Genomic DNA, 241421 nt, shown 5'->3' on the forward strand with positions numbered 1-241421 from the left:
GCACCAACTTGCATTCCCACCAACAGTGTAAGAGGGTTCCCCTCTTACACTGTTGGTGGGAATGCAAGTTGGTGCAGCCACTTTGGAAAACAGTGTGGAGATTCCTCAAGAAATTAAAAATAGAGCTTCCCTATGACCCTGCAATTGCACTACTGGGTATTTACCCCCAAGATACAGATGTAGTGAAAAGAAGGGCCATCTGCACCCCAATGTTTATAGCAGCAATAGCCACGGTCGCCAAACTGTGGAAAGAACCAAGATGCCCTTCAACGGACGAATGGATAAGGAAGATGTGGTCCATATACACTATGGAGTATTATGCTTCCATCAGAAAGGATGAATACCCAACTTTCGTAGCAACATGGACGGGACTGGAAGAGATTATGCTGAGTGAAATAAGTCAAGCAGAGAGAGTCAAAGTCCCCTTTTAAAGCTCATAGTACAAAAAGCTAAATACATAGAATCGAAAATCCTCTCTTCCAATTTCTTCCCTGCTCAGTCACAGCTGGATGATACTTGGGTTCCTTCAGCACCTCCTGCATTATTCTCCCCAAGAATTGATAAAAGCTCCTCTATCTCCAAAGGTATAACTTTTAAGTGTTTCCACCATCACCCCAAATAAAGCCTCCATGAGCAAATCTGAACACTACCATTCTGATTGCATAGCACAGTCGTCTCCTCAGTACCCATCATGTAGATAATTTGGAACTACATTGCTGTTGTTCACCACAAACCACCACAGAGACATGGCATTATCTAGGATCCCAGGGTTGAGAGAAAAAAAATAAATGGGCCAAGGCAGGAAATTGAAAGGTAGTTTTAATCCAACTTAAGGAGAGATGAAAGGAATTATAACTATCACAGAAGTCTTGTCTTAGTTTGTGACTCCCTAGTTCAAATGTCCAGGTAGGATAATTCTACTCATTTCCTGTCCTTGGAGGTCCATAAAATTTCTCCTTATATTTGAACTAGTTTGAATTATATTTGAACTGTGAATTTCTGTTCCCTGGAGCCAGAGAACCTTGACTGAAATACTATTTTTAAGAAATGACTTATTAGGAAAGGTATTTTTCCCTACATCAAAAATCCCATTCATTTTGTTCCCTGAATTATCGTCTTACACAGATCAAAGAAGCTATCAATAAAGCACACATTAAATACAATGTGAAAATTAGTTCTGAGAACATAACTGAGTAGATAAGAAGCATGAGCAGAATATGTTAAATTTTAATGACTAAATTGTACTTTTACTCATTTATCAACTTTTAAAAATATTAATGCTGTAAGATCTATAACAGCATTTCTATTTTAGGGGGAAGCTTTCACAGACATGTATCATAGCATGATTTAGGACTTATAGAATTCCAGAATTCTAAGAAATATTACTGCACAGAAATAGCCCTTATTATGGTTCCCAAACTGCAAACATGTGAAGTAGACACATACACAATACAATAGAGGGATCAAAAGATATTCAGTGTCTTTTTAAATAAAATAGAACTGTATGTAGATGCTTCAAAGATTCCAGGAAAGAGAAAATCTTCACTTTTGAGTGGGGATAAGGAAGTTGTATCATATAACCACCACACTTGTCCCCGGACTTCACCATCACCATCACCATCTCTCCCTAGGAACAATTGCCAATACTGTGCTAGCCTTCTGAGGTGGAGGTGGTGCTTTTCCCCTGTTTCACTTTCTGGTCCAAGGGTGGACACATGAGCCTTCCCTTCCTCATCTGTACTATAGCTTGAGACCAAGCTGGAATGTTTAAACAAGGCTTTTCTAAAGGCTCGGGAATAACACAAGGAAAGAAAATACAGATATAAGCTGAAGTCCTCCTTATCCCTTTGTTCTAGAAGAAATTCTTTTAAACCAACTGCTTCCATTGTTAATTACCATGGTCTGGGAATGTCCAGAAGCTTGTTAGAACCCTACACAGCCTCTGGCCCCTTCTGTCCTGTTCACAGGTGCTGCTTCTGCCTTTACACTGAATCAAGGAACACACAGAAATCAACATCTATTCATATTCCCAAGAAAGCATTGTACAAACAGGCGTACGCACATGAACACTAAACAAAGCACCATACAATCCAGACTCCTAAAGATTCTACCTAGGAGCCCAGGGGAAGTGAGGACTTAAGATCAAATATACCAAACAGGGGGAAATTTTCTTCTCGGACATTTGTTATCCCAAAGTCCCCTACATGTGTTGGGGCCAGCAGCCATCTCTCTCTCTTTCTCTTCTCCTTAGCAATGCCCAGCCTCTGCTCCTCTCTCATCTCTCCCTCCTTCTTGTGGTCTCTCAATCCTTCACCCCCTCAGGAGCCACATAAGATTCTTTCTTCCTCTTAGCAGTTAGAAACCATCCTCCGCTATTTAAATATACCCTTGGAATCTCACGCTCCGGCCCGAGAAATTTATCAAAGAACTCCCTCCACATAGATACAGTGCACTTCAAGAATAAATCTGCTGAATCCTTCTTTCTCTGTTTTTTGTAATAAACCTGGAGAGTAATATAAAATTAGAGAATCTACTTTACAAATATTACCTGCCTTCAATGGTCATAGACCTGATTTTATCCAAGCTTCAGGCCTGCCTTGATTTGGAGAGCATCACGTGGAAACCACCACCATCCAACAGCACAAGTTCCTTGACATTTAGACCCAAGGGACCTCAACCAAAACAAACACACATAAGAACGTTTTGTTGTTTTTTTTTTTTTTAGTTTCCGGTTTTCTATCTGACAATCTATTATTCATTTGACTGACTCAGGAAATCTTCCCTTTCTGAGAAAATCATGACTTCTCAAGCAGGTATGACTTTACCCAGTAGATTATTCATGGTCACATGGTAGTGGCAGAATCCAGGACAGCTTGGTGGGCAGGTGACTGGACAGTCATACAAGGTCTCACCCTCAGAAGGACCCCATACTTGTTTTAATGTTCTACAGTCATTGCCTTAAAATTCTTAATTGTCATTGAATAAGGGGTCCTGTCCCACATTTTCATTTTGGGCCCCACAAATTATGTAGCTATCTCTGACAAATATTTATAGACGAGGTACACACACAGAACAGTGGGTGGGCCTTTTCTTTAGAGTGGTCTTAGAAACAGTGGCAGCAATGGTTTTAGTATCATTATGTACAAAGCTTTTTCATCAGGTGAGAAAAATGGAACTCCAGAGATGTGAAGTAATTGGCCCCAAGTCTCACAGCTCATTGGTGGGAGGGCCATTGCTCAGCACAACTCCAGGTGCCATCAGCCTCATTATCTTAGAGCTGCAGAAGTCACCATCTGCCAGATTCTCTAAGTGAATAGTGATCCCTAGAGATGTGTCACACTGACACAGAACCAAGCCTCCGAAGCAGCATACTCCCCACCTAGCACCACCCTAGCTCCTGAGTGCATCCCACCTTCCAAAGCTTTTGTTCTCTTTCCCATGTCCACTAGGAACGGGCACTTGGGCAGAGAAAAAGCAAAATTTTAAAAGGACATCTCTCGAAACAGGTGCGCAGAGAAATGGGGAGGATCCTAAACGGTGAAGGAAACCAGAAATTCACCAAGAAAAGGAGGCTCGGGGAACATTTTGTTGTTGTTGTTGTTGTGTTCTTGTTGTTATAAATTCAATCTCATAATGCTGGCAGGAGGATGAAAACACTAGAAAGGCAAAGCTGGAGTGAAGAGAAAGAATAGGGAGACCATTAGTGTAGCAGTGGGAAAAGGACCTGGAAATAATGAATGTAAAACCCTACTGAGGAGCGAGGTGACACAATTAGAGACACATGATGGGCCAGTAACACAGTGATTTAGTGCCTTTATTCTCTGCTAAAGGAGTTTTAATTTGCTACTAAGAATTTTGATGTGCTAACATGTACTTCCCAAGGAAAGGAACACACTGTTCAGATCTCAAGGTCATTTGAGCCTGGTTTTGAGGCTTCTCCAAATAGGGCATATCTGAGTGTGCCTCTGGCAGGAGGTTTGATTGAGGCAAGGCTTGCCTTAGAGAATAATCCTCTTGTGTTCATGTGCAGTCATTGTCTGGCCCCTGTGGATGCCTCTGGTGTTTGGGAATTCTCTCTCTGTTGGGAGATTAAAAGAAAATTCTAAAAACTTACAAACTACAACCCAGATTAAAGCTCAGCCCCAGGGGGTAGCATCAGATGGGAAATATGAATGTAGTATAAAAGCATCTGAACATTTGGAGTAAATTTGAAAACAGAACCATCTGTTAAATAATCAGATCCAGTAGACTCCGCACTTTGTACCACCAGCTGCTGTCAAAGAGGAGATTATGAAACATTGTAATAAATGCTCCACTAAGCCTGTTTTCTTGTTTCAGGGTTAACTTGGGGCAGAGCTGCAAGGCTGTAGGGATAAAACTCTGCAGTGCAGGTGTATGTCTTCTTTCAATTCAGTCATCCATGGTGGATGTAGAAAGGACCTCAAGCCCAGTATGTGAGGTTGGAAGAGGAGCAGAAGAAGCAAATTCCACAGCAAACCCACTTCTTTAGTGTAAATTCTGACTCCTCTCCCATATTCCCTAGTATGTGTCTACCCATCTCCCATTCTCTGCCCCTCCGTGGCTTCATGGGATAATCTCTGAAATGACATGGGAAGAGAAATAATAGCCAGCATTGAAATGAATGTAAGGATGAACATATTAGGGATTTTTCCCTGTACTTCTGGCTTTGTTCACAGATATAAAGGGGAATTATCAGGGCAGAGGAGCAGTCAATAATGATCTCAGTGAAAAGACAAGAAGGAAAGAAGCTGCGATATTCTGCCTACTTCTACACCTCAAGTTTTCTTACTGTTTTGGTCCAGTTTTAGTTCCCAAACTCTTATTCTGAGTAGGCCTTCCTCACTTTGATCACTGAACAATTCTGGGTGTGGACGAATGAAAGCTCCTTTGTTGATGGCAGTCTTACAGAAGAACCTATACTCAATGAAAATCTGGAGCAAAGAGTTTGATACAAGAGCTTCCTTGTATCTATAAAAACCTGGGCATCTTTCTCAGCTTTGTTCTCTCATACTGACATCTAATCTTTCAGCAAGTCCTTTTACCTCTATACTCAAAACGTGCCCCAACTTCTCTCCACTTCCTTATCACCTCTGACCTAGACAACTGTCTCCTGACTGATCTTGTCCTGCCACACTTGCCCCGTATCAGTCCTATCCCCAGTGAGTAGCAAGAGAGATCTTTAAGAAGCTTAACTCAGATGATGTCATCCTCCTGCTTCAAATCCTCCAATGGCTTCTTACTATCCTTGGGATAAAGCCAAATTCTACCATGCCCTATGTGACCTCTCCTGCATGATGTGATCACTTCAGCCTCATTTTTCAACACTCACAACACTGCAGAGACACTGACTTTCTTGTTTATTGGTTCCTACTTAAGGGTCTTTGCACTCTAGAATCTCTATGCCCAGAAATTTCTCTTCCTGGATATTCCCATAGTTTCCTCCTTCTTGCTCTGGCTGCCCATTTAAAGTAGCTGCCACCTCCTGCTCCCCAAGTCAGTCTCTACCCAACACATTGATTGTGTCCTTCTCAGTACCTAACACAGTCTGAAATTAGACAGCTTGTTTATCTGGTTATCTGATTATTACCTGGATTCACTAGAATGCAAAATCACTGAAGCCTGGGAATGTTTCTGAATTATTCGCACTTGTACCTTGGCCAGTTGCTTTAACAATGCTTGTGAAATGAATGAATTCCTGGCTGGAGATGCCACAAAGAGATTTAGGACTAAGATCATTCAACATTTCCTATCTTTTTAAGGCTTAAAGTTCAGTGATTTCAGAGAGTCATTTGAAAATTTCAGTCAAAATATTGCTTCTGTTCAACAATTATAATTGTTTTTTAATGGAAATTATTTACCTGGACAATATGCACTGTGTAGAATTCATTGTCCCACTGGTATATAGTTATGATCATGGCAACAACTCCTACATTTGTGAAGAGCTCAACCATTTTCAAAGTATGTTCTTCCAATAACTTCCAGGGAAGAATGACTCCCATTCCCCAGTGGGGAAACTGAGGCTTGCTGGCATTAGCTGATTTCCCACAAGGATTCATAGACAGGGAGAGCAATTTGGTCCCAGACTCTGGCTTCCAACTCTGCTGAGCTGCCCCTCATTATCTCATTCGATGGTCACAGTATTCCTGGGAGGTCAGAAATGCAGGGTCATAATCCCTGTGGCATTCAAGTGAAGTCTTCACATTATACACATGTGTGCCAGCCCTAGCTGGGGAACCTCAGTCTGAGCAGATCAAGTTGAGAGACAGGACTCTTTTAATGCCATTCAGATGGCAAGGCAGACTCTTCTACGTTGTCCCATGTGCAGCACAGATAAAAGATAGACCTTTGCTTTCTCCAGCACCACTTATACCAGTATCCAAGTCACAAACTTCAGGATCTCTGATCCTTCTCTCTCCTTACCATTTCCACCCTCCTACCACTAAGTCACAATGTAGAGTCAGTTCTTCATCCAACCAGTCACCCTCTGCTCTCTCACATCACTGTTCACTCCTTGGTTGTGAGCCAGACTGCCTAGATTCAAATCCCTGCTGTACGCTAAGTGGTATGTGGCCTTGGCAAGTTACTTAACTTTTTTATGAACTAATCTCCTCATCTGTAAGGTAGAAGTAATAAGTAGAACTGATTGCACAGGAGTCTTACAAGAATTAAATATGCCATAAAGCACTAAGAACAGGGCACAGAGGAAGTGCCATGGAGCTGTGACTTATAATTATTATCATTAGTCTTTCTATGACTTTGGTAATACTCTTTTGGATTCTCATTTTGTCTCCTGACACGACCTGTAAATGCTGTCTTGCCCATCTCATCCACTCTCCTTATGTAGAATCGACCACATTCTTCATAGAATCCTTGGCTTGGATCCTTTAGTGGTGTTCCACTGAACTCTGGATGAAATTCAGTTGTTTCACCCAAGCACATAAGATCTGGCCGCTATACCCTTCCCCCATCTCACTTTATGCCGCCTCTGCTGTTCTCATTTGTTTACAACCTTATTGGCATTCTGCCAAGTTCTAGAACATACTATAGAGATTTATACCTCTTGCCCTTTGCACATGCAGTTCCTGCTATCTTAAACTCTCTTCCCCTTGTTTTTCACATCCTTTTGGTCTCAGCTCAGAGCAGTCTTCTCCTATCTCATTTGAGAGATGTTACCCACATCCATTTCTGCCTGTCTTGCTCCTCAAGTTATTTCTTAAGAGTACTTATCACACCTCCTAATTCTTTTATATCTGTTTATTTTAGTCTGTAGACATGACCTCTAGGAATTAGTGGATGTGCCTATGGCTAACAGTATTTCTAATCCCATGGATTATACTTCTTTTATACTTTTTGGCCACAGCTTCTATTTTAGGAAAATAAGTAATGAGGGAAAAGTTTCAAGATGCTTGATGCTTTAACAAACAAACCTGTTTTAAAAATTCATTACTGCTCGATGTTATACACACATACATTTTTATGAATAAAAAAATAAAGCTTCCCAGAGGAAGAAACAAATAGAGAAGAGTGATAGTCATAGATATATAAATGGATCTGAATAATTCAAATGTCATCCATGAGTTTTGTTAAAGAGTAATTAAAGGAGATTTCATGAAATTTCTCTAAGTTTGAAGGGAAGGGAAATGAGGACTATTAAAATTAATTATGTTGCTCAAAGGTGAAGTTGTGGCTGTGTGCGTATTATGATGTGCAAAACATCATCAGATAGTGGTACAGCCCTGCTCAACGGCACATGCCCCTTGAAGATTTCCTTAAACATGTAACTATAGAAGAGCCAACTAATTTGGATGTATTTCCCTCCCTCCCTCCCTCCCTCCCTCCCACAAATATGGATTGAGTTTCTGCTTTACACCATGTGCCATACTAAGTAAATGAAGGTGATAAGACCTAGTCCTGCACTCAAGAGATCCACATACCTATAGAGAAGACCTGTATTACAAGATATAACTGTAGAGAAGACCTGTAGACATACCTGCACTCAGGAGATCCACATACTTGTAGAGAAGACACATTGTCTGTAATTAAGCAATGAGCCCAAGATATCACAGCTACAAAAGCAGGTACAAACTACAGTAGCAAGGGAATGAATTTTATTTAGAGGTAGCTAGAACACAAGATTATAGTAAGGAAGGCTTCTCTGTGGTGGTGACAACTGCACTGGGATTTGAAGTTTCCATGGGAGCGTATGCATGGTCAGATGAGGACAGAGATCCTGTACTGTCATCCCATACTACCCTATACTATATCTTTTAGTATCATGTTTATTCATCCTGTCATCAGGGCAGCCCTGCCCAAGCCTGGTGCTGGAAGGGAGAAAAATGCACTTTGAGAGTTAAAATCTCCTAAAGAAACAAAACAGAAATGGCTTTACATTGGAGACAAAGTAAGCAAGCAAAAATAAATATATGAGTAAATATAAATAAATAAGAAGAGTAAAGAGTATTAAAAGTAAATTTAAGGGGCGCCTGGGTTGGTCAGTCATTAAGCGTCTGCCTTCAGCTCGGGTCATGATCCCAGGGTCCTGGGATCCAGCCCTGCATCAGGCTTTCTGCTGGGCGTGAGGCCTGCTTCTCCCCCTCTCTCTGCTTGTGTTCCCTCTCTCGATGTGTCTCTCTCTGTCAAATAAATAAATAAAATCTTTAAAAAATAAAAAAAAAGTAAACTTAAGATCCCCCAAGCTCCTCTTTTCCAGATAAGAAAGGGGATTGACTAAGAGAGGGCATTAGAAGCAGTTCAAGTCTCTTTCCCTGCCACTCCCCTACCACCCTTCTCTCTAGCTCTGCAAAATCAACCCATACCCTGCAGTAGGAGAAAAGTACACAGTCTCAGCCACCAGGGAGTTCATGTGCAAGGTTTTATTGCTTCCTTGCTGGATGGCTTTACCCAAGCTACCTGCTTCTGTGAGTCTGTTTCCTCATTGGTAAAAGAGAGTGAAGGTATTCTAGACCCATTTGTAAGATCATTTCAACATACTAGTAGCAGATAGCAGAATGTGTAAGGTTGCACTTGCACTTGATAGATCTTATCGAGGAATTATATATTCACAACTGCAAAACAGCAACCAAAAGTGAAGGCCAATGCTGTCACAGGTAGCTGACACAGCTAGGTCATTCCTGCCTCCAACATTAGAAGGTCGAACACTAGAGTGCCCTTGAAAGGTGCCTGCTGTGCCCCCCAGACCACGCATGTGCTTTACTCTGACACAGACTTTTTGTGGACCAGTGGTCATGCTGCCCTGCCCTGGAAACGCATCTGCCCAGGATCACAGAGATGTCAGGGGAAGCTGCTCTGACTTGATCTCAGGCACAACCTGACACTGGAGTTTTCTTTCACCAGCCAGCAAGGAAACATGTGGGATGAATTAACAAAGCCAGCCAGAGAAAACAGCAGAGACAGGCTTCAGACAGCTCCCTGATGATGGGACAGGGTGGGCACTCTTCTGTCCAGCACTTTGAGGGCCTCAGGATGCACCCAATGTCCTCCCACCCCCAACATTGCCCTTTGGCCAACTCTCAGGCCTAAGGATGTTGGATTTGAACCCAGGCAGTCTGGTTCATGACTAAGGAATTGATGGTGGCAAGAGAGAGGGACAATAGTAAGATGGACATAATTGCAACCTCCTGGGCAGAGTAGGCTCAGATCTCAGCTTCATGTTTACAGGCCAGGAATGCTAGGGAGCCAGGCTGGGGAGAAATCAAAGGCCTTACGGCGCATCCTTACAGTCCAGGCAAAGTTGAGGCTGGGAGACCGTCAAAGTCCAAACAGTTGTAGCTATAAATGTTTCATTACACTCTATTATACTCAGAGGCACTTCTTTTTCCACCTGCCCTTGCTCACAGTTAAGGCTTTGTCCCTATAAGTTAAGCAGTAGCCTCTTTCCAGCCACATAGTCCCCAGGGGTAGAATTGAGTTATGGGTTTGCTACTACTCCCTCCTCCCCTCAGCAATGTGTCCTGGATCTTCAGCACCAACTCTTCCCCTCCACTGGCTGCTGTCACTGAGGGCCAGTTCTTCATGGAGGTATTTTATGCCTTGGCAGGTTATCCCTGGTTAGAAGAGTAAGGTTGGTCTGTGCTGCCAGGAGTCTGCTAGGTGGTCATGTAAGCCTTATGAAGAACATCATTTCCTTTTAAGGGACATGATGCAAGGTGCTGGTTAAGGAGAAAGGAGAATGAAAAACAGGATGCTTCGTACACAAGGTCCTCTCGGTGGAAGTGAGGAGAGTCCCTGTAGGTGCTTCTCCTAATGGGAGACTTCTCCTAATGGAAGACTTCAATCTTCAATCCTGATGGCAGATAACCACGGCTAAGGATTTTCTGACATCCTGCTGCTTTCAGCCAAGTAAAATGGATTTCTCTCCTCCTTGGGGAAAAGTGTTTATCTAAAGCAGGCTTAATGGGGGAAGGAAAGAAGTGAAAAGGAGGTTCAATACAACAGGCACTGAAGTGGAGTCTTGGGTAACACTTGGAAATTGCAGTGTGATTGTTAGCTCTACTCTCATCTGAGCTCCATACCCCTCTGTGCTGCCAGAGCCTGTTTCTAGCATTTTCCCAGCTCCATCGGGTTCCCTCTGAAGGCGATACTTCACAGGAAGGCCGTTTTCATGGTCTTGTCTCTGTGATGGATGGCCACTGCCATCTGTCCTCCCCTAGGAACCTCAACATCTGGGCGCACGCAATCAGGCTGTGGAAGAGAACAGGGCAAGGAACACCAGGGTTACTGCCAGCTAATTGATGCCATGAAAGGTGGAGCACAAAAGAACTGACCCCATTTTATAAAGGGTTCTAAGAGGGGACAGCCATAGGCTCGGGCAAGTTCTTCTTGGTGTGATCTTCATAGGACCCCAGCCGCTTCGAATGGTGGATTTTCAGTCAGACAAGTCTTCTTTTCCTTCTTTTTTTTTTCTTTTAATTATTAAAAAATACACACAACATGAAATTCACCTTTTCAGGCATTTTCAAGTGTACAGTTCAATAATATTTGGTACATTCACAGTTGGTGGTATATCGACCGCTATGATCCACCTAAAAAACTTTTTTGTCACCCTAAACCAAAACTCTATACTCATCAAAGGCTATCTCTTCATTTCCTCTGCCCCTCATTCCCTGGCAACCACCATTCTACCTTCTGTTCCTATGAATTTGACTACTGTAGGAACCTCACACACATGGAATCATACAATATTTGTTCTTTTGTGTGTTTAGATTATTTCACCTAGCATAATGTCTTCATGGTTCATCCATGCTGTAACATGTATCAGGACTTCCTTCCTTTATAAGGCTGAATAATATTCCATTGTATGTATAGACCCCATTGTGTTTATCCATTTATCTGATGATAGACATTTGGCTATTATGAATAATGCTGCTATGAAATGGGTATACAAATATCTCTTCAGGACCCTGCTTTTAATTCTTTTGTTATATACCCAGAAGTGGTGTTGCTGGATCATATGGCAATTCTATGTTAAGTTTTTTGAGGAGCTGCCATACTGTTTTCCACAGAGGCGGCACCATTTTACATCCCCACCAGCTATGCACAAGGGTTCCTTTCCTACACAGTCTCACCAGCAATTGTGTCATTTTCTGTTCTGTTTTATTTTGTTTTTGTAATAGGGCCTTCTTTCTTTTGATTTCTCTTCCAAATGGGCAATTTATCTTTTCAATGTGAAGAGACTCCAGTTCACCTTCTTTTGTTCACCATAGAGGACGGCAATGATCTCACCAATGTATTCTTCTACATGGTGCAGACACTCTTTTCATGAACGCCACAGTCCCTGCCAGTCTGAATTTGGGTCTCAAGTGCTTTTCCAGAGTTTAAAAGTCTCAGGAAATCTGTTTTCTCATCACAGAAAATCCTGCAGGTGATTTCTCTTTCTATTTTTGTTAAGAAAGTTGTTCCCCTTTAGGAGGAGGGAAAAATAGGCACAGGAATGAATAATGTGGGAATGAAGAAAAAATGCAGCCTGTAGAATCAGAATTCTTAACCCTTCCTCTGCAGTTGCTACATGGCTGTGTGGTCCTGGGCAGCCATGGAACTCACCAAGCCTCAGCATGAATAGTCATGCTTGTGTCATAGGATTGATGCTATATTTATATTAAAATTTCTTCATATATGTTTGTAACATATATATAACATATAAACTATATATCTATAAATTCATATGTATGTACACACACACACACACACACAGAGTTTTTCCCATAAATATTTAAATGTGATCAATTCTGATATAATGGATTTTTTAAGAGCAATCACTTTTTTAACTTGGTGTCTCCCTTCCTCTCTCTCCAACCCTTGCAAATTTATCCTCTCGTAATTAATTTATCTGTGAACTATCTAGTTTGTGGGTTCCTATAATTTTCTCCATGTCTATATAATCACATCAATAAATACTTGTTTGTATTGCAGATGGAAAGTTGTGAAAGCCCTTATTTTTAAAAAATGGGATGTTCATGCTTTTCTTTTTTTTTTAATTTAAATTCAATTAGCCAAGGTATAGTACATTATTAGTTTTTGATATAATGTTCAATGCTTTTCTGTATTTTGGCTTTCTCACTCAACATTTCCTCATGGAATTCCTGTAAATCAAGAGACAATAAGTCAGTCTTCATTATGGCTTAATCTGTGGTTTAACTGTGCTATCATTTATTAACCATTGTCTCTTGGTGAGCATTTGGTTTTCCTATGCTCCACAGCCTAAATGCCACTCATGGATTGTGACTTTTCTGATCAATGCCCTCCACAGGTGCCCTTTCACACCCAAAATGAGATCCAGAGGCATCACAATGGCCTGCAAGGTCCTGAATGATTTTTTCACCTTCACTTTCCCTCCACCATTTCTGGGTATTCTTGGCCTCACTCACTCTGTTCCAGCCATACTGGCCTCCTCGTCACTCTTCAAACCCATTACACACTCCTTCTGTCTCTGGATTTTTTACTTGCTGTTCTCTTGGGTCTACATTTTTTCACCAATATCTACATAGCTTACTTCCTCACCTTCTCCAGGACTCTCAGTTAAGACCATCTCTAGCTTCCCAGCCTAAATAAGCAACACCCCTTCCCCTTGGAATTCCATCTCTTTCTTCCCAGTTTTCCTTTTCTCCCTAGGACTTACCACTTTTTTATTTATTATCTGACTCTTCCCATTAGAATGTAGACTCTACAGGGCAGGCATCTAACTATTTTTACTCAATTCTGTAAATTCAGTGTCAACAACAATGCCTGGGCCTTAGTAGGGTTCAATAAATATTTATTGAATGGATCAATGAATGCATGAATAAATGAACAAACAAAACTACACAGATCAATGTGGGATGTGGGTCTTCACGGGACACAGAATAGCATCTAATCAGAACCATAACAGAGATGATTTTCATGGGCCTATTAAATTAAAGTTTAACCAAATTCCTAGCGAAGAGGAATTGACATAATGCTGGAATTGTACCACATTAAGGCTTATGTATCAATTACAGATACACACATACCTAGCTACTCATTGAACTATAGAGAGCTCATTTCATGGGATCCATCAGTCAGTGTTGCCTTTGTTAAATCTAGACTCAGAACCATCTGGTCTCAATATAGAGAACTCTGTGTCCAGTAGGTTATAAATGAGTGAACACTGGAGTAGTGTGGCACAGGAGCTGAGAGCACTGACTCTCGAGTCTGATTCCTTGGGTTTAAACCCCAGCTCTGCTAATTACCTCTGTAAAAGCTTGGACAAATTATTTAACCTGTCCGTGCCTCAACATCTTATGTGTCAAACAAAAACAGTACAGAGTACACACATCAAAAACTTCTTGTTGCATGGGACAAATGGATTAATATATATAAAACACTTAAAACTTGGCCCATAGAAAGCATTCATGTTATAATTACAGAGGTTAAGAACACAAACCCTTGAGACAGACTGCCTGGGATTAAACCCAGTCTCTGCTACTTAGTAGCTGTGTGACCTTGGGAAGGTCATGTAACTGCTCTGATTCAGTTTCATCATCTGTAAAATGAAGATAATCATATTCTCTTCTCTCAAGAGTACTGTTAAGAATTAAATTTGTTGATATGTAGAGAATTTAACAAAAGCAGTATTATTGAGCCATGTATCATACAATATGATGTTTGCTATCACCACCACCACCACCACCACCACCATCATCATCATCATCATCATATGTGTAGCTCAGATTCTGAACTACATAGGTAAGAGAGCAGTTAAAAAACATCTGTCTAATAAGAGCACATAAGAAACACCTGTCCTTTCCAGGCCTGCCATACATCACATAGGCAGTTCTATATTTTGCCCAGCAAACTGGTACTTGACATGTTTCCCAAGTCACTGCCCTTAGTTTTTCTCTTCATTAATAGAGTTAGTCAACACTTCTGTGTTCTCAAGGCACCTTGTCTCTGTCCCTAATTCCCCATCCTTGGCTGGAGGTATTCTAGGTGGCCCCTCCTCTGAGGTTCCCAAAACTGTAACCATCTCTCACTAGAACCTGCAGAGGAGACAAAGATAAGAAAGGCCATTGGAAGCAAAAATCAGAATGGGTCACCATAGTGCCAGAAATGCAGGCAGAGGTGGGGAGTGAAGTTAGCTGTTAACCTCTCCACCTCAATGTCTTCTTTTGTAAAGGTAGGTTAATAATAGCACTGACTCTGTGGAGTCTCTGAAGATTGAATGACAGAAAGGGTGAGGAAGTCTTGGCTGGCATATAGTGAGCAATGATGGGGAAGAGCACAGGTGTGGTAAAGGAGCACAGAACATGGGCTGCACAGGGGCAGAGATAGCAAAGTAAGTTGTGGGGACTGCAGTAAACTGTGTTACCTGCTTCTCATCCCTAGAGAGGATTGTATTTGGCACTCCATGGAGGCATTCTTGGCTGTGTGAATTTCTGGCCAGCAAAATGTGAATGAGGGATGTGTTACCTCTGGGCAGCAGCTTTAAGACTCAGTGCATGGTTTACTGTACTCTTTTCCCTGACTCTGCCAACCGGGAGCATGTTTTGGGATGGAGACTCCATCAGTCTGGAGGGCTGAACTTTCGCTCACTTGCAATGACATGCGACATGCTGGAGAAATAAGTTTTGCTTTAATCCACTAAAATATGGAATTGTCAGATACTGCAACCTGAAAGCACCATAGTATTTCTGGAGCCTGAAATCAAGGAGGAGAATGTTAAGAGATGTGTCTCATGGGCATGCTGAAGTTATTGAGCTTTGTCTTGCAAATCATTGGGGAGATGCTTTAGTCAAGCCCTCAGGCCTTTTAGGGGCTCACATTCCCATGACATATTCTCTGCATGGTGCCTGGACAAGGGTCACATAACAATAAATAAACCAGCTCCAAAATCCTTGTAATTCCTTCTTTGCCAAAAGATAAACTCACAAAACTTCCATCTGGCATTTAAAAACCCATATAAACAGCCCTGTTTGTCCCATCTCTTAGCACCATGAATCACCTTACTGTAACCACTTTACTCTCTGTGGAACATATATTGGCAATTCTATTTTTCAGTCTTTGCTCATATCTTTCTCTTCTATCTGTACTGATCCTCCTTTCCGCCCTATTTGTTGAAGTCCCAGTGGAAAGGCACCGACCTTTGAGGGATTAAATCTGGTTCTGGTTTGTTTAATGACACCCATAGGAAGCCTGTAAATAATTTTTGAAAAATTCTCTTAGCCACTCTGATTCACATCAGTAAAATGAAGGTTATTGTGCCAGATGATCTCAAAGGTGTTTTCAGTTTCTTAAATAACTATTATTTAAGATTAAGTTTGGTAGCAAATAACAGAAAACCCTAAATGACTAGAGTTTAAGTCAAATAAAAGTTTTTCCTTTACCTTTTGTAAATGAAATTCAGAGGTAAGCATTCAGGACCAGCATGGCACTTTATTACTATCTTAGCTTAAGCTGCTATAACATAATACCACAGGCTGGTGGCTTAAATGACAGAAATTTCTTTCTTACAGGTCTAGAGGCTAGAAGTCAAAGACCAAAGGGCCAACCAATTCAATTTCAAGTGAAGGCCCTCTTACTGGTTTGCAGACTGCTGCCTTTTCACTGTGTGCTCACATGACAGATCATCTCTGTCTTATCTTTTTCATAAGGGCACTAATCCCATTCATGAGGGCCTTCCCTTCATGACCTAATTACCTTCCAAAGTTTCCACGTCTAAATTCCATCTGTTTGGAGATTAGGGCTTCAACATGTAAATTTGGGGAGACACATTTGTTCCATAGACCTCTGCTCCCAGTGTCCCAAAATCCATGTCCTTCTCACATGCAAATACATTAATTCCACGTTCATTACCCCAAAGTCTTAACTCATCCTAGCATCAACTCTAAAGCCCAAAATCCAAAGTCTTATCAAAATATCATCTAAATCAGACATGGGTGAAACTAAAGATATGATTCATCCTAGGGCAAAATGCCTCTCCAGTTGTGAACACGTGAAACCAAACAAACTAGGTGCTTCAAATACATGAATACCTACAATGATAAAACAGGTATAGGATAGACATTCCCATTCTCTTCAATAAATGGTGCTGGGAAAACTGGACAGCTATATGTAGAAGAATGAAACTCGACCATTCTCTTACACCGTACACAAAAATAACTCAAAATGGATAAAAGACCTCAACGTGAGACAGGAATCCATCAGAATCCTAGAGGAGAACATAGGCAGTAACCTCTTCGATATCAGCCACAGCAACTTCTTTCAAGATATGTCTCCAAAGGCAAAGGAAACAAAAGCGAAAATAAACTTGTGGGACTTCATCAAAATCAAAAGCTTCTGCACAGCAAAGGAAACAGTCAACAAAACAAAGAGGCAACCCACGGAATGGGAGAAGATGTTTGCAAATGACAGTACAGACAAAAGGTTGATATCCAGGATCTATAAAGAACTCCTCAAACTCAACACACACAAAACAGACAATCATATCAAAAAATGGGCAGAAGATATGAACAGACACTTCTCCAATGAAGACATACAAATGGCTATCAGACTCATGAAAAAATGTTCATCATCACTAGCCATCAGGGAGATTCAAATTAAAACCACATTGAGATACCACCTTACACCACTTAGAATGGCCAAAATTAGCAAGACAGGAAACAACATGTGTTGGAGGGGATGTGGAGAAAGGGGAACCCTCTTACACTGTTGGTGGGAATGCAAGTTGGTGCAGCCACTTTGGAGAACAGTGTGGAGATTCCTCAAGAAATTAAAAATAGAGCTTCCCTATGACCCTGAATTGCACTACTGGGTATTTACCCCAAAGACATTCCCACTCCAAAAGTGAAATAGAAAATAAAGAAGGGATGATGGGTCCCAGGCTAATCTAAAACTTAGCAAGGCAAACTCCATGAGATGTTAACTCTCATGATTAATCCTCTTTAGCTCAATGCTCTGTCTTTCAGACCCAATGGGGCAATAGGCTCACCCTCTGGACTATTCTCAGAACCAAAATCTGTTCTAGTCAGGGTTCTCCAGAGAGATCAGAAAAAGAGAGATACAGAGATGAAGACAGAGAAAGAGATATAGAGAGAATTGGCTGAGAAGTCCCATGATCTGTCACCTGCAAGTTGGAGATATAAGGAAGACAGTGGTATAGTCTGAGTCTGAGATCAAAGGCCTGAGAACTAGAGGAGCCAATCATATAGTCCTAATTGGAGTCTGAGTACAGGAGAAGACTGATGTTCCAGCTGTGCGGGTCAGGCAGAGAGATCAGATTCTCCCTTCCTCTGCCTTTTTATTTTATTCAGGCCCTCAACAGATTGGATGATATCCACCTATAACTGGGAGGGGCAAGTTGCTTTATTGAGTCCACAAATTCAAATGCTAATCTCATTTGGAAACACCCTCACAGACAGACCCAGAAATTATGTTTAGCCAAAAATTTGGGTAGTCCATGGTCTGGTCAAATTGAAACATAAAATTAACCATCACGGTGGCCATCAGAAAACCAACTTTTTTTGCCCTATTGTTCCATCATTGTCAACATGTAGTTAGAACCTAATGGTGCAAGATGGCTTATTGCGTTCTAGTCATCACATCTACCTTCCACTCAGCAGGAAGAAAGGAAGTGATAAAAAAAAAAAAGAGAGAGAGAGACTTCCCTTGAAGGGCTATCTAGCAGTTACACACAGTGTTAAGTTGCATTGGACAGGACTTAATCAATCATACAGCAATACTTAGCTGCAAAGGAAGCTAAGAAATACGGTCTTTATTCTGGTTGTCTATGTGTCCCACTAAAACCTGGGAATTTTATTACTAAGGAAAAAGAGGAATTGGATATTAGGCCTAGCAGTCTTGGTTACTTAATTCATAACAGAAATCTTAGCAAACCCATCTCTCCATTGTTTAGACCTACATTTTCAGTTTATTAGTCATGAAGGAAAAATGTGGATCTCCTTTGGCTTGCCTTTTATGTGAATCTCTCAATTGTTTCAAACTCAGAAGTGGAAGAGGGGTTTTATTTACTGAAACCTAATACTATCAATGTATCACAACAAATCAGTATAGATGGTAAACTGAATATCTACCTCAATTTTCTTCTGGTAACAAGATACTGATATACCAAAGAAACACCTTCCTTACCCCCTTCAATAAAAACACTAGAAAAAATTACAGATAGTGTAAGTATGAAAATATGTACATTTTAATACATGAGACAAGCAGCTTATGAGAATAGCATATAGCAATAATTAGAGCTTGCTCTGGAGGAAGATAAGTGAGAAAATATGATCTTCTAATTTATATCCAGGATCCAATTGCAAAGTCAAAGAATAATGTTATCCATACATTCCCAAAGAGCAAGGAACTGGAACATGAAAACTTACTTAAGTGTCTTCATTAAGGTGAGGCCAGAGACAACTTAACACTGGCCTACCATGATTTTTTTACAAGAAGAATTTTACCTATTTTATGTTGATACATATTATGTACATAAGCATTAGATTTAAAATTTGTTAGATAGCAACGAAGATATCCATCACTTTTGTTTAAGGGCACGCATTATTCAAGAGAAAGCACTGCCGCTGACAAAACACATTTGGATAAATAAGATTCCTTCTCTTATTCACACAATGATTCATTTCATGTCACACACACTTCATTTTTGACTCATAAAGTGTGTCGCAACAGGCTTTGTAAGACTTATAATTATTGAGGCTATTTTTGCGCTGCTATTCACTGCCTTTTCTTAGCCTCTTTGCATTAATAACCAGTTTTTCCCTCCTCATTATTTTGTATCCGACCAAAGAGAACTGGTGTCAGCCAATCAGCATTTTGGACGATGACTCATTTGCATTCAAAAGCTTAAAAATATTAGGTCCTTATCAACAAAAATTAAGCCTGCTGCTACACACTACACACTGAGCTAGGATGGGGATACAGTGGAAAATAAGCTGTGGTTCTTGCTCCAACCCTCTCTTGCAAAAAATTTAAAGGCTGGATTACATACCAACTAAGAGCCTCTCCAGAAGAGATTCATATTTTAATACAAAATAACTACTACCACTGACTTTACAGCTAATAAACTGCCTTCGCTTGCACTGAGTTCATTTGAGCTATGCAGCAACCTCTGGAGAGAGGTGTCTTCATTATCAACCCCATTTAATAAATGAGAAAACTGAGGCTTGAGATTAAAAAAAAAAAAACTAGCCCCCACATAACTTTGACTTTCAACATCAAAATTGTATTTAAAAACCCCATGTCTTATGTTCCTCAATTTTGGAATCTTTACAGAACATCTGGCTAAAAAAATACGGACTTTTTTTCAAAGAGTGGTCCTCAAATTTCCAACTTCAGTATCATTTGATGCCTATCTAAAAGGAGTCTGATTCTCCAGCCCACTACAGTTTGAGTTCCACCAATGGAGGCCCTCTGCAGGGAAAAAAGAAAGGGCAGAACATTTCAGGCAGGGAGAAGTGTGCAAGCTGACGTCTGGAGTTATGGACATTTATGGAAAACTCAGAATCTGCAAAAATAATCCACTGCATCCATTTATAGATGATGTCATAGACTAACTGCTGAGCTGAAAATCTTAAAGGACTGAAATGCTTTTGGAATCCTCAGTCCCTGAGTCTCTGTAATACCTGTAGCTATTTCAGTCAGGTGTGGGCTGCAGCAGCTGGAAGGTCAAAAGTCTGCCTCTCTTGAAACCAGGGACACTTAATTTAATCTCTGACACAATCTGCCCCTGGCTGTAAAATTCTGCTTTCTTCCTCTGGGAGAAGATTTTTCTCACTAAGTCACAACCAGATCCTAAATAAACTGTGTATAGTAATCACCAGAGTACTGGAAGCCAGGGGACTTGGGTTCAAATCCTGACTCAGCCACTGTACTCATTATATTTCTTTGTTTGCAAGTCACCAGGATAGCTTGAACTAACAGGGAGATTTATCATAAAGACATGGGGTATTTCATAGATCCCAAAGGCAAATCCAGGCCTCTGGAAAGAATATGCTTTCTCTATTATGCTTCTCTACTTTGTTCAACACATCTGTTCATTTTTCTTTTCTTTGCCAGAGTAGATTTTTCTGCTGCCCTGTTTATGGAATGGAACACAGCTGTCCCTCTGCTCCCAGTAATAGCTAACAGTTACTATTCACATGGGTCAGATACAATTCTAAGCTCTTTATAAGTATTGTTATAATTAATCATCACATGGTAAGAATGCCATGAATGCCATTTTTGTACAGATAAAGAAACTGAGTCACAGTTTCTTTAAGTAATTAAGTAATTGGCTCAAGGACACACAGCTAGTTCTATTATGGACCCCAGGTACCCTGAAATCAGAGGCAATAGATTTGTGTCCTGCCTCATACTCTTTCATGTTACATAGAAAGGTTTAATGGCTATCTCTGTCTAATTTTCATATGCCCAAGTAAAACCAGATTGCTGAGTATGGCCAGGGTCTGGGGTCACACAACACTGTCAAGAATGAGAGGACTAAGCTCACCGAAAGAAAGGAAGGTTTGAGGAAGTTCCCGTTCTCCTTAAAGAAAGGCCCTCCACACCTGCTAATCCAACCAAGTGATTTTCTTCAAGCTCTTTCCTGGCTTTGGATTGCAGTTTCCTCTGACGATGGGAGCTCCATCCCCTTCTTGGACACTCACAATGGATTCCTGTGCAGTAAAGGCTCTGAAAACACCATCAGTGGAGATCATTGCTTGACCTTAACACAGTGTTTCCCAAATTTATTTGACGACAGAAACTTCCCCCTCCTCCATACAGATGCTGAGCCCTCTGTTTTACAGAAACCGTAGAAAACGGGCACCTGGGTGACTCAGTCATTAAGCACCTGCCTTCGGCTCAGGTCATGATCCCAGCATCCTGGGATCAAACCCCACATCGGGCTCCCTGCTCAGTGGGAAACCTGCTTCTCCCTCTCCCGCTTCCCCTCCTTATATTCCCTCTTTCACTGTCTCTCTCTCTCTCTCTCTCTCTCTCTCTCTCTGTCAAATAAATAAATAAAATCTTGAAAGAAAGAATGAAAGAAAGAAAGGAAGAAAGAAACCATAGAAGAGTTCAAATAAGAATGCTATCAACTTCCTGCCACAAACACTTCAAGTCCACCTACAGCTTTGTCCCTACTCTCCTCCTCCTCTCTAGTTATAATCGAGATGTGCCCCTTCTCCTTTCTAAGACTCATGGGTCTGGATGATTCCATCCCTTCCTCCCTTTTCAGGAAACTTATATTATCCATTTCCAATCTCTCTCGCTCTCATCTCTATTTCTCCTATATTTTCAAACCTCTGTTCCCTGGGACCCATAAGCCATTTAAACATGGTAAGAAGGTCTCTTGTCTTAAATAAAAAACTCTCCCTGGTTCTCACTTTCCCCTTTAGCTAATGTCTTCTCCCTTCTTCCACAGCCAAACTTCTCCAAGAAGAATCTACTCCTCATCATCTCTCAGGCATTGCTTGGGCCTCTCCAACCTATCTCCTGACCCCAATACCCTCCATTTCCCAAATGGCTCTTGCTGAGCTCACCAATGGCCTCCATGTCACTAAATCCAGAGGACAATATTTTGGTCCTTATCTCCCACTTTTCCCAATAGCATATACCACTGCTGATCTAGCCCTCCCTCTCAGAATGTTTTTCTCCTATAAGTTAAGGAATAAAGCCGTCTCAGGGAATCCCTTCTATTCTTCTGACTGCTCCTCCCCAAGACTCATGGTTCTCTACCTCACAGAGTACCCAAGGTGAGTTCTTATCACACACATGGTTCCAGTTATTATCTCCAGTTCTATATTCTCCCCTTAGCACCACATTTGTATCTCTTTCTGCTCACTTGACATTTCTACTTGGGCAACTTATACAGGCCTCAAATTCAACACAACCAGAACATAATCTCTCCACAGTCTAGTGGAGAGATACTACTCTAGTGTTCCTTATTTCATGAGAAATAATATAGTCCACTGCAGTTAGAAAACAAGAAACCTATGAGACATCCTTACTATCTTCTTTTCCTCACTCCTGATATCTATTCAGCAGAAGGTCCTACCTAGTTTAGCTCCTAAATAACACTCAAATATGTCCATCTCTCTCTGTTACTATAGCCACCATCCTAACTGAAACTGCCCTCATTCATTATCTGCTCTCATGCAATAACTGGTCCCACTGTTTTCCCTCCAACTCTTCTGTTCTTTCTGCAGATCCCAGCTAAAATCATTTAGTAGCTTACTGGTACTTTCTGGATAAACACCAAAGTCCCTCATCTAGTCCCTGCCCTCTGCCCACACTCACCTGCCCCTTGCTCTTTGTATTATGTGGGTAGACAAGAGGAATGCTGATAAGCAGTCTACAATGCACAAGAGACCCCCACATAAAGAATTATCCCTAAATGTCAATAGAACCAAAGTTGAAGACCCCAGTCCAAGCTAATCATTTTATACTCCTTACTCATGCTTGGCTTAAAATTCCTGCACCACACAGCATGCACCTGACCACTAGTACAGGTCTAGGAGTAAGCACTATCCTAAATTAGCTTGATTTGACTGCAAAGAAAGACTTTTTCCCCATGGTTGGAAGAGAGTCTCTCTTTCTCTTCCTCTGTCTCATTCTCTCTCCTTCACCTCCACCCTCTCCATTGGTTAGAAACAAGAAAGCATGTTGTCCCACCTGTCACTGACAAACATCTTATGACCATAGGAATAAAGCAGTCCAAGAACACAACTTATACACCAAGGATTACAGAGAAGAGAGAGAAAAAGAACCTGAACTTTAAGGCATCATCGAGCTATTGGATCAATGAAACCTGAAGTCCACCTTACTGCTAAACGTATTATATGAGATAAATAAATGTCCTAGTTGTATGAGTTAGGTTGAATCATATCTCCTGTTACTTGAGATACTGAAAAATTGATTTGTATGGTTCCTTTCAGTCCTTTATGATTCTAGATGTGACTAAGATCTAGCTGTAGCTTCTAGCCCTGTAAATATTCAATAAAAAGGCAAATAATTCAAAGAGGTTCTGGTAGAAGATGACAGCGAAGACTACATTTTTCACCAAATTAAAGAATACTTCTTTTCTTATTTACCACTTGGGTCATTACACATTATCTATTCCTCTCAGATCTATCTCAGACATATTCAGGACATGACAAAAGGCAGACAATTTATTCTACTAAGATGATGACAGGTGTGTTTGTGACCCCATCAACCTTGCCTTCTGCCTATTTCTCTGGCTTCAGTCCCAAACATCTGCTTCTTTCCCCACTTCCAATGTGCCGAATGTTAAGGAACTATCTATACCACAACCACCACCACCGCCGCCACCACCACCACCACCACCATCCATCACACCCCCCAGATGCTGTGGTCATTTTCCATGACAATTAGGTATTGACTTTAGGATGAACAAGTCTGAAATGCTGAGTTCTGGGTTGGGACAAAATTTGGACAATACCAGTGATAGCTAGGACGATTGAGTGCTTGTGATAACTGGTGTTTAGTGCTTTACACACCTTCTCTCACTGAATCCCTACAGCCATTCCATGATGCAGGCACCATCACTAACCCTATTTTCCAGATGAGATCATGGGACACAGAAAACTTACATAATTTGCCAAAGTCCACACAAGTAAATGAAGCCCTTTTTCTTGGATCATAGAAAATGAAGATAGAGTGGGTAAAGTTCTTATGATTTAATTTGTTTTCATTAAATTTGTCTTTTCTAAAAATTTCCATTAAAAAACTATATGTACACAAGATAACGTAACTGAACATTGTGTAGAGTGAGTAATAAAGTGAAAAGCAGAAATCTCTCTTCAAGGCCATCCCTTTCTAGCTTTCCAGTCCACCTCTGTGAGGGTAACAACTAAAGCTTCTGGAACATGTTCTGCAGAAATCCCCTTTGCATATGCAAAAAAGCAGTTCTTTCTTTTAGGTCACCTTTTCTTACCCTCCCCACCCCCCCCAACCGAACTTTCAGGGCAGTACTATCTGGACACAAACCATCCTTTGCCTTTTTCCTGTGTCTTTCCCACCTTCCTGCCCCACCTCTGTCCCTAGGCCTTTTTGCCCTCCCCTGGAGGGCAGGAGCTACCTTTGCCAACTTTTGCACAGTCAAGTCATTTTGAGCACAACCATGGAATGAAAGGATGAGAGCTCGTTTGCCAGACTCTTGCAATGAGAGAAAGAAAAAAAAAAAGATCAAAAAATTAAAATCCTGAAAAGCAGAAGGTTCTTGAATAGTCTTCCTGCAGCCCTGTGGGACAACTCTCCCTTTCTTATGTCACCCTAATTGGGCAGACTCTGCCTAGTTACTGAAATGTCAGAGTGAGCCCTCAGCTGGACAGTTAGATAAACACATGAGATCACTGGCAAAGATAGACATTCCCAAGGATCTGTGCTATCCTGGAGATCCCCAAGTTAAGACATTCCCAACTGTTAATCTAGGATTCTCCCCTTTGTTCTGCTTTCACCACAAGCTGCTTATATGTATATATATATTTTTTTTTACTGTTTTTTAAGTTAAAGTGCAGCTCTCTCAGAAAGACCATAAGATATAACCTTTCAAATAGGACCTTCCAAATGTATTCTATTCCAAATGCTTGCTCCGTCGAGAAGTGGCACACGTTCCCACCCACTACTAATCCCAGCTCACTCTCCATCTTTCCACTGCATTCCTCTAAAGTATCAACTTAAGTATTAGTGAGTGACAAATATTTCTTCCTTAGAAAACCAAATGGAAATTGGGCAGTGGGCACTGGAACTCTCTAGTGTAGGTCTCAGTGAGAAAGTGACAAAACAGGTGGCCCAGAGTCCTTAAGACAAGGTAATCCTTAAATGCTCATATGTGAGCAAGGTGCCCAGTACAGCTGAAGTAGAATGGAAAGGAAAGAGTGGTAGAAGATGAAGGAAGGAGTTACGGAGGGAAGACACTGTAGTATCTTTTACTTTAAGGAAAATGGGGAACCATTGAATGGAGACATCTGTTGCTTTGTTGCCTACCCAGCACCCGTTTCCCATCTGTTACCATACTTCCATTTTCTCTCTCCCGTTCTCAGTCCACGTGGTTTAGGTGGAGCTGACCAAACCTCATGATCCTGGTTTGGACATCCAGGTCTTGCAAATCCTGATCACTGGGGTTGGTTCAGAGGTAGACATTTGACCTGATTAAGCCTAAAATTCAATTCTAGGATTTTCACTGAACTAAAGAAAGAGACGTGCTTTTTCTGCCTGAGTTGCCAAGTTGATAAAGTAAATCTGGAGTTTTCGGAAACCACTGTGGCATCATGAAGCAATAGCTTGCCTCAGAATGATGCCAGTGCACACCCTAGGAATGGAGAAACACAGAATCCTATTGACATCATTTGAGCACATGGGTCCAGCCCTACCTGAAACTGGTGTCCCTGGTCTTTTTAGTTATGCTAATAATTTCCCTTCTCAGCTTCAGCTAGTTTAAGTTGGATTTCTCTTACTTGAATGGGAAAAGTACTGACTACAACACTGATGGATACAAATTAGTTGTCATTTTATAATGGCCTTAGGGCCTTACCTCTTCAACCAAAGGAGAAATTAATGGCTGACAAGGTGGCAAGGAGTTCATGTGAGTTGTGCATAACATTTAAGAGAACTTCAAACCATATGTCTGGCCTCTAATTTTCACAGCTGAGACCATTAAAGACCTACATGTGCACTCACTTTTACCTCAGTTCATGAGACCTTTTCTAGACAAACATGGAGGTATTGGAATCAAATAGGCCTCATATCTGGGTCCTTCCAATGCTTGAAGCCTAGCTCCCCAGGAACTGGCCTCCTGCTTCCCTTCCCCCTGTGTCTCAGTCCTTTTTGGCTTTGAAGCTGCAAGACACTTCATTTCCTTCTCCTGTGTCTCACTTTCCCCATGTCTGCCTATAGTAGATAAAATCATCAGACCCTGTTCTTCACTCCTCCTGCATTCACAACCTTGCCATGGCCTCTTCATGGGAACAATGTACTTCCCTACTTCTTGACTTTGAGTTTAGCAAGTTTATGACTTGCTTTGGCCCATGGCATGTGGGCAGAAATAACAATTTGCTAGCTCCAAGCTAGGCCTTAATAGGACTCATATATCTCTATTTACACTTTGCTATCACTGGTTCCAAGAAGAAGATGGGAGATTTATGACACCCTTTCCATCTGCAAGGGTATTCAAATTGGCAAAGAAGAAGTCAAACTCTCTCTCTCTGCAGATAACATGATACTTTATTTTATATGGAAAAACCCAAAGATTCCACCCCCAAACTACTGGAACTTATACAGCAATTCAGTAAATGTGACAGGATACAAAATCAATGTACAGAAATCAGTTGCTTTCTTATACACTAAAAATGAAAATACAGAAAGGGAAAGTAGATAATTGATTCCATTTTTTATAGCACCAAGAACCATAAGATACCTGGGAATAAACCTAACCAAAGAGGTAAAGGACCCGTACTCAAGGAACTACAGAACACTCATGAAAGAAACTGAAGAAGACACACACACAAAAAAAATGGAAGAGCTATCCATGCTCATGGATCAGAAGAACAAACATTGTTAAAATGTCTATACTGCCTAGAGCAATGTATACTTTCGATGCCATCCCAATCAAAATTCCACCAGTATTTTTCAAAGTGCTGGAACAAACAATCCTAAAATTTGTATGGAACCAGAAGAGACCCCGAATTGCTAAGGAAATGTTGAAAAAGAAAAACAAAACTGGGGGCATCACGTTGCCTGATTTTAAGCTTTACTACAAAGCTGTGATCACCAAGACAGCATGGTACTGGCACCAAAACAGACACATAGTCCAGTGGAACAGAGTTGAGAGCCCAGATATGGACCCTCAACTCCATGGTCAAATAATCCTCGACAAAGCAGGAAAAAATATACAGTGGAAAAAAGACAGTCTCTTCAATAAATGGTGCTGGGGAAATTGGACAGCTATGTATAGAAGAATGAAACTCGACCATTCTCTTACACCATACACAAAGATAAACTCTAATGGATGAAAGACCTCAACATGAGGCAGGAATCTATCAAAATCATAGAGGAGAACATAGGCAGCAACCTCTTCGACATGGGCCACAGCAACTTCTTTCAAGACATGTCCCCAAAGGCAAAGGAAACAAAAGTGAAAATGAACTTTTAGGACTTCATCAAGATCAAAAGTTTCTGTAAAGCAAAGGAAACAGTCAACAAAACAAAGAGGTATCCCATGGACTGGGAGAAGATATTCACAACGACACTACAGACAAAGGGCTGATATCCAAGATCTATAAAGAGCTCCTCAAACTCAACACACACAAAACAGATAACCGCATCAAAAAATGGGCAGAAGACATGAACATACACTTCTCCAAAGAAGACATACAAATGGCTAACAGACACATGAAAAAATGTTCATCATCACTGGCCATCGGGAGATTCAAGTCAAAACCACACTGAGATACCACCTTCACCAGTTAGAATGGCCAAAATCAACAAGACAGTAAACAAATGTTGGAGAAGATGTGGAGAAAGGGGAACACTCTTACACTGTTGGTGGGAATGCAAGTTGGTGCAGCCACTTTGGAAAACAGTGTGGAGATTCCTTAAGAAATTAAAAATAGAGCTTCCCTATGACCCTGCAATTGCACTACTAGGTACTTACCCCAAAGATATAGATGTAGTGAAAAGAAGGGCCATCTGTACCCCAATGTTCATAGCAGCAATGGCCACAGTCACCAAACTGTGGAAAGAACCAAATGCCCTTCAACAGATGAATGGATAAAGAAGGTATGGTCCATATATACAATAGAGTATTATGCTTCCATCAGAATGATGAATACCCAACTTTTGTATTAACATGGACGGGACTGGAGATTATACTAAGTGAAATAAGTCAAACTGAGAGAGTCAATTATCATATGGTTTCACTTACTCATGGAGCATAAGGAATAACATGGAGGACATTGGGAGATGGAGAGGAGAAGTAAGTTGGGGGAAATCAGAGTTGGAGATAAACCATGAAAGACTGTGGACTCTGAGAAACAAACTGAGGGTTTTGGAAGGGGGTTGGGGGATGAGGTGAGCCTGATGGTGCGTATTATGGAGGGCACATATTGCATGGAGCACTGGGTGTGGTGCATAAACAATGAATTTTGGAACAAACACACACACAAATTAAATTAAATTATATTTTAAAAATAAAGAAATAAAATAGAAAATGAAATTATAAAAAAAAATCTGAATATTATTTAGTGTTACTATATTGTGAGCAATATTTGTAAATATTTATCTAAAATTCAAATTTAAATGGGCATTCTATACTTTTTATTTATGAAATCTAACAACCCCTCTCTTCTACTACTTACTTCTGGCTGGAGCTAAAAAGAGATGTTCCTCCTGCACAACACACATAAACACACACACACACACACACACACACACACACACTTCAGACTTAGGATCACCTACTCTATCACTTCATAGAAGAATTATTTGCAGTGAAAGTTCAGAGCATTTTTTTTTTTTTTTTTTTTTTTTTGGTTTGAGGTGACTGCCCTGTGAATATTCACTCCAAATCCCAAGGTGCCAAGGTGAGGGAAAGAAGACATTTGGAGTTGTTTGTACTCTATGTTCATGCAGCTAACTGAATCAGTGTAAGGACTATGTTTCTCCTCTATTTTGAAAATCTGTCCATTCTTTACACATCAGAGGCGAAACATAGAGTTAAATTCCAGCAGCCACATATTGAGATTGCAAATGGTTGCTTATCATTCCTCAATTCATAGAAGGACCATATCTTTTATTGTCAATTTGATTAAAGGCTTCAGCTTCAAAATAAAATTCATGTCCAAGGGTCTTTCATTTTCCCTTTGATAAACGGGCATAATTCACTTTTCTTTAATGTTATTCCAAAGAGCATTGTGTTACAATGGGGTTTTTGTGATGCCCCAAAAACATTTTTGAAACTGTTCTTATCTTTCCAGGCTCTTGCTAACAGCCACCACAATACTCTCTTGGGCATAAGTGTGCCCAACAAAGGCTCAAGGAATAAGTTTATAGACTCTGGAAGTTGGATCTCCTGGGTGGGAGGGAGAAAAGGTTGCATATAAATTCTTTTCCATAAAAGGCTTTATCAAATGACTGAAACAGAACATACCAAGTAACTAGTTCCAGATTAATTTTCAATCAGCATTTTGTGAGCACTTCTAGGTACCCGGTGGTTCATAGTGGTTCTTAACCTTGACTGCACATTAGAATCACAGAGGGAGCTTTTTAAAAAATATTGCTCCCTGGGGACCACCTTGGAGATTCTAGCTCAGTTGGTGTGGGGTGGGGGCTGAGCATTAGTATTGTTAAAAGCTCCCTAGTGATTCTAAGGTGGAGGCAGCAGTAAGCAACGCTGATATATACAATTTCGTTTATTCTCCCCTGCAATCCGGCAAGGTTGGCAGAAGTATCAGGTATAACACATGAGGGGATCGATCATACAAAACAGCTTCAGTGACCTCCTCCTCAAGCTTGGGCCTATTTCATGCTCAATTTCATACTATGACAGCTCAGGATACCAAGAGGCTGCAAGGGATTTTTTTTTTTTTTAATTGAGTCCTCTAAAAGATATAAATGCTCAGAGCACCTCAGAAAATTAAACTCAACATACCCAAACACGATAGATGTATTTTCAACTTTGTATTATCAAGTGTTTAAAATACATAAAAGTGAGGGAGCAGCGTGATTGAGCCCCCATTACTGATCTCTAGACTTCAACAATTTGGAAGATTTTACCAGTTCTGCTTCCTCTCTGTCCTCCAGGGTTTTGGTTTGTTTTGCTTTGTTAGATTATTTTAAATTAAATCCCAGTGGTAGTACTGTTCAGCTGTACCTACTCCAGAATTTATCTCTAATACTGAGGACTTCCTTGTTGTGGTGGTAAAATAAAAATGACATAAAATTTACTATTTTAACCATTTTTCAAGTATATAGTTCAGTGGTATTAAGAACATTCCCATTGTTAGGCAATCATCACCACCATCCATTCCTAGAACTTTTTCCATCTTCCCAAACTGAAAGTCTATCTCCATGAAACACTAACTCCCCATACCTCAATGTGGTGGCAACCACCACTCTACTTTCTGTGTCTATGAGTTTGAGGCCTCTAGATCCTAGTTACAGTGGAATCATATATATTTTCCTCTCATGTCTGGCTTATTTTACTTAGCATAATTTCTTCAAAGTTCATTCATGTTGCAGCATGAAACCCCTGAGGATTTTTCTCTGTAGCAAAATTCAGTGCCATTTTCATCCTTAAAAAATTAATATGATATTATTAAGATAAATTTCCTTTAATCCTCTCCCCAAAATTTGGCACAATTTTGTGACATTTATTTGTTAGAGAAACCAGGTTATTTGTCCTATAGAATTGCCCATGTGAGATATGGCACATGCTTTCTGGAAAGGATATGTCAGCCTCCTCAATCCCAATATTGCTGAAAGCTGGTAGTAGGACCAGAAACTTGACCAGACTTGAACTAACATACAGTTTTTTGGCAAGAATTCACAGAGGGTGGGACATACATTGTATTGTGCCTTTTAAGAGACCAGTAACATCTGATTGTCCTGCTTTTAGTGATATTATGGTTGCTCAGGCGATGTCACTATAATCCTTCTATCTGACTTCTTTGTGATAGAATTTCAACACTGGAAGAAGGCACTCTGAGGGGCACCTGGGTGGCTCAGTCAATTAAACGTTTGCATTCAGCTCAGGTCACAATCTCAGGGTCCTGCTCAGCGGGGAGTCTTCTTTTCCCTTTGCTCTGCCACTGCCTCCTGCTCGTGCTCCCCCCCAAACTCAAATAAATACATAAAGTCTTAAAAAAGGAAAAAGAAAGAAATCACTCTGAGTTTATGACCCCCTAACCAGCTTTTTTCATCTGTACATAGGAAGAACCAGGACCAAAGAAGTTTAATGATTTGTTCAGCATCATATATCAAGTAATATTTATCGAGTTCCCTCTCCTGAGAGAACCCAACCCTTTTTCCATGTAGAGATCCATTGTTCTTCCCCATGCTTCCATGTGGCTCAGTTCTTAAAGAACTTAGTATGCTATGAAAACTACCTAGAGGGGCTCCTGAGTGGCTCAGTTGGTTAAGCATCTGCCTTGGTCTCAGGTCATAATCCCAGGGTCTTGGGATCAAGCCCCCCTGTCAGGTTCCCTGCTCAGTGAGGAACCTGCTTCTCCCTTTCCCTCTGCCACACCCCCTACTTGTGCTCTCTCTCTGTCTCTCTCTCTCTCACCCTCTCTCAAATAAATAAAATAAAATCTTAAGAAAATAAAACTTCCTAGACTAGACCACAAGCCATAGGAAGGAAGAGAGCTTATGTATTTATTCACAATTTAACTCCTTGGATAGATGGCACAGAACAAGGGACTAATACATATTTGTTATATAAAAGAAATACAAAAGTGAATGATTAGTTGATTTAATTAAAAGATGCAAGAACTTTGGGATCACTTTTCTAAACATATGTTTCTATAGATGTCTTCATAAAAGAATGTCCCAATAGATTTTAACAGATCTGGCCATGATTCCATCTCAATATAAATTTTAGATACTTGTAAAAAGCAGTGTAATCCTTTGCCAAGTGCCTTTTCTGAGAGATCTCACAAGGGGTAAAGGAATGGCTTTGATTTCCCCATAGGGCTTTGAAGTCTCTTACCTGGGTGCTCTGTTGTGCCTCTACAACTTCCAGACAGCAACCAGGGTGAAATTTTTCAAATGCAATTCTGATCATGTCATTCCACCAATGAAAACTCTCTCATGTTCTTCCATTGTACTTAGAATAAAGCCTAAACTCCCACAAGGACCCACAAGTTCCCACCCATACTACCTCATATATATTTCTCCAGCCTCATATCAGCATCTCTTCTCTTGAGCTGGCCTCTTTTCATTTCCCTGCACCTAGAACCTGCAGCCTGTTCCCACCTAAGATTTTGTACCTGTTTTCCCCTCTGCCTGGCCTGTTCCCCTGCAGGTCTTCCTAAGGGTGGTTTATTTTCATCCTTTGGGTCTCTAATCAACTGTCCTGGAAAAACCTTATTTAAAATGAGCCTCCTCCATGGTGTTTCTATTCCATCACCCTGGGTATTTACTTCATAACACTGCATATAATTATTTAATTAATTACTATATTAATTATTTTATTTATTTGTTCCCTTGTTGACTATCTCTCTGCTCTGTTAAAATAGAAGTTCCATGAAGACAGATAATTTGTATTTTTACCACTCTATTCTCAACAACTAACACAGAGCTTGGAACAGAATATAAGCTCAATAACTATGAGGTGAAAGAAGTAAGGAAAACCTTTAAAAGCTTGTGAATGAAGAATGCTTGGATTCTTGCATCAGCCTGCCTGCTCCTCTACCCTCAACCCAATTCACAGCCTGGTCTTTTGAGATACTATGGCTCAAATTGGCCCCAGACTCTAGGAAATGTTGAAGGAGCCCTGGTTTGCTTGGATCTCGCATATAATCCCCATCATGTTGGGCCTGACTCTACCTTGGGCCTGAGATCTAACTCCTAAGGCTGTGGCTTATTCCTTGACCTAAATATCCACATTATTTCTCAGGCCATATATAAACTCTGCCTTGTTCTCCCTCCTTCACGCCTTCCCCTTTCCTCTTTCTTATTCACTCACCCTCTATCTTAGGCATTAGATCCTGGTCCATATCTCATCCCTGTGCTGGGACCACACTGCTGTTGACATGGTGGGTCTCCTCTGGATCTATCTCCATATCCCCCATCAAAACCTTTCACTTTCTCCTTCCACCAACTTCCACCAACTTTTGACCAAAGCAGCCAACACCCAAATGGTGGGTGATGTTCAGTGCTGGTACATTAAGATCAGGCAAACTTGGCTTGCTTTTCCTCTATGGAAGATGGAAAGGGTGTCCCCAAGATCTTGAGAAGGAAGAGGAAATAAGTCCGTTATTCTCATAAACACTTAGAATAAAAAAAACATCAATAGTGCACACTTGAACTATTAAGGCAAACCACATGAAATTGCCAGTATGCTACCTACCAAAAAAGAAGACTAATTCATTCAGCCTAACACATTTCCTGCCTGCCTCTCCCACCCATTCATGGCACCCAAAGCTATTGTCAGTTGTTTTAGAGTAATCTGGAGTGAAGAAAATATGGACCATAATTAAAGGGTGAAGTCTGGGACCAAACAATTCTATGGAAGGGATAACCTCCTAACCCCTTTGCCATTGCTTAAGATACTTAAAGCCAAGGATAAGAAAGAAATATTAGTCATTCATTCAATTCCTCAGCACAAATGCATTCAAGTCCTATGTGCACTAGGCACTATGCCTTTTACTTCACATTATCTTTATATTTTATGTTTAATCCCAGCCTTATTCTCGTTTTCAAGGAAGATCTTTATGTTACAACAAAACAACTCTTTTTAGGGTCAGAAAAATCAAGCTTTGGCTCCCAGATCTGTCCTTAATTACCTGCATGACCATGGGACAAATCTCAGACTCTGAGTTCTGAGTTTTCTCTTTGATAAAATGGGTATAAAAAATACCTACACTATACTCTGAAAATAAAATAAGTTGATCCATATGACAAGTACACTCACTATGAGAAAAGTCCCTCTTTTTTTTTCCCATAAATGCTTTTTTTATCCTCAAATTTTCTTGTGGCAGCCATACCCTCTGGTTCCAATAAGCTTGTACAGGTTGAAGCAAACACTTATATTAAGTGGGATAAAAGTCTGGGGTAAGGTTCATAGACAGCAGGTTAAGAATCCCTGATGTATGTTTAGGTGCTCTAATACTCAGTGTCTGACTCTGACCCCAAATGATCAATGTTGCTGTTTGCTTTCCTGTTCTATTTTTGGATGTTTGATAAACACACTAATATCAAAGAGTAATATCAGAGTTTGGCTATCACACTGGACTTTGTCACTGCCCAAAGCCCTTGGCCAATGTGATCATTGGTCATGACTAATTGTTGGCAAAGCTGCAAGGAAGAGTCACTCTTCTATCCTGCTATGGGAAGTATAAATTGAGGATGCTTTTTGGAAGACAATTTGACAGTCCATGTTAAAAACCCAGAAATGTATATAATTCACATTCTAGAAATTCACCACTAAGAACATCTGGCAGGAAAACAATATATTAGATGTTTGTTTATAAAACCTTGGAGGGGAACTCCTCAATATCCAACCAGAAACCTAATTAAATCAAGTATAGCTTCCCATAAAATGGAATAAAATGAGCCACTAGAATTTTCATGATGAAATGAGAAATTCTAATCTATTGATAAGTGAATAAACCTGATTATAAAACAGTACAGTATATTGAACACTACATCAAAAACTAATGATGTACTATATGTTGGCTAATCAGACTTAATAAAAAAATAAATAAATAAAATAAAACAGTACAGTACAATGGGTTTTTGTTGTTGTTGTTGTTTTGTGTCTTATTTGTTGTTTTTACCAAATACAGCAAAAGTTTAACAATGGTTACATTGGCATGAAGGGATTATTAGTGGATTTTGTCATCCTCTGTGTTTTTCTATATTTTCTAAATTTTCTGCAATCTATATAAAGTACTTACATTGTTTTCAAAATTAGGAGGTGGGGTGAAGGATGTGTCTTTTTGTTTTTAAGTAGTAGATTTAAAAACAACTCTAAATAGCACTCCACCATAGGAGAATGGAGTAGAGAGCAGTGACTTCTGAGAATGAGGACAAAAATAGCCATTTATGGTCATGAAAGATTTAAGGATCAGCCTTGTTGACACTTCCCTGTTCTGTATTGTTACATGTTTAAAGGATGTTATAACTTTTCCAGGCTACATGTAGAAGATTGTCTTGACCAGTTGCATTTGACTCAGTGAATAATACAATGGAATTTCAGGGCAGAAAGGAATCTTCAAAATCAATTTGTTTTGCTCCTTTTCTTAGATGAGACATCTAAGCTCAAAGGAGCCCAGTGACTTGTCTTAGGCTGCAGAATTAGTCATGTCCTTATATGACACAATGTAGAAAGTACATTGAGGTCCATATGATGAATGGGGAAAGATTATCAAAGATTAGAAAAACCCATCACAAAACTATCCATTTGCCACAAGGTGGGTACACAAACAGTAATAAGACAAGAGGAATACTGTGTTTGCCAACATTCCATTGAAGGAGAGCACAGTGTTTGTTTCAAGGAATGTTGTGATAAGCTTACTTGGACTGGAAGTTGAAGCCTTGGGGCCATGAAATGGTTTTGTGCCAAGGCTTCAGGAAGACGCATCAGAATCCCTCTCCATAAGAGGAGAAGATTGTATGTGTTCCTTTAAAAGGGAAAGATGAAGAAAGAGGAGAGAGCGAAATGTTGGTCATGAAATGTTGGTGAGTAGTTGGTTTTTTGGAAGGTCCATGAAAGAACTGTGTTCTGCACCCAAGTTGGGGCAACCAGTAGGTTGACGTGCCCCAAATCATCCCAGTTTACCTAAGACTTTCCCAGTTTAGTGGTCATAGTCCCATGTCCCGGGAGACCCCCAGTCTTGGACAAACTAGGGTAGCTAATCACTCCAGGGCAACAACTCATTGTCCTCACAATGTTTTAATTAAATGAGTTGAAGACCTCATTTAACATCTAGTTTACAAAATAGCTCCCTAAAAATCCAAAGGACTGTCAAATTTTGCAAAACACTGTCAAGTTTTGCAACAGGTTAAATGACCAAAAGGGGAAAGAAAATGTATCTTCTCACATACAAAGAATGTATAGTTTTTCAAGCTGCTTCCCAGGATAATAGTAATGCTTTAAAGTATTTATGAATGTGAGAATCTTAATTAGAAAGCTTCTCTCTTGCCAGTCTTGTGCCTGATGAACAGGGATTAAATTCCTACCCTCCCAATGGTGCAGCACACCAAAGTTCTGTGATACATGTAGAAATCACATCTCCTATAAATAAAACCAAACTTCCATATGTAAAAATGGAGATGCAATTGTTGTACTATTTCAATGTTTCAAGGTTTCAATGAGCTCTTGAGTGTAGTGATGACTTAAAAAGTTGTTAGTGTCTTTGACTTTGACTGGTTAGAACTGTTATTGGCATTTCCATTCCATTTTTAGATCCTCTGCCAATACACTTAAGATTAAAAGCAGAAGAAAGCTGAATGTAAAAAGCTCCTCATCATAGTTCTAGGTCGGAAGTTGCTCTCCGGCCTGTAGAAGCTACCACATTGCCCTCTCCTAGTTTTTCCCATTTTTTCCTTTCCTACTGTAATTCTCCACAGTGACAGAGTGAGGATTTGGTTGGCCATTACCCATGCTCTTCCTGCTTCAAAGGAGAACTTGTCTTAGGAAAAAGAGTCAGGCCAGTGGGAGAAAGATAATGCCTTCTTCTGGTCATGGCATTAAAATCCTCCAGTGTTGGGCACAGCAGTCATAACTGTCTTTCTCATGGTCTCTTTGTGGCCATAATGGTAAAATGGAGTAAGGAGGAGGTAATGGAAAGATGTGAATTGAACAAAAATACTATCCATTGAAATCCTAAATAAGAGTTAGGAGGACCTTGTTCTAGTGAGTAGGGAATAATGGTTCTCAATCTTGACTGAGCATCAGAATCACTGAAGATATTTGTTAAAAACAGAGATGACTTAGGTTCCATCATCGATTTCCTCAGTCTGTAGGTTGGCCATGGCCTGAATGTTTGTGTCTCAGAATTCATACCCTGAAATCCTAACACCACAGGTGATAGTATTAGGAAGTGTGGCCTTTAGGAGGTGGTTAGGTCATGAGGGCAGTGCCCTTGTGAATGGGATTAGTGCCTTTATAAAAAATGTCCCAGAGAGATCTCTTTCCCTTTTCACCATGTGAGGATACAATAAAAAGTCTGCAACCTGGAAGAGGTCCCTCACCCAACCATCCTGGGACCCTGATGTTGAACTTGCAGCCTCCAGAGCTGTGAAGAATAAATTTCCATTGATTATAGGCCACCTAGTTTGTTGTTATACCAACCCAAATGGAGTAAGACAAGGTTTATATTTTTAGTGGGCACATATATATTTAACTACTTCTGAGAACTTTGAGTATGGCATATGTGTGGTGCAGTGGATCTCAGACTGAGGGTTCTGAGACAAGTAGAAAGAAAATTTCACTTTGAGAAAGGCAACTTCAGTGGTTAAGAGCACAGGTTCTGAAGTCAGGAAGACCTGGGTTGGAATTCCAATTCTGTCTCTATGTAATCGGACAAATTACTTAAGTTCTCACTTTTCTTGGGTATAAATTGGGAATGAATATAAGACCTTCCTGTATAGATGAAAGGAGACAATGTTTGTAAAAAAATTTAGAAAAAGATTAACAAGGTATACAGTAGATAGGAAAAAATGGTCATTACTTCTCACTAGTCACTTGGTCCTCTGTGAGTCTCAGCAAACTCATCCATAGAATGGAGCATGCTCAAGGCTATCTCTATAGTGACTCTCAGTTCCCATTCTCTCTGATTAAATAGGATGTAAAGTAGTCATTGGCAAACTTGTTCTCTAAAGGAAAAATTGTGAATATTTTAGTCTTTGCAGACCATATGGTCTCTGTTGCAATAGCTGGCCTCTGCCATTATAATGTAAAAGGAGCCATAGTTAATACATAAGTGAACAAGTGTGGCTGTGTCACAATAAAAGTTCATCAACAAAAACAGGCAGTGAGCCAGATTTAATCCTGGGCTATAGACTGCAGAACCCTGATATAAAGAACTAAAGGATAAGGCGAGTTCTCTCCACTCCCCAGCAGTGTGTCTTCTCCCAGTAGTACACTTTTGAAATATATTGAGGCACAGAGAGGTAACATAATATGCCTGTAGCTGTTTATATTTTTCAAATATAGTCATAACATCTCCCATTACATATGCTATCCATACAATAAGACTTTGACCACCTCTCATCAAGAGGTAGAGTTAACACTTCCTACCTTTAACACTGGGCAAAATTATGACTATGGTATGATGGCATATATGTCTTTTGAGACAAGTTCATAAAAAGCGATATAGCTTCCACCTGGTTTCCTGGTTCCCTGGTTGGGACATTTGCCTTTGTAACCTAAACACTATGCTCTGAGGAAGATAAGGTCTCCCTGTGATAAAACCCACATGGAGAGAAATTGTCAGTCAGCACAAATTGTCAGTCCTGTGAATACGCCATCTTGGAATAATGAATAAGTCATCTAATAATAGATGGGCCACCCCAACTGGGAGAAGCAGAGATGAAATGTTCCTGCTGAGTACTGTGCAGGTTGAAGGTTCATGAACCAAATAAAATTTCAAAAGAACAGTATTCAAGTGACTGTACCTGGTGCCATATGAGATAAGATTTGGGGATCTAGAGAGGGGTATAAGTATATTTTGCATAAAAAACAAATGTTAATTATTGTGACCAGAAAATAAATTACAGAAGATTGTATTTTCTTTAAAAAAAAAAAAAAAGGTGGTATAACAGTAGCTCTACTCTTACATGTTCTTCTTACAATGTAGCCTTGGCACTCCTCTATCAAAATATGATGCTCTGTGACTTCTGAGGAGGTCATAAAAGGTGATACAGCTTTTGCCTAGTTATCTTAAAATGCTAATCCTTGGTGTTCAGCCACCAGGCTGTAAGGAAGCCCAAGTTCTCCTATGGAGAGGTCCCTGTTGAAACTGCCAGCCATGTAAGTGAGCCATCTTGGAAGTAGATCTTCCAACCTTAAATGTGCCACCCCAGGTGACACCATGTAAAGCAGAAATAAGCTTCCCCACTGAACCTACCATATTGAAGATTTATGCTATAAATAAATGATTGTAGTTTTAAAGCTATTAAGTTTGGGAGTAGTTTGTGACATAGCAATAGATAATTGGAACACTAGCAAATGGTGGAGCTCACAAATGAATACAGGTATTCTAATTCTAGAGTCCACATTTGCAGTTTATACAGAGTACTGCACTGCCCAGATACCCCTGCAGGGAAGAAGGTTATATTCAGGTGCTGGGTGTGCTGCTTACCAATAGCTCTCAGTCCTCAGGCTTCCAGAGTAATTGCCCTTGGCTGAAAAGAGACACCTTGCCCTAAAGTCATGACTCCCTCCAGGGACAGTTTGCATCCAACATCTGTTTCATGTAGAGATATGAAAGCTCAGCCTCCTTCCCCAGTCTGGGCCAATTCTGAAGGGCTTCCCCAGCTTCAGAACTCTCTAGGGTCAGCTAAGGCCTTGCTGCTGCCATGCGACAATACATCCTCTCTCCCAATCTGCTTCTTTCACTTCCTCCACAGGTGCAGATCCTGAGAAACATCCACCAAAACTTCCTGCACACAAATCTCCACTTCAGAATCTTTTTCTTGGGGAATGCAGCTTGCAACACTATTCTTATCCATCATTAAAGTAGAATGAGATGTCCATAAAGGATAAGCTGAAGGCATTCAAGCACAGACACTTGATGGGAATAGTTAGTCTATGTAAATAACTTGAATTGATTGCCTACTGAACATCTAGTCCAGCTTGTGCCAGAACTTTCTTTACCTAGAAAATCTTACTGTCTAATAAAGGATATACACAAACAAACATGAAATTGTAATACAGTGTAATAAGTACTATGAAAGAAAAGGATTCTAACACATCCATGGGAACCCAGAGGACCAGGAAATGTGTCTCTGTATTTTGAAATAGAGGAGAATGTAAGCAGAATATAGGGATCTGTAGGCACTGCTAAAAATACAAAAGGATGGCACTGGTGGAAGGATGGTAAGTGGTGTAGTTAGAAAAATGTTCACAGGCTGGACCATGAAAGATTTCAGTACCAGGGTTATGGGATGTATTTTACTTTATAGAAAAATAGGGTTCCACTGAAGACTTTCAAGAAATGGATCATCAGAGTTATATCATATATTCTGGAAAGATCACTGTGGCCACATCTTGGAAGATGATTTTTAAAATGGCAAGACTGGAAATAGGAAGAGCATTTAAGGTTTGCTGTAGCAATGATCTGGACGTGACTCTGATCTTTTTTATTCTTCACTGGTATCAACTAAGAAAAATGGGAATTCTGTACCTCTCCCCTAACTCCCTGCCAAAGATGAAACCACCTAATCTGGGCAGTCTATGCTAAATGTGGATGCCTGTACTGATTCAGCTGAGCAACTAGCTAACTAATCCTCTTTTCCATATAGAAGCTGAGGAGGCAGAAGAAACTATAACAGTTCACCAGTTTCATTAGGGAAAAATAGTTCCTCTAGCCCTCAGTACTCCAGAGAAAACACCAGTTACTCAAAACGAAGATCTGTATTATACACTTCTGTGACATGCCACTGCCTAGCCAAATGTTGAGACATTCTGGGCACCCCTAAGGAGTCACTTCCCTGCCCCAGAGTGTCATGACCACTCAAGGGACTTCCCTCAAGGATGAGAACATTTCTGCTGGAAATGTATTATCAAGAACATCTAGTCCAGCTTGTGCCAGAACTTACTTGTTTGTGTTTGTCTTAAAACAGTTTTCAGCTACCATTTCATTGGTTCACAGGAAAGCAGAGACCTGTGAAACATGCAACAGCAAAAGAAGTCTGGAGGAGGTTGTTTTCATGATTGGCTGGGAATGGAGTAATCTCAGCATTAGGACATCTAAGACTTCCAGAAATTTTCTGGAATCCTTTGAGATTCGATTCCCTTGTGACTAGAAGGTGGGAATAGAAGTAGGGAGAAAAGTGTCTGTTTTGTTTAATTAACTACAATATACACATACATACACACACAACTCCAATTCACTTAGCATTTTAATTTCTTAAAATAGGTCTTACTTGAGCATATTAAAAAATTACACAGTACAACATATTATAGTAAGAAAATAAGTTTTTTCTCTTTCACCTTGTCTTTCTCTCATTCTCAATTTCCGTGTCAGAGGGATTATCACGTCCAATTTCTTCAATATCCCTCTAGCAATATTCTATGCATATATAAATATATATACATATATACACATACATGTATATGCACACATTTTTGCACATATGGTAACATACTATTCAAACCATTATTAATCTTGCTTTTCTATATTAATAATACATGTCAATGATTCTAGAGATAGAGCCTTCTTATTTATTTAGCAGCCACATAGAATTCCAATATATGGTGGTGCAATAATTTGTCTAATCAGCCTCTTACACTTATAGACACTGAGACCGTGTCCAAAAGTTTGCTACTATAAATAATCTTGCAACAAATATCCTTGTATGTATACATGCATGTATTTGTGCAGATGTGAGCATTTTACAAGTGCATAAACTTATAGAATTGGAATTACTGCGTAGAAGAGTATAGGTTTAAAATTTTGAAAGATTATGCCAGATAGGCTCTGTAACTTTGCTCTTGATGCTCCCACCATACCCCTTCCTCAGTCACTAATGACTTCCTATTGCAAGCCTGCACCTCGTTTTCTGAGGTTTTTTCCTGGCTATAAAAGTGTGCTTTGTGCACTCACAAGGAAGGCCAGAAAAATTGGGGACTGAACATACCCAAAAAAAGTCTTCAGTCAATGACAAATAAATGCCCCCACTTTCTTCACCTTTGGCAGGGAACAACTTTATACAGAGGTCCCTAGTGGAACTGAGCTGAGCCTCAGCTATCCACAGTGATAACTCTCTCATTAACATACCCTTTTGTTGACTTCTTTCCCTTTCCGCTCCCTTACCAGTGCTATATGGGATCATCTTCTAAGAAAACTACTTGCGCTCAAATCTTTGTCTCAGGGTTCTTCCTTTTTTTTTTTTTAATTAAACTTTTTACATTTTTAAAAAATTTTTATTTTATTTTATTTGTGTGTGTGTGTTCCAAAATTCATTGTTTATGCACCACACCCAGTGCTCCATGCAATATATGCCTCCTTAATACCCACCACCAGGCTCACTCAACACCCCACCCTCTCCCCTCCAAAACCCTCAGCTTATTTCTCAGAGTCCACTGCCTCTCATGGTTTGTGTCCCTCTCTGATTTCCCCCAACTCACTTCTCTCTGTCTCCCAATGTCTTCTGTGTTATTCCTTATACTCCACAAGTAAGTGAAACCATATGATAATTGACTCTCTCTGCTTGACTTATTTCACTCAGCATAATCTCTTCCCGTCCTGTCCATGTTGATACAAAAGTTGGGCATTCATCCTTTCTGATGGAGGCATAATACTCCACTGTATATATGGACCATATCTTCTTTATCCATTCATCTGTTGAAGGGCATCTTGGTTCTTTCCACAGTTTGGTGACTGTGGCCATTGCTGCTATGAACATTGGGGTACAGATGGTCCTTCTTTTCACTACATCTGTTCCCTTGGGGTAAATACCCAGTAGTGCAATTGCAGGGTCATAGGGTAGTTCTATTTTTAATTTCTTAAGGAATCTCCACACTGTTTTCCAAAGTGGCTGCACCAACTTGCATTCCCACCGACAGTGTAAGAGGGTTCCCCTTTCTCCACATCCTCTCCAACACTTGTTGTTTACTGTCTTGTTGATTTTGGCCAGGAAACACAATTTAAAATTACCCTCCATAAAGGCTGTTGTAACTTGCACTTCCACCAAGACTGTCTGTTCCCCATCGCCACCACAATTCCATCCCCACCCCAACTCACAATCAGTTTTATTGTTAATTTATTCATTTTTTCATTTTTTCATTCATTCAAAAGATAATTTTTGAGCATTTTCCTTGTTTCAGGCACTTAGCTGGCTCCTGGATACAATACAAGGCACTAGAGATCAGACATACTTCCATTACCTGTATTTCTCCTCCTTTAAGTTGAAACCTAAATTTCTTTTAATAAAGGTAAGTCCAATATTACCTCACAATCAGAGCAAAAGCATGGAAAATGCCTAATCTTGTTTAAAGAATGAGGCATTCCAAAAATCTGTAATCAGCAACAGCAAGACAGATTATCAAATCCTCCCCAGGTTTGTAGATGTTTAGGGTTGAAGAGAACAGGAGATGTCAGACCCTTGAAGTAGGTCAAGGGGACCTGGGACAGAAGATATTCTTCAGTGATTTCACATGGTGATCTAGACTAGGGCCTGGTCCAGGACAAAAAGAAACTGTGTAGTGAGCAGTTCTGTCATACAGCTACAAATGTTCTGCTTTCATGATTTATGGACATGTTTTTGTTTTTCAGACTGCCTGTTTTCATAGTAAAGAGCTTTATTCCCGGGGCGCTAATTAATGGAGGTATTACTGTTCTTAACAGAACAAGAAGGAAAGTCACCCCTATCCTGGATAAATGCCACAATCTGCCTTCTCTGCTCCTAAACCAGGCTGCCAAGCTTTGCTGGGAAGTCCCTCCATTCCATAATCATGGACTCCAACCACAGCTGGGCCCTGGATAATTTGAGTAAAACTTGTACTTGTCTGTGATTAACTTTCCCCCATTTTTTTCAGCAGTTATTTCCAACTTTCTCCTTTCTCTTTAAACCCTTGATCTTCTACCTGTGGCCTTAACCTAAGTACATGAACCTTTTCCCTATTTTAAGGGGAAAAAATAGATAATCCAAACATGGGCTTCTCTATCCACAAATCTCTCCACATCTGCACCAACTCCTGCTCACTATTACTGAGAGGACTCAAGAACCTCACCTATTTCCCTGGTCCTCTCCAACCTGTTACTCTAGGGCTCACCTCCTATACCTCTTGTATCAACACCTTCTCAAGGCCTTACAATAGCCCTTTATTTTAAACAAATAAACATGTCCAGATCTTTCCCATTTTTAAATAAAAGGTGCTTTTTCTGTCATTCTTTCTAACTGGTTCCCTCTCATTTCTTTGATAATTTGATGCCTTCAAATAATTGCCTATCCTCATTGCCTTTACTTCTTCTCCTCCCAATCATTCCTAACTCCCTACATCTTTATCCACCCACCATAAACACATGTACTGTTCTCCTTTTCCACATTTTCAATTCCAATAAACTTTTTCCAAATCTCACCTTCTTCAAAATCTCTATAACAATGAGTCTCAAAAGTGGTCTCCAGACCAGCAAAAAAAGCATCACCTAGGAACTCCTGAGAGACTTAAATTCTTGGGCTACACTCAAGACTTACTGAATTAGAACTGCTTGGGCTGGGCCCAACAATCTGTGTTTTAGTAAGCCCTCTAGGTGACTTTGAGTTTAAGTTTACTACTTCCTCTTCTCTTCCTTTGCAGAATTCTTTCTTCACTTAGTTTCTGTAAGCTAGATAGTGCTGGCTCTTTTTTACATTTTAAGCTATTCTTCTTAGTCTCCTTCTTCCATTCATCCATAAATATGGTTTATCCTCATGCTCTATTATCTCATAATCTGTCCTGCCGGTGTGATGTCATCTATTTATAACACTTTAGTTACAACCTGTGTTAATCAAAACTCTTGGTTATAAATGGCAGAAAATGCAATTCAACTTAAGTGATGTTGAGCAATGTTAAACAAAAGATGGAATTTATTGGTTCATGTAACATTTTTGTCTTGCCCCAGGATCTTAGATAATCTTATCAAGATTTGGCCTCATTCTCTTTATCTCTTAGTTTTGCATACATCTGACTTAGTTTGGTTTCCAGTCCGGGCCTCCTCAGTGGGGTCTCTTGAAGCTCCAAAAGTACAAATTCTCAGTTTCAGGGCCATATTAGTTTTATGTTCCCATCCTAAACCAGCCATTGTCTCCAACAAAGTAGAATATAATTACTTCCTTAAGCCTGAGTCATATCACCATCTCTGGTGGTAGGAGTGAGGTCAACTTTAAACAAACTGACCTTTATTTAACATGCATTGAACACTTACTATGTGCCCAGTACTTTTCTTGGCTCTAGGAATGCAACAGTTACTAACGGAGTCAGTCCCTAGGCTCATGGAGCTTATATTACAGAGGGATATATAGTCAGTAAACAAAACAAACAAGCAGATAAATATAAGCATAGGAAGATAAAGGGGTGGAGAGTGATGAGACTGCTGAGGGGGGAGTAACTTCCCACAAACTATCGGGATATTAATAGGAATAATGAATCCTAGGTGGGTAAAAACAATAGATACAATTAATTACCAGGTCTACATCTTTAACAATTATAACCAAACTGCCTATTGACCCTGTCACTTAATAGTAAAATTAAAATGTCCCAAACTAAAATTAGCACATTCCCTACTTTTAACTTTCTGCTTGGTTTTCTTTGAATAGATTTTTCTTTTTAAATGAATGACTTTTTAAGCTAATAAGAATCAATTATTCTCTTTATCCCCTCAAATTGGAGGTTGTAAATGACAAAGGATAATAGATTGGAAACCTCCCCAACAGGAATGGATAGAAGCTACAAAGACTATTTTTTTATTTTAATTTTATTTTTTATAAACATATAATATATTTTTATCCCCAGGGGTACAGGTCTGTGAATCGCCAGGTTTACACACTTCACAGCACTCACCATAGCACATACCCTCCCCAATGTCCATAACCCCTCCAACCCCCCTCCCCCCATCAACCCTCAGTTTGTTTTGTGAGATTGAGAGTCACTTATGGTACAAAGACTATTTTTGAGAAGTCTTAGGTAGGAAGCTTGTGGAAGGATGGTCAGAGTGCAAAGAAATGAAAAACCCATGAACAACAGAAATGAACAACTTCCTATGAATAACCTTCCTATTAAGTCCCTTCCAATCATCTAATGAAGTACTCTGGGTAAAATCTTAAATCTATAATTATTTCATTTGCCTGTTGTCTTCAGCTTCTACCCAATAGTTCCTGATATGAGCAAAGCTGATTATTTAATTTCCCAAGTCATGTTTCACTCATCAAATAATGCCAATTCTGTCTCCTAAATGTTGCTGGAAAATATTCCCTGACCCACATTCCTGTGACCTCTTCTCTAGTCCATGGCTCATCATCTCTTTTCTCACTCTCTCATCTGAATCATACCCAGTCTTCTTCTTGTAGTCTTATCCCCTCCCCCAACATTCTTCACATTATTTCCGAAAGTCATGGATTTCCAAGCAGTACTGTACAGTAGGTTGACTTGATGTTTCTGGTAAAATCAATCAATCAATCTAATATGAGGCTGCTTAGCCTGATTAAATGTTTTCTTCAGCCACATTCACCTGCACCAGGTACTTGAAAGAGATTCAGAATTGAGGTTTTGCTTGACAGGTATGATGGAAGAGTACTAAAAGAAATGAGCTGGTAAGATAGAAAATGGTATGCAGGGAGTAGTATACTTAAAAGGAGGATTTGGGAGATTATTCTTTTTTTTTTTTTTTCCTTTCCTGAAAACACGTTTATCTAGCATATTCTGAAAATAATGGAAAAGAAATGGATCAAATTCACTTTAAAGTGGAAGCATGGTTCAGCAATGGAATTTTAAGTGATAATATTTGGTAACCTAAGTAAGTGGCAAATGCCACAAATCCCCAAAGAGAAACTTGAACCCAGAACTCTCAGATTAAAAGTCTGATACCCTACCAATTGAGAGATCCAAGATAGTGGTAATTGAAATAGTAATGTCTGGGGTATAGTGTGTGTGTGTGGAGAGGGCGTGATAGCTAAGATAAAGTGGAGGAACAGAAGATTGGACACAAGGAGGTCAACGTGTTCAAAGGTCACATTGTCAGATGTACTGTTCATATGGATGTTGAAGTCCTCAAGAAAGGTGACAAGAGCAATGGTGGAAGGAAAAACAATGATCCAGACAACAAATCTTCAATGCATAAAGGGGAATGACCAAAAAGACAATCAGTAATAGCAATAAGGTGGCAGAGAAGGTGTCATATTCTGAGAGTCTGTGCTCTCAATGAGGTGGAAGTGAAGTAGCTTTGGGAAGAGAAAGCAAAAGTCAGAAAGTAATCATAGGGAATAAGGAGGATACCTATCCATCATTCCAGACCCTTTTGTTTATGAAATATAACATGAAAAAAATAAAAGAATCTCAAGAGAAGACTGGGAAAAATTTACATCCTCCAGAAAGACAGATGGGTTTCAGTTAGAGCAAAAAGGGGAAGCAAAAGAAGATGAAGTAATGGGGGATTTTGCTGATGACATGTCATGAGTTCTAGAGAGCACAGCAGAAGAGTTCAGGGAAGGAATACAGAAAACTAAGTCAGATTAAGGAATGTGTAGAGAAGGATAAAGAATACTCACAATGAGATATGACCTGGAATGTAAACAGGGATCAAAAACATGATGGGTTAGTCCATGTGGTCTTTTAGAGAGAAGTTAGTAACCAGCTCTGACTGTAGTCCTTTTTCTGAGACTAGTACCTGAAACAGTTTTCAGTAGTGAATGGGAAGTATGGAAAGCAACATGGTCTTGCTAAAAAGCATGAGAGAATTCTTTCATGTGTTTGTTAGCCATTCATATGTCTTCTTTGGAGAAGTGTCTGTTCATGTCTTCTGCCCATTGTTGACTTGTTTTTTTGGGTGTTGAGTTTGAGAAGTTTTTTATACATCTTGGATATCAACCCTTTATCTGTACACTTTATTATTTACAAATATCTTTTCCCATTCCATGGGTTGCCTCTTTGTTTTGTTGACTGTTTCCTTTGCTGTGCAGAAGCTTTTTATCTTGATGAAGTCCCAAAAGTTCATTTTCGCTTTTGTTTCCTTTGCCTTTAAAGATGTGTCTTAAAAGAACTTGCTGTGGCCAGTGTCAAAAAGGTTACTGCCTATGTTCTCCTCTAGGATTTTGATGGATTCCTGTCTCACATTGAGGTCTTTCATCCATTTAGAGTTTATCTTTGTGTACGGTGTAAGAGAATGGTCAAGTTTCATTCTTCAGTATACAGTTGTCTAATTTTCCCAGCACCATTTATTGAAAAGACTGTCTTTTTACCCTTGGATATTTTTCCTGCTTTGTGGAAGATTAGTTGACCATAGAGCTAAGGGTCCATATCTGGGGCCTCTATTCTGTTCCATTGATCTATGTGTCTGTTTTTGTGCTGGTACCATGCTGTCTTGATGATCACAGCTTTGTAATAGAGCTTGAAATCAGAGAACATGATGCCCCTAGCTTCAAATCAAACCCACAGTGAGATACCACCTTATAGCAGTTAGAATGGCAAAAATTGACAAGGCAAGAAACAACAAATATTGATGAGGTTGTGGAGAAAGGGGAACCCTCACACACTGTTGGTAGAAATGCAAGTTGGTACAGCCACTTTGGAAAACAGTGTGGAACTTCCTCAAAAAGTTAAATATAGAGCTACCCTATGACCCAGCAATTGCACTACAGAGTATTTACCCCAAAGATACAGAGGTAATGAAAAGAAGGGTCACATGAACCCCAATGTTCATAGCAACAAGAGCCAAACTGTGGAAGAAGCCGAGATGCCCTTCAACAGACAAATGGGTAAAGGAGATGTAGTCCAATTGGGGAAGGTATGTGCTATGGTGAATGCTGTGAAGTGTGTAAACCTGGCGATTCACAGACCTGTACCCCTGGGGCTAATAATACATTATATGTTAATAAAAAAATAAAAAATTATAAAATAAAAAAAAGAAGATGTGGTCCATATATACAATGGAATATTACTCAGTCATCAGAAAGGATGAATACCTACCATTTGCATCAACATGGATGGGACTGGAGGAGATTATGTGAAGTGAAATAAGTCAAGCAGAGAAAGACCATTATCATATGGTTTCACTTATTTGTGGAACATAAGGAATAGCATGGGTGACATGAGGAGAAGGAAAGGAAAATTGAAAGGGGGGAATCAGAGGGGGAGATGAACCATGAGAGACTGTGGACTCTGACAAACTGAGGGTTTTAGGGGGAGGGAGTGGGGTTTGGGTTAGCTGGTGATGGGTATTAAGGAGGGCACAGAGTGCATGGAGCACTGGGTATTATACACAAACAATGAATCATGCAACGCTACATCAAAAACTAATGATGTACTGTATGGTGACTAACATAATGTAACAAAAGAAAGAGAGAGAGGAAGGAAGGAAGGAAGGAAGGAAGGAAGGGAGGGAGGAAAAAAGGAAAGAAAGAAGACAATTGACACAGGAAGGGAATGACTGATTTTCTTTACTAAATATCTGGATGGGCAGAGAAAATTTTGACAGTCCTTGACAGGTGATGACATCTAAAATGATATGTCAAAGTGTTAAAACAAATGAGAAATGAACATGTGATTCAAATTTATTATAAATATGTACAATAAAAATGTTTCATTTTAATGCAAAAACAAACAAACAAACAAACCATGAGAGGCCCTGTTAGCCTTATAAGGAACCCCAAAGAAATTCCTATTAAGCTCTGCATAAACTGTAACCTTTTCAGGGAATGTTTGTATTTTTAAGTGAGGCTGTTTCCTTAACTGAATGGAGGAAGAGATTTGAGCCTCTGCATCTTGCTTCCTGTGACCTATTTTTATGTATGTTCCCCAATTCACCTCAGCTAATTGTCTAGAGAGTTAATAATGCAGAACAAAGATTACAGCTGCTATTTTCCTATCATCAAATCATCAAAATAAAGTAAATACTAATACTTACTGTAGTATTTTTCTAAATTAAAGCTAACAAATATGACAGAGAGATCAATGTGACTATTTGTGGTTTGAAGAAATTTCAGAATCTGAAATTTTTTGGATAGCTCTTAGGTTGGATATTTAGATTTGGTTTCCACTGTGGATTAATAACAGGGATGGTACATTTTATAGTAGGTTTATAGTAGTATTTCCTAAGAGGTTTGCAATCATTCATGTTAGCTAGCTTATTTATCAAGACTTACATAAATTTGGGAATACCCAAATCAGTTTGAAACGGGTCACCTTGAACTTGACCCAACTTTTCTGCTAGAGAGAGGCCATCAGAAAACTCTGTATACAGATAACACAAAGTAAATTCCAAATTGGAGAACTTTATGTTAGTGGTTGGTACTTTTTGTACTAAATATATACAAGCATTCTCATACCAACAACATCTATTCTATTAGCACTTTTTGTGTGCTCAATCTGTGAGGTAGATATCCATATCCTCATTTTATAGATACCTAGCCCACAATCACACCAACAGTTAATGATGCTGCTGGGATTTAAGTCTCAGTCTGTTTCAACGTGGGATTGTAGATAGGAAAGCTCAGAATGAATAACTTGTCCAAGGCCATAGAACTAGTTGGCAATACTTCTGGGATTTTAAACCCAGGTCTTGTCTCAACTTCTGTGACTTATTTTGGAGGGCTATCATTTACTATTTCCAACATGATACTTCTATGCCCCAACCCGGACCATCTTGAAGCTTGGCTTATCCACTGAAAAATCTAAGTCTAAACTTCCTTTCTTTTTGTGTTACCTCTCTTTCCTGAGACACACAAGTCTAGAAGAAATATTTTTCCCAGGCAAGTGCCTACCAGTGTGTCAAAGAGGTCATCCTTACCATTTGCTTCTTCTACAAAGTGCCACACGAGTGAATATATGCAGCAAAAATACACATTTCTTCCTTCTTGTTCTCTTGCCCAGTTGAGATCACTGTACCTCATTATTCTGTACATATCCTTCATCAGATCTCCCTTTCTCCATTTCAGTAAGATATCGAATGAATAGGCAGTTGGACTTGAGGTGGTTTTCAAGGTCCCTTCCAATTCTAAAATGCCATGAGTCCCCCAATCTGTACTTCTGATTCTTGTCTTGAAATATAGTACATTAAGCACTGATAGTAGATATGTGCTTTTGCTGCCACCACCCTTCCTCCCCGACTCCAGCAAAAATATGCATAGTAATTATTTTAAGTGTTGGATTTGCATTTCTGTAGTTTCTTCTATGATGTCAAGTAATAAAGTTTCGTCATAAAGATGAAAGGTGGTCATGATTTTCTGTACTTGCCATCCACGTTTTCAAATACTCAGCAGTAAGATGAAAAGATGGCATTGATTAGCCTGTCTTTGAGGCTGAGAATAAGTATATATTTATCAAGTTTTTTATGTTCTTCATGTAGATGTCTACAGATTGGCTGTTTTAGAAATTGTCTTGGCAATTTACCAGTTGAGCTTTGTCTTTTGCAGCTTTTGGTTTTTCATGAGTCTTCACAAATAGCTATCCACCTACACCTAACACAATTTTGGTACAGTTCTATGAGATAGATTGAATTATTTGCTGCCTATAAACTAAAATTATCATAGTTATAATTCAGTTATATAAGGAGCAATATCTAATTCAGAAATGTGTTCAAGATGTTTTATGTTCTAAATGTTTATGAACTCCAAGAAATCATAGCTGCATGAAGAAACTGAGGCATGTAGACATTAACTCACTTGCTAGAATACTGGCTATGAAGTCACATTATAACACATAAACCTTTACTTTTATCCCAATTTTCTTTTTATTGTACCCACTTTTGAGAAGTGCTTTTTTCCTAAAGAAAATACTTCATTTGTATCCAATTGGAACCAGACCTTTAGAAATTCTTACCACTGATAAACTGTGATTTCCCCTGCTCCTGGGAAGGTAGAATCAAGATGGGAGAAAAACCAGCATATTTATGTGCTGGTGAGAATGATGCAGGATGAAGGGCTAATTGAGAATACAGGAAAGGGGAAGAATTTCTGGAGTGAGGTCCTTGAAAAGGCAAGAGGGTATACAAATGGTGGTTAGTGTCAACTAGGAGCAAAGATATTTACACCTACTAATGGAAAAGAAAGCAATACATGTAGCAACAAAAGTGAGTGGATAGAAAAGTACTGTCGGAAGAGCATGGAGGAAGTCTCTGGTAAAGCATCTATCGTTTTGATGAAACAGGAAGTAAGGTTTTCAACTAAGAGTAAGGATGGTAGAGAATTTGGGAGAGAAATGTAAACAGCCATCTACAAGAGGAGGTGAGTGAACAAACAAGGAAAATAAAGTATGATTGCCAAGATCAAAGGCCCATTCTCCCCTTTCTGCTCACATAGCAATAAATACATATCAATAATCAGATAATCTAGAAATTGATCACATGTTCAGTTTAATATTTCATGATTATATTATCTCTAATCTTTTTTGTATGTGTTTAGTGTCTCTTAAGCAAGATAACAAGCTCCTCAAGCCCATCAGAGATCATGTTTCTTCTTTCTTTGTGACCCTATAGTGCCTACCAAAGGTGCTGGGCATGTAGCAGAGTTTCCATGAATGCTCACTGCATTCAGTTAGAACCATAACCACTACCTCTCTAGAATCAGAACTGACCTGTTGTGCCAGAGTTCACAAGTCTGATCGCAACACAGGAAAAGATGTGGTTCATAATGGTTGATTTTGAGCTCCTTGGCCTTTGGGGCTTGGGGATTTGAGCTGGGCATAATGGTTAGGAGGGCACCAACTGAGACACAAATACTGGAGAATGGTCTGCTATGTGGAGACTTCAGACCACAGAGATGGCTTTGGAAGACTTACTGTGTTTAAGTAATGTCATGAGGAATGCATGACAGAAGTTTATGTAGCCCATGGCAAATATAGTAAAATCTTTTTTATATCTGTAACATTTAGGTGAGTTTACTAATATTTATTCTCAATCTACTTGCTTGCTCATTTTTTAAAAACATTTGAATATTTGTTTCTTAACTCTGTGCCTTCAATTTATAGAAACTACAATTTCAAATAAGGAGGACATTTGATTCAACTTATAGTACTAAGCTTATTCTGCCAGCTAAAAGGTTTAAGCAACTTGAGATTTTAGTTTTTGTTATTGCTTCTTGACACCATGATCACTATAACAGGTGATTTCTATATATTCAGGATTTTTTTTTTTAAGAACTACCTCTTGATTCTATTTCTAATCTTATTGCAACTTTAAATTGTCTACCAACTCTTGAGTCCAACTTATTTCTACCTGCATTTAAAAAAAAGTTACTTTGGGTTCATGTTGTTTAGTTAAAGCCCACAGTTAGTGCCCACAGCACACTATCCCTTTGTGCTTCTAGGAGGCCTTTTTTCAAAGTGGGTCACTGACACAATCAATTAATCTACATACTGGATATTGGACTACAGCTAGAAGAATACTGGTTGTATTTCCATTTCTTAGCATGTTGTCTATTATGCTCAATGACTGCTTTATGAATGAAGGAAAATATATACAAATAAGTGTCTACATGCCTACATAATGCATACAAGAGACGGACACGAAAAAGTGAAATGGGAGCTTACAGGGATGAGTCATCTCTTCTAGCTAGCGCAGGGGTGAGGAGGGCATGAAAGAAATGCCAGGAGGATTAGGAAGGTGGAAAATGTACCAGAATTTTCAAGCTAAATGTGCTGGGATTGAGACAGAGGTGAAGATACTTTAGTAGGAGCTACAGGTACAAATGGAGCAAAGCATGTTTAGAGTACAGCAAGTAGTCTAACTTGGCCCAAGGGACAGATGAAGTTATGTAACAAGAGGTACATTTGTTTGCAAAGATCAGTTCAGGCTGAACTGCAAAGGGCTTGGAAGTAGAATTAATTTCATAATAACTTAAAAATATTGGTGTGATTCAAAACATTACCCTCCAGGATAGAGAACTTTGTGAAGCAGATATCTATAATCTAAAATTCTAAATACTTTTTAAGATGACCCTTTAGAGGTTGCTTAAAACTCCTCCTTTCAGAGACTTTGATATTTAAGCAAAACAACTAATAGAAGACTCTTGCTCTGATCATGCAGGATATTGAAAGATCTGATTTAACAAAGGTTGGTTACTGAGTGATAGTCAAGCTGATCTATACCTGCATTTGTATTTCATGCCCCTAGACCTTTCCAGCAAAGGTTCTGTTTGACCGTGGAAATGAGCATGGCACCATGAGGCTAAACTGGGAAAGATCTCAGAATAGAAAGGTCCTTCAGTATCTCCTTTGCTTGCTCTTTCTTTTCTTTTTCTCTTTATTCCCACTGTTTTTTATGTGTTTGTTTTGTTTTGCACACATACACTTACTTAACTGGAACTATGGGATTTAGCATTATAATTCCACACATATCATATTTCAAGTGTGTCTCCGTCTCAGTTACTAAAATCAGACTTCCCGGGCAAGGAGAAAGCCTCCACTTTGCTCCCAGCAGATGATTGGGACATAATGAACATCTGGAACATATACTCGGCTTCTTTACATGATTACTGATAGACCCAATCCTGTTGTGTTCTTCCAAGACTATAAAAACGTGTTAACATGGTTACATCACACACTTCAGCTGGTTTGTATAAGGCATGATTTTGCCACATGATATTTACTTTAAAAAGTAAATAATAGTCTCGTTCAAAGTGATGCTGTAACTTGGGGCACCCATGTCAGCCCTGCCCTGGCATTTCTTGCCCACTTTCTGGACTGAATGAACTTACTTGACAATAAGCTATGTAAGCATATTTTAGTGTTAACTACTAACTAAAGCAGCATAGTTTAGTAGTTATTGGAGGATGTTTTCTCCAGTTTGGGGTAACTCCAGCTTCAGTGTGGGTGGCTGGAATACCCCCATCTGATGAGTTGTATCTTCTAGTCCTATGTTTCAGAAATAGCTCTCCTTTCACAAAGAAAATCCCTTCTGTGTAGGATAACACAGCTCTAGGTTTGGCATGTTTGGGACATGGTTGTCACTAAAATTTTTCAAAAGGGCTCAGTGAGAATCCTGTGGAATTGTTATTTATAAACTGCAAAAAAAGAAAATTTATCACCACTGGTGCTAGATGCTGACAATTGCTATTGTCTGGTTTTCCTGACTGCACTTAGCATCTGTTCTTGGTTCTTCTCTCCCACTGAAAAGATTCCCTTCATTCCCCATCCCATGAACATTGGGTTTATGCTTTGTCTCTTTTGTATTTGGGTCCTAAGAGTTGGCCAGGTTTGGATCACAAGAGTCCTTTGCCCCACTGAGACTGTCCTTGGGGGTAACACCTGGCAAATTGTCTTTGATTTGGCAACACTTGATTCATCTTAAAAATTCACAAAAGTGAGTGGATAGAAAAAGTTTAGATGTTGGAAAACTTGACCTAGATAGCCTCTTAGGGGAAACAGATGCCTTCACTTAGCAGCCCCAGCCTCTCTCCAAACCCTGCAAATGCTACAAATGCCTCTGGATGTCTCTTGCTTTCCAAAGTAGTGGAGTGAGTTTAACAACCTTGGCACCTTGCAGAGAAGTTAGCCATTCCAGGATATGGGATTGCTACCTTGATGGGAACTCAAGCCGGGAAGGAGCCTGCCAGTTGGATTGGCAGTGATCTAGCCCCAGCAAGATCCAAATCTGAAGTCACCATCTTCCTTGTGGAGAATCAAGGATGGAAAGCCAGAGAGCAGTTGATTAAAGGGAACTAGTTCAGTTAGCATTCATTAGCCAGCAAAAGAGTGGAAAGAAAGGGGGATATAAACAAACACAAAGCATAACTGGGAGCAAAAGGCCAAAATACAAATTAGTAAGCATACAATCTGGTCAAACCATCCTACCTTGAATTGAGTAAAGTCCGTAAGACTTTAGGAACTGTTCCTAATCCACCCTGAGCTCCACTTGGGAATTGCTAGACAGGTAAAGTCATAGCTTTCTGAGAACTGTCAAGCGGCACTGGTTCTAAGGCAGGTTGAAAGGGATTTGCTATGTTTCTTATCCCAGGACAACCATAGATGTTTCCCTAAACTTAAGAAGTACAGAAACAAAAAGACTGAGTTTGCCTAAAGATTGAGTTTGCCCTAATCTCTAAGTGTCTAAGAAGTTGAGCATAAATAACCCTTAAATAGGAAATGTTAAGGTGTTTGTGTCTCATTGAAACAAAATTAATATAAATCAGAGTAGGATGCAGTAGATAGATGCTTGACAGCGTGAGTTGCTTTACTACAGCTGCCCTCATCTACATCCTAGAAAATCTATACTCTGTTCTTATGGCAATTGTAAGAGTTAAAGTGGTTTTCTGTCTGAGGCAAGTTCTGCCTGATTTTCTGCCTTGGACTCTTGCACCTTTTGCATCTTGAGAGTAATTGTCCATTTAAGCAAATTTGGTTACTTGTTTTGCTTTATTAGAAGGACCATAGTATAGTGAAAAATCTGAAGGGACTTTTTTCTCTATGTTTCTGAAGCAGCAGCTCAGGCTGGAAGTAAACATAATCTTTCTTTGTTGGTTTCTCCTAAAATGCTCCAAACATGGCTATACCCAGACTCCACCCTAAGGGCTCATCTCTGAACTTTTCAGACTAGCTATTTCGGAAATTAGTATTACTGTTATTCTAAATTCATGTTTAGAATTAATCATCTCTTTATTGAGCAGCAATGTGAGTACAACATTTTACAATGGGGGATGTAGGGGTCATATAACAAAATACTGAAAAAGATCATTCAGCTACCAAAGTTGTGCAAATCATGTAATGTTGTATATTAGACCAGCCTGAATTTGAATCCTGGCTCTGTAGTTTACCAGCTATGGGGCATTAGGCAAACCATTAAATTCTCCTAGCTCAAGTTTCTCTTCATTCATCCAACAAATATTTTTGAGAATCTGATTATGTTCCAAGAACTGCACCAGGCACTTTGAAATGAAAGTGGAAATAGAGTATTTCGTTGAGGTAAGTGAGAATTAAGTGAGACAATTAAGGTAATAATGGAATAAAAAATTGAATATAACATATACTCAATAATGTTAATGATTATCATCATCATTAACTAGCAAATATATATTGAGAAACTATTAAAAAGCAAGCACTATGCTGGGGCTAGTGTTATACTGATGGACAACAGGTTGTGAAGAAGCCATGATAGGCATTAGAAAGAGAAGAGGTTGCTGAAGAAGGGGGTGTTTTGGATGGGAGGAGAGAGACTTAGATGTGGCCAAGGGACTTGGAGGAGGTGTGAAATACATGAACATGGCCTTTGAGGATGGAAACCAGAATTGGCTAGACTGACATGAGGGAAGACTGTTTAGAAGCTCATTCAATAAACCAGGAATTCATTAATTCAATCTAGAACAGTGCTGGGCAAGTTGAGAGAAAGAGGCTGAACCTTTTTTAGACATTATAAGGGAGAGTGTCAGAATGAGGGTGATGTTTGATGAGTGCGTACATATACATGTCACATAAGTAAGCCAAGATAAGACAGTAATCGTAGAAGTTCAAAAGATTTGCAGAGGTAAACTGAGTTACTAAATATACATCCACTCCAAAAACACACATATATGCTACATATTAAGTCAATACTAGGAACAGATAACACCTATCAATGATGTCTTCAATAATTGTTTGGACTTTTCCTGATTATAAAAGTAATACCTGCTGAATATAGAAAATAATAATAATTGGAAAATGCAGAAAAGTATTAAGAAGAAGGTTAAAATTACTTGTTGTCCTGCTACTAAAAGGACCATCACCCCCATAAAGCCAGGCATGGAGTCAGTCTCTGGAGGCACAAGCATGAGGAAATTTCTCTCTCCATTTTGCCAAAAGGCAAGATATCACCATAGGCCTGAAACTTCTCTCCAGTGATATAAACAGCTATTTTTAAAATAAGGGAATGAATACATTACCTACTATCTAGAGAAACTAAGCGCAAATATTTATGTGTGCATGTGTTTGAGGTATATGAGTGCATTGTGTGTGTTATATGCACACTTGTCCCCCTTAGTGGTAGGGGAAAAAACAGGGTTATTTTGGGCACTAATGACTAGCATCTTCATAAAATATAATGACATAGTCAAGGCAAGTGCCTTGTGACTTCCTTTTATAAATAATCAGGGAATAGTAAGTACAGGAGCCAAAGGTTTAAGGAAAATGTATGGGAGGAAAACTCAGAATTGGGAAATATAATCCATTAACTTGAGTTTTCCTTTCTGAAACTGGGAAAAGACTCTTATTATTGTTCAATTTAAGTGAGGGAGGACTATTGAGTATACCTTTACAGACCCAGGGGTGTGATGGTTAATATATACGTCTTGGCTAATTTTGGTCAAATTCTAGATGTTTCTGTGAAGACAATTTTTAGATAAGATTACCAATTAAATCAGTAGGCTTTGAGTAAAAGCAGATTATCCTCCATAAAGTGGGTGAGCCTCATCCAATTAGTTGAACACCTCCCGGGAAGGAGAGGGAATTCTACCAGCAGACCACCTTTGGATTCAAACTGCAACTCTTCCCTGAGTCTTCAGCCTGCAGGCCTATCTGCAGATTTTGGACTTGCTAAGCCTCCATATTCACATGTGTCAATTCCTTAAAATAAATTTAGATAGTGATAGATAGGTATCGATAGATGCTATCAGCTCTGTTTCTCTGGAGAACTCTGGTCAGTACAACTGTGTTTAAATATTTATTTTGAGCTCTGAAAGAAGCTGAGGACTACACCATGTGTTGTGAAAAGGAACAAAGTATGTTCTAGACACATCTGAATGCCTGCAAGGTGTCCGCAGCTGACCTTCACTCCGGGATCAGGGGTCTGTGCTTGGCAGAGGATAAGGTACAGTTTCCAAGGGTACATGCTTACCAAATGGATCAGTACCAAGAGTTTCCCTAGAATCTGTATCTCTTCTTCAATTGATTACTCAAACTGCTATTTATGCAGGGAACCTTGGCAGGAAGCAGTCTGAAATATTCCCTAGCAGCCATCTTTAAATAAAGAATTAAGGCTGGAGGCTGTGTTCCCTGCTCTCAAAGAACACAACAACAATTTTCTAACCGACCCACATGAAGAGTGGGAAGCTCTGATGAATAAGTTTTTCTAGCAAGTTCAGGGCTCATCAGAAACAAGACCTTTTTGCATCAACCTTTATTCTGCAAAATCTTTATCAAGTATAATTATTTCATTTTTCTACTAAAATGTACTTACCAAAGTAGAAACAGTTCAATCTTTCAAAATGGAAGCTCTGGAAAGACCATTAAGTGAGTGATAGACACTTCAGTTCTTCTTACCTAGCACTGCTCTCAAATTGACCTATGTTGTAATGTAACCCAGGTCTGTTGTTTCACATGTACCTCAAGGCATGATGCCATTCCCAGAATTAATCACAGATTTGTCTACATACAAATCTTTTTATACTAGGGGGTCATGAGAGAATTAAGATTGTTTTCTAGTCTTTTAGCTAAGCAAGGGCTAACTGATGGGGCAAGGAGAAAACCAAAGGGCCTCCACAGTGCAGGAATCTGAGATCATGGCTACAACCTCATCCCCCACAGCCCGAACCCTGGGAACTTCCTCATTCTTATACAACTTTGTCCATGCTGTTCCTTCTGCCCAGAACAGCCTTTACTGTTTTCCTGTCATCTTGAAGGTAAACTCATACCTCAAGACCTAACTCAAATGCTATTCACTCCTCCAAACTTTTTTCAACATCTTTAAACTCTATGAAAGACTAGAATAAAAATGAGTGTGAGCTTAGAAGGTATTTAAATTACCAAGATACATAATTAATACATATAAGTGTGGTATTTTTCTTTGTTCCCTTCTTTTTCCTTGTGGCTATGTACTTTTTTCCCCAGCGCACAGCATGTCTGAAACACCAGACATTCAAATACCAATTATACTTTTTTTTTTTTTAGTCATAACTCTTGGCCACTTGTAATAGTATTTACTTACTTAAAACAATTTTTCTTAAATTGGTTTTTTAAGAGTTATATATCTGCTTCAAAAACAGCATCACTTGCCTTAAATAGAAGTTATCGTTAAAAATAAATATCATGACAATAAAACTGTATTGTTAAATTCTGGATAAAACCTCTGCATTTTGTTTCATTAAACAAGTCACTTTTCTATCCATCAATGCCCCACCCTTCATTTTTCTTTTTCACTCTCAAGAGAGCTTATGATAGTTTTCACGTGAAATAGTTTTATTTTTAACATCACTTATTTTCCAGACTTTCATTAAGTCAATAAAATGTTTTGAACTCATACCAGAAGCTCAGCTTTGGGACTGCAACCACGGGGAAGACATTTGCACCCTCGCTGAGTTATCATCTTTCTTTCTCCCCTTAGCTCTCTTCCCCTTTTAAAAATTACAGCAAATAAAATACCCAGTTTATTTATTTCAAACAGATGAAAAGATTAAACATCAGTGAATCTTAAAGTACATTTGAATCCAAAGTTTTTCAAACTTGAATCCAGTTTTTCCTCCCATACACACATTAACTATGAAGATTGCCGTGGCAGTTTCCCCGCAGGCCACTAGGCGGCGCGCACATTTTTTCGATTTCCAAAGAAAGTGCGTATCTATCTAGGTCCTACCCCTGAACTTTGGAATTGGTGTCTCCTTTCCCCACTTTCTGTTCAACTTGGGGTATTTGTGGCGAGCCCTCAGGTTCTCTCACTCCACTAAACCATCCTCGACCCATGCAGTGACTCCTTCCTTGTCTGCCATTACGAAGAATTCTTTCACTCCCCAAACCACAACAGTTTTGCTTCTGACTGTTTTCAGCATTTGCCCTTTTGACATTTTAGAAGAAATAAGATCCAAGTTTAATGTTGAAAAGAAAGCACTGATTTATTTAGTGAGAAGATTTCTTCTCCCTATTACCGTTTTCCCTAGCTGTGGGGAAAATGCTCATCTAAGGATTTAAAGCAGCTCCTTTGAGCTAAAGATCTTTCTGAGGAATAACAGAGCTCTTTATGAGATCTTTCGGAGCTGACATTGGTGCCCTTGTCAGCAGCACGTTGTATTTTTGAGGTCCGGCCTTTTTCTCTGAATTTTACATTCTGACTTAACAAGGCCTTGATTTCGAACGCTGCAGAATACACTCCCAGACCAACTGTCCTTACAAATCATAATCCAAGACATACATCCAGGAGTTCCCTACATTCTTTGCCTTGTGGATGGCCCTAGAACCTTAGACCTCACCCTTTATCCCAAAGTCCCCTTCCCTCTAAATATCCACCCTGAGCTTTTCTTGGGAGTCAGCAAAGACATTAATGAAATAAATTGTTAGTATATACACCCTGGTGCCCATAGATATGAAGTTGCCTTTTGGATGAGCTCCTCTGAAGTTGACATGGGGACCTCTGGGAACAGGGCTTCAGCAAAAAGAGTGAAGGCTGGGCCTTGCCCACCCCTTTCTGTGAATCTCAATCAGCCTGTTCTTTCAAGAGATGAACAACTTTCTTCCCCCTTTCTTTCTTTCTTTCTTTCTCTTTCTTTCTTTCTTTTTTTCTTTAACAGAGGTGTCAGAAGTCTTCTGAGGCTGCAGTTTCTGCAAATACGCTACTCAAGAAGCCGGCTTTAGGGGAGAGTTATTTATATCCCACAGGCATTACACATGCAAAAGGTGAAACTGTGAATCTCTGAATTTCCAGGAGTGGATATTTTCATGATGAACGCATCCTTGCAGTTAGCTATTTTGGTGGTACACAATTCCCATACCTAACTGTCAGATTGTTCTGGGCAGGAGACTACATAATGATCCAGTAATTTTAGAATGACCCTGTATGTTTCTCTCCCAGTGGGACCGCATGACCTGAACATTTTCTGGGATTAGATTTATTACCACCTTGGTCTGTCTAGTAATAGATACATTTCATTTCTTTTTCTCCTAAACAGCTACAGCTCTCAGTTATTAAAAGGTAATCATGTGGCACATTTATTGCCCCTTTCCCTTTCAGACTGACTCCTGGAATTAGCAAAGAAAATGGTTATGTCTCTAGGAATTATTGCCCTGCTCTGTCGCCGGCTCACCCTACCCAGAAATACAGACCATTCTCCACATCGAAGTCTACAATAATCACTTCAGGAAATTGCTTTCCCTATTGGAAACTGAGAGCTCACTTCGGAATGTTTCCACAGCACAGCTGATGATAATTACGACTCACTGAAATTTCAGTTTTCTTTGATTGTGACATAAAAACTGGGACATAAATTAAAACCCAATTATCCTTTAAGGGTAATTGGGGTTATAAAACCAAGAGACTGTGAGTCAGTGTGTCGATATCGCAGGAGCACAATGTCTGATGGAACAATATGTGTTCTGTATCCCAAACAGCCTTTCACATGAAACGGTTGGGGATAAGGTGATCTGTGCACAGTGTATACCAAGAGAGTACATCAGACTGGGTGACAGCCTTGGAGAAATGCAGTGAGCTTCTAGGACATCTTGGAGAGATTAAAATATGTGAACACTGCAACAGGATCCTCCTGGCCTTCACCTGTGAAGGTGCACAGCAGTGAAGCAAGGCTCCCAGCACCAAGACTCCAGCCAACACCTGAGTGCGCGCTTGGAAAGTGCGTTTCCTTCTACTGGGACAATAGGTACAGTTCTTTGGTTTAACACAATCTATGTCATTATAGTCCACGAAAGGATGGACTTTGTTTTTCACAAAGGGCATGATCCACAAAGGCTGCAGAAAAGATTTTTGGTAAATCAAGTCATAAATTAACTGCATGAAGAGGAGCTCATTAAAGGAAGATTTGGATTATTATGTAAGGACAGGAAGTGCCCACATACCTGTGGCTCCCTACCAAGCCACCTCTTGAAGATGCATATGTGTATATGCTTCGGATCAAATCATATCCACCAAAACTTCCCAACCATGTACCCCAAACCCTCTCATGACACATCCGTCATTCTGGATTGCCCAAAGAGTTTCACTTCCCTGTCTTTCTAGAGAATTTCTTATTCCCTTTCATGTGCAGTGTTCACATTTTTAAAAGAGTACATACCCACCACATGACAGTGACATTTTCCTTTCTGGCTCTGCCCCTCAGCTGAAAGCCCTTGCAGGGCTTTGACTGTGATGCAAGTGTTGGGCACATAGCAGACACCCACTAAATGATGTTGAATTTAATGCACCATCAAACAGCATAACTCCAGATTTTTAATTCTTCTTTTTGGAAGGTAAACATTGCCGTAAGTTATTAACTACACAGAAGACTTGACCAGCCCCAGCTCCCTTTCAAAACCAACCAGGTTTTACTTTGAGGGCACTCACCTCTGCAAACAATTTTCCGGCCACAGGACAACATAAAGGTCCAGACTAGGGTATCCAGCAGACCTCTGTTTTCAGTTGTTGCGTCAGTCTCATCAAGTCCCCTGAGAATCACGAGAGAGAAATGCAAGGTCCAGGTTATTTCCACCAACCCTGGGAAACCAAGCTTGGATAGACATCTAGGGAAAGTGTTATGTCTGATCTGGGCTTTTGCAACCTTATTTCATAATCCACTTTCTTATCTACTATCTCACAAAACCAAAGAGCAATTGGTACAAACTGTATTGATAAAAGATCAGAACTTGATTCTCAATGGCAAAGGCAAGTATACATTATAAATAGCAAAACAGCTGGTTTGGACCATGTTGCCGGCCACTCATCCAGTTGAGGGATTTGAATGACATCATAACCCTTGAGAGGGTATTGCTAGCCAGCTGGTGTTACTTAGAATACACAAAAATTGGAGAAAGAAAACACACACATACACAACACACACATACAGGTTCGAGTTATGCAGAAAAATATGAGCAATGGAAAAGTAGTTTGCCCCTCAGGTGCCCTCCCCCTTGGTGGGGCGGTGGCAGGGTGGGGGGCACGGCACTGGTGATAGGAAGGCTAGTAGAGAAAGGAAGAAAAAGATTTTACTTTTTTCAATTGGCTTTACAGCTTAGCAAAGTCTTTGCCCTGTCACGGGCAAAAAGCATGAGACAGTGTCCTAAAGGGAGCCAACTTCAATGCTGCCTGCCCCTTTTCTAGGTTCTAGGAAATGAGATCATTCCCCTTGCTTGGCAACTAGGACAAGGGGTCACCCCAGTGCTGTCTTCCAACCTACTTTATCCCAGTCGTTTCAGGGTTAAAATTGTGAGGTTTGCTCGAGATGGTTTTTTCTTCATTTCTGTTTTTTAATTTTGCATTTGCCCTGGAATATTAAAATGCTTGCCCATCCTCCATTGTATGTTCCTTTAATACCGGTAAGGTGTATTAGCAGATGTGTTGTCTCTATGCCCAGTAGAAAGTTAATCAGAGAACAGATCCTTATTTTCTATGGCAGCATCAGTATATTAATGTCTGCTAACCCTGTCACTAACACACATTCTTTTAAGGGAAAAAAATGCTTCTGTGCTCTAGTTTTAAAATGCAAAGGTATGATGTTATTTGTCACCATGCCCAAAAAAGTCCTTACTCGATAACTTTGCCAGAAGAGGGAGAGAGAGAGAAGGCAAATGTTCCCCCAGCTGTTTCCTGTCTACAGTGTCTGTGTTTTGTAGATAAATGTGAGGATTTTCTCTAAATCCCTCTTCTGTTTGCTAAATCTCACTGTCACTGCTAAATTCAGAGCAGATAGAGCCTGCGCAATGGAATAAAGTCCTCAAAATTGAAATGTGACATTGCTCTCAACATCTCCCATCTCTCTGGATTTCTTTTTGCCTCATTATTCCTGCTAACCAATTCATTTCCAGACTTTGCACTTCAGAAGCAATGGGAAAAATCAGCAGTCTTCCAAACCAATTATTTAAGTGCTGCTTTTGTGATTTCTTGAAGGTAAATATTTCTTACTCTTTGAAGTCATTGGGGAATTTTCTTTAAATTGTGTACTGTTTGCTTCTGCCTAGAAATGTTATTCACTTTAGAATTTTCATTGTTTCGGAACTGGGAGTTATTTATAAATTGCTGAATATGCAATTCTGTGGGATCTGAAAAACTAGCTCCGGGAGATGGATGCTTTTACACAGATATCTGTATGAGTAGAAACTATTGCAAGGTACTTATGCTAAATCCTCCACTTCTGCAGGGCTTCCGTGGTATCATTATAGACGATTCCTTTAAATCCTATCTATGGTTAAAGGCTATAGAGCATGGATATGAACTTTTAGATTTTTTTTTTGCAGGTGCAGATGTTTTATTTTTAAGACCGTGTTCATGTGTATGCATGTGTGTGTGTGTATGTGTGTGTGTGTGCTTTAAGTTGTCAGGACTTTTTATTACAAGCATGCTACATACGAAGAGTTACCTTTTAGGTGATGTTAAAGCTTTTAAATATGATCTTTGGAGCTAAGGTCCCAGAACTCTCTGCACTTCTGCCCAGAGAGTCAAAGTTACAGAGAAGTTTAATATGCTCTTCTGAAACAGAACTTGACAACTCCTGCTGACCCTGCATATTTGTATGATTTAAACAAATGCATGCTGTATATATGGAAAGCGGAAACTTTCTAGCAACTGCATGTCCAAGTTTTCTCTTTGGAAGGGGACTTTCATAGGTGAAGTTTGGACTTGGGATTTTGTGTTGTAAAACTCTGATTTTTATACTCGGTGTTGTAAAGTCTCTTTAGGTAAATTTGGCTGTCGCTGTTAATGCCAACTTCTCGTTTCCAATCACTGGCCCTAGTTCAAGTTTCCATTCTCAGCAAAATTATATCCTTCAAGACTTGTGTTTTTCCAGTTTGCAAGCATTTTTAAGCCGCTGTCACTGGCTCCTCAGTGCAATTGCCTAAGAGCTCAATTCATAAAACGTCCCTGCCACTTAGTACAGCATTCATTCGCTGCTTTCAAATACTCCACCACTAGGATTTTTCTTAGTCAAGTAAGTGGCTTAGGAGTTAAGAATACATCTTTGTCGGGCACCTGATTCTGCTACCTTCCAGTTACCAAGACACATGCTGACTATCTTGCTTTTTAAAAGAAATGAATTCTCTCTATATACTATATACTATACTATATATATAATATATATATGTAGTCTGACAGCTCAGGTTTTTGTCTCACTACTTAGGTGATCATAAAAGGTGTTGTTGAGTGTTATCTCTGCATTGATTACAAGTTCGGAAAACTGTCTCCAAATGAATGTTTCAGAAATAGTACTAGCAATGTTGTTGCTTTTCCCCTTTACCTGGAACAAGAAGTGGCTTGAGGGAGCTGCATGGTCCTTCAAATGTAATTCAATTAAGTAAAGGTGTCTTGCCTAGAGGCAGAACTCACAAGCTGATTGTACTGTGAGTCTTAAGATATTTCTAAGTGTTTGGTTCAGAGGGAAGGGGGTAAGGCAGAAGACTAGAGCTTGGGATCCCTGTTCCAAGCAGCTACAATAGGCACACAATGTAAATTGGTGCCTTGAGCTGGCAGGGGGTGGGGGGGGGGGGAGGGGGGGGGGGGGGGGGGGGGGGGGAAAAATGGACTCAAATCCCAGCTGTGCAATTTGTTCATTGTTTGAATAGACAAAAGGCAGTTTACCCAGGCTAATGGCATACCTGCCTGGGTCTCCAAATGTAACTAGATGCTTTCACAAACCCCACCCACAAAGCAGCACATGTTTTTAAGTCCTCAGTTTTCTATTCACATCAGCTTCATAATACCCACCCTGACCTGCTGTAAAAGATCTGGAACACACAAAAAATGGTTACACCTACAGTGAGTATTTTCTTATGACTATTGCCCTTCAATTTTGCTGGGCATTTTCATTGTAAGCCAGACATCTGGAATCAATTGATATTCCATTTACTTAAGATAAAAAAGAAAGGTCTCTTAAATTTTGAATTTGTGAATGATTTTTGAGAAACAGTGCTCTGAATTCTTTCTTTTTTTTTTCTCTTCTCCTTCTGGTTCTTCCTTCCTTTCTCTCTCTATCTTTCCTTTCTCTCTCTTTGTTTCTTTTGTGCCTGGCAAAATAGACGAACAAGAAAAGAACGGACATATGGGGCCACTTGTTTCAAACTTTTAACCCCTAAGCAAGTTTGTTATTGCTTTCTTTGGGGGGAACATAATGTGATAAAATTCTCTGGTTCTCTGTGGGTATGCTGGACTGTTCCCTGAACTAAAGGAAAATGCAGTGGAGGTTTTCTCTTATTCTAGAACTGTAAGTGCTGATATTTATCTACCAACATAACTCAGCAAAATAGAAAGAAAAAGAAAAAGAAAAAAGAAAAAATTATAAAAAATAAATCTATATTTTGAAGTGCCAGTGGTCTATATGTGAGAACTTATATGTGTTATGCCAGAAATAACTATGTAAAATATAGTTCTGACATCTCACAGAGTTCTTAATTCACTAAGGCTACCTCTTTCCACGGATTTCATGAGAACTGAAGAACTTCAAGCCATCTACAGTTACAGGTGCTTGGCCTTCAGCATTACTATAAACTCAACAAACAAGGGAGGGATGGAGAAATAAGATTGGCAGAATAGCATGCATTCTAGAACTGGCCCATTGCCAGAGTGTGGGATATGTTCTATAAGATCAATTCGGAGTTTGTTCTTTTGAAAAAGGCAATGAAATCCAGACAGGTTGGAACTGTTTCGATTTCCACTGAAAATACTGAAGGGGAAAACCCCCATCAATTATTTTATAACTAAAAAAAAGTGCAGATTGGATGAGAATCTGTTTCTATCAGTCTTGGTGGCTTTGGCTCTGTGGGGGTGGAGGGTTTCCATGCAGAGGTCCTATTTGAGAAAATGGAGGAAGTGTTCATTTGAGCTTTTACCTCCTCTTCTATTTTATGTCCATTATTTATGATGGTTTGCAAATGGAGGGCACTTTTCATCTTAAACTGTTTTACAAGCATTAACTAAGTATTTATGTTGTGTTAACGAGAGTCAGGGATTTAAGGGTTTTTTTGTTTTGTTTTTTGGTTTTTTTTCCCAGTTGCTGAGCTGGCCACAAAAATGGAAATCTTAATTAAAATGATGGAGCAGGGGCACCTGGGTGGCTCAGTGGATTAAGCCTCTGCCTTCGGCTCAGGTCATGATCTCAGGGTTCTGGGATCGAGCCCCGCATCGGGCTCTCTGCTCAGCAGGGAGCCTGCTTCCTCCTCTCTCTCTGCCTGCCTGTCTGCCTACTTATGATCTCTATCTGTCAAATAAATGAATAAAATCTTTAAAAAAAAAAAAAAAAAAAATGATGGAGCAAACTCTGCCACTGATGTAGAGAGCCATTAGGTTCTGAGTTCATGGAGGGCCAGGAAGGCGAATGACTGAGTCTGTTTCACCAAAAGGGTTGGAGTTGAATGGGCCTGCCACTACTGTGAGGTTCAGAAAAGCCTCTTTTTATAATGATCACTTCCAGCGTAACTCCATGACCCTTTAGATAAGGTCCCTTGCTTTCATCTGGCCAATGATTCTTCCAAGACCACTGAAAGTAAATGTATCTGAGGGAAGTGGCTACTCGCCTTGGGAGGCTTCCTGGAAGAAGCCACATCCTTGTGCCACAAGGAGGGATATGGAAAAGTTAGTGATCACCTTAGCGACCTTAACGTTGTTTCTACTACTTTGAGAGAGGATGAAGCCCTGAGCCACAGAAATTCTGCCTTCAGCCAGGCTGCTATTTGGCTATTATGGGGGTCCCTCAGTATATTCTGCTATAAAATGGTTACAGAGACACATAAGTCCCTCCAAAACATAAAGTCAGAATTTCTGTGACAAAAAAAAAAAATCTTTTGCAGGTTTTGAGCCCAATGCCCTGTTCATGGAAGGCAATCTCTCCACGTATGTTGATTTGATATTTTACTTGACACAGAAGGCTTTAGAATACAGAAGATGTAGGGTCTACTTAGCATGAGCCAATTTGATTCCTAAATCCTATTTTTCCTGTTTCTGGTTTTTTGTTTTGTTTTGTTTTGTTTTGTTTTCACTTCCACTTGTGGTTTTATTAACTGCTGATATTCCCCAGGTAAGAAGTTGTTCTGCCTCTCTGTCTTCCTCTCTGTCTCTGTTTCTCTCTTTCTCTCTCTCATTAAATGAAAAAAACAAAAACAAAAACAAAAACAAAACCCTGTAGGGATGCCTGGGTGGCTCAGTTGGTTAAGCCGCTGCCTTCAGTTGAGGTCATGATCCCAGGGTCCCGGGATCGAGTTCCGCATCGGGCTCCTTGTCCAAGACGGAGCCTGCTTCTCTCTCTGCCTCTGCCTGTCACTCTGCCCCTGCCTGTCACTCTGCCCGCTTGTGCTCTCTCTCTGACAAATAAATAAATAAAATCTAAAAAAAAAAAAAAACCAAAAAAAAAACCCTATAATGACATATAACATTTTCGCAAAGACTTTTTTATCCACAGTGAATTATCTTTAATCAGTAGCTGGAAAACGATGTTCTAGTTAACTTAATATTCTGGTCCATAATGAATGCCTATGCCATCTGTGGATGACAATCTTTAGAGAATTTAAATTAATAAAATATATTTGGCCCCAAATCTGGAATGAGTGTAGTTTAACCTTTGATAATTCAGAAGGTTTATCAGGATCTCTGAGTGCTATAGGATTCTACTGTGATAATAGCATTTTCCACTTATATAGTGAATGTTTCTAGATATTTTATCTCATTGAGTTGCAATGGAACTTGTAAAGAAGAGGTTCAGTGAAGTCCAGAGTGGCAAGGGGGTTAAAAAGGTGGTTTGATGCCAAGCCATGCTCAATCCACACCACCCTGTGGTCTGTCATGCACTCCGTTGCAATTCTGTGCAGGGTAGTTCTAACTAATGGCAATAATGGAATGCTAGGGCTGATGCACCTTTGCCTCACCCCCACTGCCCTTGCAGGGACCAAGGAGCAAACATGACCATCCTTCTATTTTTTGGCAGGTAAAGTTGCACATCATGTCCTCCTCTCATCTCTTCTACCTGGCCCTGTGCTTGCTCACCTTCACCAGCTCCGCGACAGCTGGACCAGAGACACTCTGTGGGGCTGAACTGGTGGATGCTCTTCAGTTCGTGTGTGGAGACAGGGGTTTTTATTTCAGTAAGTAGCCCCCCACCCCCGCTCTGTGGATTTACAACCGCAGGGAGTGTGTGAATAACTGAGTGACTGCCCATGGCTGGCCTCCTTCCTCCGCTTCTGAGATTCCTCACCTTAAACTAAGCCTAGTGTGTCAGCGGGGCTGTGACAGGTTTTGCAGATTTGGGATGGAATTTTCCTCCTTAGCAGTTTGTCTTTTAACTACTTCCTGCCGAGCTTTCTCAAAATTATTGTACTCTACCCTCACTTTCAGTAAAAGGAAGGGGACAGAATGACCCTGGGGAATTGAAGTTTTTGTTTTTGTGATCTGTGGGTGCCCATATAAACATATGGAAACATCGAGGCCTGTTTTAAGTGCTAGGTAATTCAGAGTAAAATAGTAAGGTGGACTGGGAAAAAGAATTAAGGGGCAAATCCCAGATGTCACCATGCAATACGAAAGCATCAGGGACAGAAGGTGAACTTTGCTCAAAGGCACATTTGCAAAAACATAGCCACTCTCTAAATGCAAAGTGAAATGCCATATTAATTTGTCCTCTATGCAAATTGACCTTGATGTTTTGTTATTGCCTTCCTTTTCTCTGGGACTCTCCTGTGATATCTCCATCTGGAAACGGGTTTCTGACAAGTGTGGGGTTACTTATCCCATAAGTAGATCTCAAGTGATTAAAAAGCTGACAGTCAATAAAAAATAGACAGCCCAGTCAATGTTTGCAAGTAATAAACACAAACATAAGTCAATGTTGCCTGGGGGAAATGAGCACTTACAGAATCTACCTCAGAGGCATCTATCTTATTGTATAATATATCTTATTGTCCTTATTGTATAGGACTGTGAAAGATTTAAAGCCAATTGCTCATTCTATATAATTATTTAGAATTTTAGAGAGTTCCAGGAAACTGATGTTCAGGTCCTCAGTGATCATGAATCATTCTTAGAGGTTCATTATCACTCGAGTGTAGACAGCTTACCTCAGTTGCCCACTAAGTTTTGAATAGCTCCTCTGATGACTCACATACTTCAAGTCTTTCTCATCTTCTTCCCAGGGAAGGTGGTGTGTGCCTGTGTGTTATGTGCAGTGTATGCACAAGTGTGAGCATGTGTCGGGGAGGTGCTGTATAGAGCAGACTGGGATGAGTAGGGGAGATGGGAAGGGAGAAGCCAATGGGGGACTGATGATTTGCACTCACCATAGATTTGGCAACAAATAGTTTTTAAACAACTGGTGACAGAGAATGAGAAGTGCTACCTGAATGGGCAAACACCCTTCTCTGTTTCCAGCTAATGCTTTAATAGAGTGAATTCATTTATTTTTCTGGCAATAAAGAAATTCTATCCAGTTCTGTATTGTAGAGTAGATGAATAAGTTCACTGGGTGAGTACTTTTCAAATAGCAGACTTCTTTTACCTTTGAAATATACAATGAAAGGCAAATGTATTACATCAACATCACCCAATGATGAGATGTCATTATTCTTTACTTTGCTGCTACTGATCCACATATAAAAAATGACTAAGTTATTCTCACATATTATGTCCAAGAGGATTTTTTTTTTGCCTTGATAATCTGTTTTTGCAATTTCCTTTGATCCAAGGATCAAGGTAACTGCCAAGCCCACAATTGTCTTCTGTTATGTGCCAGGATGAATTGTCTTGTTCAACTTGATGTGTTCCAGGATTTCCATGTAGAGTGCAAGAAAACTGGACATTCTGTGCCTGTGATGTTTGCATTAGATAATGAAAAATGGGAATGTAAATAATGATTTGGTCTCAAGTAACCATATAATACTGATATATGTGCACACAGATGGTTAAGAGTATTTGACAACTAGGATGAAAACCAATTTCAAGGCACCAAAAAGGTTCTTTCATTGTTACTACAATGATCAAATTTTAGCAAATATTTTTCGATTCCATTCGAATAACTTGAAAGGGAAAGGTTATATACAGCAGCTTTTGATGTTCAGAGTATGACATTGGATCGAAAATGGTTTCATAGATTGTTGATTGTTGTCAGTATTGTCACTGAGACCATGTTTCATAAATTCTGCCTTATAGAATTCCATGACTATTGTCTGACATAGACCAAAAGTATTCTTTTTAACTTTCTAGTGAATTGGACAATCCTTTCTGCCCAAAAGAAGTTAACCCCTTTAAATTTTTTAATTCAAAACATCAGTGTAGCATCTGCTACATGTCAGACATTGTACTAGGCATGAATGAGATGCCTAGAAATGAATGAGAAATTGACTTTGCTTTCAAAGAACTCATAGTCTAGTTAGGAGATTAAAAAAATACACATAAGTATTTTCAAGTGTCATAAGAGAAAAATAATCATAGGAGAATAGATTATAGTTCTTTGCCCTTTTCCTGAATATTTTGTCCCATTTGAAATCACCTAACCAGGATCTACCCTCTCAATGGGCTTCTTGATGCCATAGACTATTTACCATGGAATCCCAGTATCTAGCTCAATGCCTGGCTGAGATAGTAGAGTCTCATATCTGATCACTGGACTGACAAGCTTGAATTAAACTGTATCCAACTGAATCCAGTTGAATGGAATGGAATTACTTATTTGGGATCTTAGTCTTCAGAACCATAAAGATTTAGGTTTGTCAAGTACTTTGGATAATTCCTGCCTCCTACTTACCCAGCTGTTGGATAAAATTGTTTTTCTTTTATTCAACTGAATATGGTGGATACTAACAATGACTTAGAGTCTGCATTTTGGTCATAATCCTTAAGCCTACATTGATGGTCTGTTTTGTGTCTGAGCCAATTATCCTAACAAGCATTAACTGTTGTCAACAAATTTTATTGAGTTTCCTTTTTGTCCCCTGAGATTTAGTGTTTGTGGAGAAGTCAACTCTAAGCATTTATGGGTCTTTGAGATACTTTTTAGAGGAAAGCAGTGTTCTTCACCTCTATTCCCTGTCAGTTGACTCTTTTCATTGTTTTTACCCTTACCTTCCAAGTTGTATTGTGGTTGTGCCTTTTATTTTAAGCTGCTTCAAATACATTTTGAAAATATAGTTTCGTTGTTGTTTTCTTTTTTTAAGAGTGGAAAGCAGTTTCTGATCTTCGTTTAAAATTCAAATATCTAAAAGAAAATTGCCTCAATATTTATTTTTTTTTGTCAGGTCAGAGTGTTTAACAAGGGGAGTTTTTTTTAACCTATTAGAAACAGAACAGTTCTGAATTTTAAAAAATTAATGTTTACTTTGTATAGACTGACCCAGTGTGTGAATGAGCTCATATTTCTCTATAAGCACAAGTTCCACTACAACATAGTGGAGGCAACCTTCTAGATTATCTGTTTTGTGAACAATTTTTCTAGCATAAGTAGAACAGTTCCTCTATAATTAATGCAGCTTCCCCAGACATTTTACGAAATGAAAGTTCCAATGAAGAGCTAATTACTAATTCTTCCCTTTGCATCATAGTAAGAGAAGGTATCAGCCAGTCTTGTGCTCTCACAGTCCTGTGAGAAAAATGGTGGCGTAATGAAGTGGCACATTGGGAAAGAGCTAGCTATTATCTCGCCAGATTGATGGAGCCCTCATAGAGGAGGGCTTGTTATAACCTCATTTTGCATGAAACATAGCAAGAGGAACAGAGCTTCAAGTGAAAAAGAAGAAGTTAAGCTTGCCATAGATATAATTTTTTGACAGTCATGGTGATTAAACATTTTAACATGTACTTTAGGGGCTTGTGGAATTTCTCTCTTTGGAGATACTTAAAAATTTGACAGACAACCAACCATCTTGGATGGTTTCAATTAAGAGCAACCAAAAGAAAGGAAGTTTCTGGGGTCCTTTTTAGTTTTAAGAGTCTATAAACAGTCCCTTAAATAAACTGTATATGCTTTACCTCAGTGGTCTGGGAAAAAGGAGAAGTAAATCAATTAGAAAAGAAAGTTGGATATCCTTTCAGCTATTCCAGATTTATAGGTTTTGTAAAACATGCTTCCAATGCATAGTTATTAAGAACAGGTCTGAATAAAATAAGGCCATTCTTCACGTGTTAAAACATACTGCTTTTATAGAGTTGAAGTGAAACTTTGCAATGAAATTCATGGTTATTGATTGTAATAACCTTCCTAGATCTAGGTATTATTATTAACTCAGGCTTCTTTCATTTGAAATATAGTGCTCAGAAAACTGCTCCCAGACCTGTCACTCATTAGCTGTATGACTTTGGCAGGCATTTAAACTTCCTGGGTCAAAATGTCCTTGTCCATAAAACAAGGGGATTTTGTTAAAGCAAATGACTTCTTCTAATTTTAACAGACTCATAGTCCAGGTTATAATGAGCAAGGATTTGGTGCTATTCAGGAAAGTCGAACCTTAAATTTAAGTAGTGACCAAAGAACATTTAGTGTTCTTTATCTTCCCTAAAGAGTTTTTGTTTGCCCCCAAAGATAGAAGATTCCAGTACTTAAAGAAAGAATAGCCAGCTTCTTTGTTTTGCTTTATTTTGTTTTAAGCTGGATTTCAACCCCTCAGGAATGGAACGGAAGTTCAGACATGACCAAATACACAAAGGTCATCTAACCAAAGGAGCACATGCCTCATGCAAGCAGATTGCTGGGTTTCTTTGTGAGGAACGACCAGATGACAGTTCTCATCTTTACATTTTCTCACTCTCTTGGATGTGAGAACAAGGGAGTAGGTCAATTTTTAGTTGCCCTTTATTAAACCAGAAGGAGCAAATAAGAATCTATAGGCTTCTAAATCTTGACCAACCTCCTTTTGCCAGGCCTGTTGAAACAGCCTTTCCAATTAAAGAAGGGAGTATATAGTTCAGGGCATTCAAAGATATACACCATTAGCATTGCTTTGAGTGGGGCTGGGGTTGAGCCACACCATTTGTATTCCATGGCTTGGTACCCATGCATTTGTATGACAGCTGGTCAAAATTAAGGGTACAGTCTCTGGCTGTGGAAAAGCTTTTCTCTTTGAAATTATTTGGCACTTGTGCGGTTTGACCTTATGGCCCTGCCCTCATTAGCACCACTAAGTTACTAGGCCACAGATATTCTTAAAGAAAAGTAAGGAGTTTTTTGTATTGATGTTAAATGCTTGCTATTACTCTTTAAATATGCCCAAGAGGACCAGTCTATGCAAACAAAGGACCACTTAAAAGGTGATAGTTTCTGTGAGAAATTAGAAGATAATTTGCGTTTTTCTGAGATTTTAATATTCTTTAAGACTATCTCCCTGATGGAGAATTATAAGAAGCAGAAGAGTGAAGGGTTCAGGACCAAGAACATGGTCTCTACTGCCAAGAATTCAGAGTCTGAATTCTAGTTTACTTGGTGGGTGGCCTTGAGCAAATTACTTAACCTCTTTGTTCCTCAATTCCTCATCTGTAAAATGGGGCCTACCTCATAGAACTGGTGTTAGGATTAAAGGAATTAATGTATTAGGACATATTAACTTAGAATACTGCCTGGCACACAGTAAGCACCGTACACGTTAGCCGTACTTATGTACTTTCTTGTGGGGTCAGTTGCAGAGTCTATTGCAAAGGTTGAGGCATCTGAACAGCCCAATTAGTTAGACACTCATTTACTCTCCTTAGGGGTAGCTGATAAAACCTATTATTAGTAGTAATAGCAATATCAATAGAAAGAAGAATGTCTTGTGTTTGACTAGTATATTTACTTTTTCAAAATTCACTTGTATCAGCTCTCTCACTTTGGTTTTATCCCTGGAAGGGAAGAATTATTTCTTCACTGGACAAATTAGAATTATGAGAAACTGAGATTTTGTGATTTACCTCACTGGACAGATCTAGAACAAAAGTCAAGGTCTCTTGTCTCCAAGAAGCATGTTCATTTGGCCATTTACATTGTTCAGAGGCCCAAAATGTTATGGCATAGGGAGATGCTTCCAAAAATCCTATCCTCTTCTGAGAGAGAGTAACACAGTTGATTCTGAACACTTCTTTGAAAAGAGGCATGAGGGAGATATTCATGTGATGACCCTACATTTTATCTTCCAGAAAATTTAGGAAATACTAATTGAATATCTTCAGGGTGCCCAAGAAAATCTTTGATTAGGGGCTGTTGCTGTTCAAGAGACTGGACCCTACTCAGGGTAAATACTGCAGCTCACCTGTGAGCACCAGGATATGCAGTACAATCCGGGGGAACTCTTCTTCTGGACAACTTCACATTTTCTTCCTTCTCTGCTTGCAAATGTCAAGTGCCTCATTTCTTGCAGCTCTTAGTTCTGTTGTTTTTTCTCAAAGACCAACTGAAAAAGGGCTGTTTGTTTGGACTGGGAATCTTTCTCTGGGTGTTATGGAAGACAGGTGTAAAGGAGAGGTGAGCACAAGGTGCCATAATCCAGATAGTGTGCCAAGCAGAAAGAGACTTCTCCAGCTTGACTATGGAAGGAGTTATGAGACAGCCTGGGGTTTGGATGTAAGGCTTTCACCTGTGCAGATACCATTCAACCAGCTGTTTGACACTGTTGGTTTTGGATGTATTGTTTCTTAAGTGGCTAGTGAGTTAGGAACTTTGGATCCAGAAGACAGTTAAGACTGTCTTCTCTATTTTTCAAATTCCCTGGGCTACCATATGCATTTTCCAGACATCATGTACCATGCCAGCCTTCCTCAGGGCCTCTGTAAAGAGCCAACCTCACCCCTCTAGCAGCCTTCCTTCCCATTTCACAGTCTATAACAAAAAAATCAGACACTGAAAACAAGTACAAGATTTCTCTCAAGTAGACTTCTCATTGTTTTCAATAATGGGCTACAAAGCCTTTGCTCTTTCATGAAGCCAGATGTCTTTGACAACCATGGTGGCAAAAAAATTGTTCTTGCCCGGAGCTGCTGCCCAGCCAGAGTTCCATCCTACACCTCTCTCTGAAACATCAGTAAGCTCTTACATCACAAATAATTACTTTTGGTTGCCTGGAAAGTTCAAATCTTCAGGCCTTATTAGCTGTTAGACTAAGAAGATGACAACACAGCATTTTGTTTGTCTTTATCTATATGTGATATCATGTTTAAAACAGCAAAGAGCTGTTATTTGACGTGTGATTCCTTAACTGCAGTAAGTTGTCGGCCATTTAATGCATTGTTTAGTCTCACATTGGCTAAAGCCACTTAAAGAAGCACTTGGCAAGCTCTGGCTTTTCATTCTTGGCATAGCTGCCCCTCTTACTTTTTCACTGAACCTTAAATACCGAGAAAAACCCTTCACTTACTTTATATCTGGCATATTGCTTTATACAATTGGCCAGAACTTTTGCATGTGGCCCTCTGCATTTGTCCTAGGGTAATTAATGGCTTTGCAATATTTGATCAGCAGCAGCATGGACACAAAGAAAAATTGTGCAACCCGTAGAGACCACACACTCTTTTAAATTAAAACCTTTTGCATTAAATGCTCAGGCATACTACAGGATAGGGTCTCCATGCCAAAAAAAAAAAAAAAAAAAAGAAAGAAATGCCGTGCTGAAGCATCTGGAAAGACACCCAAGGACCTGATTATTGATTAAGTATATATCTCTCTAGTACCTGCTTCTTAAAAATACCTGATTATTCAAAGGAAGTAAAATTAAAGACTGCTACAAGGTTGGAACCCCTTGAAAAATAGTCATACATCAAGAATGAAACTCATAGAGAGGTGACATGTCCAAGGTCACACTGTTACTTAGTGGCAGAAATAGAAAAAGGTACTATTGATTCTCTTTTCTGATTCCAATGTGGTGTTTGTCTTTTGGCAGCAATGAACCGTGCCCATGTCAAGTTACCCAGTATATTAAAATGGGCTGGGACAGGCCTCCAATCAGGCTCACCGAAATGAATATAGATCTTGGTGGCTCTCTCATTCCAGTAAACTCACCTGAAACTTAAGTTTAACACTTTCCCTTGGTGTAGAAATTTGCACAAACTAAAGTAATTCCTTGCCTGTTTCTTATACATTACACAAAATCTTCAGATGTGCTTTAGGCATTCCAAGTCCACTTAAGGTCATAATTTAGACTATTATTGTATATTATATTATTCTGACTCTTTGGTCACTCTCTCCAATGTCAACTTGGGTAGAGCTGCTTTGGAATGACTTAGCAAAGCTGTGCTTCTGGAAAATCTGAAACAGACTGACGAGTTGTTGGATCAGCTTTTTTTCTGGAGATTTCTCTGACAGCCCCAGGCCAAAAGAAATTTACACCTGATTTTTTGCAGACTTCCAGGCAAATGCTCTATGAATCTCTTCAGACTTTCTTTTTAATCTGTGGTCTTTATGAGATATTAAAAGATTATTGGAGTGGTCTTTTTAAACTTTGAAATTGGGTTAGTCATAGAGTCAATTCTGTGAATATTGCTGGGAAGATGGTACTGCCTCTTTGCCATTTACCCTGATGAAATGGCTCTTTCATCAGAGGCAAGTGATTAAGAAAGTCTGCATTGAGCCAACGCACATACAGCCAACAACTCCTGATTATCTACGAAACTGGGGAAAGGAGCACCAAGAGTTAGAATTCTAGATTATACTGCTTTGAGGACACTATAGATTTTGGCCTCCTCACTTCTCCTTCTTCACTGCCCCCAGCTCCAGCCCCTTTGTGAGACAAAGGGACATGTTTTTAAATCCTATTTTATTCTTATACTCCCCACTCACCTCCCTCAGCAGTGTCATTGGCAACAGTTTCTCAACCTCAACACTACTGACATTTTGGGCCAGGTAACTTTTTACTGGGGGAGGGGAGTTCTGTGCCTTGTGAATGTTTAGCACCAGACTTGGCTACTACCCTCTGGATGCTAGTATCCCTCCTCTGAGTCATGACAATCAAAAGCATCTCAACATTGCCTGATCCCCTCAGGGTAGGGGTGTGGAATCACCCCTAGTTGAGAACTACTGGACTAGAAGTCTCCAGAAGAGAAGCAACTAGAGGGATGGGAAAGCCACAAGTGAAAGAAACAGAAAAGCTCATTATCAGTCACTGGTTAATCAGGAGTTTATGTTCCATCGCCCAGAGTAAACAGTGAGAACATTCACTGTGGCTTTGAAAAATTTTTTCTGAAATTAAAAAATTGTTCCTATCGGCTATCTAGAAGGTATTTGTAGGCACTCCTTTTTGTGTTATAGCTACAGAACTCATTTATTTTAGTAACATCAGTAAAGGAAGGTAGAAATGGTATAAAGCAAAACTTTGTGCTTAGAATTATAATGAAAAAAAAAAAAAAAAGAAATATGATAATGACCACTGGAGCAAATGAAAAAGAAGACCATTATCTATGACCTCAATATTTATGGCATTTTCCCTCTTAGTCATATAATAAATAGCTGTCAGTGTCCCATAAGTGAAAAAGCCTGGCTCAAATATGGTGGCCACAATTTTTCTCTTTCTTTCTGTGTCTTTCCAATCTAAATATCACCAGAGGCATTTTATTGCCCAGAAACAGCCCCAGCAGAAAACAGAAAGATCAATGAAGTATTGCATAGGAAACTGAAGTTCCACATTTAAGTCTCACCCAGTTCCCCTACTTAATAGCATTTCTTCCCCTTGGCGCAGTTACTTAATATCCTTGGGTCTTACATTCTCCTCATTAATAAAGTGGGAATTAAAATATTACACCTTGTTTTGAGGTTCAACTATAGAAGGGCTTTGAAAACCTAAGAGGCCATCCAAATATGTTACCGTTAATTGAATGAGTTGAGTGCTTTGCCTTGTCCCTCTAATCATCACCACGAATTATTTCAGTGGTTCAACTTCAGTTATTAATGATATTGACCCATCAGTTCAAGTGTTCTGCAATAATTATAATTTAGAAAAGTTAATTTGGCAGTTAATTAACCTTATTAATCAGAAAGAAAAGTATATTGGTATCTTCTTTTAAGATATCACTTTGCATTTAGATGGCCCAAGAGTTAACTAACGGATTTTCAGAATGTTCACCCAGTATTACTATTCATGTCCTCAATGCAGGAAGCAGGAAAAAAAAGACAGAGCTTATCACTTTACCACACTAAACTTGCTTAAAGATTCTGTCTCCTCAAGGTGGTTAGGTAGTCACTGAGGTTTCACATGTAGGCAAAAGATTTCCATTCTCCCAAGCTATTGGTGATTTCTGCTCAGCCTCAAACGCAGTGTTCAGCAGAGGGAATGTACTCACTAATCAGAAAAGTATCTCTGCACTCTCAGGTTGCTGACTGTAACTCCTTCCTTATCTCAGGCTGACTTAGGACAATTTAATTTTTTTGTTTGGGCATGTCTTTGATGAGATAAAAATTGTGAGTGTTATCACCATATGGCCCAGTGACCGCGTGGCAGGTGGTTCTTCTGTTTCAGAGGCTTCACATCCAACGGCTCTCAGAAACATAATATTTGACTTAGCAAAGACACTTTTGAACCTCACAATCAAATACTGGTCACTGCTACCATGAATTTTTATTCTCTCTATTTTGAACTCTTTCAGAAAAATGAAGTTTTAAGTTTGTTTGTTTTTTTTCTGTCCTCCACAGCATCTGGGGTTGGACACTTAATAAAACTGTTTGATTTGATGTTGACAAAATCATTCCACTATTTCCTTCTACCAGTCCCCAGAATATATCCCAAGGACTTTCCATTTGTTACTGCAACCATTAAGGATCTGAGATTTAAGGTATAGGATAAAAAAGCTTATCTGTGGGGCACCTGGGTGGCTCAGTGGGTTAAGCCGCTGCCTTCGGCTCAGGTCGTGGTCTCAGGGTCCTGGGATCGAGCCCCGCATCAGGCTCTCTGCTCAGCAGGGAGCCTGCTTCCTCCTCTCTCTCTGCCTGCCTCTCTGCCTGCTTGTGATCTCTCTCTGTCAAATAAATAAATAAAAATCTAAAAAAAAAAAAAAAAAAAAAGCTTATCTGAGATATCATTTCTTGGGACCCCTTCACTACTGCCCTGGTAAAAATTTCTGCTAGCTCAACAGTAAGCTAATTCTAGTCAACAGAGAATTTTCAAGGTCTACCAGAAGAGCCTTCACAAAGAAGTTCCATCTGTGGAAGTGGCTTTGAAAACAGAACCTCCAGTCAGTTCCTCTCTGTTTCATCTGAGATATTCATACTAAAAGGAGTGACGGTAGTCAAGGGAAGGCACATAACAAATGGTCCATCTCTGGCAAATAAACCCCCAATACAAGTATAACAGCTAGAGCCCAAGCCCTCGGAGAATAAGTAATTTTTTATTTGCCACTGCATAATTGAAGAATTGGAGGTCTAGAAAGAACCATATAGAGCAATCTGGTTCAGTGCTCTCACTTCCCAGAAGAAGGAAGCAAGATCCAGAAAATAAAATAATAGGCATGAGGTCACAAAGCACACTGGTGGGAAAGCCAGAACTGCAATTCAGTCACCTCACTTAATCTAGGGTTTTTGCACAGGACTACACTGTAAACTTAACCTTGATAAACTCACATAAAGGTAGCACTAGCAACTCAGGATTACTGTCAGTCAGTCACTTCTGTTATAGTGCATTAGAACAGTGTTTGAAAATCTGAGCCCTTAACCAATCAGAAAACTTTTTCTTTTCGAACTTCTGTCACCCATTGGATAACATCATCAAGTCTCTTTATTCCAAATCTTATCAACCTTACTGTAGGACTAATGGATTTTCATAGATTCTAGTAGTTTGATGGATTAGAAATTTTAAGGAAAATAGTAAAGAGTTAATTTCTTTTTAGAGATACCTTTAATTTCAAGTCATGTCAGTTGGTTGCCTAGTTTATGCATTTTGTATTGCTTATTAACTCAAAAGCCACCCAAAACAAAAGGTATTGTCGATGCATTATTTCTGTCTCCACACATTCCTGACTTGCTAGCCTTCCATGAAGGTCTTCCATGAAGAAGCTTAAATTTTCCTACGTATTTTGAGTTTTATGTTTCTTTCCATTAAAGTTTCCAGCCGTTCATAGACATATTTAGTTTGGCAGAAGGTAGTGGTGACTCATGGAATGAAGAAATTTGAAAGCAAAGCTACTGAAAATCGATCTAATGTCTTTTTGGGGTAATTTGGGAGTGAGCAATTGATAATTTGTCTAATTTTTCCTAGTTTCATCAGCTGCCATACTGCCAATATTTGTTCCATATGGGTGCTTTGTTATGACTGAAACATATAACAAATTTCAGCTGCAACTATATCTAATATGGTCAAAGGCTAAGACTATTGTTGGCTCATTTTCTCATTGTTTTTGGCTGGACACCCTCAATCAATGGTTATTGAGTGAAAAAACAGGATCATATTGAAACCATTTTCAGCATGTTCCTTCCTATGGATCCAGCCATTTCACTGTGAGTTTGTCAAGCACAGCAAATGTTCCTTATTAAAGGGATGATTATGTTTTCGACATAGATGTGACTGCCAGTTAACTGCATTCACCTTATAATTCCACTTTCGCAATTTGGTGTAGAGATGTTTTTGGCTTTCCAAAGATTCCTTCTTTTCAGCTGATTCTTGCCTCCCACTATGGAACAGATATTTGGGGATAGATTCTGAGAAGATCAATGACATACAATAAGCATCATTTCAGGCTTACCTTAAGATAGACAGTCTGTGGGCCCTGAGTTATTAGAATCACAAGACTTGTAAAAGGTATTAGTGCCACAAATCTGGCTGGCATTTCTGTAGATTACTAGTGCTTTGCATGCAATTATGGAAAACTCCCTTACCAGAGAAACCAGACCAGGGTTTAGTAACATTGCATGAAAACACTATGCTGTGTAAGCTAAAGACACAGAAGAACTTACTTCTGGCTGGTTCTAAAGTAGGCACTGATCACTGACATCCATCAAGTAATTTATTTCAGTCAATATAAATGATTTCAATATCCTCCTCCAACAACAACAACAACATAATGGCAATAATAAAGAACAGAGAATTCTCTTAGAAGAAACCAGACGTTTATTGAAGACCATCGAAAGTGGCAAAAAGTAGTCTCTTGTTTATGATAGAAAAGTTTGGTTTGATTAACAAATGTTCTAAGATCACACATATCACATAGTAAAAATACAGTTTAGTGTATGAAGACTACAGCCTTGCTACTCGAAGCAACCTGATAACTTGTTGGAAACACAAAATCAGGGGCTCTATTCCAGACTAATTAAAACAAAATCTGCATTTTAAACCAGATGCCCAGAGGATTCATATGCACATCAGGATTTGAGGAGCCCTGGTCTAGGGAATCACAGAAAATAACAGGTACATGTTGGTAGGTGACTCATCTGTTAAAAAAGAGAACACAAGCTAGTCAGGGCTGAACTTCCACTGAAGATTTGAAAAGTGTTGGAGCCAAACATGCTTGTGATCATTAACAATATATATGCTGATTCAACCATATCAAGTCCCCAATTCCTTCACGTTGGTAGAGACTTTCCTGGGAGGAAGTATAGAACTGCTCCAAGGATAACCCCAAGGGCTGACCTTCTGTGAACTGGAAATTGGAACTCCTAATTGCTGTGGCTGCAATTTCCAAACCCATCACTGGGGCCAGGAACTGAGATCCAGTCCTTTAGATCTTGCCAGCTTCTTTTTCAATAGTTACATTTTATAAGAACAGCCAAGCGAGAGTCCTTAAAAAAAAATATTTCTAATTGCATTGAGTGGACAAATGTGTGTTTTACTCATATCAAATTGCTTCCTTTGTCATGTTTAGCCAGGTTCTAATATTATTTCTTATGACTCTGAGTTGATTAGTTCCATTAGGTTTGCTATTGGAATTTAAAAGAAATTGTTTTGAGCTAAGAAAACTGGGTTTCTGTCTCCTATTGGAACATAAAGGGTAAACTTTAAAACTGCAGCTGGCTCCCAGTTGAAAGCCTTCACTAGACCCTTTCTGGAACTAGACAAGTTCCCCAGACTGAACCAATTAATGAAAGTCCAGATATCTAAAGGACGTGCTTGTTCAGAAAGACCTCATCCTACAGTAAGGCAGGTAAAAGTGAGAGAGGTCCAGTTTATAACTTCTTTTCCTTGAATGACACGAGAAAAAAAGAGGGAGGGCTTTGAATGAGGGACTTTGGGTATTTTGGGTTTACCCAGAGGTTTACCACTAAATAACTTGGTAAATTTGGTGAATAGTCCCATGAGTCTCAAAACCTGTTTCCGTTGGAACAATAATATTAAGTTGAACCATGACATTCCACTTCTGAAATGGGGTCACTGTGATCTCTTTTCACAATTCTCCAGAAGGAAAAAGTAAGTCATAGATATAGTTTTCAGAATTTTTTCATATACATTTTCCTTAAATTTTAAGTATCTGTCACCTCCTGATTGTAGTCAATTCAATTGGTAGTACTGGACTTAGCTCACAATTATATATTTAATTTATTTAGACTTAGTCCTCAGCATTTTAATGCAACATCCCTTACTCCTCAGCACTCTACCCACTGAAAGAATGTTGACCAGGCACTCTCTAGAACCTTTTCCAAAACTAACTTTTACTGTTGTTTCATGAAAATCTCTAAAATCGTTTAAGAAATCCAACTGGATATAGAGCTATTATTGTTTCTTTACTAGAATTCTTCGTTCATTATTTTTATTCAGAGCTTTAGTAAAATGTATGGAAGTAAAATTATGGCATTAATTTATTTAATTATAGCATTTACTGGGCACCTGTTCTGTGCTAATAAAGAGGATAAAGCCATGCCTTCAAAGAGATTTCTCACTTGTATGTGAGAACCCATTAAATATCAATCATGAACCCCAAGCTTGGATCAGATAGAAATGTTCCTCCCCTATATTATTCCAACCTACACCATCCATTGAGTTCCCTCTTGTTAGCAAAACATTAATGATGAAAGGCATGAGTAAAGATACCTACTACCCTCACAGAGTTACTTTAAAGCAGATATCACAAAATTGTGCCCTATTCCCACCCTACCTGAATCTAGGCCACAAACATGTTTTGTTTGCACCAACAAATATACTTTTTAAATTTTGGAATTATAAAAACCGAGAGATTTTTGGGAAGTTAGTTGATCTAGTGGTACTAGTCAGCATTCCTGAGTAGCTGCTATTAGCTAGAGGTTTTTAGGTGGGCTATATGCCCCTTTAGCCCACCACAGTGCCTTACAGGCTTGCTTTATTCATCTACATACCCATGGGGCCTCAGCATACATGGACCTGTGCCACCCCTTCCCCAGATATACAAGATATCTTTGGATATTAACCATACACCTTTCTTCTTTATTCAACACAACATTCATTTATTGCCTTTGCACTATCACCCACACATTAGACTAGCCACTGCTGATTCCATAAACTTTTCTTTAAAGTGTTTCATTTTTCTCCTCAAACATAGCAAGGGTATAGCTCAGATAAAATTTAAGAGATGATCAAGTCTTCCTAGTGAAGGAAGAGCCCAAGTATGAAAAACTGAACATTCAATAATTTAGAGGCTATCAGAGGGATATTTCTTCAAGAGTAAGTGAGCTTTTGGACAGTGACCTTGTAAGGAAGGAAAGACCAGTTTCCCAGCCAACTCAATGGACAAGTTACGCAATCACTCCAAGTGTTTAGGACAATGGAGACCATCAAACTTAACTCTTCAGACAAAGTAAGTTGTAGCATTGTAGTTTGTTTTGCACCAAGATCCAGAACAGCTGTTACCAATTCACTGGAAGATTACACATGTGTCCTTCCTTCCATTCCCATCACTATTTAGGTCCTCCTCATCACTCACCAAAACTATTGCAACAGCCTCCTCAATGATCGCTCTGTGTCCAATATTGCTTGACACCAGCCATCCCACCCATGAAATTAATCTTTCTAAAGCACAGTTCTAATCACTTTATTCCTTTTCTAAACAACTTCAGTGACCATCCATGGCTAAGTAAATTGAATCCAAATTCCACAATTTGATAGTAAGGCATTTTATATAAGACCTCTATCTAACTTTTCAACTCTATTTTCTAACATTTCCCTACAGCAAAGCTCAAAAACTGGCAGTCTGTAAATTGCATCCAATCTTCAGAAGTATTTAGTTTGGCAAATGCAGTGTTTTTACAAAACTTTGAATTATCTGTCTCTTACATCTACATTAGTACCAAAATCTTCACCACTCTCTATTGCATTAGTGTGGCCCACTGACTCCTTTACAGGATTTGCTTGGCTGTTATAGGCATTTGAGTTTACAAGTGATCCCTACATATTCCAACATCTAACCTAGATGATTTCCTACCATATATATTATTTTCCTGGGTTTTCTTCCTGTTTTCCTTTCAAATGTCACCTCTTCTGAAAAATCTTCTACCAGATGTCAACTCTCTTTCCTCTGAATAACAATACTATTACTCTTACAACACTTAAAATCTATTCTATATTGTGTTTTTTTGGTGAGTGTTCATGCTTTATACCATCTGGTTGGCTATAAGCTCCTCAAAGGTGACGACTGTTTTATTAATCTTCTGTAAAATCCCACATACTCCCTTGTACACAACACAGTCAATTTCTGCATGGAATTAATTAAGCTATCCATTTTTCTTTAGCCTCCCAGGCCTAGATTGGTAGTGCATGCCCATAATAAGGTAGTAACTCATTTGAAATGCAGACATGGCTGAGTTGGAAGGTCCCCATGGACTCTGAAGCATTTTCAAATAGAGAGTGAGAAATGCTGTATCTAAAGGAAACTACTGAGGGAATTTAGGTAAACAGAACATGATCCTTTCTGTTGGAAGCTGGCTGTGATCTTCTGATTAAATCCCTATTGCATGTCTCACAAGGAGCATCAGCAAACCCTTTAGTATGCTTAACTTTGTTAGAATTACAGAAGTCAGTCTTTTGGTGGGGGGGCGTGCTGAAATAGTGAGTTTAGCCAGTGTCAGGTAGAGCACAAATACCCTTGAAAAAAATGAAAGAGAAAGAACTTTGCACACTGCATTCAAAGATATCCATTTCCAGAGTTACTGAACACCCAGAAAGGCACTCTCATTCCTGTTTGCCCTGGCAGAAGGAAGAGCCCATCAACAAGTTTCAAGGTTATAGAGTCAGAACTTAGTGGCTCCAGGGGTCCCTGGGTGGCTCAGAGGGTTAAGCTTCTGCCTTCGGCTCAGGTCATGATCTCAGGGTTCTGGGATAGAGCTCTGCATCAGGCTCTCTGCTCTGCAGGGAGCCTGCTTCTCCCTGCCTGCTCTCTAGTTCTCTGCCTGCCTGCTTGCGATCTCTCTCTCTGTCAAATAGATAAACAAAATCTAAAAAAAAAAAAAAAAGAACTTAGTGGCTCCAGAAATGGATCCAACTTAACGAATTTTGATCAGAATGACCAGTTGTAAAATATGAACTAAAAGGCAGAAAGCCACTCTTCTAAAATAGAATTCAATTAGGCAGTGTTTTATGGACTAATATGTACCCCGGATGGTGCTAGAAATCAAGAAAAAGCTAAAACAAGAATGAAAGTGGGGACAACTAATATATTAACAAGCACACACCATGTTCTCCAGATATAACATAAAAGCCTGCCTTAAGTTACTTCAGTCTGGTTAAGAATGTAACATTTACCCATGTGTAGAAATTATCATCAAGGTAAACTGAAAGCATTAAAAGAAATAATAAAATATAAAAATGACATTCTTTTTTTTTTTCTATTCCTCCTGGACATGGCAGATGTCAAAACATGCTTACTAAATTTCCAAATGAATATTGAGAGTTTTCATTCTTCTCTCTATATGCATAGTCCTGTGAAGTTTTCCATTGATGTTTAAAAGGAAGTGGAATTTGTCACCTTCATATACCTTCTGTCTGCCTGGGTCCTTAACTAGGTAGAGGTATGGATGTGTTCTGTTCCTTGAGAGAGGCAAGAAATACTGGGCAAACAAGCTGCTTTGACTTTGAGTTGATGAGAAGTACGTGAAAAAAACCCTCCCTTTGTGAATTTGCCAGGCCAGTCTTTCCAACTCAATCTCAGTGATGTATCCAAATTCAACCTGGAGTCATGAGGTTCCCTTTCCATTTGATTCTCTGTATTTCCCTGTCGAGACATGGTCTGACACAGAGAACATGCGCAGCATTGATTCCTTTTCTTTCAGCACAAGGAGTCCTCAAAACAGATATTTTTCCAGATTAAACAGAAATCTAACTGTGCATATCTGGGTATATTTGAAATATCTTTATATTTTTATATAAAAATATATATTTATATGCTATATTTTTTAACCAAAGGGACAATGTTAGGTATCAAAAGGGGTTCTGATTATGAGGTGAGGAGACCTGAACACCCTGAGAAGACTTTGATACTTATAAGCTGAGTGCCTTTAGGTAATTCTCTTCCTTGTAAACAGGGTACTATCAAAACTGTTCTGCCTCCAAAAGGGGGGGTTTGTGAGTATCAGGCAAAATAATACCTCTGGAGTCATCCCATAGTTTCTAGGTAATTAAGGCCTAGGTTTCTAGAGATAACTTGAATGAGGTGTTGTTTGAATTGATGGAGTGCCAGGCTAAAGTACATTCTAAAGTTGCAATTGGGTTAGCCAAAATGACATTCAGGCACCTTTCTCTAGAGGTTGGGACAGCCAATCCTTTTTGGGTCATGTATCCCTTTTTGCTGGAAATACAAGGGGAAAAGTATGAATACCTGTATTATTGGACAGTGGTTCCCATATTCCACCATCCCATGAGTAGGGATAAGAGGTTAATTAAATATATCTCTCGGGCAACAGAAATGATCAAGGCTGTCTCTGGAACACAGTTGCTTCAAAAAGTAGGCTTTTGTTTCAGGGAAAATCTCCCACAGAGAAACATGGAACACCAAAGAGAACTATAAATAGGACTATCATTTATGTCAATTATAAATAGATTTGTTCCCTTTTGATTAGAAGATTAGTTCTAGCTGAAAGTCTGTAGTTGAACTGAAATGAGGGAAAAAACTCCTGACAAAATATTATTACATGCTAACTGTTAGATTTGATACCTTTTCCTCCCTGGGGTATTTTCTCTAATTTTCCCTAAATGAAGACATTTGTGTTTAGAATCCACTTTTAGTCTTTGAAGTACACTTATTCATACTTCATCACTTCCTCAGGATCTCTCTTTATCTTCTAGATTAGAATACACACACACAGAGCACTTTTTAAATGGAAAAATTGAATAAATTGAATATCAGTGTTAGGAATTCAAAAGAGGTAAAACTCTTCTTGGAGGCTCCCAAGATGGTCACCATACCCTATTACAAAAGTTTGCCTTTTCATGAAGGAGACTCTTTACCAAATTGTAGGTCCTTAGCAAACAAATATTAGAATAATGACTGAAGGGCCAAAGTAAAAGATCTGTAGAGGAAAGGCCATATCCCATAGGCTGCTGCTACTGAGCACTTGACAGATATGCAGCTATTTTCCTTTCATTCTATATGGAGCAATATCTAGAAGGATCCCAACTCTTTAGGTCTGGTTAGCCAACTCCTTGTCCTCTGCTCATGTCCATGACTCATCTCTTCCCAGAGCCAGAAAGAGAAGTGGCAGCTTCCCATCCAAGCCGTCTTCTAGGTTCATCCTGGGACGACAGTTTGTGGATGGAGCAGCAGGGTGCTGCTATACCAGGCATGATAGAATGCAATGGCATGCATGTCTCTTGCCTGCTAGGATGAGGGAATGGTAAACCTTACCTGAGTCTAAACTACCTTGCCTCTTGGAGACTCTTGATCTCAACTATCCAAGACTCAGCATTAAGAAAGAGACTGTAGGTGAGAGTAATTGGGAGAAGGCAGGTGCAATGAGCAGGGATCTTTCTGGGAAATTCCTCCCCCACTTTAAATGCCTTATCCTGTGTGTAAACAGGCGATTCACAGACCTGTACCCCTGGGGCTAATAATACATTATATGTTTATTAAAAAAAATTAAAATGTTTTTTAAAATTTTTAAAAAAATAAAAAATAAATAAATGCCCTATGCTGATTTCACTGCAGGATATTTTAAAATGAGCCTAACTTGTCAACTGGAAACTCACTTCCTGACCCAAGATTCAGGGGAGATTTCTGGAAAAACACTAATCAAGGATTTGGAAAGCCTGGGCCCCAACACATAGAGAAATATATTGAATATTTTTAAAGATATAAAATTCTTAGAACTGTTGGACAGGTTTCTGTGTGTGACCTCTCTCTTCCAAGTGGCATTGCTCAACAGCCCAGCTCTCATCAGAAGGCTGACATCATGCTGTTGTGCAACTCAGAGCCATTGCAATGTCACTTTGCTAACTGCCCTTGCTGTGCATTCAACTACTAAGAAGCCGAGCAGCTTTAGGTTTTGAGTCAGAAGTTCTGAGCAGGATCATTCCCGCGAAACCTGAACCCTTGTTTCTTCTAAAAAGTCAAAATACATTTGGATCTTGCAAATCGAGAATGTCAGAGCCAATATTTTCTTCTTTAATCAAAACCCAGGAATGCCACAGTGGGTGGCTGGGGCCATGTCCTCTCTTTTTCTCATTCCCTTCCCCCACACTGAGCCAAAATTCTCCAGGCTTGAGAGAGCTGAATGTGAACAAACCTCCAGGCCTTGCATGTTTAGGCCTGAACTTCTCTATTGAGCACTGCCTTATGGTGGACTCTGACACAGTTGGATGTGAAAACATGAGACTGAGATCATGCATTTGTTCCCAGACAGATAGGTAAACAGAAAATAGGAAAGGCTTCTTCTCACTCAGTCTTGCATTCCCAGTCAAGTATTTAGGATTCTCTCCAACAGCCAAACTCTCCCTCCAATGTTGGCCATTAAACCTGCTAACTCTTTGATAGGGAATCTTCCATCCTCCTCCCCTTGGATCACTCCTCTAGCTCAATCTATGAAACACTTTTCAAAATTGAGGAGATGAGACCCTTCTCCATTCTAAAATAGGCTGATTCAGAATGTTCTTGGGAACTTCACGAAGAGCTCTCTCCGAGTCCTGTCTTATTCACAAATGTGGAAATGGCCTCCAGGTTGGGTTAGGTAAAACATTAGCACATTCAAGAGACCAGGTTTACCTTGTTCCTTTTGTGTTGCTGTCATCTTTCAGGGAAATCTAGAAATAGCAGAGAGATGAATCTGCCCTTCCCTCCCCCTAGGGAAAAGGAAGGGAAAACCCTCACATTCCTCAGACCTCGTGAATCACTCCAGAAGGTCAGTAGTAACTTTGGTAAATGGGAAGTTTCAGAAGGAAGCTTCCGAAAATTTACCATGATGCCTATGAAGTGACATAAGGATACCAACATTTGTCTAGAAGTTACATTTGGTGTTTAAGAGAGGCTTTGAATAGATAGGATTTTGATAGATGGAGAAACTCTAGGTAGAGAAAATAACTTAGTGGAAAAGCCATGAACAGCAAAATATAGGACATCTTTGCACATGCATAAACCATCCAGCCAGTTGTTGGGGCAGCATGCTTGTGGAGAATAGTGTAAAATAAGCCCAAAAAGATAGGTTAGAGAAACATTCGTATTGAAGAATAATAATAACTAAAACTTTCTAAGCATTTATTATATGCTTGGTACTATTCTAAGCACTAATATGTATTTGTTCTTTAAATCCTCACAACAAAACTGTGAAGTGTATACTACCAAAATCTTCACTTTAAAGTGAGACTACCAAGGCACAGAGAAGGGTATAATGTGTATAAAGACACATAGCTTCTAAGTGGAACAAAACCATGGTTTTAATTCAGGCAGCTGACCCCAGCATCCATTGTACCTGATAGCCTTTTAGCATACTGCCCATAGCATGCCTTTATTCTTTGCTTTTTCTTCCATCCCCTCTTCCCTAGCTGTGGAAATATTAGGTAATCTCTAAGGGCAAGCTCATATATTCCTTCTTTAGTGAGATCTCTTCCAACTCCACTGAGTTGGAAGAATTTATCTTTCCCTACTCCAAGTTCCTCTTTGTATTTACAGTAATTTTTCCAATCTTACTTATATTAGAGTTAAGTATGTGCTCATTTACAAACTTCTATAGGTCAGACTTGTCTTCATATCCCCATTTTTACACTCAGACCCTGGGATAGTGCTTTCATGTAGAAAGTGCTCAATTGGAGCGCCTGGGTGGCTCAGTGGGTTAAAGCCTCTGCCTTCGGCTTCATGATCTCAGCATCCTGGGATCGGGCGCCACATTGGGCTCTCTGCTCAGTGGGGAGCCTGCTTCCCTCTCTCTCTGCCTGCCTCTCCACCTACTTGTGATCTCTCTGTCAAATAAATAAATAAAATCTTTAAAAAAGAAAAAAGAAAGAAAGTGCTCAATTAACATAGCTGAATTGAATATCAGAGTCTACTGGTTGAAGTTTGGAGAAATGTTCCCTAATCCCACCATAGCCGATTTGTATAATCTTTCCAAATTCAAGACAACATCAACAACAAAAGACTAAGAAATCTTGAGTCCTACAGGGAACACTTCCACTCCTGAAATCCTACAGCTCATCAAAAACCATTTGGAAAAGCACAATGTGGACAACACTAGACCACAGACCAAGAACACCATTCCAGGGTTACCCTGCTTGGCTGCAAAAGAATGCTAACTCTAACAGTGCTTTTACAGGCTAAAACATGGCCACATGTGGATAAAGTATCTCACCAAGGGTGTGGGGTTCCAGGATTTCTGAGAAGGCTCCCTTTATTCTAATAAAGTTCTCGGTTTATCAACCCCTAAATCCCAACTCCCTGTGGGAGACTCAAAAACACCCAATTTAATTAAAACCTCTGTTTTTTCACATTGAAGTCACAAGCTTTCACAGGGTGCAACGTGTTGCTAACCCAGCAATTTCCAGACTAGACTGCTCAGCAAGGCAGGTGCTGTTTTCTTTTTATGGTCACGTCCTTAAATTGCTTTGCTGCTTAGATACATCTGAGGGCCAGGTTGCTCAGACAGATTCCAGCCCCAATCTCTCCCTCTTTCACCCAGCTCTTTTCTGTCCTGGAAGATTTCTTTCTCCCATAGGTGGGGTTACCCAATAGGAAGAGAATGTCTTATCTTTTTAAAAAAGTATCCTTTTAATGTTTGTCATGAGTTACCTCTAAGTTCAAAGAGTCAATAACAACAAGTAAGCACAGTGTGATGCCTTTGGAAGGATGTCAGACAAGCATGTGGAATGGCCTACAATTATCTAATTGTCAAGGCCAACACTAACAAATTGAGATGTGCAAAGTTGAGTGCTGAAATGTGATGGATGAGTGTACAGTTATTTACTGAGCATCTATTATATGCCAGGCTCTGAAGCAGGTATTGGGAATTTAGAGCTGAACCAAACTGACACTTTTCCTGCCTGAGGCACTTAGAGTTGAGCCAGAAAGCTCCTAAGGTCCAGGGTTAAGGGTGAACAAAGAATGGTGAGACTCTTATGCCCTGCATTTGTCTGGGGGGAGAACTATACAGTACAGTCCCCAAGATTTCTTTTCTTCCTAATCATTGGAATATTTTTTCTAATCATTCTCCCATCTTCTTCTCCTTACCCTCTCTTATTATTGTTGCACTCTATAGCAGGCATTGTTGCACACCCACTGTTACAGGCATTGGTTTAGATGCCTTGTGGCAAAGAAGCCTCGATGTTAGGGTTAGTTCGGGTTCCTGCTCTTTCCTCTCCTTATCCCAGACAATCAAAGGAGGCAGCTTAAATTTCATGACCAGTTTGCTTCTATCAGGAGTCAGACTCATTGTTCTCCTCTGTTTTACTATACATACTAGGATATTCCATGTACACTGGAGTCTCTTGTCCTGGGAGAGCCCACAGTTCCTGAGGTGTTAAGTAAAGGAAACCATAAAATGTCCATGGACCTATGTCTTGGCACCTTGATCTCAAGCTTCTGGAAGTACCAGCTTCCTGGAAATTTATTACCTATTCTGTGTAAACAAACAAAATAGAGAATGGTAGGAAACACTGGGTAAGTCTCACATTACTTGTTTGATAAATATCTAAGTGCCTTGTGCAAGGGAGAGCAATGGTCTCTGGTCCTTGATTGAATCTGTAAGGAAGTCACAGGTTTTGATTCAACTTCATTGCTGAACTCAATCCCATTCTAGGAGCCAAACAATTTACCTAGAATAGTTCTGGGAATAGACAAGCTAGATTTAATATAGAGAATCATCGATCAAATCATATCAAATTAGATATAAAACTGACTCACTTGATATGATATTAGAATATGCATTTTGACATTGCTTATTTTTCTTACCAGTAGACATTCTGGTTTTCCAAAATCCTTTTCTTTGTTCTCTGACACTGTCACAGACTAACCTGCTATACAAGATCATCTGAAGCTTCACTCAAGGCTAAACCTTTGTGATTCTGTATCCCTAGACCCCAAATCCTGTAATTAACAGAATTTTAGGAGAAATGACCAAAGACTTCTCTTCTAAAAATCTACACAAGGTATTACTGGAGTCTTATTAGAACGGAAAGAATGAATCAAAATTAGTTGCATAGATAGTAGGATAGGATACTGATAAACAGCATGTAGAACTGGAGAAAACAAAATCAAGAATAGGAGAGAACTTGTTTAAGTACACCAAATAAACCTGAAAGAAGAGCCGATGTGTCCTTTATCTGTATTCGCCAACATAGAGTAAAAATCATAATCTCTAAATGAGATGGTTCAAAACTCTGGGTTGAAAACCCTGGCCTTCAAATGGGAGGTGAAAAGAGATTAAGAAGTCCAGAAAAGCAGTGTTTTATCAGGTCTAATTTAGTCCCAGAGCTATTGGGTGTCCATTTGTCTCCAAGTGGAGCATTGCCTGGTGTCTGTGTTTCTGTTCATGCAGAAAGCTGCTGGGGCCATCAGAGCAAGAGAGACTTCACAAAGAAAGTCAGAAAGCAGTGCCAAAAGGCAAATACGGTTCCTATCACAGCCAAAATAGTTCACTTAGCTCTTTGTGTTGCTCTTTTACTCTGTAATGGAGCAATTTCTATGAGAGTTGTGTAAAAGTAAGGAGATTTTTAGCTTTAAGCAGCAAATGAGTGAATTGGGCAAGAAAAGCATGAAATTCAGTGAGGGAAAGAGTGATAGGGAAATAATATAAAAGCCCTGGAAAAGAGTGCTTCCTCTTTAGAGAATCTACTATGTGAAAATCCACACTTGTAAAACAGATACACTCTGGATGGATTTTCTCAGCTCAGAAAAAGTTATCACTTTACTAAATGTTTTTGTGAGTTCTCATTTAATGTGGTTGAATATTTCCTTTTGCTCACTCTCTCTCCCTCTCCCTTCTCTCTACCTTACATTTACTGGAAATGAAAAGGAAAACCCATGAGGTGTAGTCCCTCAGAGGTCCTTGTGCCTACCCATGTTTGTGCTTCATTTCTACCATAGTGACAAGACTTAGAAATATGACAGGACTTAGAAACTCTTGGTAGACCATAAGGTAAGAGTTTCTGTCAAGAATGGAGATAGAGGGACGCCTGGGTGGCTTAGTTGGTTGGACGACTGCCTTCAGCTCAGGTCATGATCCCAGAGTCCTGGGATCGAGTCCCGCATCAGGCTCCCAGCTCCATGGGGAGTCTGCTTCTCCCTCTGACCTTCTCCTTGCTCATGCTCTCTCTCACTGTCTCTCTCTCAAATAAATAAATAAAATATTTAAAAAAAAAAAAAAAGAATGGAGATAGAGGGGTACCTGGGTGGCTCAGTCAGTTAAGCACCTCACTTTGTCTCAGGTCATGATCTTGGGGTCCTGGGATTGAGCCCCACATCAGGCTCTCTGCTCAGGAGTCTGCTTCTCCCTCTCCCTCTGCCCCTCCTCCTCTGCTTGTGCTCTCTCTCTCTCTCAAATAAATAAATAAAATCTTTTTTTAAAGTGGAGATAGAAGGACTATAGAATTATAAATTTGCAAAAGACCTTCAAACTCATAAAATCCCTCTGCTCTTCAACATCTTGACAGAAGGACTCTGCTGAAAGCCCCCAACTTTACTGCCCCACCCTGGTTTACAAACAGAAAAGCATAGCAATGGGGTGTTATACCAACCCATGATATGGTCATCTCTTATGAATAGTGGTCACGCCTCAGTTATTCAGCAGGGTTCTTTCTCTGAACCCCTATGGTACCTTGTACCTGTTCAGACACTTAAGACTTATTCTACTTTTTATTATGGTTATTTGTGGGTTATCCCATCCCCGCTGGGTCATAAACTCCTTGAAAGCAAGGATTTTGCAATACCCAACGATTTTCACATACCCTACAACACTTAAGATGGTGCATCTTAAAAATGGCAGGTAACAAAAGTTGTGTTTGATTTTTAAAGTGACTTGTTTTAAAACTGAATTCCATCTTAGTTCTACAGGAAGACTATCCTGATTAGAAATTATTTTGTCAGATATTAGGGAGGGTTTTTGCTATGGTGAATGCTACAAATTGTGTAAGACTGATGATTCACAGACCTGTACCCCTGAAACAAATAATACATTATATGTTAATTAAAAAATAAGGCCAATACTAATACAAATAATACACATATTTCCTGCTGATAAAAAAACTAAAAAAAAAGAACTTATTTTGTCACCATAGATTTAAATTTCCTTAATACTCTCTTAATAGTTAATCCATAATTTGTTGAATGAATTTATGAGTGAATGAGTCCACGAACAAGGCTCATGGAAGGGGCTACTCTGTTTCCCTGTGAAGTTAGGGCAGCATTGGGAGAATGCTTTATTATGTGACCCTCACTCTCCTGTTTCAGCCTAGTATTGCTGATACAAAGGTGTCATCATCACCGTTAGTCCAATACTGATGTAACCTGAACTTTTGCTCTGTGTAATCACAGATCTGGGTGAATTTCTTAGAAAAGAACAGTCCCTGAACTAAACTGTCAAGTAGACAAAGTATAAATTGGGCCTCTTCCATATTGTCAAGAGCAAGGGAGGCCCTAACTCTCTTCTGCCTCTTTTATCCTGACCCCCTCCCCCACTGCACCCTCTGTAGCAGCACCTGGTAAACCCTGCCACAGAATTATAGGACCTTCAGGCTTGCCTATGTTATACTTCTTCCTACTCCATTCATGCACCCTGAATGATCTGTTACCTTCCTTCCCAGAAGCTCTGTATAAATATATCCTAATCCAATGGGACAAAGCCATAAAGGGGTCATTTGAGGCTCTAATAATAAGCCAGTGACCTTCAATAAACTTTGCTCTTTAAAGAAGTAGTTATCATTAAGATTCTGTGCAAGTAACAGTTCCATGGTTACATTGACTTAACCAACGTGGAAGTTCATTTCTCTCTCACATACAAGTCCCAAGATACATAGTTCAGAGCTGCTGAACTATTAGCTGACCAGAGCAGCTCAGGTATCAAGGCTCCTTCTAATTTTCTGTTTCACCATGCTTACAAGTGTGGCCCTCATCTACATGGCCCAAGATAGCTGCTGGAGTATCTTAGAACAGCACTCCTGCCAGCTGGAAGATTTTTAAGAAGAAAAGGATCCATGCTGGTTGTCTTTTTAGGAAGGATCCCAGAAGCTGTATTGTGAAACTTTTACTTACAGTCCACTGTCTAGAATTTGAGCAAATGATCACACATAGCTTCAAGGGAGGCCGGGAAATATAATCAGATGAAAATAAATGTTTCCATTATCATGGAAGGAGGGAGAATGGATATTGGGCAATGAAAAGGAACCCCTGCCAGAAGGACCATCCCAGAAATCTTTAAGTCATATCACGTAGATGCTCACATATGCCCTGCAAAAAGCAAAGGTGGTTCTTCTGTCAGCCAGAGAAAGATGCCAACTCTGGCAGCATCACTTAATCAGCTCTGTGATCTCTGAACCTTTTCCCATGCTAGCAAACGTGGGAATAATACCTCCCACTTAGGTTCTTATAGGATGATGTAAGATGACTGGTGATGCATAGCACAGTGTCTGACACAGAGTAGATGCTCAGTCAACATTTATCATTATTATTAATATTATTATTATCATTCTGCTCACATATGAGATCCCGATCTGCTAAGTTCCAAGCTTTAGACCAAGTTGGGCATGACAACATTAATAAATCTCCTGGTGGTCATGTTTCTTGAATAATTTCACATCCTATCCATTAGCCAGATGTGTTAGAGCAAATGAATGACTGCTCAAGAGAGTGTCTTTATCCTGAGTTGTCCTTTTCTTTCTGTCTTTGTTGGATGGTGTCAAACAAGACAAAAGCAATAAATAAACTTCTAAGCACTGCAAGAGATAATAATTAGAATCAGCAGTACTCAAAAAGGAGCCTAAAATGATGGAGGGGATAGTGGGCTTTTTAGAATACAAAGAGTATTCATTGCCATTTCACTCTGTTTATCAGGTCAAGCAAACTACTGTGGAAAGTCACTCTGGAAAAGGGTAAAGAAATATATACACTGCTTTGGCACTGCCCACTATGCCAAGTAAATGGGTTAAGAGGTATATCAAGTAAATGGGTTAAGAGGTATACTGGGCTTTATTTTCCTCTCTTCCCTACTAAGTTCCTCTTAGAAGATGCTCTAAGATGCACTAGTTCCTCCCATTGTGTTCTATCTAGTCAGGAAGTTGATATTCTGATTGAAAAGTACTGTAATTGAATGATTTGGTACTTGCGCAGACATGAGTTTAAATCCTGCCTTGGCCACTTAATAACTGGGTTATCTTGAGAAATATTATTAGACTTTTCTAAGCCTTGGTGTTTTCAACTCTGAGATGAGGATAATAATGGTGTTCATCTCATAGGATTGTTGTAATAATTAAATGAGATAGTACATGTATAAACCAGATGTCCCCAGGTTTTCTGGTCTTCTTGGGTCATACATTTATCCACTATCTACATAAAATGGCTTGTGACCCCTTTCCACATTCCATGCCCAATAGCTCTGAATATTTGGGGCACCAGACTTTTCCTTAGTTGACTCCACAGTTTGCTTCCCCACTATTTCCTACTCCTATTTGTCACTCTTGACTACTGAAACTGCCTTTTTCTATCACCTGCTCCCTTTGCTCTAGCCCTTCAAAAGATGAATCAAGGGTAGGAAAATACTAGAGCCAGAAGAGTCATGAGTGCCTGGAATTTTGCAGAAGCCCTGAGAGATATGATAAATAAGACTGGATACAATATATTGCATACCTGGATAAAGGGGGAAAAGAAGAGCAAGTAAACAAAGGTAATTGTAAAATTTTGAGTCTGGATAAGCAGTAGGATGGTGGTGCAGACATGGACAAGTCCAAAGGAAGATTTGACTTCAGTTGACTTTAGTCAATGGCAAAGATGTTGACTTTGGTTTTAGAGATACTGAATCATAATGGTGCATTCAGGAGACAATTCCCGTGGCTCATTACTAGTGCTGGTCCAAAGCTCAGAGAGGCAGCAGCCCAAGGAAATAGGTTTGGAAGTTTCCTTGTACACATGATAGCCAAAGCATGACCCCCCTCACCTGAATATTTAAATTTTAAGGTTTTTTTTTTTAATAAGAAGGAAGAAATAAAATTGTCATTTTGGAGTCTCAAAAGAACTGAGCATCATCCAGTTACATTACAAATGATCTCCCAAAAAATGCATTCCTTTAGACCAGCAACTGAGTTTTTAGTCATTATTATTTTTCTAACCAAAATTTAGAATTATAGAACTCAAAACATTTTTGATTTGGAATAAACTACATTTGGAATAAGCCCTAAAATGTTCCTGGTCCAAATGCCTCACTTACATATGGGGAAATTGCCCTTCTAGAGACCCTATGTGACCTATTCTTGTTCATTCATGCCGGACAGTGATGCCAGGTAACTATAACCTACTAGTAGAATTTCTGTTCTTCCTTGCTCATTTTTTTCAGCTACTGTTCAGCTACCAAAGGTATGTTTTTAGAGATTTTACCTGATGAAAAATTTTCTTTCCAACTGAAGTACAAACACAGATAGTGAGGAGACAGTGTAGAAAAAGGAGTCGGAGGGCCTGGATTTTAGTCCCATACAGAAAGAATTAGCTATGTAACATGGAGACAGTCATTTAATTTTTCAAGATATCAGTTTCTCAGTTGAGTAGCAAGGAGATTGGTCTGAATTAGCTCTGAAATGACTTGCAGCTCTGATGTTCCTTGATTCTTGGAGGTATCAACTGTCTTCAACTGGATCCACATTTTCTAATCCCACACAAGATGGAGAGCGGGCCCATTCCAGTATTTGGGGAGGCCCATCAGGACAAGAACTGGCCTCTGTCTGTGGGGGCTGGAGAGGGGAAGCAGCTGAAGCAACACTATCAGTTTCCTTCCCATTCAGAAGAGAACAATCGAGCTCCTCCCAGGGGAAACCATTCGGATTTTGACAGTGTGGGGTCTGTCTTATGACGGGAATGAAGGATTACTGTAGAATGGGGGTGCTTAGCGGCTGTGATTCTGAACACAAAATCAAAGATGGAAGGAAGTCCAAGAGGTCCTTAGGTCCAGTCCCCTGTTTCTGTCTAAGCCTTCCAAGGCAGATGGTTGTCATCCTACATTCAAAGATCTCCAGGGCAGCTTCCCACAGCGCCCTGGGTCAGAATGTTTCCCCTTTACAATCAAGAAATTCTTCCTGGTATTTAAGTAGAAACACTTTCAGTATAGCACTAGTCTGTTTACCCTTGTCTAGTCCTCAGTGGAGATGAGGAACAATATCCCATGTGAAAATAACACTTCTTATACCTGACAGTGGTAAATAAGTCAACTATTAGCTTTTGGTGGGTGGGGGGGGCGGTGTGTGTCATTTTCCATCCCGTTAATCTTTTTTGTTCTTTTTGTTCTTTTTTTTCTTTTCCTTTCCTTTTTTTCTTCTTTTTTTTTTTTCTTTTTACTCCTAGCTGGATTCTTTCCAGCTTCTCCAAATGAGTCTTAAAATAGGAGGATGAAATCTGAGTTCCCACTCTAATTAAAACCTCAGCAATGCCAAGTTTTGTAGAAGGATTACTCTCTAGGCTTTCATTTCATAATTCTCAACATATGCCTGCCTCATATTACAATTTTGTTGTAGTACTTTGCCACTGACTTGGGGCCCATAGCTATTTACCTTTAGTACTTGTTTCTGCCAGTTGGAGCGCATTTTTATCCATTTTAAACATCTTCCTGCTTTTAATGACCTCCCCCTTTCTACGTTGTTAAAGGTCACTTTAAATTCTAATCCTTCCTTCTAATATTTGAAGATCTTTTCCAGGCTTAGTTCAATCTGAAAACATTCTAATCTATTATTTCATTGAGAAAGGAGTCTCAATTTTCTCCCAATACTCACAAGCATGGTTTGAGCATGAAAAGCATTGCAGACCACCCTTCTCCAGTCTTCTATTCAACAAACATCTTTTCAAGCACCAATGGTAGGCACTGAGAATACAGTGATGGATAAATCATAACTTCTTTATCCACCCAGTAACATATACATACAATGTATACAAAATGTACTCATGAAGTACTCACTCTTTGCAAACCTGTGGTGGGTATAGGGACTATGACAGTGAACAGGACATATAAGGCTCTTACCTTTGTGGATCTCACATTCTAAGGGAACTAGAGGAAGAGGGAGACAAAGTACAAGTCGAAAAATATGTCAAATCTTGATAAATGTTCTAAAAGAAACAATGGGATGATAGACATCATAGTGGTGGCTGTCTTAGAGGGGGTAGACAGGAGAGACCTCCCCAAGAAGGGAACTCTGAAGACCTTGCAACTTAGCAGAGTTCTGCTATTCTGAACCAATCCTCTTTAGCAAACCAAACCCTCCTCATGGCCTCTTCTCTTAGACACAGAAATAACTTTTGGGGGATGTTAATGGTGGATAATGCACTGTTCCTTAGTAGTTATTTACATTTCCAATTATTTACATTTCTATCATTCATGTTCTTTAATCAAAAGGAACGGTAAATGAATTTCAGGATATAGGTACCTTAGTTACATAGGAAGTTAATAGACATTCCTGGAAAACAAGGATCCAGTGGTCCCTTAGGTATGGAGAGAATGGAATTCAATACCATCCCATAAATTTCTTCACTGCAGGGTTTCTCATAGCCTTGAATAGGTTGATGAACTTTAGGACTCTCTCAAATGGGATGTTTACAGCTGTTCCCTAAGCTTTGGCATGAAATCTGTGATAGAATATTTTGTGATGAATGCTGGGCTTAGGAGATGTCTTGGATCCTTTGGTGACTTTTGACACTGGGTTTGGCATTAAGGATATGATTCTAAATCATAAGCACCCAGTATGCAGGCTAGCCTCGGATGTTTCTGAATGGTATGACAGGGGTAAAAATGAGCTTCTCCATGACCCTGGGCCTGTACTTCTCTTGTTCCTACAGACCATGGGGCATTTTGAGAGTCTTTTGAGTGTCCTGAATTTCCTCTTTCCAGGAAAATATGCAAACATACATAATCACACTCATGCGGAGGGTTCACAGGTCTACAAAAATGCATGCATGGACTAGAAGATTTCTAAGGATCTGTTCAACGTTAAAGTTCTAAGTTTCTGCTTTCAGATCATACTGACCTCTCTGTTCATGTTTTTTATTAGCCTGTGGATTTCTTGAAACTGGTTGTTTTACCTCTTCCCAGACTCGTTCGGCCTTGGTGGAGTGCTCAGTACGCAAAGGATGCTAATTATCTGTGTGCCTGTGGTCGCCTCCCCAGAGGGTCCTGCGGTGGCTGCTGCCTGAGAAACAGCCAGGGAGAGTGGGGAGACACCCCCCCAACAAAGAAGTACCAACCAACCCTGGGGATACCCAGTTGGCTTCCCAATTAGTGAATGAGATCATTTTCCTTCTGATCTTTTCCAGAAATAGATCCGTGAAGAAGGCGTACACTGAAATGACCTAGCAAGGCAATGAGAAGGAAGTGACTAGAAAGGGAATTATTAAAAACCCAACTTCTTCTTTAAAAGGGAAATGGAAACAGGGACCTGGAAGAGGGTTATAACTGCCAAGCCAGCAGTGGCTCCTGCTTTCCTCCCCATGCTCCCAATATGGATTTCCTGCCTGCAGGGTACCATTTGATTTAGAGCTATGGGAGCCTCACACACACTCTCATGAGAAGGGCTTGGAAAAGAAATAGAGCAGCATTTGCCCTCTCCCTGCCACTTCTGTATGAAGGCAGTTAGATTGATTAACCCTGTTTCCTCAGCAGGATTGATCCTGATACTTGCTTGAGAAATTGTGATGATTATGTGTAGCCTGACTGACAAATAACAAATTATGATTTCTTTTTTACAAAACTGAATGTCCTCTGGTTTATATAACCACCTTGATTCTATAGGCAATCATCAGTGGCATACTTCCCTTTCACTCTCCTTTGCCATGAGTTTTGAATGATCTATGAAAGGATGTTTTGATGATGTGGTCCTGAAGGTGTGCCAAAACCCCACCCCATCTTTTTGGCTTCTCTGCTTTACCCAGGGTGGTTGTGAAGGGTGAAGTCATAGAAAAGGTAGATTTGGGTCCTTAGGAAGTCTGTCTTCTGAAGTAAGTTTTACAATTGAGCAGATTGCCTTGAATACCCACCTGATAATTTTGAAAGCCTAAAAATAAATTGAACCTGGTACTTAGAAAAGGTGGCTTTCAATATTAGAGGACGTCCCTGTGTTTCTAGCTTTCCATGTGATCGGGGAATTTGTTAAGGCTCTAATTTCCTTCCTTGCGACCTGGCTTGTCTTCAGGTGCTAGCTGGAAGTCAGAATGACACAGACTGTGCAAATAAAAAATGCAGGGAAGGGGAAAAGGTCAACATGTGTTTTTCGTTTCAGTTTAGTTTCTTATTTTGGAGGGTTATTTTTTTTCCTTCTTGCAATAAAACTGGTCCTGCTACCAGACTAACATATGGATATTTTTATTAGGCAATTATCAAAAGAGATATCAAACATTTCTGGAGTTTTTAATGTGTAAGAGGTCTTTCCCAGAACTCCTGTCCTCATTGGCCCTTTCCTTCTTGCTAGTGTTCTACTAAATCATATATTACATACATATATTGGAAGTCTACATCACACAGAGGCATTGGCCTTGGCATCATCTGAAAACTAGTTGGAAATGCACATTCTCAGGCATCACCTCAGACCTACTGTAACAGAAACTCTGAGGAGGGTGGGGGCCAGTGATTTTTTTGTTTGTTTGTTTTGTTTTTGTTTTTTTTTTTAAGATTTTATTTATTTATTTGACAGACAGAGATCCCAACAGGCAGAGAGGCAGGTAGAGAGAGAGAGAGAGAGGAGGAAGCAGGCTCCCCGCTGAGCAGAGAGCCCAATGCGGGACTCGATCCCAGAACCCTGAGATCATGACCTGAGCTGAAGGCAGAGGCTTTAACCCACTGAGCCACCCAGGCGCCCCGGGCCAGTGATGTTTTAACCAGCCCTCCAGAAGATACTCATGTAGGCTCAAGTTGGAGAAGCCTTGATGTACATTATTGTGCAACTGCCCACCTCCTGGGTGCACACCGGATGCTTCAGGAACCCAGGCAGTTTTATACTGAAATCCATCCTTGCATGGAGATTAGTAGAGACAAATTGTGGGGCGAGGTGGTGGGTGGGAGGGGGAATTTTACTATCTGAAATCAAAGGAACTAACAGATTCGTAAGTCACTTGAATTCTCAGTTTTCTCATCTACAAAATGGGAATGGGAGTTATTCCCATTTTGTAGCTCCCAACTCTGTCTTGTAGGGTTGTTGAAATGACTAAAGGACAGAATGTATGTGAATGTGATTCCTGAACTGCAAGGCACTCTATGCAGTTAGCTCTAGAGTTAACTATACAAATCAATAATGCTGAAGTGTATTATGAACTGCAGGCTCCTGGGGAGTAGGAGAAAGGGGCAGGGTTGCAGGCAGGGACTGCGTCTCCTTTGTCCTCATCAGTATTCTGAACCCTGAGTCCAGACAGCATAATGGCCATTCATTGACTTTTTGCTGAATAATTATAACTCATATTTGGTAAATGTTTACTCATGCAATCATCAAATAACCTTTGAGGTGGGTACTATTTGTATCCCCTTTTGTGGATGAGGATTGAGATGTTAAGTACCTTACCCATGCCCACATAGTTAGAAATGGTGGAGCCAGCATCTGAATTCAGGCAAACAGGTTCTACAACTCTAACTTCCCTGCACAACCTCACAACTAATCCATGAGTAGTGATGCTAAGGATGGTGATGAGAGGAGACATTTCATGTTTGCTCTGTGCTGCTCACTGTTCCAAGTTCTCTTTGTGCCTTACCTCATAACAACTTGAGAGAGGTACATACTATTATCATTGCCCTTACTAATACAATTTATTTTTGTAAATGATCTGAGGAAGTAGAAAGCTATTTCAATGAAGGCATTTACTGCTACATTAGTTAAAATAAACAGAGACACAGAGACTAGTCTTGATGTTGGATTTCTTCTGACCAAGATAAAAATGCCTTCATATTGCACCTCTATGCATACTGTTTGTTCACTTGACTTACCAATCCACTAATCAATAAGCTTTTATGAAGTGCCTCAATAGTGCCCAGTGCTGTCCTTCTAGACACAGAAATATGAGACACAGTTTCTGCTCTTAATATGCTTCAAATCAAGTTGGGAAAATGTGTCAACCTTCATAAAACAGAAAATAAAGGCTAAATAGGTAGTTAAATGCTGGTTATGATGTATAAAGTAATCATTTTACACCTTCAGAGAGGTTGGTGGAAATGAAGTCCTCTGACAGGAATTTTCACAAGGGTCTGAAGGAAACTCCTATTGTTAGACTCAGACTTCAGTTGATCTGGGCAACTGTCATTGAACTGTTTATTTCAGCATCCCTGCACACATTCTCCTTCCAGGCTATCGCAGTAATCAGGATTACTAAGGGAATAGTGACCTGTTACCCCATTTTTATCTGTTTTGTTGACTTATCCTCAGTACTGAGAGCCATATCTGGAACATATTTGGTGCTCCATAAACATCTGTGATTAAATGATAATAAGCAGGAGAAGAATAATGTGGGAGAAGGAGGATAGATATAGTTTGCCAAATTTGGGGCTGGATGGGGAGGCCAACGGTCAGGGATACTACTCCCCAAACGTGGGTGAGGCAAGAGCCTGGCATTCCATGTAGAACTTGGGTTCAGAAGGAGAACAGGAACAGAGACTTTTGTTATTTACAATACAAATTCCCCTGCTCCATACACTGGGGCGTGATGTTGTCTGGCCTCCTTGAAGTCCCTCTCTCCTCACCTTAGAGAAGAAACCTCATATGTACTTGGTAATTTTGAAAGTTGAGAACCAGGGTCTCTTGTCATCAATTTCATTTTCCCTGGTTTTATTTCTACTTAGCAAACTTTTGGATGCCAAGCCCAAGTCTTGGTTACACCCCATGTTTCCTTCAGAGGAAACTGTACTAGTAATTGAAAACAGAAATTGGTTCTTTTATTCTAATTCGTGGGATGCAGGTAAGATTCCTGTTTGTGCTCCACCTTGGCTGTGTCTTTTCTAATCCTGGGAAAATATCTGGATATAATTCTCTGTTTTAGTCCTTTGGTCTTTCCTTTACATCTTTATGCAAAAATCAAGGTCTTTCATCAAGATTGGGTTGTCTGACCATATCTTTTGAGACTTAATAATTCCACTCCTGGGAATTTATTCTTTATTTTAAAAAGATTTTATTTATTTATTTGTCAGAGAGAGAGTGCCCATGCACAAACAGGGGGAGCTGCAGACAGAGGGAAAAGCAGGCTCCCCACTGAGCAAGAAAGGAGACTGAGGAGGGACTTGATCCCTGAACCCTGGGACCATGAACTGAGCCACTTAAGGCAGCCACTTACCTGACTGAGCCCCCCAGGCATCCCAACTGAGAATCTGATCTTACAAATGATCTCAAAGAGTAGAAGATGTGTACACAAAAATAATGCTAGATTAGTTAAAATAATGATAAAACCAGAAATAGCCTAAATGTCTAGTAACAGGAAAATGGTTAAAGAGCTAAATGATGAAAAATCCACTCAAAATATTCTGCTGCTTTAAAATTATAATTATGAAGATTATGTAGCAATGTGGAAAATGCTTGCAATATAATGTTAAGCAAAGAAAACAATATTGCATTAAATTTAGGCTGTGACTATAGCTATGTCAAAATGATGTGCGCACCTGGATGAGAACTAGAAATAAATGTTTAAGTGAAGATATTACTTGTTTCTCAACAAATAATCAAGATTATGGGTAAAATTTCTTTATTTCAATTTCTTCCGAAGTTGTTATAACTTTGGTAATTCAAAAGAATTGGAAACAAGATGGTCCGGCTGCTGCCCCATCTGGAACTGGAAAGAATCACAGTGTATGGGGTGAGATGTGAGCATCCCATACCCAGCTATACCCCAAACTGCGGGATTGCATAGACCTCTCTCAAGGGCAAAGGCCATGCATGGCATTCCTTCTGACAACTGTCTAGAATACCTAGTGTAAAACTGTCCACAGCACATGCTCAAACCATGGGGTTGGCTGACATAGATGGCCCCACCCACATCCTTCATGGATATTAGCATAACATGTCTTTGAGAATCTCAGTAACAGTTACAACTTCAGAGTTTTTCCTTACCAGGGATTTCTCCCATTTTCACGGTGTCCTCAGTTGAAGGGAACTGGCTCTGCAACTTTCTAACTGTATGATTTGGGTCAAGTTACTTAACCTTACCAAGCATCAGTTTCCTCATACGTAAAATGGATATAGTAATAATGCCTACTCCATGTAGTACTGTAGGATATAAATGAAAAAAAAATAGGAAAATACTATTTGCTATAGTAGTTTAATAGAAAGCACTCAACGAAAGGAAGCTATGGGTAATGTTTTTATTGCAAAGGCCCCCATTGTTCTAAATGTCAAAGAAATAAGTTTAAATATAAAATCAACAAAAGAATGAAATGCTGCCTTTCACTCTCAAGAGAAACTTATGTTTATTGGAAAAGTTTGCAACTTCATTTGATTGTATCTTTGGGTCTTATTATAGTTCTTTCTCTTCCATTGGCTAACCAGTATCCTCTGGGTTTGAGTCTTGTCAAGTGTTCTTGCTGCAGGGAGGTACTGTCTGCACTAGAGTATTTAAATCATGTTAGGGAGTTTAACTAAGCATCCAACCAGGTAGCATGGTTGAGCATAGTAACTCTGACATTTGCAGAAACGCATAATTTCAGGCCAGATAGAAGGCTAAGAGAAAGAGGCACTGCTGGTGATGCCACAGATGACTAACCCAGATGAGGGAGATGGGAAGTATGGGAAGCCAAGAGCAACAGCCAAGGACAAGAGAGGAATTTGGTTTGAAAGGAGAGTGTTAAGACATCAACAGCCTGAAAAGAGAAGTCCAGGGTAATTTGTGGCCTGTTGAGTACCAGGAAAAAAGATGTGGCAAAAGAAGGCACAGATGTTGTGAAGAATGCAAGGAATTTATGACGATTCATAGTCTAACTCCGGGAAATGTCTGCCAAGGGCAGATCTCAGTGGACCGTGGGAGCATTGGTTCAGTGAGAAGATATGTAAAGACTAGGACTTCACAAGTGACCTTTACCAGAGTATCATCTTGAACCACAGCAAAGGAGGAGGAGGAGAGGAGGAAAACAAGAAGTTGTTTGAAAAGAAAAATAAATGTCAGCAAGTCTTTAGAAGTAATTAAAGTGTTTCTAGGCCAACAGCCCCCTTTTTCCTATCATTCTTTTCTTTAAGAAGTCCTCATCAATGACATGAACTCTGAGTTTAGAAATGAGGATGTATGCAGCTCTCTCCACATTCTCTTATCAGAATCCATACAACTCAGTCAAAGAGCTTTACTTCTCTCCTCTCACCCCAAGTACATAGAAGTTGCTACAAGACCTTGAGGATCTTGAGGAACTGAAGGTTTCTATATGCAGTTTTTATACAAATACACATCTAATTGACATATTGGAGATTACGGAGACCATAGCTATCAAGAAGTCAATGGACTTGATATTCTCCTTTCTCATAGGTGTGAGAGGCTTGGTGTGGGGTTACAGGGAAGAATATACTTTCTGGAAAGCTGGGAAGAGAAAATGGAGACTGCCCTGCTAAAAGACTATGCATCAAGAGAGATCTGTTAGCCCTCACTTGGGCCTTCACTTCCTGCCGGAGTTAAGACAAAGTTAATTTGCTTAAATATTAGTATAATCAGTGCCTCCATGCAACCTTCCCAAACCCAGATCTGAGCCACAGAGAGCAGACAGAAGGCAAGTGTTAAAGGAAATAAAATGTCCCACAAGCAATATCCTGTCCCAATATGACACATTAGTCCTCAGGTTACTTGTTCCCAATGAGGCTAATGAATTCCCCAATCATGGATAAACTGAAAAACAACTTCTGGGGCAACTGTCTCTAGTTCTCAGAAAGTAAATTCATGGAGATGAACGACTGGATAGAAGGCCAAGAGGCCACTGCCTCAGAGTGGAATCCCAGAGCAGAGCAGTGTGGTCATTCACAGCATGTTTGACTATGTGAGGAAAAAAATAAAAAGAAAGGAGTTTGGTTTCTCTTTTGTGATTTTGAATATCAAAGATGAAAGTATTTTTCTTTGCTGAATTTAGTAAAATAAGAAAATCAGAGATTTTTATTAGTTGAGAATAATATTTGCTAAATAACATTTGTAAGTTTTAAAGAGGTAGGCATGCTATCGGTCTTAGATGAAATTAAATTAAGAACAATATTTATCGTGGACACAAGCCACAACTTAACCACATGTCTCCCTCTCCTTATTCATAATTTACTTCTTCAATTCAGAAAAATAATATTTGGGGGAAGAAGATTAGGATGAGTGGGTGGTTAAAAGCTTACAGGCTTAGTGATTGCCAGATTGCTAAGAAATCTCTTTAGTTGACCTTAAGTTTGCTATGATGTCCAAAGATGTATGAAATTCTAAAATACAATAATTTGAGGAAAGCCCTTCAAGTCTATTGGTCATGTTTAAATAATCAAATATTAAGAGAAAAGGGAGAAAAATTATAGCAGCAAAATTCCATTGAAAGAAAAGAAATAAAAGATGGTCTCATGAGTCCAGAATTTAGCTGAAAGTTCCTGAAATAATATAATAACTCTAAATGAACTCTTCAGTCTAATCTGCATACCTGCTTGGTATTTTGATAAATAATACTACAACCTGAGAACTCCTTGTACAGATTTTAAAATTTTAGTAACCTTAGTATTAGTTTATTTTACCAAAAAAGGAGGTGATGTTTGAAAAACCATGTTTATAGTGGTCATCTTCTAATTTTATCCACTGGGCAGATGCTGGGTACCAATTGCAGAGATGATGACCTGCCTGGAAGCCCATTCACTTTATCAGAGATGAGACAGCATATGGTTGTAGCTGGAATTTTCCAGGGAAACTATGCGTGTGTTCCCCTGGAAGGAACTGAATTATCTCACAGAGGATTCATATACACAGACACCAAGGAAACCAGTGAAATAAAAAGTTGGCCATTCTGAGGGCTACAAGTTTAGCATTCTGGCCGACAGTATGAGCAACCCTCCCAGGGCTTGTCTGCTTATTCATTTTTTGAAGATGCAGCTTTGTAAAAAGTAATGGTAAAAGACTGTGCCCATGATTTCACACTAATTTTCATTTCCAAGTGCCCACACAAGTGAAGGCCATCCCTCACCTATTTCTCTAAGCCTTCAGGACCCTGGTTTCCACAATGTAGTTTGATTCTCTACTGTTTCAACAGCCCCAATAAATGACTCCCCCTATTACCCTCTTTCTAATTCACACCTGTATCCTCCTTAAACTGGCTTCTTCAATCCCTATACATGGTCTTGTGCCCTCCTCTTACTCAAGCCTGCCTCCCTATTAGACATTCCCTATTTTCCTCCATCAAATCCAACACTGATCCTTGCTTTCCTTAAACTCTTTCCTTCCTAAAATTTATTTCATCTAAATTTAAACCTGACAGAAAGGAAACTCCCGGTCTCAATATACCACATGGACTTCTTCTTCCCTCTCTGCATATGACACTCTTGTAGGTGCTACAGAAACACTTCCCAGGACCTTTCAATTCAGGAACAGCACTGGTGACACACCGGCATGAAAGGGACATCACACACACCCAACTGGCACTAAACTGCACGCCATGTGGTTATTTATATCATGTAACACCCTGGCCACCTTCTCCTTCCCTCCCTCCTCCTCCTTCTCTCTCCGTGTTCAATCTGTCGCTGACTCTGGCTGTTCCTTCTCTACAATAATGCCGAGAGCTATGTCTGCTGCTGTGGAGGCGGCCTTCCAACAGCTCACTCCCTAAGGCAGGCCCAGTGCCTCTCCTTACGGGGCCTCCCCCTCCCAACACTCTCCCTTCAGACACGCCAGACTGCCCTGGCAGCTGTCACCCCTTCACCTGCCATCCTGACTGTGTCAGACCCACCCCTGGGAAAATCTCCAGATGTGCCCTGAGCAAAACACAGAGGCCTGAGTGGGGAGACTGACAGGGAACAGGGCCCCTGAGAACGCAGAGCAGGTGCCAAGTTGCAAAGAAAAGAGAAATGATAGACTTTAGAGTGAAACTAAAAATAAAGAGAATGTGTTTCAATACTCTTTTGGCTGATTCATCTTTCTGTGGCACCAGAGAGAAGGGTGTTACCCTCTATTCACCAGTGCCTTATGTTTTGCCTACAAGGCCTCTCTTACCACATCTGAAAGAGTAAATGAGCAATAACAATGCAAGTAGAAGAGATAAAGTTGGTAGCATGGCTACAATCTCCAGATTGGAGCCAGACTCATCTTACAATTTCCGTCATAGTCTTTCTCAAAAAAATGAGATAAGTGAAGTCCATATACATAATTCCTCAACATCCCTTCATATTCTTTCTCTTGTTGTCTATTTTCATCTCATTCAGGCCTGGGTCCAAGATGGAGTAGTGACTAAGTGGGCCTGGCGACACTGTATACTTGGTGACTGCTTATTCCCAAAGTGAGGTTGGCAGGGGAGGGAGCCCTAGTTTTCAGTCATTCCAGGGAGGGAACTAAACTCTAATTCCTAGGCTACTATGAAGTCTGCATAGAAATTGTCTTAAAATTCATCAGTAAGCAAAAACATCAGCGGTTGTCAGTAGGAAAAGAGGAGAAGATACAGAAAAGAAGAGAAAAGAAAGAGCTGAGGCATGAAGTGAAGAGAGAGGAGAAAAATACGTATGCTGGTTGAAAGTGATTGGGAAACCACTTCTGACCACCTATTTTGCCCGCACACACCTCATGCCTTGCAACACTGTTTTCAAAGAAGTGGATGGATGGGCATGGTAACACTGAATTGCTACTGGGGAGAAATCAAAGGTAACGAGAGTTCAAGATAAGCCCATATGACTTTGCCTTGTTTGACTTGATAGATGCATCCATTTTCAAAGGGTCTATTCTAGATTAAAACTATTTAGAACAATCTATACAACCTATAGTTTGGATATCCTTTCAAAGGGCATGGTTATTCATTTACTTTAATGGCAAATAGTCCTCCTCTATCTAAAAAGGATCTTTTCAACAAAACATTGGAAAGGATACATTTTTAAGATTAAGAGAAGAGGACAATACCTGCTCAGCAAGCTATGTTATCCAACTCAACTCTGTAATTATACTGCTTAAAATAGCTAACATTTATCCAGACCTTACTGCATACCAGACATTGTACAAGATACTTTGCACACATTATCACTTAATCTTGGAGGTACTCTTTTACATATGTCCATTTTCTATAACGTCTGAGTCTTAGAATATTCAGTGCCTTGCCCAAGGTGAACAGTGAATAAGTGGCAGAATCCAGATCTGTCTGATTCCAAAACCTGTGCTTTTAGCCATTCCACATATTGCCTCCTTCATTGGTATGACTGATGTCACAGGCAGATCATGCTCAAATCCTGCAATATGTTCTAAATAACTGAAACTATGTAACTAGAAAATGGTAGCTAACTTATATAGCAGGCCCAACTGAAGTCATTCAAACATAAAAATGACCTCTTGGCATTTGATTATCTTTTACCTTAGACGTTGATAAACCAAACCATTCCCTTAGGGCAACATTTCTGTCCAGCAAAGCATTTCTCTTGCCAAAATATAATTTTGTTGGCTACATCTATCTCCTCCAAGCCCTGGAATCAGACCTAAGCTAGTAAATTGTGCTGTCCTGGCAAGACGGTTGTCCTCCAGGGCATTGTATCAGACTAAAGTAATACATCATGTTGCTTCCCACTCTGTTGGCCCATTTCTCCAGAGTCCTAAAACGGTAATATTTCTGCTCTGAATCGCCAGTTTTCTTGTCCCTAGGCCTTGTGCTTTAGTTTCCTGGTCTTAGAGATAGAGGTGAACTAAATAACACTATTTTTACACCTGCCCTTGAGTTGAGGCTTCCAAAAGAAAGGAGGCTTTAAAGAAAATGGAAGCCCCATGTATCTCTGCTTCATTCCTTTCAGACCCACAGATATACAAACATTGACTTGATTGGGTAACGAGAAGATTTTGGTCTTTTGGGGTTGTGGGGATTTAGTAGCTGAGAAAGAGTTGCTGAGTGGTGGGGGTGGGGGTGGGGTCAAATAGAGCCAAGATTCCTAGAAAAGATGACCTCGTCCAACTGAGAAGTAGTGGGACCAGCAAACACCAACAGTTAAAAATTAACATAGGCCAAAATGAAATCAATGCCTAAGTGTGATAGGTTTTCCAGAAAAGTTCATGACAGGTAGTTCATAGAAAAGTGAACATTTTCTCAGTGTTCACTTTTGCAGATGCCAAAGGTCAATCCTACTTGGAAAGCTCCTTGCATAGAAAAGCAGAAATGTGTAGAGTGGACATATGTTGGACAACATATATAGCAACATATAAGGCAGAAAAACTTCTTCAAAAACAATCTTAATTTCAAAGAGTATGACAGTAGCCTTGATACTGATGGTAAGTCACTTGACTCCCTGTTACATGTGTAAGTATGTGCATGTATGTTATTCTAAGTGCATAAAAATTACCTAGTTTACAGAAGTGAAAGCCTCTTTCTGTATCTTTACTAATCATATGACAACATATATCTCAATAATTGTTTTCATTCAAGTGTGATTTCCATAAAAATTTTTTAAAGGTAAAATACTGACTCATCATAAGGCTTTAAGCTAAATGCCAATCCTATGAATTCAGAAAATATCAACCATCAATGTATCACATTTTGTGTTTGGATAAATAGTCTTATCGCAATTTTCCTTATGTTAGAAATTCATGAAAGGAGTCTAGTTTTCCATATAAAGCCATAAAATGTGTAGGAAGGATTGAGAAGTAATTCTGATTTTTCCACCAATGAAAATAACAATTAAAATGCTAAAATAGAGGCAAGTTCAAGATTACTCATATTTTACCCAACTTTCCTAGAGTATACCATGCAAAATTATGTCAACTGAATGATTTTTTATTAGACAAGGTGGCCCATGGGAAATCATTGCCCTAAGAAATTAATCATTCTGAGTTACTCTGAATTGTCAACATGTCTGGAGGTTTTGGATAAATAGTTGGTGTAAGAAACCCAATTTTCTGGCTTCTGTGGATTCTTACTGTAGTAGTTAATTTTGAGATCAATCTTCAGTTAATCAAAGTTAAATGAAAGTAGTTTCTTATTACTTAATAACTCCATTTGTGTTTTCCATCAAACATAATTGTGGATTTTTTTAGAAACAGCCAACTTGAATTGTCTTATTTCTTTTTTTCTGCCTTCAAAATATGATTGACTTTAGAACCTATTCCTGTTAGCAATTTCTAGAAAATAGTTTTATTCCTCAGAACCCAAATAGTAGCAAGTTGTGTCTTCAGAACTGAATATTTCCCTGTTTGCAAAATATTTGCATTTTTCATTGTTTAAATATTGATACTTCAAATCAATGTCTCCTCTTTCCATTGACAGGGTTTAAATAATTAAAGTAAAGCTTTCTCAATAAAAGGGGAAGTTTCAAAGGAAATTAAAATTCAGATCAGCATCCCAACTGCCTTCCGAGAAACCTATAAGAAGCACAAGCATACACAGCACCAGAAGAATTAGTATCATTTCTACCAGTAATGCACAACTAGAGCTCTTTGTTCTGGAAATTATTATCCCAGTTTAATCTCAGCATTACACCTTCTCCTTCAGAGATGAAGGGAAGCAAGTTGCTTGCCTCCATGACAAAATGTGAGACTCAGCTAATTGGTGTGGTTTTGATGATGCCACAATTCTGCCCAAAACCCTTGTAACTAGCAAGTTTGCCCTGAAGATTATTGAATTACTCCACTGACCATGCATTATTTAAAGGGAAGTGCTATTATTATAGAAGCCAGCTGCTTAACCATTGGAATTCTGTCTGTTTGCCTACTTTCAAGACACAGCAGTGCACTGTGACTACATGTTATGTCTACGCATAATGGAGTCAAAGCCTAGGTTAGGTGGTGGCCAGTTTGTCTGCTAAGCAACATTTGGTGTGCATGCTTTGGAGCAAAACTACTGACTAAATAAATAAATAAATAAATTTTCAATGTCAAGAGTCTGTCAGCAAGAAAAAAATCTGTGAAATTTTGTACATGTTATCCGTTCATGCTAATGGTGGAGTTAGTATATAGTCACTTCATAATGCCAGTACCACAGAACTCTGGGAATTTACCTACTTGTAGAAAGGACTCTCGTTTTTCTATTCTATTTCTTTTTTGGTAGTCCCAAGTGAGGAAAAAATATTTTAAGCCTCTTGGGGGAACTCAAGTAATAAATAAAAAAAAAATGTCACTTTCAAAGTTAAAAAAATATTTGAACCTCTTTCTTGAAGGCAATGTAAGTAACTTCCAACCATACTGAATATTTGGCCTAGATGGGTTTTCTCCTCCATTTCTTTACTTGTTACAGAATCTGAAATAGCTGGGACCATGGCAGTCATACACTGTGTACAATACAGGAATATGTTTCTAAGATCTCTGGCAGGTGCTCATACAGTCTTTACTTAACTGTTTCTAACAATGGGTAGCTCATTATCTTTAAAAGAAGTTTATCTCCTCTTTAACACTTTTGAGTACAAATTGTTAGAAGTTTCTTCTTATACTAAGGCAATATTTGTTTCCCATTCACATACCAGTTCTGACACTGCCCACTGGAGGAGAATTACATAGTTCCTAATGAGGAGTTTATAAAGGCAAGGATAGAACAATTCATTCTATCTCATTTAAAAATTAATCACAATGACAACAGCTATAATTTACATGTCATAATAAGTCCCTATTTTTCTCAAAATTAATATTGGAGCAAATGATTTTACAGCCTTTCCAGTGAACCATATTGTTTCAGACTTCTAGTTTAAGCCCATAGCAACAAATATCTTTATTTTGGTTCTCTAAAAAAAGTAATAGGAGTGTACTGGGGGTGGGCATACAAAATGGTCCTGCCACAGTATGGAAAACAGTATGGAGGTTCCTCAAAAAATTAAAAATAGAACCTATAATCCAGGAATTCTACTTCTGGGTATTTATCTGAAGAAAATGTAACACAGGTTTGAAAAGATATGTGTACCTCTATGTTCACTGCAACATTATTTATAATAGCCAAGATAGGGAAGCAATTAAGTGTCCATCAATAGATGAATGAATAAAAAAGATGTGGTATATAGTATATACAATGGAGTATTAGTCAACCATTAAAAAAATGAAATTTTGCCATTTGTAGTAAGATGGACAGACCTAGAGGTATCATACTAAGTGAAAAAAGTCAGATGGATAAAGACAGATATCATACAATTTCACTTATATAGGGAATCTAAAAAACAACACAAAGGAACAAACAAAACAAAACAGAAACAGCCTAACAGCTATAGAAAACAAGTCAGAGGGGAAGGGGTGGAGATGGGCAAAACAAGGAAAGGGGATTAAAAGATATAAACTTCCAGATATAAAATAAACGAAAAACAAGAATGCAATGTGCAACACAGAAAATAGGTAATAACATTGTAATAACTTTGTATGGTGACAGATAGTAGCTAGATTTATCATGGTGATCATTTCATAATGTATATAAATACTGAATCACTATGTTGTGCACCTAAAACTAATATAATAGAGTATGTCAGCTGTACTTCAATTTAAAGAAACAAAAGAAGTAATATTAGGCATTTGAAGATAAAGGACAAAACATTGACCCTCAACTGTGGCCTCTCAGTTAGTGAGAAACTATTTCTTTGGTTACATATCTTGATGTAGAACCAGAAATCAAGCTTATAGGACACTTCAAAGGATGAAATAATCTTTAAAAGGCAATAGGCTAACATTTGCTGTATTCATGTATTCCCAATGAAGTGCCATTAGTCCATTGTAGATATGATGAATATATGAACAAAGAAAATCATCTTTCTAGAACTGTGGTAACTAAAGTTAACCAGCAGTTACATTTATGGTAAAATCCAAGACTATATACCACCATTTCAACAATATTTTTTTAAGAAGATATGGATATAAGGTAAACTTTTTTTATGGGGCATTACAAAAAAAGTTCTAAATTTCTGTTCCTAAATTCATTCATCTATGGAATGAAAAAGCATAGCTATTTTATAGACTGAGCCATGTTAAATTCTGAGCTCATCTAAGAAAGATGACAAAGCAGATACCCAAGTATTTTTTTTTTTTTTTTTTTTTTGCTGTGCTGATGATTACTTTCTATTTCATAAGAGGAAATAGACCTGTGGTGAGGTTCATGTCTACTGATAATCTCCAAGAAGGGAATATGCAGTACATCGTGTTTTCTGCCTTCCCAAGATTTAGGGTGGTGTCTTCCTCCAGAAGGAAGATTACATTAGAGATGCATGAAATGGAAATACTAAAGGGGTCCTGGATTTGCAGACCCTACCCCTCTCCATCTTCAACCCATAAGCATGAATTTTGCAATTAGTTGTTTCTGAGTTAGCCAAGTTTGAAGGTTTTTGGAACCACCTTTACTGCCCCACCTTTAAGCTTCAAATTACTATTCTATACTATACAGCAAAAAAATCCCAATTATGTCCCATTAAGAAATGTATCGTTTTGACAAAGAGCAACCATTACCTATGGTGAACAGTAGGGATACCTCAAAGTAGTCCAAGTCACCTTCTTCCCACCCTAAGAGAAAAACCAGTGTATCAGCTACACTTAACTGGCTGACCCCTTCAACCTCTTGAAATAACCACTTAGCAAAAAGTTTGTAGAACTCCTTTGTGGATTACAATGAACCATGTAAGCCCATTTGTGTCCTTCCTCTAATTTATAGTCCCAGGAAAAGATTATAAAAACAAAAAACAAAAAACATTGTTTACATTGCCCAGGGGACTGGCTGAGTCTCAGCTTGCCAGAGCCCGGCTGGCGAGCAGAACCAGAGAGTCTTCTGTACTAGTGGATTCTCCAATGGCAAGTGAAAACACTACTGAGGCTTCAATTGGGGCCAGCTGCCTGTCCCTCCCAAACCCCTCAACCATGAGGCACCCACAGGGCTTGCCCCTAAGTGAGAAAGCAGACCCCACCCAAAGAGACCACAAATGAACCCTCCCTGAGTTACTACCCTCAGCTGTGCTAAGAATGACAATAAACCTGCCTTACGGGGAGGAAGCATCCCCAGACTGCTGTGCGAAACATCAGGAAAACATTTGGGTTTGTAGAGGATGCCATGAACGGTTGGCCCTTCAAGCAGCAAGGCAGCCAAACTAGTTTGGTAGCAGGCCATTACCAAGGGTCTGATCTTCCCTAACTAGGGAGTTCAAAATATACATGGGGATTTTGACCTTCAAAACACCATTCTGCAGAATGGTGTCATTATTGCACAAACATAAAATTTTTGTTTAAACTATAACATTGTCTTCTGTGTCGGGAATAAAGATTGAATATATGCCAGATTGACTAATTGGATTCTTCAGGATCAGTGGTTCACAAATTTTCCTCCATGAAGGCTGGATATCAATGCAGAAGACCAGGCCCACTGCCTCCCAAGTGAGGTAAGGGAGATGAGAGAAAGCCAAGTTCCAGTCCCCTCACCTTTGCCTGAGCCACAGCAGTTTCACTTTTGTCTGCTTTATCTATTGGTATATAAGCATGATTTGGTTTAACAGAAGTTCTACTTTAACAAAAAGATTACAAAGAACTTAGGTACACTTTCAGTTCCCATGGCAAATTCATGTAAGCTTGTTTTGCCCTCTCTTTTAATTCTAGAGCCAGGAAAAATGTGTCCAAATCAAAACAATGCAAAATAAAACTAAACCCAAACCTACTTGCCAAGTAAAGAGGTCTAACTAATTTGTGAACATCAAAAGAAATTTGATTCATGATGTGCCCTCTGGGCAATTAGAAATCACATGAAAGATGGACATTTAGTTCATTCTGTCTCAGTGTAGTAGTTATTCTATAAGAAACAGAATTGATTGTTCTGGTCTCTCCAGGGTGATAGTAGAGGAAGCACCATCACACTAGTACTGTTATCAATTCCGAATTCCAAGGCTTCTGGATGCACTTAACACTGAAGATGTTTTGTCACAGACTATGTAAGATCCTGGAAAAGGGTACTCAGAGAACGTAACAAACGTTTCTTTAGGATCTGCTTTATGTCAGGTGATGTTCTAAGCACGTTTCATACATTATCTCATGTAATCCTCAAAGAATTCTTATAATGAAGATATTATTAATATACTTTACAAATGGATAAACTGGGCCCAAGAGGCTTAAGTGACTTGTCCATAGTTACATGACAGGTTTCCTGGGCTCTCTGAAGCACTTGAACTCTGCAGGGAATAGATCTGAGTTTGAATCCTGATTCAACCCCTTATTGCATGAATTACTTAAAGCAAGTCATTGCCCACCCTGAGTCTCAGTTTCCACATCAGTAAAATGAGGAGCCCTTTCCAGACTTAAAACTCCTTTGATACTGGACCTGACATCACAATGGTAGCAGTTAAGCAAAAGAGCAAACACTTGAGCCATCCTGCACATAAAAACTATGCAGGTTTGCTAAAAAGATAAAGAAAACTTAAAGTATTATCTTCTTTTAATTAATATTCGTAGCAGCCTCCAACCTAAGCGAATATTTAAGGAAAGACTAGGTTTGGGCATAGACAAGATCCTTGACTACAGGTTTCTGAGAACTCTAGAATTAACACAAATAAAGTACATGCTGCATGAGTTGATGCTAAGGAGTGTGGGGCAGAGTCCAGAGACACATCAGAATCCAGAAGGATCTGTGGGGTCAGGAATTGTTGGGGAAACTTTAGGAAGAGGTTGAGATGTGTAGGTGGACCAGGTATGAAAAGAGGAGAGGCTTCAGGGGCTGGGTGGAACTGTGAAGAAAGCAGTTTCCCCTCTAAAGCCAGGCCACTGTGTGTTTGATTTGCACAGACAAGCCCACGGGGTATGGTTCAAGCAGTCGGAGGGCACCTCAGACAGGCATTGTGGACGAATGCTGCTTCCGGAGCTGTGATCTGAGGAGGCTAGAGATGTACTGCGCACCCCTCAAGCCTGCCAAGTCCGCCCGCTCTGTCCGTGCCCAGCGCCACACCGATATGCCCAAGGCTCAGAAGGTAAGCCAGCTGGTGGGGAGGGATCCACCATCCTCAAGATATTGAGGATACTTGTGGGTAGGCCAGACAGAAATTATGCCCCACAATCTCCTGGCTTACAGGTCAGAAAAGCACCATTCTCACCTCAGATATCCATCCCTTTGGTCACTCCACATTGCAAATTCTCCTTTCCACTGCTCTGGACAATCTGATACCAGAAGACAATGGAGAACAGTCACTAAACATGAGCCTTGGTATCAGACAAAACTGAAGTCCTAGCTTCACCAGTCACCAGCTGAGAGCCCTTGGCCAAATAACATAGCCTATCCAAACCTTAGTTTCATCAGTAAAATTGGAATAATATCTACTGCATCAAGTTGTTTTAAGAATTAATAAATAGACATGCACTTCTTTTCACATCCTGCACAAATTAACTGTTGGACAAGTGTTACCATCTTTCATAATTGTAATTAATAACAAAGCATGTAACTTTTCAAGTCCTAGTATTCTGCAAAGGTGTGAAAAAATATATGTTAAAATGGAAACTACTTGAAATTCACATTCAGTAACAAATTCACTTAAAGAAAAACCCCACTAAACATAGAAATTTCTGTTTGGCTCTAGGAATACCTAGAAATTTCTAATGATTAAAATCTGTAGGTGTCTTTATCTATGACCTATAGTTCAAAGAAACCTTACAACTACTATCTATGCCATCAAAAGTACATAAATCATCTCATGCATATTAGTCACTTTATAAATTTTGTTGAATGAGTGAATAAATGAGTGAAAAAATGAGAAGTGCTTAAATTTTAGTCCTGAAGTAGAAAGAATAAGAACTGAAGAGTAAGGGGTAGGTGAAGGAGAAAAAAGAAAGTGAGGAAGGGTGGGTAAGAAGAGTAAAGTCCAAGTAGGTCTCCTTGGGAACACTGTTTGAAAAACCAAAACCAGAAAACAAAAACAAAAAACTGTGGTTTTACTCTTTGGAGCCAAAACTAGCATTTTGCAGAAAGCATAAGAAGAGAAACCAAGAAGTTCACAGTGACACATGTGCTGATTCCTGGTCGGCAGCTGAGCCTGGAGGATGACCAGGGAGCTTAGGGGAGAAGTGACCCCAGGGAGCCACCATGAATGATGGAAAGGGCTTGGGCACAATCTGGTGCACAGAGAACACAGTAACCAGTGGGTAAGTCAGGGAGCAAGCATCACAGAAGTAACTTAAGTGAATGTGTTTGAGAAGTGTGCTTGAGGGGACAAAGGCAGGTTAATTCTTTCTCTTCCCAGGTGACCCAGTACCTCAAAATTTCGAGCTGGGGATAGGGTGGGGGTCAGAGATAAGTCCCAGAGTTCTAGAAGTTTGGGTCTTTTGGCTGTGGCCTAGACATCCCTCCAGCACCAATGTTGTCTCCTGTACCACATGGAGCCCAGGCATTCTGGGCTGACTCAAAGGCTCTGTCACACCAAGGGAACCACCTGTTCTCAATACAATTATTTTTGTGATGTTTACAGTATCATCCCCCATCTACCACCAAGAAAACGAAGTCTCAGAGGAGAAGGAAAGGTGGGCCAAAGAAACGCCCAGGAGGGGAACAGAAGGTGGGGACGGAAGCAAGTCAGCAGATGAAAGAAGAAAGAGCAGAGAAGGGAGACTGGAGCTAGAAACTGAACACAGAGGCAAAAAAAGGAAACTGGAGGAGAGAAGGACTAAGCAGACAGAGGCAAGGACGATGAGAGAGAAGCAGACAGCGATAAAGAAAAGTGGGAAGTGCTATAGAGGAATGAAGAACAGTAGGCCTGGTGGAGTAGATAATGCATGTGATGGAAGGAGAAGGAACCTGTTGTAGAATGTGGATAACAAACATGGAGATAATGGAAAAGAAAAATGTAATGCCCAAGGAAGTCCAAAGGAAAACAGAGGCAAGAATGAAAAAAAGAACACAAATAATGAAAGAGGCAAATAAGATACTACATTCCCCTCAAAAAAAAAAAAAAAAACAATTAAATAAGAGTAAAAGAATTAAGATAGAAATCAAGTCTTTTATATGCATTTTAAAACTTTGTGTGAAGCTATTATAGAAGAATTGCCCAGGTCCATATATGTCCAGAGTTAAATATTAGCCCAAAATTCTCAGCAAGACTGAATTGTGTCATAGAAGTTCCCAGATTTTCTTTCCTGCAGTGTCATTGGAGGCTGGGAGTCTTAGTCAAGTCCAGGTTCAGGCCAAAGGGCACAAAGTATTTGCCTAAAAGCTTGTGAGGCCAGTGAGGTAACCTACAAGAGAAGGTCACTGAACCTTTTGGTTTTTTTGCACTTTGGAATCAGATATAAAAATGTGTTAGTTGTATCAGTCTCTTGGGCTGCCATAACAATGTACCACAGACTGGGTGGCTTAAGCAACAGATATTTTCATACCTTTCTGGAAGCTAGAAGTTCCTATATCCAAAGAGGACATGTTTTAGATAATGAGAGTCAGGACTTTAACAAATGAGTGGCCAAGGAGAGACACAATTCAGGCCATAACAGAAGACTTCTGATGTCTGATTACTGCCTTCTAATCCTATCTTCTATAAAACTCTGTGTGTATGTCTATCTCTCTCTGTGTGTATGTCTATCTCTGTCTCATATGCGCGCGCGCGCACACACACACACACACACACACAAATTTAGGTTTTCAGATATGAAATCTTGTAAGTTTCTGTTCCATGGAAACACTAGGACAAAAAGCTTCTGAAGTTGATGGGTTCAATCCCTTCACTTTAAAGATAAGAATACTGAGATCCATACAAGAGTAAAGGCATGCTTGAGTTCTAAGCTGCCCTCCTTCTGGCCAGCAGAGAAGAGCACATAATCAACATGGACTAAGAAATAATTCCAAAAGGAGAAGACAGGGCAGAAATAGATGGCACATGAAATCTTCTTAATAGTTTTCCCTGAAGGTAAAAAAAAGCCAAGTAGAACCACAGAATTCAGGTCTTGTAAATCTTCTCCTTCAGCTTCTTTGATTTAATTAGTAGGCTTAGAGTCTTCACAGATATAAAACAAAAAGTCTCAAGATCACCCAAATTGTGAATTATAAGACCTGAGAGAGGGTGTAGGAAAGAAGTGGTCACCAAGCAAATGATGACACTTGGTGTAAGAAGATGACTAAACCAAGAAGTGAAACATTTCATCCAAGTAACCTACTTTGAAGATGTCATGGTGTAGAGGAACCTCTTTTCCGCCTGATCCCTCATGCCCCTGATGTTTCTACTTCAGGATCATCCTTGCTCTATGGTGCAGTGAAAACACAGGATATATAATAAATAATATAACAAAACATATAAGGCCATGCCCAAGGCTCAACCCGGGAGGAAAAGTCCAGTCAGAAACATGTCAAGCCTAAGATGGGAGCTAAGCCACTTCTGCTGTGGTTACAAAAGCTTGACCTATATGAATAGACAAGGGTAGGCTGGTGCCTTAGCCCATCTAGCCAGCCACCTTATTCAGGAGATGCAGAGTTCTTCACTAAGACATCCATGCTTTGAGACCAGCCTCATGCGTAAGCCGATGTTTATTGTGACCACCACCTGAGAGTAGCCTGCAAACACAGATGGTTCTTCAAGTTCCACAGAAGAATTAACAATTCATGTCCTATGGAAAGGTTCCTTAGAGGATTATCTTGTCCCTATTTCATTGTTGACTGAGTAAATGTCAATTATGACTCAGGGTTTTGGATAAACTCTAATTATACTCTATGATAAACTTCATTCAAAAGAAGTGAGGCAGAGACTCTAAAAGAAAAAAAAAGGAATGGAACTTTCTAGTTAAAAAATGCTTAACTCTCACACTGTGGATTAAAATACTTCTTTTTGGAATGGGTTTTATCAACTCTAAAGCAGTCATCTTGAATGCCTACATATGATTTCTGAATAATATGAAGAAAGTAAACAGGAAGGACCTATTTTTGTCTTTCTATCTCCTCCTTTCTAGAGTCAAAACCAAGCACCTAGTGATAGATGGCATATAATGCAAGATGGATGGGTGGCGGGTGGGTGGATGGATGGATAGATGGATGAAATAGATGGACAAATTTAAGTGAGACAGGCAGTTGAATAATGGTAGAGAAAGACCATAAAAATAAGCATCATTGCTGAGATGAAATGATTCCTCTCATCCTTGCATAGGGCAATGAGGCATGGACTGAGTTAAAAAAAAAAAAAAAAAAAAAAAGGAGGGCAAAGGAGTTGCACTGACACAAGCCTAGCATTGCATTTCTAGAGATTAAACTGAAATCATTCAAGGACCCACTGCTAAAGGTGACAACTGGCTGAGTAGTACTTTATAGTGAACGTTATGTACCTGTTGCTTTCCTATATGTTTTCTTGGAAGTGGGCTGAGTACTGATCATCATTTAAAATTCTGTTTCTACCATTTCTTGGTGCAAATTGATGATTGTGTGTAAAACTAATGGGAAGATGGAAGGAATCATGATCCTGAAATAAAATTGTCAAAAAATACTTTTATTGAGCACCTACAATGTGCTCATCTCTGTACTAAGATGAAGGAGAATTATAAAGATTGAAGATGCAGTAAAACATATCAGTTAAGAATACAGACTCTAGAGTCATGCTGCCCAGGTTGAATTCCCGACTCTTACTTACTGATTGTGTGGCCTTGGGCAAATCATGTCATTTACCTGTGCCTTGGTTTTCTCATCTGTCAAACAATGGTGCTATTTGAATCTACCTCCTATGGTTGTGAGGATTTATTGAGATAATATCTATATACATGTGTATGTGAGCACTTGTGTACAAATACATATTATATTGCTTAAAATGATTCCTGGCACATAGTAATCACTATTAGAGTTTTAGTTAACATTATTTTATCTAGTTCTGAAAATTAGAGCCATCCGAAAAAGAAATAGATCCCTTTAAGTAGAAGTGAGTCTTGTATCACTAAAACCTTCAAGGCCAAGCTTGCTAGCACTTTTTGGTGAGGTAGTATCGGGGCTTCAAGCAGATGATAGAAGGGAACTCAGTGACCTAAGAGCCCTTCCAACCCAGAGAACCCCAGTTCTATGAATAATTCCAACTTAAGTGAAAGCTCAGCTCTCCCATGTGAGGAGCCGTTAACTTGTATTTCAAGGTCACAAAATGAACTTTCAGAAACCACCATTTTTCTCAACCAGTTAAAATCAAATGTAATATGTGTTTTCATTTCATGGTGCCTGAGGAAAATTTAATTGTAGCATGAACTCCAGCTCTTACTAGTTTTAAGTAAAATTGCCAAAATAAATAGAAATGTGGGATATTTCCGGGCTCACACAGCTTCCGGGACATTTCAGTTTCTAGGGCTGCCGATCCAGTGCCTTTCACAAGCATTTGATCTTCTTTCAAACATCTCTTGAAAACAAACAAAACCTCATACAGCTTCAAATGTGCGTGCTGTTAGGATGTAAGGGTGGAAAAAGAAGCAAAAAAAAGGAGTCCTTCAAGAGCCCCTATCCCCTCCCTTCACCCCTTGACCACCCTCCCACCAACCACCAACAGGAAATAATGTTTTCTTAAGTAATAACATTTTGCAATTTCTCAAGTCCATTAACATCCATGGAGAAAGATGAGGTCTATTCTCTTACTTGTCTGTGTGAAGGGAATAAGTCTTTTTCATTATTTAATAGGTAACAGGGAGCTGACTTTTAATCCAAGGGCAAATTTGATAGTTTGAAGTTAAAGTGGTGGACACCTTTGGTAGCAATAAGAAGATAAATTGTTTTAGACAAAGCAGGATGCCCTTTTATGAGGATAGGGATTTGGGGTGAATCGTTTCCCAAAATTTTTGGTAAATACAATTTCTTGGCTTTTCTTTCAGTGAAGAATTCCTCAGGTTATATGCTCATCAAAATGATTAAAAGCCCAGCTACTAACTGATATGAAAATCAGTGACAGTATTTATTGACCTAAGCAAGATAAATCCACTTGTAAAGAAGGAGCAGGTGAAGTTAACAAATCTTCAGTGGCCACTAAACTTCCAGGTCAAAAACAGTTTCTCCATCCTTAGGGTGCTAACTGAAATTTGAGCACCTTTCCCTGATGTCCACATGTTTGGGGTTCATCTTTGATGGGACTCTTTAATGCCCTTAGAGCTACCTCACTTTTATCCAGCAACCAAAAGAGATTATTTAGAAATACTGACTTATGTTTAAACTCAAAAAGAGAGAAATAGAAATTGACAATAACAGGGAAATTATGCAAGATGTAGGACAATGGACCTGTAAATCCATACCTGGTACTTCTAGTGAACGGCCAGGAAAGTTCTCACCATATACTAGAAGCTCAATTACAGATCTGATGGGATATTGCTAGATAAGTAACAAGAGCTAGAAAACATTTGGAAAATTCTTATCTTTATCTTGTTAGCTAATATGGTTATAGTCTTAAGACCCATTGGTCAGGAAACTAACTCTTTTGAAAAGTGGAAGTTTGATAGAAAAAAGAATGCATCCAACTAATTTTAATTCTAAATGTCCTTGCTGGTAATTTACAATCTATAATTAACTATAGAAAATAGTTTTGAGGAGAAAGGGATTCTTTTCTCTACTTTCTTCATGTGTATGTGTGTGTTTATGTGTGTTTATATAGTTTTGTGTTATAGCATTGTTGCAACCACTAGGGATTTGGAGTGAATCACTTTCCAAAATTATAGGTAAATTCAGAATCTTGGCTTTTCTTTCAGAGAAGGCAAATTCTTATGTGAAAACTAATCATCGTTCAGGAGAAATCACATTATTCCTTTATCTTCTCAAAGGCCCAGGTTTAATCCTAAATTAAATATTATTCAGGAAATAATGGGAACATTGTTGAAGGGGCAGAAAGGAGTCACTTTTCTTTCTATTGTATATTCTAAAGGTCCATGTTTTTCAGCTACTTCCAATCTGATCTACAGAGAGAGAGAATGGCTCTATAGATCAGAAAACAGAAACTTTCACATAGAACTAATTTGCAACTTTAGAAATTTTGAGGTCTCATTCTTGACCCAGCATAATCATAGCTCAGTGCATCCAGCCTGCCTTCATTCCAGCATCCCCTGCCACCACTTCTATTAGAGATTGCGGTTATTGGTAAAAACAATCCAGTGCCTTTGTACCACTTTCCCCTTCCATAACCATAAACTTCTAACTTCCTCAATTCACTCTGGCATACATATACTTCTGTTCCCATTGGATCATATGAAGTTACACACATTTATTTGAGTAGACATGTATCACTATCTCTCTGGAAAGAAAGTGGCAATGATTTATACCATCCTACATGGTTTTTCTAACTAGTAAGGTCAGAATTTCTATAGGAAGGTGGGATGTTAAAAGCAAGAACTATGAAAGACTAAGCATGATGGCAGTTCTGTCTGGTAAAATAACCCCGAAGTTCCCACTGAGAGACCAAGAGATTTTACGTCAAACCCAAACTGACCAAGTGGCCCATTCTTCTAAGATGAGATTCTTATGCCAAAAATTTTTATAAAATTCTGTGTAAAATATATAAATGTTTATATGGGGCTTTCTGTCTGGCCAGATCCAGGAAGTCAAGTAATCAAAGACCAACTCAAAGATCCCTGCCAACTGCGAAAATACGATGTGCTCTTTTCACAGCTATAAATAACAATTATGACAAGACAAAAATTTCAAATGATTAGGTGCAAGATTAGATGCAGGTTGAGGGTTGGGTAAGGATTTCTGTTGACTGTTGTAGACTTGGGACTATGCAATATTTATGTCATGGTGTGAGTGTGGCATGCTTGAATAGTTCCAGGAGGCATTGTAGGACTAGAAAATAAGGAAAACATAAATGAATCAATAAATATATAGCATTATTACTGTCACTTTGTCAATATCGGTTGACTTGGGCTGATAGGTTGGATGTTCTGGTTGGTCTTTCTGCAAATAATGACATTTATTTCCTTCTTCAAATGAATATTAGGATAGAGACAGAAGTGATTTTGGCACAATGAAGCAATTCTGATTTCTAAAAACTATATACATGCATGAATTGTTCTTGCGCCATTTTCTGTCTTGGAAAAGCTCCCCTGGCACCATGCATGTTTACTTTTATATGCTGAAAGGCTCCCATCAACCTCAAACAGATGCAAATCACTTTAACTTGTCATAGTGTTATTTTGTTCATCCTAAAAGTTCAGACAAGTCTTCCAAACTTCCAAAATTTCTCTCAATTCAGCGAGGAGGAAAATTTAGAGCACAGAATTTGAGTGTTCTGCCCAGATGTGTCACACACACAAAGAATGAGTGGAGGAAGGCAACACCCTTTCCTACCGATCCTGTGAACTCATCACTATGCCGTTGAAATGACACCAAAAGATACAACCCTGGGCCTCACGTCTCCTCAGAACATAGCAATATAAATCACTTCATACACTACTTTAAATATTCCAGCTTAAGTTGTATGTCAGATGTATGGCATTTTGGAGGCTTGAGAAAAAAAATAGTCAAATCTAGTTTTTAGGTAAAAATGTGCTGAAACTTTAGCACATATCAGTGAAATTGCTAGAATGTGGTGTTTCACTTTGAAAATACCACAACATTTGAACCTTTCAGCAATTCCAAAATCAACTCCCTCTGGGGAAGATAGTGTGCTTAAACTTTTTTTTTTTTTAATTTAAAAATGTAACACAAACACAAACAGCTAACTAAACAAGCTGCCCATAAAATCAACAGTCTAAGCAGTCTGAACCCTGAAGTGTTTTACAACATCCTTCAAGACTATTAAAGGCAATGTAAATACCTCTTGCCCACAAGGGAAAATACCCTTCAGCACTTTTTTTTTCCTTTCTTTTTTTTCCAGGCTTTTAAACAATTTTGGTAGTGATTTCTTACATCACAGACAGAAATTTCTGAAGTAGAGTCAGGTGGTATCCTTTGAAGAGTAAGAAAGTTGCTAAATCTGGATAATCCATGAATAATTATGGGACAAATATAAATTCCCTAAATCCTAGGGATTCCTAGGGATGCACCACTCTCTAGAAAAAAGTATACATCTGGTATCCCAGCATTCAAGGGAGCCCTGAGCACTCAGTAAGTAGGTTCCCTTTCTTCAGCCAGGGAAAGGCAACACTCTCCTATGGGATGTGCTTTGATACCAGTAACTATAAAAGGTTAGTGGGCAGTAAGAATAGCTGGTATTTATTAAGCACATGCCTGTGGTAAGGATTATATTAATTATTTCAGTTAATCTTCATCATTAGTATATAGGGTAAATATTAAAATCATCCCCATTGTAGAGATTTAAAAACTTGGGCTAAGTAAGGCTAAATATCTTACCAAGGTCTTGCTCTAACAAATGGCCAGACCAGAATCTAAACTCAAGATGGACTCCAGCGTGTTAACCATGCACTGCACTCTCTTTTCTGCATTTTTTCACTGATACTTCTTGTACCATAACCCAGCAACTGTAAGTCCCAAAATAGGAGGGGGCTCTGTGCTATTTGTCTCCATAAAGAGCACAGCAAGAAGTAGGAAGCCATGCAAGGGTTGCTATTTAAACTCTATTCTACTACTTCTATAGAAAAATTAAAACAATTTAGCCAGCTTTTCCTGGTTTGCTATGTTTGTTCAAAGCACCGTGCCTCTGGGGAGAATATAGAGGTGAAGGAAACATGTTACCTGCCCTCAAGGTGCTTACTTTTCAGTGGGGAAACAAACATACAATTTACAACACATCAATGCTTTAACAAAGATAGAGGCAGAGTGGACTCTGATAGCACCGAAGCCTGAGCAAACTGATGTTGCTAATAAATAACTTCACAGAATGGATCAAAATCAAGGGCTCTTGAAAGAGTAGGCTCTCTCACATGCAATTATGTCAGGTAAATGTGTAAGGGTGATCACCCGCACTCATAACAACATTATGAGGTGGGTGCTCTTATCCAGCCCTTTCATTTTACAGAAGAGGAAACAGAGGAGAGAACAATGTAATGGTTCTTAAGGTCCTTAATTCCTGTGTGGGGAGGTAGGATCCAAACTAGGTATGTAAGCCCAGGTCTTTGGGGAAACAGATGAGATAGGGTTAAATGAGCAGGATATTATTAGGGGAAATACCCATGTGAAAGAGGGGAGGAACTGGGAAGTCTGGGCAAGCCATCAGAACACAACGTAAGTCTGACCTCAAGTGAAGGAGAAGGGCAGGCAGAGATAATGTTGGGTGAAGTGTCTTGGACTGCTGTACAGTCTAAGGAAACACTCAGAAAAGCCACTGGGTAGACCTTGAATCAAAAGTTTGGCAATAGAAGAAATCTTATGTTTCCCAGGAATGGGTCTACCTTATATCCCCACCATACTCAGTCTTGGCATTAGAGAAGATGCCAGCTCTGGGCCATTCACCATTGCCAGAGAAAAGGGTCTTATTGGAAAAAAATGGCCATTCCCACCATAACCAGAGAAAAGGTAGGATGAGGTAATTTCCAGAAAAAAAAAAAAAAAAAGAGTCTAAGCAGAATGACATTACATTCAGTCTATATAACTTTTACTTTGTTGAAGAGGCAACTATCCCACCAGGGATATCCCACAAGTCTCTTGAAATGTGCACATTTGTCCTTTGGTTTTAAAAGTCACATCCCAAAGCACCAAGTAGTTCTCATGACACTTACTCTCTTGGCTCCCAGAGATGAAAGTCTGAGCCAACTCTCCTGGAATTGGAACTTGTGATTCCCTGAAGTAAAGAGATAATCAAAGTTGATACTGAAACATCTAAATTGTCCTCCACAATTTCATGTGTCTCCAGACCAAACCAGCAAAATAGCTAAAGTACATCCACTGTATTATATATGTTAATTGCTCTTCCCCCCCCCCCCCCCATTTTGCCCTTTTTAGGAGAAGGTCAATGCTGAGTTAGGACTTTATGCTACACAATAGGCTGCTAATATTCCATGCTGGACAGTATTTTCCTAGCATTTCTTACAGGGTGCCAGGCTTTTATTAGACTTTATGTCATATAATACTTACTTGTTTGGAGTAGTTGAGATGGAAACATAGTCTATTGAAAATGTCACTGCTTCCTCTCTGAAATTTAAAGAGACTATTATCATCCTTCTTTTAGATACTGTTTCTCAGGCAAAATCTCATAAAGATAGGTGGGGCAAAAAGAAGGGCTTATAATATCCACAGGGTTAGCTTTTGCTAAATGAATACTGTGCTACTAGATTCCTATCAATAATAATATAAATGGGTCCTAGCTCACTCTTGTGGTAAGGAACGGTACCCCTCCATAATTTAGAGTCTTGCCTTACCCTCTAAACAAGAATATAACACCATCTGGGATCATGGGCAGCTTATAACACTGTTAATTATTATTATTGTTGGAAAGATATTTGGACCTTGAAGCACCCGATAATGTTTTATCTTTCGGGGAAACAATATGGTAGAATGGCTAACTGGTAAGTTCCAGAATCAGAAAAAAACTGGCTGTTTAGTTTTTCTAAGCTTCAGATTCCTTAAAGGTAAAATAAGCAAGACATAGTATCCATCTGCAAGAGAACTAGGAGAATTAAATAAGAAAAATATGTGCAATTAGCATATATAATATAGTGCCCAGCCCTGAGAGATAGAACTATCTTATTAAAATAATAAGTTGTCTAATTATTAGTTCTAGGTCTCTCAGTTTGTTATTATGTGACCTCAAGCAAGTCACCAAATCTTAGCATGCCTTAGGTTATAAATAAGACTGATCCCAATATCGTGTTACTGGTGATTACCGTATAAACTACACAGTGTCTGCAAATGTTAATCAAGGTTATTGTGTTACTGCCATTGTTATTAGCTCTCAGTGATCTTTTTAATCAAAAAGTTTGTGGATTGCTTTCCTTTGTAAAGCCAGGAGCTAGGATAAGAGCGAAGAGACAATAAGAGAATGTGAATGTCATGTAATACCTCAGGACATTTTCCAGCTTCCTAAATATCTGAGTATGGTACACAATGTATTATAATGTATATCACAAATTAAGATGTTCCAAAACTTTTTCCCTGATGAGTTGGTTAATGTTTCCTTCAGAATGATAAATTTTCTCAATCAACCTGAGTGAGCTAGAGGACCAACATTTTTTTGAAATAATCTTACCTTCCCTGGTGTCAATAGGAAACAGTATTTACTCACTACTGTTTTCCTTTCAAAAATCTGCCTAGTTGCATACTAGAAACAGTTTCAGCTGGTTTGTTTGTCTTGGACAAGCTGTTGAAGTGAAAAGTTTTTGCTTGGCTGAATGTGGGACAGTTTCATAACCCTCAAGAAGTGCACTGAAGGTGGGTGCCAGCTCAGGCTACTTCTAACATGCCTCCACTTGCTGCCCATTGTCAAGGGTGGCCAGCGTAATTAAATTAAAACAATGAGCAAAGCAACAGATGCGACTGGGACCACATCTCTGAGTGCTTTTGTTTTGTCACTGTCATTGTCTGCAACAAAGAAGTCACATGTGAGAGCCTGGGAAGGGAGCCAAATGCAAACCAGACAACATCCCAGCTGGGTTTGAACGGCCTCCACCTTACGCGTGTATGCATGGGAACCATGCTACTTGGAGCAGTGTCTGCTCCACCCAAGTGAGTTTCTGCCCATGGCTTTGCTGCAAGCCCGAAACAGACTCAGAAGAAATACACCAGAGGATCCCTGTGCTCAGACTGACACTTCACCTCTGCTTTGAGAGAAAAGAAGAATCTGTTGGGGGAAAGGATAAGATCCGTATGGTTGACCAATCTAACATCAATTCTTTTTGCTACAGCCCTCATGAACTTGAGGAGGGACAGACATAAAGAAGATACCTGAACTTTTTCTTCTGTAAATCTGGGGTTTAAACATCTCTGGATGTTTAAACTGGAGACTAAACAGTTTAGTTTCGATGTTTATATGTTTAGACTGGAGATTAAAGATTAATCATCTTTTAATTTGTTACTCTTTCATTCTTGAGCATTTCTCTTAGTGTGCTCCTTATCCAGATACTTAAAAACTTCTTTTTCTAAGCTGGTATGGATGTTAAAGAGAAAACAGAGCAAAATCAAATTAGCATATTTTTAGATCTGTTATTTAATTTGATTAGTAGTTTTGTAGAGAGGTGGTATCCATAATAATGACCATTTGGGGGTTTTGATGAGCCAAATACCATCTGCAGGGTCCATTGCATACTAAACAGAAAAGTTTCAAGGAGTTTGAGACAATAGTGATCCAAATCTGTAGCTCCATTTTTTTCTTTCATTTTTCAGGAGAACTCCTTTAAGAATGCAGAATAACATGTTAAGATTAGGTTAAGATTAGGAATATAAATTTACCGGTAGCTTAACAGGGATGCTTTATATAGTTACAAATGCATGTTAAGTGGACTTGGTAAAATTGTATGACATCTGGGGGGAAAGTGCCAGTATTTTAAACAGATGCATTTCAAGCTATCCTATACAAATGCCAAACTTCTTCCCACAAGTTTTCAATGGCCACTGAGTTAGTTACTTTAATAAACATATTTACACAGCAACACTATCTTCTTTCTATTTAGTCAGTACAGGATATTGACCATCAACTTATAAAGTGCTAACTAGCTTTTTTGAAGAACTTGATGATAACACCAACATTCCACGCAGAGCTGAAAAATACGTGTAGGAAATATTACCAAATCCCAATGGGCCTCTGCCAGTAGGTATTATTTCCAGGGACCATAGTTGATTCTGTCCCAGCTTCTCACACCCTGCAGGCTCAGGTCTAAACATTTTCCAAAGTTCCTTACAATGACCTATAAGTTCCTAAGAATGATTGGGTTGAGAGGTCATTACCTCAGCCAGAGGAAAAATTTGGAGATTCCAGACACCATAGTGAAAACTCTTGTTTTTGGTCATGATGAAAACATGTTCTGAGAGAAAGCGATATTGGGGATTCTTGAACTTCATTCTGTACCAATAATGATTCATTATGTCCTCCACTAAGGGCCTCCTGGCTAGAGGTAAAACCAAGAGAAAAAGCACCTTATATTCATGCATACAGATGCCATTTCCTCCTGTATTTAATCCACATCTTCTTATTTGTATAAATACACTTTTCTATTTAAATATATTCAAGTATAAAATAATAACTATAGGAAAAGTATAATGACTTGAAATACACTTTTCAATTTAAATATATTCAAGTATAAAATAATAACTATAGGAAAAGTATAATCAGCAGGGAGCCTGCTTCCTCCTCTCTCTCTGCCTGCCTCTCTGCCTGCTTGTGATCTCTCTCTGTCAAATAAATAAATAAAAATCTAAAAAAAAAAAAAAAAAAAAAGCTTATCTGAGATATCATTTCTTGGGACCCCTTCACTACTGCCCTGGTAAAAATTTCTGCTAGCTCAACAGTAAGCTAATTCTAGTCAACAGAGAATTTTCAAGGTCTACCAGAAGAGCCTTCACAAAGAAGTTCCATCTGTGGAAGTGGCTTTGAAAACAGAACCTCCAGTCAGTTCCTCTCTGTTTCATCTGAGATATTCATACTAAAAGGAGTGACGGTAGTCAAGGGAAGGCACATAACAAATGGTCCATCTCTGGCAAATAAACCCCCAATACAAGTATAACAGCTAGAGCCCAAGCCCTCGGAGAATAAGTAATTTTTTATTTGCCACTGCATAATTGAAGAATTGGAGGTCTAGAAAGAACCATATAGAGCAATCTGGTTCAGTGCTCTCACTTCCCAGAAGAAGGAAGCAAGATCCAGAAAATAAAATAATAGGCATGAGGTCACAAAGCACACTGGTGGGAAAGCCAGAACTGCAATTCAGTCACCTCACTTAATCTAGGGTTTTTGCACAGGACTACACTGTAAACTTAACCTTGATAAACTCACATAAAGGTAGCACTAGCAACTCAGGATTACTGTCAGTCAGTCACTTCTGTTATAGTGCATTAGAACAGTGTTTGAAAATCTGAGCCCTTAACCAATCAGAAAACTTTTTCTTTTCGAACTTCTGTCACCCATTGGATAACATCATCAAGTCTCTTTATTCCAAATCTTATCAACCTTACTGTAGGACTAATGGATTTTCATAGATTCTAGTAGTTTGATGGATTAGAAATTTTAAGGAAAATAGTAAAGAGTTAATTTCTTTTTAGAGATACCTTTAATTTCAAGTCATGTCAGTTGGTTGCCTAGTTTATGCATTTTGTATTGCTTATTAACTCAAAAGCCACCCAAAACAAAAGGTATTGTCGATGCATTATTTCTGTCTCCACACATTCCTGACTTGCTAGCCTTCCATGAAGGTCTTCCATGAAGAAGCTTAAATTTTCCTACGTATTTTGAGTTTTATGTTTCTTTCCATTAAAGTTTCCAGCCGTTCATAGACATATTTAGTTTGGCAGAAGGTAGTGGTGACTCATGGAATGAAGAAATTTGAAAGCAAAGCTACTGAAAATCGATCTAATGTCTTTTTGGGGTAATTTGGGAGTGAGCAATTGATAATTTGTCTAATTTTTCCTAGTTTCATCAGCTGCCATACTGCCAATATTTGTTCCATATGGGTGCTTTGTTATGACTGAAACATATAACAAATTTCAGCTGCAACTATATCTAATATGGTCAAAGGCTAAGACTATTGTTGGCTCATTTTCTCATTGTTTTTGGCTGGACACCCTCAATCAATGGTTATTGAGTGAAAAAACAGGATCATATTGAAACCATTTTCAGCATGTTCCTTCCTATGGATCCAGCCATTTCACTGTGAGTTTGTCAAGCACAGCAAATGTTCCTTATTAAAGGGATGATTATGTTTTCGACATAGATGTGACTGCCAGTTAACTGCATTCACCTTATAATTCCACTTTCGCAATTTGGTGTAGAGATGTTTTTGGCTTTCCAAAGATTCCTTCTTTTCAGCTGATTCTTGCCTCCCACTATGGAACAGATATTTGGGGATAGATTCTGAGAAGATCAATGACATACAATAAGCATCATTTCAGGCTTACCTTAAGATAGACAGTCTGTGGGCCCTGAGTTATTAGAATCACAAGACTTGTAAAAGGTATTAGTGCCACAAATCTGGCTGGCATTTCTGTAGATTACTAGTGCTTTGCATGCAATTATGGAAAACTCCCTTACCAGAGAAACCAGACCAGGGTTTAGTAACATTGCATGAAAACACTATGCTGTGTAAGCTAAAGACACAGAAGAACTTACTTCTGGCTGGTTCTAAAGTAGGCACTGATCACTGACATCCATCAAGTAATTTATTTCAGTCAATATAAATGATTTCAATATCCTCCTCCAACAACAACAACAACATAATGGCAATAATAAAGAACAGAGAATTCTCTTAGAAGAAACCAGACGTTTATTGAAGACCATCGAAAGTGGCAAAAAGTAGTCTCTTGTTTATGATAGAAAAGTTTGGTTTGATTAACAAATGTTCTAAGATCACACATATCACATAGTAAAAATACAGTTTAGTGTATGAAGACTACAGCCTTGCTACTCGAAGCAACCTGATAACTTGTTGGAAACACAAAATCAGGGGCTCTATTCCAGACTAATTAAAACAAAATCTGCATTTTAAACCAGATGCCCAGAGGATTCATATGCACATCAGGATTTGAGGAGCCCTGGTCTAGGGAATCACAGAAAATAACAGGTACATGTTGGTAGGTGACTCATCTGTTAAAAAAGAGAACACAAGCTAGTCAGGGCTGAACTTCCACTGAAGATTTGAAAAGTGTTGGAGCCAAACATGCTTGTGATCATTAACAATATATATGCTGATTCAACCATATCAAGTCCCCAATTCCTTCACGTTGGTAGAGACTTTCCTGGGAGGAAGTATAGAACTGCTCCAAGGATAACCCCAAGGGCTGACCTTCTGTGAACTGGAAATTGGAACTCCTAATTGCTGTGGCTGCAATTTCCAAACCCATCACTGGGGCCAGGAACTGAGATCCAGTCCTTTAGATCTTGCCAGCTTCTTTTTCAATAGTTACATTTTATAAGAACAGCCAAGCGAGAGTCCTTAAAAAAAAATATTTCTAATTGCATTGAGTGGACAAATGTGTGTTTTACTCATATCAAATTGCTTCCTTTGTCATGTTTAGCCAGGTTCTAATATTATTTCTTATGACTCTGAGTTGATTAGTTCCATTAGGTTTGCTATTGGAATTTAAAAGAAATTGTTTTGAGCTAAGAAAACTGGGTTTCTGTCTCCTATTGGAACATAAAGGGTAAACTTTAAAACTGCAGCTGGCTCCCAGTTGAAAGCCTTCACTAGACCCTTTCTGGAACTAGACAAGTTCCCCAGACTGAACCAATTAATGAAAGTCCAGATATCTAAAGGACGTGCTTGTTCAGAAAGACCTCATCCTACAGTAAGGCAGGTAAAAGTGAGAGAGGTCCAGTTTATAACTTCTTTTCCTTGAATGACACGAGAAAAAAAGAGGGAGGGCTTTGAATGAGGGACTTTGGGTATTTTGGGTTTACCCAGAGGTTTACCACTAAATAACTTGGTAAATTTGGTGAATAGTCCCATGAGTCTCAAAACCTGTTTCCGTTGGAACAATAATATTAAGTTGAACCATGACATTCCACTTCTGAAATGGGGTCACTGTGATCTCTTTTCACAATTCTCCAGAAGGAAAAAGTAAGTCATAGATATAGTTTTCAGAATTTTTTCATATACATTTTCCTTAAATTTTAAGTATCTGTCACCTCCTGATTGTAGTCAATTCAATTGGTAGTACTGGACTTAGCTCACAATTATATATTTAATTTATTTAGACTTAGTCCTCAGCATTTTAATGCAACATCCCTTACTCCTCAGCACTCTACCCACTGAAAGAATGTTGACCAGGCACTCTCTAGAACCTTTTCCAAAACTAACTTTTACTGTTGTTTCATGAAAATCTCTAAAATCGTTTAAGAAATCCAACTGGATATAGAGCTATTATTGTTTCTTTACTAGAATTCTTCGTTCATTATTTTTATTCAGAGCTTTAGTAAAATGTATGGAAGTAAAATTATGGCATTAATTTATTTAATTATAGCATTTACTGGGCACCTGTTCTGTGCTAATAAAGAGGATAAAGCCATGCCTTCAAAGAGATTTCTCACTTGTATGTGAGAACCCATTAAATATCAATCATGAACCCCAAGCTTGGATCAGATAGAAATGTTCCTCCCCTATATTATTCCAACCTACACCATCCATTGAGTTCCCTCTTGTTAGCAAAACATTAATGATGAAAGGCATGAGTAAAGATACCTACTACCCTCACAGAGTTACTTTAAAGCAGATATCACAAAATTGTGCCCTATTCCCACCCTACCTGAATCTAGGCCACAAACATGTTTTGTTTGCACCAACAAATATACTTTTTAAATTTTGGAATTATAAAAACCGAGAGATTTTTGGGAAGTTAGTTGATCTAGTGGTACTAGTCAGCATTCCTGAGTAGCTGCTATTAGCTAGAGGTTTTTAGGTGGGCTATATGCCCCTTTAGCCCACCACAGTGCCTTACAGGCTTGCTTTATTCATCTACATACCCATGGGGCCTCAGCATACATGGACCTGTGCCACCCCTTCCCCAGATATACAAGATATCTTTGGATATTAACCATACACCTTTCTTCTTTATTCAACACAACATTCATTTATTGCCTTTGCACTATCACCCACACATTAGACTAGCCACTGCTGATTCCATAAACTTTTCTTTAAAGTGTTTCATTTTTCTCCTCAAACATAGCAAGGGTATAGCTCAGATAAAATTTAAGAGATGATCAAGTCTTCCTAGTGAAGGAAGAGCCCAAGTATGAAAAACTGAACATTCAATAATTTAGAGGCTATCAGAGGGATATTTCTTCAAGAGTAAGTGAGCTTTTGGACAGTGACCTTGTAAGGAAGGAAAGACCAGTTTCCCAGCCAACTCAATGGACAAGTTACGCAATCACTCCAAGTGTTTAGGACAATGGAGACCATCAAACTTAACTCTTCAGACAAAGTAAGTTGTAGCATTGTAGTTTGTTTTGCACCAAGATCCAGAACAGCTGTTACCAATTCACTGGAAGATTACACATGTGTCCTTCCTTCCATTCCCATCACTATTTAGGTCCTCCTCATCACTCACCAAAACTATTGCAACAGCCTCCTCAATGATCGCTCTGTGTCCAATATTGCTTGACACCAGCCATCCCACCCATGAAATTAATCTTTCTAAAGCACAGTTCTAATCACTTTATTCCTTTTCTAAACAACTTCAGTGACCATCCATGGCTAAGTAAATTGAATCCAAATTCCACAATTTGATAGTAAGGCATTTTATATAAGACCTCTATCTAACTTTTCAACTCTATTTTCTAACATTTCCCTACAGCAAAGCTCAAAAACTGGCAGTCTGTAAATTGCATCCAATCTTCAGAAGTATTTAGTTTGGCAAATGCAGTGTTTTTACAAAACTTTGAATTATCTGTCTCTTACATCTACATTAGTACCAAAATCTTCACCACTCTCTATTGCATTAGTGTGGCCCACTGACTCCTTTACAGGATTTGCTTGGCTGTTATAGGCATTTGAGTTTACAAGTGATCCCTACATATTCCAACATCTAACCTAGATGATTTCCTACCATATATATTATTTTCCTGGGTTTTCTTCCTGTTTTCCTTTCAAATGTCACCTCTTCTGAAAAATCTTCTACCAGATGTCAACTCTCTTTCCTCTGAATAACAATACTATTACTCTTACAACACTTAAAATCTATTCTATATTGTGTTTTTTTGGTGAGTGTTCATGCTTTATACCATCTGGTTGGCTATAAGCTCCTCAAAGGTGACGACTGTTTTATTAATCTTCTGTAAAATCCCACATACTCCCTTGTACACAACACAGTCAATTTCTGCATGGAATTAATTAAGCTATCCATTTTTCTTTAGCCTCCCAGGCCTAGATTGGTAGTGCATGCCCATAATAAGGTAGTAACTCATTTGAAATGCAGACATGGCTGAGTTGGAAGGTCCCCATGGACTCTGAAGCATTTTCAAATAGAGAGTGAGAAATGCTGTATCTAAAGGAAACTACTGAGGGAATTTAGGTAAACAGAACATGATCCTTTCTGTTGGAAGCTGGCTGTGATCTTCTGATTAAATCCCTATTGCATGTCTCACAAGGAGCATCAGCAAACCCTTTAGTATGCTTAACTTTGTTAGAATTACAGAAGTCAGTCTTTTGGTGGGGGGGCGTGCTGAAATAGTGAGTTTAGCCAGTGTCAGGTAGAGCACAAATACCCTTGAAAAAAATGAAAGAGAAAGAACTTTGCACACTGCATTCAAAGATATCCATTTCCAGAGTTACTGAACACCCAGAAAGGCACTCTCATTCCTGTTTGCCCTGGCAGAAGGAAGAGCCCATCAACAAGTTTCAAGGTTATAGAGTCAGAACTTAGTGGCTCCAGGGGTCCCTGGGTGGCTCAGAGGGTTAAGCTTCTGCCTTCGGCTCAGGTCATGATCTCAGGGTTCTGGGATAGAGCTCTGCATCAGGCTCTCTGCTCTGCAGGGAGCCTGCTTCTCCCTGCCTGCTCTCTAGTTCTCTGCCTGCCTGCTTGCGATCTCTCTCTCTGTCAAATAGATAAACAAAATCTAAAAAAAAAAAAAAAAGAACTTAGTGGCTCCAGAAATGGATCCAACTTAACGAATTTTGATCAGAATGACCAGTTGTAAAATATGAACTAAAAGGCAGAAAGCCACTCTTCTAAAATAGAATTCAATTAGGCAGTGTTTTATGGACTAATATGTACCCCGGATGGTGCTAGAAATCAAGAAAAAGCTAAAACAAGAATGAAAGTGGGGACAACTAATATATTAACAAGCACACACCATGTTCTCCAGATATAACATAAAAGCCTGCCTTAAGTTACTTCAGTCTGGTTAAGAATGTAACATTTACCCATGTGTAGAAATTATCATCAAGGTAAACTGAAAGCATTAAAAGAAATAATAAAATATAAAAATGACATTCTTTTTTTTTTTCTATTCCTCCTGGACATGGCAGATGTCAAAACATGCTTACTAAATTTCCAAATGAATATTGAGAGTTTTCATTCTTCTCTCTATATGCATAGTCCTGTGAAGTTTTCCATTGATGTTTAAAAGGAAGTGGAATTTGTCACCTTCATATACCTTCTGTCTGCCTGGGTCCTTAACTAGGTAGAGGTATGGATGTGTTCTGTTCCTTGAGAGAGGCAAGAAATACTGGGCAAACAAGCTGCTTTGACTTTGAGTTGATGAGAAGTACGTGAAAAAAACCCTCCCTTTGTGAATTTGCCAGGCCAGTCTTTCCAACTCAATCTCAGTGATGTATCCAAATTCAACCTGGAGTCATGAGGTTCCCTTTCCATTTGATTCTCTGTATTTCCCTGTCGAGACATGGTCTGACACAGAGAACATGCGCAGCATTGATTCCTTTTCTTTCAGCACAAGGAGTCCTCAAAACAGATATTTTTCCAGATTAAACAGAAATCTAACTGTGCATATCTGGGTATATTTGAAATATCTTTATATTTTTATATAAAAATATATATTTATATGCTATATTTTTTAACCAAAGGGACAATGTTAGGTATCAAAAGGGGTTCTGATTATGAGGTGAGGAGACCTGAACACCCTGAGAAGACTTTGATACTTATAAGCTGAGTGCCTTTAGGTAATTCTCTTCCTTGTAAACAGGGTACTATCAAAACTGTTCTGCCTCCAAAAGGGGGGGTTTGTGAGTATCAGGCAAAATAATACCTCTGGAGTCATCCCATAGTTTCTAGGTAATTAAGGCCTAGGTTTCTAGAGATAACTTGAATGAGGTGTTGTTTGAATTGATGGAGTGCCAGGCTAAAGTACATTCTAAAGTTGCAATTGGGTTAGCCAAAATGACATTCAGGCACCTTTCTCTAGAGGTTGGGACAGCCAATCCTTTTTGGGTCATGTATCCCTTTTTGCTGGAAATACAAGGGGAAAAGTATGAATACCTGTATTATTGGACAGTGGTTCCCATATTCCACCATCCCATGAGTAGGGATAAGAGGTTAATTAAATATATCTCTCGGGCAACAGAAATGATCAAGGCTGTCTCTGGAACACAGTTGCTTCAAAAAGTAGGCTTTTGTTTCAGGGAAAATCTCCCACAGAGAAACATGGAACACCAAAGAGAACTATAAATAGGACTATCATTTATGTCAATTATAAATAGATTTGTTCCCTTTTGATTAGAAGATTAGTTCTAGCTGAAAGTCTGTAGTTGAACTGAAATGAGGGAAAAAACTCCTGACAAAATATTATTACATGCTAACTGTTAGATTTGATACCTTTTCCTCCCTGGGGTATTTTCTCTAATTTTCCCTAAATGAAGACATTTGTGTTTAGAATCCACTTTTAGTCTTTGAAGTACACTTATTCATACTTCATCACTTCCTCAGGATCTCTCTTTATCTTCTAGATTAGAATACACACACACAGAGCACTTTTTAAATGGAAAAATTGAATAAATTGAATATCAGTGTTAGGAATTCAAAAGAGGTAAAACTCTTCTTGGAGGCTCCCAAGATGGTCACCATACCCTATTACAAAAGTTTGCCTTTTCATGAAGGAGACTCTTTACCAAATTGTAGGTCCTTAGCAAACAAATATTAGAATAATGACTGAAGGGCCAAAGTAAAAGATCTGTAGAGGAAAGGCCATATCCCATAGGCTGCTGCTACTGAGCACTTGACAGATATGCAGCTATTTTCCTTTCATTCTATATGGAGCAATATCTAGAAGGATCCCAACTCTTTAGGTCTGGTTAGCCAACTCCTTGTCCTCTGCTCATGTCCATGACTCATCTCTTCCCAGAGCCAGAAAGAGAAGTGGCAGCTTCCCATCCAAGCCGTCTTCTAGGTTCATCCTGGGACGACAGTTTGTGGATGGAGCAGCAGGGTGCTGCTATACCAGGCATGATAGAATGCAATGGCATGCATGTCTCTTGCCTGCTAGGATGAGGGAATGGTAAACCTTACCTGAGTCTAAACTACCTTGCCTCTTGGAGACTCTTGATCTCAACTATCCAAGACTCAGCATTAAGAAAGAGACTGTAGGTGAGAGTAATTGGGAGAAGGCAGGTGCAATGAGCAGGGATCTTTCTGGGAAATTCCTCCCCCACTTTAAATGCCTTATCCTGTGTGTAAACAGGCGATTCACAGACCTGTACCCCTGGGGCTAATAATACATTATATGTTTATTAAAAAAAATTAAAATGTTTTTTAAAATTTTTAAAAAAATAAAAAATAAATAAATGCCCTATGCTGATTTCACTGCAGGATATTTTAAAATGAGCCTAACTTGTCAACTGGAAACTCACTTCCTGACCCAAGATTCAGGGGAGATTTCTGGAAAAACACTAATCAAGGATTTGGAAAGCCTGGGCCCCAACACATAGAGAAATATATTGAATATTTTTAAAGATATAAAATTCTTAGAACTGTTGGACAGGTTTCTGTGTGTGACCTCTCTCTTCCAAGTGGCATTGCTCAACAGCCCAGCTCTCATCAGAAGGCTGACATCATGCTGTTGTGCAACTCAGAGCCATTGCAATGTCACTTTGCTAACTGCCCTTGCTGTGCATTCAACTACTAAGAAGCCGAGCAGCTTTAGGTTTTGAGTCAGAAGTTCTGAGCAGGATCATTCCCGCGAAACCTGAACCCTTGTTTCTTCTAAAAAGTCAAAATACATTTGGATCTTGCAAATCGAGAATGTCAGAGCCAATATTTTCTTCTTTAATCAAAACCCAGGAATGCCACAGTGGGTGGCTGGGGCCATGTCCTCTCTTTTTCTCATTCCCTTCCCCCACACTGAGCCAAAATTCTCCAGGCTTGAGAGAGCTGAATGTGAACAAACCTCCAGGCCTTGCATGTTTAGGCCTGAACTTCTCTATTGAGCACTGCCTTATGGTGGACTCTGACACAGTTGGATGTGAAAACATGAGACTGAGATCATGCATTTGTTCCCAGACAGATAGGTAAACAGAAAATAGGAAAGGCTTCTTCTCACTCAGTCTTGCATTCCCAGTCAAGTATTTAGGATTCTCTCCAACAGCCAAACTCTCCCTCCAATGTTGGCCATTAAACCTGCTAACTCTTTGATAGGGAATCTTCCATCCTCCTCCCCTTGGATCACTCCTCTAGCTCAATCTATGAAACACTTTTCAAAATTGAGGAGATGAGACCCTTCTCCATTCTAAAATAGGCTGATTCAGAATGTTCTTGGGAACTTCACGAAGAGCTCTCTCCGAGTCCTGTCTTATTCACAAATGTGGAAATGGCCTCCAGGTTGGGTTAGGTAAAACATTAGCACATTCAAGAGACCAGGTTTACCTTGTTCCTTTTGTGTTGCTGTCATCTTTCAGGGAAATCTAGAAATAGCAGAGAGATGAATCTGCCCTTCCCTCCCCCTAGGGAAAAGGAAGGGAAAACCCTCACATTCCTCAGACCTCGTGAATCACTCCAGAAGGTCAGTAGTAACTTTGGTAAATGGGAAGTTTCAGAAGGAAGCTTCCGAAAATTTACCATGATGCCTATGAAGTGACATAAGGATACCAACATTTGTCTAGAAGTTACATTTGGTGTTTAAGAGAGGCTTTGAATAGATAGGATTTTGATAGATGGAGAAACTCTAGGTAGAGAAAATAACTTAGTGGAAAAGCCATGAACAGCAAAATATAGGACATCTTTGCACATGCATAAACCATCCAGCCAGTTGTTGGGGCAGCATGCTTGTGGAGAATAGTGTAAAATAAGCCCAAAAAGATAGGTTAGAGAAACATTCGTATTGAAGAATAATAATAACTAAAACTTTCTAAGCATTTATTATATGCTTGGTACTATTCTAAGCACTAATATGTATTTGTTCTTTAAATCCTCACAACAAAACTGTGAAGTGTATACTACCAAAATCTTCACTTTAAAGTGAGACTACCAAGGCACAGAGAAGGGTATAATGTGTATAAAGACACATAGCTTCTAAGTGGAACAAAACCATGGTTTTAATTCAGGCAGCTGACCCCAGCATCCATTGTACCTGATAGCCTTTTAGCATACTGCCCATAGCATGCCTTTATTCTTTGCTTTTTCTTCCATCCCCTCTTCCCTAGCTGTGGAAATATTAGGTAATCTCTAAGGGCAAGCTCATATATTCCTTCTTTAGTGAGATCTCTTCCAACTCCACTGAGTTGGAAGAATTTATCTTTCCCTACTCCAAGTTCCTCTTTGTATTTACAGTAATTTTTCCAATCTTACTTATATTAGAGTTAAGTATGTGCTCATTTACAAACTTCTATAGGTCAGACTTGTCTTCATATCCCCATTTTTACACTCAGACCCTGGGATAGTGCTTTCATGTAGAAAGTGCTCAATTGGAGCGCCTGGGTGGCTCAGTGGGTTAAAGCCTCTGCCTTCGGCTTCATGATCTCAGCATCCTGGGATCGGGCGCCACATTGGGCTCTCTGCTCAGTGGGGAGCCTGCTTCCCTCTCTCTCTGCCTGCCTCTCCACCTACTTGTGATCTCTCTGTCAAATAAATAAATAAAATCTTTAAAAAAGAAAAAAGAAAGAAAGTGCTCAATTAACATAGCTGAATTGAATATCAGAGTCTACTGGTTGAAGTTTGGAGAAATGTTCCCTAATCCCACCATAGCCGATTTGTATAATCTTTCCAAATTCAAGACAACATCAACAACAAAAGACTAAGAAATCTTGAGTCCTACAGGGAACACTTCCACTCCTGAAATCCTACAGCTCATCAAAAACCATTTGGAAAAGCACAATGTGGACAACACTAGACCACAGACCAAGAACACCATTCCAGGGTTACCCTGCTTGGCTGCAAAAGAATGCTAACTCTAACAGTGCTTTTACAGGCTAAAACATGGCCACATGTGGATAAAGTATCTCACCAAGGGTGTGGGGTTCCAGGATTTCTGAGAAGGCTCCCTTTATTCTAATAAAGTTCTCGGTTTATCAACCCCTAAATCCCAACTCCCTGTGGGAGACTCAAAAACACCCAATTTAATTAAAACCTCTGTTTTTTCACATTGAAGTCACAAGCTTTCACAGGGTGCAACGTGTTGCTAACCCAGCAATTTCCAGACTAGACTGCTCAGCAAGGCAGGTGCTGTTTTCTTTTTATGGTCACGTCCTTAAATTGCTTTGCTGCTTAGATACATCTGAGGGCCAGGTTGCTCAGACAGATTCCAGCCCCAATCTCTCCCTCTTTCACCCAGCTCTTTTCTGTCCTGGAAGATTTCTTTCTCCCATAGGTGGGGTTACCCAATAGGAAGAGAATGTCTTATCTTTTTAAAAAAGTATCCTTTTAATGTTTGTCATGAGTTACCTCTAAGTTCAAAGAGTCAATAACAACAAGTAAGCACAGTGTGATGCCTTTGGAAGGATGTCAGACAAGCATGTGGAATGGCCTACAATTATCTAATTGTCAAGGCCAACACTAACAAATTGAGATGTGCAAAGTTGAGTGCTGAAATGTGATGGATGAGTGTACAGTTATTTACTGAGCATCTATTATATGCCAGGCTCTGAAGCAGGTATTGGGAATTTAGAGCTGAACCAAACTGACACTTTTCCTGCCTGAGGCACTTAGAGTTGAGCCAGAAAGCTCCTAAGGTCCAGGGTTAAGGGTGAACAAAGAATGGTGAGACTCTTATGCCCTGCATTTGTCTGGGGGGAGAACTATACAGTACAGTCCCCAAGATTTCTTTTCTTCCTAATCATTGGAATATTTTTTCTAATCATTCTCCCATCTTCTTCTCCTTACCCTCTCTTATTATTGTTGCACTCTATAGCAGGCATTGTTGCACACCCACTGTTACAGGCATTGGTTTAGATGCCTTGTGGCAAAGAAGCCTCGATGTTAGGGTTAGTTCGGGTTCCTGCTCTTTCCTCTCCTTATCCCAGACAATCAAAGGAGGCAGCTTAAATTTCATGACCAGTTTGCTTCTATCAGGAGTCAGACTCATTGTTCTCCTCTGTTTTACTATACATACTAGGATATTCCATGTACACTGGAGTCTCTTGTCCTGGGAGAGCCCACAGTTCCTGAGGTGTTAAGTAAAGGAAACCATAAAATGTCCATGGACCTATGTCTTGGCACCTTGATCTCAAGCTTCTGGAAGTACCAGCTTCCTGGAAATTTATTACCTATTCTGTGTAAACAAACAAAATAGAGAATGGTAGGAAACACTGGGTAAGTCTCACATTACTTGTTTGATAAATATCTAAGTGCCTTGTGCAAGGGAGAGCAATGGTCTCTGGTCCTTGATTGAATCTGTAAGGAAGTCACAGGTTTTGATTCAACTTCATTGCTGAACTCAATCCCATTCTAGGAGCCAAACAATTTACCTAGAATAGTTCTGGGAATAGACAAGCTAGATTTAATATAGAGAATCATCGATCAAATCATATCAAATTAGATATAAAACTGACTCACTTGATATGATATTAGAATATGCATTTTGACATTGCTTATTTTTCTTACCAGTAGACATTCTGGTTTTCCAAAATCCTTTTCTTTGTTCTCTGACACTGTCACAGACTAACCTGCTATACAAGATCATCTGAAGCTTCACTCAAGGCTAAACCTTTGTGATTCTGTATCCCTAGACCCCAAATCCTGTAATTAACAGAATTTTAGGAGAAATGACCAAAGACTTCTCTTCTAAAAATCTACACAAGGTATTACTGGAGTCTTATTAGAACGGAAAGAATGAATCAAAATTAGTTGCATAGATAGTAGGATAGGATACTGATAAACAGCATGTAGAACTGGAGAAAACAAAATCAAGAATAGGAGAGAACTTGTTTAAGTACACCAAATAAACCTGAAAGAAGAGCCGATGTGTCCTTTATCTGTATTCGCCAACATAGAGTAAAAATCATAATCTCTAAATGAGATGGTTCAAAACTCTGGGTTGAAAACCCTGGCCTTCAAATGGGAGGTGAAAAGAGATTAAGAAGTCCAGAAAAGCAGTGTTTTATCAGGTCTAATTTAGTCCCAGAGCTATTGGGTGTCCATTTGTCTCCAAGTGGAGCATTGCCTGGTGTCTGTGTTTCTGTTCATGCAGAAAGCTGCTGGGGCCATCAGAGCAAGAGAGACTTCACAAAGAAAGTCAGAAAGCAGTGCCAAAAGGCAAATACGGTTCCTATCACAGCCAAAATAGTTCACTTAGCTCTTTGTGTTGCTCTTTTACTCTGTAATGGAGCAATTTCTATGAGAGTTGTGTAAAAGTAAGGAGATTTTTAGCTTTAAGCAGCAAATGAGTGAATTGGGCAAGAAAAGCATGAAATTCAGTGAGGGAAAGAGTGATAGGGAAATAATATAAAAGCCCTGGAAAAGAGTGCTTCCTCTTTAGAGAATCTACTATGTGAAAATCCACACTTGTAAAACAGATACACTCTGGATGGATTTTCTCAGCTCAGAAAAAGTTATCACTTTACTAAATGTTTTTGTGAGTTCTCATTTAATGTGGTTGAATATTTCCTTTTGCTCACTCTCTCTCCCTCTCCCTTCTCTCTACCTTACATTTACTGGAAATGAAAAGGAAAACCCATGAGGTGTAGTCCCTCAGAGGTCCTTGTGCCTACCCATGTTTGTGCTTCATTTCTACCATAGTGACAAGACTTAGAAATATGACAGGACTTAGAAACTCTTGGTAGACCATAAGGTAAGAGTTTCTGTCAAGAATGGAGATAGAGGGACGCCTGGGTGGCTTAGTTGGTTGGACGACTGCCTTCAGCTCAGGTCATGATCCCAGAGTCCTGGGATCGAGTCCCGCATCAGGCTCCCAGCTCCATGGGGAGTCTGCTTCTCCCTCTGACCTTCTCCTTGCTCATGCTCTCTCTCACTGTCTCTCTCTCAAATAAATAAATAAAATATTTAAAAAAAAAAAAAAAGAATGGAGATAGAGGGGTACCTGGGTGGCTCAGTCAGTTAAGCACCTCACTTTGTCTCAGGTCATGATCTTGGGGTCCTGGGATTGAGCCCCACATCAGGCTCTCTGCTCAGGAGTCTGCTTCTCCCTCTCCCTCTGCCCCTCCTCCTCTGCTTGTGCTCTCTCTCTCTCTCAAATAAATAAATAAAATCTTTTTTTAAAGTGGAGATAGAAGGACTATAGAATTATAAATTTGCAAAAGACCTTCAAACTCATAAAATCCCTCTGCTCTTCAACATCTTGACAGAAGGACTCTGCTGAAAGCCCCCAACTTTACTGCCCCACCCTGGTTTACAAACAGAAAAGCATAGCAATGGGGTGTTATACCAACCCATGATATGGTCATCTCTTATGAATAGTGGTCACGCCTCAGTTATTCAGCAGGGTTCTTTCTCTGAACCCCTATGGTACCTTGTACCTGTTCAGACACTTAAGACTTATTCTACTTTTTATTATGGTTATTTGTGGGTTATCCCATCCCCGCTGGGTCATAAACTCCTTGAAAGCAAGGATTTTGCAATACCCAACGATTTTCACATACCCTACAACACTTAAGATGGTGCATCTTAAAAATGGCAGGTAACAAAAGTTGTGTTTGATTTTTAAAGTGACTTGTTTTAAAACTGAATTCCATCTTAGTTCTACAGGAAGACTATCCTGATTAGAAATTATTTTGTCAGATATTAGGGAGGGTTTTTGCTATGGTGAATGCTACAAATTGTGTAAGACTGATGATTCACAGACCTGTACCCCTGAAACAAATAATACATTATATGTTAATTAAAAAATAAGGCCAATACTAATACAAATAATACACATATTTCCTGCTGATAAAAAAACTAAAAAAAAAGAACTTATTTTGTCACCATAGATTTAAATTTCCTTAATACTCTCTTAATAGTTAATCCATAATTTGTTGAATGAATTTATGAGTGAATGAGTCCACGAACAAGGCTCATGGAAGGGGCTACTCTGTTTCCCTGTGAAGTTAGGGCAGCATTGGGAGAATGCTTTATTATGTGACCCTCACTCTCCTGTTTCAGCCTAGTATTGCTGATACAAAGGTGTCATCATCACCGTTAGTCCAATACTGATGTAACCTGAACTTTTGCTCTGTGTAATCACAGATCTGGGTGAATTTCTTAGAAAAGAACAGTCCCTGAACTAAACTGTCAAGTAGACAAAGTATAAATTGGGCCTCTTCCATATTGTCAAGAGCAAGGGAGGCCCTAACTCTCTTCTGCCTCTTTTATCCTGACCCCCTCCCCCACTGCACCCTCTGTAGCAGCACCTGGTAAACCCTGCCACAGAATTATAGGACCTTCAGGCTTGCCTATGTTATACTTCTTCCTACTCCATTCATGCACCCTGAATGATCTGTTACCTTCCTTCCCAGAAGCTCTGTATAAATATATCCTAATCCAATGGGACAAAGCCATAAAGGGGTCATTTGAGGCTCTAATAATAAGCCAGTGACCTTCAATAAACTTTGCTCTTTAAAGAAGTAGTTATCATTAAGATTCTGTGCAAGTAACAGTTCCATGGTTACATTGACTTAACCAACGTGGAAGTTCATTTCTCTCTCACATACAAGTCCCAAGATACATAGTTCAGAGCTGCTGAACTATTAGCTGACCAGAGCAGCTCAGGTATCAAGGCTCCTTCTAATTTTCTGTTTCACCATGCTTACAAGTGTGGCCCTCATCTACATGGCCCAAGATAGCTGCTGGAGTATCTTAGAACAGCACTCCTGCCAGCTGGAAGATTTTTAAGAAGAAAAGGATCCATGCTGGTTGTCTTTTTAGGAAGGATCCCAGAAGCTGTATTGTGAAACTTTTACTTACAGTCCACTGTCTAGAATTTGAGCAAATGATCACACATAGCTTCAAGGGAGGCCGGGAAATATAATCAGATGAAAATAAATGTTTCCATTATCATGGAAGGAGGGAGAATGGATATTGGGCAATGAAAAGGAACCCCTGCCAGAAGGACCATCCCAGAAATCTTTAAGTCATATCACGTAGATGCTCACATATGCCCTGCAAAAAGCAAAGGTGGTTCTTCTGTCAGCCAGAGAAAGATGCCAACTCTGGCAGCATCACTTAATCAGCTCTGTGATCTCTGAACCTTTTCCCATGCTAGCAAACGTGGGAATAATACCTCCCACTTAGGTTCTTATAGGATGATGTAAGATGACTGGTGATGCATAGCACAGTGTCTGACACAGAGTAGATGCTCAGTCAACATTTATCATTATTATTAATATTATTATTATCATTCTGCTCACATATGAGATCCCGATCTGCTAAGTTCCAAGCTTTAGACCAAGTTGGGCATGACAACATTAATAAATCTCCTGGTGGTCATGTTTCTTGAATAATTTCACATCCTATCCATTAGCCAGATGTGTTAGAGCAAATGAATGACTGCTCAAGAGAGTGTCTTTATCCTGAGTTGTCCTTTTCTTTCTGTCTTTGTTGGATGGTGTCAAACAAGACAAAAGCAATAAATAAACTTCTAAGCACTGCAAGAGATAATAATTAGAATCAGCAGTACTCAAAAAGGAGCCTAAAATGATGGAGGGGATAGTGGGCTTTTTAGAATACAAAGAGTATTCATTGCCATTTCACTCTGTTTATCAGGTCAAGCAAACTACTGTGGAAAGTCACTCTGGAAAAGGGTAAAGAAATATATACACTGCTTTGGCACTGCCCACTATGCCAAGTAAATGGGTTAAGAGGTATATCAAGTAAATGGGTTAAGAGGTATACTGGGCTTTATTTTCCTCTCTTCCCTACTAAGTTCCTCTTAGAAGATGCTCTAAGATGCACTAGTTCCTCCCATTGTGTTCTATCTAGTCAGGAAGTTGATATTCTGATTGAAAAGTACTGTAATTGAATGATTTGGTACTTGCGCAGACATGAGTTTAAATCCTGCCTTGGCCACTTAATAACTGGGTTATCTTGAGAAATATTATTAGACTTTTCTAAGCCTTGGTGTTTTCAACTCTGAGATGAGGATAATAATGGTGTTCATCTCATAGGATTGTTGTAATAATTAAATGAGATAGTACATGTATAAACCAGATGTCCCCAGGTTTTCTGGTCTTCTTGGGTCATACATTTATCCACTATCTACATAAAATGGCTTGTGACCCCTTTCCACATTCCATGCCCAATAGCTCTGAATATTTGGGGCACCAGACTTTTCCTTAGTTGACTCCACAGTTTGCTTCCCCACTATTTCCTACTCCTATTTGTCACTCTTGACTACTGAAACTGCCTTTTTCTATCACCTGCTCCCTTTGCTCTAGCCCTTCAAAAGATGAATCAAGGGTAGGAAAATACTAGAGCCAGAAGAGTCATGAGTGCCTGGAATTTTGCAGAAGCCCTGAGAGATATGATAAATAAGACTGGATACAATATATTGCATACCTGGATAAAGGGGGAAAAGAAGAGCAAGTAAACAAAGGTAATTGTAAAATTTTGAGTCTGGATAAGCAGTAGGATGGTGGTGCAGACATGGACAAGTCCAAAGGAAGATTTGACTTCAGTTGACTTTAGTCAATGGCAAAGATGTTGACTTTGGTTTTAGAGATACTGAATCATAATGGTGCATTCAGGAGACAATTCCCGTGGCTCATTACTAGTGCTGGTCCAAAGCTCAGAGAGGCAGCAGCCCAAGGAAATAGGTTTGGAAGTTTCCTTGTACACATGATAGCCAAAGCATGACCCCCCTCACCTGAATATTTAAATTTTAAGGTTTTTTTTTTTAATAAGAAGGAAGAAATAAAATTGTCATTTTGGAGTCTCAAAAGAACTGAGCATCATCCAGTTACATTACAAATGATCTCCCAAAAAATGCATTCCTTTAGACCAGCAACTGAGTTTTTAGTCATTATTATTTTTCTAACCAAAATTTAGAATTATAGAACTCAAAACATTTTTGATTTGGAATAAACTACATTTGGAATAAGCCCTAAAATGTTCCTGGTCCAAATGCCTCACTTACATATGGGGAAATTGCCCTTCTAGAGACCCTATGTGACCTATTCTTGTTCATTCATGCCGGACAGTGATGCCAGGTAACTATAACCTACTAGTAGAATTTCTGTTCTTCCTTGCTCATTTTTTTCAGCTACTGTTCAGCTACCAAAGGTATGTTTTTAGAGATTTTACCTGATGAAAAATTTTCTTTCCAACTGAAGTACAAACACAGATAGTGAGGAGACAGTGTAGAAAAAGGAGTCGGAGGGCCTGGATTTTAGTCCCATACAGAAAGAATTAGCTATGTAACATGGAGACAGTCATTTAATTTTTCAAGATATCAGTTTCTCAGTTGAGTAGCAAGGAGATTGGTCTGAATTAGCTCTGAAATGACTTGCAGCTCTGATGTTCCTTGATTCTTGGAGGTATCAACTGTCTTCAACTGGATCCACATTTTCTAATCCCACACAAGATGGAGAGCGGGCCCATTCCAGTATTTGGGGAGGCCCATCAGGACAAGAACTGGCCTCTGTCTGTGGGGGCTGGAGAGGGGAAGCAGCTGAAGCAACACTATCAGTTTCCTTCCCATTCAGAAGAGAACAATCGAGCTCCTCCCAGGGGAAACCATTCGGATTTTGACAGTGTGGGGTCTGTCTTATGACGGGAATGAAGGATTACTGTAGAATGGGGGTGCTTAGCGGCTGTGATTCTGAACACAAAATCAAAGATGGAAGGAAGTCCAAGAGGTCCTTAGGTCCAGTCCCCTGTTTCTGTCTAAGCCTTCCAAGGCAGATGGTTGTCATCCTACATTCAAAGATCTCCAGGGCAGCTTCCCACAGCGCCCTGGGTCAGAATGTTTCCCCTTTACAATCAAGAAATTCTTCCTGGTATTTAAGTAGAAACACTTTCAGTATAGCACTAGTCTGTTTACCCTTGTCTAGTCCTCAGTGGAGATGAGGAACAATATCCCATGTGAAAATAACACTTCTTATACCTGACAGTGGTAAATAAGTCAACTATTAGCTTTTGGTGGGTGGGGGGGGCGGTGTGTGTCATTTTCCATCCCGTTAATCTTTTTTGTTCTTTTTGTTCTTTTTTTTCTTTTCCTTTCCTTTTTTTCTTCTTTTTTTTTTTTCTTTTTACTCCTAGCTGGATTCTTTCCAGCTTCTCCAAATGAGTCTTAAAATAGGAGGATGAAATCTGAGTTCCCACTCTAATTAAAACCTCAGCAATGCCAAGTTTTGTAGAAGGATTACTCTCTAGGCTTTCATTTCATAATTCTCAACATATGCCTGCCTCATATTACAATTTTGTTGTAGTACTTTGCCACTGACTTGGGGCCCATAGCTATTTACCTTTAGTACTTGTTTCTGCCAGTTGGAGCGCATTTTTATCCATTTTAAACATCTTCCTGCTTTTAATGACCTCCCCCTTTCTACGTTGTTAAAGGTCACTTTAAATTCTAATCCTTCCTTCTAATATTTGAAGATCTTTTCCAGGCTTAGTTCAATCTGAAAACATTCTAATCTATTATTTCATTGAGAAAGGAGTCTCAATTTTCTCCCAATACTCACAAGCATGGTTTGAGCATGAAAAGCATTGCAGACCACCCTTCTCCAGTCTTCTATTCAACAAACATCTTTTCAAGCACCAATGGTAGGCACTGAGAATACAGTGATGGATAAATCATAACTTCTTTATCCACCCAGTAACATATACATACAATGTATACAAAATGTACTCATGAAGTACTCACTCTTTGCAAACCTGTGGTGGGTATAGGGACTATGACAGTGAACAGGACATATAAGGCTCTTACCTTTGTGGATCTCACATTCTAAGGGAACTAGAGGAAGAGGGAGACAAAGTACAAGTCGAAAAATATGTCAAATCTTGATAAATGTTCTAAAAGAAACAATGGGATGATAGACATCATAGTGGTGGCTGTCTTAGAGGGGGTAGACAGGAGAGACCTCCCCAAGAAGGGAACTCTGAAGACCTTGCAACTTAGCAGAGTTCTGCTATTCTGAACCAATCCTCTTTAGCAAACCAAACCCTCCTCATGGCCTCTTCTCTTAGACACAGAAATAACTTTTGGGGGATGTTAATGGTGGATAATGCACTGTTCCTTAGTAGTTATTTACATTTCCAATTATTTACATTTCTATCATTCATGTTCTTTAATCAAAAGGAACGGTAAATGAATTTCAGGATATAGGTACCTTAGTTACATAGGAAGTTAATAGACATTCCTGGAAAACAAGGATCCAGTGGTCCCTTAGGTATGGAGAGAATGGAATTCAATACCATCCCATAAATTTCTTCACTGCAGGGTTTCTCATAGCCTTGAATAGGTTGATGAACTTTAGGACTCTCTCAAATGGGATGTTTACAGCTGTTCCCTAAGCTTTGGCATGAAATCTGTGATAGAATATTTTGTGATGAATGCTGGGCTTAGGAGATGTCTTGGATCCTTTGGTGACTTTTGACACTGGGTTTGGCATTAAGGATATGATTCTAAATCATAAGCACCCAGTATGCAGGCTAGCCTCGGATGTTTCTGAATGGTATGACAGGGGTAAAAATGAGCTTCTCCATGACCCTGGGCCTGTACTTCTCTTGTTCCTACAGACCATGGGGCATTTTGAGAGTCTTTTGAGTGTCCTGAATTTCCTCTTTCCAGGAAAATATGCAAACATACATAATCACACTCATGCGGAGGGTTCACAGGTCTACAAAAATGCATGCATGGACTAGAAGATTTCTAAGGATCTGTTCAACGTTAAAGTTCTAAGTTTCTGCTTTCAGATCATACTGACCTCTCTGTTCATGTTTTTTATTAGCCTGTGGATTTCTTGAAACTGGTTGTTTTACCTCTTCCCAGACTCGTTCGGCCTTGGTGGAGTGCTCAGTACGCAAAGGATGCTAATTATCTGTGTGCCTGTGGTCGCCTCCCCAGAGGGTCCTGCGGTGGCTGCTGCCTGAGAAACAGCCAGGGAGAGTGGGGAGACACCCCCCCAACAAAGAAGTACCAACCAACCCTGGGGATACCCAGTTGGCTTCCCAATTAGTGAATGAGATCATTTTCCTTCTGATCTTTTCCAGAAATAGATCCGTGAAGAAGGCGTACACTGAAATGACCTAGCAAGGCAATGAGAAGGAAGTGACTAGAAAGGGAATTATTAAAAACCCAACTTCTTCTTTAAAAGGGAAATGGAAACAGGGACCTGGAAGAGGGTTATAACTGCCAAGCCAGCAGTGGCTCCTGCTTTCCTCCCCATGCTCCCAATATGGATTTCCTGCCTGCAGGGTACCATTTGATTTAGAGCTATGGGAGCCTCACACACACTCTCATGAGAAGGGCTTGGAAAAGAAATAGAGCAGCATTTGCCCTCTCCCTGCCACTTCTGTATGAAGGCAGTTAGATTGATTAACCCTGTTTCCTCAGCAGGATTGATCCTGATACTTGCTTGAGAAATTGTGATGATTATGTGTAGCCTGACTGACAAATAACAAATTATGATTTCTTTTTTACAAAACTGAATGTCCTCTGGTTTATATAACCACCTTGATTCTATAGGCAATCATCAGTGGCATACTTCCCTTTCACTCTCCTTTGCCATGAGTTTTGAATGATCTATGAAAGGATGTTTTGATGATGTGGTCCTGAAGGTGTGCCAAAACCCCACCCCATCTTTTTGGCTTCTCTGCTTTACCCAGGGTGGTTGTGAAGGGTGAAGTCATAGAAAAGGTAGATTTGGGTCCTTAGGAAGTCTGTCTTCTGAAGTAAGTTTTACAATTGAGCAGATTGCCTTGAATACCCACCTGATAATTTTGAAAGCCTAAAAATAAATTGAACCTGGTACTTAGAAAAGGTGGCTTTCAATATTAGAGGACGTCCCTGTGTTTCTAGCTTTCCATGTGATCGGGGAATTTGTTAAGGCTCTAATTTCCTTCCTTGCGACCTGGCTTGTCTTCAGGTGCTAGCTGGAAGTCAGAATGACACAGACTGTGCAAATAAAAAATGCAGGGAAGGGGAAAAGGTCAACATGTGTTTTTCGTTTCAGTTTAGTTTCTTATTTTGGAGGGTTATTTTTTTTCCTTCTTGCAATAAAACTGGTCCTGCTACCAGACTAACATATGGATATTTTTATTAGGCAATTATCAAAAGAGATATCAAACATTTCTGGAGTTTTTAATGTGTAAGAGGTCTTTCCCAGAACTCCTGTCCTCATTGGCCCTTTCCTTCTTGCTAGTGTTCTACTAAATCATATATTACATACATATATTGGAAGTCTACATCACACAGAGGCATTGGCCTTGGCATCATCTGAAAACTAGTTGGAAATGCACATTCTCAGGCATCACCTCAGACCTACTGTAACAGAAACTCTGAGGAGGGTGGGGGCCAGTGATTTTTTTGTTTGTTTGTTTTGTTTTTGTTTTTTTTTTTAAGATTTTATTTATTTATTTGACAGACAGAGATCCCAACAGGCAGAGAGGCAGGTAGAGAGAGAGAGAGAGAGGAGGAAGCAGGCTCCCCGCTGAGCAGAGAGCCCAATGCGGGACTCGATCCCAGAACCCTGAGATCATGACCTGAGCTGAAGGCAGAGGCTTTAACCCACTGAGCCACCCAGGCGCCCCGGGCCAGTGATGTTTTAACCAGCCCTCCAGAAGATACTCATGTAGGCTCAAGTTGGAGAAGCCTTGATGTACATTATTGTGCAACTGCCCACCTCCTGGGTGCACACCGGATGCTTCAGGAACCCAGGCAGTTTTATACTGAAATCCATCCTTGCATGGAGATTAGTAGAGACAAATTGTGGGGCGAGGTGGTGGGTGGGAGGGGGAATTTTACTATCTGAAATCAAAGGAACTAACAGATTCGTAAGTCACTTGAATTCTCAGTTTTCTCATCTACAAAATGGGAATGGGAGTTATTCCCATTTTGTAGCTCCCAACTCTGTCTTGTAGGGTTGTTGAAATGACTAAAGGACAGAATGTATGTGAATGTGATTCCTGAACTGCAAGGCACTCTATGCAGTTAGCTCTAGAGTTAACTATACAAATCAATAATGCTGAAGTGTATTATGAACTGCAGGCTCCTGGGGAGTAGGAGAAAGGGGCAGGGTTGCAGGCAGGGACTGCGTCTCCTTTGTCCTCATCAGTATTCTGAACCCTGAGTCCAGACAGCATAATGGCCATTCATTGACTTTTTGCTGAATAATTATAACTCATATTTGGTAAATGTTTACTCATGCAATCATCAAATAACCTTTGAGGTGGGTACTATTTGTATCCCCTTTTGTGGATGAGGATTGAGATGTTAAGTACCTTACCCATGCCCACATAGTTAGAAATGGTGGAGCCAGCATCTGAATTCAGGCAAACAGGTTCTACAACTCTAACTTCCCTGCACAACCTCACAACTAATCCATGAGTAGTGATGCTAAGGATGGTGATGAGAGGAGACATTTCATGTTTGCTCTGTGCTGCTCACTGTTCCAAGTTCTCTTTGTGCCTTACCTCATAACAACTTGAGAGAGGTACATACTATTATCATTGCCCTTACTAATACAATTTATTTTTGTAAATGATCTGAGGAAGTAGAAAGCTATTTCAATGAAGGCATTTACTGCTACATTAGTTAAAATAAACAGAGACACAGAGACTAGTCTTGATGTTGGATTTCTTCTGACCAAGATAAAAATGCCTTCATATTGCACCTCTATGCATACTGTTTGTTCACTTGACTTACCAATCCACTAATCAATAAGCTTTTATGAAGTGCCTCAATAGTGCCCAGTGCTGTCCTTCTAGACACAGAAATATGAGACACAGTTTCTGCTCTTAATATGCTTCAAATCAAGTTGGGAAAATGTGTCAACCTTCATAAAACAGAAAATAAAGGCTAAATAGGTAGTTAAATGCTGGTTATGATGTATAAAGTAATCATTTTACACCTTCAGAGAGGTTGGTGGAAATGAAGTCCTCTGACAGGAATTTTCACAAGGGTCTGAAGGAAACTCCTATTGTTAGACTCAGACTTCAGTTGATCTGGGCAACTGTCATTGAACTGTTTATTTCAGCATCCCTGCACACATTCTCCTTCCAGGCTATCGCAGTAATCAGGATTACTAAGGGAATAGTGACCTGTTACCCCATTTTTATCTGTTTTGTTGACTTATCCTCAGTACTGAGAGCCATATCTGGAACATATTTGGTGCTCCATAAACATCTGTGATTAAATGATAATAAGCAGGAGAAGAATAATGTGGGAGAAGGAGGATAGATATAGTTTGCCAAATTTGGGGCTGGATGGGGAGGCCAACGGTCAGGGATACTACTCCCCAAACGTGGGTGAGGCAAGAGCCTGGCATTCCATGTAGAACTTGGGTTCAGAAGGAGAACAGGAACAGAGACTTTTGTTATTTACAATACAAATTCCCCTGCTCCATACACTGGGGCGTGATGTTGTCTGGCCTCCTTGAAGTCCCTCTCTCCTCACCTTAGAGAAGAAACCTCATATGTACTTGGTAATTTTGAAAGTTGAGAACCAGGGTCTCTTGTCATCAATTTCATTTTCCCTGGTTTTATTTCTACTTAGCAAACTTTTGGATGCCAAGCCCAAGTCTTGGTTACACCCCATGTTTCCTTCAGAGGAAACTGTACTAGTAATTGAAAACAGAAATTGGTTCTTTTATTCTAATTCGTGGGATGCAGGTAAGATTCCTGTTTGTGCTCCACCTTGGCTGTGTCTTTTCTAATCCTGGGAAAATATCTGGATATAATTCTCTGTTTTAGTCCTTTGGTCTTTCCTTTACATCTTTATGCAAAAATCAAGGTCTTTCATCAAGATTGGGTTGTCTGACCATATCTTTTGAGACTTAATAATTCCACTCCTGGGAATTTATTCTTTATTTTAAAAAGATTTTATTTATTTATTTGTCAGAGAGAGAGTGCCCATGCACAAACAGGGGGAGCTGCAGACAGAGGGAAAAGCAGGCTCCCCACTGAGCAAGAAAGGAGACTGAGGAGGGACTTGATCCCTGAACCCTGGGACCATGAACTGAGCCACTTAAGGCAGCCACTTACCTGACTGAGCCCCCCAGGCATCCCAACTGAGAATCTGATCTTACAAATGATCTCAAAGAGTAGAAGATGTGTACACAAAAATAATGCTAGATTAGTTAAAATAATGATAAAACCAGAAATAGCCTAAATGTCTAGTAACAGGAAAATGGTTAAAGAGCTAAATGATGAAAAATCCACTCAAAATATTCTGCTGCTTTAAAATTATAATTATGAAGATTATGTAGCAATGTGGAAAATGCTTGCAATATAATGTTAAGCAAAGAAAACAATATTGCATTAAATTTAGGCTGTGACTATAGCTATGTCAAAATGATGTGCGCACCTGGATGAGAACTAGAAATAAATGTTTAAGTGAAGATATTACTTGTTTCTCAACAAATAATCAAGATTATGGGTAAAATTTCTTTATTTCAATTTCTTCCGAAGTTGTTATAACTTTGGTAATTCAAAAGAATTGGAAACAAGATGGTCCGGCTGCTGCCCCATCTGGAACTGGAAAGAATCACAGTGTATGGGGTGAGATGTGAGCATCCCATACCCAGCTATACCCCAAACTGCGGGATTGCATAGACCTCTCTCAAGGGCAAAGGCCATGCATGGCATTCCTTCTGACAACTGTCTAGAATACCTAGTGTAAAACTGTCCACAGCACATGCTCAAACCATGGGGTTGGCTGACATAGATGGCCCCACCCACATCCTTCATGGATATTAGCATAACATGTCTTTGAGAATCTCAGTAACAGTTACAACTTCAGAGTTTTTCCTTACCAGGGATTTCTCCCATTTTCACGGTGTCCTCAGTTGAAGGGAACTGGCTCTGCAACTTTCTAACTGTATGATTTGGGTCAAGTTACTTAACCTTACCAAGCATCAGTTTCCTCATACGTAAAATGGATATAGTAATAATGCCTACTCCATGTAGTACTGTAGGATATAAATGAAAAAAAAATAGGAAAATACTATTTGCTATAGTAGTTTAATAGAAAGCACTCAACGAAAGGAAGCTATGGGTAATGTTTTTATTGCAAAGGCCCCCATTGTTCTAAATGTCAAAGAAATAAGTTTAAATATAAAATCAACAAAAGAATGAAATGCTGCCTTTCACTCTCAAGAGAAACTTATGTTTATTGGAAAAGTTTGCAACTTCATTTGATTGTATCTTTGGGTCTTATTATAGTTCTTTCTCTTCCATTGGCTAACCAGTATCCTCTGGGTTTGAGTCTTGTCAAGTGTTCTTGCTGCAGGGAGGTACTGTCTGCACTAGAGTATTTAAATCATGTTAGGGAGTTTAACTAAGCATCCAACCAGGTAGCATGGTTGAGCATAGTAACTCTGACATTTGCAGAAACGCATAATTTCAGGCCAGATAGAAGGCTAAGAGAAAGAGGCACTGCTGGTGATGCCACAGATGACTAACCCAGATGAGGGAGATGGGAAGTATGGGAAGCCAAGAGCAACAGCCAAGGACAAGAGAGGAATTTGGTTTGAAAGGAGAGTGTTAAGACATCAACAGCCTGAAAAGAGAAGTCCAGGGTAATTTGTGGCCTGTTGAGTACCAGGAAAAAAGATGTGGCAAAAGAAGGCACAGATGTTGTGAAGAATGCAAGGAATTTATGACGATTCATAGTCTAACTCCGGGAAATGTCTGCCAAGGGCAGATCTCAGTGGACCGTGGGAGCATTGGTTCAGTGAGAAGATATGTAAAGACTAGGACTTCACAAGTGACCTTTACCAGAGTATCATCTTGAACCACAGCAAAGGAGGAGGAGGAGAGGAGGAAAACAAGAAGTTGTTTGAAAAGAAAAATAAATGTCAGCAAGTCTTTAGAAGTAATTAAAGTGTTTCTAGGCCAACAGCCCCCTTTTTCCTATCATTCTTTTCTTTAAGAAGTCCTCATCAATGACATGAACTCTGAGTTTAGAAATGAGGATGTATGCAGCTCTCTCCACATTCTCTTATCAGAATCCATACAACTCAGTCAAAGAGCTTTACTTCTCTCCTCTCACCCCAAGTACATAGAAGTTGCTACAAGACCTTGAGGATCTTGAGGAACTGAAGGTTTCTATATGCAGTTTTTATACAAATACACATCTAATTGACATATTGGAGATTACGGAGACCATAGCTATCAAGAAGTCAATGGACTTGATATTCTCCTTTCTCATAGGTGTGAGAGGCTTGGTGTGGGGTTACAGGGAAGAATATACTTTCTGGAAAGCTGGGAAGAGAAAATGGAGACTGCCCTGCTAAAAGACTATGCATCAAGAGAGATCTGTTAGCCCTCACTTGGGCCTTCACTTCCTGCCGGAGTTAAGACAAAGTTAATTTGCTTAAATATTAGTATAATCAGTGCCTCCATGCAACCTTCCCAAACCCAGATCTGAGCCACAGAGAGCAGACAGAAGGCAAGTGTTAAAGGAAATAAAATGTCCCACAAGCAATATCCTGTCCCAATATGACACATTAGTCCTCAGGTTACTTGTTCCCAATGAGGCTAATGAATTCCCCAATCATGGATAAACTGAAAAACAACTTCTGGGGCAACTGTCTCTAGTTCTCAGAAAGTAAATTCATGGAGATGAACGACTGGATAGAAGGCCAAGAGGCCACTGCCTCAGAGTGGAATCCCAGAGCAGAGCAGTGTGGTCATTCACAGCATGTTTGACTATGTGAGGAAAAAAATAAAAAGAAAGGAGTTTGGTTTCTCTTTTGTGATTTTGAATATCAAAGATGAAAGTATTTTTCTTTGCTGAATTTAGTAAAATAAGAAAATCAGAGATTTTTATTAGTTGAGAATAATATTTGCTAAATAACATTTGTAAGTTTTAAAGAGGTAGGCATGCTATCGGTCTTAGATGAAATTAAATTAAGAACAATATTTATCGTGGACACAAGCCACAACTTAACCACATGTCTCCCTCTCCTTATTCATAATTTACTTCTTCAATTCAGAAAAATAATATTTGGGGGAAGAAGATTAGGATGAGTGGGTGGTTAAAAGCTTACAGGCTTAGTGATTGCCAGATTGCTAAGAAATCTCTTTAGTTGACCTTAAGTTTGCTATGATGTCCAAAGATGTATGAAATTCTAAAATACAATAATTTGAGGAAAGCCCTTCAAGTCTATTGGTCATGTTTAAATAATCAAATATTAAGAGAAAAGGGAGAAAAATTATAGCAGCAAAATTCCATTGAAAGAAAAGAAATAAAAGATGGTCTCATGAGTCCAGAATTTAGCTGAAAGTTCCTGAAATAATATAATAACTCTAAATGAACTCTTCAGTCTAATCTGCATACCTGCTTGGTATTTTGATAAATAATACTACAACCTGAGAACTCCTTGTACAGATTTTAAAATTTTAGTAACCTTAGTATTAGTTTATTTTACCAAAAAAGGAGGTGATGTTTGAAAAACCATGTTTATAGTGGTCATCTTCTAATTTTATCCACTGGGCAGATGCTGGGTACCAATTGCAGAGATGATGACCTGCCTGGAAGCCCATTCACTTTATCAGAGATGAGACAGCATATGGTTGTAGCTGGAATTTTCCAGGGAAACTATGCGTGTGTTCCCCTGGAAGGAACTGAATTATCTCACAGAGGATTCATATACACAGACACCAAGGAAACCAGTGAAATAAAAAGTTGGCCATTCTGAGGGCTACAAGTTTAGCATTCTGGCCGACAGTATGAGCAACCCTCCCAGGGCTTGTCTGCTTATTCATTTTTTGAAGATGCAGCTTTGTAAAAAGTAATGGTAAAAGACTGTGCCCATGATTTCACACTAATTTTCATTTCCAAGTGCCCACACAAGTGAAGGCCATCCCTCACCTATTTCTCTAAGCCTTCAGGACCCTGGTTTCCACAATGTAGTTTGATTCTCTACTGTTTCAACAGCCCCAATAAATGACTCCCCCTATTACCCTCTTTCTAATTCACACCTGTATCCTCCTTAAACTGGCTTCTTCAATCCCTATACATGGTCTTGTGCCCTCCTCTTACTCAAGCCTGCCTCCCTATTAGACATTCCCTATTTTCCTCCATCAAATCCAACACTGATCCTTGCTTTCCTTAAACTCTTTCCTTCCTAAAATTTATTTCATCTAAATTTAAACCTGACAGAAAGGAAACTCCCGGTCTCAATATACCACATGGACTTCTTCTTCCCTCTCTGCATATGACACTCTTGTAGGTGCTACAGAAACACTTCCCAGGACCTTTCAATTCAGGAACAGCACTGGTGACACACCGGCATGAAAGGGACATCACACACACCCAACTGGCACTAAACTGCACGCCATGTGGTTATTTATATCATGTAACACCCTGGCCACCTTCTCCTTCCCTCCCTCCTCCTCCTTCTCTCTCCGTGTTCAATCTGTCGCTGACTCTGGCTGTTCCTTCTCTACAATAATGCCGAGAGCTATGTCTGCTGCTGTGGAGGCGGCCTTCCAACAGCTCACTCCCTAAGGCAGGCCCAGTGCCTCTCCTTACGGGGCCTCCCCCTCCCAACACTCTCCCTTCAGACACGCCAGACTGCCCTGGCAGCTGTCACCCCTTCACCTGCCATCCTGACTGTGTCAGACCCACCCCTGGGAAAATCTCCAGATGTGCCCTGAGCAAAACACAGAGGCCTGAGTGGGGAGACTGACAGGGAACAGGGCCCCTGAGAACGCAGAGCAGGTGCCAAGTTGCAAAGAAAAGAGAAATGATAGACTTTAGAGTGAAACTAAAAATAAAGAGAATGTGTTTCAATACTCTTTTGGCTGATTCATCTTTCTGTGGCACCAGAGAGAAGGGTGTTACCCTCTATTCACCAGTGCCTTATGTTTTGCCTACAAGGCCTCTCTTACCACATCTGAAAGAGTAAATGAGCAATAACAATGCAAGTAGAAGAGATAAAGTTGGTAGCATGGCTACAATCTCCAGATTGGAGCCAGACTCATCTTACAATTTCCGTCATAGTCTTTCTCAAAAAAATGAGATAAGTGAAGTCCATATACATAATTCCTCAACATCCCTTCATATTCTTTCTCTTGTTGTCTATTTTCATCTCATTCAGGCCTGGGTCCAAGATGGAGTAGTGACTAAGTGGGCCTGGCGACACTGTATACTTGGTGACTGCTTATTCCCAAAGTGAGGTTGGCAGGGGAGGGAGCCCTAGTTTTCAGTCATTCCAGGGAGGGAACTAAACTCTAATTCCTAGGCTACTATGAAGTCTGCATAGAAATTGTCTTAAAATTCATCAGTAAGCAAAAACATCAGCGGTTGTCAGTAGGAAAAGAGGAGAAGATACAGAAAAGAAGAGAAAAGAAAGAGCTGAGGCATGAAGTGAAGAGAGAGGAGAAAAATACGTATGCTGGTTGAAAGTGATTGGGAAACCACTTCTGACCACCTATTTTGCCCGCACACACCTCATGCCTTGCAACACTGTTTTCAAAGAAGTGGATGGATGGGCATGGTAACACTGAATTGCTACTGGGGAGAAATCAAAGGTAACGAGAGTTCAAGATAAGCCCATATGACTTTGCCTTGTTTGACTTGATAGATGCATCCATTTTCAAAGGGTCTATTCTAGATTAAAACTATTTAGAACAATCTATACAACCTATAGTTTGGATATCCTTTCAAAGGGCATGGTTATTCATTTACTTTAATGGCAAATAGTCCTCCTCTATCTAAAAAGGATCTTTTCAACAAAACATTGGAAAGGATACATTTTTAAGATTAAGAGAAGAGGACAATACCTGCTCAGCAAGCTATGTTATCCAACTCAACTCTGTAATTATACTGCTTAAAATAGCTAACATTTATCCAGACCTTACTGCATACCAGACATTGTACAAGATACTTTGCACACATTATCACTTAATCTTGGAGGTACTCTTTTACATATGTCCATTTTCTATAACGTCTGAGTCTTAGAATATTCAGTGCCTTGCCCAAGGTGAACAGTGAATAAGTGGCAGAATCCAGATCTGTCTGATTCCAAAACCTGTGCTTTTAGCCATTCCACATATTGCCTCCTTCATTGGTATGACTGATGTCACAGGCAGATCATGCTCAAATCCTGCAATATGTTCTAAATAACTGAAACTATGTAACTAGAAAATGGTAGCTAACTTATATAGCAGGCCCAACTGAAGTCATTCAAACATAAAAATGACCTCTTGGCATTTGATTATCTTTTACCTTAGACGTTGATAAACCAAACCATTCCCTTAGGGCAACATTTCTGTCCAGCAAAGCATTTCTCTTGCCAAAATATAATTTTGTTGGCTACATCTATCTCCTCCAAGCCCTGGAATCAGACCTAAGCTAGTAAATTGTGCTGTCCTGGCAAGACGGTTGTCCTCCAGGGCATTGTATCAGACTAAAGTAATACATCATGTTGCTTCCCACTCTGTTGGCCCATTTCTCCAGAGTCCTAAAACGGTAATATTTCTGCTCTGAATCGCCAGTTTTCTTGTCCCTAGGCCTTGTGCTTTAGTTTCCTGGTCTTAGAGATAGAGGTGAACTAAATAACACTATTTTTACACCTGCCCTTGAGTTGAGGCTTCCAAAAGAAAGGAGGCTTTAAAGAAAATGGAAGCCCCATGTATCTCTGCTTCATTCCTTTCAGACCCACAGATATACAAACATTGACTTGATTGGGTAACGAGAAGATTTTGGTCTTTTGGGGTTGTGGGGATTTAGTAGCTGAGAAAGAGTTGCTGAGTGGTGGGGGTGGGGGTGGGGTCAAATAGAGCCAAGATTCCTAGAAAAGATGACCTCGTCCAACTGAGAAGTAGTGGGACCAGCAAACACCAACAGTTAAAAATTAACATAGGCCAAAATGAAATCAATGCCTAAGTGTGATAGGTTTTCCAGAAAAGTTCATGACAGGTAGTTCATAGAAAAGTGAACATTTTCTCAGTGTTCACTTTTGCAGATGCCAAAGGTCAATCCTACTTGGAAAGCTCCTTGCATAGAAAAGCAGAAATGTGTAGAGTGGACATATGTTGGACAACATATATAGCAACATATAAGGCAGAAAAACTTCTTCAAAAACAATCTTAATTTCAAAGAGTATGACAGTAGCCTTGATACTGATGGTAAGTCACTTGACTCCCTGTTACATGTGTAAGTATGTGCATGTATGTTATTCTAAGTGCATAAAAATTACCTAGTTTACAGAAGTGAAAGCCTCTTTCTGTATCTTTACTAATCATATGACAACATATATCTCAATAATTGTTTTCATTCAAGTGTGATTTCCATAAAAATTTTTTAAAGGTAAAATACTGACTCATCATAAGGCTTTAAGCTAAATGCCAATCCTATGAATTCAGAAAATATCAACCATCAATGTATCACATTTTGTGTTTGGATAAATAGTCTTATCGCAATTTTCCTTATGTTAGAAATTCATGAAAGGAGTCTAGTTTTCCATATAAAGCCATAAAATGTGTAGGAAGGATTGAGAAGTAATTCTGATTTTTCCACCAATGAAAATAACAATTAAAATGCTAAAATAGAGGCAAGTTCAAGATTACTCATATTTTACCCAACTTTCCTAGAGTATACCATGCAAAATTATGTCAACTGAATGATTTTTTATTAGACAAGGTGGCCCATGGGAAATCATTGCCCTAAGAAATTAATCATTCTGAGTTACTCTGAATTGTCAACATGTCTGGAGGTTTTGGATAAATAGTTGGTGTAAGAAACCCAATTTTCTGGCTTCTGTGGATTCTTACTGTAGTAGTTAATTTTGAGATCAATCTTCAGTTAATCAAAGTTAAATGAAAGTAGTTTCTTATTACTTAATAACTCCATTTGTGTTTTCCATCAAACATAATTGTGGATTTTTTTAGAAACAGCCAACTTGAATTGTCTTATTTCTTTTTTTCTGCCTTCAAAATATGATTGACTTTAGAACCTATTCCTGTTAGCAATTTCTAGAAAATAGTTTTATTCCTCAGAACCCAAATAGTAGCAAGTTGTGTCTTCAGAACTGAATATTTCCCTGTTTGCAAAATATTTGCATTTTTCATTGTTTAAATATTGATACTTCAAATCAATGTCTCCTCTTTCCATTGACAGGGTTTAAATAATTAAAGTAAAGCTTTCTCAATAAAAGGGGAAGTTTCAAAGGAAATTAAAATTCAGATCAGCATCCCAACTGCCTTCCGAGAAACCTATAAGAAGCACAAGCATACACAGCACCAGAAGAATTAGTATCATTTCTACCAGTAATGCACAACTAGAGCTCTTTGTTCTGGAAATTATTATCCCAGTTTAATCTCAGCATTACACCTTCTCCTTCAGAGATGAAGGGAAGCAAGTTGCTTGCCTCCATGACAAAATGTGAGACTCAGCTAATTGGTGTGGTTTTGATGATGCCACAATTCTGCCCAAAACCCTTGTAACTAGCAAGTTTGCCCTGAAGATTATTGAATTACTCCACTGACCATGCATTATTTAAAGGGAAGTGCTATTATTATAGAAGCCAGCTGCTTAACCATTGGAATTCTGTCTGTTTGCCTACTTTCAAGACACAGCAGTGCACTGTGACTACATGTTATGTCTACGCATAATGGAGTCAAAGCCTAGGTTAGGTGGTGGCCAGTTTGTCTGCTAAGCAACATTTGGTGTGCATGCTTTGGAGCAAAACTACTGACTAAATAAATAAATAAATAAATTTTCAATGTCAAGAGTCTGTCAGCAAGAAAAAAATCTGTGAAATTTTGTACATGTTATCCGTTCATGCTAATGGTGGAGTTAGTATATAGTCACTTCATAATGCCAGTACCACAGAACTCTGGGAATTTACCTACTTGTAGAAAGGACTCTCGTTTTTCTATTCTATTTCTTTTTTGGTAGTCCCAAGTGAGGAAAAAATATTTTAAGCCTCTTGGGGGAACTCAAGTAATAAATAAAAAAAAAATGTCACTTTCAAAGTTAAAAAAATATTTGAACCTCTTTCTTGAAGGCAATGTAAGTAACTTCCAACCATACTGAATATTTGGCCTAGATGGGTTTTCTCCTCCATTTCTTTACTTGTTACAGAATCTGAAATAGCTGGGACCATGGCAGTCATACACTGTGTACAATACAGGAATATGTTTCTAAGATCTCTGGCAGGTGCTCATACAGTCTTTACTTAACTGTTTCTAACAATGGGTAGCTCATTATCTTTAAAAGAAGTTTATCTCCTCTTTAACACTTTTGAGTACAAATTGTTAGAAGTTTCTTCTTATACTAAGGCAATATTTGTTTCCCATTCACATACCAGTTCTGACACTGCCCACTGGAGGAGAATTACATAGTTCCTAATGAGGAGTTTATAAAGGCAAGGATAGAACAATTCATTCTATCTCATTTAAAAATTAATCACAATGACAACAGCTATAATTTACATGTCATAATAAGTCCCTATTTTTCTCAAAATTAATATTGGAGCAAATGATTTTACAGCCTTTCCAGTGAACCATATTGTTTCAGACTTCTAGTTTAAGCCCATAGCAACAAATATCTTTATTTTGGTTCTCTAAAAAAAGTAATAGGAGTGTACTGGGGGTGGGCATACAAAATGGTCCTGCCACAGTATGGAAAACAGTATGGAGGTTCCTCAAAAAATTAAAAATAGAACCTATAATCCAGGAATTCTACTTCTGGGTATTTATCTGAAGAAAATGTAACACAGGTTTGAAAAGATATGTGTACCTCTATGTTCACTGCAACATTATTTATAATAGCCAAGATAGGGAAGCAATTAAGTGTCCATCAATAGATGAATGAATAAAAAAGATGTGGTATATAGTATATACAATGGAGTATTAGTCAACCATTAAAAAAATGAAATTTTGCCATTTGTAGTAAGATGGACAGACCTAGAGGTATCATACTAAGTGAAAAAAGTCAGATGGATAAAGACAGATATCATACAATTTCACTTATATAGGGAATCTAAAAAACAACACAAAGGAACAAACAAAACAAAACAGAAACAGCCTAACAGCTATAGAAAACAAGTCAGAGGGGAAGGGGTGGAGATGGGCAAAACAAGGAAAGGGGATTAAAAGATATAAACTTCCAGATATAAAATAAACGAAAAACAAGAATGCAATGTGCAACACAGAAAATAGGTAATAACATTGTAATAACTTTGTATGGTGACAGATAGTAGCTAGATTTATCATGGTGATCATTTCATAATGTATATAAATACTGAATCACTATGTTGTGCACCTAAAACTAATATAATAGAGTATGTCAGCTGTACTTCAATTTAAAGAAACAAAAGAAGTAATATTAGGCATTTGAAGATAAAGGACAAAACATTGACCCTCAACTGTGGCCTCTCAGTTAGTGAGAAACTATTTCTTTGGTTACATATCTTGATGTAGAACCAGAAATCAAGCTTATAGGACACTTCAAAGGATGAAATAATCTTTAAAAGGCAATAGGCTAACATTTGCTGTATTCATGTATTCCCAATGAAGTGCCATTAGTCCATTGTAGATATGATGAATATATGAACAAAGAAAATCATCTTTCTAGAACTGTGGTAACTAAAGTTAACCAGCAGTTACATTTATGGTAAAATCCAAGACTATATACCACCATTTCAACAATATTTTTTTAAGAAGATATGGATATAAGGTAAACTTTTTTTATGGGGCATTACAAAAAAAGTTCTAAATTTCTGTTCCTAAATTCATTCATCTATGGAATGAAAAAGCATAGCTATTTTATAGACTGAGCCATGTTAAATTCTGAGCTCATCTAAGAAAGATGACAAAGCAGATACCCAAGTATTTTTTTTTTTTTTTTTTTTTTGCTGTGCTGATGATTACTTTCTATTTCATAAGAGGAAATAGACCTGTGGTGAGGTTCATGTCTACTGATAATCTCCAAGAAGGGAATATGCAGTACATCGTGTTTTCTGCCTTCCCAAGATTTAGGGTGGTGTCTTCCTCCAGAAGGAAGATTACATTAGAGATGCATGAAATGGAAATACTAAAGGGGTCCTGGATTTGCAGACCCTACCCCTCTCCATCTTCAACCCATAAGCATGAATTTTGCAATTAGTTGTTTCTGAGTTAGCCAAGTTTGAAGGTTTTTGGAACCACCTTTACTGCCCCACCTTTAAGCTTCAAATTACTATTCTATACTATACAGCAAAAAAATCCCAATTATGTCCCATTAAGAAATGTATCGTTTTGACAAAGAGCAACCATTACCTATGGTGAACAGTAGGGATACCTCAAAGTAGTCCAAGTCACCTTCTTCCCACCCTAAGAGAAAAACCAGTGTATCAGCTACACTTAACTGGCTGACCCCTTCAACCTCTTGAAATAACCACTTAGCAAAAAGTTTGTAGAACTCCTTTGTGGATTACAATGAACCATGTAAGCCCATTTGTGTCCTTCCTCTAATTTATAGTCCCAGGAAAAGATTATAAAAACAAAAAACAAAAAACATTGTTTACATTGCCCAGGGGACTGGCTGAGTCTCAGCTTGCCAGAGCCCGGCTGGCGAGCAGAACCAGAGAGTCTTCTGTACTAGTGGATTCTCCAATGGCAAGTGAAAACACTACTGAGGCTTCAATTGGGGCCAGCTGCCTGTCCCTCCCAAACCCCTCAACCATGAGGCACCCACAGGGCTTGCCCCTAAGTGAGAAAGCAGACCCCACCCAAAGAGACCACAAATGAACCCTCCCTGAGTTACTACCCTCAGCTGTGCTAAGAATGACAATAAACCTGCCTTACGGGGAGGAAGCATCCCCAGACTGCTGTGCGAAACATCAGGAAAACATTTGGGTTTGTAGAGGATGCCATGAACGGTTGGCCCTTCAAGCAGCAAGGCAGCCAAACTAGTTTGGTAGCAGGCCATTACCAAGGGTCTGATCTTCCCTAACTAGGGAGTTCAAAATATACATGGGGATTTTGACCTTCAAAACACCATTCTGCAGAATGGTGTCATTATTGCACAAACATAAAATTTTTGTTTAAACTATAACATTGTCTTCTGTGTCGGGAATAAAGATTGAATATATGCCAGATTGACTAATTGGATTCTTCAGGATCAGTGGTTCACAAATTTTCCTCCATGAAGGCTGGATATCAATGCAGAAGACCAGGCCCACTGCCTCCCAAGTGAGGTAAGGGAGATGAGAGAAAGCCAAGTTCCAGTCCCCTCACCTTTGCCTGAGCCACAGCAGTTTCACTTTTGTCTGCTTTATCTATTGGTATATAAGCATGATTTGGTTTAACAGAAGTTCTACTTTAACAAAAAGATTACAAAGAACTTAGGTACACTTTCAGTTCCCATGGCAAATTCATGTAAGCTTGTTTTGCCCTCTCTTTTAATTCTAGAGCCAGGAAAAATGTGTCCAAATCAAAACAATGCAAAATAAAACTAAACCCAAACCTACTTGCCAAGTAAAGAGGTCTAACTAATTTGTGAACATCAAAAGAAATTTGATTCATGATGTGCCCTCTGGGCAATTAGAAATCACATGAAAGATGGACATTTAGTTCATTCTGTCTCAGTGTAGTAGTTATTCTATAAGAAACAGAATTGATTGTTCTGGTCTCTCCAGGGTGATAGTAGAGGAAGCACCATCACACTAGTACTGTTATCAATTCCGAATTCCAAGGCTTCTGGATGCACTTAACACTGAAGATGTTTTGTCACAGACTATGTAAGATCCTGGAAAAGGGTACTCAGAGAACGTAACAAACGTTTCTTTAGGATCTGCTTTATGTCAGGTGATGTTCTAAGCACGTTTCATACATTATCTCATGTAATCCTCAAAGAATTCTTATAATGAAGATATTATTAATATACTTTACAAATGGATAAACTGGGCCCAAGAGGCTTAAGTGACTTGTCCATAGTTACATGACAGGTTTCCTGGGCTCTCTGAAGCACTTGAACTCTGCAGGGAATAGATCTGAGTTTGAATCCTGATTCAACCCCTTATTGCATGAATTACTTAAAGCAAGTCATTGCCCACCCTGAGTCTCAGTTTCCACATCAGTAAAATGAGGAGCCCTTTCCAGACTTAAAACTCCTTTGATACTGGACCTGACATCACAATGGTAGCAGTTAAGCAAAAGAGCAAACACTTGAGCCATCCTGCACATAAAAACTATGCAGGTTTGCTAAAAAGATAAAGAAAACTTAAAGTATTATCTTCTTTTAATTAATATTCGTAGCAGCCTCCAACCTAAGCGAATATTTAAGGAAAGACTAGGTTTGGGCATAGACAAGATCCTTGACTACAGGTTTCTGAGAACTCTAGAATTAACACAAATAAAGTACATGCTGCATGAGTTGATGCTAAGGAGTGTGGGGCAGAGTCCAGAGACACATCAGAATCCAGAAGGATCTGTGGGGTCAGGAATTGTTGGGGAAACTTTAGGAAGAGGTTGAGATGTGTAGGTGGACCAGGTATGAAAAGAGGAGAGGCTTCAGGGGCTGGGTGGAACTGTGAAGAAAGCAGTTTCCCCTCTAAAGCCAGGCCACTGTGTGTTTGATTTGCACAGACAAGCCCACGGGGTATGGTTCAAGCAGTCGGAGGGCACCTCAGACAGGCATTGTGGACGAATGCTGCTTCCGGAGCTGTGATCTGAGGAGGCTAGAGATGTACTGCGCACCCCTCAAGCCTGCCAAGTCCGCCCGCTCTGTCCGTGCCCAGCGCCACACCGATATGCCCAAGGCTCAGAAGGTAAGCCAGCTGGTGGGGAGGGATCCACCATCCTCAAGATATTGAGGATACTTGTGGGTAGGCCAGACAGAAATTATGCCCCACAATCTCCTGGCTTACAGGTCAGAAAAGCACCATTCTCACCTCAGATATCCATCCCTTTGGTCACTCCACATTGCAAATTCTCCTTTCCACTGCTCTGGACAATCTGATACCAGAAGACAATGGAGAACAGTCACTAAACATGAGCCTTGGTATCAGACAAAACTGAAGTCCTAGCTTCACCAGTCACCAGCTGAGAGCCCTTGGCCAAATAACATAGCCTATCCAAACCTTAGTTTCATCAGTAAAATTGGAATAATATCTACTGCATCAAGTTGTTTTAAGAATTAATAAATAGACATGCACTTCTTTTCACATCCTGCACAAATTAACTGTTGGACAAGTGTTACCATCTTTCATAATTGTAATTAATAACAAAGCATGTAACTTTTCAAGTCCTAGTATTCTGCAAAGGTGTGAAAAAATATATGTTAAAATGGAAACTACTTGAAATTCACATTCAGTAACAAATTCACTTAAAGAAAAACCCCACTAAACATAGAAATTTCTGTTTGGCTCTAGGAATACCTAGAAATTTCTAATGATTAAAATCTGTAGGTGTCTTTATCTATGACCTATAGTTCAAAGAAACCTTACAACTACTATCTATGCCATCAAAAGTACATAAATCATCTCATGCATATTAGTCACTTTATAAATTTTGTTGAATGAGTGAATAAATGAGTGAAAAAATGAGAAGTGCTTAAATTTTAGTCCTGAAGTAGAAAGAATAAGAACTGAAGAGTAAGGGGTAGGTGAAGGAGAAAAAAGAAAGTGAGGAAGGGTGGGTAAGAAGAGTAAAGTCCAAGTAGGTCTCCTTGGGAACACTGTTTGAAAAACCAAAACCAGAAAACAAAAACAAAAAACTGTGGTTTTACTCTTTGGAGCCAAAACTAGCATTTTGCAGAAAGCATAAGAAGAGAAACCAAGAAGTTCACAGTGACACATGTGCTGATTCCTGGTCGGCAGCTGAGCCTGGAGGATGACCAGGGAGCTTAGGGGAGAAGTGACCCCAGGGAGCCACCATGAATGATGGAAAGGGCTTGGGCACAATCTGGTGCACAGAGAACACAGTAACCAGTGGGTAAGTCAGGGAGCAAGCATCACAGAAGTAACTTAAGTGAATGTGTTTGAGAAGTGTGCTTGAGGGGACAAAGGCAGGTTAATTCTTTCTCTTCCCAGGTGACCCAGTACCTCAAAATTTCGAGCTGGGGATAGGGTGGGGGTCAGAGATAAGTCCCAGAGTTCTAGAAGTTTGGGTCTTTTGGCTGTGGCCTAGACATCCCTCCAGCACCAATGTTGTCTCCTGTACCACATGGAGCCCAGGCATTCTGGGCTGACTCAAAGGCTCTGTCACACCAAGGGAACCACCTGTTCTCAATACAATTATTTTTGTGATGTTTACAGTATCATCCCCCATCTACCACCAAGAAAACGAAGTCTCAGAGGAGAAGGAAAGGTGGGCCAAAGAAACGCCCAGGAGGGGAACAGAAGGTGGGGACGGAAGCAAGTCAGCAGATGAAAGAAGAAAGAGCAGAGAAGGGAGACTGGAGCTAGAAACTGAACACAGAGGCAAAAAAAGGAAACTGGAGGAGAGAAGGACTAAGCAGACAGAGGCAAGGACGATGAGAGAGAAGCAGACAGCGATAAAGAAAAGTGGGAAGTGCTATAGAGGAATGAAGAACAGTAGGCCTGGTGGAGTAGATAATGCATGTGATGGAAGGAGAAGGAACCTGTTGTAGAATGTGGATAACAAACATGGAGATAATGGAAAAGAAAAATGTAATGCCCAAGGAAGTCCAAAGGAAAACAGAGGCAAGAATGAAAAAAAGAACACAAATAATGAAAGAGGCAAATAAGATACTACATTCCCCTCAAAAAAAAAAAAAAAAACAATTAAATAAGAGTAAAAGAATTAAGATAGAAATCAAGTCTTTTATATGCATTTTAAAACTTTGTGTGAAGCTATTATAGAAGAATTGCCCAGGTCCATATATGTCCAGAGTTAAATATTAGCCCAAAATTCTCAGCAAGACTGAATTGTGTCATAGAAGTTCCCAGATTTTCTTTCCTGCAGTGTCATTGGAGGCTGGGAGTCTTAGTCAAGTCCAGGTTCAGGCCAAAGGGCACAAAGTATTTGCCTAAAAGCTTGTGAGGCCAGTGAGGTAACCTACAAGAGAAGGTCACTGAACCTTTTGGTTTTTTTGCACTTTGGAATCAGATATAAAAATGTGTTAGTTGTATCAGTCTCTTGGGCTGCCATAACAATGTACCACAGACTGGGTGGCTTAAGCAACAGATATTTTCATACCTTTCTGGAAGCTAGAAGTTCCTATATCCAAAGAGGACATGTTTTAGATAATGAGAGTCAGGACTTTAACAAATGAGTGGCCAAGGAGAGACACAATTCAGGCCATAACAGAAGACTTCTGATGTCTGATTACTGCCTTCTAATCCTATCTTCTATAAAACTCTGTGTGTATGTCTATCTCTCTCTGTGTGTATGTCTATCTCTGTCTCATATGCGCGCGCGCGCACACACACACACACACACACACAAATTTAGGTTTTCAGATATGAAATCTTGTAAGTTTCTGTTCCATGGAAACACTAGGACAAAAAGCTTCTGAAGTTGATGGGTTCAATCCCTTCACTTTAAAGATAAGAATACTGAGATCCATACAAGAGTAAAGGCATGCTTGAGTTCTAAGCTGCCCTCCTTCTGGCCAGCAGAGAAGAGCACATAATCAACATGGACTAAGAAATAATTCCAAAAGGAGAAGACAGGGCAGAAATAGATGGCACATGAAATCTTCTTAATAGTTTTCCCTGAAGGTAAAAAAAAGCCAAGTAGAACCACAGAATTCAGGTCTTGTAAATCTTCTCCTTCAGCTTCTTTGATTTAATTAGTAGGCTTAGAGTCTTCACAGATATAAAACAAAAAGTCTCAAGATCACCCAAATTGTGAATTATAAGACCTGAGAGAGGGTGTAGGAAAGAAGTGGTCACCAAGCAAATGATGACACTTGGTGTAAGAAGATGACTAAACCAAGAAGTGAAACATTTCATCCAAGTAACCTACTTTGAAGATGTCATGGTGTAGAGGAACCTCTTTTCCGCCTGATCCCTCATGCCCCTGATGTTTCTACTTCAGGATCATCCTTGCTCTATGGTGCAGTGAAAACACAGGATATATAATAAATAATATAACAAAACATATAAGGCCATGCCCAAGGCTCAACCCGGGAGGAAAAGTCCAGTCAGAAACATGTCAAGCCTAAGATGGGAGCTAAGCCACTTCTGCTGTGGTTACAAAAGCTTGACCTATATGAATAGACAAGGGTAGGCTGGTGCCTTAGCCCATCTAGCCAGCCACCTTATTCAGGAGATGCAGAGTTCTTCACTAAGACATCCATGCTTTGAGACCAGCCTCATGCGTAAGCCGATGTTTATTGTGACCACCACCTGAGAGTAGCCTGCAAACACAGATGGTTCTTCAAGTTCCACAGAAGAATTAACAATTCATGTCCTATGGAAAGGTTCCTTAGAGGATTATCTTGTCCCTATTTCATTGTTGACTGAGTAAATGTCAATTATGACTCAGGGTTTTGGATAAACTCTAATTATACTCTATGATAAACTTCATTCAAAAGAAGTGAGGCAGAGACTCTAAAAGAAAAAAAAAGGAATGGAACTTTCTAGTTAAAAAATGCTTAACTCTCACACTGTGGATTAAAATACTTCTTTTTGGAATGGGTTTTATCAACTCTAAAGCAGTCATCTTGAATGCCTACATATGATTTCTGAATAATATGAAGAAAGTAAACAGGAAGGACCTATTTTTGTCTTTCTATCTCCTCCTTTCTAGAGTCAAAACCAAGCACCTAGTGATAGATGGCATATAATGCAAGATGGATGGGTGGCGGGTGGGTGGATGGATGGATAGATGGATGAAATAGATGGACAAATTTAAGTGAGACAGGCAGTTGAATAATGGTAGAGAAAGACCATAAAAATAAGCATCATTGCTGAGATGAAATGATTCCTCTCATCCTTGCATAGGGCAATGAGGCATGGACTGAGTTAAAAAAAAAAAAAAAAAAAAAAAGGAGGGCAAAGGAGTTGCACTGACACAAGCCTAGCATTGCATTTCTAGAGATTAAACTGAAATCATTCAAGGACCCACTGCTAAAGGTGACAACTGGCTGAGTAGTACTTTATAGTGAACGTTATGTACCTGTTGCTTTCCTATATGTTTTCTTGGAAGTGGGCTGAGTACTGATCATCATTTAAAATTCTGTTTCTACCATTTCTTGGTGCAAATTGATGATTGTGTGTAAAACTAATGGGAAGATGGAAGGAATCATGATCCTGAAATAAAATTGTCAAAAAATACTTTTATTGAGCACCTACAATGTGCTCATCTCTGTACTAAGATGAAGGAGAATTATAAAGATTGAAGATGCAGTAAAACATATCAGTTAAGAATACAGACTCTAGAGTCATGCTGCCCAGGTTGAATTCCCGACTCTTACTTACTGATTGTGTGGCCTTGGGCAAATCATGTCATTTACCTGTGCCTTGGTTTTCTCATCTGTCAAACAATGGTGCTATTTGAATCTACCTCCTATGGTTGTGAGGATTTATTGAGATAATATCTATATACATGTGTATGTGAGCACTTGTGTACAAATACATATTATATTGCTTAAAATGATTCCTGGCACATAGTAATCACTATTAGAGTTTTAGTTAACATTATTTTATCTAGTTCTGAAAATTAGAGCCATCCGAAAAAGAAATAGATCCCTTTAAGTAGAAGTGAGTCTTGTATCACTAAAACCTTCAAGGCCAAGCTTGCTAGCACTTTTTGGTGAGGTAGTATCGGGGCTTCAAGCAGATGATAGAAGGGAACTCAGTGACCTAAGAGCCCTTCCAACCCAGAGAACCCCAGTTCTATGAATAATTCCAACTTAAGTGAAAGCTCAGCTCTCCCATGTGAGGAGCCGTTAACTTGTATTTCAAGGTCACAAAATGAACTTTCAGAAACCACCATTTTTCTCAACCAGTTAAAATCAAATGTAATATGTGTTTTCATTTCATGGTGCCTGAGGAAAATTTAATTGTAGCATGAACTCCAGCTCTTACTAGTTTTAAGTAAAATTGCCAAAATAAATAGAAATGTGGGATATTTCCGGGCTCACACAGCTTCCGGGACATTTCAGTTTCTAGGGCTGCCGATCCAGTGCCTTTCACAAGCATTTGATCTTCTTTCAAACATCTCTTGAAAACAAACAAAACCTCATACAGCTTCAAATGTGCGTGCTGTTAGGATGTAAGGGTGGAAAAAGAAGCAAAAAAAAGGAGTCCTTCAAGAGCCCCTATCCCCTCCCTTCACCCCTTGACCACCCTCCCACCAACCACCAACAGGAAATAATGTTTTCTTAAGTAATAACATTTTGCAATTTCTCAAGTCCATTAACATCCATGGAGAAAGATGAGGTCTATTCTCTTACTTGTCTGTGTGAAGGGAATAAGTCTTTTTCATTATTTAATAGGTAACAGGGAGCTGACTTTTAATCCAAGGGCAAATTTGATAGTTTGAAGTTAAAGTGGTGGACACCTTTGGTAGCAATAAGAAGATAAATTGTTTTAGACAAAGCAGGATGCCCTTTTATGAGGATAGGGATTTGGGGTGAATCGTTTCCCAAAATTTTTGGTAAATACAATTTCTTGGCTTTTCTTTCAGTGAAGAATTCCTCAGGTTATATGCTCATCAAAATGATTAAAAGCCCAGCTACTAACTGATATGAAAATCAGTGACAGTATTTATTGACCTAAGCAAGATAAATCCACTTGTAAAGAAGGAGCAGGTGAAGTTAACAAATCTTCAGTGGCCACTAAACTTCCAGGTCAAAAACAGTTTCTCCATCCTTAGGGTGCTAACTGAAATTTGAGCACCTTTCCCTGATGTCCACATGTTTGGGGTTCATCTTTGATGGGACTCTTTAATGCCCTTAGAGCTACCTCACTTTTATCCAGCAACCAAAAGAGATTATTTAGAAATACTGACTTATGTTTAAACTCAAAAAGAGAGAAATAGAAATTGACAATAACAGGGAAATTATGCAAGATGTAGGACAATGGACCTGTAAATCCATACCTGGTACTTCTAGTGAACGGCCAGGAAAGTTCTCACCATATACTAGAAGCTCAATTACAGATCTGATGGGATATTGCTAGATAAGTAACAAGAGCTAGAAAACATTTGGAAAATTCTTATCTTTATCTTGTTAGCTAATATGGTTATAGTCTTAAGACCCATTGGTCAGGAAACTAACTCTTTTGAAAAGTGGAAGTTTGATAGAAAAAAGAATGCATCCAACTAATTTTAATTCTAAATGTCCTTGCTGGTAATTTACAATCTATAATTAACTATAGAAAATAGTTTTGAGGAGAAAGGGATTCTTTTCTCTACTTTCTTCATGTGTATGTGTGTGTTTATGTGTGTTTATATAGTTTTGTGTTATAGCATTGTTGCAACCACTAGGGATTTGGAGTGAATCACTTTCCAAAATTATAGGTAAATTCAGAATCTTGGCTTTTCTTTCAGAGAAGGCAAATTCTTATGTGAAAACTAATCATCGTTCAGGAGAAATCACATTATTCCTTTATCTTCTCAAAGGCCCAGGTTTAATCCTAAATTAAATATTATTCAGGAAATAATGGGAACATTGTTGAAGGGGCAGAAAGGAGTCACTTTTCTTTCTATTGTATATTCTAAAGGTCCATGTTTTTCAGCTACTTCCAATCTGATCTACAGAGAGAGAGAATGGCTCTATAGATCAGAAAACAGAAACTTTCACATAGAACTAATTTGCAACTTTAGAAATTTTGAGGTCTCATTCTTGACCCAGCATAATCATAGCTCAGTGCATCCAGCCTGCCTTCATTCCAGCATCCCCTGCCACCACTTCTATTAGAGATTGCGGTTATTGGTAAAAACAATCCAGTGCCTTTGTACCACTTTCCCCTTCCATAACCATAAACTTCTAACTTCCTCAATTCACTCTGGCATACATATACTTCTGTTCCCATTGGATCATATGAAGTTACACACATTTATTTGAGTAGACATGTATCACTATCTCTCTGGAAAGAAAGTGGCAATGATTTATACCATCCTACATGGTTTTTCTAACTAGTAAGGTCAGAATTTCTATAGGAAGGTGGGATGTTAAAAGCAAGAACTATGAAAGACTAAGCATGATGGCAGTTCTGTCTGGTAAAATAACCCCGAAGTTCCCACTGAGAGACCAAGAGATTTTACGTCAAACCCAAACTGACCAAGTGGCCCATTCTTCTAAGATGAGATTCTTATGCCAAAAATTTTTATAAAATTCTGTGTAAAATATATAAATGTTTATATGGGGCTTTCTGTCTGGCCAGATCCAGGAAGTCAAGTAATCAAAGACCAACTCAAAGATCCCTGCCAACTGCGAAAATACGATGTGCTCTTTTCACAGCTATAAATAACAATTATGACAAGACAAAAATTTCAAATGATTAGGTGCAAGATTAGATGCAGGTTGAGGGTTGGGTAAGGATTTCTGTTGACTGTTGTAGACTTGGGACTATGCAATATTTATGTCATGGTGTGAGTGTGGCATGCTTGAATAGTTCCAGGAGGCATTGTAGGACTAGAAAATAAGGAAAACATAAATGAATCAATAAATATATAGCATTATTACTGTCACTTTGTCAATATCGGTTGACTTGGGCTGATAGGTTGGATGTTCTGGTTGGTCTTTCTGCAAATAATGACATTTATTTCCTTCTTCAAATGAATATTAGGATAGAGACAGAAGTGATTTTGGCACAATGAAGCAATTCTGATTTCTAAAAACTATATACATGCATGAATTGTTCTTGCGCCATTTTCTGTCTTGGAAAAGCTCCCCTGGCACCATGCATGTTTACTTTTATATGCTGAAAGGCTCCCATCAACCTCAAACAGATGCAAATCACTTTAACTTGTCATAGTGTTATTTTGTTCATCCTAAAAGTTCAGACAAGTCTTCCAAACTTCCAAAATTTCTCTCAATTCAGCGAGGAGGAAAATTTAGAGCACAGAATTTGAGTGTTCTGCCCAGATGTGTCACACACACAAAGAATGAGTGGAGGAAGGCAACACCCTTTCCTACCGATCCTGTGAACTCATCACTATGCCGTTGAAATGACACCAAAAGATACAACCCTGGGCCTCACGTCTCCTCAGAACATAGCAATATAAATCACTTCATACACTACTTTAAATATTCCAGCTTAAGTTGTATGTCAGATGTATGGCATTTTGGAGGCTTGAGAAAAAAAATAGTCAAATCTAGTTTTTAGGTAAAAATGTGCTGAAACTTTAGCACATATCAGTGAAATTGCTAGAATGTGGTGTTTCACTTTGAAAATACCACAACATTTGAACCTTTCAGCAATTCCAAAATCAACTCCCTCTGGGGAAGATAGTGTGCTTAAACTTTTTTTTTTTTTAATTTAAAAATGTAACACAAACACAAACAGCTAACTAAACAAGCTGCCCATAAAATCAACAGTCTAAGCAGTCTGAACCCTGAAGTGTTTTACAACATCCTTCAAGACTATTAAAGGCAATGTAAATACCTCTTGCCCACAAGGGAAAATACCCTTCAGCACTTTTTTTTTCCTTTCTTTTTTTTCCAGGCTTTTAAACAATTTTGGTAGTGATTTCTTACATCACAGACAGAAATTTCTGAAGTAGAGTCAGGTGGTATCCTTTGAAGAGTAAGAAAGTTGCTAAATCTGGATAATCCATGAATAATTATGGGACAAATATAAATTCCCTAAATCCTAGGGATTCCTAGGGATGCACCACTCTCTAGAAAAAAGTATACATCTGGTATCCCAGCATTCAAGGGAGCCCTGAGCACTCAGTAAGTAGGTTCCCTTTCTTCAGCCAGGGAAAGGCAACACTCTCCTATGGGATGTGCTTTGATACCAGTAACTATAAAAGGTTAGTGGGCAGTAAGAATAGCTGGTATTTATTAAGCACATGCCTGTGGTAAGGATTATATTAATTATTTCAGTTAATCTTCATCATTAGTATATAGGGTAAATATTAAAATCATCCCCATTGTAGAGATTTAAAAACTTGGGCTAAGTAAGGCTAAATATCTTACCAAGGTCTTGCTCTAACAAATGGCCAGACCAGAATCTAAACTCAAGATGGACTCCAGCGTGTTAACCATGCACTGCACTCTCTTTTCTGCATTTTTTCACTGATACTTCTTGTACCATAACCCAGCAACTGTAAGTCCCAAAATAGGAGGGGGCTCTGTGCTATTTGTCTCCATAAAGAGCACAGCAAGAAGTAGGAAGCCATGCAAGGGTTGCTATTTAAACTCTATTCTACTACTTCTATAGAAAAATTAAAACAATTTAGCCAGCTTTTCCTGGTTTGCTATGTTTGTTCAAAGCACCGTGCCTCTGGGGAGAATATAGAGGTGAAGGAAACATGTTACCTGCCCTCAAGGTGCTTACTTTTCAGTGGGGAAACAAACATACAATTTACAACACATCAATGCTTTAACAAAGATAGAGGCAGAGTGGACTCTGATAGCACCGAAGCCTGAGCAAACTGATGTTGCTAATAAATAACTTCACAGAATGGATCAAAATCAAGGGCTCTTGAAAGAGTAGGCTCTCTCACATGCAATTATGTCAGGTAAATGTGTAAGGGTGATCACCCGCACTCATAACAACATTATGAGGTGGGTGCTCTTATCCAGCCCTTTCATTTTACAGAAGAGGAAACAGAGGAGAGAACAATGTAATGGTTCTTAAGGTCCTTAATTCCTGTGTGGGGAGGTAGGATCCAAACTAGGTATGTAAGCCCAGGTCTTTGGGGAAACAGATGAGATAGGGTTAAATGAGCAGGATATTATTAGGGGAAATACCCATGTGAAAGAGGGGAGGAACTGGGAAGTCTGGGCAAGCCATCAGAACACAACGTAAGTCTGACCTCAAGTGAAGGAGAAGGGCAGGCAGAGATAATGTTGGGTGAAGTGTCTTGGACTGCTGTACAGTCTAAGGAAACACTCAGAAAAGCCACTGGGTAGACCTTGAATCAAAAGTTTGGCAATAGAAGAAATCTTATGTTTCCCAGGAATGGGTCTACCTTATATCCCCACCATACTCAGTCTTGGCATTAGAGAAGATGCCAGCTCTGGGCCATTCACCATTGCCAGAGAAAAGGGTCTTATTGGAAAAAAATGGCCATTCCCACCATAACCAGAGAAAAGGTAGGATGAGGTAATTTCCAGAAAAAAAAAAAAAAAAGAGTCTAAGCAGAATGACATTACATTCAGTCTATATAACTTTTACTTTGTTGAAGAGGCAACTATCCCACCAGGGATATCCCACAAGTCTCTTGAAATGTGCACATTTGTCCTTTGGTTTTAAAAGTCACATCCCAAAGCACCAAGTAGTTCTCATGACACTTACTCTCTTGGCTCCCAGAGATGAAAGTCTGAGCCAACTCTCCTGGAATTGGAACTTGTGATTCCCTGAAGTAAAGAGATAATCAAAGTTGATACTGAAACATCTAAATTGTCCTCCACAATTTCATGTGTCTCCAGACCAAACCAGCAAAATAGCTAAAGTACATCCACTGTATTATATATGTTAATTGCTCTTCCCCCCCCCCCCCCATTTTGCCCTTTTTAGGAGAAGGTCAATGCTGAGTTAGGACTTTATGCTACACAATAGGCTGCTAATATTCCATGCTGGACAGTATTTTCCTAGCATTTCTTACAGGGTGCCAGGCTTTTATTAGACTTTATGTCATATAATACTTACTTGTTTGGAGTAGTTGAGATGGAAACATAGTCTATTGAAAATGTCACTGCTTCCTCTCTGAAATTTAAAGAGACTATTATCATCCTTCTTTTAGATACTGTTTCTCAGGCAAAATCTCATAAAGATAGGTGGGGCAAAAAGAAGGGCTTATAATATCCACAGGGTTAGCTTTTGCTAAATGAATACTGTGCTACTAGATTCCTATCAATAATAATATAAATGGGTCCTAGCTCACTCTTGTGGTAAGGAACGGTACCCCTCCATAATTTAGAGTCTTGCCTTACCCTCTAAACAAGAATATAACACCATCTGGGATCATGGGCAGCTTATAACACTGTTAATTATTATTATTGTTGGAAAGATATTTGGACCTTGAAGCACCCGATAATGTTTTATCTTTCGGGGAAACAATATGGTAGAATGGCTAACTGGTAAGTTCCAGAATCAGAAAAAAACTGGCTGTTTAGTTTTTCTAAGCTTCAGATTCCTTAAAGGTAAAATAAGCAAGACATAGTATCCATCTGCAAGAGAACTAGGAGAATTAAATAAGAAAAATATGTGCAATTAGCATATATAATATAGTGCCCAGCCCTGAGAGATAGAACTATCTTATTAAAATAATAAGTTGTCTAATTATTAGTTCTAGGTCTCTCAGTTTGTTATTATGTGACCTCAAGCAAGTCACCAAATCTTAGCATGCCTTAGGTTATAAATAAGACTGATCCCAATATCGTGTTACTGGTGATTACCGTATAAACTACACAGTGTCTGCAAATGTTAATCAAGGTTATTGTGTTACTGCCATTGTTATTAGCTCTCAGTGATCTTTTTAATCAAAAAGTTTGTGGATTGCTTTCCTTTGTAAAGCCAGGAGCTAGGATAAGAGCGAAGAGACAATAAGAGAATGTGAATGTCATGTAATACCTCAGGACATTTTCCAGCTTCCTAAATATCTGAGTATGGTACACAATGTATTATAATGTATATCACAAATTAAGATGTTCCAAAACTTTTTCCCTGATGAGTTGGTTAATGTTTCCTTCAGAATGATAAATTTTCTCAATCAACCTGAGTGAGCTAGAGGACCAACATTTTTTTGAAATAATCTTACCTTCCCTGGTGTCAATAGGAAACAGTATTTACTCACTACTGTTTTCCTTTCAAAAATCTGCCTAGTTGCATACTAGAAACAGTTTCAGCTGGTTTGTTTGTCTTGGACAAGCTGTTGAAGTGAAAAGTTTTTGCTTGGCTGAATGTGGGACAGTTTCATAACCCTCAAGAAGTGCACTGAAGGTGGGTGCCAGCTCAGGCTACTTCTAACATGCCTCCACTTGCTGCCCATTGTCAAGGGTGGCCAGCGTAATTAAATTAAAACAATGAGCAAAGCAACAGATGCGACTGGGACCACATCTCTGAGTGCTTTTGTTTTGTCACTGTCATTGTCTGCAACAAAGAAGTCACATGTGAGAGCCTGGGAAGGGAGCCAAATGCAAACCAGACAACATCCCAGCTGGGTTTGAACGGCCTCCACCTTACGCGTGTATGCATGGGAACCATGCTACTTGGAGCAGTGTCTGCTCCACCCAAGTGAGTTTCTGCCCATGGCTTTGCTGCAAGCCCGAAACAGACTCAGAAGAAATACACCAGAGGATCCCTGTGCTCAGACTGACACTTCACCTCTGCTTTGAGAGAAAAGAAGAATCTGTTGGGGGAAAGGATAAGATCCGTATGGTTGACCAATCTAACATCAATTCTTTTTGCTACAGCCCTCATGAACTTGAGGAGGGACAGACATAAAGAAGATACCTGAACTTTTTCTTCTGTAAATCTGGGGTTTAAACATCTCTGGATGTTTAAACTGGAGACTAAACAGTTTAGTTTCGATGTTTATATGTTTAGACTGGAGATTAAAGATTAATCATCTTTTAATTTGTTACTCTTTCATTCTTGAGCATTTCTCTTAGTGTGCTCCTTATCCAGATACTTAAAAACTTCTTTTTCTAAGCTGGTATGGATGTTAAAGAGAAAACAGAGCAAAATCAAATTAGCATATTTTTAGATCTGTTATTTAATTTGATTAGTAGTTTTGTAGAGAGGTGGTATCCATAATAATGACCATTTGGGGGTTTTGATGAGCCAAATACCATCTGCAGGGTCCATTGCATACTAAACAGAAAAGTTTCAAGGAGTTTGAGACAATAGTGATCCAAATCTGTAGCTCCATTTTTTTCTTTCATTTTTCAGGAGAACTCCTTTAAGAATGCAGAATAACATGTTAAGATTAGGTTAAGATTAGGAATATAAATTTACCGGTAGCTTAACAGGGATGCTTTATATAGTTACAAATGCATGTTAAGTGGACTTGGTAAAATTGTATGACATCTGGGGGGAAAGTGCCAGTATTTTAAACAGATGCATTTCAAGCTATCCTATACAAATGCCAAACTTCTTCCCACAAGTTTTCAATGGCCACTGAGTTAGTTACTTTAATAAACATATTTACACAGCAACACTATCTTCTTTCTATTTAGTCAGTACAGGATATTGACCATCAACTTATAAAGTGCTAACTAGCTTTTTTGAAGAACTTGATGATAACACCAACATTCCACGCAGAGCTGAAAAATACGTGTAGGAAATATTACCAAATCCCAATGGGCCTCTGCCAGTAGGTATTATTTCCAGGGACCATAGTTGATTCTGTCCCAGCTTCTCACACCCTGCAGGCTCAGGTCTAAACATTTTCCAAAGTTCCTTACAATGACCTATAAGTTCCTAAGAATGATTGGGTTGAGAGGTCATTACCTCAGCCAGAGGAAAAATTTGGAGATTCCAGACACCATAGTGAAAACTCTTGTTTTTGGTCATGATGAAAACATGTTCTGAGAGAAAGCGATATTGGGGATTCTTGAACTTCATTCTGTACCAATAATGATTCATTATGTCCTCCACTAAGGGCCTCCTGGCTAGAGGTAAAACCAAGAGAAAAAGCACCTTATATTCATGCATACAGATGCCATTTCCTCCTGTATTTAATCCACATCTTCTTATTTGTATAAATACACTTTTCTATTTAAATATATTCAAGTATAAAATAATAACTATAGGAAAAGTATAATGACTTGAAATACACTTTTCAATTTAAATATATTCAAGTATAAAATAATAACTATAGGAAAAGTATAAGGGACATTATTAGACAGTCATTATAGTCATTTAATTCATTCTATAGCTATTTATTGAGCAACTGCAATATTCCAGGCTTTGTTTTAGACACAGGGATATAACAGTGAAGAAACAGATGGGTCTCTAATATATAGGGCTTCTATTCTAAGCAAAACTCAATATTCCTTGGATGGTAACAGCATTGCTTGCAGATAAATGAATGGTAGCACCAAAACAAGGAACCCAGAGTTTCTAGTCTAGGAATGGTTTCTAATGAAGATGAAATAATAATAATAATGACTAAATAATAATAATATTAATAATAATAAAAATAAATTGTTAATACTTATGTAGTGGTTACCATGTGTCAAACCCATTATAAATCTTTTGGGGTACTAATTCTTTAATTCTTAATCCTATAAGGTAGGAACTATTATTATGCTAGTTTATAGATGAAATTGAGACACAAGAGATTGCCATTTGCACAAGTTCACGTAACTAAAACTGAATGAGTCAGGATTTGAACCCAGCTCGGTATATCTGTGATTTACAGATTCTAAGTCAATTATAAAACATCCCAATCTTTCACTTCTAAAACTCTCCCTCTCTCCATAGGAAGAAAAGAAAAAAATGAAAAATGTCTTCTTTTTACAAAAATTAAACCCCCAAAAATGCACTAAAACAACAGAGGATGATCCCAGAATGTGTTGTGGTTTTTTTTCCCCCTCTTAGTAGGAAAAGATGCCACAGGCCAGAATTCTGGATTTTTCAGAGTCTCCTTCTGGTCAAGAAATCTGTGATAGCGGCGGGTGAATAGAAACACACTTCTGTGTGATTATAAGGCAATCTCTAGTCCCCATGACACCAAGGGCACATAAAAGTAACCTAACTTTCACTAAACTGAAAACTAAAGGCCTATTTACATCTGTCTTTCTTAGAAAAAAACAAACAAACAAACAAACAAAAAAACTGGCCCAAGTTCTCTGTGACATTGACTGATGAGGCATCAACTATGAAAGGTTGAGACTCAGTGTTAGAAATGGATGGGGGGGCTCCTGGGTGGCTCAGTGGGTTAAAGCCTCTGCCTTCGGCTCAGGTCATGATCCCAGGGTCCTGGGATAGAGCCCTGCATTGGACTGTCTGCTCAGCAGGGAGCCTGCTTCCTCCTCTCTCTCTCTCTCTCTGCCTGCCTCTCTTCCTACTTGTGATATCTCTCTCTGTCAAATGAATAAATAAAATCTTTAAAAAAAAAAAAAAAGAAATGGGTGGGGAGGGCACATAAAACTTCATCAAGTTAATGTCACTTTTTCTCCCTTATTTTTAGGAAGTACATTTGAAGAACGCAAGTAGAGGGAGTGCAGGAAACAAGAACTACAGAATGTAGGAAGACCTTCCTGTTTTGTGAAGAATGACATGCCACCGGCAGGATCATTTGCTCTGTAGGAGTTACCTGATAAACACCAGAAGACCTACCAAAAAAATAAGTTTGATAACATTTCAAAAGATGGGCATTCCCCCCAATGAAATACGCAAGTAAACATTCCAGCATTGTCTTTAGGAGTGATTGTTAAAAGCTTTGCACCTTGCAATAATGGTCCTGGAGTTGGTAGATTGCTGTTGATCCTTTATCAATAATGTTCTATAGAGAAAAATATATATATAAATATATCTTAGTCCCTGCCTCTCAAGAGCCACAAATGCATGGGCGTTGTATAGATCCCGTTGCACTAAATTTGTTTCTGAATCTTGGCTGCTGGAGCCATTCATTCAGTAGTCTTGTCTAAGTGGTTTATTCTTTTTTTTTTTTTTTTTTTAATTTGCACTTCTTACTACGCAACACAGGCCATTTGTTTTACAGTGTCTGATGATCTTGTTTGTTTATCTCTACCCTCCACTTCATCATCTTTATATTTGCCAAATTTGGCCTCCTCAAGAGCAACAACAAGCAGTCAAGTAGCACACCCGAAAGATTTTAACCCAAAAAATTCCATCTGTGGTATCTGTACCAAATATAAGTTGGATGCATTTATTTTAGACATAAAGCTTTATTTTTCCACATCTTGCTACAAAAAAAAAAATGCAAGTAGTTGCAATTTTGAGGCCATTTTTAGGCATATGTTTTAAGCATAGAAAGTCTCAAACTCTCAACAGTTCCTTCAAATGATGAGTTAGTGTGCAACGTGATTAGTAACTTTTCTCTTTTTATTTTTTCCATATAGAGCACTATGTAAATTTAGCATATCAAGAATACAGGATATATCACAAACAGTATGTAAAACTCTGTTTTTTAGTACAATGGTGCTATTTTGTAGTTTGTTATACGAAAGAGTCTGGCCAAAACGGTAAAAGGTGAAAGCAAAACAAAAGAAGCCTGGAGCCAAAGATGACACAAAGGGGAAGGGTCCTAAAAATCCATCCATTTGGGAAAGAAGGCAAAATCCCCCAATGATGCCTTCCAAAAAAAATCTTAAGATACAAAGTCTGCTAATGCAAATTTGATTGGGGAGTCCAGAGAGGAGTGGAAAAAGCAGAAGGCTAGGAATTTAATAGTCCTGGTTTTTATTTCTCACTAAAGGAACAAACATCTGCTGACTCTGTCACAGACTCACCACTGTGTGACTTTGGGCAAGTCACTTCACCTCTCTGTGCCTCAGTTTCCTCATCTACAAAATGGGGGCAAAACGCCATCTACCTACCTCACAGGGGTGGTATGAAGATTACAAAGATAAAGCTCCAGATTTTATCCTGGGTTGCTAGAAGGGCACAAGGTCAGAGCCCTTCAGTTGCTGGGTTGCAAAGAATTATAGAAACAACCCATTCATGGCATAGCTAGGAAACTGATCAGCCAAATGTTCCTGACATGCTAATTCTTGTCAATGTAGCTATCCTGCTAACTATTCAACCATCCTAGTTAAAAGCTGCCAGCTCCATCTCTTTCAAAACCCTTTCAAAATAAGTAAGAAATATCTGATTTACAATTTGCTCTGAATTCTGCACTTGGATTTGTGAATACAAAGTGCAAAGAGAAAAAGGAAAAGAAGAAAAAGGAAAAAAAAAATATTTCCACCAGTGAAAGAGCGACTATGCCATCTGTTAGCACTCATTGACTCTTCCAGGCAGTTACTAGTAACCTAGTAATACTTCTTATAATATTATAAATGATACTTTATTCATTTTGAACAATATAGTTCTCTTTCTCTTTCCCAAATTCTCTTTGGGCAATCTAAAAAAAATGGCCCAAGACTTCAAATATTGAAATAATATCTAATTCTAACAAATCACAAAATCACTTTCTTTAATAAATTTTGTTCTTACTCTTAGCTATATTTACATATACTTTTTTCAATTTTTGTTAAAATATATTTGACTAGAGTTGCTAACTGAGAGGCAAAATTTTCCTTTAGAACTAGAAATTTTCCCTTATGTCTGCTTACCAGCGTGACCCCTGGCCCTCTGCAGATGCATCTTATCCATTTAACTGAAAATTGATATCAGGAAAATCCAACAGTGAGGACAGGCCCATGGTGACCTAGAAAATGTTTCCCATCTACATACTAAGATTTTCTTATTACAACAATGAATCACCCATCATTCACGTCTTTTTATCTGCCTTCAAACATTTTGGTGAAAAGCAACCAGGCCTGATTACTTCATGCAAATTGTATTTCTTTATTCTTGGAAATTGTGCATGGAAAACAAAAATAACATCTTTAGTTTGCATCCCACTGGTTCACCTCAAGGTTCAGAAACCAGAAAAAGTCTAAGACTTCCTGGATCTTCAAACATATGCAAAAAGAAGCCCTATGTGGTGGGTCCCCCTGCTCAGCCAGTAAGTGCTTAAACCCTCAGATCCTCAGCATTACTTGAATTGAGCACCTCTGGCATGCTGAGCAATGTTGTAATCACTACACACAAATGTAAAAGAAACTGGAAGTCATTTTTGCCCTTTATCTGTTTTCAGACCTTTGTGTTCTGTGGATTTAGATGCAGGACCTCCCTTTCCAAAATGACAGGCATTCTGCTTTTTATTTCTTGTTTTTCGTGTATACCTTTTAAAATTACTGTCTCCCAGCAACACTTTACATGCAATCCTCTGCAGATCTATGGGTTTCAAGACACAGCTGGATATAGTAATTCTAAGAATGTCTATGACTTTTTTGATTCATTTAATAATTCTATTCACAGCCAAAATTACCCTAGTGAGGAAAGCTTAAATATACAAAGCTATATTATTTTTAATTTTTTCTGACACATAATCCTCTCCAACTGTATTATAAATCAATGAGTAAAAATTAACTAATTATACTAACTCACTATCTAATTTTTAAATGCACTAAAACTAGAAGACAGATCAATGTAAAACTTCAAAAGTCAGTTGATCACACTACAGCAGAATGACCCGGGACCGATAGAAAGGAGCACCTAAAATTTCATATCTCAAAACTTTTATAACCTTTGCTTTGGATTTTTCAAATGAGGCAATTTCAAAAGCTTTATGAAAAAGCTGTAAATATCAGTAAGAATGAGCTTTCAGCTTACAGGCTTAGTTCTAATTTAACTGACAAAACTGAATGCCTAGATCAAATTTTGGTTCCCAGTTCCCCAAATAACATCACAGTATCTTTTGAACATTTTAAGGTGAGGAGGCTCCACTGAAAAAGTAAATGTATCCTTCCATCAGAATCCATTCTTCTAGAAATAAAAACTTGCAACACCCCCACACACAACCACCACGTGCACAAGCACGTGCACACACACACTCAACTTAAGAGAGCAAGAGAGAGAAGAAATCACTTCCCTGAAAAAACTTACTAGGAAAAAAAAAAAAAAAAAAAAAAAAAAAAAAAGCCTGGCCTCCCTTGGGAATCCATCCCCTTCTTGGAATGTCAATGTTTGTGTAGATGAAACCATCTCATGCACTGTGGCTCCAGGGTTTCTGTTACTAGTTTATGCACTTGGGAGACTTCTTAAATGAAAGATGTAGCACATCTTGCTTTCCCATTTATTGTTTGGCCAGCTATGCCACTGTGGTGCTATTGTTTCTTTAAGAAAGTACTTGACTAAAAAAAAAAGAAAAAAAAGAAAAAAAAAGAAAATAAAAGAAAAAAAGAAAGCATAGACATATTTTTTTAAAGTATGAAAACAACAATTCTATAGATAGATGGCTTAATAAAATAGCATGAGGTCTAGTTACCACCACCTTTCAACTTTTTATCACTCACAAGTAGAGTACTGTTCACCAAATTGTGAGTTTGGGGGTGTAGGGACAGAAAATGGAATTTTTGTAAAGTCAGAAGGCTCTGTTATTCTGCTGGCTCTCAAACTCAGCAAAATTAGCAATATGTTATCCAATCTGAACACCTCAATCAAGAGCATGGAGTATACATAGGGGAAAAATAAAAGGACCTTAAAGGCAAACGGCAGAACAAAACATGATAAAGTTACTTATTGATTTTTGTGCTCTCTGCTCTAAAACAGATATTCAGCAATGGAGAAAATAAAAACAAAGAGAAAGAATGCATAGATTAAATCTGCTAAAAACAGCTTCTGCCACATCCCCCTTAAGTCATTCTTTGGCATTTACTGGTTTATAGAAGATACTCTCCCTTCAACTAAACATCTCTGAGCAGTAGCTCTCATAAAAAACAATCACTGATCTCATTGGGAAGTGTTGGAAAGTATTTCCTTATGAGATGGGGGTTATCTACTGATAAGGAAAGAGAAGAATTTATGAGAAATCGTTGAAAGAGATGGCTAACAATCTGTGAAGATTTTTTGTTTTTATTTTTGTTTTGGGTTTTTTTTTCTGTTTTTTACTTTATACAGTCTTTATGAATATCTTAATGTTCAAAAATGACTTGGTTCTTCCTTCTTTTTTTTATATTGGAATGAGGGATAAGTTAAACCCACATAGACTCTTTAAAACTATAGGCTAGATAGAAGTGTATGTTTGACTTGTTGAAGCTATAATCAGACTATTTAAAATGTTTTTCCTATTTTTAATCTTTAAAGAGTGTACTAATTTATTAGAGACAGATCATGTTTGGCTCTCTTCATAAAAAAGAGCATTCTCATTTGAATCACCTGGGCTTTCCCATCAATGTTTTCAAAAGATAAATCTGATTTATCCATCATTATGGTATCATTTATTTTAAAAATTTTTAATAGAAGAATTGTGGTTCTTTATGCCCCTCTCTTGCAATGATCATGAAGTTCAGAATATGAGGGAGCTAAAAACAAGAGGAAAAATTTGTTGATTCTTTGTTTTTGGTTTGTTTCAATGCTAGTGTTTAATCCTATAGTACATATTTGCTTATTGCTATTTTAATATTCGAAAAGACTTTCCTATTAGGTGTTAGAAACTGATACATAGATGTTTGTGTGATTTCTATTTAAAAAAAAAAAAAGGGAGATGAGAGGACTGTCTGAAACTTTAAAGTGCATATGGTACAGGATAAAGATACCAATTGAAATAACCAAGTCCTATCTAGAACAACACTTTTTGGGGGAAACCTCTCATATATAAAACAGAGGCCCAGGGAGTTTTTGAAACTGTCTCTTTTCCTCCAAGTGCTTATTCATTTAGTATTTGCCTCAAAATTTTATGGAGGGGTGACCAAACTTAAACCCTAGAATTAAAGGGACCTCTTTAAAATATGTATATTTCACATGTTCCCTCCTAATTTACGATGACACATTGAACTTAAACATGGTCCCTCTTTCTCCCCATTCTTCAGCTGTCATTGGTAGGGTCTGAAGAAAAAAAAAAAAGTGTTAACTTTAAAAGAGGAACACAAAAGTCCAAATGTTATTGCCTAATTGAAATGTGAGTTTAGATGGAGATAGTTTCTCCTACTTAATCCCTATTGAATCACCTGACATCTTCAGAATGACCTTTTGCAAGCCTTAGAATCTGCCTTTTATTTAATTGCCCAGGCCTACTGCATCCTAGAGGTAAATATTATTCATTTTCTTTTGGCCAAAATGCACTGATGTAAAAATAGGAAAAATAAAAAAACTCAAAAAATCCCTTCCAAGTCACCCACTGACCCCATTTACCTACCCAGAGCAAAGTCACTTCTGTTAATCCCTTAATCTGATTTTGTTTGGGTATTTATCTTGTACCTGCTGCTAAACACACTGCAGGAGGGACTCTGAAACCTTGAACTGTCTATTCACATCTCTTATCTGTGTCTGTGTATCATTAAAATGTCTATTCAAAAAATTAAAAAGTTTCAAACACCATGCAGCTTGTATTCAGTTTACATAAAGGCCCCAAATACCATGTTAGATCTCCTGTTACTAAGAGTTAATGAACAATGAGAACTGGGATTACAACGTGTGTTTTGCTTCATATGGTTTTATCACACTTACAGGCCAAGTGTGATAAATACACTTACAGACACTGAATATTTCCCTGCGACTTTGAAACCAGAAAATAATGATTGGTCATTCGTTATCTGTCTTAGTTCAAAAGCATATTTTTTATTAAATTAATTCTGTATTTGAAATCATTATTCATTTATAGCAGAGGAATATCAATCCTAATGACTTCTAAAACTGTAACTAACTGAATCATTATCTTACATTTACTGTTAAGTAAGCATATTTGGAAAAATGTATGGCTAGAGCGTCCTAATAAAATGATATATCTTTCTTTAGTAATTACATTAAAATTAATCATGTTTGATTAATTAGTTCTTTTGGACAATGTTGGTGTAATGTGTCATTCCTTAAGAATTCTGTTGTTATGTAGCATTTTTATTAATTGAGGTCACTGCAACAAATAAACAAGAAAACTTACCCAGAAAAATAAAAACTAATCATACACCAGAATGGAGATATCTTATAGAATTTACAGATTATATTTAAAAATAAATGTTTCAAAGAGCTTGTACAAACTATGTAAGAGATGTATGAATTGTACGATATATGTATTAACAATAAAGCAGGTGTAATTAACTGATCCCACTCACTGTAACCCAACAGTGAGTTATAATCCATGACACAAAGGGTCTGGGAAAAGATTTCCTATCAAACAGGGCACATAATACACAAGTAGCATTTAATATTCACCCATATTGTGAGATTCCATAAGAATGTGGTCTCTTAGCACTGAGTTTTTATTTCAATAAATCTCGCTAAATCTTTGCTGAATATCAAACTCACAACAGCATTTGTAGAAGCACAGGGTGGAAAGATTAGTAATTTCCCTCTTGTTTGAAAGTATCTCATTCTATTTTCCTTTTCTTAAAACTTCCATGAAGTATTTGAAAAGTTACCTGAATGTAAAAAAGGCTCAGGAGACTTGTACTTGATTTTAAGGAATTACTAGCAATACCAGTTCATTATTTTCCCACGCGCATCTCACCATGAGTCCTGTAACTCCCTCAGAGTTACCGCAGCTCTCCTTAACCCTATCCTCTAGACCTCCTTGTCCTATTTGTGCTCAACATCTTGCTGCCTATGGCCATGAGCTTCTAACTGCATTGCTTCTCTCCCTAGACAATACTTTTCTCCCCTTAGCCACACTAGGCTAAACTGGGTGCAGCCTTTCACTTAAGGTTTTGGGAATGATGAAGTGGGAGGCAATTAAGCACGTGGCAAAAATTGGCTGCTAATGTCAAACATCACTATTAACTAAAATTCATTAAGGAATTTTGGCTGCTCATGTGCCTCTTGTCATTTTAGTAAGCCTCCTTCCTCCCCTCAGCAAACTGTCCCTGGAATTACTTCCTATCCAACTCTCCATCCTCTCCCTTAGGAATAACTTGCAGGGAATAATGGGGGTTAAGTGACTTGGGTGGCTCAGGCAGTTAAGCATCTGACTCTTGGTTTCAGCTCAGGGCATGATCTCAGGGTTTTGAAATCAAGCGCTCGGTGGGGCTCTTCACTGAATGTGGAGCCTGCTTAAGATTCTCTCTCTCCCTGTCCCTCTATCCCTCCCCCTTCCTAAAAATAAGGATATGCAAGGAAATCTATTTTGTTCTCCTGCAGAGCAATCTTGACCAACCCAGATTTACCCATGACAGGAGTGGGAGCAGGACCTGCTCACTTTTTATTACTGAATGTGCCCCAAAGATTATTTTTCCTAAAGAGAAAAGCAATTCTGTCCCTAAGAGGAATTCTGTCTTCCTTCTTTCATCTAAGTCAAATTGCAGCCTCTTTTAAAAAATGATATTTTTTCCTTCCTATAAGATCTATATGAGTGATAATTATGACCACCCCAACAATAATGGTTAATACTGCTGATTAATAATATTCAATTTGGGGTGACTGGATGGCTCAGTTGGTTATACATGTGACTTTTGATTTTGACTCAGGTCATAATCTTGTGAGACTGAGCCCATGTCAGGCTTCATGCTGAACATGGAGCCTGCTTAAGATCCCTCTCTCCTTCACCCTCTGCCCCTTCCCATGAAAAACAAAACAAAACAAATAAAATAAAAATAGTATTCATATTTGCTGAGTACTTACTAGGGGTTAGTCACTATGCCAAGTGGTTTACCTCTACTATCTTACTAGTCTTTATAAAAATTATCTGAGCCAGGCACTATTATGAACCCTATTTTACAGGTGAGGAAATGGAGATTCAAAGACATTATGTAATTTGCTAAAGGACACAGATAGGCAGGATGGGCTTGAATCTGGGTCTAAGGACATCAAACATGTGTTTTTACTACTTTGCCTTTCATGCCCCAATCCAGACACAAGGACAGTTCCAGATAGAGACAGATACACTCCTATTAAAATGTGTTTTTACATGGTACAGGCAGAAATACAGGTAATTGCACCTTTGAGTGATAAACTATTTATGAATATTACATTATCAAGATAAATAAGCATTTTTGCTCAATAACCCATGTATCTAACTGGGCTTTCAACCTTACCTGCTGCTATTTCTTGGCTCCTTCACACTGCAATGTCAGTTCTTGGTATTCCTTCACATGGTGTATGTAATATCAGATGTTAAACAATCTCAGGAGGGACGCCTGGGTGGCTCAGTTGGTTAAGCAGCTGCCTTCAGCTCGGGTCATGATCCCGGTATCCTGGGATCGAGTCCCACATCGGGCTCCTTGCTTGGCAGGGAGCCTGCTTCTCCCTCGGCCTCTGCCTGCCACTCTGTCTGCCTGTGCTCACTCTCGCTCCTCTCTCTCTGACAAATAAATAAATAAAATCTTAAAAAAAAAAAAAAAATCTCAGGGTTCCTTGGTGAGGAGGTATGACTTTTGTCTTTACAGTCCAAAAATAAACCATTTCTACTTAAGTAAAACTAGAAGCTGATGATGAAGAAGCTTGCCAAGAGTTGTTCTCTTGCCGGTTTGTCAAAGCCAGTGTGGTCTGAAGGAACATGGTTGAATCAGGGCTTCCACAGACAAAAATGTAAATTTGGGGAGTCAGTTTCATGAGACCCATGTTCTTATATCTCTGCCCTTCGAAAGGGCTTAGTTACCCCACTCTCAGGAGTTCCAGAGGGTATAATGCTAGCCCTACATGGCATTTTGGAAATGTGTAGGGACATTTGGGGTTGTCATTCATGGTAACTGAGGAAGGCATTATTGGCATTTAATTGAGCAGGGGGTTAGGGTTTCAGAAATCTTATGTAGATAACAAACTTATTTGTCATCAAACTTATTTATACAACAAACTTATTATACAACAAACTTATTATACAACAAACTTATTTGTCATCGACTTATTTATAGCCTAAGCCTAGGCTATAACTCTAGTTTACTTACAAACTCAAAGTATTTCTGCATGATTTTAATATAAACGGAATTTTTCAGGAATGCAATTACCATGTTAATTAAGAAGAAGGTGGTACTTTATTTCACTTGGAACTTTACCATGTGTTGTCCACAATTTTAGAACAAATAAATAAATAAAATCTTTAAAAAAAAAAAAGGCAGACACAATTTTAGAAAAAACATCATTGATGACAATGCTAATTGTGCTGTTTAAATCTCTCCATTCTCTGAGCAGATCATTCTTCTTGCAGCTGTCACATTCATGATTCTCCACCTAAGTGTAAACATCTGACCACTTCATTACATGTTCTAATAGAGTTGTGTCTGAGCCTTTTTATCTTATAATGCATATTTTCTTATTATAAACTGTTTTCATTTTAGTTCTCCTTTATATTATAGTTCAGGCATCATTTTGATTTTTATTGAAATTATATATGTCAGCATTATCTATAAATTTCTCTTCGGGACACCAGAGGATATATCATAAAATATTTGTTACATAAAGGAGAGCTTGGGTTTGATAGAAATGAACCACTGGTCTATACATACCAATTATGAACCTCCCTGGGTCATAATGACAGGTGGATGGCAGAGCCTTTGTCCTCTTTTCAGTGATGCATCTTTAAAGTGTAAAGCTGAGCTGAAAGCTGGTATCTTCCTCACCTGTTTATGGATAGAGATTAAATCTCTTTGGGATCCAATAAAGGATAATGGTTATGGCTAATATAACATCTGGTTTCTAAATGTTCTTTCCTTCACCCTGTGATGGGATGAGATGATTCTAAAAAGAATAAAGCAATCAGTAAAAACAGAAACAGATGTAAATTGGATTTGAGACAATTGCAACAGTACATCAGAAGTAAAATTCGACCTTGGATCTCAAGCAAGGTACGAAATGTGACCTATAAAGGAGGTCTCTCTCTCTCTTTCTCTCTCTCTCTCTCTCTCAAGATTTTATTTATTTATTTGAGAGAGAAAAAAAGAGAGCAGGGAGAGGTGCAAACAGAGATGGAGAGAGAGAAAATCTCAAGCAAACTCCACATTGAGCATGGAGTCCAAGGTAGGGCTCAACCTCAAGACCTGATGTCCCAATATGAGATAAAACTAAGAGACACTTAACCAACTGAGCCACCCAGGCACCCCAGGAGGTTTCTTTTTCTAATGGCTACTACCAGGAAAGTTAAAACTGGAATACCTGTCCTATAATTTCCTAATTCTATTTTGTTTATTTAACTCAATGGCTCCGGCTTAGCCCCCAGCCTCCTCCAGGGGAAATACTAATCTGTTTCTCCAAATGGCAGTTGGAGAGTGGGGGTGGGGAGGTCCTAGTTTCCATTCATGACTAGTCTCTATATAAGTGCAATGGCCGAATCCATCATTCTACTCCACAAATATGGAACTGTCCTTCCAACTCCAAATCTCTGAGAGAAGGAGAGAGAGAATGAAGAGAAAGTGATTGTTCCTCTAAAGAGGAAAGGAGACACAATGACAGAGGGAGAAATGATAGGGTTGGGCTCTGCCACCTTATTTGACCCAGAACTTCTAATTCAGCCACCCTTATAGAACCTAAAATACTCAAAGGCAGGGTTACTCAAGACCAAAACTCTCTCTTTATTTCTTTTGTCTCTCTCTGCTTTAAAGATCATTTGGAAATGGAAACCTGCCCATCCCCCTCCTATGGCCAAATAAATTTTCTTACACTGTTAATACTGATAAGTCCCTTCTGGTATCTCTAGACCTTACTGCCATAGTAAAAGGTACACTGAAATAATTTAATACATATTTAGGCTATAATATACTGGTCATTTATCTGTTTGCTCTCATATCCATTTCCCAACATTCCCTTCTTTGACTATGTTCATAAGGAACATTTCCCAGTCCCTGTGTTCTCTGGTTTCTGAGTAGGTTTGCCTAATAATAAGAGGCACGAAGGAAAGAAGCAGAGCAGGGGGAGGGAAGAAGCCAGGGTATTACCCCCATTTTCTCTCTCTGCTTCAAGTAGCATCTTTGGCAATAATGGCAGTTCCTCCCTCATGGACCCTGTCCCTGGAGAATCAGCACCCTGTCCCTGGAGGAAATCTAGACCTATCCATACAGTTTTTCTCAGTTGGGAACACCACCTCCTCTCTGGGTCTCTAGTCCTAGGGATGGTAGGGAATTCCTGATATTGATATATGGGTTGACTCCCCTCTCCAATTTGTCTAATCATTTCTTCCATCTTGTATTAAATACCCTCTGTTTACATACAGAGAATGGTTTCTGTTTCCCTCAATGGACCCTAACTAATACCCAAAGGAATAACATAGTGGTAAGAAGCATGAGCACTGAAATCAGGCAGACGTGGGTTGTGTTGTGGTTCTGACACTTCTGGTTGGAAGCTTTGGAAAATTAAAATAATTTCTGTGAGGCTGCTTCCTCTTTTGTAAAGTGATAATAATAATAACAATATAATCTACCTCATATTATTTGAGGATTAAACATGATCATGCAAGTCCCTAAACTTCTAGATTTCTCAAAATAGTGAAATTTCCAAAAATAAAACTATAAATTGACTTACGGTGAGAAAATATATTTGGCTAAATAAGGAGTTCTTTTAGAGAAACATCGATCATTATGTCATTACAAGGGAATTTATTTAAATAACATGGATATAATCTCAGAATAAAGGGAAATTTAATACATTAACCTTTAGGGAAGCTCATCACATTGTATTAATTTGTTCTTTTCATCTTTTCAGTTTCTTTATGGCTAGATTAAAACACTGCTGCAGTTCTGCATTGGTCTGCTTATCAGCTCTTGTGTGGTGTGGTTCCTAACATTTGTACAGTTACCTTCAATATCACTACTTCCATTGTTATTATTAGTTATGAGAGAATTAATTAAAGATCTAAGATACCCAAGGTAGAACATCTCCATTGACTTGTCACACTCTTTTTTAATTATTATTTGTTCATTTATTTACTTATTTACTTATTTTGAGAGAGAGAGCAGGGGGAGGAGCAGAGAGGCAGAGAGAGAATCACAAGGAGGCTCCATCTCACAACCCTGAGATCATGATCAGTGTTGAAATCAAGAGTTGGGCACTTAACTGACAGAGCCACCCAGGTGTCCCTTGTCATATTCTTTTCTGTGTACATTCTGGTTCATAGCCTCAACTTTTCTGACAGTGACCAAGTGATCAGTGTCACTTTTTTCCCTAATTTTACTCTGACTTAGCAAAACCAGGTGAAAAGTACTCGTTGAACCTAAAATTCCTTGCACTACAAAGGCAAATGTAAAATCTCAAATCTGGCATTTTCTTGCTGTGTCACTGATCCTCTTTATTTACCCCAGCCCAGCCATCAGGGCTACAAACTTTCCAAATAATGATTTTTAATTACTTATATGGTATTTTCAGGCTATCCCTAAGTAGTACCAAAATAATTCCTCTTGTCACTATAATCAATTCAAGAAAACAATGTAATTAAGTCCCTTGTGTGTCATTATGTACAACCCAAACTCCACTAATTTTTTAACCACTTTTCCTGGATTCATCAGCGTATAACTTTTATTATTCTACCTCTTACTTTTAGTTATATTTGTTCTACACCATATTCTTCTAAGTCATCACTGTAATTTTTGGCAATCTATTAAATAATATTTGATGGTCTGGTCTCTTACTCCTCAACCTTTCAAATTTTCCATAATGTCAAATAGAAATATCCCTGATGTGGCAAACACAGAGTCCCTGAAAGAAAAGTGAACCTATTTTCAAGTCCTTCCTAAACTGTGAGGATTTACTTTGAATCTTTCAATATGTACGTAACATTATTCCAAATCCTCTTTGGGGTTGCTCCTGTAGGACCCAGGGATGTATCATTCAACTGGAAAAGCAATTTGAGAACCTCTAGGATTGATTTTTGAAAATGCAGTATCCACAGAAACAGACTTCAGATATTATCCCAGCAAATCCTGGCAACTCTGTGCTTGTATAGAAGATGCCTCCTGTGGGTTTTTCCAAAGGTTGTTCTATGGACATTGCCACTCATTTAAACACAGGACATTCTATGCTGTATCTGTGCATGACTATTTAGCAAGAATTCTGAGCGTAGACTTGTATTTCCCAGTAAGAGTATGCAGCAAGCTAGAGCAGCCTGATAAGATAAGGAAAAATCTGTCAGTGAAAGGTTTGCTAAGAGAGTCTTTTGGGTACATTCATGCTCTCTAGGGTTTGTTTGTACAATATTAGTAAGCTGATTCGCAAAGTCAGACTGATAATATTCAAATATTTCCAAGAAGACGCTGGCACTGAAGAACACAGTCTTAAATCAACACACTGCCTTTTACCTGAGAAGTAAATAAATGTGGAAAAACAGATGTGGGTGGCCTTAAACAATACAGTTCCATGTGCTTTTATACATAACATTGTCTCTGAAAATATGATTTCTGTCCACAAGCTGAAAGCGGAAGGCAGACAAAATTTCTTGAAGAAGCAACCCAGATAAACCCACTTGAAGCCATTCTTCCAGTATTTTAATGGATTGTACACAATCAATCACACTTTCTCATGGGCCCGCTTGGGACCAATGCTACATAGTTTAGAGACAAGTAGACAAGATTAGGGGTGAAGTCTGTGAACCACAGAACACAGTTTTCCTCTCCATGAAACTAACTGGTCCTTCTGGGGATCAAACCCATAACCTTGGGCTCATTAGCACTCTATTCCAACCATGCCCAAAACAAATACAGGTTTGAAGCCAGAGGAGCTTCAAACCACACATAAGAATGTAATCAACAGAGCCACAGGGAAACACATAAACACTTTCTATATAGGCAAAAAGAAAAGAAGATTTGGAAAGAGACTATATTCTCTGAATCCCTTAGTCATCTTAAGGCTTACTGGAAATTTCCACTTGGATATCTTCCATCACTTTGACTTCAACCCATTTTCCTCTCTCGGCTCCCACCCCTGTAAGGAATTTACCATTTGGAACTTCTGTCTACGGCACCATCACTCAATCAACCAAGTTCAAAACCTTGGAGTTCACCTTAGCAACACATTTGACCATCCAATGCATATTTAGTCCAAAATAAAATCCCCCTAAAACCTGTATTCAAACAAAAATTTAAGGTTTGTTAATATCAAGTATTGACAAGAGTATGGAAAAACAGGTATTCTCATATTCTGCTTGTGGATGTATATTCTAGTTCATTGGAGGGTGAGTGGGCAGTAACTATTAAAATTTAAAATGTCTGTATCCTCTATCAATTCAACTCCCTACCCTAGGGACTCCCTGACAAGTCTGTGCATAAAGGAAAGCATAAGGATATCTGATGCAGCATTATTTGTTAAAGCAAAAATATGTAAATAATATCAATGTCAACAGTGTGGAAATGATTAAATAACTCTGATTGCATTCAGGTAATGAACACTATCATTTAGTATTAAAAATGGGGTGTATCTCTATACACTACATGAATAGATGTCTAAAGCAAGATTTAGAATGGTATCTATGGTGGCACGTGATAAATGCAATAGAAAACAAAACAATACATTTTTCTATGGAGATAAATAGATAGATGATAAATATCTTAATCCATTCAAGTTGCTGTAACAAAATACCACAGACTGGGTGGCTTATAAACAACTGAAATTAATTTCTTACAGTCCTGGAAACTGGAAGTTCGAGGTCAGGGTGCTAGCATGCTCAGGTTAGGGATTTTTTCTGGACTGCAGACTTTACATTATATCCTCACATGACAAAAGGGTTAAGAAGCTCTATGGAGTCTCTTTTTATAAAAGTTCTAATCCCATCCATGAGGCTCTACCTTCATGACCTAAGCATCTCCCAGAGCTCCCACCTCCTAATATCAACACAATGACCATTAGGTTTTCAACATACGAATTTTGGGCAGATACAAATATTCAGACCATATCAATAGACTACATAGATAGATGTAAAAAAAGGAGGGTGGAAGAAGGGGGAAGGAAAGAAAGGAAGATCATTTGGAACAAGAAAATGGTTAAAAACATCTAAGGAAAGAGTATGCAGAAGAATGAAGGGCCCAGGACTAAATCCCAAGGAGCTATATTACTCAGAGTTTGGGTAAAGGAAGAGGATTCTGAGAAGCTGCAATGACAAAGATAGGAAGAGAACAAGAACATTGAGGTGCCATGGAGTGAGGTCAACAAAATGTTACAAGGAGACTGTCAGTGTTCCACTAGACTGAAAGGTGATAAAAATGATTAGTAGGTTATGACTTTTCTTGAGTAATATTGGTAGATAAGAGAGAGAATACACATTAAGGTGAAGGTAAGGAATCAATGAGATGTGAGGAAATGAAGAAGAATGTATAGAGAACTTTTGATCAAGAAAGTGTCAGAGACAAAAGGGGATGTGAGTCTAAGAGTTATTTTTAATGGAAAATACTAGAGAAGGCATGTATGATAACAGAAAGAACCCAGTAAAAAGGTAAAGATCAAAGACAAAAGTGAGAGAAAGGGAAAACTTGAAGAACAAAGTCCTTGAAAAGATGAGAAGGGATACGATCCAGACCCTTGTGGGGGGGGCAGGGTGGAGTCATATTTGATTAGAGAGGGGGTACTTCCACAATGATAACAGGAAGGAAGGAGGAAAAAAGTGAAACTTCAGATAGGCTTATAACGTTGGTAACAAAAGAAAAAAATGGGGTGGGCATGTCTGAGGATGTCTACATTTTCTGTGAAGTAGGTAGGATTCAAGGTCATCACAAAAAGAATGAAATGTTTTCATCAACAACAACATGGATGGAACTTGAGGGTATTATGCTAAATGAGATAAATCAGAAGAATAAGACAAATACCATATGATTTCACCAAATGGAATGGAATCTAAAACCCAAATCAAACCAAACAAATAAACAAAACTCATAAGTACACAGAACAGATCAGTGGTTACCAGAGGGGAAGGGGTTAGAGGTGGGCAAAAGGGGCAAATGTGGCCAACCATAAGGTGATGTGTGGTAACTAAACTTTCTGGGGGGATCACTTTTTAGTGTATATGGATGTTGAATTATAATGCTATCTACCTGAGACGTATATAATAAAAAAAAAAGTGAGGACAGTGTAGGATGTGAGGGAAGTCAAAGTTTGAGGTGGGAGTAAAAGGTCTAAAATACATTTATTGTCGTAGGTAGGAAGACAACCTTAGTACTGAAATGTATTAGCAGAGAATATCTATTTGAAGTTGAAGATTACAAATATATATACCAATATGATCACCTGTCTGTGACTATAGGTTAAATATACTAGAGAAAATGAGCAGCATTAAGTTTTACTTTCATTCAACTTTCAGTAAATTTATAGTCAATCAAAAAGTGTGCATTCTATCAGACATTTATTTTTTGAAATCAAAGAATTATTTGGAGAATATTGTTTGGTGATGTTTCATTAAAGCTGTTCCAAAAGCTTCTCCAAAAGTTTCTTAAATGAAAAGTATTCTTTTTGTTTTTGTAAATATATGAACTAAGAAACAATATGTATAAATCAGTGACTACTGATCCTTCTCTTTCCTTCCTTCCTGTAGCTACCTCGAGCCAGCAAACCCTCCCATTCTGCCTTTTGGGTGTTTCTCCAATGTGTTCCATAGTTACTGCTATTACTTTAGCCCTGCACATCAGTGGGGCAGAAGCTAGTTGAGCATAAGAATCCACAAGCTCCATCCAAACTGGTTCAAAACTTCTAAAGACCACACTCTTTTGATTATTATAGTTTTGTAATATATTCTGAAATCAGGGAGTATGGTGCCTCCAGCTTTGTTCTTCTTTCTAAAGATTGCTTTGGCTTTTGGGGATCTTTTTTGGTTCCATACAAATTTTAGATTTGTTATATTTCTGTGAAAAGGCCATTGGAATTTTGATAAGGATTGCATTGAATCTGTAGATTGCTTTGGGTATTATGGATATTTTAACAATATTAATGATTCCACCCATGAGCATGGAATATCTTTTCATTTATTTGTGTCTTCTTCAATTTCTTTTATCAGTGTTATAGTTTTCAGTGTGCAGTTTTTTTCACTTCCTTAGTTAAATTTATTACTAGGTATTTTATTCTTTTTGTTTTGATTATAAATGTAATATTTTTCTTAGTTTCTCTTCCTGGTAGTTTGTTGTTAGTGTGTAAAAACACAACAGATTTTTCTATATTGATTTTGTATCCTGCAATGTTACTGAATTTATTAGATCTGAAAGTTTTGGGTAGAGCCTTTAGGGTTTTCTATAGAGTTGATCCTTGAACAAAATAGGTTTGAGCTGTGTGGGTCCACATATACATGGATTTTTTTTTTTCACTAAATATAGTACAGTACTAAAAATACATTTTCTCTTCCCTATGATTTTCTTAATAACATGTTTTCTTCAGCTTACTTTATTGTAAGAATACAGTATACAAAATATGACATACAAAATATGTGCTAATCAACTGTTTATGTTATTGGAAAAGCTTCTGTTTAACAGTAGGCTATTAATAATTAAGTTTTGATGGAGTCAAAAGTTATACACAGATGTTCGGCTGTTTAGAGGGTCCACATCCTTAACCCCTATGTTATTGAAGGATCACTTGTATGTAAAATCACATCATCTACAAACAGTGTCAGTTTTATTTCTTCCTTTTCTATTTAAATGCCTTTTATTTCTTTCCCCTAAAATTATCTAATTGTTCTGGCTACTCTTCCAATATTATGTTGAATGAAAGTGGTGACAGAAGGCATCTTGGTCTTGTTCCTGATCTTAAAGGAAAACCATTCAGCTTTGCATTGTTGAGTCTGATGTTCGCTTTGGACTTGTTATATATGACCTCTATTATGTTGAGATACATTTCATCTATATTCATTTCATTGAAAGTTTTTTTTTTTAATCGTAAACGATGTTCACTTTTGCCAAACGCTTTTTCTGCATCCACTGAGGTGATCATATGGTTTTTATCCTTTATCCTATTAATGTGGCATATCACACTGATTGATTGAACCATCTTTACATCCCTGGAATAAATCCTGCGTGATCATAATGAATGATCCTTTTAATGCATTGCTGAATTTGGTTTGCTAATACTTTGTTGAGTTTGGGGATTTTTTTTTTTTTTTGCATTTATATTCATCAGGGATATTGGCCTGTAATTTTCTTTTTGTGGAATCTTTGTTTGGTTTTGGTATCAGGATAATGCTGGCCATATAAAATGAGTTTGGACATGTTCTCCAATTCTTTTGAAAGAGTTTGAGGGGGACAGATATTAAATCTTCTTTGAATGTTTGCCAAAATTCACCACTTAAACTGTGCAGTCCTGGACTTATGTTTGTTGGAGATTTTTTGATTATCGATTCAATCTCCTAACAAATAATTGGTCTATTCATATTTTCTATTTTTTCATGATTCAGTCTTGGAAGACTATATGTTTCTAGGAATTTATCCATTTCTTCTATTTGTCCAATGTGTTATCATAGACTTGTTTATAGATTCTTTGTATTTCCTTGGTATCAGTTGTAACTTCTCTTTCAGTTCTGACTTTATTTATTTGAATCCTTGCTCTGCTCTTTTTTTCTTAATGAGTCTAGCTAAAGATTAGTCCATTTTGTTTACCTTTTCAAAGAAACAGCTCTTAGTTTCATCAATCTTTTCTAATGTCTTTTTAGTCTCCATTTAATTTATTTCTTCTCTGACCTTTCTCATTTCCTCTTAGTAAATTTGGGCTTCATTAGTTCCTCTTTTTCTAGTTCCTTTAGGTGTAAAGCTAGATTGTTTATCTGAGATTTTTCTTGTTTCTTGAGGTAGGGCTTATCACCATAAACTTCCCTCTTAGAACTGCTTTTGTTGCATCCTATATATTTTGGCATCTTGTATTTCCATTTTCATTTGTCTCAAGGTATTTTCATTTCTCCTTTGATTTCTTCATTGACCCATTGATTGTTCAGTAACATGTTGTTTAATCTCCACATATTTGTTGGGGTTTTTTTCCCATTATATTCTTCTAATTCTTTTCAAGGTTCCTACCAATGTAGTTAGAAATAATGTGCGATGATTTCAATCTTCTTAAATCTTTTGAGACTTATTTTGTGGGCTAATATATGTTCAATCCTGGAGAATGTTCTATATTCAATTGAGAAGAAAGTGTATTCTGCTTTTGGATGAAATGTTCTGTGTGTGTGTGTGTGTATATATATATATATATAAAGGCCATTTGGTCTAATATGTCACTTAAGACTGATATTGATTTTCTGTCTAGGTAATATATCCATTGGTGTAAATAGGATATAAAAGTCCCCTAATATTATTATATCACTGTAAATTTCTCTCTTTAAGTCTGTTAATATTTGTTTTATATATTTAGATGCTCCCAAGTTGAGTGCATAAAAATTTATAAATATTATACTTATTGGATGAGCTCTTTATCATTCTGTAATGTCCATCTCTGTCTTCTATTACACTCTTTGTTTTAAAGTCTATTTTGTCAAGTATTGCTACCCCAGCTTCCATGTGCATGAAACATCTTTTCTCCATTCCTTCACTTTCAGTCTGTGTGTCCTTACATCTGAAGTGGGTCTCTTGTGGGTAGCACATATATGGGTCTTTTTTTCCATTCAGTCCCTCTGTCTTGATTGGAGAGTTTCACCCATCTATATTTAAAGTAATTTTTTAAATTTTTTATTAACATATAATGTATTATTAGCCCCAGGGGTACAGGTCTGTGAATCACCAGGTTTACACACTTCACAGTACTCACCATAGCACATACCCTCCTAAAATAATTTTTATAGGTATGTACTTACTACCATTTTGTTAATTGTTTTCTAGTTGTTGTAGTTCCTTTCCGTTCCTTTCTTTTCCTCTTGCTTTCTTCCCCTGTGGTTTTTCTCTAATGTTAATGTTTAGATTCCTTACTCATTATCTTCTGTGTATCTACTATAGGTTTCTGTTCTGTTGTTACCATGAGGCTCACATACAAATACATATGTCTATTTTAAATTGATAGTGTATTAAGTTTGAACACATTCTAAAACTCGACATTTTTACTCCCCAACCCCTCATGTTTTATGTTTTTGATATCACATTTTACATCTTATTTTGTAGATCTCTTAAGTATTATAGTTATAGTTATTTTTACTACTTTTGTCTTTTAACCTTCATACTAGCTTTATAAATTATTGATCTGTTGCCTTTACTGTATAATTTCTTATAAGACAAGTTGAGTAGGTTATGAACTTCCATAGCTTTTGCTTATCTTCTTCAATTCTGAATGATCACTTTGCCAGGTAGAGTATTCTTATTTGGAAGTTTTTTCTTTCCAGCACTTTGAATATATCATTCCACTTCTTTCTGGCCTGCAAACTTTCTGCTGATAAATTGCTGACAGTTTTACAGGGGTTCCCTTGTACATGATAAGTTGTTTTTCTCTTGCTGCTTTTTATATAATAACTGTATTCATCAGCTCTATGACTTTTGTTTGGTACTTTCTTTTTTTTTTTTTTTAATTTCTTTTCAGCATAACAGTATTCTTTGTTTTTGCACCACACCCAGTGCTCCATGCAATACGTGCCTTCCCCAATACCCACCACCTGGTTCCCCCAACCTCCCACCCCCCGCCCCTTCAAAACCTTCTTATACTTTCTCTTTTTTGAAGTTCTCAGTGTGTTCATCCATTCTCTTTAGCTCAGTGAGCATATTTATGATGATTTGAACTCTTTACCAGATAAATTACTTATTCATATTTTACTATGGTTTTTTTCTGGAGTTTTATTTTGTTATTTTGTGTGTAACATATTCCTCTGTTTCCTCATTTTGCTTGACTCTGTGTTTATTTTTATGTACTAGGTGAAACATCTCACCCAGTCTTGAAGGAGCAGCCTTGTATAGGAGATGAACCTTATCGTTTAACTTTGCCCTAGATCTTGTTTGTCTCCTGAACTTTTGTGATTGCTAAGAAGCCTGATTTATTCTTGATAGAACCCTATTATTAAAGGTATGTCAAATGTTCCAGAAGACAGGATCTCATCAGCACCTAATTTCAGGCTGATTGGAAGCTAGAACTTCAGGAAGCAGCTTTTAGTATATATAAATACATACTGTCCTGTGGGGTTGCAATTGTAAAGCCAGTTGGCCTTCAAACCATGTGACCTGGAGAAGTCCCCTCAGGAACAGTTGCAAAAATCAGGACTCCAGACAAGCATATTAGCTCTTTTCTGGGAGGTCATGGTGACATGTAGTAAGGTCAAGGGAGAACACAAAAATGGCATCCCCTGCTGTGTTTCTTGAGAGCCTCTAGATGTGTGGTAAGCTTAAAGTCTGTACCTCAGACTGAAGCTCTAGGATGAGTATATAGGCCTTTTTCACAGGAAGACTAGGGTATTTTATTTGGTCTGCTGTCTGTGCAGTGCCTTGGAGTGTTAGCCCACTGGGAACCATCTCCCTGATTGTTTCAGATCCATGGGGCCCAGAAAGACAACTACTCCCTTGTCCACCAGACCTAAGTGCTCAAGGGGCATCCCCTGTATGACCTGCATGTATGGCTTTGAAGGGGCCATAGGAGCAGCACAGAGGTGGGTCCCCTGCTAGCAGGTTAGAAGGAGAATGCAAAAATGGCATTTGGCCAGTGACTCAGTCCCCAGAAAGTTTTAACAAGCTCCTGTCCTTCTAATAGATGTTTTAAGATTAGCAAATTAATCTTATCACTTGGTCTAGGTGCTGTTCAAACTGCTGGTTTTTCACTGAGTCCCAGGCTAAATGAGTCTTCATGTGAGCTCTTTAAAAGTGGAATCTTCATTCCTTACAGCACTCTGGTTCTCCTGGACGTAACCATATTGGTTTTCAGAGCCAAATATTTTGGTGACTTGTCTCTCCAGGACAGATCCCAAGGGCTGGGATGTCTGATGTGGAGCACAAACCCTTGGTTCCTTAGGGATAAGCTCCATATTTGTGAGATCCCTCACAATTGTGGGTCTTCATGCCAGAGGTGGGATTTTAGCAAGACTGCATTTCTGCCTCTCCTACTTATCTTGATATGGTCCTTTTATCCTTTGTTGTGAAGATGCTGTTCAGCAGGTTTTCAGGTCTTTTCAGAAGGAATCATTACATAGGTAGCTATAGATTCGTTGTGTCTCTGGGAGGTAAGTTCGGGATCTTTCTAAGCCATCTTCAGGCTAAGTTCTTAAAATCTCCATTTTTAACAAACTTCTCAAGTGATACTTTTTCAGTCAAACTTCTCAAGTGATACTTCTTCAGTCAACATCTGTCCACATTTGGAACACACTCTACCACATGCAAGATATATTTTGATCTTTCTTGACTCTGGAAAGAAGCAAAGCACGTGTGCACACACACACATATGCACGCACACACACACACACACACACACCACTGCCCCACCTAATAGAGAAACAAATCTGAGAAAGCAAAGAAGACTTCCATCTCTGAACCAATAAATTATCCTCAGAGATGACTGCTTGAGTCTAAAGTACATAAGAACGTTTTGTGCGTAAGAATTGTTTGTGGAATAAATAAATGAATGGATAACAGTTGAGTCCAAGGAGGGGACAAGGAGATGCTACATTCATTAGGAATCTATAAGACTGGACAAAAACTTTTTCACATCCTGTGTTGAAGAGCTGCCAGGGAGAAGAAATGCTTAAGGCCAAGGAAAAGTAGTGTAAGAGGAAAACTTAAAGAGGAGTATGAAGCTTGGAAAGAACCACATATGAAATAAAATGTCATTTATTCTTTTCTAATCACAACTCAGTTTAATGAGGAGATTTGGCAGGGAGGGGGCCCTGGTTGGAATAAAGATGCTCTATTAACCAAAGAAGCCAGTGGAGATTACGTAGTCAAATAAACTGTAATGGTCTTCCCTAATTTACCAGCTGTTTCCTTTCTGTTGAATGGAAATAGAAAAATTAAACCTCCTAAACTCAATATAAAAATAATTCCTTCAGACTTTAGAGAGCATGATCAGGTTCTTACAAGAGAAAGTATTTAGCAGTGACTTAATAATGCACCTTCAGAATACAAATTCAAGGGACCAGACATGGAATGTTCATCAGCCTTTCTAATGATATTCACAGAGTTATTTTTATGCTTAATCAAATGAGTCTCAGACAGCTTTTGAATATGGAAAGGATGATACACAAATGTTTGTGCCAATTTCTGGTTATGCACTTTGCTTAAAAATTGACTTGGACTAGCTGGATTTTGGCTGAAGAGTTTCTTGGTAAGAACACAGTAAAATATGTGGGCACTTCATCTGAATTGGGGAAGGTGTCATTTCACTTTGGGTCTCAGGGTTGTAAAAGTTCAGCTAGGTGACAAAGTGACAAATTCTCATTACACCATTTCACAAGATTTTATAGATTACATGTTGAAGTAGGAGATTTCCATTACCATTTCCTGGATGGGGAATACATTGAAATCTTCTATTAAAAGGATAAATGACTCAAAACATAAAAATTAAAGCATGTTCCCTTCATTTGCTTTTTTGCCTTAGAAATGCAAATTAATAATATAATTTAGAACTAAAATAAAGCATCTAACTCAAAACATTTGTTTCACAAATGAAAAACACTTGTCAGATTTAGTTCAAAGTTAGAGCACCTAATAGTTGATTGGATTTTTGATAGCACTGCCGACTTAATATGACTGAAAACCTTGCTTTGATTTTCCATGTATGCACTGAAAAGACCAGTGCTCACTAAATAATATCCCATAATGGACAATTGTCATTTCCCTCAAAGTCCTTGTCTTCAGATCTTTCTCACAATATGCTGGTTTCTAGGAAATACCTGGTGGAATAAAAAGCAAAGAGAAGAAGGGAGACCCTTGTAAAATCTTACCAAAACTACCAATTCATGTGAAGAGGAAAAAAAAATCATTTTTTCCTTGGCTAAAGTAATTTAGTTTGGCTTTCCACATGACCCAAATTCACCAGATAATTACCAGTTCTCTGTTTCTCTTCATGCCATTTTGGTCTGGCCTTTGAATCCTGAGTGTACCCACAGTCCAAGGGATTAACTGAAAATTTCCCCTGACATTATTAAATCCATATACCATGCATTTTATGGCCTGCTGCAGGACCCCAGATTGCCAGCACTAGGGAATATGCTCAGGAGATTGTCCTGTGTCCCCAGATCAGATAAAGGGAAAGAAGTTATTTGAAAATATAGCTGGGGTTGCAAACTACACAAGTGTGGAAATATGTCTCTTATGTCATTTTATCCTCACCACCTTGCACACTACTTGGCAGTCAGATAGAAGCAGCTGGATAAATATTTCTTGAAAGCACATATAAATAAATAAATAGAAAATCAAAAAACCTAATGTAGAAAGTTGAGACAGTGAAATGTAACTTACCTCTGGGTTATTGTTAAAAAAAAAAAAAAAAAACTGCCAGTTTGTCATATCTGTACTACACACACAAAAATTTGCTCTGGTGTTGCTGAATACAGATAGTAAGAACAACTAGAAATCATAATTAATGGACACTTTTATGTGTCAGGCACTGTACTAACTAAGTCCTTCATAGGTATAAATTCATTTTAACCAAAGCAAACCTATGTAGCAGACGTTGTGATTATGCCATCTGGCAGACAAGGAAACTAATGGGTTGAGAGTCTCATAAATTTTCTCAAAGGTCCTCATCAAAAAAGGGGAGAGAAACAAGATATTAGGCACATACTCTTAATCACTGTGCTCTGTTAACTCCCAAAATTAATGTTAAACCTAATGAAGATAGCTGATGACTCAGGATACTTGTGCTAGGGGCTCACCCTCCGCATCTCCACCCACCCTCTGAGAAGTGTGGCTGTGTTGGAGGTTATTTGTCAGTGTTGTTGGCCGCTAAAGGAGAAATATCCAAATAGGTGCTTTTATGGAATCTTAGAAAATCTTGGGACCTTGTGGGGTTTCACTTCTGCTGAAAGCCACGCAAAGGTGACATGCAGGCTGCTGTTTATAGAAGGTCCTCAACAAAAAAGGTTGAAACAGCTAACACGGCCCTCCCCTAAATGGCACCTGATTTTATGCCATAGATTATATAGCCTGTTTCCTTAAGGAACTTTCCTTAGGATTCTCAAAGATTTTTTTTTTCCTCTATCAACAAAACTTGTCTCTTCCAAATCCAAAGTTCTGGCATTCGAATCTATGCTTCTGTTGTAGGCTGCACAAACATATTTTATTAGTTTCTTTCTTTTTGCTTTCCTTATCTAACAATCCTAACTCTCTTACATATTTTATTAGTTTCTTTCTTTTTGCTTCCTTATCTAACAATCCTAACTCTCCTCAAAGCAATATAGATGTCTGTGGCTAAACATGGAAGAAATGCTGAAATATAAAGAGAGGCTAGTATTTCAAAAACAAAAATAAAAATAAAAAACTCCCTTTCATGCCAATCAACCATAGTCTACTCAATTTAAGAAATCATCAAAGCTATAAACATTGAGGTACATAAACAATGAGTCTTGGAACACTAAAAAATAAAATAAAATAAAAAATAAAACCTCACATAAAAAAAATCATCAAAGCTTAAAAATTTGTTTCATTGAAATATGTTGGTTCATTTTCTTTTGTTTCATTTTGCCTCCTCCCAAAACCTGTGGAAGCAATTCTTGTACATGGCCTGATTTGCTTCAGAGTGGAAAACAGCTCTGGGGCTTAACTTTTGTCCTAAGTCTGCCGTTAACTTACTGCAAAACTTGGGCTGGCCACCTCCCTGCACTACTGGATAATCTCTTCCAGTTGCACAACCTATGGAACAATCCATCACTTATGAGGCAGTTACCATGAGCCAGATCTCACTGGGAAGGGGTATATGCCTTGCCTCTCTTGACTTCACAAGAATCCTAAGAGCAAGGAAAGTATTTTCATCCCCATTTTATAGATGAGGCAACTGAGGCTTATCATCCAGGTGTGGTGATAAATCCAACTTTCAAACCCAGGTTTTCCTAACTCTGAAGCCCTTTTCACTCTACGTCTATTAGTGTGTGTGCGTGTGTGTGTGTCACTATACAGCTGCTAAGTCCATGATAGGGGAAACATTAATCGGAAAATACCCATTCCAAAACACATCTATGCCCACTACTGGAAACACCCAATAGCTAGTCATTCTAGTCAAAGGGCAGAGCCCTGGGCATATCTTTATCCAAGAAGATACAGAAAGCAAATATGAGTGAACAAGCAAATTCCCTTCGGTTGACCAATCTGGGTTGATTACATTGTTGGGACAACTTCTCACCCTTCTAAGGCAAGAATAGAGTTGCAAAATTTTTAGAAAGGCCAAGGCAGAGACCACAAGCATTCTGGCAAATTCTGATTTGCAGGGGCCTCTCATGATGACTTATTTCTGCTGAAATGATAAGGATCCCAGACAGGCTCTCTGGGCAGGAAACTCCAGTGCCTAGGGAGGGAACCTAATTGGGAAATGGACAATGAACCATATGCAGATTCTCATATCCCTGACATAGCAAAATAGTCTCTTTGCTCTGCATGGCAAAGTTGTTTTCCCACTGTGTGCGTGGGAGAGAGATGACGCATCCTGTGACAGTAAATGTGAACAGGTGGGGGGGGAAATAAGGGTCAACTTCCAAGAGGTCTGTTAAAACTTTCCCTTTTCAAAGTCTGAGGAAATAATAATGTGTCTGCCCAAGTGAAAGTCTATCTGTTGCTATGCGTTCACTATACACCTTGCTTATCCACTCAGAAGTCTCAATTAAAATCACAGCTGTTATTTGTGTGTTGGGTTCAGAAACTCTCCCATGGCCATGGCAAAGGAACAAAGGAAAATACCCTTATTGGTTGTTACACCTGCAAATGGGATGAATGGAGGTTGATGGCAGCTGTATTCATATTATATCTAGAATAATAACAGTGCCTTTCATTTGCAGAGAGTTTTACAGTTTATGAAGCCCTTTTATGCACATTTCATGCATTCACTTAAATATGGTGCCTCCCTTACAGAAAATAATACAAAGGGACACTTTTTGAAAAATCAGTTTCTGCAGCATATAGATGACCAAATGATTCTGAGTGCCTAAGTATATTCATTACATGGTCATAGCATCCCCAAGACTCCCCACTAGACAAATTTCTACTCCATCGTAACAACAGTAACACACACACACACACACACACACACACACAGAGCATATAAGCATACTTCCTGCTTTTAGTTGTGTTATCTATTATTTTTGCTTACACATTCTTGATATGCGTTCTTTGATATGAGTTCTCAATATGAGTCATATATATATATATATATATATATATATATATATATATATATATAGCGACTATCTTCCAATTCCTTATGGAGTCTGTGACTCATACAATTTGTTGAACTTTGGAGCTAGAAAAATTACTAGCGGTTCTTTAGCTCAAACTCTTCATTTACAAATGAGGAAAATGGGCCCAGAGAGAAGTTTATAAAGCTACTTAGTGGTAAAATTAAGATGAACCCAAGTCTTCTGATTTTTTCTCCTGAGCTGTAGCTAATATTCTGCACTGGTAAATTCTCAAGTTGTGTGACTGTCATACACTGTGATATAATCATACAATTCACATATAGTAAGTAAAAATAAAACAACCTACTGACATGTGAAAACAACATGGATATATCTCAGACTTAATGCTGAGTGAAAAAGTCAGACATAACAGGCATATACTGTGTGATTCCATTCACGTAAAATTCAAAACTAGGCAAAACCAGCCTGTAGTGGTAGAAATTAGATCTCTATTCCTTGAGAGAGGACAAAGACTAAGAGACAGTATGAGAGAGCTTTCCCCTGGTGTTGAAATGTTCTATATTTTGATGTGGAAAGTAGTTGCATGGATGGATACATATGTAAAGATTCACCAAGCTGTACATTTAACATTAGTGCATTTTATTGTATGTAAGGTATACATTCATAGAAAACAAAGAAGAAAACCAAAGCAGAGACTTAACTATTTCTTATTGACTTGATGGATATTGAGCAAAAAAAGAATAATTCTGGCCCTCAAATGATTTTTAATCTGAATTATTCCTTTTGGCTGACTTTCACTGTTACACAAACCACAAAGTTGCCAAATCTCCATTTTTTTGAATAGTCTGGCTCTGCCTTGAACAAGCTGTGGGTTGGGCTAATTGACCTTCAAAGTCACTCCTGGTCCAAATTTCTGGGATTTTTTGAAAGAGATGCCAAAATATTTATAATCTCTGAGTGGGAAGGAACATCAGAAAGTGTCTGGTTCTTGTCTGCTATTTTGTAGGAACAAAGAGTGAACTTGGAAAATGGAAATGACTTGTCCAAGGTTGCCCTGATAATAATTCTGTGCAACTCTGCAAATGTCATCTCAACTTAGTTCAGCAATAAACCTGAGTACCCACTAAGTGTCGGGCCCTGAGTCGGACACTATGTTAGGTTCCCAAGTTCCATAAAGCCATAACCAAATAAAGCCATAGCCAAAGGCGCCACTGTGTTGCTTTGTGAGAGAAGCAATGAGCTCATTTCCCACGTCCTAGTGTGAGAGCAGCAGCAGATAAGGTCAGAAGACTTGAAAAGAAAGTAAGACAAAGGTCACACATAATGTAACCACACAATGTCCTTTCTTACACTCAACCACAGAATCAAAAAAGTGTCTCCCTGTCCCAGGATAATGGTTCTGGGAATCTAAATAGTGATAATGGCAAAGTATAATTCTAGAATCTACTATATGAAAAATCTGATCATATGGCCTAAAATTATATGAGCCTGAAATTCCCTATTTTGTAAATTTTGTATTTCCTTTCCAGAGAAAATTGTATTTTTAAGCAAAGTAGTTTCCTTCTTCAGTTGACTTAGCAAACATGGGGAACTAATTGCTGTAGCCTTCTTATAAAGTGGCTATAGGAACCAAATTGATGAATATAAAATTTCTCACTCAAAACATGCAAAACCTAAGAATTCACCATTGTGACAACAGCTTAGTACAAGCAGACACAGTCCCAGAGAGAAAGTCAGAAGACATGGGTCTATCTTTTATTTATGTGGTTCATTGGTTGGTTTGTTTTTCAAGTTTTTACTTAAATTCCAGTTGGTTAACATACAGTATAATCCTAGTTTCAGGTGTAGAATTTAGTGATTCATTACTTACATATAACACCAAGTGGTCTGTCTCACTTCTACCACTGACTAGTTGCGTATCTTCTCCTTTTTGGAGAAGATACACAAATTAAAGTTTCTTGGACCAAGAATCTTTTTCTCAGCTCTAAGATTCAACAAAAGCTGTGACTCGTGGGCTCATTCAAAAACTTCTGAGTCTGGGATGCCTGGGTGTCTCAGTCAATTAGGCGGCTGCCTTCAGCTCAGGTCATGATCCCAGGGTCCTGGGATTGAGTCTCCCATTGGGGTACTTGCTCAGCAGGGAGCCTGCATCTCTCTCTGCCTCTGCCTACTTGTGCTCTTTCTGACAAATAAATAAATAAAATCTTAAAAAAAAAAAAAAAAACTTCTTAGGAAAGTTTTGCTGTTTGCTCCTGGGAGCCCTATGTGTAATGAGGATGCAGAGGTGTTAATGAAGAGGAGAAAGCATGGAGAATACAGAAGAGGAAAGGGGGTAATTGGAGCAGACTCTAAGAGGAAGAGATTTCATTGAGGTCTGCTTGACTAGCTGCTAGGTAGGCTCCTGTACTTCTGACACCCTTTCCTTTGCCTTCACACCTGTGCCCATGAAATATTTTATTCTATCTTGATCAAGTTGATCACAAAGCTTCTAGGATCTTAGCCTGGGATGGTGACTGGTTGTTTTCCTGTACTTTCTCCCTCATCTCCGATCTCTCCTCATCCATGCTATTTTGCTCTACCCCAAAACTTCTCCTCTGTGTTCCAAAGGCACCATAATCCACACATTTCTTTCTATTCATTAATCTCAAGGCCTTGAAGTTTATACCTCTAACCTCTGAGCTTAAAGGAGACTATGTAAATGTATAACCCCCACTACCAATCTCTTTGCAGTCTTGCCTCCTTGAAGCTTAGCATGGCTAAGAATTCACCTGGGATACAGACAGGGATTTTTCAACAGTGGGCATCAAATAGGTGCCCAATGCATCTCTGAAGAAAGGAACAGGAATACTCAGTGCCCAGTTACCAGGAAAGCACAGTCACACATAGCTGAGCCACTTCATATAGACAAGCTCCCAGGAAAACATCTCTTCCCCCAACAAAAAGTGTATACAAACCAGACTGGGTCTTATTTCCTACTACTAGTATTTAATGAGACCAAAAGAAAAATGTGAGCTTGTAGGAACCGCCCACCCCGCCCCCATTCTATCACTCATAAAATCAAAACCAAACTCTGCAATTTCTGCAAACTCCTTCATGAACTTTTTACATCTCCATCATTCACCTTCTTGAATCTGATGCTGTGGTGCTGTGGTTTTCAATGTGGGGTGGACTGGTTCTCCACATTAGAATCACCAGGGGAGCTTGCCGTAATGCTCAGGCCACACCCAAGATCCAATAAATGACAATCTCTGAAGGTGAGACTCAGGCATTAATATTTTGTAAAGCCCCCTGGTGATTATAGCATACCAAAGTAGAGAATCACTGCATTAATTGGTTCAAGAATCATCTAGGAGGATTGTTAAGAAGAAAGATGGCTTAGCTCCCTCCCCTGAGATTCTAAATCAGTAAGAGGTAAAGGCCTTGAAATGTACATTTTCTACATATTCCCCAGAGAATGATGGTGCAGATGGCGTGAGGACCACACTTGGAAAAAACACTGCTCTTTGTCCACCAGTTTACTCAGTCCAAGTTTCCTGAGCACAGAGAGCACTCTCACTCTTCTTGGCTTTGATTCGGATTTGCTCTCTCCTTGGAATGTCTTCCCCTCACCCTGACCTCTAAGAGAACTTTCAGTCACCTTCCAAATGTAAACTCTTCTCTGTGACTTTTCCTGACCCTTCCCTGGAGGAATTAATCACTTTCCCCATCTGAGTTTCCATAGCACTTTGTACATGCTGCTGCTAAAGCATTTATCATACGGTATTATGGCTGTTTCTTTACGTGTCTTTAAACTATGAATATTTTCCTTTTTTCATCTCATCAGCACCTAGCACAGTGCCTGGGACATAATTCAAGTCAGTAAATGTTTATTGAATTAAATGAAGTTGTTTGTGGAGTTGGTCATTATATTTGATATCCATCCATCCATGTGTGGCAAGACTACAGACGCTGGGATATGGAACAGGAAAGATCCTAGTGCCAAAGAGGAGTGTTGGCCATAACAAGGTGAGGTAGGAGGACTGCCAGCCCCAGGACCAACGCTAGGGCATGACTCCTTCAACACAGAGGGCATACAAAACAGATTCAGGTTTGTGTCCTAACACCAGCAGAGATAAGGAAAACACGGAAGATAGTAATTGAAAGTTAGAAGTATATATGAAGCAGAAGTCCAGGCTCACGGATATGGTTAGTAATCATAAGAATAACTGATACACTTAGTATTTAAATTCAAATAATGCACTCTCAAGCCAAAGCCCAGACCTACAAACAAAATCTTCACGAGATATGCTGAGAATCTGAATGTTTAACAAGAGTCTCAACTGATACTTATAATCAGTCAGGTTTATGAAACACCTGGCTAAGCAAATTTAGGAAGTGCTGAGAATGGGCAGAAAAGGTTTTTAATGCAAAGGAAAGTCAGCACCCCCAAGCACCTGATGACCTGTCCTTGTGGTACTAAGTCTCTATGCAGTGGGGAATGAGGAAAGTTTGAAGTCTGGGGAGGGAACACTGGGCATGGGTCATCCCTAGATCCCTGAACACCATATCTAACTTTTAGAGAACCTATAGTGAATTACACCAGCTGAGAGGAAGCTCTTCCTATCCATTGGACCTCTGTGAAGTAAAGAACCAAGCAAGTTTGAGTATAAGGTAATGGACATTGTGGAAAATGAAAACAGAAGCTGAGAAAGGCTATAGAAATAAAGCCAGCACAGACAGAGGGGGTGGAAAAATAAATCAAAACAAAAGCAAAGGTCAGCCCTGTCTCTCTCAAGCTAAAATAATACTTCTGGTCATGTTTCAAACTCTGAGAGAGGAGGGAAATATGGGGGTGTCATTACCAGAGTTAGCCAAACTGCAAAGTCTCAGGGCATAGTCTCTCAAAATTCACTCATGTCTGACACTAAATATAAGTTTGGGGGATTCCCAACACCACCTCAGTTTTGATCATTCACTAGAAAAATTCACAGAACTCATTGAAACCTATGATATACAAAGTCATAATTTATTACAGGGATTAAAACAAACAAAAGGAAAATTCATATAGGACAGAGTTTCAGAGAGCTCTAAATGTAAAGCTTGTGTCATTTTCAGGACACATTACCTTCCCAGCATCAATGTGTGACAATACAAATACAGTAATTTCTAACTAGGGAAACTCAGCTTCAGTGTCCAGAGTCTTTACTGGTTTTTATTACATAACTATAATTGATTGATTGATTGATTGATTGCCCACATTGTTGAACTCAGTCTCTAGTGGCACTTCCACTTCCCCAGTGGCTGGACTAAGAGGCCTGAGAGTAACCCGGTGCCTGGTCTTTGCCATACTTGAAATGGGAGTTAAGGTTTGCAGAACTAAAATTGGACTTTCCAAGGAGCTATAGAACCCCCATCCATAATACATAATCATGGCAATCATGGCATCAATCCAAGAACAGCCTTACTGAAAGTTTGGAATTAAGGTAAAAGTATTCAAATATATTATGTGTGTCATTGTATATTATATATATGTCATTATATATATGTGTGTGTGTATACACACATATAATGACTCACCTAAATTTCAGTATAACCCTCAGTTAGTAATCAATAAAAAATCTATCAATCAATTACTTTTTGTTGAAAAGAGCACTTGTTATGTGCCTAGCACTATCCCATATGTTAAGTCACTATTTGGAGGAATACTATAGAAAATTGAGACACAATCAAGGATTCCAGAAGTTACAAACTGGTTGAGAAAGATAACTGAGACAATTGAAATAGGCAGAAGTTTTCAAATAGAATGCAGCGGGGCATAGCAAATTCTCCACACTGATGATCACTGATGGGAGAGAGATCTTGGTAATGAGAATGTGGGATCTGATAACTGCCTGGAGGCAGAAAAAATTTCAAACCCCCACTGAAATAAAACGCCAAACAGTAATGTAATTAAAGTCATAAATGTGAGGTAGAAATGATACAAATGTATATGTGAAATGAGCTCAAAGGGAAAAGCAGTGAGGCATGGAAGAGTAGCAGAAATTTCTGGACAAATCTTGAAGCTGCAGTATAGTGTGGACAGAGCAAGTGGAGAGAAGGCCACCTTGACCACCCTGATGGGAAAGTAAAGAGTTAACTCCATACTATATTTCATGAGAGACAGTCATCTGAGCAGCAATGTGGACATTCTGATAATGAAAATACCAAACAAAAGCTCAGAATAACTTCAAAAGATGATACAAAGAAGCAAAGAGGCACATTAATCAGGATGCTGGGTGATAACAAAGATATAAGGCCCCCTTCCACCATCTTTATGAACCAGCTGCCAGATAATCAAGATATATCACTTGAGAAGAAAATGTTGGGGGAAAAAGACAGAAGTCGGTAGTTTCCTGGAAAAGGAAATGAGGATGCTCATTTGGGAGATTTGGAAGGAAGAATTGGGAGTAGTTTGGGAAAAATAGGTACATAATACATAAAAGCATTTTCAGAGTAGAATAAGCCATCAGCACAATTCTGAATGGCTAAAGAGCTTGGAAGATAGCAAAGGACCCAGAGCAATTTCAAAAACTCTCTCAAACATCTTTTATGTAATGCTTAGTAAGTTGTCTGAACTTTGAGAGATACAATCTGATTTGCAAGGCTTTCCCTTATCTGGTAATACATTTTATCTAATTTAGATAATAATTTATCCAATTAATTAATTAATTAAATCATTTATTCAATGTATATCTGAACACCTCCACTATTCTAGGCCTTATGGATATAATAATAAATAAAAAGTTTCTGTTCTCATGGAGATCATACTCCATTGGAGAGGGACAAACAATAAATATCTATGTGTGTCTACTATCTAATATACATAGACATAGATAATGGACATAGATAATGTCTATTATCTAATATGCAATATAGTCATTAGAACTAAAGCATGGATGAGGAGGTGGAAGGAAAGTTTAACGTGGGCAAGGAAAGTTTCACAGATGAGGGGCATTTGAGCAGAAATCCAAATAAAGTGAGAGATGAGATTATGTAGATATCTGGGGGGAAATCATTACAGGTTGGGGGAACAGCTAGTACAAATCCTCGAGACTAGAATGAACTTCGCTGGTAAGCTTTAACATGACAGGCAATGGTTAGAATGGAATGAAGTGAGAGAGTTAGGCAGTGGCAAACTCACACAGTAAATCAAAGTAAACTTTGGATTTTATTCTTGTTGCAAAAGTAAATATTCAGAGGGTTTCCTTTATGTTCCTGAAAATGAGGATTACTTCCTATTCTTTTTCATGTCTACTTTCAAACCATGACTCCTCTGGTAAGAAGACCATAGTAAATATGGTCTACCATATTTACTCATCCACTCCACTACTCATCCACTACTCATCCCTTTACTTTCTCTTCAGATGGCCAGTGTTCGGACTGACCCAAAATTTTATTCCTGCAAGATATGAGCTTTCAGTGGTTCCCACATTATAGGGAATTAAAATAGCTTCCCTTAACTTATGATTGAATAGGGAAGTCCTATGAGTTTACTCTGGATTTCATTCATACTCCTGTCTGGCCACAATGTATCAGAAAGTTTTGGTAACCAGGATCAGTCACATTAGTCACCCCAGTCAACCCCACCCAACATTATGGTCTATATTTTCCTGGCCCAGGGTAAAAGGAGCCTGGGATGGCAGAGTGGCAGTCTCTGTTTTTTCCTCTGGGAGAGGCATGTCTTCTCCAAGTACTAAAGCTGCTATACAACTATTGTCCAGAAGTCATAGTATAATGACCATAATATTAAATGTAATTATGAGAAGTGGCACTCCCATTTCCTCACTTTGGTCCCTGGATCCATATTTTCTGTAAGGGTCTGCACCACATATCAAACAGAAGTAAACATAAGTCTCACCTCTAAAATGGTACCCCAACATTTCAAGATGTTAACTTTATGTTGGCATAGTATCTGAGTCTTATCTCAATCATTCTACTGTTAAAAAAAAAACAAAAACAAAAACAGGTACTTCCTGGACAGAGCTTATGGTGAGACTACAAATTTCCATAGGCATCAGCCTATCAGCATCCTTTCCTAAAATGTGAGTTTCATGGTGAAAAACAACATTGGGTGAGATACTGTGACAGTGAACAAGACATTCAGAGTCTCTACAGATGATGGCTTTGGCAGAAGCATGGAGGGAAGGGAAACAAATCCAAATCCAAATATTATCTATTTTAGTAAGGACATAACCGCTTCTCTCTCTACAAAAGAAGTAAAAAATGATGAACCTGCCACCATGTGAATGACTGGAATGGTATTAGTTGAGACGGTTAGGGTTGGTCACTAGAGCTGACAAGTTGGTGATTTTGGGAAATCCTTAGTGAAGGGAATTCCACATAATTAAACTAGTAGGTTAGTTCCTGCTGCCATGGCCACTTAACTAATGAGTCCACTCAGCACATTGGCACAGCTGAGGTCAAAAACATACTTACTGGCATTCAAAGGACAGATCATAATTAATCACCTAATTATCACAGGCCATTTTAGTGACTTTTTATATGGAACTCAGATATTGTGGACCCATTTTGAAAACACAACAGGTTAAAGTACACCTGGGCACACCAGAATGTAGGGGTTTTATGGATCAGAAAACATTGTGCATGGTTCCAATTTCTGTATCTTTTATTTAGCTATAAGTATCAGAAACAATTTTATGACTTACCAAAAAAATGTTAGGTAGCTCACAAAATCTCTAGGAAAGTCAGCAAACCAGGCTCAGATGCTACACATTCAGGGATCATGTTCAAAATCATGTTACAGAACCTGGTTGGTAAAGACACCATTGCCACTACCAATACCACTGTATATTGATGATAGCCCTGAGGTCATTGCTGTCCCTGGAAATCAAATGTAGCTACTGATCACTGTAATGGATCTGTGCATCCCCAATGCTCTGCATCCCTGACTTGTTTTTGCGTGTGTGTTTATTTGTTTTATTTAAAGGCTTGTCTCTAGTAGCAAAGTCTAGAGAAATAACAGAGTGTGTAACATAAACCAAGGAAAAGGGGAAAATGGATGATGAGCTAAGAGCAGTTTTTTTAAGTTTTTTAAGGTCAAAGACAATCTCAAGAAGCTTAACTAGTGTTTGTATAGAGTAGCTCACTAAGAAAGGACAAGCATCCTGTCTTCCTCAGAGGGTCATAAGCCCAAAGCATAAGTGAAACCCAGGGCATGTTCACAGGCACCTAATTGTTGGAAGGAACCATTGTTTGGTTTCCCAGTGTATGGCCTGGGAGACTACAAACCTTGCCTGAGAGCCTCAGTTCCAACACAAAGATAAAATAGCATTAACTGAAGGAGGTGTAGCAGTTGGTGTCTAGCAAGGTAAAAAGACATGCCAAAGAATTTCAGACAGAAACAGTGTCAAAGGAACTGGTTACACAGGTGATGAAAGAGCTAAGAAGTCAAGGAAGGTGGTAAGGCAACTCAGCTATTAGCAAGAACAGAAAGATGCCCCCAGCCTAGGGCTGAAGGGACCCAGGGAAGATGGGGCATTACCAGAGCCAGGAACTGAAGCCAGTGGTTGAGATTTAGAACTGTGGTAGGAAACATGCCACAGTAGCTGGGAAAACAGAAGATAGGATTGACTGATAGGAGCTGAAACTACATAAATAAACAAGCATACAAAAGCAGCTAGTGCTGGAGTCCTCGTTTGAAGCAAAAAGGAGGAGAAATACTCTGGTCCATCCTACTTCCACCAATACCCCACAGTGGCCAGACCCACCTGCAAACGAGGTGGCAAGGAAACCTGGTAAATGTAGCTCCCTGCATGCAGATGGTATGAGCTCTTCGAGGTCCACCAGAAGGTAAAGGATTCCACATTATGCACACTGCTCACCCTCTGAATCACAGCAGCCATCAGCACTAACCCTGCAGGCCTGGGGAGGTCCCAGCCACGCTGGAGGTACTCAGCCTCTCCCAGGTGGAGGGCTAAAATAAAAGTCATTAAGGTCACATTTGTGTGACATCTAGTAAATTATTTTATAACCTGTGGCGAAAACAGGAATACAATGCTAGTGCAATCATGAAATCACCACACTGGGTTCTAGGGTAATGTGGCTGAAGGTTGGGGAAACACCTAACTGGATCTCCTGTTAAGATTTGCAAGTTCCTAAAAGGCCACATTTAGCAAATGACCCTATTTGATATCATCCTCAGGCTTGCTAAGACCGACTTCCTTTAAGTTGATCTCAGGTAAGTATAACTCACATAAAACATTCATGTACTGGTACCCATTTTCACCTATTCTCAAGCCCAGTCCTCTGTTGTACTGACAGAGGGGTTAGTTGCTGACCCAGTTCTAAGTTCTTGTCTCTAGTAGCAAAATTCTTGTCTCTAGTCTCAAGAGCTCTACTGCTGGGGGGTGAAAGTGGCCATGAGATTGTCCCTTACTCACGCTTGTTCATCCATTTAGGAGAAAGTTTGTCTCTTCAGAGCACCCTTACACCATGCTGTCTTGCTTTTTTGCTGGGACAAAACCCCCCAGTAAGACATACTAGATGTCTGGCCTTCTGAGAAAAGGGAAATATTTGCTGGTTGCCTTCTGGATGCTACACACCTTGGCACTTTTCAAATATATCACGTAATCTCTTCATAGAACTTCCCTGTGGTAGTGCTAGTACTTCACTTTATATTTAAGGAAAAAGAATTCAGAGAAGTAAGGTACTTTCCTAAAGATATAGCTAACAAATGGAGAACCAGAGATCGAGGTACTAGCACCCAAGGCTATCTTCCCAGAAAATATTTGAGACCCCTCAGAAGAAAAGATGCAAATCAAAGCTCTAGTTACCCAAACTAGGGGAATCAAAGTCCCTTAAGGTTAAATCAGATCTGATTCAACTGGGATCCATTAAGACTGCAAAGGAAAAAGAGCTAAGGACTCAAGACACCGAATCAACAGAGGATTCTGGAAATTTTCCTAGCATTAGTTGTTTCCCAAACGCTTCCTGTATTTGCTTTGGATTTTCAGTGATCCCTTTATATAGCCTGGATGATGGAAGTGTTACAGTAAACTATACAATGCCATTTAGGGTGATGGATTTATCAATTTGAATTTCCCAGTACTCACCTAATCTGAGAACTGGGGAGGGAGAGCAGTAGAAAAGAGGGAATTGCCGCAATGCACTTGCTTTCCAGCGCAGGGTACCTCTCCTCCTCCTTCTTTCCACCCCCACTCACATCTGACTCAGCTTCTGGAAGGAGTCATCTCCCTCACAGAGTACCTGTTTGGCATCAACTCCAGACAAGGCACTTTCCCACCTGTGAGGAAACTGCAGGCTCTGAGCTTCTAGAGTTGGAACAGAATGCCATGCTGCTCGTAAGCTCAGCTCAAGCTCAATGCTTCCCACTCCACACACTCACTTATTCAATAAAAGAATGCTTTCGAAGTATGAGACAAGCTCTTCCTGGCGTGGCCTGTGACTGCAGGCCTCATTAGTATGCTGGCCTTCCTGCCAGCCCTTCCCTGGCAGATCCCCGGCTGGGGGGCTCAGGTTCTCTCTCCTTTCAGGCAGTTTGTTCCATTTCTACCTTTCGGATTCAAGCTATTGTCTTGTGAAAAGGCTTAGGGCAGGGATACAGAGGGGGTGGGTGGTGGAGGGGCAGGCTTTGCTCTTTGGGTCCCCAGAGAAGCTGGGTTCTTTCCTGTTATCTATCTTCTCCCTCCAGCCCTTAACCTAGGTCCTTTTAGAGGATGTCCTTTTTCCTGTCTCTGGACTAAACAAACTGGGATTCTCTCTGGCTTTTGGTCCTGAGGGCTTTGTCTGCAGCTTGCCTTGATTCTACATCCTCTCTGATCTCTTCCCTCTTCCTGCTGAGTTTTTCTCACCTCCCCCACACCCAGGGTCACTTTTCCTGCCCCCTTCTCTTTCCAGTTCCCCAAACTCTCAGGCTATTGTCCCAGGAACTCAACCATCCTCCTCTCTCATCATCTTTTCTACACATAAACTTGGCACTACCTGCACACATCTGACACAGGTCCTGCCCTTTTCCTCCATCCTAGACAATGCCATTTTCCTTGTGCAGTTGTGTCCACAGCTTCACAATCTACATCTGCATTTCAAAGCACAGTCATTGATCCCAAACACACCACTGAAATACTTAAAGACTGCACTTTCTTATTTTAACAAAACATTTTTAGCCAATGATGACTACTTTTTCAGGGCACACTGCATTTTTTCCCAGAGCGAGTACTGGCAAATATAAATAGCAAATCAGAAATATTCCTACAAATTTGTGCATATGAAATATTTTGGTATAATATTAAAGTCAATATGTGTCTAACAGTGTTTCTCCTCTCTCCTCCTCAGTATATCTAGAAGATCTTAGTATGCTACACTGATTACCAAAAACCTCCATAATCTCTTGGGGAAGTCTCCTCGACATATTCCTGGACTTATTTACTATATACATAAGCAAGTCTACTAAAAGAAAAGTTTATGTTGTCCAGGGTCAAAGGCCAAAAATAAAAATATATTTCAGAATGAGTAAGAAGCAAGCAACTAGAAAGCTAAATAGAATTCTGGAGCAACTTCAAAGAATGATGGAGTGGACTAACAGGAGAAAGTTGAAGCAGAATAAATTCATTTTTTGGTAGATGATATCTTCCTAAGCCAAAGAAACTCTGCTGGCATCTGTTCCTTCATGTACCACACAATTAAAGCCACAGCTAAAGCTACTTTAAGTAAAGTTAGGGGACTAGAAAGCAAGGTATTTCATGGAAGCACAGAGTTTTAAAGCTGTGAGGAACTTTAAGGATCACTCACCCAAACAATTAGGCTATAAGAAGATCAAATCTATAAAGCCAGTCTCAAATGGTACCAGATAATAGAATGATAGCTAACACTGATTTTTTAATTATCATAGAAAGAACACTTAAAGTGAGATTCACTCTTAGCAATGTCTGAGTGTACACTATGTGCCTATTGACGGTATGCACTACGTTGTACAGCAGACCCTAGAGCTGATTTATCTTACTTGACAGAAACTTTATGCCCATTTTTAGTGACTCCCCACTTCCCTCCCTCCTAAGACCTTAAAAGTGTATCCTCCAAGCTGAGTGTTTTTTATACAATATTTTACTTCACCTCACAATAGTCTTTTAAGGTAGGAATTTTAATTGTCTGATTTTCCAAATAAGGAAACTGAGATTCAGAGATTGAGTAACTCCATCAAGTTACAGGTAGAAAATAGCAGGGTCAGTACAGGAACAGAGGTAGCCTAATGGCACAGACCTCTTAACCTCTAAACTATCCCATTATCACAAGGGGCTAGCCAATTCAAAACTCTGACTAAACCACTCAAATAAGGAAAGCAGATACATTTAGGAAGGACTTTGGGGTTTCTACATTCTGGATGGATGGAACCTACATTATTAGGTCGTGTTCCATTAACAATCCCCAAATCTCAATGTCTTAGAACAAGGTGACTTCTCATTCATGCTGTGTTGGGTCAGTTGTGAATTTGGCTTAGTATTATCCTTACTCACAACTCGGTTGGCAGAGCCTCCCCCTCTGGAATGCTGTTAGTCATAATGACTGAAGAATGGGAAGATGGTGATTTGCGCACTGGCTTTAAAGGCTTCTACCTGAAGGTGATACTCATCAATTTGTTCATATTGCATTGGCCAAAGGAAGTTACATGGCCACACCTAACGTTAAGGATGTGGGAAAGTAGAGTCTAACTATGAGGATTGTTTACTAACATGTTATAGGACACAGGGCATTCATTACTCAGGGGGTTATCGGAAAATAATGATGAACAGTCTCAGTAACTACCACAGTACCAAATTCTTGGAATTACTCACTTGACTCTGGTTGTGTGGACTAGCCATACTGTAATTTAAACTTGTTTGAATTTATATATTTCACGAACAGGCCTAATTCCAAATTATTTACTACCACCATTGTTCTTTTAAAACACCAAATTCACTTTCCCTCTAGTATAAAACTACATAGGTAACATTTCAGACTAAATTAATAAAAATAAGATTAAAAAAAAAAAAGAATTAAGTAAAACCAGGGGCGCTGAGTAGCCCAGTTGGTTAAGTGTCTGCCTTCAGTTCAGATCATGATCCTGGAGTTCTGGTTTCAAGCCCCACTTTGGGCTCCTGGCTCAGTGGAGAGCCTGCTTCTCCCTCTGCCTGCAGCTCCCCTGCTTGTGTCTTCTCTCTCTCTCTCTCTCTCTCTCTCACGCTCACTCTATCTCAAATAAATAAGTAAAATCTTAAAAAAAAAAAAAACTAAGTAAAATCTATATTCCAACTGAGACACACAAAAAAAATTGAGGCTTCATGACATAATACCTGTAGAAATCCTGGCATATTGCCTGGCACAAAGTAAGTACTCAATAATTGTTAGTTTCCTTAAATATATCAGGCTCCAATTAGTATTTCTTTAAGAGACACATCTATGTCAATATCTGACAAAGAGTGTGGAAGGCTAGCAACACTTCTGGCTCTAGTGCTCATTACTGGATGCACAGCATACTAGAAAATTAAAAGGCAAAAATGAGTGACCTTGAGAGATGTTGTCCCAAAGCTCTTCCCCAGGGAGAAAATATACAAGTTAGTTCTCTGGGCCATAGTTATTTTCACATGAACTTAACCTCTGAAACCGTAGCTCTAGAATTTCTAATTAACCAGAATAGTTTTCTGACATGTGCTGATCACCATCAGCACCTCTCCAACAAGCAATTACACAGTAGTACAGAATACAGCAGGTAAAGGCAAGTGGAGGACAATAGAGGTTGTTTTCTCAAGAAAAAAAAAAAAAATAACAAAACCACAATTGGCACAATGGAATTTTCCTATTAACTGCTGGAATAAAGAGAGATATGGGTGTCCAAAGGCAAAATGCAGAAAACTCCACACAAAAGTGAACCACAGTAATCGGAACTGTAGATCTTGAGGGAAACCCATGGTATGAGAACAATTCTCTTTGAATTTAGAAAACAAACAAGGGCAGTGCCAATCACATAATTCTGCTCATCCCTTTTCTGATTAAACCAGGGTCAAAGGAATGCCAGTCCACTAGAAAAAAATAACAGATTTTTATTATTATTACTGGTTTGGTCTCACCCATGATGAAGACATTTTGATGATGGAAGATCTCCCCAACTTTACTCTACCTTACTTGACCCCAAATATGAATACCTCCAACTGAAACCTTATTTCTTCATTTTGTAATATGAAGAAATGCTTGCTGGGGGAGCTTTCTAGCCGGATACCCTTGAATGCACTTCCTGATGAAGTGGGAGATGCGCCAGCTGCCACTACAGATGCTGAAAGAACTGGGAACAAGTGAAGCTGATTGTAATAATATGCTGCACAAGGCTGAAGGAGGAATGGTAGTGGAGAGCCCCAGTTCAGTGGGTAGGCACCTTCCAGCTAAACAAAGGCCAAGGCAAAATTTGGTCCATTGCTCTAGCAAATCTATGAGGATGGCTTGCCAATTTATTATATGACACTGAAGGGCTACAGAATATTTCTTAAAAAGAAAAAGAAATAGTAGCAACAAGGGGAAACTGAAAGTTTCTTGTTCCTAGAAATTATGATTGCCAATTTAAGTAAGCTGTATAGGCTGTGATTTCATAGACATGGAGAAAGCTCTCAGCCAAGAAATATATCATTTTACTACTTGCAAATGCTTTACTTACCATCAATACAGATGTATTTCTTTGGTCTGTATCTTGCTCTGTTGTTAAAATAAAAATTCAGGCCCTAGTAAATCAGCATTAAGTCATTTACACCTTACTATAAATTAATTAATAAATTAGAATCCTACCTCAGAAATTTATGAACATCTCCTAGTAACAAAATGAGGGACAAAGAAAATAACAAGGTGTTCCATGTCTGAAGGGGATCTCTGGCATATGAGCACAGATTACTTTAAATTTAAAAATCAGAGGTTGAGAGTTAGGCTTCTGGAAATATGATAGGAAGAGGAAAACAGATGGGGAAGACAAAGGTAAAGTTAAATGTTATTCCTTCATGTAAATGTTTTTGTTTCAATAAATTGATTAACGGAGCCATTTGCAGAAATGAGGTTTTTGGAGGCTAAGACATACTAATCTTTTGGGCCAAAGATGAAGTCCTGAAAATAAGCATTTCTTATTTTCTAATTGCTCATAACTGTCTTTTCACTGCCTAGAAAACCACTTGCCATGTGGCAGATAAAACATTTTTTTTCATGAATGATTAAGTGAATGAGAGACTTAAAACTAAAGCTTCAAACCCCCAAAACAGCATTTCCTTCAAAGCTATCACAAATTTATCCATACCACAGACTACACAGGGTGTACATAGCCCACTCATGCCCTTATTGCTCATATCCAAATGTTGTTCAGAAAATCCCCAAAGCAAGTGAAAATTCATTTTAAAATCATCAATGAGGCGTGCCCAGGTGGCCCAGTGGGTTAAGCCTCTGCCTTCGGCTCAGGTCATGATCTCAGAGTCCTGGGATCGAGCCCCGCGTCAGGCTCTCTGTTCAGAAGGGAGCCTGCTTCTCTCTCTCTCTCTCTGCCTACTTGTGATCTGTCAAATAAATAAATAAATAAATAAATAAATAAAATCGTCAATGATGTCAACTTATCTCCCTATGGTGAAGTATTTAGTTTTATTTTTTTTAAATGTTACAAGTATAATAGCAGGTGAATTTTTAAGCCAGTTCTATTTTTTAAACAAAAAAATGAGATAAAATTTTATGAAAATTTAGGCTGACTTTCTCATGTGGCATAAGCCAAACTAGAATTGGGTCCCAATCTTTACAAGAAAGTTCTAAGAAATGGCAGCATTGTTAGGACAATCAGCTAGCCCTCCCAAATGGCTTCTTTGAAGGATAAGATTTTTTTGAGTATCTAAATTTTTCTGTTTGTTATCAAACAGATAAATAAAAAATGCATTAAAGTCATACTCTGTTACTTATTATTCATTACAAACATCATAAAAAAGCATAACATAATGTTTAAACTTGTTGAATCTCTACGTTGTACACCTAAAGCTAATGTAACATTGTGTGTCAGCTATGCTCAAATTAAAAAAAAATTTTTTTCCTAAAAATCTCTTTTAAGATAGAGTAATGATGTATATTTTTCCTTTATACTACCTCATTTCTCCACTTGCCCTGCATCCAGCTTAGATAATAAATACTATATGTATATAGAAGGATTCCACATATATATCTTCCACTTGGACCTATGGATGTATACTACCTATCTCAAATTCAAATATCTAAAAAAAAAAAAGTCTTATATCCTTTATCTTTCCCATCTCAGTTCTTGCTCATAAATCTAATCTCTTCAGCCAGATTAGAAATCAAAAATCAAAAAATGTAAATCAGGCAATGTAAACCCTCTAAGACCTACTATCAGCTTAAAATTCAAACTTGCAGCCCTTGGGCACAGCACTCTGACCTGGCCTCTGCCTCTACCTCAGCCCTAACATCTCTCCCTTTTACTCACTCTGCTCCAGCCCCTCTACTCTGTCTGCTATTCCCAGAGACACTAAGCTCAATATAGATTCAGCCCATTACACTTTCTCTTCCTTCTGCCTAGAATTCCTTCTCCTCTAATCTTCAAATGTTTAATTCCTTCTCATCATCAGGACTCTGTTCAACTGCTATCTTTTTAAAAAGTTATTTCCTGATCTATCTGAAATTTCCCCACTCTAGACACTCTCTATTCCGTGACCCTGATTTATTGTACTCATAGGACTAATCATTTCTGAAGTCATTATTTTATTGTTTACTGTCAGTTCCCCTATGTCTGGAATGTCCCCTACATCAGTGCCATGAGGGTAGGAATTTTGCTTATCTTGTTTACTGTTAGGGTTTAGAATAGCACTTGGCACATAGGAGGCATACTACTGTGAATGAATGAATGTTCAATAAACCATACAAATTGTAGAGTGGTTCTAAGAAAGACCTAAGATCAGACTGCACTCTTCTGATAGTAAAGAACTGCTTATGAAGACGCAGCCATTAGTTATGTAAATAAAGCACTGGATTTAGAACTAACGCATCCACACAGGCTTGTGTAGGTTACTAGGTATGTAATCTGTATTACATATTACCTGCAAACAGGATATGTATCATTTCACAGTATCTTCAGAATCTTTGAGTACTGGATAAAATGTTGCTTTGGGAAGATAGAAGATGACCTGAAATAAAGGAATAATATTCCCCTGGCCAGCTCTGGCAAGGTGTAGAAAATGACAAATACTAGCATCAGTTGGCTATCCTCCTTTGCTCTCTTTCCTTTTAGAGTATGGGGCCCATTGGAAAAGAAGCATTTTATGAATTCAAAGAATTATCTTATCAAATCCCCATAATTATTTTAACTATGTGGCATAATCTGTGCATAGCCAGTGATTAAGTTGTGCCATAATTAAAACAGTATCATGAAACTAATTACAAAAAGCTAGACAGACTGTGTTATCTTCCTTCTCAGTGTCCAAATGCTACATTACAGAAGAATATAATTCTACTCTGCAGACACCATTAAAATCTTCCAACATATTTTTAAATCCCTGACTGTCTGAGGGGTGAGTTGGGTCAGGGAAGGACGGGTGATGACAAAGAGTGCAGAAGAATCCTGAATGAAGTTTGAGCTTTTAGATAAGCCTTTCATCATGAGATGGGAAAATAACTAAAAATGATTGTTGGGGAAAAAAATTTTTTTTCTCTTTAGAAAAACTGTCTAATCAGAAAACCAGATAGTTTGGCTGGACTATAGGAACTATCTAGAAGACAGAAAGACCTGGTTGATATTTCTCCATTTAGACTGAAACTACAATTATTTTCCTAATTAGAGCAGATGAAGGAAAGAAGAAAGAATCCAAGAGCTAATGTTAAATTCATCCTTTCAGGTAGCTATTCACACAAGGTCAGTGGCATAAGTAAAATACTTCACATGTATACATGTCTTTGCTAATAGTACATTTATGTGTTGCTTTCATTGATACTATCATTGTTTTTACCTCCAACTAATGGCAGGAGAGGCAGCTCATAAGTACATAGGATAAATGGCAAAAGGAAAATATCTGACATTTAAAAACTTGCCCTGGGTCACTAAGAAATAGCTACAAAATAATTCAAACTGATTTTCTTTCACCCCAGGCTACCCTGACAAAACCATAAAAATAGAATCACCCTATGGGGTTGCACAAGATAATGGCAGAAAAAGACATCAGGTAAGTATCAGGGCTTACCTTGGATCAGCGGGTGTTGGCCCATATCATCTGCACTGCTTGGGAACTTTTTAGAAATACAACTTCTGGAATCCTAACCCAGAACCACTGACTTGGGAACTCTGGAGGTGGAGCCCAGCAATCTGTGTCTTAATAAAGCTTCCTGGTGATTCTGATGTTTGCCTAAGCTTGAGAGCCACTGTATTTTTGTCATTATCGCTGAATTCCTTTTTTCTAGTTTTACTGAGCTATAATCGCCATATGTAAGTTAACATCATGTAAATGGAAGGTGTCCAAACGATAGCTCTCTATCACTTTTCCTGGAGAATTAAGGATCCAAACATGCCATCCCATCGGTGTTCCAGGCCTCCCTCCCTGCTCTAATCCTGACCCTCCCATATGCTAGATGAATGAATAGCAACACAAATAAACTGCCAATTAAACTTCTCTCTACAGCTGAAGAGAGGAGTGTCAGTAGACCTACCTATAATACCAAATCAGAGGAAGAGAGCTGGAATTTCATGTCTTTTCTCTGGATAGAGTTATGCTAGTGGAAAAAAACAGTTTATGATAACATTGTACATTGGCTCTTAGAACTAAAGATTAAAAGATTATAAACTCTTTGATTTCTGGTTACTCTGAATGATCTTCAGTAGCTGTCACACTTGCTTTAGCTATGTTGGCCATCTGTACATATTCGCTTAAATTAACCAACTAATATTTTTAATAAATTCCAGTTATCCTACGTATGGGAGGCAGTTGTCCTCAGCTATGTTTTTTTCTGTCTTCCATAGCATTGCCTCACCTAGCCAAGTATATCATCCTGAAAATAGAAAGAAATGGCCATTTACCAGGCTCCCTTACTTAAAAGTCAGCCCTTACTGGAAAGGTATGATTATTCATACTTCTATTCATTCAACAAATGTTAACTACACATCTGTCACATGGCAGATGATTATTCATACTTCTGAAAAGGTATGATTATTCATACTTCTGTTCATTCAACAAATGTTAACTACACATCTGTCACATGGCAGGTACTGGGCTAGAAACTAGAAAGACATACTCAGATATAATCCTACACTTGAGAGGACATAGTTTAGTCCAAGGCAGCATACATGAATTAAGCACAAAAGGAGCTGCTAGTTGTTAAAATGGAAGTGAGCACAGGATATGACACAAAGTAAGAGAATACATTCAAGTCTACTTATAAGTGTGGCAAGGTGTCTGGTACCATTATGCCTGAACCTGTTCTATGTACATTTCTTTTTTTTTTTCCCCACATTTAATCATTTAGTTACACTTGTAAGTATTCAACTGCTGAAGTGGGTATTCTTCCCCCCAAAAACAGCAATTAGTTTTAGGCATTCTTCTTAACAGAAATACTTTAAAAAATGTTCAGCTATAGAAAATAAAGCAATAATTTTTCTATTAATCATTGGATCAATTTGTTTTTCTATTTTTAAGAGTTTTTGTTTCCCCAAATGATTCCCCATTTTCTCTCAATTATTACCTCGAGTTGAGGTTCACCTAAATCTTAGTTACCCCAAAAGAGAAGATATTGTGTTATACTGACAGCAATTTTCCCCCACAACCAACTCTGAGACAGATAAGGGAGAGCAGGGCCACTCAAGAGAACAATGTCCAACTTTCTCGGCTTCCTGCCCTTCCACAGCAGCCAAGGTCACACCTGCACACATAGGAGAGGTCGTCCTCTCTCCTATGTACCCCATTGACTCATTCTCCAGCTTCCACTGCTCTCTCACTCCCATTTCCACCCTCCCTGTAGTTCCAAAACAGTGGGGGTTGGGAGAGCAGCATTCTCAATATATAAGTACCAACTTCTCTCAATATCTTTTTTTTTATTTCTTTTCAGCATAACAGAATTCATTGTTTTTGCATCATACCCAGTGCTCTATGTACATTTCTAACCCAGCAACTCAAATTAAGTCAACTCTGGAGTTAAAAACTTGTTCTGCAATCTAAGCCTGGTAAGGACTACTATTAGTTGGTTTAGAACTGGTCAAGAACATAAGGATTTGAACAAAATAAAACCTTTCCTTTCCTTAGACAGTTGTGTGAATACTCACTGCAAACTACTTTTCCTGGGCTGTATACAGAATCTGTGTGTCAGTTCATTTGTGCCTCCTTGACGACAGAAGTCAGGGCCTAATGCTTGGCAAAAATAATTTGAACAGCATGCCACCCTCTCCCCTCTCTGCTGCCACAGTGATTCTAGACTTTGTGCAAATCTACCCTAAGCAACTAGGGACTATAACTAGGGAAATGGAGTTCCTTAAAAAGCAAAGGGAATGGAGTTGCCAAAAGAGTTTCTAGGAGGATATGCCTGGAATTTGGGATTTTTGATTTGTGTTTCTACAAAGCCTGGGCAAGCTGCCCTACTAAAATTACCATTAAGTTGAATTTATGACCAAGTAATGGTACATTTCTCTCATTAAAGACAGATCTTCTCTATCTGTCTGGGCTAGAGGGTGACCTGTGTGGGAAAACAGTAAATCACTAGCCCCGCATTGCTCTTTTGTGCGCCTTGGGAGTGGAGGGGGATGCCAAAGCAGTTAAGGTCAGCTTTGTGATTTGTGTCCCAGGAGGGTAGAAAAATCAGTTTGGGGATTTGCTAAAGGATCAACAAAATAATTGATAACCAGTGCACTGGCATGATTCTGCTGTTGGAATGCCTTTGAAACCATTCCCAAATGGCACCAGGGATTAGGGAAGATTCTTGAACAGAGAATGAGCTATGCGACCTGGGGCATACTTTAACTCTGTCTTCAACCTGGGTATAGTTGTGAAGAAAAATTAACCTCAGGGACATCCTTGTCTGGAGTAGGTAGAATAATGGCAGCAACCAAGGTTGAGCCCACAAAGCATTTAGGGACACCCTCAAAAAGCAGTCAGTTATTTGGGGGGTTTCCTCAAGTTTTGTACTAAAATCAAAGAAACAAAAGCAGATGAAAATAAAACCTGATTTCAACACAGAAAAAAAACAGACAAACCCTGATTTCAGTCCTCAATCCCAAATTTTGGGACCAACAGCTGATGCTCTTTGCTCGAATTTTCCAGTGTCTCTTTGCTTTCAAATTTCTGTCTAAGGAATCAAGAATGATAATTGTAATATTTAATATTTATTGAGTGTCTGAAATCTTGGGCCAGGTACTGTACTAAGCCCTTTGCCTGCCTTCCATGTCTATCTCCACCATTATCCCGTGAGATGGGGATTTCTAGCTCCATTTTGCAGATGAGAACCCTAGGGTTTCCAGAAACCAACACAGAGATCCTGCTATGACTCAGACCTCGATTAGGCTGTTTCTAAAGTTAAGCTCTTAAGCATTAAAATGCTCCAACAGAGGAAATAAACTTCTTTCCTTCAGATCCTACCTGTTCTTAATTCTCTAGGTCAAATATTTCAAATGTTTGATAAAATTTTGATATTATGAGGCTTAGTAATTAGTTACATGGAAATATCCCTTTTCAATTACTGCCACCATGCAGAAACCCATTCAATAAGTATTAGTTTCTTACCTCCAATTAACTGTATTTTTCTATTCCATACTTAGAATACTTAAAGGGGAAGCATTTTCAAGATAAACTCTCTACCTTAACTCCATTTAGCTTTCTGACACCATTCTTTTGTAAGTCTTACACTTTTTATATAGCCTCAGGTCCTTTCGTAACATAAATCCTTTTGTATTATCAATGATTTGATTGTATGTTCTTCAAGACTTTATTCCTTTTAAGAAGTTATAATTTATTTCAACCATTTCAGAAATAAATTATTATAAGTCCTCTGGAGAATTCATGCTTATAAGGCTTTCTGTAGCGATATAAAATAAGACTTCTGTGCATTGTGGTTGTTGGATGTGTATTTTCTCTCTCTCTCCTCCCACAATTGTAAACTATTATTCCACATACTGTCAGTGGGGCCTCACTAGTTATAATCTATCTTGCTTTATAAATAATTGTCTGAATAAGGGCCTGAGAGAAGATCTGTGTTTTTACTGTGGACTAAAAGTACCTGGGTATCGTGACATATGTTATGTTATCACTTAGTTTACTTCTGAGTTCATAACTGTGTTCCCAATGGTTATGTCTGACCAAAGACATGAGTTGAATATGAATGCAAGTTAGATTTTTTTTTGCAAGTCATACATACATATTTAGAAATAAAAATAGTTATAGATACAGATGACAATATAGGCAAAGAAATACGGTTAGAATGCATGGGTGTTTATTATGTCTTCATACCAGACACAATACAGTGAGAATCATGAGAATAAGGTCTTCTCTAAACTGGAGACTCTTTTTTTTTTTTTTTTTTAAGATTTATTTGAGAGTGAGAGAGTTGGGGAGGGGCAGAGGGAGAGAATCTCAAGCAGACTCCCTACTGAGTGAGGAGTCTGACTCAGGACACCATCTCACAACCGAGATCATGACAGGAGCAGAAACCAAGAGAGAGACCTTTAACTGAACGGCCCCTAAATTGGAGAGTGTTTCTAAAAGTTTGTTTTGGACCCAGAATTCAAGTTTAAACACTACTTATCATAATGCTTATTTATACTACAATGCTTTATAAAGAAAGGTTAGTCAATACATGCCAAATAAAGAAAATCATACAAAAGGCATTCAATGTCAAACCTTGGAATTGTTTGCTATTACTTTTTTTCTTCTCAGATCCACCTATCCTCTTCTTTAAGCATAAAACAGTTTGTAAAATAACTCACATATGTTAAAACTCTTTAAAAAAATACTAAACAGGGGGAGGAGTCAAGATGGTGGAGAAGTAGCAGGCTGAGACTACTTCAGGTAGCGGGAGATCAGCTAGATAGCTTATCTAAAGATTGCAAACACCTACAAATCCAACGGGAGATCGAAGAGAAGAAGAACAGCAACTCTAGAAACAGTAAATCAACCACTTTC

General features: G+C 38.9%; 2 protein-coding genes across 4 annotated transcripts; both read left to right on the top strand.

Annotated features, from left to right (window-relative positions):
• The first annotated feature begins 63993 nt into the window (after nucleotides 1-63993).
• LOC111142036 (insulin-like growth factor I) lies at nucleotides 63994-190381 on the top strand. 3 transcript variants are annotated; one of them, XM_022494959.1, is made up of 4 exons: nucleotides 63994-64859; nucleotides 69880-70036; nucleotides 120216-120397; nucleotides 189628-190381. In XM_022494959.1, the coding sequence occupies exons 1-4, from the start codon at nucleotides 64797-64799 to the stop codon at nucleotides 189685-189687; spliced, it is 462 nt and encodes a 153-aa protein (XP_022350667.1). In that variant the 5' UTR covers nucleotides 63994-64796; the 3' UTR covers nucleotides 189688-190381. The 3 variants fall into 3 exon arrangements, with proteins under 3 accessions (XP_022350667.1, XP_022350666.1, XP_022350668.1); XM_022494958.1 differs by lacking the exon at nucleotides 189628-190381 and adding an exon at nucleotides 121886-122334 and having other exon boundaries at nucleotides 64566-64859; XM_022494960.1 differs by lacking the exon at nucleotides 63994-64859 and adding an exon at nucleotides 66708-66722 and having other exon boundaries at nucleotides 189628-189938.
• LOC111142293 (insulin-like growth factor I) lies at nucleotides 153827-176107 on the top strand. The gene is made up of 4 exons (XM_022495353.1): nucleotides 153827-154002; nucleotides 159962-160077; nucleotides 173989-174170; nucleotides 175659-176107. The coding sequence occupies exons 1-4, from the start codon at nucleotides 153827-153829 to the stop codon at nucleotides 175806-175808; spliced, it is 624 nt and encodes a 207-aa protein (XP_022351061.1). The 3' UTR covers nucleotides 175809-176107.
• Nucleotides 190382-241421: the final 51040 nt, after the last annotated feature.

The sequence above is a fragment of the Enhydra lutris genome, unplaced genomic scaffold (assembly GCF_002288905.1).
Source record: "Enhydra lutris kenyoni isolate GAN:26980312 unplaced genomic scaffold, ASM228890v2 scaffoldscaffold7, whole genome shotgun sequence".
Lineage (NCBI taxonomy): Eukaryota > Metazoa > Chordata > Mammalia > Carnivora > Mustelidae > Enhydra > Enhydra lutris.

What these genes read in the sequence shown, in the direction of transcription:
- LOC111142036 (XM_022494958.1), top strand. Translation starts at nt 64,797, where the DNA reads ATGGGAAAAATCAGCAGTCTTCCAAACCAATTATTTAAGTGCTGCTTT. An exon ending in AGACAGGGGTTTTTATTTCA is followed by an intron (nt 70,037 to 120,215) that starts GTAAGTAGCCCC and finishes TGATTTGCACAG; the next exon opens with ACAAGCCCACGGGGTATGGT. An exon ending in ATATGCCCAAGGCTCAGAAG is followed by an intron (nt 120,398 to 121,885) that starts GTAAGCCAGCTG and finishes TGATGTTTACAG; the next exon opens with TATCATCCCCCATCTACCAC.
- LOC111142293 (XM_022495353.1), top strand. Translation starts at nt 153,827, where the DNA reads ATGGAGAGCGGGCCCATTCCAGTATTTGGGGAGGCCCATCAGGACAAG. An exon ending in TCGGATTTTGACAGTGTGGG is followed by an intron (nt 154,003 to 159,961) that starts GTCTGTCTTATG and finishes ATTTCTACTTAG; the next exon opens with CAAACTTTTGGATGCCAAGC. An exon ending in ATATGCCCAAGGCTCAGAAG is followed by an intron (nt 174,171 to 175,658) that starts GTAAGCCAGCTG and finishes TGATGTTTACAG; the next exon opens with TATCATCCCCCATCTACCAC.